A 281,271-nucleotide genomic window follows, 5' to 3' on the forward strand; every position below is an offset into this window, starting at 1 on the left:
TCTCCCTGTTAAGGAGGGGCCGCACCCCCTCCTGATTTTCCCTTCTTCCCCAAGAAAGCACCCACACTGATGCACTTCAAAGATACCCATGCCTGCGTGTATGTCCTGGAAACACACGGTGTGGCTTTTGATGTTTTTGTTTTAGATTCACATGCATGTTGTGCTAAAGATTTTATTTCATTCCTTTCACTTGCTGAATATTATATTGTGAAAATTCAGCCACGCTTCTTTGTATAAACCCAGTTCATCTTCCCGCTGGTCTGTAGTTTGCCGGCCTAAGCCTGTACCCCCCTCACTGACTGTCTTGGTTGTGGACACTGGCAGTGACCCCACTTGCCTCTCCAGGAGCCGGGGCCCTGAGAGCATCCTGCTGCGTGGTCGTGGCTCTGAGTGCCTGCCCAGGACGGCCGTGATTCCATCACCTGTAAAGGGGCTTGGAGCCACTACCCGTCTCAGGATCTGCTGTGAGCATCAATGAGGCACTTCTGAAGGACACTTAGAGCATCCCCAACACATAAGAAATGTCACCTGTATGACCCGCCAGCATTATTGTCCCGGATTTGTAAGGCTCTCGGGTGCCGTGTCCCCACTGTCTCTGGCCTCCGCGCCTGCCCCGCCCTGACCCAGCCCTGCCTCTCAGGGCCCAGGCTCCACATCTAGGGGGCTGACTCTCCTTCCATTGTGATCCCTGGGACTTCATGCTTCCATACTATTTCAGAATTGCTTGTTCAGCTCCTCACAGAGCCTTCTGGGAGTTGTTAGAATTGGCTGCGTAGGTCAGTTTGGAGAGAAGGGCATCCTTCTGTCCATCACCACGTTGTACCAATGCAGGTGTTCACAATGGTCAGTAGTTTAGTAGAGGACAAGCCTCGCTGGGGGCGATCCTGGTAGCTGACACTTGTTCTGCATGGGGTGTTCACCGCAAGCGCAGCCCTGTCCTGAACATTCTCCCTTGTCAGCCTCTCTACAGGCCTGCAAGTTTCCTTGCTCAGCTAAATCCGTTAGCATTTTACTATCTTAAAAAAAATGTTCCTTTGCTCTCATTGTATTTGGTTCCAGGTGGTAGAGGAGGAAAACCCACGTGATCCCCCGACCAAGTCCCGTGGGACGCCCACAGCAAACGGGAACGGGAAGTGCCCCTCTGTCCCTCTTCCCTGGTGCCTCTGCTTCTAGTAAATTCTCAGTCTGGAGCCTGCGGACCATGGATGTATATCGGGTCTGATGTGGAATCTTTAAACCTCTATGCAAGGATTTCCCTGGTGGTCCAGTGGTAAAGAATTTTCCTTCCAATGCGGGGGACACGGGTTCGATCCCTGGTTGGGGAACTAAGATCCCACATGCCACAGGGCAACTAAGCCGGCACGTCACAACTACTGAGGTGGCGTGCCTCAACCAGAGAGCCTGCGTCCCGCAAAATGCAGAGCCCACGCGCTCTGGAGACCGCAGGCCACAACTAGAGAGAAGCCCGCACGCCACAACCAAAGATCCCACATGCTGCAACTAAGACCCGATGCGGCTAAATAAATAAACATATAAAATGAATAAATAAATAAAACAAATATTTTTAAAATAAAATAAAATATACTTCTATGCAAAGTTGTGAGCTTATATGCAGATCTGAACACTTGTGTGGAGAGAAGCTATTAGAATTTCAAAGAGGGGCACATGCACCGAAAGTACTTAAGAACGTGTCTACAGGCGTGCTCCCTGGCGTGGAACAGGAAAAGGATTTTAAAACACGTTTCACCTTCATAAAGATGAGAAGTCACTAACTTGCAGCACGTGACTGTACAGGAGCATTTGTACAGTACGGAAATGCACGTCTTCCTGGGTGCAGCTCAGAAGCTCTTTACCGATGGCTGACCGTCGGGAGGGCAGAGGCCCCTGCTGTGTCGATGGCTCAGCCTGACGCCCCAGGAGCCCCCTCCTCACCTGCTCAGGCCTGAGACCCACTCTGCAGGACTCAGCGAACCGAGCAGTCATCAAAGGACCGAAGCGAATGAAGGCCTTCTCTAAAGACCCCCCCCCCCCGCGCAAGTAGTAATAAGTCCTCCCCCGCCCTGGGGAGGGAGCTCACCCAGGGGACGTTATAGGGGTCCGCTGGACAGCTCAATACATTGTTTCCTGCACTGGATACAAAGTTTTCTATGTAACTTCTTCAAGGAGGAAGAGCTGCCTCTGCCTGGGGGTGAGCTGCCTCCCATCCTGTGGTCCAGCTCTTGGGAGGTCCTGGGGCGACATCGTGTGGCCGCAGGGAGAACAGCACAGCGTCTGTCCCCGCCTGAACACAGATGCGGTATTTACACCCATGTTACATGCGGGACATCCTTGTTCTTAAAAAGCGTTTGTCTATGGGAAACCCAGGCTCCACTGGCATCCTGAATTTTACCTGTCAACCCTGCCACCTAGGAGATGGGCTGAGTAGAGACGTCTGAAAGGGCCTGAACCAATATCTTTGTTTTCTCAGCAGCAGCCTTCTTACATGGACCACGTGGCAAAATTCTTAATCCATTATTCAGCCAGTACTCACAATATCCCATAGAGTCTTACACAGATGAGAAACCTGAAGGCCAGGAATAGCCCCTGGCCAGGCACTCCCCGTGGACAAGGACGGTGAGGGTCCAGGCCCCTCTAAGGCAGGAGAAGCAGCTGCAAAGATGACATCAAACAGGAACGATCCAGTCCACGAGCTCAATGTCAGAGCCCAAGGCCAGGCTCTGCGTCCGCTGCTGCCTTTGCTGAGAAGACAGGAAAACATCCAATCAGCAAGGAGAGAGGAAGACAGCAAGGGAGAAAGAGCAAAACCACAAAACAGCCAGAGAACAAGAGGACAAGAGCACGTCCCTGCCAATCGGCGGTTAATTTAAATGTAAACGGATTAAATTCTCAAGCCAAAAGACATGCAGAGGCCAGTGAAGAAAAAGACAAGTCAGTCTAACTTAAAACAAAAGCCAGGAGACAAAAGTCATTTCCTAGAGACGGTTGAATTATACACCAAATCAGAACACGGCAAGATCAGTTGAATGGGACTCAGAGCTGAAATGATAAAACTATAGAAAAGGTGGAAAAGGGAGACACGGAGACCTTAGACAAAACTTGACCATCAGAGATCATAACAGACAGAATCAATGAGACAGAAAGGCACGGAGCAGGACAGAGATGGCTAGAAACTGAATAGCTGACATTAAAAACATAATAATAATAAGGCTTTAGAGGTTCACAGCGTAGGTGAAATGGCAAAGCTACTACATCACCAGAGAGAGGTAAACAGATGTGTGAGGTGGGGGGCAGTGAGGACCCAGCCATAGTGCGAGTGGCAAAGGCCGCAGTTAGGGGAACTGAAATGTATTCTTTAAACGTAAGAATCGCTACGACCTGAAGGAAAATCTGCAAGCTTAGCCCCAAAGAGTATCACACGTTCCCCAGCGGACAAAGGATCCAAAATGCTCATGAATAAGACGTATGGTGACTACGCTTTAGAATCCAAAGGTTTTTTTAATGTTGAACAACAGCAATTCCCAGTCCCCGTGCCATGGGGTGGGGAGGGTGTGGGCACCCGGCCGACTCCAGCCCTCCTTCAGAAACACCCTAAACCCAAAGGCACACGAGCAATGTCTTCACAAACCTGGTGGAAACAAAGTCTGACCCAAGAAGAGCGCGGTGGACACAACATCGTGCAAGTACAAGAGAGCAGGCAAAGAGCCCCAACAGGGCAGAAGTCCAGAACTACAGCACGCCGGGCCCCTTGACAAAACGATAGCAAGGCCCCTCCCATCAGGACTGACTCACATCAAAGAAGAGTGATAGGAGACGCACCGGTGGGAACCCAAAAGACGGGGATTAATATTGAGTAATTCACAAATGATGATCACAGCAGAGACCATCAACAGATGCCTTGAGCGGAAAGCTGTAAACTGCACAATCTTCTTCCTCCCCAAACTAATTCTTCTTGTATCTCCAAGGGAGCCAGGAGATTAGCCATGAAAGCTGGAATCACAAAATTGCTTTTGAAAATTGTTCCTCCTTTACTTGGTCTACATTATTCCCATCCTGTCTCCCTGTTAAGGAGGGGCCGCACCCCCTCCTGATCTTCCCTTCTTCCCCAAGAAAGCACCCACACTGATGCACTTCAAAGATACCCATGCCTGCGTGTATGTCCTGGAAACACACGGTGTGGCTTTTGATGTTTTTGTTTTAGATTCACATGCATGTTGTGCTAAAGATTTTATTTCATTCCTTTCACTTGCTGAATATTATATTGTGAAAATTCAGCCACGCTTCTTTGTATAAACCCAGTTCATCTTCCCGCTGGTCTGTAGTTTGCTGGCCTAAGCCTGTACCCCCCTCACTGACTGTCTTGGTTGTGGACACTGGCAGTGTCCCCACTTGCCTCTCCAGGAGCCGGGGCCCTGAGAGCATCCTGCTGCGTGGTCGTGGCTCTGAGTGCCTGCCCAGGACGGCCGTAATTCCATCACCTGTAAAGGGGCTTGGAGCCACTACCCGTCTCGGGATCTGTTGTGAGCATCAATGGGGCACTTCTGAAGGACACTTAGAGCATCCCCGACACATAAGAACTGTCACCTGTATGACCCGCCAGCATTATTGTCCCGGATTTGTAAGGCTCTCGGGTGCCGTGTCCCCACTGTCCCTGGCCTCCGCGCCTGCCCTGCCCTGACCCAGCCCTGCCTCTCAGGGCCCAGGCTCCACATCTGGGAGGCTGACTCTCCTCCCATTGTGATCCCTGGGACTTCATGCTTCCATATCATTTCAGAATTGCTTGTTCAGCTCCTCACAGAGCCTTCTGGGAGTTGTTAGAATTGGCTGCGTAGGTCAGTTTGGAGAGAAGGGCATCCTTCTGTCCATCACCACGTTGTACCAATGCAGGTGTTCACAATGGCCGGTAGTTTAGTAGAGGACAAGCCTCGCTGGGGGCGATCCTGGTAGCTGACACTTGTTCTGCATGGGGTGTTCACCGCAAGCGCAGCCCTGTCCTGAACATTCTCCCTTGTCAGCCTCTCTACAGGCCTGCAAGTTTCCTTGCTCAGCTAAATCCGTTAGCATTTTACTATCTTAAAAAAAAAGTTCCTTTGCTCTCATTGTCATTTGGTTCCAGGTGGTAGAGGAGGAAAACCCACGTGATCCCCCGACCAAGTCCCATGGGACGCCCACAGCAAACGGGAACGGAAGTGCCCTTCTGTCCCTCTTCCCTGGTGCCTCTGCTTCTAGTAAATTCTCAGTCTGGAGCCTGCGGCCCATGGATGGATATCGGGTCTGCTGTGGAGTCTTTAAGCCCCTATTGTGTGTTGATGTGCATATATGTATACTTGTCTGAAGAGAAGCGCATTAGAATTTCCAAGAGGGGTACATGCAGTGAAAGTACTTAAGAAAGGGTCTACAGGCGTGGTCCCCAGCATGGAGCATGAAAAGGATTTTAAAACATGTTTCGGGCTTCCCTGGTGGCGCAGTGGTTGAGAGTCCGTCTGCCGATGCAGGGGACACGGGTTCGTGCCCCGGTCTGGGAGGATCCCACATGCGGCGGAACGGCTGGGCCCGTGAGCCATGGCCACTGAGCCTGCGCGTCCGGAGCCTGTGCTCCGCAACGGGAGAGGCCACAGCAGTGAGAGGCCCGCATACCACAAAAACAAACAAACAAACAAAAAAACACGTTTCACCTTCACAAAGATGAAAAGTCACTAACATGCAGTATGTGACTGTACAGGAGCATTTGTACAGTACGGAAATGCACGTCTTCCTGGGTGCAGCTCAGAAGCTCTTTACCGATGGCTGACCGTCGGGAGGGCAGAGGCCCCTGCTGTGTCGATGGCTCAGCCTGACGCCCCAGGAGCCCCCTCCTCACCTGCTCAGGCCTGAGACCCACTCTGCAGGACTCAGTGAACCGAGCAGTCATCAAAGGACCGAAGCGAATGAAGGCCTTCTCTAAAGACCCCCCCCCCACCCCGCGCAAGTAGTAATAAGTCCTCCCCCGCCCTGGGGAGGGAGCTCACCCAGGGGACGTTATAGGGGTCCGCTGGACAGCTCAATACATTGTTCCCTGCACCGGATACAAAATGTTCTATGTAACTTCCTCAAGGAGGAAGAGCTGCCTCTGCCTGGGGCTGAGCTGCCTCCCATCCTGTGGTCCAGCTCTTGGGAGGTCCTGGGGCGACATCGTGTGGCCGCAGGAAGAACAGCACAGCGTCTGTCCCCGCCTGAACACAGATGCGGTATTTACACCCATGTTACATGTGGGACAGCCCTGTTCTTAAAAAGCGTTTGTCTATCGGAAACCCAAGCTCCACTGGCATCCTGAATTTTACCTGTCAACCCTGCCACTCTAACCCTAGACACAGAGTGTCTGAGTGGTTTTTTTTTAAGACTCAACTATATGATGCTTCCTACAGGGACTCATTTCAGATTCAAGGACACAGATAACCTGAAAATGAAGGGAAAGAAAAAGATACTCCATGCAAATGAGTAGGGATAGATATACTTATATCAGAGAAAATAGATTTTATGTCAAAAACTGTAACAAGTGGGATTTTCCTGGTGGTGCAGTGTTTAAGGATCCTCCTGCCAAGGCAGGGGACACGGGTTCAAGCCCTGGTCTGAGAAGATCCCACATACTGCGGAGCAACTAATCCTGTGTGCCACAACTACTGAGCCCGTGTGCCTAGAGCCTGTTCTCTGCAACAAGAGAAGCCACCACAATGAGAAGCCCGCGCACCGCCACGAAGAGTAACCCCTGCTCGCTGCAACTAGAGAAAGCCCACACGCAGCAACCAAGACTCAATGCAGTCATAAATAAATAAATGAATTAATTTTAAAGAAAAGACCAAAAAAACTGTAACAAGAGACAAAAAGGTTATTATATAATGGCAAAAGGGTGCATTTATCAAGAGGATATAACAATTGTAAATACAGATGCACCCAACATCAGAGCACCTAAATATATTAAGGAAATATTAACAAATCTGAAGTCAGAAATAGACAGAAATGCAATATATTAATGAAATTCTATGCCCCACTTTCAGCTATGGATAGATCATCCAGACAGAAAATCAATAAGAAAACATTGGACTTGAATTACACATTATATCAGATGAACTTAATAGATATCTACAGAACGCTTCATCCACAGGAGCAGAACACACACTTTTCTGAAGTGCATGTGAAACCTCCTCCAGGGTAGATCATATGTTGGGTCACAGTAAAAGCCTTAACAAATTTAAGATTGAAATCATATCAAGTACCTATTCTGACCACAACAATATGAAACTAGCAATCAATAACAAGAAAATGGAAAAATTCACAAATATGTGGAAATTAAGTAAGACACGTCTGAACAAGCAATGGGTCAAAGAAAAAACCAACAGGGAAATCAAACGATATCTTGAAACAAACAAAAATGGAAACACAACACAGCAAAACTTCTGGGATGCAGCAAAAGCAGTTCTAAGAGAGCAATTGCTGTGGTCTGAATGTTCGCACCCTCCCCAACCCCCAAGGTCCTTTTCTGAAATCCTAGCATCCAGTGTGATGGTATCTGACAGTGGGGTCTTTGGAATATGCTTAGGTTATGAGAGTGGGGCACTCATGAATGGGATTAGTTTTCTCATAAAGAGACCCCACAGAACTCCCTCACCCCTTTCATCATGTGAGGACACAGCAAGAAGGTGTCACCTATGAACCAGGAAGTGGGCCCTCACCACCACCACACCAAATCCTCCAGCACTATGATCTTGGACGTCCCAGTCTCCATAACTGTGAGAAATAAATTTGTTGTGTATAAGCCACCCAGTCAGTAGTATTTTTGTTAGAGCAGCTCAAATGGCCTGAGACAAAGCTGATAGCAATAAACTCCTAAATATATTAAGCAAAATATATTTTCCTATGTTAGGAAACAGAAAGATCTCAAGTAAACAACCTTTACATCTCAAGGAACTAGAAAAAGAAGAACAAACAAAGCCCAAAGTTAGCAAAAGGAAAAAAATAACAAAGATCGGAGCAGAAATAAATGAAATGGAGGCTAGAAAGCAACAGAAAAGATCCACCAGACCAGGAGTTAGGCTCTGGAAAAGAAACAGAATTGACAAATATTTAGTGATATTAACCAAGAAGAAAATAGAGAAGACTCAAATAAAAGCAGACACAGAAGAGGGGCCGTTACAACAGATACCACAGAAATAAACAGATCCTAAGAGACTACTATGAACCATCACACACCTATGTCGACTGAAGAAACATGCACAAGGTGAGAGTTGTGAGTTAAGTTTTATTTGCTGCAAAATGAGGACCACAGCTCAGGAGACAGCCTCTCAGTAGCTCCGAGGAGCTCTCCAAAGAAGTAGGGGAGAGGTCGGTATATATGCGATTTTTGTGAAGGGGGTACATGCGACCAAGCCCACATTTTGGCAGAAGTTTGCTGCTACTTGTGAGGATCAGATGTCTCAGTTAATGATTTTAGTGCTTTTCTAGATGGGAGAAGATGCAAGAAATTGGGCTCGTAAGATCTTCTCCTGGAAAATCTCTAACTCTCTGAAGGCCTGTCCTGCCAGTTTTTCCCAGAGCACAGAGGGCCTCATTCTTGATCTCCACCCTAAACTCCGTTCAGGGGGTGTTGAAGGTCAGTGACTACAGTGGCCAGTGATTTCATTCGTGTAGAACCAGATGGGGAGTGACGATTTTTAGTTGGCACCAACAAATTGGAAAACTCCAATGTGTATTTTTTCAATACCACCAAACAAGTCTATACTTCTCAGTGGTCACTGACTGGGTATCCCACAAATTTAACTCAATTTCATTCTGACACTATCTATCTGGAGTTAGGGTCAGATCCCAGAGGCTAAGGGCTCAGTCCTACCAACTGCCCACTTTCAACTTCAGACACCAATATCAAGTCCAGGTTATCACCTGTGCTTCTAACTGATTGGTCACAGAGCAGAAGTTCAGCAGACCTCTCCTTGATTGATTGATCGATTGATTTGCTACAGCAGCTCACAGAGTTCAAAGAAACATGTTACTGACTAGATTATTGATCTCTCATAAAAGGGTATAACTCAGGAACAGCCAGATGGAAGAGATGCACAGGCAAGGCGTGTGAAGGGGTGCATAGCTTCCATGCCCTCTCCAGGTGCCCACTCTCCCTGAATCTCCCTGTGTTCATCAACCTGGAAACTCACTAACCCTTGCTGTTGAAGTTTTTATAGAGCTTAGTCCGTAGCTCCCCTCTCCCCCTTCCCAGAGGTCAGCGGGTGGGCCTGCAAGTCCCCTCTGATCATTAGACTTTCTGACGACTGGCCCCACCCTGAGGCTTTCTAGGGGTCCCATCTGAGTAACCTCGTTAGCACACACGCAGGTGCTAATGAAGGACAAACACTCCCATCACCCAGGAAATTCCAAGGGTTTCAGGGGCTCTGTGCCAGGAACCAGGGACAGAGACCAGATGTACATGGCAATGAGGGCGGTAAACGTCAGACCCCAAATATCTGTCAACAGCAGGACCAGCGGGAGCTGGCGTCACGGAAGGGAAACCCAGAGCCTGCGGCGTCCTGGCTCCGTCCCTAGCTGCCCCCTCCTCTCAGGAGTGGCTCCCCCACCTCTGAAATTCCTTCAAGAGCTGAGACGCAGGCCCCCCCGTGCTCCCTCCCCATCCACCCCTCTGCCCCGCCCAGATGGTCCAGGTTTGATCCCGTGGGTCTCCTTACCCCAGGGGCGAGGAAGGGCCATCGGCTCCTGGAAGTATTCACTGGCCAGCTGACCATTTCTAAGATGATTCCCCACCCAGATGGCTCACCTGCCCGGCGATGCACTTTACACCCCACACCTGCCGGGTCTCTGTAGGTCCAGCTGCTGAGGCAATTGGCTGAGCGTGTGGGGAATGAACTCCTGCCTCACACTCACCAAACACAAATTGAGTTTGAGATCCATCATAGAACTGAATGTAAAAACAAAAACTAACGCTCCTATAAGGAAAGCTAGATTTTTTCAGAGGGGCAGAAGAAGGCACTAACCCTCAAAGATAAAAGTGTCAAATTGGATCATGAAAGTAAAAAACATTTCCCTGTCAAAGGATGCTATTAAGATATCAAGACAATGATGAAGCAAACCAGATACTAGGAGAAAATTGATAGATAAATAAATAGATTGATAGATAGATGTAGATGATAGGTAGGTAGATAGATACATAGATGATAGACAGATATAGTAGATAATAGAATAGATAGATAGATAGATGATAGATAATAGATGAGAGATGGATAGATTGATAGATTGTTGACAGATAGATGAGAGATAGATGAGAGGTAGATAGATGATAGATGGATAGAAGATAATAAATAGATGATAGATAGACAATAGATAGATTGATAATAGGTAAATGGATAATAGATGATAGATAATAGATAGATAATAGATTAGATGGATAGATGATAGATAATAGCTAGATATAGATATATACACACACAGTTTATTTAGCTGGAATTTATGAAGAATTTCAGTAAATTAATCACAAAAAAAGAAAAGCAAAAAAAAAAACAACACAATAAAAATGGACCCCAAATTGAACATTTTTCCAAGAAAGTATATAAATGGCCAGTAAACACATGAAATGGTGCGCAACAACCCTCGTCACCCGAGAAACGCAAACCAAGGCGAACATGAGACATCATCACACACCACGAGAACGCCGGAGACTGTTCAAACCTGTAAGTATTAGGGAAGATGGGGAACCACGGGTGCTCTCAGGCATGGCCGGCAAGGATGAAAATGGCGTGAGCATCGTGGAAACTGTCAGTTTCTTTTTTTTTTTTTTTTTTTTTTTGGTTTGTTTTTTTGCGGTACGCAGGCCTCTCACTGCTGGGGCCTCTCCCGTTGTGGAACACAGGCTCCGGACGTGCAGGCTTAGTGGCTGGCCATGGCTCACGGTCTTAGCCGCTCCGCGGCATGTGGGATCTTCCCGGACCGGGGCACGAACCCGTGTCCCCTGCATCGGCAGGCGGACTCTCAACCACTGCGCCACCAGGGAAGCCCTGTCAGTTTCTTATAAAGTTAAACCTTCCCCCGCCTACGCCCCAGCAAGCCCACTCCTACATGCATAAGCAAAAGACACGCGTTCACAAAAGACTCCTATATAGATATATGTGTGTGTGTAAACATATATAATTGAATCGCTTTGCTGTACACCTGAAACTAACACGACATTGTACATGAGTTATATTTCAATCAAATAATAATAATGAAAGAATGTTCGTAGAAGTTCTATTCATTGCAGCCCAAAGCTGAAAACAATCCAGATATCTGGGAACAAGAGAATGAACGGGGTCCCACTGGAGCACACGTTCACCTGGAACACGACTTGGTGATTTTAAATATATACACATCACTGATACACAGGGTAAGATGTTGAGTGAAAGCAGCCAGAATATGTGCTTCACGGCCCCATTTATGTGCCTCCAGCAACAGGAAAAACCAGTCAGAGGAAAGGGAGGCTGTGGGGCTGGGGATTGGCTGGAGGCGGGGGAAAGTGGACCCCCTGGATGACGGAAATAGTCCCTCACGACCAGGGTGGCAGCTACCTCAGAGCAGCTGAGCAAAGCTGGTGGGATCACATATTCAAAATATGTGTGTTTCATTGGATATAACTTTCACCTCAATAAAAAAAATTCAAAGCGACTTTCTAGGAAACGAAGGTCCATTAGAGAGGATGGCTAACCAAAGGGTGGCCGGTCCACTCAAACTATTTTCACAGCCTTCGAAGATGGTAAATGTGAATTATGTCAGTTGACTTGTGCAGTTTTTATAAAAACTGACTGAATAAACTAAAAAGCATAGGAAGAGTAATAGGAATTTGTGAAGCCGGGTCCCATGAAGAGAAAGAATACCAGATCTAATTCCTGTTTCGGGGATGGTTAGCCAAGAGGAGGGGGGGGCAGGAAATGAGAAAAGGGGGAAAAGTCAGGACACCCTGAAAGCGAAGTGCTTCAAATCTTGCTTTTCAAATTCAACAAAATATTAAGACTGGTGGTTTGGATGCAGGAACTATACGTAGTCTTATTTTTCTGCTCAATACTTTTATTTACAGAAATGACACCAACTGATTTTTAAGTAGAGAAACATAAACATTAGAGCTGGCGACAGAGGATCTTTATCAAGGAGCAGAAACTGGAAAGCCAAAGATGGTGACTCACTGCCTACGGGCGACCAGAGCTCAGGGGCTCCCTGAGCCGGGAGCTCAGGCTCTGTTCACCAAGAGAAATACCTTGAGGAAGAGCCGCATTTAGAAACCAGAGAAGCAGACCTCAGCTTGAGCTCTTGGGAGCTCATGGGACGGCAAAGAGTTTAAAAATAACACTTGTGGGGCTCCCCTGGTGGCGCAGTGGTTGAGAGTCCGCCTGCCGATGCGGGGGACGCGGGTTCGTGCCCCGGTCCGGGAGGATCCCACATGCCGCGGAGCGGCTGGGCCCGTGAGCCATGGCCGCTGAGCCTGCGCGTCCGGAGCCTGTGCTCCGCAACGGGAGAGGCCACAGCAGTGAGAGGCCCGCGTACTGCAAAAAAATAATAATAATAAATAAATAAAAATAACACTTGTCCCTTTGAAATAAGTAAACACATAAGAGGAAGTCATCGTGTGTTGAGTATAAACACCGGCAGGTACACAGAGGCTCCTAACCCAGGAGGCTCCACACCTGAGCACCTGCCCTCTGTCCCCACCCGCCCCTCTGAACTACTCCACCCTCCACCCACCAGAACGTGGGCTGCTGTGGCTCCAGCTGCTGCGTGCCCGTGTGCTGCTGCGCGCCAGCCTGTTCCTGCTCCAGCAAAGGGGGCTGTGGCTCCTGTGTGGGCTCCCAGTCCAGCTGCTGTGTCCCCATTTGCTGCCAGTGCAAGAGCTGAGATGCTGACCACAGACCTCAAGCGGTTCCAGCCAATGCAGCATCCCTGGCCACGAGTGGTGACACATCCCATACCCCCAGTGCACACTTCTCGGTCCATCCTCTCCAGGAGTGATGCGGTCTGAATCTTCAGGACCAGAGATCCTGATGGAGAAGGGGGTCCCCCTCATGCTCTCTGAGCCATCTGAGGAGTCACTGCCACACTCGTAACTCAGAAGAATCTTCCTCCTGCCCGCTGAGCTTTACCATCTGCAGGCCCTTCAGGGGCTAAGCCACAGAAAACCCACCCACCATGTCCGAATGGGGCACAGAGCTGTTCTAACATCTCCTTCCTGGCCTCTTACTGCTGGGTCCTGATTCTCATATAACCTCAGGGCTGGTGCTCACCGCCCAGAGCCTGGGAGCCCAGACCCACTAAATACCCCTCCCCTCTTCCCTGACACCAGCTCATTCTGATTCTTGGTCTAGGAAATTCTATTCTGGACTTTGTGAAGCCTCTAAATAAATTCTCAACAACAAGCCTTGTCTCACCATGATTCTTTTCTTACAGCCTTTCTCAGAAGAAACATCTCTAAATGTCTGGTGCACCATCAGTGGTAGCAGAAACCAGGGTGTGTTGGCAATATTTACTAAAATTTAGTACATGTACACCTTTTTATTCTGTACCTTGACTTCTCAGTATTTATCCAGAGGAAAGGATACTGGATGTTCACAAATTTTGTGGGCAAGGTCAGTTAACACAAAATTATTTTTAAGACGATGAAAGTAGCAACCACCTAAAATTGAATGACTGAGACTTGTTTATATGACTTATGATATATTCTTTGGGTGGTTGTACAGACAACCAGTACAAATGCCTGTGGGATCTTTATAACCTGGGGATGTGGTTTTGTTATTAGGTAATGAAAAAAAGTCACAAAATGTTATAAGCCTGTGATCACATCCATGCATGCCCAACCCAAGAGAGATGGATGAGGTAAAGTTTCCTTAATCTTTTTTTTTTGGCTGTGTTAGGTCTTAGCTGCAGGATCTTCATTGTGGCTTCTCTCTAGTTGTGGTGTGTGGGTTTTCTCTCTCTAGTTGAGGCGTACGGGGTCAGTAGTTGTGGCACGTGGGCTTAGTTGCCCCACGGCATGTGCGATCTTAGTTCCCCGACCAGGGGTCAAACCCATGACCCTTGCATTGGAAGGCGGATTCTTTACCACTGGACCACGAAGGAAGTCCCTAATCTTTTTATGTTTCATTTTAAAAATTAATAAACTTTTTAAAAATATGCAGATTTGGGACACTATGAGCATTCTTTATTCTGAAATGGGTGGTGGTTACATGGTACAAAAGTTCAGTGAGCTGTAAACTTTTAAGGTAGGTACACTTTCCCACCTCAAATCAAAAGCAAAACACAAAAATGAAAATAAATTATGCAGATGTTCTTAAGTCACATGAAGAAATAGATCACATCAAGCCCAATGTCGGATGTCAGAGAAAAATCGCTTGCCTGGTTTTGCCAGATACACCACCATGCGGTGAGCAGGCACCCCTGGCCCCAAGCAAAGAGCTCGCCTCTACGTTGAGTTTTCCGAATATGCTGCTCCTCCAGGAACTGCTGGCATTGTCAACACCAAAGAACGGTGGGAAACTTTTCATGAGGAGCCTGAAACCTTCTGTGAGACCCAATCCTGTCTTCCACAAACTCAAAGTTACAAAAATCTTTGGAGGGACAAGAGTGGCGCAGGCCAAGAACACCGGCAGGAAACACAAAGACTGCACAGTCAATCACCAAAAGGGCAGTAGGTGTCAGGGAGGGCTCTGCAGACAGAATCAGTGTGTTCCAGGGGCAAGGAACACCGACCCCAGTTCCCTCTGGGCTCAGGAACACTGACCCAGCATCATTCACTGGAGATCGCCATCAGCCAGGTAAACTTGTGGGGACGGATCTATCTAATGGGGAAAGAAGAGTCTTTCAACAAATGGTACTGGGACCACTGGATACCCACATGCCAAAGTATCAAGTTGGGCCCTTATTTCACACCATACACAAAAATTAACTAAAAATAGACCCAAGACCCAAATTTAAGGGCTAACACTATGGAACTCTTAGAAGAAAACAGGTGTAAATATCCATGACCTTGGATTTGGCAAAGCTTTCTTAGATATGACACCAAAAGCACAAGCAACAAAAGAAAAATGGATAACTTGGACTTCATCAAAATTAAAAACATTTGTGCTTCAAAGAATATCACTATGAAAGTGAAAAGACAACACAGACTGGGGGAAAATGTTTGCAAATTGTATATCTGAAATGGGCTTTTATCTGAAGTATACAAACTTAACTTTGCCTGATGGTGATTGCCAACGATTTCCACTCAGGAAATTGGAAATAGAGGGAAACTTCCTCTACTTGATAAAGAACATCTACAAAAACCTACAGGTAACATAATACTTAATGGTAAGAAACTCAAAGCTTTCCTACGAAGATCAGAAACAAGGCAGAGATGTACTACTGTCTCACCACTGCTTTCCAACATCATACTGGAAGTGCTAGCTAATGCAAGAAGACAAGAAAAGGAAATAAAAGGTATACAGACTTGGAAGGAAGAAATAAAACTGTCATTGCTCACAGATGACATGATCACATGTGTAGAAAATCCAAAATAATCAATAACAACAACTCCCAAGGACAGACCCCCCCCCATCTCATGTCCCCTGCCTCCTGTCTGTAGAAAAGTTTTAGCCTCCTAGGCCTTCTCTAAGTTCCAAAGAGCTAATTTAATCAGAGAGGTGAGAAAATGCAGAAACAAAGGAAAACAGTCAAGCAAGACAAAATAAGAGTTTAGCCATAAAACAAAGTCAAGAACTTTAGTTCTTCCTTAAGGGCTATAGATAATATCCTGAGCCATATCTTTGAGCTGTTTTGCAGATACTGAAACCCCCACCAGGTGGGAAAAGTTAACTGCATGCTGACCACCAGCACAGAAGCCCCAGACCAGCTGGAACCAAAAGGTTGATGATTGAGAGTCTCGAAACACCACCCTGTTATGTCACCATCAACCAATCAGAGAATTGTGCGTGAGCTGATCACCCACCCTGTGACACCCTCCCTCACAGAGTCTTTAAAGACCCTTCCCCCAGGAATTCCCTGGCAGTCCAGTTGTTAGGACTCCATGTTTTCACTGCTGAGGGTGTGGGTTCAAACACTGGTCGGGGAGATAAGATCCTGCAAGCCATGGCCAAAAATAATTAACTAATTATTTAATTAATTAATTTTTTTAAAAAAAGACCCTTCCCTGAAAGCCATGGGGGAGTTCAGGTCTTTTGAACATGAGCTGTCCATTCTCCTTGCTTTGTACCGTGCAGTTAACGCTGCACTTTTCTTCATCACAACCCAGTGTCAGTAGATTTGCATTGCTGTGTGTCGGGTAAGTGGACTCAAGTTTGGTTCGGTAACCAATACAGAATTACCATGTGACTCATCAATTCTACACCTAGGTATATACCCAAAAGAATTGAAAGTCGGAACTCAAACAGGTATTTGTACACTCTCCTTCTGGCAGCATATTCACAATTGCCAAAAGGTGGAAATAACCCAAGTGTTCAACAGATAAATGGGTTAAAAAAAAAAAGTGATCTATACACACAGTGGAATATTATTCAGCCATAAGAAGCAATGCGGTTCTGATATATGCTGCACCATGCATGAACCTCAAACACATTATGCTTAATGGAATCAGCCAGACACAAAACGACAAATATTGTTATTATTCCATTGTTATGAAATGTCTAGAATGGGCAAATTCATAGAGACAGAAATCAGACCCCAAACCACCAGGGCTGGTGGGAGAGGGAATGAGAGTTATTGCTTAATGGGGACAGAGTTTCTGTCTGGAGTGAAGAAAACAATCTGGAAATGGATGGTGGTGATGATTACACAACATCATGATTGTACTTAATGCCACTGAATTGTATACTTAAAAATGGTTAACATGGAAGATTTTATGCTATGTGTGTTTTATCACAATTTTAAAATTACTTTAAGATGACAGATGAATAATAAAGTAAACCAGAAAGTTTATTTAGAAGTTCAGATTCCCTAAGTAATCCCTAAAAGAGGGGATCCTAGAATCGGGAGTGAACAGGGGCTATCTCCCCTCTACCCTGAGCTACATGGTGATGAAGACTCCTGGGTAGAGAAGGGGCATCAAAGGCACCTTCAGGTAAGTGAGGGTCTGGGCTTCACTGGGGACTCAGTAGAGAGAACAGCACACACCTAAGAACTGCAAGTGTCCCATTCCTAGAAAATTCCAGAAAAGCTAAAAATTCTGGAAATTAATTTCCATTAATAACTGCAAAACAACCAAAAAATAGTAATAGCTGCAAAACAAAATGGCAAGAGGTTAAATTTAGAAACATGAGAAAGAGGATGGTGGGCAGAGCCAATGAGAGGCCAGGGACAAGACTCGTGCATGTGCACACACACACACACACACACCAAACACACACACACACTCACTCAATGTGCCCTGGAGGAATGGCACAGACAGGAAGTAGGAAGCCAGTATGTGGTCAGCTTGACCCTGGCAAGTATATAAAGACTCCTAGCCCAGAAGGCTCCACCCCTGAGCACCCACCCTCTCTCTCCACCTGCTCCTCTGACCTACTCCACCCTCCACCCACCGGAACATGGGCCGCTGCGGCTCCAGCTGCTGTGTTCCCGTCTGCTGCTGCAAGCCTGTGTGCTGCTGCGTGCCAGCCTGTTCCTGCTCCAGCTGTGGCAAAGGGGGCTGTGGCTCTTGTGGGGGCTCCCAGTCCAGCTGCTGTGTCCCCATTTGCTGCCAGTGCAAGATCTGGGGCTCTGACCTCGGACCCCCCTACAAGTGGCTCCAATCTGAGCTCCCATGGTCATGACCAGTGAGACACCCCATATCCTCAGAGCCCAGAGCCTTGTCCATCTTTATCAGGAAAGGCATCACCTGAGACTCCGGATCCTGACAGAGCCGAAGGGCCACCTCATGCTGTCCCCATCTTGGAGTCCCTCCCCCACTCCTTGTCTCTGCACGTGTGTCTGATGCTCATCGGGGTTTGAACCAGAAACACTCACCACTTTCCTCACTGAACTCCAAGGATCAGTTAGTGCTGTTACTGCCAGAGACCTACCTATCTCCCTGTCTCCATCACCTCTCTTCTGCTCGACCTGTAATACCTGAGCTGTGCTGGGTCAGGGCCCCCAGGAGGTAGCTAATGCCCCCCCTGCCCTGGGGCCGCCAGGTACCCCCAAACCATCTCTCCTCTTCCCTGGGCCTTGCCCCCCCCAACACCCCTCACTGTCCTCTGTCTGCCAAGGTCTGCTCCAGACCCTGAAGAGCCCCTAAATGAACGCATTCTCCAGCACAAGGCTTGGGCTCACTGTGATTCTTTTTTACATTCTTTGTAGATGCAAAACCTAGCAAGCACCCAGTGGGAGTGAACACTGACGAAGTTTCATGATATTTACAAATGTTTAACTGGCATAGCCTTTTTGAGAGATACGTTTTCTCAGAATGTGTCCTAAGGAACAATTCCTGGTTATTCCCCAGAAAAAAACATAATAAGGCTGTGAGTCAGATCGTTATTTATAGAAGCAAGAATTCAGGAGGTACCTAAAAGCACAGCCAGTGTGACTTGGTGATGTGAGAAAGTCTTCCACCCACAGGGTGGGCGGCAGGTGGAGGGCACAGACACGTGTGCATCCTTGCCACCTGAAAGGACGATACTGTTGTCAGGAAGGACCTGCCAGGACGCAGCCTTTTCTCAGCTTCTGTGCACTCGGGACCTTGAGTAATATTTCTGTTTCTCAGCTGGGGCTCCTTCCTGCTCTGACACAGTCAGGACCAGTCTCTTAGGAGAATCTGAGCTTATCTCATTTGCCTTTTTAAACTACACGTTTTTTATGTTGATTCAAAAACATGGTTTAAAATAACATACAGGAGGCAGAGTCAAGATGGCAGTGTGGGGGGACGCAGAGTTAGCATCTCCCCACAACCAGGGCGCCTGCCAGCCTCTGGTGGGGGACTCTGACGCCCAAGAAGATGGGAGGAACCCTAAAAGTGAGCCAGTAGGACGTAGGGGGACTGAGAGGGGAGGAGGAGTGGAGGCCAGACAGGATTGGCACCCCTGAGGCAGGGGAGATCAGGAGTGGCAGGAGGAAGGGACTCTCTGGGAAGAGAGGGAGAGGAGTCGAGGGCGGTCGCCTGGCCCATTCGGGCTGGGGAGCCTGCTGAGCTCCCAGGCTGGTCCCCTGCCTTCCAAGGCCACCCCCCTCCCCAAGCTTCACTGGTCCTGGGGGCATAGGGGTGAGACCAAGGAGATCAGGTGAGGCAGGCAGGAGGGGCCCTCCCAGACGGGAGGAGCAGGAGAGGAGAGGAGGGTGTTTGCCCCACCCACTCGAGCCCAGGAAGCCTGCTGGGCTCCCAGGTGAGGTCCCTGCCCTCTGCGACCAGGGGTGGGGGGCACACCTAGGCCCCTTCCGTTCCTTGAGCCTAAGCCCCACCCCCACATCCCCCAGGGCCTTTCCCAGCTCTGTGGGTCCTGAGCATTGGCCCCGCCCACTGCCCAAACCTCACCCTTGCTTAGGCCCTGCCCCCCACAGCCAAGGCCTTTTCACCCCACTTTTTCTTTTTTTTCTTTTCCTTCCTCCTCTTTTTTACTACTGTGGTACTGACATACCTTCCGGTTGTTGATCCATCTGTATTTTTATATTCTTTCTAACATATCTGTTAGTTTCCTACTCTAATTTTATTTTTTACTTTGTTATTGTTCTTTTTTTTTTTTTTTTTTGCCACCCGACATGGCTTGCAGGATCTTGGCTCACGAGCCCAGGGTCAGGCCAAAGCTCCTGCGGTGGGAGCTCCGAGTCCAAACCACTGGACAAACAGAGAACCTCAGACCCCAGGGACTATTCATTGGAGTGAGTTCTCACAGGGTTCCTCATCTCAGCACAAAGACCCAGCTCTACGCAATAGCCTACAAACTCCAGTGTTGGAAGCCTCAGGCCAAACAAACAGTAAGATAGGAACACAATCCCACTCATAAAAAAAAAAAAAAAAAGTGAGACAGCAAAAATATATGTCACAGATGAAGGAGCAAGGTAAAAACCTACAAGACCAAATAAATGAAGAGGAAATAGGCAATCTACCTGAAAAAGAATTCAGAGTAATGGTAGTAAAGAAGATCCAGAATGGAGGCATGGATTGAGAAAATACAAGAAATGTTTAACAAGGATCTAGAAGAATGAAAGAACAAACAAACAGAGATGAACAACACAATAACTGAAATGAAAAATACACTAGAAGGAATCAATAACAGAATAACGGAGGCAGAAGAACGAATAAGTGAGCTGAAGACAAAACGGTGGAAATAAGTGCCAAGGAGCAGAATAAAGAAAATAGGATGAAAAGAATTGAGGACCGTCTCAGAGACCTCTGGCACAACACTAAACGCACCAACATTTGAATTATAGCAGTCTCAGAAGAAGAAGAGAAAAAGAAAGGGTCTGAGAAAATATTTGAAGAGATTATATTTGAAAACTTCCCTAACATGGACAAGGAAATAGTCATCCAAGTCCAGGAAGCACAGAGAGTCTCATACAGGATAAACCCTAGGAAAAACACACCAAGACACATATTAATCAAACTAACAAAAATTAAATTCAAAGAAAAAATATTAAAAGCAGCAAGGGAAAACAAAAGATAACATACAAAGGAATCCCCATAAGGTTATCAGCTGATTTTTCAGTGGAAACTCTGCAGGCCAGAAGGGAGTGGCAGGATATACTTAAAGTGTTGAAAGAGAAAAACCTACAACCAAGATTACTCTACCCAGCAAGGATCGCATTCAGAGTCGATGGAGGAATCAAAAGCTTTTCAGACAAGCAAAAGCTAAGAGAATTCAGCACCACCAAACCAGCTTTACAGCAAATGCTAAAGAAACTTCTCTAAGCAGGAAACACAAGAGAAGAAAAAGACCCACAAAAACAAACCCAAAACAATTAAGAAAATGGTAATAGGAACATACATATCAATAATAACCTTGAATGTAAATGGATTAAATGCCCCAACCAAAAGACACAGACTGGCTGAATGGATACAAAAACAAGACCCATATATGCTGTCTACAAGAGACCCACTTCAGACCTAGGGACACATACAGACTGAAAGTGAAGGGATGGAAAAAGATATTCCATGCAAATGGAAATCAAAATCAAGTTGGAGGGCTTCCCTGGTGGCGCAGTGGTTGAGAGTCCTCCTGCCAATGCAGGGGACACGGGTTCGTGCCCCGGTCCGGGAAGATCCCACATGCCGCGGAGCAGCTGGGCCCGTGAGCCATGGCTGCTGAGCCTGCATGTCCAGAGCCTGTGCTCCACAACGGGAGAGGCCACAACAGTGAGAGGCCTGCGTACCGCAAAAAAAAAAAAAAAAAAAATCAAGCTGGAGTAGCAATACTCGTATCAGATAAAATAGACTTTAAAATAAAGACTGTTACAAGAAAGAAGTAGGGACACTACATAATGATCAAAGGATCAATCCAAGAAGAAGATATAACAATTATAAATGTTTATGCACCCAGCATAGGAGCACCTCAATATATAAGGCAAATGCTAACAACCATGAAAGGAGAAATCTATAGTAACACAATAATAGTAGGGGACTTTGACACCCCACATACACCAATGGACAGATCATCCAGAAAATAAATGAGGAAACACAAGATTTAAATGACACAATACACCAGATAGATCTAATTGACATTTATAGAACATTCCACCCAAAAGTGGCAGAATACACTTTCTTCTCAAGTGCACACGGAACATTCTCCAGATGTCATTTGTGGCAGCTTGGGTCACAAATCAAGCCTCAGAAATTTAAGAAAATTGAAGTTGTATCAAGCATCTTTTCTGACCACAACACTATGAGATTGGAAATCAATTACAGGAAAAAAAAACTGTAAAAAACACAAATACACAGAGGCTAAACAGTGTGCTACTAAATAACCAAGAGATCACTGAAGAAATCAAAGAAGAAATTAAAAAATACATAGAAACAAATGACAATGAAAATACAATGGGATGCAGCAAAAGCAATTCTAAGAGGGAAGTTTATAATAATTCAATCTCACCTCAAGAAACAAGAAAAATCTCAAATAAACAATCTAACCCTACACTTAAAATGACTAGAGAAAGAAGAACAAAGAAAACCCTAAGTCAGTAGAAGGAAAGAAATCACAACGATCAGAGCAGAAATAAATTAAATAGAAATGAAGAAAACAACTGCAAAGATCAATAAAACTAAAAGGTGGTTCTTTGAGAAGATAAACAAAATTGACAAACCCTTAGCCAGACTCATCAAGAAAAAAAGGGAGAGGATGCAAATCAATAAAATTAGAAATGAAAAAGGAGAAATCACAACTGACACTGCAGAAATACAAAGGATTATAAGAGACTACTACAAATAACTATATGCCAATAAAATGGACAACCATGAAGATATGGATAAGTTCTTGGAAAGGTACAATTTTCCAAGACTGAACCAGGAAGAATTAGAAAATATAAACAGACCTATCACAAGTAATGAAATTGAAACCATAATTTAAAATCTTCCAACAAACAGAAGTCCAGGACCAGATGGCTTCAGAGGCAAATTCTATCAAACATTCAGAGAAGAGCTAACACTGATCCTTCTCAAACTCTTCAAAAATTTGCAGAGGGAGGAACACTCCCAAATTCATTCTACGAAGCCACCATCACCCTGATACCAAAACCAGAAAAAGATATCACAAAAAAAGAAAATTATAGACCAATATTACTGATGAACATAGATGCAAAAATACTGAAATAAATACTAGTAAACAGAATCCAATAGCACATTAAAGGAATCATACACCATGGTCAAGTGGGATTTATCCCAGGGATGCAAGGATTCTTCAATATACGCAAATCAATCAATGTGAAACACCACATTAACAAATTAAGGAATAAAAACCATATGATCATCTCAATAGATGCAGAAAAAGCTTTTGACAAAATTCAACACCCATTTATGATAAACACTCTCCAGAAAATGGGCATAGAGGGAATCTACCTCAACATAATAAAGGCCATATATGACAAACCCACAGCAAACATCATACTCAATGGTGAAAAACTGAAAGCATTTCCACTAAGATCAGGAACAAGACAAGGATGTCCACTCTCACCACTCCTTTTCAACATAGTTTGGAAGTCCTAGCCACAGCAATCAGAGAAGAAAAAGAAATAAAAGGAATACAAATTGGAAAAGAAGTAAAACCGTCACTGTTTGCCGATGACATGATACTATACATAGAGAATCCTAAAGATGACACCAGAAAACTATTAGAACTATTCAATGAATTGGGTAAAGTTGCAGGATACAAAATTAATGCACAGAAATTTCTGGCATTCCTATACACCAACAACAAAAAATCAGAAAGAGAAATTAAAGAAGCACTCCCATTTACCATTGCAATAAAAAGAATAAAATACCTAGGAATAAACCTGGCTAAGGAGCAAAAGACTTGTACTCAGAAAACTATAAAACACTGATGAAAGAAATCAAAGATGACATAAACAGTTGGAGAAATATACCATGTTCTTAGATTGGAAGAATCAATATTGTGAAAATGACTATACTACCCAAAGCAATCTACAGATTCAGTGCAATCCCTATCAAACTACCAATGGCATTTTTCACAGAAGTAGAACCAAAAATTTCACAATTTGTATGGAAACACAAAAGACCCCGAATAGCCAAAGCAATCTTGAGAAAGAGAAACGGAGCTGGAGGAATCAGGCTCCCTGACTTCAGACTATACCACAAAGCTACAGTAATCAAGACAGTATTATACTGGCACAAAAACAGAAATATCAGATCAGCGATGGAACAGGATAGAAAGCCCAGAGATAAACCCATGCACATATGGTCACCTTATCTTTGGTAAAGGAGGCAAGAATATACAATGGAGAAAAGACAGCCTCTTCAATAAGTGGTGCTGGGAAAACTGGACAGCTACATGCAAAAGAATGAAATTAGAACACTCCCTAACACCCTACACAAAAATAAACTCAAAATGGATTAAAGACCTAAATGTAAGGCCAGATACTATAAAACTCTTAGAGGAAAACATAGGCAGAACATTTCATGACATAAATCACAGCAAGATCCTTTTTGACTCACCTCCTAGAGAAATGGAAATAAAAACAAAAATAAACAAATGGGACCTAATGAAACTTAAAAGCTTTTGCACAGCAAAGGAAACCGTAAACAAGATGAAAAGACAACCCTCAGAATGGGAGAAAATATTTGCAAATGAAACAACTGACAAAGGATTAATCTCCAAAATATAAAAGCAGCTCATGCAGCTCAATATCAAAGAAACAAACAACCCAATCCAAAAATGGGCAGAAGACCTAAATAGACATTTCTCCAAAGAAGACATACAGATTGCCAACAAACACATGAAAGGATGCTCAACATCACTAATCATTAGAGAAATGCAAATCAAAACTACAATAATGTATCACCTCCCACCGGTCAGGATGGGCATCATCAAAAAATCTACAAACAATAAATGCTAGAGAGGCTGTGGAGAAAAGGGAACCCTCTTGCACTGTTGGTGGGAGTGTAAATTGGTACAGCCACTATGGAGAACAGCATGGAGGTTCCTCAAAAAACTAAAAATAGAACTACCATATGATCCAGCAATCCCACTACTGGGCATATATCCTGAGAAAACCATAATTCAAAAAAAGTCATGTACCACAATGTTCACTGCAGCTCTATTTACAATAGCCAGGACATGGAAGCATCCTAAGTGTCCATGGACAGATGAACAGATAAAGAAGATGTGGCACATATATACAATGGAATATTACTCAGCCATACAAAGAAATGAAATTGCATTATTTGTAGTGAGGTGGATGGTCCTAGAGTCTGTCATACAGAGTGAAGTCAGAAAGAGAAAAACAAATACTGTATGCTAACACATATATATGGAATCTAAAAACAAAAAATGGTTCCGAAGAACCTAGGGTCAGGACAGGAATAAAGACGCAGACGTAGACAATGGACTTGAGGACACCGGGAGGGGGAAGGGTAAGCTGGGACGAAGTGAGAGAGTGGCATGGACATATATACACTACGAAATGTAAAATAGATAGCTAGTGGGAAGCAGCCGCATAGCACAGGGAGATCAGCTCCGTGCTTTGTGACCACCTAGAGGGGTGGGATAGGGAGGGTGGGAGGGAGGGAGACGCAAGAGGGAGGAGATATGGGGATATATGTATATGTATAGCTGATTCACTTTGTTTTACAGCAGAAACTAACACAACATTGTAAAGCAATTATACTCCAATAAAGATCTATTTAAAAAATAAAATAAAATAACATATAAATGATAAAATGATCCAGATATTCCAAATAATTCCTAAAGGAAGACATTCTAGACATTGGGACCCATGGTGTCTCAGGAGAGAAGTATCTCAGGTTCTCAGAAAAGGCTGCAAACATTCACTGACTCCACGAGCTCTCATTCAACACCTGCTGGATACCAGGCCCTGTTCTGACTCAGGAAACAGCGGCGAACAGCGTAAAGGACCTGCTCTCCAGGTCCTGACCGTCCAGTCGAGAGAGGCAGACAGGAAACATGTGAGCAGCCAGCGGGTGATGCCAGGCGCTGAGAAGGTGCCGTGGAAATGGGAGGGAAGGCTGGAAGGACGAGCGTGCAGCCCGGGGCCACAGCATCACGATGCCCAACCCAGATGCCACGCAGAAGACCACTAGGCACGTGGGGACGCAAATGAGGATGGCGGTCATTCTCCACCTCAGTCTAGAGCAGCGATGCTCCCCAAGGCCAGAGGCAGACGGGCTCCCGTTCATGACAAAACTCTCCCCACGCACAGAATAATGAGGAAAAGTTTGTTTTTCATGAAGTTAAAAAAGATTCAATGCAAAAAGCTAAACTTGACACTGAGATTCTACCTTTGCTCATGATCAATGCTAAAATCTCCCTGCCTGACACTGATGTCAGTGGTGGGTGCTTTTCCAAGTCCTTTGTCAGCAAAGTCAAAAGTTGTCAACAGGGGCTTCCCTGGCGGCGCAGTGGTTGAGAGTCCGCCTGCCGCTGCAGGGACACGGGTTCGTGCCCCGGTCCGGGAATATCCCACATGCCATGGAGTGGCTGGGCCCGTGAGTCATGGCCGCTGAGCCTGCGCATCCGGAGCCTGTGCCCCGCAACGGGAGAGGCCACAACAGTGAGAGGCCTGCGTACCGCAAAAAAAAAAAAGTTGTCAACAGTAAGCCGGTCCTTAGCACCGTTTTGTAAAATTTTATAGGCCTATGAAATTCAGAACGCTGGGAACCACTCTCTTGGGCCTAATATTAACTGTACCCCTGATGCAAAAACCTCTCAAATAATATAGTGGGTTTCTTGATTTACTGGTGTGCCCACTTTGAAATAGGAAAATACCCTGTGGATATCCACAGAAAAGCACACAAGCTCTCAAATCAAACACTGCTGATGGGTGCATTTTAACTACCCTCTGCAAATACCAGTTATGGGTTTGGCCAAGAAGTTCGTTCGAATTTTTCCGTAACATCTTAACAGAATAGAATAGAATTACACTATTCACGTTTCTTTGTAAGCAACTTGATTTTTTTCACCAAAACATGTATCATGGATATCCATCCTAGGAGGTAGGTGTAGGTCTGACTCTTTCGTGGTTTTTATGCCTATACATGCATACCTTTCACATAGCAGGAGCACGTAACACACACGGGACTCACTTCTATATTGTCTTCTTCTTGCCTGCCTCCTACCATTCCCCCATCCCACCCAACCACCATGCTAACCACCCCCCCCAGGGACATACCCAAAATACACGTGAGATATTTTGTATTGTTTGTAACAAAACCAGGATCCTATTATGCTCATTTCTCTGCATCTGCATTTATCACTAACCAGTGCCTAGGGGAAATGTCTCCCATTCAACTGGTATGGCTTAATCTAATCTTCGTACAGGGAATTATTATTGGTTTCCAATTTGGTGGTACTTTTTTTGCCAATGCTAACATAAATATAAAATATATATGTGGGGCTTCCCTGGTGGCGCAGTGGTTGAGAGTCCGCCTGCCGATACAGGGGACACGGGTCTGGGAAGATCCTACATGCCGCAGAACAGCTGGGCCCATGAGCCATGGCCACTGAGCCTGCGCATCCGGAGCCTGTGCTCCACAACGGGAGAGGCCACAACAGTGAGAGGCCCGCGTACCGCAGAAAAAAATATATATGTGTGTGTGTGTGTGTGTGTGTGTGTGTGTGTGTGTGTGTGTGTGCTTATATTTGCTTTTATTTTTAGCAATTTCAAGGCTAATTGTGTTGATATTACCTAATTGCTTTCAAAACCAGTAAGCTGTAACAATCTGTATTCCCAGGCAAAATGTATAAGTGCACCCTTTTCCCCAGCAACAGGTGCTATCATTCTCGTTAATTTTTTCCAGACTGGTAGATATAAAATATCTCATTCTTAAAAAAAAAAAAAAATCTCATTCTTACTTTAATTTGCTTTTATCTGACTACCAGGGAATTTGATCTACTTTTCATATTTTTATTGAACATTTCTCTTCAGTGAATTGCCTATTTTCTACCCAATTGTTTGTATTCTACTGGTGAATTTTTAAGAGCTGTTAATGTTCTACAGATCTTAGAACCGATAAAAGACCCCAGCAAGTTTCCAGGATACAAGATCCACCTCCAAACCTTGACTGCATGTCTATTCACTCACAATGAACAATCTGAAATTGAGCAGGCAATTCCACAGTCCCACAAAGAGTAAATTATTTCAGTGTAAATTTAACAAAGGAACAAGCTCTCTGAAAATGATGAAACATCATGGAAAGAAATTGAAGAAAATCTAAATACATTGAAAGACAGCACATGTTTTGTTATGTTTATGTGCCCCCGACAGTCGTACGTTGAAGCCCTAACCCCCAGTATGGCTGTATTTGGAAGTGGGGCCTCTGAGGAAGTACTCAAGGTTAACTGAGGTCACAAGGGTGGGCGTTGATCCTATAGGATTACTGTCCTTATGAAAAGAGACAGCAGAGAGCCCTCTCTCCCCCGTCCCTCCCCTCCCCTCCCCTCCCCCTCCCTCTCCCTCTGTCTCTCTCTCCCCCCACCCCCAGGCATGCACATGCTAAGGAAAGGCTGTGTGGGGAACACAGTGAGAAGACAGCCATCTGCAACCCATGGGGAGAGCTCTCACCAGAAACTGAATCAGCTGGCACCTTGATCTTGGACTCTGGCCTCCAGAACTGTGAGAAAACAAATTTCTCTTGTTTAAGTCACCGAGTCTATGGTATTTTGTTATGGCAGCTCGAGCTGACAAACACAAAGACTTGATATTATCATTATTATTATTATTATTATATATTTTTTGTGGTATGCGGGCCTCTCACTGCTGTGGCCTCTCCCATTGCGGAGCACAGGCTCCAGACGCGCAGGCCCAATGGCCATGGCTCACGGGCCCAGCTGCTCCACGGCACGTGGGATCCTCCCGGACTGGGGCACGAACCTGCGTCCCCTGCATCGGCAGGCGGACTCTCAACCACTGCGCCACCAGGGAAGCCCAAGACTTGATATTATTAAGATGGCAATACTTCCCATACTGATCTACAGATTCAATGAAACCTCTATCAGAATCCTAGCTGGCTTCTTTGAAGAAACTGACAAGCTGATTTTAAAGTTCCTATGGGAACTTAAGGGATCCAGGACAGCCAAAACAATCTTTGAAAAGAAGAACAAGTTGAGGACTCGCACTTGCTGATTTCAAAACTTACTACAAAGCTATTTTAGTCAAGGCAGTGTGGTACTGGCATAAGGACAGACACATAGACCCATGGAACAGAACCGAAAGAAAGCCCAGAAATAAATCCTCATATATTGGGTTGGCCAAAGTTTCATTCGGTTTTTTTCCATAAGATGTGGCTCTAGTAGCACTTAGTTATCTTTAATTTCATTTGAGACAATTTTGTTAGATCGTATTGTGACAGCTGTCATATCAGCGTTCTTTTTTTTAATACTTTCATTTTATCTTTTCCCTCTCCCCTTTTATTTTATTACTTTTATTTATTTGTTTATTTATTTATTTTTGGCTGTGTTGGGTCTTCATTGCTGCGCGCAGGCTTTCTCTAGTTCTGGCAAGTGGGGGCTACTCTTCATTGTGGTGCGCGGGCTTCTCATTGCGGTGGTTTCTCTTGTTGCAGAGCATGGTCTCTAGGCGTGCAGGCTTCAGTAGTTGTGGCTTGCGGGCTCTAGAGTACAGGCTCCGTAGTTATGGTGCATGGGCTTAGTCGCTCCACAGCATGTGGGATCTTCCCGGACCAGGGCTCGAACCCGTGTCCCCTGCATTGGCAGGCAGATTCTTAACCACTGCACCACCAGGGAAGTCCCTCAGCATTCATTTTTTAAAAACTTCAAATTTGGTGAATTATTGTGTAGCCATTTTAATATTGATGATGGAAGAAAATAACATTTTCAGCATATTATGTTTTATTATTTCAAGAAAGGTAAAAACAGAACTGAAATGCAAAAAAAGATTTGTGCAGTGTATGGAGAAGGTGCTGTGACTGATTGAACGTGTCAAAAGTGGTTTGTGAAGTTTCATGCTGGAGATTTCTTGCTGGACAATGTTCCACGGTCAGGTGGACCAGTTGAAGTTCATAGCGATCAAATCGAGACATTAATTTAGAAAATCAACGTTATACCACGAGGGAGATCGCCGACATACTCAAGATATCCAAATTAATCACTGAAAATCATTTGCACCAGCTTGGTTATGTTCAGCACTTTGATGTTTGGGTTCCACATAAGTGAGGCAAGGAAAACCTTCTTGACCGTATTTCCACATGCGATTCTCTACCTAAATGTAGTGAAAACATTTCGTTTATAAAACAAATTCTGACAGGTGATGAAAAGTGGATACTGTACGAAAATGTGGAACAGAAGAGATCGTGGGGCAGCGAAATGAACCACCACCAACCACACTAAGGGCCGGTCTTCATCCAAAGAAGGTGATGTTGTATATATGGTGGGAGTGGAGGGGAGTTCTCTATTATGAGCTCCTTCTGGAAAACCAAATGATTAATTCCAACAAGTACTGCTCCCAATTAGACCAACTGAAAGCAGCACTAAATGAAAAGTGTCCAGAATTAGTCAACAGAAAACGCATAATCTTCCATCAGGATAATGCAAGACCGCATGTTTCTTTGATGACAAGGCAAAAACTGTTACAGCTTGGCTGGGAAGTTCTGATTCATCCTCCGTATTCACCAGACATTGCACCTTCGGATTTTCATTTATTTCAGTCTTTACAAAATTCTCTTAATGGAAAAAAATTCCATTCCCTGGAAGACTGTAAAAGGCACCTGGAACAGTTCTTTGCTCAAAAAGATGAAAAGTTTTGGGAAGGTGGAATTATGAATTTGCCTGAAAAATGGCAGAAGGTAGTAGGACAAAATGGTGAATACACTGTTCAATAAAGTTCTGGTTGAAAATGAAAAATGTGTCTTTTACTTTTACTTATAAACTGAAGGAACTTGGGCTTCCCTGGTGGCGCAGTGGTTGAGAGTCCGCCTGCCAATGCAGGGGACACGGGTTCGTGCCCCGGTCTGGGAAGATCCCACATGCCGTGGAGTGGCTGGGCCCGTGAGCCATGGCCGCTGAGCCTGTGCATCTGGAGCCTGTGCTCCTCAATGGGAGAGGTCACAACAGTGAGAGGCCCGCGTACCACAAAAAAAAAAAAAAAAAAACAAAACTGAAGGAACTTTTTGGCCAGCCCAATATATGGCCAATGACTACTGACAAGGGTGCCAAGATCAGTGAGGAAAGGATAGTCTCTTCAACAAATGGTGCTGAGAGGGACTTCCCTGGTGGTCCAGGGGTAAAGAATCCACCTTCCAATGCTGGGGACTTGGGTTCGATCCCTGGTCGGGGAGCTAAGACCCCACACGCTGTGAGGCAACTAAGTCCGCACGCCACAACTACTGAGCTTGCATGCCTCAATGAGAGAGCCCATGTGCTGCAAACTACAGAGCCCACGTGCTCTGCAGCCCTCATGCCACAACTAGAGAGAGAAAATGCGCATGCCACAACTAGAGAGAAGCCCAAGCACTGCAACGAAAAGACCCTGCGCCATAACAAAGATCCCTTGTGCCACAACTAAGACCTGATGCAGCCAAAAAAATAAGGAAAATAAATAAATACTATAAATAATTTTTTTAAATGGTGCTGAGAAGACTGGACCTCCATATGCAAAGGAATGAGTTAGAGCCTTACTTTACGCCATATACAATACCTAATTCAAAAGGGCTCAAAGACCTACAATTAAGAGGTCAAAACTATAAAACTCTTAGAAGACATGGGGGTAAATCTTTGTGACCTTGAATTTGGCAATGGTTTCTTAGCTATGACATCAAAACACAAGCAACAGAAGAAAAGAATAGGTAACCTGTACTTCATTGAAATGTAAAAATTTTGTACATCAAAGGACACGACCAAAAATGTGAAAACACAATCTGCAGAATGAGAAAAATATTTACAAATCACGTACATGAGGAGGGTCTAGGGACCAGAATATATAAAGAACTCTTACAACTCAAAAGTAAAAAGAAAGATAACCCAATTAAAAAGTGGGCAGGACCTGCCTGGTGGTGCAGTGGTTGAGAATCCGCCTGCCAATGCAGGGGACACGGGTTTGAGCCCTGGTCCGGGAATATCCCACATGCCACAGAGCAATTAAGCCCGTGTACCACAACTACTGAAGCCTGTGCACCTACAGCCCGTGCTCAGCAACAAGAGAAGCCACTGCAATGAGAAGCCTGCGCACTGCTAAGAGTAGCCCCCACTCACCACGACTAGAGAAAGCCTGCGTGCGGCAACAAAAACCCAACGCAGCCAAGAATAAATAATTAATTTTTTTTAAGTGGGCAAATGATCTTCATAGATATTTCTCTGAAGAAGATATAGAAATGGCCAACAAGCACATGAAAAGATTTGCAACATCATTAGTCATCAGCGAAATTTAAATCAAAGCCAGAATGAGACACTACTGCACACCCACGGGATGGCCGTAATAAAGAAGGTCAGTGTGGTAACGACGTGGAAGAATTGGGCTCTCCATACACTGCTGCTGAGAATGTAACTGGATCAGAACAATCCAGCCGTTCCTTGAAGAGCTGAACATCAGGTCATCATATGGCCCAGGAATTCTTCTCCTGGGTTTATAACTAAGAGAAATGAAAACATATGTCCACACAAAAGCTTGTACACAAATGCTCACAGCAGAAAAGAAAATGGATATAGACACAGAACTTACACCTTTCCCAAAAATTAACTCAAAATGGATCATAGACCTAAGTAGAAACCACAAAACTATAAAACTCCTAAAAGATAAGCGGAGAAAATCTGGTGACCTTGGGTTGAGTGAGGACTTCTTAGACACAACATCAGAAACATGATCTGTAAAGAAATAAGCTGTACTTCGTTAAAATTGAAAACATCTGCTCTGCAAAAACACTATTAAGAGAATGAAAAGACAAGCCACAGCCTGGGGGAAAAATTAAAAACCTTTCCAAAACACATCTCAGATACAGGACTGGTGTCCAAAATATACAAAGAGGGACTTGACTGCTAGCACAGTGGTTAAGGATCCGCCTGTCACTCTCTCACTTTGTCCCAGCGTGAGAGAGCGGCATGGACATACATACACTACCAAATATAAAATAGATAGCTAGTGGGAAGCAGCCGCATAGCACAGGGAGATCAGCTCGGTGCTTTGTGACCACCTAGAGGGATGGGTAGGGAGGGTGGGAGGGAGGGAGATGCAAGAGGGAAGAGATATGGGGATATATGTCTATGTATGGCTGATTCACTTTGTTATAAAGCAGAAACTAACACACCATTGTAAAGCAATTATACTCCAATAAAGATGTTTAAAAAAAAAAGAATCCCCCTGCCAATGCAGGGGACAAAGTTCCGATCCCTGATCTGGGAAGATCCCACATGCCGCGGAGCAACTAAGCCTGTGTGCCACAACTACTGAAGCCCGCGCACCTAGAGCCCGTGCTCCGTAACAAGAGAAGCCACTGCAATGAGAAGCCCGCACACCGCAACGAAGACGAGCCCTTGCTCGCTGCAACTAGAGAAAGCCCGCGCGGAGCAACGAGGACCCAACGCAGCCAATAAATAAATAAATAACAAAATATACAAAGAATTCTTAAAACTCAACAATAGAAAACAAACAACTCAATTTAAAAGTGGGCAAAAGATCTAAAAGTACACATCACCAAAGAGGATGTTCAGATGATAAGTAATCACATGAAAAGATGCCCCATGTCACAGAGCACTCAGGAGTTGGACATTTAAATGACAAGGAGATACCTCTCTATACACCCTGGTGGGAATACAAAATTGTGCAGCCCCTTTGGGAACTAAACGTGCTCTTACCATACTGTTCAGCAATCACATTCCTTGGTATTTACCCAAGGGAGTGGAAAACGTATGTCTACACAAAAACCTGCCCATGGTTGTTCATAGCAGCATTATTTATAATGACCAAAAATTGGAAGCCACCCAGATACCCTTCAGTAGGTGAGTGGATAAATAAACTGTGGTCCATCCAGACCATGAAATGCTATTCAGTGCTAAAAAGAAATGATCAAATAACTAATAAGGACCTACTGTATAGCACAGGGAACGCTACTCACTACTCTGTAATGGCCTATATGGGGAAAGAATCTTAAAAAAAGAGTGGATATATGTATATTTATAACTGATTCACTTCGCTGTACACCTGAAACTAACACAACATTGTTAATCAACTATACTCCAATAAAAATGTTTTAAAAAAGAAAGAAAGAAATGAACTATCAAGCCATGAAAAGACAGAGAGGAGCCTTAAAAGCATGTCACTAAGTGAAAGAAGCCAATCTGAAACGTTGACGTACTGTGTGATACCAACCACGTGACATTCTGGAAAAGACAAAGCTGTGGAGACAGTAAAAAGATCAGGGTTTTGCAGGTGGGGGGTGAGGCAGTAAGGAGGTGAGATGAGTAAATGGAGCACAGGGAATATTTAGGGCAGTGAAGCTATTATTCTGTATGATACTGTAATGATGGATACGTGTCATTACACTTTTCTCAAAACCCAGAGTGTACAACACAAAGAGTGAACTCTAAAGTAAAATATGGGGACTTCCCTGGTGGTCCAGTGGGTAAGACTCTGCGTTTCCAATGCAGGGGACATGGGTTCGATCCCTGGTCAGGGAACTAAGATCCCACATGCTGCAGGGCAACAAAGCCTATGCACCACAACTACTGAGCCCTCGTGCCTCAACTGAGACCCAACACAGCCAAAAATAATTAATTGATTTTTTTGAATACATAAAAAAATAAATTAAAAAAATAAACTATGGACTTTGGTTAAATGGTAATACATCAGTATTGGCTCACCAATTGTAACAAATGTACCACACTAATGCAAAATGCAAAAACTATGGGAAATTGGGTGGGTAAAGGGTGTATATGGGAATCCTCTGTACTTTTCACTCCATTTCTTCTATAAACCTAAAACTGTTCCAAAAAAATAAAGCCTATTAAATGTTTTTAAATCTGTGTGTGTGTGTGTGTGAGCACATCTGACTCACCTAGGCTACTCTTCATTCTGTTTTGTTTACTTGTCATTCAACTCCACCAGAAACTCCATTCTAGTAGGAGCTGGTGCCCAATCTCCTCATTCCTCCAACTCCGTCGCCCCTTAAGTGTGATGTAAGACTTCTTGCTGCCCCGTGGTGCCCACTCCACCTGCTAGGGCATCTGTGCTGGCTGCACCCTCCCAAGATGGGGGAGGCAACCTGGGCTCTGGCCCCATGGACCATCACGCAGCACAAGGCAAGGGTCAGACGCCGTCAGGCCGTCGGGTGGAATCCACTCTGCTTCCCAATGTGTCCACTGCTCTTCCAGGAGAAGAGAGGACCCATCCCTCCTTTTTCTTACCTCCTTGGGGACTAAGAGTGAGGACACTTGACTTGACTCCCCCTCTACTCTGTGGTTCTCTGTGGTCCAAGTCCTTCTCCAGACCCACTACACTCCAATCCTTCCCCAGGCCAGGGTTTCTGACTCTTTCCCAAGTTCTCATTAAGCCCAGAGTTTCAAGGAAAGCCTGAAGCTTCATCTGCAACCCCATGCATGAGCTCCCTCCCCGCCAACCCTCACATGGGTTGGAATCAAAGTTGGCAGTCGAGGAAAGTACTACAACTCAAGCTGCCATCTTCCTAGAATCCCCTCCAAATTCTACTTCTGAAGAGAGCTGCAAATTTTCTAAATATTAATCAACAGGATCCGACAGTGTATCAAAATAAAACACACACTGTGACCAACCTGGGTTTATTCCAGGCATGCCAGGATGGTTCGATATCAGGAAATCTAGTCAAACCAGAGGGATGTAGAGATCACCACCTGACCATTTACGAGGAAGCCCTGAGATAAGGGCACAACCAAACACGGTGCTGCAGACTGGTTAGTGAACTTCACGCTGTAATCGAGTAAAAGGCTAACTTCATGAGGAGAAATGTGCAGCTCTACCAAGATCATCACGTAATTCGCAGGATCCCTTGTCAGGGCCAGAATCAGAGATAGAGACTGAAAGAAAAGGGAAGGAAAGGAGGGGAATTCTCATGCAAAAGGGAAGATGTCCAGCCAAGGGCAGCTGGGTTGGCAGCCCGAGGAGGAAGGTGGCCAGCAGGAGCGGGGGCCCGAGAGGATTCAGGAGCTGTGACATCTGGGACTCAGGCTTAAGTCTTCCTTTTCAGGAAAGTAATTCTCTTATGCCCTCTTCAGGGCTTAGAACCATCCCTTCAACAAAGTAGCCTTGTATCAGCAACAACTTGGTGTTTAAAGTTTTTTTTTTTTAATTTTTATTGATTGATTGAATTTTGGCTGCGTTAGGTCTTCGTTGCTGCGCATGGGCTTTCTCTAGTTGTGGCGAGTGGAGGCTACTCTTCATTGCGGTGTGCAGCTTCTCATTGTGGTGGCTTCTCTTGTTGCGGAGCACGGCTCTAGGCATGTGGGCTTCAGTAGTTGTGGCACGTGGTTTCAGTAGTTATAGTGCGCGGGCTCAGTAGTTGTGGCGCGTGGGCTTAGTTGCTCCGCGGCACGTGGACCTTCCCGGACCAGGGCTCGAACCTGTGTCCCCTGCATTGGCAGGCAGATTCTCAACCACTGCACCACCAGAGAAGGCCCCGGCTTGGTGTTTAGAGAGGAACCTTCTTTCTCTCATGGAGCAAGGCTGAGGAGGGAGACAGACCAGCAGCTGAAAGAAGTACCCTCAGGAGGGAATGGTGTGAGTGGAGAAAGGAAAGAACAGGAACCAGAGGCACCTGTGAGGTTCAGAAATACTCAAGGAGGGGAAGGGATTTTCTTCTAAATACCAGGATGGGAACTAGACCATTCTTATTTGGATACTAAAGGAAAGGGTACCCCAAGAAAGCTGACAAAGTCTCGGGTAAAATGAGGCAAAAATACCGACATACTTATTCATGCCTAGAAATCAACCAAAAAGTCATCTTCAGGCGACTGGATGATGGGCAATCTGTTTTCTTCTCTAGCTCTTATTGTTTCCAGGAAAGACCATGCATGACCTTTAAACTCCACCCATGTAAGATTAACACTGTCAGGGAGAAGTGAGCACAGCAAAGGTAAGAGGCCCTGGGTGGACCATGTCGTCCGTAGGTCACCTGAGGTCAGCAGAGAGACCAGGTGACCAGTGCCCTGGGGCTCCTGCGGAGCCCTGGCAGCCTAGAGCTGAGGTCCTAATTACAGGGGCCAAAACAAAGGGGAAGAGGAAGGACAGACAGGAAGCAAAGAAAGTGGATGATCACCTTCCTCCTGGAGGAGCCACGAGGAAGGCAAGAGCAAAGGGGAAAACAGGGCTGAGAGTCACAAGGAAGTAAGTGCACCTTGTGCACTCGGCACCTGGCCCCGGCAGGTATATAAGGGCTCCTGACCCAGGAGCCTCCACACCTGAGCACCTGCCCTCTCTCTCCACCTGCTCCTCTGACCTACTCCACCCTCCACCCACCAGAACATGGGCTGCTGTGGCTCCAGCTGCTGTGTGCCCCTCGTGTGCTGCTGCGTGCCAGCCTGTTCCTGCTCCAGCTGTGGCAAAGGGGGCTGTGGCTCCTTCCAGTCCAGCTGCTGTGTCCCCATTTGCTGCCAGTGCCAGATCTAGAGCTCGGGACCCAGACGTTGGGTGTCTCACTGTTTGGTGAAACCCGTATTCTTGTGGTTTCCCTGAATCAGCTCCTTTGCACACATCCTCCCTGATATACCCACAACCTTCTACTTCTCACTTGTGTACGTATCTCGCTCCATGGTTCAGCTCTCCCTCTGGGACCTGTCTTTACCCTCCTCACTCAGGAGATGTGTATTTTCTAGTCACTGGAGACGCATCTCCTTAGAATCAGGTGCCGCTGACCACGACGACTGGCCTTTCTGACTCATGTGTGTGTCAGTTTCTGCTCTTCCCGGGCCGGCTGAGATCTGCAAGGCCAGGTCCGTGTTCAGAGTGATGGCCGAGGACCCTGTGTCCCACTGGGCCGCGTCCTGTTTCCCTGGAACCCTCCTCTCCCTACAAGAGCTTCCTTCCTTCCTCTGCCTCCAACTTCATCTGTTTATAAAAAAAAACAACCAACTTTCCCTTCAATAAAACTTCTCCTGTCTCTTACGCCAACTGTATACCTGGTTTGACTCCTTCCTCGTAGCCTCTTTCACGTGTGGTGATGATTAGCATCTTCCTCGTAAATGTGCTTTGGATCCGTCAACTGTGCTGGGAGATCCAGGCCGGAATGCCCAGCGTGTTCACAAACCGTCCACGGGCTTCTGTCTTTCCAGAGACCACCAAATATCCTCACCCTCTCTGCTTCCAGGACAAGAGGCTCGGCCCCAGCGGGGTGGCAGTGGGTGCCCGCACAGGAGGTCCCGATGGGCAGACGGTCGTGAGTGCTGACAGCCATTGGAGCAGGGACATGGTGTGTGCACCCAGTTGAGTAAGAGATGCCTGGCCTCCCGCCTCCCTCTCCACCCAGGTCCCAGTACAGGATTGGTGGTCCTTGGAAGGACCCCAGAGCCAGCCACATTCAGGAGGGGAGGTGTACAACACCAGGATCCCCTGTCCATCAAGGCACAGCCCACCTTTCATTTTTAATTGAATGAAAGATTCTTTAAATTCTATAGAGTGCTTTACAATTTTCAAAAGTTTCACGCATAGGTCAACGTAACAGGATAGAGAGACCAGAAATAAACCCATGCACCTATGGTCAATAAATCTGTGACAAAGGAGGCAAGAATATACAGTGGAGAAAAGACAGTCCCTTCAATAAGTGGTCTGGGAAAACTGGACAGCTACATGTAGAAGAATGAAATCAGAACATCCTTTAACATCATATACAAAAATAAATTCAAAATGGATTAAAGACCTACATGAGACTTGATACTATAGAACTCCTAGAAGAAAACATAGGCAGAACACTCTGACATAAATCGCAGCCATATTTTTTGGATCCATCCCCCAAAGTAAAGGAAATAAAAGCAAAAATAAACAAATGGGATCTAATTAAACTTAAAAGATTTGCATAGCAAAGGAAACCATTGACAAAATGAAAAGACAACCTACTGAATGGGAGAAAATATTTGCAAGTGATATGACTGATAAGGGGTTCCAACATATATAAACATATCCAACATATATAACATATATATCCAACATATATAAGCAGCTCACACAACTCAACATCAAAAAAACCAAACAACCCAATTTAAAAATGGGCAGAAGAACTGAATAGACATTTTTCCAAAGAGGAAATGCAGATGGCCACAGGCACATGAAAAGACGCTCAACATCACTAATCATCAGGGAAATGCAAATAAGAACCACAATGAGATGTCACCTCACACCTGTCAGAACGCCGTCGTCAGAAAGAACACAAATAACGGATGCTGGCGGGGGTGTGGAGAAAAGGGAAGCCTTGTGCACTGTTGGTGGGGATGTAAATTGGTGCAGCCGCTATGGAAAACAGTATAGAGGTTCCTCCAAAAACTAAAAATAGAGCTACCATAAGATCCAGCAATTCTACACTTGACATATAATCTGAAAGATACAAAAACACTAATTCAAATAGATACATGGCACCCCAATATTCATAGCAGCATTATTGACAATTGCCAAGGTATGGAAGCAACCTAGGTGTCCATCAACAGATGAATGGACAAAGAAGATGATATATTGGACTGGCCAGAATGTTCGTTCGGGTTTTTCCATAAGAAAAATCCAGTATACACAATGGAATACTACTCCCATCCTGGGGAGAGGGGGCAATATAGGGGTGCAGGAGTGGGAGGTACAAAATATTGGTTGCAAGATGGGCTCAAGGACGTACTGTACAACGTGGGGAATATAGTCAATATTTTGTAATAACTGTATATGGAAAGTAACCTTTAAAATTGTATAAAAAATAATATTTAATTTAATTTTAAAAAAAAGAAAAAAGTTTCACACAGATGATTTCATATAATCCCTTAATAACCCTGTTTTTCTCCTACCCCTATCTTGCCTCTCCTCCCTCCCTCTCCCCACTGGTAACCACTAGTTTGTTCTCTATATCTATGAGTCTGCTTTTTTGGTTTTAGCTACTAGTTTGTTATATTTTTTAGATTCCACATATAAGTGACGTCATACGGTATTTGTCTTTCTCTGACTTATTTCACTGAGCATAATGCCCTCCAAGTCCATCCATGTTGCTGCAAATGGCAAAATTCTGTTCTTTTTTATAACATTCCATTGTACATATACACCATATCTTCTCTATCCATCCATCTGCTGATGGACATGGGTTGTCTCCATACCTTGGCAAGTGTAAATAATGTTGCTCTGGGGGACTTCCCTGGTGGTCCAGTGAATAAGACTCCAAGCTCCCAATGCAGGGGGCCCAGGTTCAATCCCTGGTTGGGGAACTGGATCCCATATGCTGTAACTAAGAGTTCGCATGCCACAACTGAAGATCCCACATGCCACAACTAAAAGACCCCCATGCCTCAACTAAAGATCCTGCGTGCTGCAACCAAGACCCAGCGCAGCCAAATAATTAAGTAAATATTTTTAAAAAACCAAACACAATGGTACACAGTAAACTTACGCAATGCCGTATGTCAATTGCATTCAATAAAAATAATTTTAAAATAACAATAATGCTGCTGTGAACATTGGGGTGCATGCATCTTTTTGAATTAGTGTTTTTGTTTCTTTCGGATATACGTCCAGTAGTGGAATTGCTGGGTCGTGTGGTAGTTCTAGTTTTAGTTCTGAGAGGAGCCTCCACACTATTCTCTCAGTGGCAGAGCCTTTGACTGCACAGTCCACCTTTGATTCAAATACAAAATTAAAATTTTAGAATTTAAACTGAAGAGTGACCAGAAAGTTACAGCACTGCTCACAGCACCACAAGAGACCCATCTCCCCACAGGAAAGGCAAGTTCAGTGTGGCACATTTGGGGGAAAACCTGAAGAAGGTAAAATTGTCTTGTGTTGGCATGCGCTTCTCAGAACAGTTTACATGTTCAAGGTTTTAGAGATTACATCATTTCTGGGGAGGAGGGGACATGAGTTACTCAAGAAAGTTCTCCAACGAAATGAACACTGAATGAAAAGAGAGGAAAATACAACAGCCAGAGACATTGGTGAGCAATGAGTTCCAATAAAACATGCAGTAAGATCTAAATAACTGTTGATAATTAGGGGGAGAAATCTAATGTAATTTTGAAGAAAGGAATTCTGAGATAAAGGAGAGATGACGTGAGGGAGAAAAATGATCTAGAAATAAAATCTTAGAATTTTCAACTACATTGAGGAGGGGAGGGGAGGGAATAAAAGAATGCCGAAGGTCTCATCTCACTAGGGAACATGGTCGTTGTTTATCTGATGATGTTTAAAGAAAATGCTGTTTAACATATTTTGGTCAAGAATTCAAATTTGGGGGAAATAGAATTCAAATAGGGGAATTCTAGAAAGGTGCCACCAGTAGTGGACACATAGTTTTTGTATATTCCTATATCCCCACGTAAAAAAACAGACAAAGCAACTAGACAGGAAAACAAATATTCATAGCTGAAATTTATAACACAGTGAGGTGAACCCCAAAGTACAAAATTCCAAGAGCCACAGGTCCTCACGGTATCAGTAGCCACGCAGGAGGAACAAAGGGACAGCTGACAGACCCAAAGACAGGAAACCATCAAAACAACCAACAGGTATTCATCAGAAAAGCACAGCACTGAGCATGTGAAACCACAAGGGTTTTCCTCACTCCAGCGGACAATGGGAGCAAGGGTCCTCAGCAAGTCCTGATGGGCAAGGGACACAGAGCAGAGAGGCCATGAAACAGACAGAAATGCAGCCTGCTCGTGAACAGTGGAAAGAAAGTACACAAGACATGGATGGACAACGTAAATCAGAAATAGAACATTTGAGAAATGAGGTGACGGCACTCAAGGGAAAATTAGAGACCAAAGAAAAAACATTTTAAAAATAACGACTAAGGGACATCCCTGGTGGAGCAGTGGTTAAGAATCTGCCTGCCAATGCAGGGGACATGGGTTCAATTCCTGGTCGGGGAACTAAGATCCCACATGCTGCAGGGCAACTAAGTCCGCGTGCCACAACTACTGAGCCCACGCACAACAACTATGGAGACCACGCACTCTGGAGCCCACATGCCACGACTAGAGAGAAGCCTGTGCACTGCAATGAAGAGCCTGCATGCTGCAACTAAGACCCAACACAGCCAAAAATAAATAAATAAACATTGGGGGAAAAAAAAGAAATAAAGGCTAAAATGAAAGGGACACAAGAGCAAACAAGCACAACAAACTTTAAAAGCCAAAAGGCAATGAAGAAAGATAAAAAAAGGATTCAAGAGAGAGGGATCGAAAAGAGGAAAAGAAGATCCAACACATAAATAGTAGGGGTCGTTGGAGACGAAAACCAAAGCTGAGTATAACAGTACCTACTACGGGGAGAAAAGAGAATAAGGGAAAAGCATTAATCAACCCAAGGAATGTAAGAGAAGTGAGAAGAATATAGATCAATTGACGTAATATTAAATACAAGATAAGAAGGTGGATTTAAGCCCAAATGTGACAGAAATTACTTTAAAAGGAAATGAACAAAATGCACTAGTTTAAATACAAAGATTGCTAGACTTGAGTTTTAAAATCCAACTACATGCAATTTCAAAAGCGACATTTAACCATAAGGATATAGAAAGGTTAAAAATAAAAGGATTGAAAAAGAGATGACAGGCAAAGAAAGCTATATTGATACTCAGTAAAAATGAAATAAAAGCCAAAATGAATTACTAGGGAAAGAGAATCACTTCAATAAACTAAGAGTTCTAACCATTTAAAATCTATGTGTACATAATGACATAGTCTTTTTTTAAAAAGTAAAGTAAAATTTGACAAACTACAGGGTGAAAAAAGATAAAACCATAATCATAGTGGAAGATTTTAGCATTCCTATCTTAGTAATTTATACACAATCAGACAAAAAAAATATCAGGGCAGATCTGGAATATCTGAACCTCAAAATTAACAACCTGGCCCACCGACTTAGAACACACATGCTTTTTAAGCACACATAGAACATTTTCAAAATTTAACAGGGCTGGCCATAAAGTAAGTCCACAAATCTCAAAGGGCTGAAGCCGCATAGGGCCCCATCTCCACCGTGGAAATAAACCAGAAGCCAGCGACAGAAAGGCAACTGTGAGTTTTCCTAATGGTTAGAAATGAAGAAACAAGCACTTTGACTGATTCAGCATCTCACTGTAGGACGAGAATGAAAATGGGGCGAAAGCGTCACGAAAATAGGCGAGTTACATGAGATATGCAGTGTGGTCCCATTTCGGGGCAGGGCAGAGAGATATATACATCTTCAAACCATGACCCATGGTTACCTCTTCCATTTGGACAAGGTGAGAAGGGAGAACGCAAGACGTTCGCCCTTTCTCTGTATGGTTTTCACATCTTACACTGAGTACATAGTTTATCTCTGTAGTTGTAAAGGGCTTGTATCTTTTTTTTGTATGACCCAATTGAAATATGCATCTATAGAACATCCAAACGCACACATTTACGCATCGTATATGTGCCGAGAATCGTATGGAAGCTAATGATAACTTAATGAATCTCCCTGTTTCCTTATTTAACTTTTTTCTCCTTCCTCATCATCCCATCACCCCCAATCCCATCACCCTCTCCACCAACAGGCACCCAAATTGTGCACGTCTTTCTAGTCTGTCTTCCATAAGTTTATATATGTGCATACAGTCATGACAAGTACATAGTATTTTTTCAGCGTGTATCTTTATAAAGCTTGTCCTGTTTCTCACTTTTTAAAAGCAAATCTGGGGAATTCCCTGGGGGTGCAGTGGTTAGGACTCTGCCCTCTCACTGCTGGAGCCCGGGTTCGATCCTGGTCGGGGAACTAAGATCTCACAACTGAGTGGCGCAGCAAAAAAAAAAAAAAAAGGCAAACCTGATGTTTTTGAGATTTATTTGTATTGGCACATGAAAACACAGGGTGTGGGGACTTCCCCAGTGGCGCAGTGGTTAAGAATCCGCCTGCCAATGCAGGAGCCAAGCGTTCAATCCCTGGTCTGGGAAGATCCCACATGCCACAGAGCAACTAAGCCCGTGAGCCACAACTACTGAGCCCACACGCCACAACTACTGAAGCCTGAGCACCTAGAGCCCTTGCTTCACAACAAGAGAAGCCATCGCAATTAGAAGCCTGCGCACCACAACGAAGACCCAATGCAGCCGGAAGGAAGGAAGGAAGGAAGGAAGAAAGAAAAAAGAAAACACAGGGTGTGATTTCTGGCCACTAAAGAGTGTTCCCCGTTGCATTGGTACCCACACTGCAGGCATCCACCACCCTTTGGGGGGCTCTTTGCAACCACAGAAAACACCACGATTAACACCCTTGACCTTAGCGTCTGCCTGAGGGCTTCTCGGGGTGTGTACCCGGGAGGAACCCACCTGCCAAGGGTACATGAATACTCAGTCTCACTAAATACCTGCAGGGTGCCCTTGATCGGGACTGTGAGAGTGTTCCCTCTCTCCAACACTCAAGTGGGGTTTTGTTTCAATTTGCTTTACTCTAATTAAAAATGAGGGCAGGGCTTCCCTGGTGGCGCAGTGGTTGAGAGTCCGCTTGCCGATGCAGGGGACATGGGTTCGTGCCCCGGTCCGCGAGGATCCCCCATGCCGCGGAGCGGCTGGGCCCGTGAGCCATGGCCGCTGAGCCTGTGCGTCCGGAGCTTGTGCTCCGCAGCGGGAGAGGCCACAGCAGTGAGAGGCCAGCGTACCGAAAAAAAAATGAGGGCAAAGATCTCCTCATGTCCTTGAGAGCCACGTGTGGGTAGCCCTCCTGTTGATTTGCAGGGGTTACCACTACAATCTAGACATTAACCCTTTAGTGGTTATAAACACAGCAAATATCTTCGCCCAGATATCTAACCACCCTTGTGCTGCAGTGACCTCCACTGAGCTGACGTACATCTGTGGTTTTGATGTGGTTATATCCAGCATTTTCCCAACTATTACTTACACTCTGGGATCATGTTTAAGAATTCCTTTCCTACCCCGAAGAGGATAGACATGACCTCCGACTTTATCCTCTACTCTTTTTTACGTTTTCCCTTTCCCTTTTACATATGCTTTTAGATCTTCAATCCATCTGGATTTAGGGGGTGTGAAGTAAGTATCTAATTTGAACTTCCTGTATGGAGTGAGCCATCGTCCATGTTCAATTTATTAAAAATTAAGTTTCCCAACGCACAGTCGTTTCTGGGTTCCTATTCTGTCCCTTCATCTACTCATCTGTTCCAGTGCCAGTAGCAAACTATTAGTAACTGAGAGTTTATCGAGTGGCCTAATATCTGCAGAGGGTCCCCTGCTGCCCGTTATTCATAATTGCCTCAGTTATCCATGAACTTTACACGTAAGTTTTACATCTATGGAGAAATTCCAAAATTAAATCCTTCTGGGATTTCTATTGGAATTGAACTGAATATATAGAGTAATGTGGGGAAATTAACATTTTATAATGTTAACTCTTTCTACCCAAGAACATGGTCTATTTCTCCATTTATTCAGTTCTTCTAGGTTCTTTAAAAAAAAAAAATAAAAGATTTTTACAATTTCCCCTTAGAGGTCTCAGGCATTCTTTATAGATTATTTCTTAGATACATAAGATGTGTTGGTATTTTAAATAATGGCTTACTTTCCATTAGATTCTCTAGTTATTTATGGTGAAAAGGAATGATTTGTTTTTGTTTCTCGATCTGGAAACCTTGAAAACATGAATTTGACTTTGCTACCTGTTGGTTCTTTGAGGTTTTGATGTAAATTATCACATTCTCTTCAAGAATATAACGATTTTGTCTACTCCCCATCGTACCTCGACAGCAACCAGCCCCTTCTTGCTACCAGGCTTCGGTAGACGGTTTCCAGTTTCTGCCCCGAGTGTTACGTTCGCTGCCAGCTTTCGGTGGACAGGCTTTATCTGGTAACGGAGTCTTCTATTTTCTTGGTTTTCTAAGAGCAGTTATCACAGATATTCGCCTCTGGTCTTTCCAGCCCCCACAGGGGCCAGAATTGCCTTGAGGATCCGGCCTCTGGGTTCCCAGCCCTGGTCCAGGCCCGGCAGGTGCCCAGAGTCCCCCGTCCCTTCCCTTACCGCATCTCTGAGAATCCACCGCTCGACCATGGTCCCCAACAGCCTGATCTGCGTGGCTGCTCCAAGCATCAGCGCCTCAAAATATGCTCTGGACACCAGGCAACCAGCCTCCTGCTGGGGCGGGAGGGCCCCCAGACCACTGCATGGCGGGCAATTAGTAAACCACCCAACAACAAGTGCCCCGCCCCTGCCCCCGCCAGGGAGCCTCCTTCTCTTCCGGTCTCCTCTCTGCTCAGCTCCACTGGAGTAAGAGACATTCTCCAAGATCAAAATCAAGGAGGACGTGAAAGCAGACAGGTGACTGAGGGGGCAGCTTCTGATGAGAGAAGGGCGGTGGGCGGGGGAACAGGCCAAGGTGGCGGTAGCTTGGCCACACTCAGACCCACCCCAGACGGGGCTGTGCGGGAATAGGGACTGCTCCCTGCACAAACCCGGACCTTCACTCGCGGGTGTTAAAAACAAGGCAACAGGCCAAAAATCAAGTTACTGATGCTACCCCCACGTCACCAAACCGAGACAAGACTTAATTACAGTTTCAGCTTCTCCCAGAAATGGAATCTTAAACCAGTCCATCAGGAATGGGCTGGTCACTCTGGTGAGGTCATCTGCCTGACTGACCCCTGCCAGCCCCTAGAGAAAAGTGACCTTGACACACCCAGCCACTCTTGGCTACTATAACTGCCTTGTCCACAGCCTTCGGCCTAGAAAGGCCTTTCATTTTGTGCAGCTCCTTGGAGCCCCTTTCCATCTGCTGGAGGGGATGCTGCCTGATTTATGAATTGCTGAATAAAGCGAATAAGATCGCTAAAATGTAGCAGAGTTTTGTTTTTAATACAAGGAAAAGGTGGGCCAGAAAAAACCCAGACACCAGCAAAGGCGGCTGACGAGGAAACCTATGTGACTCAGTGTGACACCTGGGGGGAACACGGGCCTGCCCTCATGTGGAGTGCACAGCAGTACCCCCTGTGGAGCCACGGGGCCCCCAGAAGTGGTCCCATGTCGGGAAGTAAGAGAAGGTCTCTCGAGGAATCCACCCCCAGCTCCGGCTTCACAGGACAATTCCCACGGGTTAAGCACTGATGAACGTGCAGTCACAACCCAAAATTAGACACCACAGGAAAAACCAAAGCACCTGGGACAGATGTTGTATGAGTGAAAAGAACAAGCGGCAGATTTAGAACCCTGGAACCTCTGAGATAGGCGTTCTCAGTTGAAGGATAGAATGTGCTGGAGATATTTCAGCATTGAAAATTGGAAAGGTAGCAGAATAGTTTCAAAAAAACCTGGCATCTTTGGGAAAAGACAAAGTCGAACTTCTGACATTTAAAACTCAAAGTAGCCTTCCATTAGCTACAGCTGAAGGGGAAGCTGAATCCAGAGAAAATGCCCAGAATGTTGCCCAGGAGGCAAAAGACGGTGGCTGAGAAAGTCACGTCGGACAGGTTGGCAGGTCCTTAAAGGTTCAACCATACGACCAACAATTCTGCTCCCGGCATCTATCCAAGAGACATGAAAACGCACGTCCACACAAAAACTTTAATGCACATGTGTAGCGGTATTACCCAAAATAGCCAAAAGATGGAAACAACCCAAGTATCCATCAGCGGATGGATTCGTAAATATAAGGTGGTCTATCCACATGATGGAATAACATTCAGTGATAAGGAGTGAAGTGTTGATGAAGTACTGAAACACCGACAGCATGGAGGATCCCTAGATACGACGTGCTGAGGGAAAGAAGCCAGTCACAAAAGACCTCGTGGTACGTGGTTTCATTTCTGTGAAATATCCGGAACAGGCAAATCTAGAGACAGAAAGTAGCCTAGGATGGGGGGCTGGGGGTGTAGGGCTGGGGAGTAACAGGGAGTGACTGTAATGGGCATGGGACTCTTTTGGGGGAAGATGAAAATGTTCTCAAATTGATCGCGGTGATGGTTGCACGCCATCACCATCGAATTGTGTGATTTTTTTTTTTTTTTTTTTTTTGCCACGCAGCTGGCGGGATCTTAGTTCCCCGACCAGGGATCGAACCTGCACCCTCGGCAGTGAAAGCACAGAGTCCTAACCACTAGGCCACCAGGGAATTCCCTGAATTGTGTGTTTTAAACAGATGAACTGTACGATATGTGAATTTTATGTCCGTAAAGCTGGGTTTTTTTTTTAAGTCACGCGGGGACAGAACAGCAGGTTTGACATTTGTCCAATTAGAGATTAGAGAGACCAAGGAGAGGCCATTTCCAAAGAGAATCTCCCAAAATGGTGAAAAGCAAGAATCCTCAGATTCGTGAAGCACACTGCACATAAAGCAGGTTAAACAATGAAACCCTCAGCAAAGCTCTTAGCAAAAGCCAACACAGAATGGCAGGTGCCTAGAGAGGAGGGGCCGCCAGATGGACCCCAGCAACAGCAGCAGAAACAGTAGGTCGGCCTCTTTAAAGCACTGAGAAAAATAACAACCAACCTGGAAGCTTGTCCCCAGTGAAAACAGTACCAAGAGTGAGGGGGGAAATCCAGACACTCTCATGGAAAATGGAGTCTGCTAAGAGATGCTCAGTGAGGGAGCTTGCCAAGGATGGGCTTCGGGAAGGAGGAAGGACTCAGGTGCAGGAAGGAATGGTGAACAGAGCTACTGGCAAACACGCGGGTGAGTTTAATCAAACACTGACTGTAAAAATAAACAAAAATGAGCCCAAAGGCAACAGGAAAACAGATGGCGCTCAGACACTGGAGGCACCCCCACGCAGGACGGGAAAGGGAGCAGGGGCGAAGTTTCCTGAGTTCCTGCACTGCTCTTGGAGGCTGGTAGAAGGCCAATCGCATTTAGACAATGTGTTGTTTAAAAATACATAGGGAGGGGCCTCCCTGGCCATCCAGTGGTTAGGACTCCGCCTTCCAGTGCAGGGGGTGTGGGTTCGAGCCCTGGTCGGGGAGCTTAGATCCCACGGGCCTCGAGCCCCCCAAAACCAAAACATAAAACAGAAGCAATGTCGTAACAAATCCAATACAGACTTTTTAAATGGTCCACATCAAAATAAAATCTTTAAAAACCAAGTAGGTATGAAATGAATAGGGTTGTCAGTAACACAGGGAATACGGTAAACAACTTCTAAATCAATCAACACGCACACACACAAATCTTTAAAACCCCATACACACAAGGAGAAGTGAAAGAAAGCATAAAAATAGGACAGTTAAGTGCAAAGAATGTAGGAACAAATGTAAATGTGTCAGAAATCACACCAATCCACATGGATTCGGCTCATGGGTTAAAGGACACAAGCCCCTGAATACGGGAGCTTTCCAAGTAGCTTTACATTAGTCAGAAGAGACACGCTTAAAACGTAAGCACACAGAAAGGTGGAAGAAACTGGATGGGAGAAGGTACACCAGCCACAATCAGCACAGCTCTAACTCCGTGGGTACCTACTAACGGGGCCTCCAGTTCTACCGGGGGGAAAACTGGCAGCATCACAAGCAGAAATTTAAAACTCCAGAATCAAGTGGGAGGTTTTCAACACACTTGTTTTAGTCATTGATGATCAAGCAAGCAAAGAGTTAGCTAAGGATGCAGAATATCTACAGCACCATAGGTTGATGAAAAGGATTTATTGAGCCTGGAGAACACAGCGGATTCTTCAACACGTTTGGGTCTTTTAGGAAACATTCCCACGTGCCCGCCGAGGGCGTCCCCACAAAGACCAGATGGCGGGGACGCTGTGCTCTGGCCGCCTCACGTATCCAGCAGAAATCAGTCTGTGGCGTCAGCCACAAAACCCTGGTCATTAGGAACATTTCGACCATTGCTAGATAATGCATGGGCCAAAGAGAAAATCAAAAGAGAAATTAAAAAATAGGTAGAACTGACTAATAATGAAAATAGTATGTATCAAAACTCGGGTTATGGGCTTCCCTGGTGGCGCAGTGGTTGAGAGTCCGCCTGCCGATGCAGGGGACACGGGTTCGTGCCCCAGTCTGGGAAGGTCCCATGTGCCGCAGAGCGGCTGGGCCCGTGAGCCATGGTCGCTGAGCCTGCGTGTCCGGAGCCTGTGCTCCGCAACGGGAGAGGCTGCGGCAGTGAGAGGCCCGCGTACCACAAAAAAAAAAAAAAAAAAAAGATGAATCCAAAAGAAGGCAAGAAAGAAGGAATAAAGGAACAGAGAAGAAATGAAAGAAATAAGAAATAAAAACAGCAATTTAGGGCTTCCCTGATGGCGCAGTGGTTAAGAATGTGCCTGCCAGTGCAGGGGACACTGGTTCGAGCCCTTGTTCAGGAAGATCCCACATGCCGCGGGGCAACTAAGCCCATGCGCCACAACTACTGAGTCTGCGCTCTAGAGCCCACGAGCCACAACTACTGAGCCCACGTGCCACAGCTACTGAAGCCCACACGCCTAGAACCTGTGCTCCGCAACAAGAAAAGCCACCTCAATGAGAAGCCCACACACCACAGTGAAGAGTAGCCCCTGCTCGCCGCATCTAGAGGAAGCCCACGCACAGCAACAAAGACCCAACACAGCCAAAAATAAATAAAAATTTAAAAAAACAGCAACTTAAGCCCAACAATATCAGCAATTACAGCAAAAACACAAATATTCTAAACACTCCAAGAAATGTCAAATGTCAGATTGGAAAAGTAAAAGTAAACTCAACTACATGCTATTTACAAAAGGCACACTTTAAATATTGGGACCCAGAAAGGTAGAAGGTGAAAAGGTGGGAAAAGGATATACCATGTAAACACTAATTTTATAGAAAACTAATGTAGCTATACTAATGCCAAACAAGGTAGACCTTAAGATAAACTATTACCAGAGATAACAAAGAGCATTTCATGATGCTGAAGGAGTCAATGAGGCCAAAAAGAAAACAACCCTAAATGCCTATGAACCAAACAACAGCTTCAAAATATATGAAGCAAATGTTGACGAAACTAAAAGAAGAAATATACAAATCCACAAATAGGATTGAGAATTTTAATTTTTGTATCTCAGTAATTTTAATTTTTATATCTCAGTAAAATTAAATTTTTTAATTTTTATACCTCAGATACAACAAGGAGATAAAACAAATCACTAAGAATATAGGCGATCTGAACAATGTGATTAGCCAACCTGACCTAACTGACATCTACGGAAATGTTACAGAGTATGTTCTTTGACAGAGAGGAATCAAACATGTACTCAATAGGAGAAAGATATATTTTTTCAGTCCCCAAATGTTTGAAAATTAAATCACAGATTTCAAAATAACCCATAAGCATAAGAAATCACAGTGGAAATTAGGAGATATTTTGGACAGCAGTGCTTAAGCAGTGCTTAAGGAAAAATCTATAGCTCAAAACACATGTCTTAGAAAAGAAGAGTCGGTGAAAATCAAATAAATTTCCATCTCAAGAAGCTGGAAAAAGAAAAGCAGACTGAATGTGAAATAAAGTAGAAGAAAAGAAATAGTAAACGTAGGAGCATAAATCAATGAAATTGAAATCAGATGTAAAATAGAGAAACTTAACATAGTCAAATGTTTGCTCTTCATAAAGACGAACAAAATTTACAGGGAACTCCCTGGCGGTCCAGTGATTAGGACTCCATGCTTTCACTGCTGAGGGCCTGGGTGCAATCCCTTCTCAGGGAACTAAGATCCCACACGCCATGGGGCACAGCCAAAACAAAACAAAAACAAACAAGCAAAAAAACCAACAACAACAAAAAACAAAATTTACACACCACCAGCAATACTGATCAAAACAATAGAGGAAAAGATAAATTACAAATAACAGACATAAAAGGTGACGTCACTACACATCCTACACCCGATAAAAACATAATAACTAGGTATGAGAGCAAATTTACACGAATAATTTCAAAATTTAGATGAAATAGGCAAATTCCTTGAAAAACACAGTTTTATCACAACTGACATGAGAAGAAATAGAAAGTGTGAAGAGTCCTGTAACTGTTAAAGAAAATGAATCTGTAAATGAAAATCTTCCCATGAAGGAAGCGGAAGACCAACGTCTTTAACAATGAATACTTCCAGATACTTAAGGAAGATATCATGCCAACTGTGGGAGACAGAATTATGGACACCCAAAGATGTTCACATTCTATTCCTCAGAGCCAGTGAACATATTACCTTACATGGCAAAAGAAACTTTGCGGATATGACTTAGTTCAGAACCTTGAAATGAGGAGATTGTCCTGGGTCATCAAGGGGGGCCCACTGTGGTTATCAGGATCCTTGTGAGCACAAGGGAGAGTCTTAGGAGAACTGGTCTGTATCCTGACTGTGATGATGGTACATGAACCTACACATGTGTTAAAAGTCACAGAACTACACATGTGTTAAAATTCGAGTCAATTTTGTCGAGCATGTTGAGAAATTGGAACCCTCATGAACTGCTGTTGGGAATATAAAATGGTGCACCGGGCCTTCCCTGGTGGTCCAGTGGTAAAGAATCTGCTTTACAATGCGGGAGATGGAGTTTCGATCCCTGGTCCAGGGAGCTAAGATCCCACATGCCACGGGGCCACTAAGCCCTCGCACCACAACACTGAGCCCACGTGCCTCAACTAGAGAGCCTGCGTGCCACAAACTGTAGAGCCCACACACCCTGGAGCCTGCATGCCACAACTAGAGAGAAGCCCACATGCCACAATGAAAGATCCTGCATGCTGCAACGAAGATCCCGCAAGCCACAACTAAGATCTAACGTAGCCAAAAATATAAATAAATAAAGCAAAACGGTGCACCTGCTGTGAAAAACAATTTCTTGGTTCCTCAAAAGTTAAACACAAAATTGTCATATGATCCAGCAGTCTCACTTCTGGGTATATCCCCCAAATAATTCAAAGCAGGATCTCCAATAAATACTTACACACCCATGTCAATAGAAACATTATTCACAGCAGCCAAAAGGTAGAAACAACCCAAGTGTCCATCGACGGATGAATGGATACACAGTGTGGTCCATCCATACAATGGAATATTAGTCAGTCATAAGAAGGAAGGAGGGACATCCCTGGTGGTCCAGTGGTAAAGAACCCGCCATCCAATGCCAGGGACTCGGGTTTGATCCCTGGTCCGGAACTAAGATCCCACATGCTGCAGAATAACTAAGCCCGCGTGCCGCAACTAGAGAGCCCGTGTGCCGCAAAATACAGAGCCCATGCACCCTGGAGCCCACACACCACAACTAGGGAGAAGCCCACACACTGCAACAAAAGATCCCGCAATGCTGTAACGAAGATCCCGTGAGCCACAACTAAGACCCAACAGAGCCAAAAATAAAAATTAATTAATTAATTGATTAGATTAAATTAAAAAAATAAGGAATGAAACTCTGACACATGTTACCACAGGGTAATCTTGAAAACATTATGTTAAGGGAAATAAGCCAGTCATAAAAGGACAAATCTGTGGTATAGCACAGGGGACTACATTCAATATCTTGTAATAACCTATAATGGAAAATAATCTGAAGAATTATATATATATAAATATATATACACACATATATATAACCGAACCACTTTGCTGTACACCTGAAACTAACACAATATTGTAAATCAACTATAGTTCACTTTAAAAATAAATAGCTTTTTAAAGGACAAATCCGTATAATCCCACTTACATGAGGTCCCTAGAGGAGTCAAATCCATAGAGACAGAAAGTAGGACAGCGGGGGCCAGGGGTTGGGGAGGGCAGGGAAGTGAAGGTTTAATGGGGACAGAGTGTCAGTTTGGGAGGATGAACAAGTTCTGGGGATGATGGTGGTGATGGTTGCACAGCAACGTGAACGTGCTTCACGCCGTCAAATTGTGCACTTAGACGCGGTCAGGACGGTAAGTTTTATGTTACGTATATTTTACCACAATAAAAAGTCAACAGAAAAGTCAATTTTATGGCACAATGATTGTAACCATTAACTAAAATGGTGCAAAAAAGAAAAGCAAAAAATCAAATGTCGGGGCTTCCCTGGTGGCGCAGTGGTTAAGAATCCGCCTGCCAATGCAGGGGGCACAGGTTCAAGCCCTGGTCCGGGAAGATCCCACATACCGCAGAGCAACAAAGCCCGTGTGCCACAACTACTGAGCCTGCGCTCTAGAGCCCACGAGCCACAACTACTGAGCCCGCCTGCCACAACTACTGAGGCTGCGCGCCTATAGCCTGTGCTCCGCAACAAGAGAAGTCACCGCAATGAGAAGCCCATGCATCGCAACAAAGAGCTGCCCCCGTTCGCCACAACTAAAGCAAGCCTGCGCGCAGCAACAAAGACCTAACGCAGCCAAAAATAAATAAATAAATTTTTAAAAAAATCAAATGTGCCTATGAATCTCCCAGAGTTGTTAAAACACAGATTCTGGCTCAGCAGGCTTGGGGTGGGCGCTGAGAGTCTGCGTTTCAACAGGCTCACAGGTGATGCTGACACAGCTGGTCCGGGATGACTATGAGTTACGAGTTAGGTGGCGCTAGGAGATATCTGCTAGAATGTTCCTCGCAGCACTGCTCCATGTAGGAAAACAAACCAAACGTCGACAGAGGAAATCTATTCATCAACGGAAACCTGCACAACAGCTACAATGGATGGACGAGCCTCATCTGCATCAACAAAGATGAACAGACTGCAACGTGAAGAAAAGCAAACTGAAAGAGAACAGTACTATGATTCTTATATGTAAATATCTTAAAGCGTACAAGATAATACCATGTGGTGTACATGGGACTTAAACATGCAGCAAAATGATAAAGACAGAGCCAGGAAGACACTTGCCATCACGAGTGGAGGCCGTCTCTGGACAGAGGGGCAGGAGAGGTCCAGGGAGCCCGCGGGGGTCTGCACTGTTGCTTTCTAACCTGAAGCAAAATGGGAAAATGCTGACATGTTTGGGTCTCGGAGTTATAGGTGTTTGTTATATCATTCTCTGTATTTACTTGTACATTCTAAAACTGTCATAAGAAAATAATCTGAAATGTGTTAGTAAAAGCATAAGAAGGAGGACTTCCCCGGTGGTCCAGTGGTTAAGACTCCTCGCTTCCGCTGCAGGGTCACTGGTTGGATCCCTGGTCAGGGAACTAAGATCCTGCAGGCCCTGAGGAATGGCAAAAAAAAAAAAAAAAAAAAAAAAAAAAAAAAAAAAAAAAAGCATATAGAAGGATGCTGCTTCACTGCACTGCTTTTAATAGCCAAGGTATGGAAAGAATGTAACGCATAGAAATGGAGAATTTGTTCAAGTATCACCGCACACCCACAAAACACAATACCACAGACATTTGCAGTCAGGCTGTGGGACACGGGAACGTGCATGAGCCTCAAAAGGATTGCCTTGAGTGAAAAAAGCGAGACACAAAAGAACACACACCTCCTGTCTCCGTGTCTATGAAGTTCAAGAACAGGCAACATTAACTGACGGGGATCTTCAGGAGGGCACGGGAGAACGGGCTGGGAAGGGTCGCGAGGGAACTTTCTATGACTTGTTACGCCACGGATACAGGTATACTTATTTGTTGAAACACTGAGTTGGGAGTCAGCAGGAAAAAAGGAACCCCGCTTTTCCTTTGCCCGGAAAGAAACTTTAAGAAATGCCCGGGAGGGCGCGGTCCCGCGGCGAGGCGGGCGCAGGCGGCCGGCAGGGGGCGCGCACGGACCGCGCGGACGACCGCGCTCGCACCTGCCGGCCGGGGGCGCGGGTCCCTCGGGGGCTGCGGGCTGCGAGCGCGCAGGGCAGGCCTGGCCGGACCTGAGCCCTCGCGGCTGCAGCTCGTCCCCGGCCCCGTGCAGGGCCCTGCTCCACCCTGGGGACCCTGAGGCGGCGGCCGCGATCACCTGCCCGGCTTGGACTTTGACCCGCCTGGCGCGGCGGCCCCAGCCGGAGGCCGGGCCCCTCTGGGGAGACGTAACCCCCGCGAGGCGTTCCTGCCCCTCCACAGCCGCGCCCCGCGGAGATGCTGGCTCCCCGCGCTGACCTGGGCGGGTCTGGGGGCGTGAGCGGCAGGGACCACCGCCCAGGCAAGGCGCCTAGACCGCTGGCCCTCCGCCTGGGCGGAGTAGGGGGTTGGGGGTGGCGAAGGGGGAAGGGATAGAGTCTAGCCCCGGGCTGCAGAGAACCTAGGGCCAGAGCTGGTGGCCTTGGAAGTCACTGTCCTCTCCAGAGTGGGTACCACTGCCCCATCGTTTTGCACGAGAAATGACCCTTAGGATTATAAAATAATCCTGGCCTGGGAACTCCCTGGGGGTCCAGTGGTTAGGACTCCGTGCTTTCTGCTTTCACTGCCGAGGATGAAGGTTCAATCCCTGGTCGGCGGAACTAAGATCCCGCAAGACGCGAGGTGAAGCCAAAAAACTGAAATGAAATGAAATAAAATAATCCTGGCCCAAACACACTCCCCTGGCCAAGCACAGGAGGGGGAAGCTGCAGGCCACCGCCACCCCCCAGAAGGGGCACTAGGACACCATCCCCTTCCCTCAGTTTACTGCTGCCTGCTCAGGCCTAGAGCCAGAAGCTGCCCCTGGGACCACATGCAGGTGCTAACCACATCTGGGCCGGGAAAAAGAGCAGCCCACCTGGACGGCCCTCCCTTCTCCTCTCCACTGTGCTCGTCCTGGGCCTGGCCCTGGGAGCAAGCCGAGCTGGGCATCCTCCCACCCCAGGCAACAGCTCCTCTATCCTCCCACTCCTGCGGGTCTCAGGGCCTTTGGGGGTCTGTCCATGCTTCCCCAAGGGCCTCAGTTACCGGCTCAGGCCACCAGGCCAGCTGGGGTGCTGAGCCTGAACCCTCCTACCCCCTCCCAGGACCCAGCATCCTCCACTTTTCAGACATGGAGTGAGCCCAAAGGTAGCAAGGCCACTGCCACACCCCACACTCCATCGCGGACCTGACCTGGCCATGCATGGGGGCTGGGCATCTCCCTGAGCTCAGGTTCCACCTCCAGCCAGGGCTTCTCCCCTAGGCAGGACCTTCCTCCTTTGGGGCCCACCTGGGGCAGGGAAAGAGGAAGGACCTGATCCCAGCCGCAGCCCCACCCCCCCCACCCCCCACGGATGTTTGTTATTCCTACGTGCTGGCTCTGAGCCAGGAACACACTCTTTCCCCCCACACACACACACCCCCCACATACTCAAAGTTACCTGGGCAGTCCTCAGGCTTGCAAGGGAGGGGCCCCAAGCACTCACTAAGCACCTACTGTGTGCAAAGCTCTGAGGCCAGAGATCCGGAGAACTGAGCATGGGAGAGCCGAGAGGCCCTCCGGAGCCCTACCCATCCCCCTCCTGCTGCCCTCTCCCAGTCCCACTCAGAGCTCTGGGGTCCTGAGTGCCCACCTGTCCCAGGACGGTGCAGGAAGCAGTCCCCTGCAACGTTTTTTGTGAACCTTCATTCAAACAGCCTCTCAGATCCCTCCCTCCATGGGAAGGGGCTGCACTCCCCGGGGGCCAAAGCCTCTCTCGGAGCCCTAGGGTGGCCTCCCGGGGACCTGCCATGGCTGGGGGTTCCAGGCTGGAGGAGGAACTGCCTTCGCTCTCCACCTGGTAGCCCTGGGGGAGGAGTTTTAGGAATGCTTAGGCCGTCTGGTCATATCTCCCTTCAAAAATAATTACCTTCAAAGACTCCCAGGGCTCCTTGACTCCCTGGGCAGGGGTCTTTTCCCCTTTCCCAGAGCTAAGCCCCCAGTGTCCGACACAGGAGCTCAGTACACATTTGGCCCATCGTAGATGCATGATAGCATGTCCCCTTCCGCCTCACCCCCTCCCCCTCAGCTGCTCTGGCACCCGGCGGAGAGAAAAGGCCTTTCCAGCCTGGGGTGGTCCCTGCTGCACCAGGGCGCTTACTTGGCCTCCAGTCACTGCTTGCACGTCCCATCTTGGGGTGACCACCCGGACGCCCACCGGCTCCAGGGTATTTCCGCTCGACACTTGCCCAAGGTGTAATTACCTATGTTTGTTCCCGCTCTGGACAACCAGCGTCCAAGCGCCCAGTGGTTGTGTTCCAACCGCGGTCGGCTAGGGGCGGACCCTCAACTGCCTTTACGGAGCGGTGGGGGTCACACTGTCAGGGCGGGTCCCCTAGAGCGCTGCTTAGGGGCCACTTTTCACTGTAAGCGACAAAGTCTGGAGGTCATCGGTGGGGCTGGGGGAACAGCGCTGCACTGGGGACCGCCCCCCACGCACACCACAGTTCATGAGACATGTGACCTGAGGCAAACTTTCTCGCCTCTGAGCTTCTCATTTCCTCCCAAGTAAAATACAGACCCAGGTTCCCACCTCCAGGGGTCGTGGAGAGGGGAAGCGCGGATGCCGCAGGTAAAGCGCCGCGCAGGGCCGGGCTCGCAGTGCGCGCTCGTGCCGGGCCCCGGGCTAAGCAAGGCTCTCCCCGCTGCAGGCCCCGCACGAACAAAGGCTGCGGGGAGAGGAGGGGGCGCCAACTCCGGCCAGGCCGGCGGGGAGAGGAACCTCGTGCTCGGAACCCGGACAACTGGACCCTCCGCGGGTGTGTGTGCGACGAGTCTTAGGGTCTCCGGGTGGGGCCGAGGGCTGGGACTGAGAGGTCTTCCAGGAGGTGGGGTCCCGGCGCGGGATCGGACACCGCGCGGCCCCTTTAAGAGCCGGTGCCGGGGTGAGGGGTGAGGGCAGAGGGCGCCGGGCGGCGGCGGTGAGCCTGGCCCCCCGCCCCCTGCCGCCGCCGCCTTTAATCTGCACCCGAAGCCCGGGCTCCGGCTGACGTCACCTGCCCCCGAGCCGTGCACGCTGATTGGCTGCAGGTGACGTCAGGGGCTTTTTTCGCTCGGCATGACCTCATCCCCGCCGGCGGCCCCGCCCTCCGCCCCGGGCCTGTCACTCGCATCTGAGCGCGGCGGCCGAGCCGGCTCCGCGGCCCCCCCGCCGGACGCCGGAGCCCGAGCCCGAGCCGGAGCCTCACCGGCCGCGCCCGCCGAGCCGCGGGGTGGGATGCGCGCCGCGAGCGCGCGTGCCCGCCCGCAGTGCGCGCGCCCGGGCCCGTGCGAGCGCTCCCCGCGGCGGCGGCGACGGCGGCGGCGGCGACGCGGGCCGCGCGCTCCCCCGGCCCCTGCCCCGGCTGCGCGGGCCCCCGCCGGGCCCATGGGCTGCGCGGCCGAGCGGGCGCTCTGAGCGCGGCGCGGGTCCCCGGGGCGGCCCGGAGGCGAGCGTGAACGAGGTGAGCGGGGGCGCCGGGCGCGGGGCGCGGGGACGCACGGGGCGCCGGCGGGGTGGGGGTTAACCGGCGGGCGGCCGGAGCGCCCTGCCCGGCCGGGGGGGCGCCGCGTAGGGAGCGCTCGGGGGGCTGCGCCGGGCGGGCACCCGAGTGGAGGAGACCGTCTGGAGGTGAGCGGCGCCGGCCCGCGGGGCGCTGGCCCCCAACCCGGCTTGCGGGGACACCGATGACCGGGCCGATAAGTCCTTCCCCCGCCTACCGCGGCGCCCAGCGGACCCCGGCCCGGCCCACACCCGGCCACCGCTTCGCCACCTTTCTCCGCGCAATTCCTTCTTTTTTTGGTGGGGGAGGGGCATGAATTAAGGACGAGGAGGACCATTGCGATCCAGCGTGGATCTGTACGAGCCTCTGCGCAAGCCCCAAACGCCCCCGGACGGCCCCCTGCTGGGGCCAGAATTGGAGAAGATCGTCCTTTCCCGGGCCGGGCTGGAAGATGCGGAGGCCTGGGCCATAGGAGCAGAGGGTCTTTGGCCGGTGGGAGCCTCAGGACAGAGGTCGTTCCGCGTCCGGCGGGGAAGGACTAGAGATCCATCTCCCCGGTCTGGCCAAGCTACCACGGGCTCCCCCACCTCGGGGTGCTCAGCTGGCCTCTGCGGAATAAAGGCCATCCGCCAGCCTGCTGCAGACGCGGCGGGTGCTGGGGGAGGGGCTGGCACTGCCAGGCTGAGTGCAACCATTCTCGTTCAGCCTGTGTGCCCACCTTGGGGTGGGGGGTATGTAATAGTCTGGCCTGGAGGGGAGGGGGCAACAGTGCGCCCAGCCCCCACCAGGTCATCCCTTCTGGGAGAATTTGCCTTCTAATTTCCTGCTGCAAAAATGCACTGGCTTCTGCAAAGTGGAGCGCTGGGGCCTGGGCTCCGCAGTAATGAGGGGGCGGGGGTAGGCGGTTCCATAGGATGGAGGAGAGAGGTGACAGGATCTAGTGTGGCGTCTGCAGTTTTCTTGTGCAGCTTGGGGGGGGGGGTGCTGGAGGCCAGGGGAGCGGTGTTCTTCCTGCCCTGTGCCCCTGCTCCTGGGGGTCTGCGGAGGTCTGAGGGTCTGTGCACTCCCCGTCATCTCCCTGAGACCTTCTTGCTCCCAGGGCAGCCCCGGGAATGAGTGTAGCGCCCCGTCCTGCTCAAGGAGGACAGATGTCCCATGTGTTCGCTCCTCAGATGGTTGATAAGCACCTGCCAGAGATGGCCAGATCATGTGACCAGGAGCTGGGAGTTCATCTTGAAGTCTGACTGGAACACCTCCTGCTGTAGTCAGCCTAGGGCCCCAGAAGAGTTGCTGGGCAGGTTCTGGTCCCCTGCTGCCCACAGCCCTTGGGAAGGCTCCTGGGCCCCAGAGGCTGCCTCTGGGAAAAGCAGGTTCCATGCACAAAGATGCAGAAAGATGCCTAAAGTCACCTTCTGCTCCAGGACCCTTCCCAGCATCACCTCTCTTCTCAGGCTGAGACTGACCTTGGGGCCCAGAAGCTTCAACCAGGCAGAGAGCTCGGGGGACCATGGGCTGGGGGTGGAGGAAGCCAGAGAGTGTCTGCACATGTCCTAGATGTGCAGCTCATAGGGAAAGGAGAGGAAGGGGCCAACCCCCAGCAAGAGTGATGTGGGTCAGACTCTGACCATCGGGGCTGTATAGGCTGAGGCCGCCTCTGCCTGAACCCCTCGGGACAATGACGGGTAGATGCTGGCGCAGGTATTTAGCATGGCAGGGGGTGTGGGGGGGAATGGTGATCAGCAGAAGTTTTGCAGATCAGTGGGGCTAAAACAAGCCAGGCAGGAACAGAGGAAACCTAGATTCGTAGAGTCCCGAGCCTGCCTTTCCAAGGACCCACACGCCATGCTAAGCCCTCCTACCCCAGTTCAGCCCCGATCCCCGGGACTGAGCGGGTAGGGCCTCCACCCCACTGTCTCCCAAGTCCATAGCCTCCCCAGGACAGGCTGGCTCTGCTTGGCCTTGCCAAGCCCAACCGGGACAGATGAAGGCCAGCTTGGGTCCTGTGCCACTCACCCCAGAGAGCCGAGGGGGAGCCGAGAGCGGGGGCGAGAACATCTGGTAACATAGAGGGTCAAGCGAGCTGACCTGGTCTGTGCACGTGGGCCCCCTGCCGCTGGAAGGTCACCCCCTACCACTCTCTCTCCTGGCCTTCTGAGTGTAGCAGTTTCTGCCTCCAAACCTTCCCCTGGGTCAGAGTGAGCTGACACCCAGCATCTTGGGTTCGTCCACCGTCAGCTCTTCCTGAGGCCTGCCTGTGTGACCAGGCTCCGCAAGGGCGGGAGATACACTGTGAGTGAGAGCTGCAGTCTCTGTTCGCCCATCTCTGGGGGTCATGGATCCCTAGACGCTGAGCGCAAAGTCCTCTGGTGAAGATGCCCTTGACTGGGAGTTTCCTGGTCATGCATGTGCTCAGGGACGTGGATGTGCCGCGTGGAGGATGTGGGAGCCCGTGTGAGGAGATGCGTTAGCTGCACCTGGGGTTCAGGCACCCTGGGGTCTCGGGGCATTCAGCATACAGAATGTGCAAACGCACGCGTCCAGTGACCACATGAATGTGCACACGCACTGTCATGTGAGTAATTGCACACAGAGCTGGGGTGGACTCGGGGAAGGGGTTAAGTACCAGGCCCTGAGCTCAGCCAGTGTGCCGAGGGGTGTGTCCAGCCTGCATGCAGCACAGGGGCCAGGCAGCGCTGCATCTATGTACCTGGCCTCGGGGAGCCCGGGTACTGCCTGTGGCCTCCTAGGCCATGCCCAGCCAGGGCAGGGAGGGGGAGGGGCCTCCTTCTGCTGTTGGGCTAGGAACTGCTGTCTCCCTGGCCCTGGGCCCGCTGATAGGGGTGTGGGGCTGTGCCTCCCTCACACCTGGCCCAGGCTCTGGGTGCTCTCTCCCCGGGGAAGGGGTTTCGCTGAGCCTGGGGTGGGTCTTAAAAGCGGGGAGGCCCAGGCCCTACCATGTCTGTTGCCTCTGTGCCCACCTGGCCTATTCTAGCCCCACTGCTCTGCTCAAGGCTGCCCTGAGCATCTCCACCCCTCCCACCCTGCTGCCCAGCTCCAGGCCCTGATCCGTGTGTTGCACCTCAGGAGGTGACGGGTCTACGCCGCAGGAGCTCCAGGTCCAAGGAGGCCCTGTGGGTGCGGGTGCCCACCCAGGAGGCCAGCTCGGTGTAGGTCTCTCAAAGGAAGGGTGCTCTGGCCAGACCTTGGTCTTTCAGAGAAGGCCTCCCAGGGGTGGGAGGGAGGGAGCCTGTGCACGTGGCTGCTGGAAGGTGAGGAAGGTTAGGACCCGGTGGAGCAGGATGGAGAGGGGCTGGCCTGGCTGGGGGTGGTCCAGGCCCAGCTACTGGGCACCTGCAGGGTGGAGCGGGGGTGGGAGCCAGCGAACGAGGAGGGGACCTGGCTCTGCAGAGCGAGCTGCTCCGTGCTGCTGCCGCAGGAGCAGCGGTTGCCTGGCACCTCTGCTGTTGCCATGGAGACGACGGAGGTGCCAACTTGCTAATGAGTCCCCCTCGGCTGCAAATAACAATACTACACTGGTTAATAGGGCCGAGCCGGAGGCTTCCTTGGGAGGCGGCGGCCGGGCGGGGACCAGGTACCGGGGCCTGGGATCAAGCTGCCCCCCCCTCCAGCCCTGCCCCCACTCTCCTCCCTGGGTCTCCAACCTCACCTCCCTGCCCCTCCTCTAGCCTCCTTTCCCATCTGTGGAGTGGGCAACTCTCCACGTCCCTCCGGTCATTTAAGGACCAGAGGGCGGGAGGCGCGCAGGCTGGCCACGGGGAGAGCGCAGGCCTCTCCCCTCCCTCCCCCTCCCTTGTCCCCCCGCACCAGAGTTCCATTTGGCTTCTGTCGTTTTCAGTGGGAGGTAGCCCACCCCTACCTAACCCATGAGGATAGGACCCTCTGGCCCACGGTGTCCCCAGCCCACTGCATCCCTGTCAGGGTCCTGGGCCTCTGACCTGGGCTGTGGTCCACATCAAAGGGTGGGAAGCTCTGACCAGGCCTGCAGGAGCAGTGTGTAAAGGGGACCTGGTGGCCACGGCCTGCCACAGCCTTGACAAGGTTCAGGTTAGCACTCAGGAAAAGCGTCTCGGAACAGCTCAGACAGGAATTGAATTGGGGACCCCTTGGCACACAGGCAGGGACCCCCTTAGGAGGCAGGCCCTGTGGCTGTTGAACTTGCTTGGCGTGGCCTTCAGGAGGGCAGCAGCCCCAGCTACACCCCCAGGCCTTGCCCCGCAGTTGAGCTGGAGTGCCTGAGGAGTGGGGTGTCTGTGAACGGGACCCCAAGGCCCCAGCACTGTCCAGGGCCATCCTGGCAACCCCCTTGTCAGCAGCTCTGGTGGCCCAGCCTGGGGCTGCCCACACCACACGGGCCCGGTCCCCACCTGCCTTGCACCTCTGTGACCTCCGCCATCCCCCTCCCCAGCCTAGGAGCTCGCCCGAGGGGTGGTCCAGAGATGGTGGCAGCTGTCCCCAGTGTCGTCAGCGCTGTTTGAAAGGTGACGAGTGTCCTCAGGTGCCACACCCCAACGCTCTCTGCAGCTACAGGCTGGGGGCTTGCAGAGGGGGTTCCCTCTCTGTGGTCCCTGGAGGGAGCATCTGTCTCCCGGCCTCCCCCACCCCCAAGCTGGCTGGGGATGTGGCAGAGGGAAGACCCTGAGAGAATGGCAGCCGTGGACACCCCGGGTTCTGTCCAGTCTCATTAATCGGGTTGATCCCACCCCTTCCCTGAGCCTCAGTTTCCGCAGTTTTAAAGCAAACTCATCGTCCTGATGCTGCATGCCTCCGGGGGGCACTCTGAGGCTTGGGGGTGCCTAGAGAAAGGCCAGGCCTGGCAGGTAGGACGGGGTGGCAGAGGCTTGGCACAAATTGTGGGAGGGGCCTTCCGCCCAGTCTCTGGAGCCCCCGTGTGCCCACCCACCTCCTGCTCCCTCTGGGCACCCCTGAGCAGGGGGTCCTACATGCGGGTCACCCACGCTGACCTTTGTCCTCGGGTGCCCCCCCCACACCCCATCCTTGGACCTACTGGTCCCCAAAAGGGGCCCCCTAGACCCCCGGCCATTGCTGTGCCTGGGGTGTCCCGCTGCACTGTCACCCCTGCAGGAGGAGGACGCTGGCCCATTGCATGCCTAAACCTTGGCCTGCAGAACTCCACTCCTGAACCCCCTCCAGCGCCCCGCCCTGGCCCCTGCCTCCATCACCTTGTGGAGGCAGCCCCTCCCCCACCCACCATCCAGATTATCAGCTTATGCAGCGATTGGGCTGCAGGGGCTGGAGACGGAGGGTGTGCCAGGGACAGACGGGAGGGCTTGGCAGTGGGGGAGGGTGGGGGCATGTTCCGGACCCTGCCTTGCCCTGGGTGCGGGGAAGTGGGAAGATGTGGAGGCCGGATTGGGGAGAGGTCTGCATCCCAGGGGTGGGATGACAGGAGATGCAGGGGCAGAATGAGGTGTTCTGGAATGAGTGAGGGTCCGTGGACCCAAGAGCCCAGGAGAGGGACCCTCAGGCCTCGTCCTGCCTTTCCAGCCCAGCCTGAGCCCCGAGGCCCTTCCCTCCGTGAGCCCCCACTTGCCGTGTCCTGCTGAGGCTGGCGCCGTGACCGGGAGGGTGCAGCAGTGGACGGGCCACTCCCGAGCACCCTTCCATGGGTCACAGACTCCCTGAGTCGAGACCAGAGGGGTCAGGGAGCTCAACCTTCACAGAGGAGCCAGAGGGAGGGAGGGCCCCACGGGCATGCGTTAGGCCCAAACGCGCCGGTGCCCCTGGATCAGTTCCACCGCCAGCCCCTCTGAGGCCGGCCCTGCCGATGCCCACCCCCGGGGCCTGCAGCGCCTCTCACAGTCTGCCTGTCCTTACAGGTCTGGCGCCATGCCCAGGCACTCGGAGCCCTAGGCCACACCCGGGCAGTGGGAGCGGCCCCTGCTCACTCCCGGGCTCACCCCCTCCCCACTGCCCACTGCCACGCCATGGCCGGGGACCGGCTCCCTCGGAAGGTGATGGATGCCAAGAAGCTGGCCAGCCTGCTGCGGGGTGGGCCCGGGGGCCCACTGGTCATTGACAGCCGCTCCTTCGTGGAGTACAACAGCTGGCACGTGCTCAGCTCCGTCAACATCTGCTGCTCCAAGCTGGTGAAGCGGCGACTGCAGCAGGGCAAGGTGACCATCGCAGAGCTGATCCAGCCCACCTGTCGCAGCCAGGTACCGCCTCGTGCCCGCCCATCCCCTCCAGGGTCCTCCGGGGGCCTGGGCTGGGGCAGCTCCCCTTCCTCTGCCTTCGAACCTAAACTGGGCTCCTAAGGGTTGGAATCTGAGCCGTTGTAGAGCAGTTCCCCGCTCCCTCTTAGGGCTACAAGAAGGCCCCTCCCCCCTCCTCTGACAGGTTCAACACCCGTCCCGCCTTCCTTCCCTCCCAGAGCCACTGACCCCGTCTGGGTCCCCACTTGGCCCGCACTCTGATGCCTGTGCGGACTTGGAAGAGGACGGGCCTGGTGGCCGAGGGTCTCACGCAGACAGCTCATGTCCCCAGCCCCCCGTTCTTTCCCCTCCGGAGTCTTGAGGACCCGGAATTCTCTCTGTGGCCCCCAAGAATGTCTCAGGTCACCTGCAGAGAACAATCCTGTCTCTATTCCCAAGGAGTGTTGAGTCCGCACTGGGGAGGGACCGGGACTGCTGGGCCGTGACCTGGGAAGGCAGTGGCACCTCCAGTGGGGGAGGGGTGGCCCGCCAGGCAGCCCAGAGCCTGAGGGAGGGGTCTTGGTCTCAGGCCCTGCCCCGTTCAGAGCTGGGATGTGAGAGGACCCAGATGGGAGTCCCCCCACCCCAAGGGCAGAACCGGCTCCCTATGGCTCCCGTGAGGGGAATCCAGTGATTAATAACCCCTAGCGAGGACTCCCGGCCAGGACGCTCTCCCATTGGCTGCCGGTGACATCATCTGGCCCAGGGTTGGCAGCTCAGCTGGCTTAAGGGCTGAGCGTGCTCGGGGGGCGGGGCATCAGCTGCCGTCTGAGCGGGAGCTGCTCCACATCTGGGCCCCGGTGGCATCCGAGGGGCGGGGGCAGCCGGAACCCCCGCTTCCTGCTGCTGCTGCCTGGATCACTGGGGGGAGGGGTCTTGCCGCAGCCCTCAGTTTACCCATCACTGGCCGGGGAGGAAAGGAGAGCCCAGACCCAAAGGCCCCCCCCCCGCACTTAAGAACCCCCGAAGTGTGCCTCCCGGGTCCCTGAGGAAGAGTTGATTTCCCTCAGCCTCCCTGGGAGCCAGCAGCCCCGGCCTCCCTGTGCGCCTGCCACCTGCCCCTGTGTGCACCTGCCGGGAGCCCCACTGCCTTCCCCGTGTCTCCTCCACGCGGGCCTGGCCCACAGTGTCTGTCACCTTCACTCGTGTGAGTGCGCGCACTGGGCTCGGCCGCGTCGGGGATGCGTGTCCCCCTGGCCCTCCCCGCTCCGAGGGTCTGCCCGTGTGGCTGTGGGCATTTACACCTGTCCAGGTGTGAACTGTGGCTGGGTGCCTGCCCCCACTCCCCTTGGGGCACCCAAGCGGTAGCCCCTCCCTTCCATCCCCCGACCAGCGCTGCAGCAGTGGCAGCAGGGGGTGGGGCAGCTGGCAGGTGCCCGGCCACCCTGACCTCTGCCCTCTTGGTCCCCAGGTGGAGGCCACGGAGCCGCAGGACGTGGTGGTCTATGACCAGAGCACAAGGGACGCCAGCGTGCTGGCCGCAGACAGCTTCCTCTCCATCCTGCTCAGCAAGCTGGACGGCTGCTTCGACAGCGTGGCCATCCTCACAGGTGCGTCTGGAGGCCTCTCTCCCTGCCGCCAGCAGCTTGGCGGGGGCAGGGGGGGGTCTGTCTCAGGAGTCATGTTCTGGCTCTGCCTCTGCTCTCCTCTCTGAGCCCGGAGACCAGTGTGTGCTGGGGCAGTGGGGGCCTGGTGGGGATGAACCTCCGTAGCTCTGGAGTTCTCAGGGGCTCCAGGGACCCCTCCTCTGGGCCACCACACTTCAGAGCCCCCTCCAGCACAGGCCCATCCCCACCACCAGCAGGTGAAGAGGGGGACAGGAGGGAACCCCCGACACAAGCCTGGGGCAGGGGAGATGGGGGAGGAATCTAGGCCAAGACCCGGTCTGCCTTGGAAACCACCCCCACCCCACCACACACACACACACGCACACACGCACACACGGCACTGAGCCAGAACTTGTCCCACACGGGGGGGGGGTCCCCTGAACACTCCAGCTGGCACAGGTGGCCTCGCACAGCCTGCTCGATCATGACTGCTGTCTGGTGGGCGAGTGGAAGTCCCCACAGGGCTTCCCATTCCCCAGAAGCAGCCTGGCCAGCCCCCCATACACACACGCACGCATGCAGGCTGCACTGTGGTTCTTACCCACTCCTTCCTCCTGTAGGCAGTGGCTAACATACTTCTGCAGAATCCACCCCCTGCCCAGGTGGCCCAGGGCCTGTCCCAGGGGCATGTGGCCTCCCTGCCTGGGTGCCCCTGGCCTCTGGTTGCCCAGGGCCACAGCAGACGGGGGGGAGGGCACGCTGGCGTCACCCCCACCACCACACAGCTGGTGGGATGCTTCGGTTCATTCGGCACACCTGCCCTGAGCATCTACTGAGCACAGACGGGGGTGCTGGTCGGTGGGCACGGGAGAGGGGCAGCTGCAGGCGGGCTCCATCAGCTGCAGGAGCCAGGCAGCTCTGGGCAGACCTCCCAGAGGAGGGGCTGCACGAGTGCGTGCTGCCCTCTACACGTGCGTCGTGTCCGGGACGGAGGGCTCTGCATGGCCGGCTCTGCGAGGTCAGAGGGTGTCTGCATCTGGCTGTGCGTGTGTGTGTGTGTGTGTGTGTGTGTGTGTGTGTGTGCGCGCGTGCGTGAACTCTGGGAACCAGAAGCCACAGAAATGCAGAACCTCTGATTTAGCCACTGCCGCTGGGCTCAGTTTGGGGACCAAGCAGGGGGGCAGTTTTACAGGGGTCCTGGGCAGAACGGGAACCCTCCCAGGGCCCAGATGGGAGCCCCTGTGTATGTATGTGTGTGTGTGTGGACGCACGTGTGCCCCAGCCAGAAGTGACAACCAGAGGCCCTTCTGGGAGTCTGAGAAGAGGGTACTGGAGCAGCGCCCTCCCTTACCCCTGGGCTGTCCAGGGAAAGCCCAGAGCCTCTCATGGTCTGTCTCCCTGGGGGGCTGAGGGGGGTCACCTGGGACCCGGCCGTGCCCCACCTGGCTCACTCAGCCTTAGGAAGCACTGCCTCACCCTGCAGGGGTAAAGTATTCGCTCCCATTTCTCTGAGGGCCAAGCCAGGGAGAAGCTGTGACCCCCCCACCATATGGGGAAGGCTCACGGTGACACCAAATCAGCACCCGGACTTGGGGACGGCCTCCTGGCCTGGCCCACGGTGCCCACCTGAACCAGTGAGAACGGCAGGGCAAGGCTGAGGGGGTTAGAGCGATGCTGCCCGCCCACAAAGGGGAAGTGAGTCTCTTCTCGGGGATCACCAGCACCGCAGAAGCCAGAAGGGAGGACTGGGCCCCCTCCGTGGGTGGGGCACAGCCAGAGAGAAGGCAGCACCAGGACATCGAGGTTTGCTGGAGAGGGCCGTGGGGGCGGGCCGTGCCGGGGTCCAGGACCGGCTGCCGTGACCGCTGCCGCGCCCCTCCCCCCACAGCTGCTCCGCTGGTGACGTCCGGTGGGGGCGGGCATGGGAAAGGGAGCCTAGCCCTTTAAGCGGCGGGCGGTCCTGCCCAAGCCGGCTGCGCCCCGGTGCGCGTCCCTGCGGAATGCGGGCTGGTGATGTCGCCGCAGGCGGCTCAGCCCGCGCGCGCCGCCCTCGCACCCTGGTCGGAGACGGCGGAGGGAGCAGCCCCCGCGCGGAGGGTGGGTGCGGCCCCAGCCTGGGACCGCGGCGGGGCGGTGGGGGCTCCCGGGCGCGCCGCCCCGGTCCGAGCAGGAGCGCGTGGTGGGAGAGGCGGGTGGGGCCGGGAGTCCTCCCAGGACGTGCGCTTTTGTGCGGGTTCGGGGTTTCATTGTGAAGCCTGGGAGCTGCGTGTGGCTTCCCCTGACCTGCAAGGCAGAGAGAGCAGGGGGTTGGGGGGGGGGTCCCTCCGGAAGGAAGGTGCCCTGGAGAGCCCTCGGCGAGGCCCTGAGAGTCCGGGCTGGGGTGGGGGTGGGGGACCTGCAGAGGGTCCAGGGCTGCTGGCACCCTCCCTTGTCACCCATCCCCAGAACCTGGGGTGGCCCTGAAATCGCGGAAGGACTGGAGTCTCAGGCCCTACCAGACCTGGTGTCTACAGCGGGTTTGTAGGGGGCACCCCAAGCTGCCTGGCTCTTCCTGGAGGGGGTTCCAGGAATTGCAGCAAAGGCTGGCAGGTCTCTGCACCTGCCCTGAGACTCTCTTTAGGTGGGAGGTTCCTGATGGAATTCCCCCACCTCCATACTTGTCTGTCTTCGACGCTGAGAGAGCAGAGAGTAGGGGAACCGGGGCAGAGGAGTCTTGGGAGAGACGGTGCAGACCCTGCCCGTCCCCAGCGGGCGCTGTCCTCCAGCAGGAGTATCCAAGGGGCCCCTGGCTCTGGACTGTGAGTTGGGGCCCACTCTGGCACCCAGCTAAGCCCACCTCCCCTCCTGGGGACCTGAGAGCCACGGCATTGTCAGTCACCTGCCTCTCCCTGTCCAGCCAGCAGGTTTCTGAGGAAGGGACCCCTTCCCCTCCAAGGCTTATACCTCCACACCCCTAGGCTGGAGGTCCCCCACCTCCGTGGCCCCCCAAGGTCAAGCCTTTGTTGGGGGCACAGGGAGTGCACACGTCAGGCATTCTAGTTGGGCACCGAGCTGGACCGGGGCGAAGGCTGAGGCCACCAGGCATCTCTGTCCTCCGGAATCAGCCAGGTCTCTGGCACCAGCTGTGTCTGTGGGGCAGGGCAGGAAAGCACAGGGCACCTGCCTGGCTCCCCTGCCTCCTCTGCGGGATGGGGTAGGCCTTGGCCCAGTGGTTTCTTGGTCCTCTTCCCTGAGCCTCACAACAGTGCCTGGGGCGCACAGGACCAGGACACTGAGGCCCGCGGTCACTCGCAGAGTCAGACGTGGGCCCCCCTCAGCCCTTTCTGGCCAGCGGAGGGTCTCCCTCCACCAATCTGGCCCAGCGCACACGTGCGGGAAAGGCGGCAGGACACATGCCAGCCACGTGTATAGCGCGTGGCCTGCGCGCTGCCGGTCCCCAGCGTTCCCAGCTCTCAGCCCAGCCTCTGCTCCTCCGTAGTCCCCTGCTGGGTGGAATGGAGCCGTAACCTGAGCGCAAATGCCCCTGCTGGCTGTGCCAGCTCCAGTGGGTGATGTCATGCCCAGTGTGGGGGGGCAGGCTGGCCCTCAGAAGCCCTTGCCTCCCGGTCCTGGCATCCAAGCCTGGTCCGGGGCTCCTGGCCAATTGGAGGCAGGGAGGGATTGCATCAGCCCAGGGGGAGAGGCAGGAAGGCCCAGCCTGGCCCAGGCCACAGTGTGAAGGGGCTGGTGATACCCCCGCAGGAAGACCCCCGTGGCCTCTGAGCCTGCCCCTCTGTGGGCCCTGCGCGTGCAGGGCCCATCATTTTTATGGGCCCTGACTTTTATGGGCATCACAGCGGCGTCCTCAGCGAGACCAGCCCCTGATTAGTGTGAGGAGGAATTAGCGCAGGGGCAGGTGATGTAAATGTGCCGGCCCACGCCCCCGCTGCGATGAGAATGGCCTTCCAGTACCAGCACGGAGACCAGGTGCTCAGGCCAGAGGCTCGCCGATTGGGCTGGGCGTCCGGGTGGGTGTGGCTGAGCCGCGGTGGTGGGTGGGTGGCCTGGCTCCCCTGCCCCAGCCGGCCCACCCCGTGACGCATGTCTCTCCGCTTCTCCTCCTACAGGGGGCTTTGCCACCTTCTCCTCCTGCTTCCCCGGCCTCTGTGAGGGCAAGCCTGCTGCCCTGCTGCCCATGAGCCTCTCCCAGCCCTGCCTGCCCGTGCCCAGCGTGGGCCTGACCCGCATCCTGCCTCACCTCTACCTGGGCTCCCAGAAGGATGTCCTGAACAAGGTGCGTGCACCGCCGGAGTCCGAAGCAGCTCCTAGGCTGGTCTGGGGGAATGACGGATGCACACAGGTGTGGGGGAAGCACGGGTTGGGGGCGCGGGAGGACCCAAGGGGGCCTGGCAGGACCAGAGCAGGGCTCGGGCAGGGCCTGGCCAGGCTGGGTGGAGAGGCAACTCCCTGCCCCTTTGGCAGTGCAGCCCACATGCCAAACTGCTGATGTCACTGGGCCCCTGGCCAGCCCTGAAAGAACCCCGTGTTTTAAAAATGGTGACGAGGGAAGAGGGTAAAGCCACCGCCCAGGCAGCCCAGCCATAAAATTCCTGGGAGCCTACGGCAGGCCAGGCCACAGGTGGGGCTCTCAGGGCCCGCCAGCCTCCTCACCACCCCCTCCCCAACTCTCCCCTCCTCCCCGCATGGGGCCTGCAGGCTCCCACCACAAGAGCATCCCAGCTTTCGGGCCTCCTGCCCAGCTGCACCCCCTTGCAACCTGTTCTCCCACCCTCCCAGGACCTGATGACCCAAAACGGAATAAGCTACGTCCTCAACGCCAGCAACTCCTGCCCCAAGCCTGACTTCATCTGTGAGAGCCGCTTCCTGCGCATTCCCATCAATGACAACTACTGTGAAAAGCTGCTGCCCTGGCTGGACAAATCCATCGAGTTCATCGGTGAGGTGGACAGCACCCTCCTGCCCAGTCCCGGGGGAGGGCTGGAAGCAGGGGGCCAGGGGTCCTGAACCTGGGGTCGGGGGAGGACTGCAGCCCCAGCCCTCACCTGGCCCCCCTGCCCTCAGATAAAGCCAAGCTGTCCAGCTGCCAGGTCATCGTCCACTGTCTGGCCGGCATCTCCCGCTCCGCTACCATCGCCATCGCTTACATCATGAAGACCATGGGCATGTCCTCCGACGACGCCTACAGGTAGCCCCTCCTTCCCGCCTGGGCCTGGCCCCTCCCCTCTCGACCACTAGCCACTGGATGGGCCCAGCAGTGAAGGGCACCCACCTTTGGCTGCCCCAGCTGCAGATGGAGGCCTGAGCCTAGCCCCGGCACACTTGGGTCTGCACGTCAGCTCTGTGCCCCGGAGTGGGCAGTGGGGGCAGGGGAGAGTCAGGGGGGCAGCCTGGCCTGGCAGGAGCCCCGCCCCCACTGAGCGGCTCTCACCCCAGGTTCGTGAAGGACCGTCGCCCGTCCATTTCGCCCAACTTCAATTTCCTGGGCCAGCTGCTGGAGTACGAACGCAGCCTGAAGCTGCTGGCCGCCCTGCAGGGCGACGGGGCGTCCCACCCTGGGACCCCGGAGCCCCTCCCGGGCCCTGCCGCCCCACTGCCGCCGCTGCCACCACCTACCTCAGAGAGTGCTGCCACCGGGAGCGCAGCGGCCATCACCACCAGGGAGGGCGCACAGGTGGGGGGTGGGGAGACCCCCACCCCCGCCCCCGCCCCGGCCACCAGCGCGCTGCAGCAGGGCCTGCGTGGCCTGCACCTCTCCTCTGACCGCCTCCAGGACACCAACCGCCTCAAGCGCTCCTTCTCGCTGGACATCAAGTCGGCCTACGCGCCGAGCCGGCAGCCCGAAGACCCCGGCCCCCCCGACCCCGGGGAGGCCTCCAAACTCTGCAAACTGGACAGCCCATCGGGGGGCGTGCTGAGCCTGCCCTCCCCCAGCCCCGACAGCCCGGACGCGCCGCCTGAGCCACGCCCCAGGCTCCGCCGGCGGCCCCGGCCCCTAGCCGGCTCCCCGGCGCCCGGCCCCGGCCTGAACTTCGGTGACGCCGCCCGGCAGACTCCGCGGCTCGGCCTCTCGGCCCTGTCGGCGCCCGGGCTGCCCGGCCCTAGCCAGCCGGCCGGCCCTGGCGGCTGGGCGCCACCGCTCGACTCCCCGGGCACACCGTCCCCCGACGGGCCCTGGTGCTGCAGCCCCGAGGGCGCGCAGGGCGCGGGCGGTGCGCGGTTCGCACCCTTCGGCCGGGCCAGCGGGCCGGGCGCGGGAGGCGGCGACCTGCGGCGGCGGGAGACGGCGAGGCCCGAGGCCCGGGACGCGAGGACCGGCTGGCCCGACGAGCCGGCCCCGGAGACACAGTTCAAGCGCCGCAGCTGCCAGATGGAGTTTGAGGAGGGCATGGTGGAGGGGCGCGCGCGCGGCGAGGAACGGGCCGCCCTGGGCAAGCAGGCCAGCTTCTCGGGCAGTGCGGAGGTCATCGAGGTGTCCTGACCGCGGCCGGGAGCGGCCCCTCCGCGGGGACCCGGCGCCCCCAGCCCTTCCGCTGCCCTCCCTCGGCTGGGCCCGCTATAAATACATATTATATATAATGCAATGAAAGGTAAATGGTTTTACTGCGATTTTTATCGAGAAGTAAATATTTCCATTTTTTATTTATTTAAGCTGTTCATTCTGGCAATGACTTGGCAACAGTGCGGGCGGTCCTCGGAGCTCTATTTTTACTGTCTGGTATTTAAACTGAAGCCCACGTTTCTAAGCAATATGAGGCCACCTTCAGTTGCAAGCTGGGGTGCCAGGCCTGGGGTTCCCCCCTCCCCCCTCCCCCAGGAAACACTGCTGACCGTTGCAAAGAGGCTGCTGAGCTTTCGTGCACTTTTTACATAAGGGGAAAAAAAGATGAAAAAACCTTTGCCACAAACTGAGCCGCAGAACCTCCCTGCCCCTCCCCCGCCCCACGACCTCCTCTCCTCCCTCTTCCTTCTCTGCTCCTTTCTGGGCACTTCACCAAAGCCATAGGTGGGAGGAGGTGTCCCGGGAGCGGAGGAGGCACCGCCAGCCCCCCGGCCAGCTCCAGGCGCCAGGTCTCGGTGCCCTAGAGGGCACCCCCACCGCCCATGCCCCCGGGCCCATTGCCTGGCAGGTGTCGGGGGCCCAGGGTGTTCAGAGGACTGGGGTCTGGAAGAGGGGAAGAGCGCGGTGAAGGGGGCTCCCGAGTGTCAGATGACATGGGTCCACAGGGCAGGGATGCAGGTGGAATGCCCCCACCCCTGCCCGAGGGGAGGCTGCTGCCCTCTCCTCCGCTTTGGGGGTGCCCCCTAGCGCCAGCTGCCAGTGGGAGAGCCAGCAGGAGGGGGAGCTTGGCCCCTGGGGGGTGGCAGGCTGGAGGAGCTGGGCCGCCAGTGCTGGCTCGGCTGGTCAGAGGGGGCAGATAGATTTAGGGCCTTGTTCTGCAGGTGGAGGTCCCTCCAGGAGTGGCTGCCTTGCAGAGGGAGGGGGCAGTCAGCGCCTGGCAGACCCTTATGCCTCCGGGGGTGGGGGCCTTAGCTTGGGAGGGCCGCCTCCACGTAAATATCCCTGATGTGAGCAGATGCAGGAGGTGTCCCCCACGTCTGCCCAACCTCCATAGGGACCTCGGAGGAGAGAGACCCCTGAACACCCCTCTCCTCTCCTCTGAAGCCTCCCCGGTATCTTCAAGGTGACATGCCAGTCCCTACTCCCAGGTGGCTTTTTGGCCCAGGTGGGCCAGCCTGGGGGTGAGGGCAGGAGAAAAGCCCCAGATACCCCTCCTCGGTCAGTGGGACCCAAGGCTTTGGGAGGCAGGAGTGGGTGTCCCCCAACCTTCAGATGTCCTAGAGTGTCCAGGAGTGGGGGCTGGTCACCTTGGGGAGAGGCCAGGGGCTTGGCAGAAGGGGTGGCCTGGGCAGGACTGAGTCCTCAGGCAGGCCTTGCGGGGCGGGGGGGGGGGGGGCGTGCCTGCCCCCAGCTGCCCTCTAGCTGTTTCTTCTACTTGTTCTTCTTTTGACCCCCGCCTTATGTCCCGTCATCCCCCCTTTGAACAAAATTTCTGTTCCTGTTCCCTGTGTCCCCACCCCGTCCCCCAAGAGCATAAGCTATCATTGTTGTATTTGCAATCTATGGACTAGAGGTTTAACTATTTATTACTATTGGTTAATTATTATTATTATTATTGATTATGTAAATTTGCCTCCTGTCTGTCTATCGCGTTGTGTTCCTGAGGTGACCCCGGGTGTGGAGGATGCACTGGTCCCCACTCCGCGCCCTACCCCTAAGCTGTCCAGGAGACAGCGCTCAGGGCCGCTGGTTGGGCCCCACCACCCTGGGGGCGGGTCCCACGGCCCGTTCTCCCCGCCCTCCGTCCTTGTCCAGGGCTGGAGCCGCTGTGGCTTCTGTCCTGGGGCGCGTGGGGGCGGTTGCTCATGAGACGCTGGGCGAAGTGAGCAGCTGTGATGAGAGAAGGTCCCGTCTCGGCCGCCCCCTGCCCCCCGTGCTGGCGGCACTGGGCACCGGGCAAGAGCCCCTCCCTGGTCACTTCCACCCACTGTCCCAGGCAGGGAGGGGAGGGGGCAGGGCCCCAGCTCTCTCCAAGTCTCTCCTGGCCCTCCCACCCCTCCTGCCGGCCCAGTGCCCCGGCATCAGGGGTCCCCCAGAATGGACCCGGCCCCCTCCTATTATTTGCTGGAAAGTCCAGCGGAGGAGAGGTGGCAGGTCCCCCCGCATGGCTCCCGGTCCCTCTGGACGGGGCTGCCCCACCTCAGAACCCCTTCCCAGCGCGGCCGCTCTCTCATCCCTGTCCTGTCCCCTTCTTTTGTATTTGGAAACGACGTGTTGTAATAAATCCTGAGATGGATGTTTTCTCCACGCCTCCGGCTGCCTCCTTCTTTGGGCTGGTGGGCGGTGGTGTAGAGGGGCTTCCTGGGGCCAGGAGGCTGGGGTGTGGGGCCTGGAGAGTCAGACTGCCCCCGACTCACTGCTCAGAGCCCCGAACCCAGAAGCCAGTGGGCCTGCTGTGGCGGAGGGGCAGGGGTACGATGTAGCGCAGCCTTTTTTGCTGTTTCAGGCTACTGACAATTTAAATAACTTAGAACCGTATAAAATGGAGACTGAGTTTTGCCCCTCAGCTGCCCCCACCCCACTCTCCAGAAATAACCACCGGGAACAGTTCCACAGCTCCCTGCACACCTCCGTGTGTGTGCACGCGTGAGCAGCGTGTGGGTACACGCACGTACGTACCACACCACAGCTCGCCTTCCCAACAGAAATGGGGGTCTAGCTGTACAGAGTGTCTACAACTGGCTTTTATGCTATTGTTTAAATTACTCATTGAAGGTTCAGGGCCCAAAGGCACACAAGGGTACCTGGTGGGAAGTACTGATGTGTGTCCCCAGCCGCCGGCTTCCTCTCCCTGGCACCAGCGCCCCCCTGCAGGCCTCCCTCCCTCACTGCCGGGGCTGCAGAGACTGCAGTGTCAGTGCGGCGGGGCTGCGGCTCCCCGGCCCACGTGCGTTTACAGCTGCAGCTCTGAGCATCCGTGCCGTGCTCTCATGGGACACATTGTAGACCTGACTCCTCTGGGCCATTCCAAGTGTGCCCGGCCGTTACTGGAACGATGGCTCTGACACGCTGAGTGCTTGCCCTGTGCCAGGCGCCACTCTCAGCATTTCCGGGGACCCTCACCTCCCAAGTCTGTGGGCAGCCTCCCCAGCAGGTCTGTGCCCTCAGCCCCTCTGGCTAATGCAGTGCAACCTCCCCGCAGGGGGTCCGACCCTTCCGGAGGTCTGGCCTGCTTATCCTGGGGACCCTCCCCCTCTGCAAGCAGGCAGGTAGCCCAAACCAGGGACACCGGCCAGACCGGTGTCTGTGCATGTGTGTGTGGCCACACACACGTGTTATATGAGCACACACACGCGTGTGTAGTAAATGTGTGGTCTCAAGAAGCAAGAGAACGTGCAAGGGCCAGGCCGGGAGGGCCAGGGCTGCCGAGGAGGTAGGGTCCTTGAAGCCTGCACCCGCAGGAGTCCTCAAAGAGGCCGAAAGCTAGAAACACTGACTGCCTCTCTGGCAAGGCTATTTTTAGCTCTGAGAACATCTATTTATAACTCTGGCAGCCCCCTGGAGTCAATGAAAGGAGGACTGGAAAAAGCTGACGGCCATCTGGAGCAGCACCTAACCCTGAGGGAGGTGGGGTACCCAGCAGGGGCCCTGGGGCCAGCGGAAGACTCTGAATCCCCCATGCTCCCAGGGGTCAACTTGCCCAAGCGCTGAACAAGCCAGGTAGTGGGGCTAGATCTGAACCCTGGGGGCTGGCCTGCCCCCTGCTCTCGACCACCACAGTCTGGTCCCCACCACACCAGGTCTCCTAGATGCTAGGCACCCCTGCTTCTGCCTCTGTGTCTCCCCCCTAGGCCAAGGGTTTAGGCACTTGATGGCTTTGGGATGCGGGGGTGGGGGTAGATGGGTGGCATGGGATTGTCTGCGGCTGGTCTCAGCCTATAGACAGCGATGCCATGGGCTAGGGATGCCCACGGCCCCTGCCTGGGCCTGTCTTACTTGTGGACGCCCCCAGAAGTAGGACACACATCTCGGCAACGACCATCAGGGAACTTTGAAAAACCAAGGTTAACTACCGGGCCTGAAGGTACACAGTACGCCTGGGGTCACACAGAGAGGTCACCGGTAGAGAGAGACAGAGTGTGGGCCTGGGCTTCTGCTTGTATTGGGTTCGAGTGGGGGGTGCCTAGGGTTTCGCGGGTTCACTCTTTATTGGTAAATTAAGACATAAGAGTGGGAATAAGGGAAGGGAAACACGGGGTCACACAAGGGGTCAGTTATCTGGTCACCCAGGGCTTTCTTCATGGGAACCCTCACGGGTGGGGCGGCCTGGCTCTTTAGCTCTGTAGTTGGCATTGTGTTTATTCCAGATAGATGCCTTTTTTTTTTTTTTTTTTTGCGGCACGCAGGCCACTGTTGTGGCCTCTCCCGTTGCGGAGCACAGGCTCCGGACGCGCAGGGTCAGCGGCCATGGCTCACAGGCCCAGCTGCTCCGCGGCATGTGGGATCCTCCCGGACCAGGGCGCAAACCCGCGTCCCCTGCATCGGCAGGCGGACTCCCAACCACTGCGCCACCAGGGAAGCCCCAGATAGATGTCGTTGAAATGAATGCCTCAGCAATCAAAAGCTTAGTGTCAGGCACTAACTTTACAATCAAAAAAGCTAATTATCAGGCATTTACACTACAGGGGTGGGTGGATGGGTGAGTGGGTAGATAAATGAGTGGTGAGTGGATGGGAGGGAGAGCAGATGGATGGATGGATGGATGGATGGATGGGTGACTGGTTGCATGGATGGGTGATTAAGGAGTGGATGGGTGAATAGGGGTATATGGATGGCTGGGTAGCGGGTAGAGGGATGGGTAAATGGGAGGAAGGCAGGGAGGGAGGGGAAGAAGGTGGGTGAGTAGTAACCTTCCATCACACCTAGTGCACCTCTATTAGTCGGCCGTATATTAAAGCTGTGTGCTTACCTCCATCCTCCCACTGGACCATAGGCATCCTGTCCTTGCTAAGGAAGGTGCCCAGTGGGGCTTCTCTGGTGGCGCAGTGGTTGAGAGTCTGCCTGCCGATGCAGGGGACAGGGGTTCGTGCCCCGGTCCGGGAGGATCCCACGTGCCGCGGAGTGGCTGGGCCCGTGAGCCATGGCCGCTGAGCCTGCGTGTCTGGAGCCTGTGCTCCGCAACGGGAGAGGTCACAGCAGTGAGAGGCCCGCGTACTGAAAAAAAAAAAAAAAGAAGGTGTCCAGTGAACGTTCAATGAATAAACCATAAACTACCAGTGTCGGAGCTGCACACCACTGTAGAGACCCAGTCAACCCTCTTCAAGACCCAACTTCTCCAATGTCCCCCAGAGGGTCAGGGTCAGCCTCAGTGGCCCATGAGGCCCCGTCTAGCTCAGACCCTGCTTCTGTGGATAGATCTGTCGAGGCACTCCTGAGGCTCAGAACTGCTGGGCTCAGAACAGGGCGAGAGCGAAGAGGGTCGGTTCTCAGTAAGGCTGTGGGTGGTGGCTTGGCCTCCGGAGGCCAAGCTGCATGTGGAGAGGCTGGGGCATGTGTAGGGAGAGGGCAGAGGTGGGACTGTGCCCTGCTGGGAAGATGACCACCTCTGGCCAAGGGATGGGAAGGGACGCACGGCTCTGCGTGGCTCTGGACGGCAGGTAGGCTGGGGGTGGGGTTCATCTCTTTTGCAGAAAAGTGGTCCATCCTGAGCAAGGGAGAGGCCCTCTGCCATCCAGGAGAAGCCATGGAGACTTCGAGGTCTGAAGAATGGAAATGGGGAGTTGGTGTCCCATTCTCTCAGAAAGGGAGGGGGCTGGGTGCTGGGCAGACAATTGGGGGTGGGGCTGACTCCCAGCAGGGCTTCTTGTGGGTGCCTAGCCCACCCAGTCAGTGGGGGCTCATGAGGCTGAGCCCCCAGAGAAACCTCATCGTTTTTGGCAGGGGCAGCGGTGTCAAGACTAGTAAAAGGCAGTCCCAGGACCTGCTTCTGGCCCAGGGGTTGGGGGTCTCCAGACATGGGGTCTTTTTGAAAGAGTGGTGGGGCCCTGATTATGTGGTGATGGTTTTAGAAGGGAGAAGGGGTTGGGGGCAAGAAAGAAGCGGCTCGCCCTGAGGACGGGACCAAAGTTGGTCTTGGGCAGAAGGGAGGGAAAGATGCTGCCATAGGCGACCAGTTCCCAGAGCAAGAGCTGGGGAGGGGGGCGGGGAGGACAAGTGAACCCCCCCCCCCCCCCCCCCCCCGCCAAAGACAGGAAGGCTGCGGGTCAGGGTAATGCCAGGGCCAGGCTTGGCCAATTCTAGGCAGGTCCCTGGGGGAGCTCCCTCCAGGCTTTCAAACTTCCCGGCCTGGGGAACTTGGGGGGGAGGGGCTGGGGAGGGGGAGGCCTCCGGGAGGCTGCGGCAGGCGGACCTCGGTTTCTCAGTCTCTGTGCAAACACCACATGTGAGACCAGAGCTGCGAAGGCCTTTCCTCAGGGCAGCCCAGCCGGGCAACTCTGGGAACGGAGGGAAAGCTGCCCCTTTCGCCGTCAATTAAGCGGGGTACCCCGCCCACCCGCCGCAGCACGTGCGCTCCCGGGACTCCTCGCCGGCGCCTCAACCCCAACCAGGGCGCTCTCCCCGATTGCACACCTGGGGCCTCCGCGGGGGCCCAGCAGGGCAGGTGACTGTCCGGGATGGCGGTGTTGGCACCATGGGCATCCGGGCGGGCGGAAGCCAGACTCAGCCTGACGCAATTGGCGGACGTAGCTATAAATAGCGAAGGAGAGCTTGAAATAGACGTGGGGGGAAGGGAGAGGGTGGGTGGTGAGGGGCCGGAGTCCTGGAGAGCGGCGGGAGGAGAACGGGTCTGAGCGCCAGACACCAAGGGAGGAAACAAAGCCCCACTTTAGAGCGCGCCCGTCCGGTGGGTGTTCACGCCCGGAAACATTTGCGGAAGCAGGGTGAAGCCCAGGCAGCCCAATGCCCACATTGGCGGGGGAGGGCGGGGGTCTGGGACAGGATGGTGACCAGTGCCGGCCACAGCTCACGGCCTGGCTCTCAGCCTTCGGCTCCCAGGTGACCTGAGGGCAGAGCGGCCCCTCCTCCCGATGCCTCCCAGGACCGGCAGAAATGAGATTTCGTTCCTCAGCCCCTTCCCCAGTCAAGCCCCTGGCGCTGGAGACCCCTCCAACACCCCCCCCCACACACACACACACTCCGCTGGGACCCGGCATCTAGGGAAACTAGGCCTGGAAGGAAGGAGGCTCCGCCCCCTGCACCTTTACCTGAACCGTCTACCAGAACCTCCCTGGCTCAGCGGCATTGCCCACCTGCCCCAGGACACGCTGCAGCTTATGGGGGTCCCACGTATCTCGGGCTCTGGACATCTAGGCCAATACTGGGCAACCACAGGCCTGCAGGACTAAGACCCCACGTGGGCCCAGAGGTGGAAGAGAGAACCCCAGGCTCCCCGAGTATCTCCCCCCCACCCCCGCCCCTGCAAGTGATTTCACACCTAGTTTCAGACCGCACTCTCTCTGAGGTTCCCCCACCCAGGCGCCAGTCCCTCCGCTCCTGGCCTCTGCTGGGGGTCTGCCTTGGGGAGCTGGGCGGCAGGCGTTAGGGCAGATCAGGAACAAGAGGGTGGCGCGGGAGCTGCTGATAAGGCCCTTCCCCGTGAGGCAACCCTAACAGGAAACTCCAGGAAGGGCAGGATTTGGGGTCGAAGGACGGGCTGGGGGAGGGTACGGTCGGGGGCCTCACCTCACCCAGCCGGTGGCTGGCTGCCCTGCTCCTCCCCGAGGGGAAGGATGCCGCTGCACCGCCAGTGGGGGGACCGTGGGCGCGGCCCCACCGGCCAGTGCGGGGCTGTCCCGCTGGGTGGCGACGTCAGCCCAGGTGTAGGGGCGCCCAGAGCCTCTTGGCTGGGGCGGGAGCAGCCGGCCTCTGGGCCCTCCGGAAGCGCCCCCATCACACTCCGGCCCCTGGGGTCCCCCTCCTGGGAGCCCAGACCCCACCCTACCGGCGCGCACAGCCGGGCCAGCCCCGGGCTCCCGGGACCGGGAGGCTGGGTGTGGTGGGTGCTCCGCGCGCTCGCGCTGAGCTCACGCCGGAAGGCCGCGCCCACCCCCGGACGCCGCCAGCCGGGCCCGCCGCGACGTCCTTCATCCTCGAAGCGCCGCTGCTCCTGGGCTCCCGCCCCTCCGCGCGCCCCGGGCCGCGAGTGGAGTGGGGCGCGGTGAGCACCTGCTTCGCGCCAAGCCCGAGGGCATGGCGCCCCAGCCCCCGGTCCGGCCCCAGGTGGGCAAACACCTGCCGGGCGGGGACGAGGCGAGCGCCCTTCCCTGCGTCCCGGGCCGAGCCACACGAGAGTAGGCCTGCCCGCTCAGGGGGCGCACGGTGAGCTCCTCTCCGGCCTCGGGCTCCCACCCCGCGCTCCCGGAGCCGGGCGAGCAGCCCGGCAGCGCCACCTGCTGCCCGCGCTCGGGGAGGGGCGGCCGGTTCGCGGGCCGGGACCCCCAGCCTCCACACATCCCGGGGGCCCTGCTGGCTGGGGGGAAAGCGTGGCTTGGGAGTTCGGGTCTTCAGCGGTCTCCAGCGCCACGGCTCCCTGCCCCCACCCTCCTTCTGAGGCCTCGCCCTTGGCCTCAGCCTCACCTGCTCCGGGCCTCCCAGCCCCACCGCCACACCCTCAGAGACACCTCTGCAGTCACCAGCCACAGCTGTGTCTCCAGCCAGATCTCATCCTTGGCCTTCAGACCCGGAAAGGCCCAGGTGCTGGGTGCCACCTGCAGTCTAGCTGGCATCTCGTCTCCCTCCCCTGCCCCTTGCCCACACGCTCTCCCCTCCCTTCCCCGCCCTCACCCCACAGCCCTCCAGTAAGCAAGCACAGGCTGTGGCTCTTGGCTGTTGCTTCAGTTCCACTCCCTGCACCCCTCATCGGGATGGTGACGCCCACGTCCAGGCCTCCAGTCTCTGGTCTCCTCCAGCGGCCCCCACCGCACTCACCTCCACTGAGCGGAGCACCCTCCTTCTGCAAGTCCTTCTCTCTCCCTGGAAGGTGCCCCTGCCCTGGTCTGCAAGTGTGTCCATGGCTCCCCCAGTCTTAGGTGCATGGCCTCACTCAAATCCCCCCCATTGCTGAGCAGATATAGACACTTGTCCCCCTCCGTTGGGGGTCTGCCTCTGCCCCCACTGCCCAGCAGGGCGTGGCACTGAGAGTCCCTGATCTCTGCCTTCATGTTCGCGTGACATTCTCCTGTGTGTGTGTCTGTGTCCAAATATCCCGCTTATAAGGACACCGGTCATATTGGACGAGGGCCCACCCTCATGACCTTATCTTAACTAATTTCATTTGGAAAGACCCTATTGCCAAGTGAGGTCACCTGCTGGGGCACTGGGGGTCAGGACTTTGGCATATCATTTTGGGCGGGACACAGTGCAGCCCATGGCGGTGTCAGCAGGTAGACGCGCACACTTCAGGATGACCAGGAAGCCCCTCAGACCTTGCTCACGGCACTGCTCAGCAACCTGCTCTGGGAACAAGGCTTTATGGCTGCAGAGCCGGCCTCCCCCGCTGACTAAATGGGGTCTTCGCAGATCAGAGCAGGCACCAGCTTGATCAGTAAAAGCCACTAGGTGGGGCTTCCCTGGTGGCGCAGTGGTTGAGAGTCCGCCTGCCGATGCAGGGGACACGGGTTCGTGCCCCGGTCCGGGAAGATCCCACATGCCGCGGAGCGGCTGGGCCCATGAGCCATGGCCACTGAGCCTGCGCGTCCGGAGCCTGCGCATCGGGAGAGGCCACAACAGTGAGAGGCCCGCGTACCGCAAAAAAAAAAAAAAAAAAAAAAGCCACTAGGCGCCTTTAGACTAGGAGATCTAGCATTTGGAAACCCCCGATCTCGTAGCCCCCTCCCATTGGATGGAGGAGGGTGAGCCAAAGCAGGCTCGCGGCCGGGCTGGGAGGACGGCCCAGTCTCCTGGCTCTTTCCTGGGCCTGCTCGTTTCACGGCTACCAGCCAGGGGCCATGGGTTAGGGGAGCTTAGCCTGTCCTGCCCCAGCCAGTCCAGGGACTCGAGCTGGGGAAGGCTGGATGGAACAGGGCAGAGGCTGGGGGGGAGGGGAGAGGCCAGGGGCCACCGGCATTAAGCATTAGCATGGCCCCTGGCCAGTGGTAAGTGCCCCAGAAGTAATCCCAGGTGACAGTGATTCCTGTTGTCTCTATGGATACCTGGCCCTGAGCCGCAGTGCCCACCCCCTCAGGGCCTGAGCCAAATGCCCCCCAGAGGGGGCAGGGGGAGGGGCGCTGGAGCCTGAAGGCAGCTCAGCCCTCCTGCCACCGCCGGACAGAAGGGCCGCTGAGCGGGCTGCTCCCACGGGTGACGTCCTCCACCATTCCCAAGTCCCAGGGAGGAGAGCCCCTCTGTGAGGCAGAAGGTAGTGGGAAGACGGTGGGCGTAGGAACAGAGGGTTCTGGAATCCCAGCTCTCCACTTGCTCACGGGGGACCTTGGACAAGCTCCTGTCCCGCTAGGAGCCCTGGGCTCCTTCCTGCAGTCACTGCCCAGAAGGGCGTGAGGCTGAAGTGAGGCCGCGTGTGTAGGGCAGCCAGCCCGGCAGCGGGGTCTGCAGGAGGGCGTTCTCTGCAGCATTGGCTGGAGGCTTGGAAGGACCGATGCCTTGGGAGGACCTTGCAGCTCCCAGGGGCTTGGCTTTCTGAGGTGCCTTCCCCAAAGCACACCCCCAGGCTTGTCTAAGACAAGCAATGCTGACCCTCTGCCCCGTGAGGCCAGCCCTCTCTGCTGCCCTCGTGCTGCTGTCACTCACCCTCAGCCTCACTGGGGACTGTCCCACACGAGAACCAGCTCAGGAGGCAAGAGGGAGCCACTGTTCTCCAGCCTCCGAGGTGCAGGAGAAAGTGTATCCTTCCAGCCAGGCAGCCCGGCACTGGGAAGGATGCTCTGGACCTCCGACTGGCCACGTCCCCCATCGGCTGTCGGACACAAGGGAAGGCAGCCAGAGGCGGGCCCTCTGCCCACAGCATGGGCAGTGAGTGGGCCCATGGGATGGACAGACAGGGTCAGGCCGGAGACAGTGAAAGCGAAGGAGGACCCAGCAGGGCGCGGCTTGTGCCCGGGGTCACTGTTGAGAGTCAGCTTTCTCCGCGAAGACTTGCCATATGGTCACTGTTATCCTGGAAGCCTCATCCTCCGCCCCACAATGGAAGACAACTCCTTCTGGAGGATTCCTGCAGGTCCCCAGTCTACAGCAAAGCATAATTGGGAAAAGCAAGCCCCTCGTTTCCCTGCCCAGGAACTCCCTGCTGGCACACAGCTCCAGGCGCCCCTCTGGGCAGAATCTGGGCAGAAGGCGGGTGGCTGGTGGAAAGGACAAGGTTGAGGGTTGGCATCTGCATCAGTGTCCTGTGGCTGCTGTAACAAAGGACCACAACTGAGTGGCCTACGGCAACAGAAATTTGTTGTCTCACCGTTCTGGAGGCCGGAAACCAAAATCTTTGGTGTCAGCGGGGCTGGTTCCTTCTGAGGGCTTTGAGGGAAGGCTCTGGCCCACGCCTCTCCTTGGCCTGTGTCTCTTCACACCATCTTCCCTCTGTGATCAAATCGCCCCTTTTTATAAGGACACTGTTGGACTAGGTGCCCACGCTATTTCCATTACGACCTTATCTTAACTAATTCAATCTGCAATTTCTCCGTTTCCAAGTAAGGTCCCATTCTGAGGTACTGGGGGGTTATGACTTCAACATACCTCTTTTGAGGGGTTGGGGGGGCACAATTCAACCTGTAACAGCCAGAACGCCTTGTCCCCGTCGTTGGCGTCCTCATTCTCCAGAGCGCTTAGCACTGCCTAAAGTATTATATGCCTTGATTGTTTTCGTTGACTGTGTACTCCCATTAGTCCGTAAGCTCTGTGGGGGTTACTTCTTGTCCGTCTTGTCTGCCGTTGCATTCCGAGCACCTACGGAGGGCCTGGCACATGGTTGGCACACAATACTTATTTGCCAAGTAGATGGATGAATGGAAAGAGGGCTGAGTGGAAAACCCTGCAGTTCCACCTCCCTGCCAAAGTAGTAAGAACACAAGCAGAACTGAACCTCCAGGGAAGTCACAGAGGTTGGTGCCGCCACCAGAGAACTGCAAGGCGCAGAGGGCCTGTCACGTTCCAGTTTCACTCATACGTGTTGTCTGTGCAGGAGATGGAGGCTGTCGGTGACTGACAGTGGGTTATTGCAAGTTTAAGGCCCTGATTATGTGGACAGCTACAGCTGGCCTTCCAGATGTGGTATCCTTCCTGGAGCCAGTCAGTACAACAGTCCCCACCCTAACCCCACACCAAGAGCACCAGGAACGGTGAGCTGTCCTTTGCCAGGGTTAGGGGTGCACCTCCACCATCTCACTGCAGGGTCACATCAGCACTTACTCCCTCCACCATGGTTTAGTCCACGCAGAGCCTGATTATGTCAGGATGCCACACCGTTCCATCACATGGACGATGTCCCGTTGATAGGCTGCAGAACCCAGGACTTAGTGATATTCTAGACACTAAAATAACATACGTAGTTGCCAAAGGGATAGATTCCATGAAAATTTGGGAACTTGCCACACCTAAGTGAAATTTTAGAGGTTCAGTAATCTGGACATCCCCTCCAAAGTGAAGGACACCTTGAGCACCTCAACACTGGGAAGAACACACACATTTTGATGGATATATCAATCAGGCAATTGTCTTTAACTTCAAGTAACAGAAACTGGAAGAACAGCGACTTGAGATTTTTTCAATTAAAGAAGTCCAGAGGTAAGAAGTTCAGGATTGCTGTGGAGGTTCCAGAGTTTCAGCAAGAACTCAAATTCTTTCCATCTCTCTGCTCTGCCATCTTTAGCATGCCTTCTGCAGATGGCTGCAGAAGCTCTAGCCGTCATTTTCCTGTTATTGGCAGGAGCTAGGAGACTGGGCCAGGTTGGGGTGGGGAGGAAAGACAAAAAGGATTTCCTGGAAGCCACCCAACAACTTCCACTTCCATCTCATTGGCCACCCTGTCTACATGGGAAGCTGGGAAAAAGGAGGCGGAGGGGGAGGAGGAAGGGAGAAGAAAAGCTATGAACATTGGGCAGGTTATGTATCATCTCTGACCAGCGCTCACTGAGGGTGCTAGTCTCATCTAGTTCACAAGAGACCTGAGGGTTTGCCAGCTTTGAATGTGCTCCAGACTGAGGAGATTTAGCTGAGGCTGCAGCACATGCAGTTCTACCAGTTGGCACTTATGACTCAATGGATCCAGTGGTGCTCGGTGGAGATCGTGGAGCTCTAGCGGGTGAACGAGATAGGAGGGCCCCAGGGTCTTGGAGCAAAGCCACATCCTCTTACAAAATAAACCATGATTCTTTGAGATGTGAGTTTTGACTTGCCACTGGGCTCCACTTCAGACCGTACATAAGACCACGGGACGTCTCATGACTGTGTGGTCTGAATGGCCCATTATGGACTGGGTGACACAAAGCCATAAAGTGGGGTGTACCCAGCGGTAAACCACCATCGGGGGAAGGGGGATGGACCTTCAGCACAGGTAAGCAGCCTGTGCAGGGGGATCACACTCCCAATACGCTGAGTCATAGCTCCCTGCTTCCCCATCTTCAGCCTACACCTGTGACCTTATGAAGTTTCTTAGGGCACTATTATTCCCACTCCACTAATAAAGAACTTGAGTCACAGCGACATTAAACAATTTCTCCAAGTCACCCAGCCAGTAAGTGGAAGAGCAGGGACCTGAGGCCCAGGCTACCGCGGGGACGTGGGATGGGGGGCTGGGGGGGGGGCGGGTCGCGGGGCAGGAAGATGGATGCAACTGGGGGGTGGCCCGAAGCTCGGGTAACAGTTTAGGGAAGATTACAGCAGCCGGATGCAGGCAGGGTCCCCAGGGGCTCATACTCCTCGGGGAAGAATGGTCTGGGTCACTGTCCTAGGTAGAGATGCAACCTGCAGATGGCCGGCCACAGGCAAAGTCCTAACTACCCTGGCCGCTTGTCCAGCTGTGGAGACGAAGGCCCTGGCCCATATCTGCGTGCTTTTCCTCCCTGAGATGGGACATGCGACAGGACTTCCCCTCGTCCCTCTGTCTTTCCTCATTATTTCTTCTCAGGTGGCTGGTGGTCAAGTGCGCAATTTTCCCCCACAAGCTTCATGATCATCAAGGCACCAGAGGGAGACAGGCAACCTCCGCACAGGGGGCAGCAGCTGATGAGACTCAGGTGGGGCCGTAAGGTGGGGCGGGACCAGGGCCAAGGGCAGAGGCACTGGGTGGGGGGCGGGGGTGGGGTGGGGTGGGGACGCAGCGTGTCATCCGTCCCAAGCGTCCCATGTGTCCCAAGCACCGTCTCCTCCATTCTTGATCTCAGCCAGCGGCTTCCACCACCGATGTGGTCCCTGGACAGGCACCCGTCCCTCCAGGCATCTGCCCTGTAGGGCAGCCAAAGCCCAGCGCCTGCCCCAGGCTCTCTCCTTCCTTGGGGAAGGAGCCGCCCCACAGACCTCTGTTTGTCTCGTTGACTGTCCCCGCGTCCAGGGCCCCATGGCTGCCAGGAGGCTGGATGGAGGGGTGTCACGGGCTGGTCTCCGCCGCCGGGACGGGCAGAGAGTGGGGCTCAGGTCACGGGAAAGGCCGCCGGGATGCGAGGGCGCGGGGCTCAGAGGATCTCGCTCCCTTGGCCGAGCCGGGAGCGCCCAACACCGTGCTGGTCCTGTCCCCCAAAACTTCCCCTGCTGCCAGCTGACGGCTCAGCCTGACATGCGAAGCTTACTGAGCCTGGAGAGAAGCCAGTGGCCGAGGCGACCCGAGGAGGGGGAAGGGGCTGCGGCGTTCTGGCGACATGGGGCGGCCAGGGCGTAGGGGGCAGTATGGGGAGCAGGGAGACAGCGAGATGGGAGGGGACATCCCGGACGTGGGGAGACATCCAGGGTGTGAGGGGGCAGTGGGGTGTGAGGGGACATCCTGGGGTGTGAGGGGACAGCGGCTTGTGTGGGGACATCCTGGGGTGTGAGGGGACATACCGGGGTGTCAGGGGACATCCCCGCGCAGGCTCCAGTAGGTGGGTGGGGGACAGGGCTGTAGGGGCGGCAGGGACAGCCCGGACTACGTTTCCCAGCAGGCAGCGCGCTCACGTCACTTCCGGCGGCGCCCGCGGCGCGCGTGTGGGAGTGAGCGAGCGAGTGTTTACTTCCGGCCGCCGCCGCCGCGAGCTGAGGGCCGAGAGAGTCGGGCGGCGGGCGCGGCGGTCCCCGCGCAGCCATGGACTGGCTCATGGGGTGAGTCGGGCGGCGGGCGGCGGGGTGGCGAGGCTGGCGGGCCGGGCCGCGGGAGGGGCCGCGGGGCGCGCCGCGGGCGGCACCGGTCAAGGGCGGCGGGCCGGGCGGCGCGGGCCGGGCCGGCGAGGGGCGTCCCCGGGTTGGGCGCGGGGCCGGGGCTCCCCGGAGCGGGGTCGGGGCCGGGCCGGGAGCGGGGCCGCGTCCGGCCTGCAGTCGGCGCCCGCGCGGCGCGTCGCGTCCCGGGAGCCGACCCCGGGCAGGCGGCCACACCTCGCCTCTGGGTGTCGGGCGGCGGGGGAGGTCGGACGGAGGCTGCTCTCGCCGGTCGCCGTGGCGAACTTGCTTCGGGAAGAGGTAACTTTGACGCCGGCAGAGAACAGCCCCTTGAAAAACGAGGGAAAAGAAGCAAAACTACCCAACTCTGCCAGCGTCCGCCGGGGCGAGGTCGGCGGGGCCGGGGTGCGATCGGCGTCTCCGCGGGCGGCTGCCGCAGGGCGGGGTAGGAAGGAAGCATCAGCACCGGAGCCTGGGCTGGGCTCTCCCTCTCGTGGGCGTGTGTGTTGGGCTTGCTGGAAGTTAGATAAACGTATAGAACGTCACGTCGTCTTCAATAAGTTATTCTCCCTAAAAACATCATTTTTTTCCTGTTCTTGCTCTTTTTTTTTTTTTTTTACTTTTTGAGGATCGAGAAGGGCTGGCACTTTTCACCCAGTAACGTGGTCTTCCATCCGATCTGTGCCCAGCTCTGGTTGGTATAGCACCCCTCTGGAGTTAGGTTAGTTACTCCGGGAGCTTGGGGTGGGAGTGAGGGAGCGGTTGCTGTGTGCTTGGCCTCGACCGGTGGAAGGGCTTGTCTAGACACTGAAGTCCGGGAAGGGAGGCGAAAGGTCCGATGTACGTTTCGTGTCACTGTCTGTCAGGCCCTTTCGGGGTGTAGGCAGAGTGGAGGGTGCTGTCGGCGTAGTCAGGGACATGAATGAGACCCACCCTTCCTGGCAGGTTGGGTGGAGTTTAGTGAAGGGGGAGACCAGACAGCGTGAAGGGTGAATAAAGAGGCCAAAGAGTTGCTGAGTGTGACGGGGTAGACCTGGAGCCAGAGTGCAGGGCTGAGGGTGGCATGTGGGTGATGCAGGCGGCTAGCCGCGGGGCAGGGCCGCTCACCTGGCTTCCTGCAGAGGCAGCACTGCCGTCACAGCCCCACTGCTTGTTAGCTGTGTGACTCTAGGTGCTTACTAATTCTCCAGACCTGCTTTTAAAAAGTCATCTGTAAGGTGGAAGTCATGGTCCTTGCAGCATGGTGTTGTGGAAGGGTCCACTAAAGCGTTTACCACAGTGCCTGGCATTGGTGGATGCTGGTTACTGTTAGTAAGGAGAGATGCTTGTAGGAGGCCTTCGTAACCCACGGGCACCAAGAGTTGAGGGCAGGCAGCTGTGTTTGCTTTAATTTGAACCATAGATGCTTGCTTTCTGTGTTTATCAGGAGGGACTGCTTTGGAGGCTGCCTGGCCTCCCGTGAGTCGGTTTCAGGGGAGTAGGCTGTTGATTGGCTGAGTTGCGTTAGCAGGGCTTAGGGTCGGAGGGACCAGCCCGATCAGCTGGGCTGCCGAGGGGGCAGCTGATTGTATTTTGTCTGTGTGTGGTTATTATGTGCTCATGTCCATGAGAAGCAGGCACTCTGTGCCTGAAAACTGACCAGCAGTCCGTTTTTTTAACTGCCTGAGGTCCGTGCTTTAGGGACTGTATTGTCATCATTGTGAACAACCAGAAGTTTACCACAGCTAGGCTTAGAAGGGTCTGGTTCTCCAGGCGCTTGTCAGGACTGTCTGGGTAAGATCAGCGGAGCACTTACCTCCCTGTGGTGGGGAGGCCGGGCCCAGTGTTGGAGGAAGACAGCTTTGAAAGGGACAGGCTTGGAGCTGCTGCTTCTGTGGTCTCTGGGGAGGGAAGGAGCCGACTGGATGTAAAGTAGGCAGTAGGCAGTTCTGAAAGGGAACTAGAGATCTGCAGAAAGGGGTTAGGATGGAGTTTGCTCATCTTCGTGCATGTGTTTTTAAACTTGGTGGATTGCATATCAGACTTGGTGAATCATGAATTCTTTAACATTTCCTTAACTATGAACCACCCCCCTTAAAAAAAAAAAAAGTGGAACAATCTCAGTAGTCAAGTTCTGATCTTCTCGAGAGCATGTTTCCAGGGTGGTAGCTGGGAGGGCCCGGGTGGCCCTCTGTCCCTCCCACAAGTTTACTGAGCATCTGCTGTGAAGTATGAGGATGCAGAGGCCTGGACTTCACAGCTGCAGAGGGAGTGAGCGGCAGAGACCCCAGCTCTCCCACTCTGGTCCACCTGCCACTCCACCTGGCCCCTCTTGTGAGGAGAGCCAGCCGGTGGCACGTGAAGGGCCTGGCTCCTGCCCGACGCCGTTTACATGCTTAATGCTAGGACTTCAGTTAATCCTTTAGCCAGGTTTCAGCCTGGAAGAATTGAGGAGATGTGTGATTTTTTTTTTTTTTTTTACTGTTTCTTGATATTTTTATTAATTCACATCATTCCGTGTCAACCGGTTTGTTTGGAATAGAGTTCTCATGTTTTTAATGTTTTTTGTTCTTTTGAGAAGCAGTTTCTCTGCATTTGTCCGTCACGGGGACAAAGTATGGACTCAGCTGTAGGCAAATGGTGCGTCCTCCTCCTCGTCTTCTGATCACTGTTATGACCAGAAGAGTGGGTTACAGATGTTCGAGTGAGACAACACCTTCCCTGTCACTGAAAGGGCCTTGCTGAGTAATGCTGGCAGCCTTATCTTCAGCTCTCCCTGCCGTGTGTGAGGAAAGGGCGGCCTGCAGGAAACCTGCTCAGGGAAGCTAGAAAGAAAGCCAGCATGTTACGACTTGCTGCTGGACTTTGCTGGCGCTCACTTGCAGGAGAGTTTTGCGACAAGCAGCTCGCATCCGTCGTCTTACTGTATGTTTCCTCTGCTTGGCATTGAGCGCCAAGGTGTGTGGTAATGTTTTTCCTCTTTTTTTACAAAAGTAATTTCTAACTTGAAAAGGGTTGCCCTTCTTGTGTAGGTCACCTCTGGGGTCCTTGGCTCTACCCATTCTGGACAGCAGCTGACAGGGTGGCACCCTTGCCCAGAGCAGAAGCTGCATGAGCTGGGGCAGCGCAGAGTGTGGTAGTGTGGAGAGAACTTTTGTCCTGTCCTCAGCTGGCAGTGGCAGCCATCTGTGAGTGGACGATAGGCGTGTGGTTTACATTTTACCCGACAAAGCTGGGTCCAGAAGCTTCCCAGCCAGCATCTGGGAATATAGAAGAGGAAACACACTTCCTCTGCTCCTGACTGGTGGGGGCCTACGGGGTGAAGTTTGCAGGGACCTGCCCGCCCGCGCCCTCTAGCCCAGCCCGCACCCTGCGAGCCCCTTGCTGGGGCCGCTCGGGCCTTGACGTCAGCACCTCCTTTCCTCCCCGGCGGCAGATTGAGGTGGGGTGAGGCGCAGGGTAGGGCTTCCTGGCTCTGGCCAGAAGAGACAGACCTCCCGGCCTGGCGATTCACTCCACAGGGCGGTGGAGTTGGCGCTCTCGGGCAGCGCGCAGGGTGTGCTATGCGGTCGGGGGCTTTCGGGCCTGATGGGTCTGCCAGCAGGAATCTTGCACTCAGGTGAAGGGGATCCAACCCCGTGGATGCCACCTCTGCGGGCATTTGAACCGGGTGTTGATGACTTTCCCTTGGCACTTGGCCTCTGGGGAGGGTGTCGCGGTGGCTGGCAGTCAGATCCCATATGAGGGCACCCAGGCTGAGCTTGCTTGATTCTCTCGGGTTTGGGTTTTTTCAACAGTCTCCTTGAGGTATAATTTACCTACCATAAAGTTTACTTGCTTTAAGCGTACAATTAAGTAATTTGTAGTAAAATTACAGAGTTGACCATCACCACAGTTTAGTTTGAGAATGTTCACCTCACCCCCGAAAGAAATCTCATGTTCAGGGTGCCCCGTTCCCTCCCTGACCCTAGGCAATCACTGATTTACTTTCCATCTCTACAGATTTGCCTATTCTGGGCATTTCGTGTGGAAATGGAACGGAATCACAACACGTGGTCTTCTGTGACCAGTTCACTTAGCTTAATGTTGTGAAAGTTCATCGGTGGTGTTGCTGGTGTCAGCTGTCCTTTCTGTGGCCAAATGATATTCCGTGGTGTGGAGATACGCGTGTATTGCCTCTCCATGGACACCTGGATTGTTCCTGCTTTTTGCTGATCCTGAAAGATGCTGCTGTGACCCAGCCTCTTCCAGTGTGAGCCGGACCACTTCCTGCCGCGAGACCTCCAGTCCCAACTGCGTTCACCGTCTGTCCTGGGCCAGACCGCGAGCTCAGGATCAGTGTCGCCGACGGAGAAGACAGTCCGCGCTCTGTCAGGCTGGGCAGCAGGAGCAAATGATGTGGCGGCGGAGGGCGGGCCGGGAGGGCGGCTCGGGAGGGTGCACAGGAGTTTTCCAAGCAGAAAGGAGGAAAGGTCGCGGCCCAGGAAGGAGGAACGGCACGTGCAAAGGCATAGAGGCACGAGGAGAAAAACTGCGGCCAGTGGGCCCCGGAACCTGTGGTTGCAGGGCACACGCAGGAGCAGCTGCTTTCCAGGCAGGCAGTCACTGTGGCCTGGGTGTGTGGCAGTGCTCGCCTGGGGCTAGGGAGCCCTTGCAGAATGAGCCCCACGTGCCTGGACACTCTTGGCAACGTGTCATTCATTTCTCATTTGTCCTCCTGCTTGGGGTGTCTGCAGGGAACCCTGCACAAGTGTCCTCGGGGACCCACCTGAGCACCGCAGGGAGGCTCTGCGGGGTGGGCAGGGCCCGGGGCAGCCGCAGTGCCCTGTTCCAGCCTCCGTCCTGGCTTCTCACCCCCAGGCGTCACTGTCTGCTGGGCTCACCGGGGCCTCTTCTCAGGATGCTGGGAAAGCCGGGCGGCACTGGGGCGCTGGCTGCTGGACTTGTTGTCCAGAGCTCATGGTGGCCTGGGAGGGGTTCACTCGAGTGGGCGCTGGAGGCTGCCTCTGTGGGGATGCCTGTGTCGATGTTCTCACTGTCCCAGCCTGTCCCACATTATCCTTGCTGTGGTCCTGGAAACTTAGACGCACCCAAGCACACGTTCTTGATTTTGTCAGGGACGGGCCTACGTGGCCTGGGAGGGAGGCCGAGCCCAGGCACAGGTGTGCTCGGCGGGGCACCCTCCGTGCCTGTGCTGGGCGCGTCGGCCCCGCAGGCTGGTCTGGGAGCTGGTCTCAGTGCCCGACGGTGACTTCTGTGCGTGTCCCCCGCCGGCAGCGGCTGTGTCCGGAAGAGGCGGTGGCGCGGGCTGTTCCCAGCTGACTTGGCTGGAGGGCCTGCCATTCTTTGTCTTCCTCGTGTTTGTTTTTCTTTCTGCACAGGATTTCTCCCGGCCCGGGTACCCCCGGTGGTGTGCAGGGCTGTTCTATGGGACGGATCCTGGGGACATGGGACTAGGAACAGTTGGAACCGGAGGATAGAATGCGGATACTTAAGGAGAAGACAAGGAGGTCGTTGGTGGGTGACTGGGCCACGTGTGACCCGTGGTCCTGTTTGAGCGGAGCCGTGTGGCTTTGGGCCGTGGCCACGTTCTCCTCGTCACCTGGTTTTCTTCTCTTTGAAGAAGTTTCCTTTGCACAGTCACCTGCGGTGGAATATGCGTGCGTCCTCCCTGCAGTGGTTGGCATGTGTGTCCCGGGGGTGATGCCGCGCGGAGGCGCAGAGCTCCCACGGAGGGATCCTGGCCATGCCGGGAAGCAGGGTGGAAGCCGGTGGGTGGGTGCTCGAGAGCCATTTTAGTAGGGCTTCTGGAGCGTCTTTGAAAAGGTGCCGTTTGAGCTGAGACCTGGGGAGGTGAGAGATGGGAACAGGGCTCGGGGGCTGGATGGTTTGGGTTTGAACCCCGACTACAGCTTCACGAGTCATCCTGTTTTACCTCCCCAAGCCTCAGTTTCATTGTCTGTGAAATGGACGTAGAAGTAACCTTCCCAGCGGGTGGTGGTGGGATTTTATGAGGTGTCCACCGTGGAGAAGGCCCTCTGTCCCCTCAGAGTGAGGTGGGGCTTACCTGGCAAGGCCCTTGGCGCCTGCATGAAAAGTGAGTGCAAGGGCTCCACACCCTGCGGCCCCCAGGCCGCCTTGTCACTGTCACCTCTGCCCTGCCCTTGGAGTGCTGCTGTGGCAAGGACCCAGCCCTGTGTCCCGATGCACGGCTGCCCTTAGCCCCGCAGCCCAGGCTTATGCAGTAGGTCTGGCTCTCGGGATGACTCGTGTGGAAGGCGAGGGGTTGAGGGGTCAGGGGCTTGGCGCCCTGGAGGCTGCTTGACCCCATTCCCTGCCGATGGCGCCTTCCATCTGTAACCTGCCCGCTCCCGGTCCCCTGGTCGTGCCACACCCCCCTTCCCCCGCCAGGTGCCAGTGCTGAGTGTCGCTCTGGGGCTGATCCCGGGGTGGCGGGAAGGGCGCGGCCTGAACTGGCTCACCCGGTCCGCTCTCCCGCCCCCCGGGTGCTGCGGGAGCTCCCCGGCCACCCCTCGCGTCTCCCCTCGCGCCGAGATGGCGAAGCTCGGTATGGAAGGTGGAAGGTGGAAGGTGCTGTGGCGGCCTGCTGTCGGTCCACGCCTTCTGCACTGAGACTCTGTCCTGGGCTGCTAGAGGGCCATGTGCAGAGGGCGCAGGCCTGGCCTGCCAGGCTGGCTCTCCAGCAGCTCTGTCCTCCTCAGATCCCGCACTCGTATCCCCTTGTTGGTGCGGTCCAGCTCTGGTCGTGACAGGCCCCTTGGCCTGTTCCCCGGGTTCCTCAGGACTGAGGGTTGCAGAGGGGCATAGAGGAAGCGGTTATCACCTGTCCCAGCTGCTCCTTAGTGAGACGCTTCCAAAACAAATAGGCCTCTAGGCGGTGGCGTTTTTATTCCACGGGGTGGGGCTGCCTGCCTCTTCCTGCCAGCCTGCAGGCTGATGGGAGCCGCAGACCCCCGGGCAGAGGCTCTTCCTGCAGGCTTCTCAGAAGAGATGCTGGGCCCTGTCTCCCACGGGGAGGGCGTTCTCGGGGCGCGCCGGGGGCTGCAGAGGAGGCCTCCACGCTGGGTTCTCCAGCTTAGTGTGGACTCCTCCTTCCCTACTTCCAGGCTGGCTCGGCAGGTGTCACGGCCCGAGCAGGGCCTCAGCGTGGCCCGGGGGACACCCTCGGGGAGGAAGAGTGTCTGGAGGCGTGGGGCTGCCCCCACTCTGGCCCTCACCGCCTCAGCCAGGGCTTCTGAGTGGAAGGAACACGTGGAACCCTTACGACAATGGCTTCGGAGTGGGCGGCCCGCTCCCGCCGGCCGGGGCTCTCTGCGCCTCCAGAGCGCGCACCGCCCGCTCAGAGCCCTCCGTGCTCTTCGGTGGTCTGGGTCGGGCCTGGCGTCGGGGCAGCGCTCCCTGCCGGGCCCTTTCCCTGCACCCCTGTGGCCGCTTAACCCGGCTTGGCTGCCTTGGCTGCTCATCAAAACAGCCCCGTGACTGGTTTACAAGGACTCTTCTGATTCAACGGACGGAGATGCCGGCCCAGTGGCCCCCGGGCAGGGAGGGGGACGGAGGTGCCGGGAGGTGATGTTTACTGAGTGGGGTCCCCCCAGCCCAGCAGGCGGGCGGGAGACAGCCGGGCGCCCCCACCGCCGCAGCTTTATCTCGGCGGGGCCTTCCTGACAGCTGCGGGGCGCTGGGAGCGGAGGCATGTTGAGTGGGGTGGACAGGAGGACCCAGCTCGTGGCCTTCACAGGGTCCCTCACCCTGCCACCCATGCCCCGTAGGAGTGGGAGGGAGCCAGTTTCCTTGCCGCGGCGGGTGGAGGGCACGGTCCCACATGATCCAGAGGCCCCTGACACAGGCTGGGGGGCCGCCAGTGAGGACAGGCGAGGTTGGCCTTCTTCATATGTCCCCGTGTGCATTCGTGCTGGTCGGGACCGGAGGAGAGGTGGGCGTAGTGGGCACTCGGCCCCTGCACTCTGCTGGCCTCGGCGGGCGGGGGAAGACGGCGCTTTCGGGGTGTCGTCAGCTGGAAACTGAGTCTCTGGCTGCTCAGAGAGGGGGACCTGAGGCATTGAGTTCTCTTCTCAGACTGTTTCCTGTGGCCCCGTGTTGATGCCGCGAAGGGACCCAGAGACACTGAGCCTGGCTGCACTGAGTTGCTTTCCTCGCCTACCGGGCTGTGCCCGTGAAGGGCCAGTGCTGACTCGTGCCCACTTTTGGCTCCAGGGCCTGGTGCGTTGGCAGCTCGGGACCTGGTCCCTACGTCAGGTGAGGGACCCTCCCGTTGCCCTCCCCACGAGCGGGCTGCCTGCCAGTGGGTCTCCACCTGGAGTGGTCTCACCTTCCAGGGACGCCGGGCAGGGCCTGGAGGTGTGGTGGGGCATTGCTGCTGCCCCTAGTGGGTGGGGGCCAGGGGTGCTGCCCGGCATCCTGCAGTGCAGTTGAGGAAGGCTGCCGGTCAGTCTGCGTCTCCTCGCGGGAGGGCTGGGGCGGGAGCTGCTCGTGTGCGCGGGCCGTGCGTGCTTCCGTAGTGCTCAGTGGTCTAGCTTCTTATGACTGGGGTGAGTTCTTTCTACTTTAACGGTGTTAAATCCCAAGTATTAAGATGCTAGAACTTGTTCTTAAAGAGACAGCTAAGAGCAGAGAGAGGAACTGGGAGTTGCTAGAACCCAGTCAGGGGGGGCTGTCTCATCGGCCCCTCTCGGCTAGCTGTGCTTCCCTTGGGCATGCGTTCTGCTGGCAGATGAGGGGACGGTAGGTGCAGCTGTGCTGGGAACCTGACCAGGGAACCCAGACGGGTCGGCGCTGTCTGTGCAGTAGGAGGCCCGAGTGAGCAGTGGGACAGCGAGTTGCATGTGCGTGTGTCTGGGCCAGGAGAGCCCCGGGACCTGTGTGTGCGCCTCTGGGCTGCGGCCTGGGCAGGGCTGTAGGGACAGACCAGAGCTTGTGCGCCCTGCCCTTTTCCTTCCTGGCTGCGTGTGAGCCCACACACGTGCACACACACACACAAGCATGGGGACTGTGCGCGCCATTTAGTTGATTCTGTCGGGAAAGACATTCCATCCGTGCTGCCATCACGACGTGTTCAGGAGGCCCTTGCTGGTCGGGGCCGTGTGTGGTTCCCGAGGCCGTGGAGAAGATGGCAGGCGGTGGGTGCAGGGGTGACACGGAGAGCTTGGAGCAGTGTCGTCCTCCAAGGAGCCCAGGTGAGCTTGGGATGCCCCCAGGCCCCTCTCGGGAGCTCTGCACGGCAGGAGTTCAGGGCTGAGCCGTCCCGAGCGAGTGAGCAGCTGCAGCCTGGCGTCCGCCGACCCTGCGGAACCCACCCGCACCACCCTCTTCCCAGTCCCACTGCCCTCGTTCTCTCTTAGCTGTTGAAGGTGATGAATGAACAGAAAAGGAGTCACAGGAAGAAAATCCAGGCCTTGGATCACCCCCTGGGCTGCCCTGCCTTTCACTCCTCCCCGCAGGGCTGGCGTCCTCTCAGAGGAACTTCTTGCTGAGAGTGTGGGGCGGGTCATGCTTGCTGACTTGCCTTCTGTGTCCTGGATGAGCTGCGGGGCATCCAGGGGCCGGAGGGGCTTCAGCGGGCGTGCAGGGCTGAGCCTGCCCATCTTCCTGAGAATCACCGACGCGGGGTGTGCGCTAGGGACCGCTGGGGCCGCGGCTTCTTCGCAGGACAGGGCTCACTCCCTGCCACGAGAGGAGTGTTTTCTGTTGGCCGAGGGTCCTGTGCCCTGCTCGCCCGACGAAACATGTGGCAGGTGCTTCCCTTTTGGGGTGTTCGTCTTCCCTCCCAGACCCACAGGTAGCTTCGCTCCCTCGGCACGGGAGCAGGCAGGCAGGCACCAGGGCACCCCGAGCCAGGCTGTGGGCAGCTGGCCGCGGGGCATCAGCCCTGCAGGGTCCGGTCCCAGGAGGGGGTGCCGGCGAGGAGGGCTGAGCACCCACTCCGTGTGCCGTCTGCAGGTCAGGTGATCTTGGGGTCACGATTGCTTTCTGAGCCCGGGCACCCGGATCAGGGGAGGGGGCTCCCAGCCCCTGCCCTGCAGACTGGTTTTGGCTGGGATGTGTTTTCTGGGAGATGCCTGCTGTGTGGCAGGTGTTCTTGTGACCGCGGTCAGGTTTACTAGCTTCAGGGACGCAGACGTGCTCATGCCCCACAGAGCGTTAAAAGCACCGAGGGCATGCGTTGGTGGTCTCGCGGGTCGCGCCCGTCATCACGCAGGCTGTCCTTGCTGCCTCCCTGCCCGGCCTGCTCCCTGCCTCCGAAGCAGGGCGTCGGATTGGGTCTGGGTTGCCCCCTGCAGCGGGCCCTGGGTCTCGGGGTGCTGTTTGCAGAGTGCTGCACCGCCCCACATCTGCTCCGCGCTGTCCGAGTGAGACCCCGGCGCTTCTCTGGACGTGGGCACTGCAGCAGAGACTGAGAAATGCCTTGTGATAAAAACCCTTGTTTTCTAGTACATTCTCGTGTTCCTGCTGGAAGGCCTCCTACCTTTTTGGCCGAAGAAGTGCAGGGCTCAGCTGAGTGCTGTCAGGAGCTCCTGGCGTTTATAATGCATGTGAAAATAAATGTGTCCTCTTGTCATGACCTTGCTGGCTTTCATGCACTTCCTCCCAGGCCAGCCTAGTGCAGCTGGGTTTTAAGGATGCGTGATTGTCAGCCCCACGAGGCAGGAACGATCCGTACATCCTTGCTCGTGTGAAGCCGTGGCAGGGTTGGGGGGTAGCTGTGCTTCCTCTTGGGGTGCTTTGTTTTTTTCTTGTGTGTCACCTCCTCGTGGGACTTGTGGTTGTAGGTGGGAGCGTTGGTGGTTTGCCGGCCCCTAAGTCTGAACTGTCACCAGGACAGCAGTGGGGCCTGGTGTTCACGGCAGATGTCCCCTCTCTCCTGAGATGGCTCCACGCCAGGGCGCAGCGCCGCCACCCTGATGGTGGAGCCTGTGCCCCTGGGGGCGTCAGTGGAGCTCACGTCCCATTCACGCAAGATCCAGGGCCTGCCCAGACACCAAGCTGGAGTCCCTCCCTGCCTCGCCCCACCGGGGCCCCGCGTGGCCGTCCACACAGCACGGGGTTGGGGGGACGTGCACGGCGCCGACCTGGAAGCAGGTCTGTGCCCCCCGGAAGCCCTCCCTTCTCTGATCTGCTCGGGGACTGGGGCGATTCCAGTTTACCTCCCAGCTGGAGACCTCCCTGGGCTGCACGTGTGCTCCGTGCGACCTGCGTGGTCGTTTTCTGGGTGGAGCAGCTCTGCTGTGTGCCGGGGGCGTGGGGTTGGAGTGGCAGGGGCCCGAGGGGTCTGCTGTCGGTATCCGCCCTGCCTCGGGTCCACCTCCTCCTGCGTGCGGGTCCTCCCTGCTCCCATCAGCACAGGCAGGACCCGTGGGGACAGGGCTGGCCGAGGGCTGGTGTTGGTGGCAGTGCATGTGGTGGTCAGAGACACTGCCTCTGCCATCTCACAGACTGGCCTCCGGTCCCCCGTCCACCACCAGCTGTGTGACCTTGGCTGCTGTGTCAGGTCTCCAAGCCTCAGGCGATCCCCGTGTGTGGGGGCCTTGGTACCTCGCTGGCGGGCGGCGGTGTCCTGGTGTCTGTTCCTGTCATGCCTGCCGCGGTGACTGTGTGGTGGGAACAGGCACTGCTGTGAGGGACATGGTGGCTGCGTCTCCATGGTGCCCTCGCCCTGCGTTTACCCACGGTGGGGGGATGTCAGGGCTGGGCACACAGCTGTGCTTCCACAGCATACGTGGACCTTCAGGAATCAGCGCCTGTGGCGCTACAGGGGGACGATGACGGTGCTGGGCTTGGGCTGGCTGTCCCCAGGGGAGGGAGGCCACGGGACTGGACGGTGGGGTGGGGGTGTAGTGAGGGAGCTGCCCCACCCTGTGACTCTTCCCAGAGCCGGGGAACTATGGGACCACAGGTCACTGGTCTTTGAGTTGGCTCTGATAGTTCAGGTGTAGGATCAGGACACTGCACCTGCAGATGTCCCCAGCTTTCTGCTGATTCGCTGTAGTTGGGGTCACAGGATCCTCCTGGTCACACAGCAGATGGGAGAGCAGTGGTAATCACGGGCCCCTGCTGGCCTCTGGGAGCTGGGTGTACCTGCCAGGAGCAGTTCACAGGCACCACTGCACTGCGCTTTTCCATCTCTCATCTCTTTCCCAGAAGTCCGGGTCAGTTGGTTTCTGACAAAAACAATAAAATGTCCCCTAAAATGACGTTTGGAGGGTCTGCGGTGGAGACTGCACTGTTTGGCCTGTGCGCCTGGTCCTAGAGCCTGACTGCTCACACACCCCACGGTCCTGGCTTCAGGGCCTGATTCAGAAGCCAGTTGTGGGTGGTGTGACCACATGAGGGTCACAACTTCACTGGGCTCCCTCCAGGCAGGCCCATGGTTCCCTGGGCTGACCCAGCTCCAGGGCCACAGGCTCTTCTAGACCCGGGCACCCGTGGGTGGAGTTGGGGAGCGTGTCTTTGTCTTTGGCTCAGATCTTCTGCAAACCACCGGAGTACTGACCGTGTTGTACTCCTGCTTAAAAGACCCTCTGGACCTCCTTGCCTAAGGGATGAAGTCCCCATTTCCTTCCATCCCTGACCCCCAACCCATGGGTGCCCGTTGCACTGCAGCCTGCTCAGGCCTCTGATGTATCCTCTTCAGCCAAGACCCCTGGCCTGTGCTCACGCTGCCTCCTTGGCCTGGAGAGCCTCCCGTCTGCCTGCCTGACTCCTGTGTGGCTTTCTGGCCATGGGCTCCTAGAACATTTGACCTCCACCTTCAGGGCCCAGTCACAAATGGGGGCAAGGATGGAGCTTCCCAGCTATCTTCTTAAAGATGCTTGCCTGTCTGTTAGAGAAATTAAGAAAATGATCCCATTTGCAGTAACATCAAAAAGAGTAAAATATTTATGAATAAACTAATCAGGTGAAAGATCTGTATGCTGAAAACTGTAAGACATTGATGAAAGAAATTGAAGAAGACATAAAAGATATTTTATGTTCATGGATTGGAAGAATTAATATTGTTAAAATGTCCATACTACTCAAAGCACAATCTACAGATTCAGTGTAATCACTATCAAAATTCCAATGGCATTTTTCACAGAAATACAAAAAATAATTCTAAAATTTGTATGGAGCCACAAAAGACCCCAAAGCAATCTTGAGAGAGAAGAACAAAATTGGAGGGATCACCGTCAGTTATTTCAAACTATATTATAAAGCTACAGTAATCAAAACAGTATGGTATTAGCATAAGAACAGACATAAAGATCAATGGAACAGAAGACAGAGCCCAGAAATGAACCCATGTGTATATGGTCAACTAATTTACAACAAAGGAGCCAGGAATATACAGTGGGGAGAGGACAGTCTCTTTAATAAACGGTACTGGGAAAACTTGACATCCACATTGAAAAGAATTAAACTGGACCACTTTCTTATGCCATACACAAAAATGAACTCAAAATGGATTAAAGATTTGAACATAAGACCTGAAACCATAATACTTATAGAAGAAAACATAGGCAGTATGTTGACATTGGTCTTTGTGATGATTTTTTTTGCATCTGACACCAAAAGTAAAGGCAACAAAAGCAAAAATAAACTAGTGGGACTACATTAAACTAAAACCATCTGCATGGCAAAGGAGACCATCAACAAATGAAAAGACAGCCTAGGGAATGGGAGAAAATATTGGCAAACCACACATGTGATAAGAAGTTAATATCCAAAATATACAAGGGGCTAAAATGCACAGAAGACCTAAATAGGCATCTCTCCAAAGAAGACACACAGATGGCCCAGAGGCACATGGAGAGCTGCCCAACACCGCCAGCCACCAGGGAACGCAAATCAAACCACAATAGACACCACCTCACAGCCGCCAGAATGGCCATCGCCAGAAAGAGAAGAGGCAGCAAGAGAATGGCCATCGTCAGAAAGAGAAGAGGCAGCAAGAGTTGGCGTGCTTGTAGAGAGAGGGGAAGCCTCGTGCACTGCTGGTGGGAGTGTAAATTGGATTGGTGCAGCCACTGCGGAAAACAGCATGGAGGCGCCTCAAGAAACTACAAGTGGAATTACTGTATGAAGCAGCCTCACTTCTGGGAGTGTATCTGAAGGAAATCATCACCTTGAAGAGATTTCTGTACTGCTACATGCATTGCAGCACTACTCACGATTGCCAAGGCATGGAAATAACCTAAGTGTCCATCGATGGATGAATGGATAAAGAAAACATGGTACGTGTTTATGTATATATAGATCCTTCAAGAGGGAAAAGGCCGGCCACCCGGGGACACATAGTGCACACGTCACTGACAGAAGGCACATCCAGACCCTGTCAGATCGCAGAGAAATGGGCAAGAGGCTCCGCGAACGGACAGCTCCCAGGAGAGGACACGGTCTCGCCCTGGTCAGAGGAAGGGGCCCGGCCACGCTGCTCATCGCCATGGGCGAGAGGCTGCCCAGGGCTCAGGGTCGCCTATCTCTGCTGACTTCACATAACTGGACAACCAGACCTACGTAGATAGTCTTTCCTTTCAACCCTTTTACACTTAGTGTGCACACGTTTAGGTTCCACCCTTCCCGAGCTGTGGGCCGAAGCCCCACTCACGTTGAGGCACACGTGCACCTTCAGCTCCTGAGGCGCCAGGCGGTGTGGACAGAAGGGGGAGAACACGGTGCCAGGAGAAGCCCGGCCGCTGCCTCTGGGGCCAGAGGCAGAGAAGCTGCAAAACAAGAGGGGCCCCAGATAAGCGTCGGCTGAGTGACTGGCATGGCCCATGTCTCTCACTGAAGGATTTTGAAAGCAGCCTTTGTTAATGAAAATCAGCAAGACCCTTCCTCTTCATCTCTGCTGATTCTGGAGTATTTAGTTGAAGTTGCCTAAAAAGAAGGCCCGCTCTCCCCACTGCTGTCTGCAGGCTTTGCCCTTGCTCCGTGTCGCTGGCCGGTCATGCCAGAGCCCCTCTGCCTGGTTGTGATGTCGGGGATGCCAGCATCCGCTGGGATTTCTGGACAGGCTTTGCTCCAGTCAGTGTCCTTTTCCATCAGACCTCGCGTGAACACCTGGGCTCTGGTGGCCCTCCCGATAGAAATCTGCTCTGTGCCATGGTGGGGCCCACACTAGTGCCCGTGGCGTGCCCCTCCCAGATTTCCAGAATGTGCTGGGCCCACTTGTAGCTTCTCCCTCTGTTCCATGTCCAGTGTCTTCTTCGTGCCACAGTCTGTCTTCGTCCACTCCTCCACTGGGGTGGCTGGAGGCCGCCCAGAAAGGCCCCCCGTCCCCAGTCTCCTGTGCTACCGCAGTGTTCTGGCCTCCCTCCAGCCTCTGTTCCGTCTGTCGGCTCCCCTTGCTGGCCATCCCATTGGAGGCAGGGCAGCGAGGTCTTGGGTCTGTGAACCAGGGTCTCCTGTGGCCGGCCTGGGGGGGGGGCGGTGCCCGGCGCTGCGTGCATCTCAGCCCCCTCTGCTGGCGTCTCCTGGCCTCTTGCTAGCATCCCAGAGAGGCGGCGGGGCCCTTCCTGCACGCCAGCCTGCCCGTGGCCAGAGTGCCCGGCAAGACAGGTCTGCCTGGCCATCTGCCTTGGAGGAGACCCTGCGAGGCATCTTGTGAGGCGAGTAGCTGGACACCCAGCGCAAGGTTCCTGGGTCAGGTGTTAGAGGGGATCCCCAGGCTGCCTTCTTGTGTATCCCGTGTGGCTGTAAGGACCCAGCACTGCAGAGCTTCTTGTGAGCCAGTGGGGTCTGAGGGCATGAAAGCAGCCACTTTGTAAAGGGGACCGTGGCATGTAGTGGGCACCATGGCAGCTCAGGACACTGCGACCCTGCCCCCTCTCGCTCGCTTACCCACACTGGGTAACTGGGGATTCTGGGGAGAGGGAAATAAACCCTTAGCCCCATCAGAGCTGACGGACAGATGAGCAAGGCCCCGTGGGACAGCTGACCACTTCCTCTTGCGCTCCAAGCATCCTCTGGGCCCGCAGAGGGCCCATCCTCGCATATGGCCCATTCTCTGCCCACAGAGGTGATGGGAGAGAGGTGATGCCAGGCTCTCACAGTGGCCATAGGCAGGCCGGGAGCTTGGTCTAGGAGACATCTGACACAGACCTCTCTGTGTGCTAGCCAGGAAACGTCCCTTCTCAGAGCTCACAGCCTTTGCGTGGTCCCCACTCGCCTCCAAGGTCAGAGCTGGGCACTTACTTTACTTTGTGTCTCATTTTCTCTTCATTGGGTGAGAGGGAGAGAATAGGTGTGAGCCTTCACCCTTCTGAGGTGTAGACACACTGATGAAGGCTGCGTGCCAGTGTAACCCGTGTGAGTGTGTCATAGTTTACCTGAGGTTGTTTCCTGTGAGGTGGTCATAAACACCGTTGTGGGTCCATCTCTCTTTGCTACTTGTTTTTTTTTTTTTTTTTTGCGGTACGCGGGCCTCTCACTGTTGTGGCCTCTCCCGTTGCGAGCACAGGCTCCGGACGCGCAGGCTCAGCGGCCATGGCTCACGGGCCCAGCTGCTCCGCAGCATGTGGGATCTTCCCAGACCAGGACACAAATCCGTGTTCCCTGCATCGGCAGGCAGACTCTCAACCACTGCGCCAACAGGGAAGCCCGCTACTTGTTTTGTAGGAAGCCTGTTGGGGGCCCTCCCTTGATGCTACATCTTGTCACACGCTTTCTGTTACCGGCTGCCTGCTGGGTGGCCCAGGCCCTGCCCTGGCTGGCGCTGTCTGTCCTTTATGGTCCTCCATTTGATGGGTGACGTGTCAGTCCACTCTCACCGTGTTTCTTCTTAGTGGGGCTGAGCCTGTTTTGATGTCTTTTATTACCTTTTATGAGCTTTCCTCTGTGAACTGCTCGGCACAGTCTCGGGATGCTGTTCAGGTGCGCGTGCTGTGCTCACTGCCGGGAAAGGGACTTTTTCTTCCCGTGCTTCCCGCGCAGAGGGACTTCCCTCCGGTGCCAGGAGCTGGTGCCACACTCAGATGTAGTAGGACCTTGGAAGCAGCTGGGCTTGGCGCCTTCTCTTTGCACAGCAGGGAGATTTCACTTTTCTACCCGCAGACACGCTTGCCGGGGCTCTTCTTTCTCTCACCGCGTCAGTTCCGTTCATTTGGAAAATGCTCCCTCCCATCGTGTGCCCGAGGCTCCCGTGCTCTCCTGGCCAGGCCCAGGGTGCCCAGGAGCCAGTCGGCCTCCGGCCCGAGCCCCACGCTCTGCGAGTGGGGACACGCTGGACTGGTGGGCAGCTGCCATTTCACAGACGGAAGGAGGCACAGAGTCGGGCAGCTGCCCCGTCCCGAGGCCGGGAAGTGATGGCCCCCTCTCTGCTCGGAGCCCACCGAGCCTGCTCTCGAGGCCTCTGGGCTGTGTCTAGGGGCCCCCAGGAGGAGGACCGACCCACCTCTCGGCCCTGGGCTCTCTCTCCAACACAGGCTCTGGGCCGGGGGTGGGGGGCGGTGGGGGGCACGTGGAGCACCTTGCCGGACTTGCTGGAGGAGAGAGGGGGGCTCCGCAGGTTGAAAGCACCGCTTTTTCTCCCCGCGTGTGGCTCCTGCGTCCACCAGAGGGCGCGCCGGGCGCGCCGGAGGCCGCCAGCGGGGCCTGGGGCCCGGGGCGGGGCTTGCGGCCACTGGCCACCGGGAGAGAGGAGAGGCGCGAGCTGGAGCGAGCTGGAGCGCACGGGCACTGAGTGGTCCCTCCTACTGCCGGCCGCCCCTCACGTCCGCGCGGGCTGCTGGCTGCTGCCGGTCCGCTGGGTGGCCCGTATCATACGGCGGACCGGCAGCGGCCGGTGGGCTTGGCTGGAACCGCCCGATCGCCTGGGAAGGTGGGAGCTGCGGGCGGACGCCGGGCCTGCACGTGATTCCCACTCCCACCTGCGCGGGGGCGGGGGGCGCCCCGCCTCATCCCCTCCGATGCTGGGCGACCTCAGTGTTTCAATCTCTGAGTGTCTGGAAGGTGAAACAGGTGTTTTGTTGTCTCAGGCGGTCCGCCGCTGGCCTGTTCATTTTACCCTGCTTCCCGCTCCCCCGCCCCATGCTGGGATTTTGTTTGAGGGATTCTAGACAGCCTGTGCCCACACCGTCTGGTGGCACCCGTCAGGGTGACGGACCTCAGGGGAATGTGTCCATTTTGTGCCCGTGTTTCGTTCCTTGCTTAGCTCTGAGCTCTGGGGAGGCCCACCTCTGGGCCCACCGCCATTGCCTGGCAGTGTTTGAGCACCTTTCTAAGGGGCCGCCAAGGGGAGGGTCTGCATTTTGCTGCTCGCTGACCTTGAGTGAAGTGTTTACTTCTCAGGGTCCTCATGAAAACAGCAACCCCACACGGAGCTTTCTTTCTACTTGGCCATTCTGCCATGATGGCCTGAGGCCTGGGACAGGGGCACTGCCAGGACCAGGGACTCTGCCTGTGGCCCCAGCAGAGGGGGTGGGGACCTCTCTGAGACACACAGGCCTTCTCCAAGGGGTGTCAGAATCTCGAGAGAGGATAGGGTGTGGCTGGTGGCAGTGCGGTCCCACAAACGCGAGGTGCCGTGTGCACCAGGGCTCGCCGGGGGCCCCCCTTTTTGAGCAGGCCTCCCATGTGCCGCGCCCTCCCTGTGCAGGCAGGAGCCTGGGTTAGCAGCCTTGGCCGGGCTCCGGGTGGAGAGTCCGGTGGGCGACAGATATGTCCTTTGTCCTTGATCTCTGGGCACATCTCCACAGAGACAGTGGTGTCCGTTTGGAAGCCTTGGGCTGGGACTTGGGTTATATCCCATGGCCTTGGACAGGGTGCAACTCACCCTCAGTGTTGGGTCAAGGGGTTTTCTTTATTTTATTTTAGTTTTTTAAAAGAGAAAGGTGAGTATATGATTCAATTTTTTAAAATTTTATTTATTTATTTTTGGCTGTGTTGGGTCTTCGTTTCTGTGCGTGGGCTTTCTCTAGTTGCGGTGAGCGGGGGCCACTCCTCACTGCGGTACGTGGGCCTCTCACTGTCGTGGTCTCTCCTGTTGTGGAACACAAGCTCCAGACGCATAGGCTCAGTAGTTGTGGCTCACAGGCCCAGTTGCTCCGCGGCATGTGGGATCCTCCCAGACCAGGGCTCGAACCCGTGTCCCCTGCATTGGCAGGCAGACTCTCAACCACTGCGCCACCAGGGAAGCCCCCAAGGGGTTTTCTGACTCCCTGGCATCGGAAGGTGGGGGATGAAGGGAGGGGTTATCCTGAGGTGCTGCCTGGGGTGGGGGGTTGGGCAGGGGCTGAGCTGTGCCGGGAGACTGTCTAGATGAGGCTAGCCAGCCTCGCAGGCAGGGCAGGGCCTGCCTCTGTGAATCTGCCTTAGCTGGGTGGGAAGCCCTGCCCACAGACGGGCACAGGAGGTGTGGGCATCAATTGGTAGCCGAGTGTGGGGGCCGTCAGGAAGGGGAGGGCCCAGGGGGCCCTTGACGGAAGGGGAGCCGGGGGCCACCTGCCAGTGTCCTGTGTGGCGCTTGGCCCTGATGCCTGAGTAGGCTGGGCTGGACTTGTGTGTGGAACCTACCCCCTGCCCAGGCCCACTGGAATGAGAGCTGAGGGTTCTGGAAAGGCAGAGACCCACGGGAACAGAGGTCGGAGAAAACAGCAGACAGAGGAGGAAGTTGGAAAGCTGGTGAGCGAGTGGAGCGCAGGCTTGAGGAAGCTGGAACCTGAGCGAGCTGGGAAGTTTCTCCTGAGGAGCCTCAGGATGGCTTCCGGATCTGTGGGACCTCGGAGCCTCCGAAGGAGCCGGTTGCAGGTCTGGAGGTGCGCAGGAGAAGCAGCTCGACACCCTGCTCCCTCCCACCTACCTTGAATCTGAGGGTTACTGTCCGGAGAGCACGAGTCCAGCACTGCACCAGGGCCGCCAGCATGCAGGTGAAGCCTTGAGGACATCCCGCAGCCACAGTGGTGAGCTTCCCCAGCCCAGTCTTGGACCCCAAGACCTGGCAACCGCAGTCCACTCTCCAGGTAGAAGAGTGCCTGGAGTCTGACCCGCCCAAGAGAAAAGACCTGCAGACGCTGACAGTGGGGGGGCCGACGGACAGCACCCGTGCTGCCTGCTATAGGGAGGCACACGGTCCCCCAGCGACATGCCCTGAGTGCCGCCCGCGCACTCAGAAATGTCAGGGAGCTCTTCAGTGCCACCTTTAAGCATGAGTGGGTGGCCAGGGCCACCAGGTGTTCTGTGGAACGTGTGAACAGGAACGGCAGAGACCAAGACCTAAAGAAAAAGAGGGAGCAGACTCTGAACAACCAAGTAAAATGGGGCTGTCGCTAGTTTCCTCAGAGACTCACAGACCATGGAGAGCCCCGGCAGAACTGACTGGCACAAAGAAGGAACACCCAGAGAACTGAAAAGAGCGCTTGCAGGTTAGAGGTGCGATAGCAAATTAAAAGCCTGATAAAGGGATAGGAGGTAAAATTTGGGTGTATTTCCCAGCAAGTAGAACAAAAAGTCAGGTATGGACACCGGGAGTGCAAGAGTAAAGACATTAGAGCATCAGTGCAGGGGGCTCTGCGGCCACAAGGGAATTCCAGAAAGAGCAGGAAACAGAAAGAGGGAATTTTAAGCAACTCAAAAATTTTCCAGAATCACAGGAAGTGAGTTCACCCCATGCCCCACACAGTGAATGCTCCCTGTTCCCACAGCAGGGGACACGGTTGTGACATTTCAGAGCACAAGGGATAAAGAAAGGATTTCAGAAGAGAGGAACAGAGAGGAACAAAACAGAACAAACCAGGAGTCCGAACAGAATTCCAGCCCGGAAACTAAAAAATAGTCTTCAAGAGACTGTCAGAAAAGGACTTGCAACATGGACTTAATTTCACATCAGCCAAACGGTTAATCCTGCGTGAGGATAGAATAAAACTTGCATGTAAATTCTGAAAAAAATAGTGCATCTCATCAGCCCCCTTTCAGGAAACTTCTGAGGAGACCCAGTGCTGAAGGGAGAGGAAGGGGGTCTTCAGCCTTGGGAGGGACAGCAGCCCTGCAGAGGGCTGGGGAGCTACCTGGTCAGAGCTGGTCACCTCCGGGGGTGCAGGGAGGGGCTGCAGCTGAAGAGCCCCGGCTGAGACTTTCATTCCGGGCTCCCTGTCAGGAAACCACTCAGAAAATACTGAGGGTGGTTCAGGTTACTAACGAGGCGTTGGATCCAATCGTATGTCTTGTTTGGGGCCTGTCCTTATACAGATCTCCCTCAACTTACTATGGGAATTACATCCTGACAAACCCATCCTAAATTGAAAATTTTGAAAGTTGAAAATGCATTCAATACACCTGACCTCCTCGCCTACCTTAAATGTGCTCAGAACACACAAATTAGCTTACAGTTGGGCCAAATCATCTCACACAAAGCCTGTCGTATAATAAAGTGTTGAATGTCTCGTGTAATTGATTGAATATTGTACTGAAAGTGAAAAACAGATGGTTGTGTAGGTCCAGAATGGTTGTGGGTCAGGTTCACCCTTGTGATTGCGGGCTGACTGGGGGCTGCACTGCTGCCCGGTCTCACTGCTGGGAAAAGGTCAAAATGCCAAATTCCAAGTACAGTTTCTACTGAACGTGTTTTCCCTTTGCACTGTCATCAAGTCAAAAAAATCACAACTCGAACCATAAGTCAGGGATGTCTGTATTCTTAATTTTCCCAATTAATAATCCCTGGCTTCAGTTTTTAGACACGCCACATTAAACCTAACTCCGTGTGGTCGGCGTGCCGTGCCTGGGGTGGCTGTCAGCTCGCAGACACGCGTGTCCACGTTGCTCCCCCAGCATCTTTCCGTCCTTCCTCATCCTACGTGCAGTGCTTACTTTTTAAAGACATTTTTTGGGAAAAGGCATGACCAGTGGAGGGAAGCTCACCCATAATCCTATATTTCATCATGAAGTGAGTTCTGATGACGTCGGTCACCTGGACCCTGGGCGCAGGCAACCACCTTTGTGAACACCTTTGTGTTCACCTGGCGGGCGCAGGTCACAGGCTGGACATCCTCTAGGCCTGTCTTGGTAGCGATCAGCCCCGCTCTTGTCTCCGAAGTTACGGGATTGCATTGGAAAAGCGTGTGTGTGTGCACGCCTGTGTGCGTGCACGCGCGTGCGTGTGTGAGTAATATGAGTGGTGTTGAGGTGTAATTTACGTTCCACGGTGTCCTCCGAGTTGAAGTGCGCCCCTCGATGAGGATGGATTCTCGTGGGCAGTGGCGTTCCCTTCGAGGCACTGCCTCCCCGTGCCCTCCTGCCGCTCCTCTGCTTTCTGGACCGGTTCTGCCTCTGCTCTGTGGTCACCGGCAGCCGTGCGGCAGCTCCTTCTCTCGATTGCAGGGCAGAGTCTGTTGTGTGGCGGCGCCAACTTGCAGTGGTGGGCGCTGCCATCTGCACCCCTGTCCCGCGAGCGCCTCTTCCCTGCGGCTCCTCTGGCCTGAGCGCTGCCCTCCTGCCAGCCGGGCCTCCCCTGGAGGAATCTGAGGTCTGGGCTGCAGCATATCTCGCTCTGGCTTTCCTCTGACTTTCTGACACTCCCACGTCGGATGCCTTCCCTCTAATTTAGAGAAGAAAACAGATCTCCAGTCGGAGGCGAATATGCCATGGGGACTGCTTGACTGCCGGCCGCCCTTTGACCTTGGTGAGCCGGGTGTCCAGAGGAAGAGTCTCCTCCTTCTCCTGTGTGACCGACTGCGTCCCGTTGTTTTTCCCATATAAAACCCCCAGGTCCAGGCCCTCACCAGGCCTGATGGCCGCAGTGGGAAGTGGACAACGCAGGACACCAGCCCGGCAGGGTGGCTGGAGCTCTTTGATGATCGTTGACCCTCATGGCCTTCTGAGTGCCGTGACCCAGGCGCGGCCAGGTTTGTAAGCGTGCCGTGAAGCTGCTCAGCTGGCTCAGCGCATCTTATGCTCATGTGGGGCGTGTGGACGTCTTCAGGTCTGCAGCTCTGACAGTCGCCGCGAGTTCTCCCCGGACCCCTGACGGGTGGCGTTCCTGGCGGTGGTGAGGGGACAGCTTGGGGCCCGCGGGTGGGGGGCTGTGGGCAGGAACTCATTCTCCGCCTCCACTGGGCTCCTAGCCTGACCTCTCTTGGGGTCCTTCCCTCTCTGGAAACTTCCTACAGCCCTTCCATGTGCAGTGGACCTCTTCCATCTCTCTCTGACGTTTTTCTCAGGAAAGGCTGTTTCTTGATTGGATTTTAGTGTTTTGGGTGGGGGGAGATTCCCAGTGTTGGTGCCGGAGTGCCTGCGGGGACAGGCCTGTGCGGGGACAGGCGCAGGCGTCTCCCTTCTGCGTGCACTCTGAGCCTCCTTCCTGTGGACTGAGCCTGAGCTAAATCTTGCCTCCGAGCCTTTTATACCAGCGGGGAGGGCGGGGCGACTTGGCAGGACCCACATCACCCTTTATCACCCTTTACTTAGGCGGCCTGGGCTCCGCGCCAGCTTGGCTTGTGAAGACTGGGCGGGGGGGGCAACAGTGTCCCAGTCCCTGGCCATGAGCTGGCCTCTCTGTGGGCGTGGAGCGCACTGGGGAGCGTTGCTCCTGGTGCCCCCAGGCCCTCTCTGGTCACCACCTGGCTCTGCGTCTGCTCGTCTGGCAGCCAGCGCTGCAGGGGTCAGATGTGGCTACTGTGCAGTCTGGGCGCCCCTGTGGTCGGTGGTGGCCAGGGGCCCAGCAGACCGACTAGGCTCCACCAGCCACTCCCACTGGGTGGCATTTGGCTGGACTTGAACCTGAAATGCCACCATGACGTGTGGCGCATTTCTCTGCCTTGTAACTTTGTGCTGCTCTCCTGGCCCTGAGCCCTGCAGGGGTGCAGCCTGCCTCCCCCCTTCCCTTTCCAGGCGCTCTTCCTGCCTGGCCTCCGCCCTGCTCCAGCATCTGGGCGTTTCCACGCTCACCCTGGCAGCCGGGCTCCAGGCCGGCGCTTGACCTCCACCCTGACCCCACAGGGTGCTGTGCAGGGGTGTTGGACAGGTGTGTGAGGGATGTAGGGTTAGCCCTGGAGGGCGATGGGCCGGAGCCCGGCCCCGTTCTCCCCCAGCGCCAGCAGACGTAGCCGCACTCAGGCTGGGAAGGGGCGAGCCCAGCAGGGGCTTTCTCACACCGGAGGGGAGAAGGTACAGCAGCCCTTTCTCCTCTCTGGTATGAGGCGTGGTGGCAGTTTCCTGGGAGCGGTGGTGGATTCGGGCCTTCTAACTGCAGCCGCTTCCTCTGCCGAGCAGGGCTGAGAGGGAGGCGGGGATCCGGCCCTTGCAAGTCGGACTCACCCACCTGCCTCCTGAGCAGCTGCCTGGGCTGTTTGTGACGAGCCGCCGAGGGCCCTGCGCTCTGCCGGGGCAGCTGAGCTTTAGCCAGGCATAGAAATAAGCTGCCTTCCCTTCCAGAGGTGCCTGTGCCCTCGGGGGAGGGGGCTGGTGTTAAGAGCAGAGGGTCTGGAGCAGGTGGCCTGCGTCAGATCTGGACTTTGCCTCGGCTGTGCCTCCGTTTCCGCCACTGCAGGATGGGGACGTCAGGGTTCAAGTGAGTGAACACTGGGAAGTCATCGGAGCCCTCGGGGAGGCCACAGGAATGGAGTTGGGGCACCGAGGCCCAGGAGTTGGGATTCCGGGAGGTCATTTCCTGGCTGTCGTTGCTGGTGCACATGCACGGGGCTCCGGGCCAGCGCGGTCTCGGGAAGCAGAGCGAGGCTCTTGCCACCCGCCTCGGGATGTAGCAGGTCCACTCGCGAGCAGGGGGAGGTGAGGAGATGGCCTCAGCCCGCTGTGGGAGGGGCTTCTCCTTCCTCCTCTGTCCCCTGGGTGGTGTGGGATGAAGACCTCTGTCCCTGCACCAGAGGGTGTCGCTGCAGAAACCCTTCCACTCCTGCCTCTCCCACCACTGCCGCGTGTGTCCTGAGTGCTCTTCCGTTGGTCCCAAGCTGGTTTCTTGGAGTGGAACTCTAGTTTTCCCCTCTGAGATCCAGCGTGGTTACCCCATGGAGTGGTGACCCCGTGGAGTGGCGACGCCATGGGGTAGCATTGGCTGCGACATTGGCAAGACGTCCCAGCACTTCTGACTGAAGTCACAGAAGCACCTTTTTCAGTCACTCCCCGGGACCTTTCCACTCATGAGAACAGTGACTTTACCCCAGCAGTTTTCCCATACTCCAGGGCACGAGCTGACTAGGCTCTTTGGGGCACCTGGATGTGGCCCCAGCGTGGGTGGGTGGCAGTGGGGGATGGGCTCAGGAGCCTGCGGGGGGGAGGGGCGGACACTGTCTGCAGGCCGGTGCGCTCCAGGTGCTGAGGAGAGAGACAGGGCAGGCCCGTGAGAAGATAGCCTCTGTGTGGCCGTTCCAGTCCCCTAAAACCTTTGCCTACTTTTTCATTTTTGAAAACATAGACGAAGCTATTTGTTACCGTGAAATGGATCAGTCCTACAAAAAGGAGTTGAGAAAGTGGTAGTCAGCCCGGTAAGTGCCGTCCAGTGTAGAAATAAGACATCCCAACACAGTTGTCTTCTTTTTCTTTCCTATGTTTCTAAAGTGAATCATTCATTGCAACATAACACATGCAGAGAAAGCACAACTCCGAGTGCACGTGTGTGCGCGGGTTTCAGGTTAGCGCACCACGCCCTGCCCATGTCACAGAACCGGCAAGGAGGCAGCACGCAGAGGCCCTGCGACCCTCCTGTCCTCGCCTGACATCTGGCACCTGGTTGCCCTTGGGTGTTCTGTGAATGGAATCCCGTGCCAGTGACCCTGGGGCGGTGGCTGCTTTCGCTCTCCGCAGGCCTGCGGGACTCGCTGCTGGTGCGCCAGCAGGAGTTCTGCTCTCTTGTTGGTGTGTTTGCCTCTGGTCAGCTTCTACGGAGGTGTAGTTTACATTCCACTGATCTAAAATGTAAGCTTTGTTGGATTTCAACAGAGGTGCGCAGCCTCTGACCACCCACAGGGACAGTATAGAGCATTGGACGTCTCCTCAACACACCCTTGGGTCTTGGCAACCACTGACCTGCCTCCTGCCTTCTGTTCTGGCTAAAATCCGTCTAGAGGGATCCCCGAGCGTCTGGCGTGTGGGGTCTGCCCCTTCTGAGCCTGCTGCTTTGAGGCTCACCCAGGTGCTTGTGTGTAGCTGCACTTTCTTCCTTTTGTGGCTGAGAATTGGGCTGTTTCACAAATAAGACAGTTGGCTCAGCCGGAGGCCATTTCCGCTGTTCCCCACGTGTTCGCAGATCATGAATTGCGCTGCTGTGGGCACTGACGGTGTCTTCGTGTGCCCGACGCCTTCGTCCTTGCTGCAGAAAGGAGAAGAGTTGCTGGGTGGCTGGGGAAGGGCATGTGTGGCTCTGGAAGACTTTCGCCCTGTCCTCTCCACCCCCTCCAGCGGCTCTGGTTTCTGCACGTCCCGCTCAGCCCTTGTTAGCCTCCGTGGTCGGACTTCGGCCGTCCTGGTGGGTGTGGGGTGTAGCTTCTCTGGGGAAATGTCTATTACAGTCTCTTGTCCATTTTTCAGTTGTTGCATTTTGAGAGCGCTTTGTCTGTTGGGGACAGAAGTCCTGTGTCAGTGTGTGATTTGCAGACCTCCTCTCCCAGGCTGTGGCTTGTCTTTCCATTTTCTTACTAGTGTCTCTTGGGGTACAAACATTGTTACTGTTGATGCTGTCCAGCTCCCCGTCACCTTCCGTGGACTGTGCCCTTGGCGACTTGCTCTGTTACGTGCAAGGACTGAGCGTTCGTTCCCGCTGCTTCCGAACAGAATTCCCAGTTTGGCACATGGCCCTTTCTGCGTGTCTGGGGCTGGCCTCCTGGAGGGGTCAGGGGCAGGCAGGCAGGGTGCCTGGGTGGACGTGAGCACCTGAGTCTGTGTCTACCTCCTTTACTGGAGCTCACGCGTGTAAAAGAGGTGCAACTGGGAGGGCGAGGAGAGACGCATTCTGACACCAGCCACATACCTGTGAAGGAGTGGGAGGGCCGTGGCCCCCGGTTGCATGAGCTTGTTCACGGTGCCGTCAGGGGCCGGCGGGGCAAGCCTGGGGTGGGGGGCAGGGGCACTGGGGGTGGCCAGGGGAGGAAGGGTGGGAAGAAAGGGCACCATTGCCCGGCAGCTGTACTCGCAACTCACACGTGTGCTCATAAACACGCACATACACTCACAACACAGACTTACCCACATAGATGCACATACCTCACACACATGCTTGTAAGTACACACATCCACTCACAGCACACACAACACACGCTCGCATAGACACACGCACAACTCACGCATTCATACCCATTCGCATGTACACACATGTATACACGACTCACACACATACAGATACACACACACCACTTTATTTTGTTTTTAAAAACGCTAGTTTTTCCCCCAGTTTTTTTTTAATAAATTTATTTATTCTATTTTTGGCTGAGTTGGGTCTTCGTTGCTGTGCGCGGGCTTCCTCTAGTTGCGGCGAGCGTAGGCTACTCTTGGTTGCGGTGCACGGGCTTCTCATTGCGGTGGCTTCTCTTGTTGCGGAGCACGGGCTCTAGGTGCGTAGGCTTCAGCAGTTGTGGCACACAGGCTTAGCTGCTCCGCGGCATGTGGGATTTCCTGGACCAGGGCTCGAACCCGTGTCCCCTGCGTTGGCAGGCAGATTCTTAACCACTGCGCCCCCAGGGACGTCCCCAGGGTACCTTTTGTCTCAGATATTTTAGTTTCCATATCTACAAGTTCAATTTAGATCTTCAAAAAAAAAAAACCACGTTTTTTTTTTTAAATCTCCTTATCACGTGTCCAGTGTTTCTCTTGTCTCTGGAACAGATGGGATACAGTCATGGTGATGTTTTAATACCACTGTCTTCTGACTGTGTCATTGAGCCATTTTGGGGTCCTTTTTGATAGACTGCTTTGATTCCTAGTAATGGATTGTTCTCCTCCTTTCCTGAGGTTGGATGCAAGGCCTTGGGGTCTTTGCCTTGTTCGGTGCTGGTTGTTTTTGTGTGTCTGTGTTCCTTGGACTCAGTTGGAAACGACTGAGTCTTTTCAGTTCTTGTGTTTGTTCTGTGTTGGTGGGATTATGGCGGTGTTTCATTTCAGGCTGGTTTTTCTCACCACTGACACAGGACCTCTGGAGGTCTCCACCTGGTGCCACTCTGGCTGGTGGGGAAGGAGCTCTTTTTGGGCCCATGCGAACCTTGAGGAGGGTCCTGCAGATCCTTCTGGGTGGCTTGTCCCTCCCGCAGCAGTTCCTTGTACATGTGCCCTGTCCCGAGCTCAGCCAGGGACCCCACGGGGCCCCTCAGCACGTCTGCCGAGTTCTCTCTGCAGCGCTTTCCGCTCAGTGTCCTGTCCCCCTGGGGCGCTGCCCCCTGACCTCTGGCTGTTTGGCCTCTCAGACTCCCCGCTGAGACGCCTCAGCTGGGATCCCTCGGGGCCCTCCTGGGTCCCCTTCCCACCATGCCGATCCATCCAGGTGGGAGCAGGCCACTGCAGCGTCCCCTCGCCGGTTCCCGTCTTGCAGGGATCACCGCGCTCTGTTGCCTGACGTCCAGTGTCTTGAAAACTGTCATACATTTGTCCAGTGTCCTGTTGTTTGAAGCAGGAGGTAAAAACCGGTCCTCATTACTCCCTCTCGACTGGGAGTAGACGTCCCAACTGGCAGTTTTAGGGCTTTCTGGTTTAAAAGGTGCACAGGCTACAACATGGATGAACCTTGGGGACATTATGCTCAGTGAAATAAGCCAGAAACAGGACAAATCCTGTCTGATTCCACTCACGTGAGGTCCCTAGAGGAGTCACATCCATAGAGACAGGAAGTAGACAGTAGACGGTGGGTGCCCAGGGTTGGGGGAGGGGAGGGGAGTGAGTATTTAATGGGGACAGAGTGTCCATTTGGGAGGATGGAGAAGTTCTGGAGGTGGATGGGGGTGATGGTCGCACAGCAGTGAATAATATACTTTATGCCCCTGAGCCGTGCACCTAAAAATGGTTGCAATAGTAAATTTTATGTCGTGTATTTTGCTACAATAAAAAGAGTATTTAGAAATGTTTGTTTTTTCAAGCAGCTGCCTTTGTGAAGCCCTCAGTCCCGCCGTCTTTTGGCTGTTGTCTCTTGGTTCTCTCACAGGAGCAGTGTTGAAATTAGCTGGAAACCCCTGCCGCTCCCCTTCCTCTTGCATCTTCTGAGTTACGTCGTGTCTGGTGCTCCTGTCATGCAGGGTTGGCTCTCCAGGTGGGATGTGCTTGGTGCTCACACCGCCCTCAGCAGGTGTCCTTAGAGTGTCGCGCGTGTCAGGTTCACCTGGAGAGCTTCTTCACCCACATCCCGGCTTTCTGCAGAGTTTCCGGTCAACTGGGCTGGTGAGCCTGAGAACTGGCATTTCCGACAGGCTCCCAGGTGATGCTGGTGATGCTGGCCCAGGGGCAGGTGGAGAAGCAGCCGTGTAACTGTGTGGAGGCCTCGTGGGCGCGGGAGCACGTGAGCTGCACGCCCCTCGCGGAGTGTCTGCCGCCTGCACAGCACTGTCGATGCTGGGGCAGGACGGGTCTTTGTGTGGGGCCTCCACCCACAAGACACCACCTCACTGGGAAACTGCAGACATTCTTACACATGCTTTTTCAGAACATAGAGGAGGAAATACTACCTAACTAATTCAGTGAGGCTAAAATAAGACAAGAACCTAACAAGAAAAGGACAATTGCAGAGCACTGTCCTCCATGAACACAGGTGTAAAACTCCCTAAGAAAGTATTAGCAAAGCGAATCCGGCAAAAATACATAAAAAGAATAACAGGTCATAACCCAGAGAGGGTGTTTTCTCAGAAGTCTAAGCTTAGTTGACCTTTGAAAATCAGTCAGTATAATTAACCACATTAACAGAATAAAGGAGAAAAAAATCTCAATTAGATGTAGAAACAGTGCATGACAAAATATTCACGTAAGCAATCAGCAAACCAGGAATAGAAGGGAATGTTCTCAAGTGGTAAAGGGCACCCGGAAAAAATCTAGGCTCATATCAGATGTTCAATTGAAAGACTAGACTGAACATCTTGCCCCGCGATCAGGAACCAGGCAAGGATGCTCTCTCTCACGACTTCTGTTCAGCACTGTGCTGATGGTCTTAGCTGTGCCATGAGGCAAAAAGAGAGAGAGAGAGAAGAAGAAAAAGAAATAAAAGGTATAAGTATTGGAAAGGAAGAGGTAGTTTGTTTGGGAAATAACAGGGTCATATATACTTATAAAATTATAGGAAACTGCAAAAAGTCTGCTAGAGCTAAAGAAAAAAGGTGAATTTAGCAACATCTCAGGATACGGGATACAAGCTGTTTGGGCTCACAGCTCCTGTAGCTGCCCTTCTCCAACCTGTGGCCCTCAGCTCAGTGGTTGGCCAAATCCCCTTCCATCTTCTGTTTCCCATGGCACTGCCTCGCTGTTTCTTCTAGTCTAGACTTCATTTCAGGAACTTTCATTTGTGGTTCTTACTTTGAGTTCTTTTGTCTCTCTTTTCAAATCTTTCTTTTTTTTTTTTTTTGCGGTACACGGGCCTCTCACCGTTGTGGCCTCTCCCGCTGCGGAGCACAGGCTCCAGACGCGCAGGCTCAGCGACCATGGCTCACGGGCCCAGCCGCTCCGCGGCATGTGGGATCCTCCCGGACCGGGGCACGAACCCGTGTCCCCTGCATCGGCAGGCGGCCTCTCAACCACTGCGCCACCAGGGAAGCCCTCAAATCTTTCTTTAAATCACTTTATTTCTGAGGTTTTCAAATTCCAGTTTATCGAGGTACAGTTTTCATCTGTTTTGTGTGTGTCTTTTTGGAGTGTTTTAGTTATTACTCTTCCTTATTCTTTACTATTTTCATTGGACTCAACCTTGTAGCTTTTCCCACTTGCTCTTAAGTGCACCACATTTTCCTGCACCTTAACTAGGGTTCTGGGCCCGATGGCTTTGCTGCCTTCACAGCACGGGAGCCTCTTCTTCTGTGGTTTCACAAAGCCTCTCAGAACCTCCAGGTTTATCACCATCAGTGGGGGAGGTCGGAATGATCCCCGGGGGTTGGATCAGAGATGGAGGCGTCAGGATGAACTCACGTCTAGCCTAATGTGGTTGCAGTGTACACGTGAGTGGGGATGTAAACATATAGATTGGCATGCACACCCGTCTCCTTGCTCTGTCAGCTGAGAGGGTCTAGGAAGGTGACATCCCAGCAGCAGTGGGATGACCAGGTCAGTTCTCGGTCTTTATTTTTATTTATTCATTTTATTTTTTATTTTTTTAAATTTATTTATTTTTGGCTGTGTTGGGTCTTCATTGCTGTGCATGGGCTTTCTGTAGTTGGGGCGAGCGGGGGCTACTCCTTGTTGCGTTGCAGTGGCTTCTCTTTGTTGCAGAGCACGGGCTCTAGGTACGCAGGCTTCTGTAGTTGTGGCACATGGGCTCAGTAGTTGTGGCTTGCGGGCTCTAGAGCGCAGGCTCAGTAGTTGTGGCGCACGGGCTTAGTTGCTCCGCGGCATGTGGGATCTTCCCAGACCAGGGCTCGAACCCGTGGTCCCTTGCATTGGCAGGCGGACTCTTAACCACTGCACCACCAGGGAAGTCCCAGGTCTCGGTCTTTAATTTTCTCCAATAGAGGGACCCAGGGCTTCTTGAAGAAGTGGCTGGTTGTGGGACTAGGGCAGAGAATATAACAAGATGAGCCTAGAGGCACCTTTTGCTCAGTTATTCCAACTGCCCGGAGGCTGTGTCCTCCCAACCCAGGGCCTCCAAGTCTCACTCGCTTACTGGGTGAGCGCGGTGCCTGGGTTCCTGCCCTGGTCCTCACGTGCAGCCGGGACTCTGTCGGCGTCCCCAGCTTTGCCCGGGCAGTTAGCCTGCCCCACTACACGTCAGGTAGTCCTCTCGGTGGCTTTGGAGTTGCCGCCGCACAGAGCTGGCCTGAGTCTGGACGGATGGTTGGCCGGGCCCTCTGTGGGACACAGCGTCGGGGACAGAAGCCTGGGCTGAGGCCGGGGTGCTGTGCTGCCGCTGGACGGGGCTTCTGGACAAGCGTGGCCGTGCTGCCCCCATCGGCAGCTGTCCGCATGGTCAGCCAGAGATGAGGGCTGCGGAGAGCGTCGTCCTCTTTCACACGTTTGCTTCTGCAGTCCCTGGTGGTCTCCTGTGTGTGGCCCAGCTGTAAAGGAGGCCTCGGCCACACAGCTTCTTGTGCCCCCTCGGGAGGCCTCTGGCTGTGTCCGTTGGGATCTCCACCGCCCACTGCCTACGGCAGCTCGGCTCCTGCTTGGGGCGTCCCGGCCTTGTCTTCCCAAGGCTGTGGATGCAGCCACCACACGCCCGCGTCTGCACTCTGCAGGTGCATGGTCAGCCGTTCCCTGCAGCCCAGCTGGGGCGCCCGCCCAGCCCCGCCTGCTCAGAGAGCTTTCCCGGCCACATCGGAAGGGCTCTCATGCCACGGCGGGGCCTCACTGATGGGTCCTCTCTGGGCTATGCCTGTCCCCTCGGCAGTGGCCTCGCCCCACGCTGCGCCCGCACGGCGCCACTTTGAAAAGGCGATTGAGACACTCCCTCGTGTAACCAGACTTGGCCGGCCTCCGCCTGTAAAAGGAGCAGCTGTTTGTCCCTGCCCGGCCAGAGCCCGTCTTCCTCCCCCGCTGTCCTCATTGGCTGGCGTGGCTGGCTCCGAGTCAGGGCGAGTCAGGGCTGCTCGGAGGGCAGGGCGGCGGGGAGCAGCGCCGGTGCCGGGGCTCCCACTTTCCCAGCCTGCTTCCGCGCTGCCCATCATGCTGGGAGACCACAGCAGTGTCCCCACAGACCGGGCTCTGCTCAGCCAGCCCCCGAAGACCGGGCTCAGCTGCAAGATGGTGCTTCAAGCAGTCGGCAAAGTGCTCAGGTGAACATGGCAGGGACGGCAGGGCTGTGTGACTGTCCCTAGTCCCTGCCCCAGGGCTCAGTCTCGGGAGGAGTGGCCGTAGTTGTCCTCTGGGTCAAGTTGCCGTGGTGTGCAGACCCCTCCGGTGGGACTGGGGGGCTGGTGGGCCCCGGGCAGTCACGGCCCCACCTGTGGATGCCTGGGAACCAGCTAGACATGGTCAGAACTGTGTTTGGAGTGAGGTTCTCCCTAGAGTCCTGCGCTTCCTGCTGTTTGGTGGGGGGGGGGGGCCTGAAAGGGAAGTGTTTGGCCCAGAGGGTCTGGGTAAGAACAGGGGGCGCCCATGACCGGTGTCCGTCTTTCTGATGAACCACGTCTCAGAGACCGCAGCAGACCTGCCTCGTGCCCTCCCGAGCCTGCTGGACAGAGCCTTTGCTGCCCCCGGCGTCTGGCCTCTGGTCCCCGGGCAGGATGACCAGTCTGTCCACCAGCGGCCTTATCTAGAGAACTGCCCTGGGCCTTGTCTGCTGTAGGGGCGTTACCAGAAAAGCAGGTTCTGACCTCTTTTCTCACCTCTTTTTCTGACCTGCTGCAGCAGAGCCTCCGGTGTCCCACACGAGAGGTTTGGAGAAACTCCAGCGCCACTTCTGTCTCAGGGTGGAAGTGTCTGTTTCAGGCATTCGGGAGAGCACTGGGGGGCCCTGCTCAGCCCAGCTGGGAGGGGAGGGGGCCCAGGGTAGGCTCCTGGCGGGGTCAGGAGCGCTGTCCCTCCTCACCCAGGATGTGTCACAGTTTAGACTGAAATCAGGTTTCCTTCAGTGTAATAATAATCTTGTATTTGCCTGTAATTTGGGTGGGTCCTAACTTTTAAGTGAAAGTATCTTTTGCTTTTCTAATCCTGTCTTTAATTGCAACCAAGCTAAGCAGGCCTCTGGGTCAGGGTCTGGGGTGAGGGCCAAGTGTGGCTGGTGGTGGGACCAGCAGTGAGCTCTATGACCTGTGTCTCCGGCTTCCTATGGTTTGCACCCTCCTCTCCCACAGGGGCCGCCCTCTGCCACCCAGGGAGGACTCACGGGGAGTCTGCCCTGCGATGTAAAGGTGTGGGGCAAGGTGGCAGTGCCCCCTCCAGGTCGTTGGTTCAGATCAGGAACGGTGACGTCCCCACAGCGAGTGGGGGCCGGTGCGTGCCTGTGTGCACATGGCATGGTGGGAGGGGCCCGGATGCCGAAACAGGCTCCACGGAGGACAGGAAGGCAGGGCCAGCCCTCTGAGCTGTCTGCGAGAAGGAGGCCAAGGCCGTCCCCCTGGGGGATCCGAGAAGACTTCCCAGTGAAGGTGGCGGTCCAGCCAGGTGTTAGAAGAAGAGCAGCTTATTAGCTCATGGGTAGGGGAGGATGCGGGCTCTGAGCAGCGTGGCCGCCTCGTGGCTGCGGTTCTGGACGGAGCAGTGCCCCGAGCACCTGGTGTGCATGGACGGTGGGTCTCGGGTGTCTGCAGCCCTCGCTCGTCTGCCCCGGTGGCTTCCCTCTCAACGGGCCTCTTATTTTGTAGGGGACGTGGTTTCCCTCTCAACGGGCCTCTTATTTTGTAGGGGACGCGCGGCTGTGAAAGTGCGCTTTGTTTGGGTGCTGACTGCCAGGCTGTTAAACGAGAGGTGACCTGCGTGTCTCTCTCCACAGCGTCTGCCTCGTGCAGCCCGTGGGGATTTGACAGGGGTTCTGTGGGGGTCTTCCCAGCCCTCAGCCTCTGAGTTTCTGCTCTGGGAAGGGGCTGGTCACCAGGGCCAGTTAGGACCGGTGAGAACATGGTCCAGGCGGCGGGGTGGGGTGGGGGGGTGTCTCTGAGTGTCAGAGTGCGGTTTTCCCAGTCCCACTGCATAGAACTTGGGGGCTTGGGAGGGTGGGCATCCCTGTTTGTGGGCTCCTCCTTTCTAAGACCACCTGTGGCACCGCCCAGTGTTCCATGGGGCCTTCCTGTGGGACCTTCCCGGCATCTGTGTTTTACTCTGAGTCCACATTCACACATCTGCAGGAGCCTCATAACCCCACTCCCCACCCCAGACCTTCGACCCCCTCTGTCCCGCAAGGCTGACTCCAGGCCGCCCCACCTCCAGGCTTGCCCACCCTCCTTCAGGCCTCCAGGCTCCCTTGACTTCCTGCAGGTGCCCCCTGCCGAATCTGCCCTGCATCCCCCTCCTGGTGAGAACCTTGGCCGCTCTGGCATCTGTGCCAGCATCTGGGGAGCACTGCGAGCCAGGCACTGGCTGGGGGGGCTGGGGGGGAGGACAGCAGTGTGGGCGGGGCCCTGAGGAGAGAGGGGAGCCTCCCCCACCTGCCCATCTCGTCCCCTGATCCAGCGCCACCTCACTGGCTGCAGCCAAGCCGGCTCTGCCTGGAGACCACCGGCCCCTTGCCCAGCACTAATGATGCCTGGAGGATTCATTTGTTTGTAAAACCCGGAAGCTGCTTGCTACGCAGGACCGTGCCGACCAAGGCGTCCTTGTGGTGGCCCCCAGGGGTGGCCGTGCCTGGGGTCTGGAGTCTGGGCCAGCCGAGTTGCCTTTGGATGGAGACAGTGAACTGAGCTCGAGGCGTGGGCCTTCGGCGTTCGGTGGCTTCCCTCGGCCGCCGCCCACCCCAGCACTCGGGGCTGTGTGCAGGCGGGGCCCGCGGTGCACCCACGTTCCTTGGGCTGGACCCCTCCCACACGCTCCAGCCGTCTCACCCGGTGGGCTGGGCTGCATGGCCGTCTGTGTCTGTGCCCAAGCCACACTGAGCCGAGGGGCCATCCCAGGGGACTGGGCGGAGTGACCTTGGGCGGGGTCGTGTAGACAGGAATGTGCCAGGCCAGGCACATTGGCGGAGGGACCCAGCTGGGTCCACGCCTCGGGTGTGGGGACTCTGCCTCCCCCCAACCCGCAGTAAAGGCCTCAGGAGCAGGGGAGGCTGAGGGGTGAGGCTGTGTGGGCGTCCACTGGGGAGACCGTCAGAAGGTGTTTCCTGCGGAGCCGCGGCCCCTCCCAGGTGTTTGGCGTCAGCCGGGTGGGACTCGGCCTCGGAGCCCACAGTAAGATGGGGGGGGTTCCTCCGCGTGTGCCCACAGCCATATTCTTTCTCCCAGGAGGGCGTGGCGGACCCTGGGTGGGCTGAGGCCTGGCGTCCACCCTCCTGCCCGCGGCCCAGGGGTTCCACAGTTGTCCCTCCACACCGAGGCCATGCCCAGCCTTCCCTTTTGCGGATTTGTGGGAGCCCCAGCTGGTAAGGGGGTGCCTGGGCCTAGGCTGGACAGGGCCCGTTTAGGAGCCTGGTGCCTGGGCGGAGAGTCCCGTCCTCTCTGCTGACACGGCCTCGGGGACCTAGGATGGGTGCTGCCGCTATGTCACACAGCAGCCTGTCCCACTTCCAAGGTCACCATGTGTCGTCTGAAACTCTGTGCTCTAAGGGGCCGAGCTTCTTGGCCAGGAGCCTTCACCTCTCTAGAAAGGACAGGACTTGGGGTGGTGGCACTCAGGTGTGGCAGGCCCTTCCACGTCCCCAGACTCGCCCCAGGCCGGCTTGTCACTCAGTCCTGCCACCACCTGGTCAATGGCCGTCGTCTCCTGGGGGAGGGTGTGAAGGAAGACTCGAGGACAGGGCAGAGAGGTCCGGGCCGGCCGACCTGGCAGGAGAGCCGTTCCCAGCCGTGCTGGGTCTGGGGGCCCCAGGCCAGCGCTGGGTGATGAGGCGGGGCCTGGGGACCCCGGGGCGCTCCTGCCTGTTGGTTGTAGGAGGGCAGGTGCGGACGGAGGAGTGAGGCGGGGCGAGGAGATGGAGGCCTCTGACCACACAGATCATGGCCCAGAGCCCCCTACGCCTGTCGCACGGAGCAGAAACCCAGGTCCTCCTGGGGCTGCCCCCCCCCCGCCCCTCTGAGAACCAAACACGGAGGGTGCCCTCAGCCGGAGGGGCTCTCGGTCTCCCTGGAAGGGACGTGTGGGCACGAGGACACCACACCCTCAGCACAATGGCACCCTGGAGCAGGCCTGTGCCCGAGGCCCCGTGACGCCCCTCCGTGACGGCCGCTTCCTGCTGCCGCTCTGCCCGTGGTCACTCATGTAAAGGCCACCCGGCCGCTGTTGCTGCCGTGTGTTCCCTGAGCGCGGGGCGAGGAGGTGGGTCTGGCAGTGGCTTCACAGCCCAGGCCCCCGCTCATCCCACCCTCACGTGTGGTGGCGGCAGCCTCTACACCCAGACACTGAGGCTCCGAGTGGGTGGCTGGCCCAGGCCAGGTGTGCACTGTGGCGGGAGACGGGCAGGTACACACTTGGAGCACAGGCGAGGGGGTCAGTTAAGCCTGGCCGGGCTTATAGCTGGGAATCTGCCCAGCGGATGGACACTCGGGGTGACCAGAGCAGAAGTTGGCTTGAGGTTGGAGGTGCATCCTGTGTGCTTGGGGCTGTGGACATGGGGGCCTTCCAAGCGAGTGCAGGCTTTCTGACGGGTGGCGCGTGGCTCAGCAGCACAGACCCAGGGTCAGGAAAGCACCCCACCCACCCATCTCCGGGGAGCCCAGGGCGCCCTCAGCCCTTCTGGGGCCCTGTCCCCCTCTGTGTACACCGGGAGCGGCTGCAGGGCCCCCACAGCCCGTGCTCACACTTGTCCCCAGTGAACAGCCCCACCTGCCCGCCGTGGGGACCCCCAGAGTGCCCCCTGCTTGTGGTTGTGTTTGTGCGGTGTTCACACCCGCGCTCCAGCTCCAGCCCACCCGGGCCCGTCCCCAGGACACTGTGGCCCCTGCCCAGCACTGGCCACTGCCGGCGCTGCACCCAGAGGCCAGGCACACGTTGCCTTTTAAGGCAAAGATCTGCTGTGAGAAGCTGAAGGGAAAACATCTCCCTGGCATTCAGGGAGCATTTTTCCTTCCTGTTTCTCTTAAATAAACCACTAGCAACTTTTCAAAACAGAAGGGAAAAAACGGCAAGGTCAGGAGCTGCAGACCTTTCATCCCGTGTGACACCCCCCGCGCCGCCAAATGTGGGCCTCAGCGGGGCTGGCGGGGGTGGGAGGGACACAGAGCCCTTGGGACAGAGGACGGCAGTGTCTAGTTTGCGCCCTGTGCGGGGCCGCAGTGTTTTCACCCAGGCGCCGGAGGCAGCGACGGGAGCGCCTCTCCTGCGGGCACTGGAGACCACGGGGGTATGAGCTGGTGGGACTCAGCCGCGAGCCCCAGCCCCCGGGCCCAGGTCCTCGGCCCGCCCACCCTGCCCTGCAAGGCAGCGTCCCTCCGGCCTGTGGCTGCCCCTTGGCGTGGGAGGCCGCACTGGGCTTTGTGCCGGCCCTCAGTCTCCCTCGATCATCCTCTGTCCCAGGTGGTCCCTCCTTGAGAGTCTACAGCCGGAAGTGGCCTCTTCTGGTCAGTGAGACTCAGGACGGTTTGACTGAGTTGCAGTTTGTTTTCTGGAAATTGTGGTGTCCGCCTCTAAAGATTTCAGTCATTCGAGTAAAAGAAGCAAGAGACTAATCCGCGCTCCTAGGGGCTTTTCCTTCAGTTTTTCAACCCACGCCGGCCCAAGAACCCAGTCTCAACCTCGAACCGTCGTGGGCCTACAGGTGCAGGAGAGAGCAGCCTTGCTCCACACTGGCTGACGTGGGGCGGCGGCGCCTGGACGGCAGCCCCTCGGCACACCCCTCACTTCGCCCAGCTCGGGCTCCAGCCTGTGGCAGACACGGTGGCTCGGGCTGGCGTCCCGGCCGCAGGCTCTGGGCCACTCTGTTGGGCAGTTTTCCTCCTTAGGGGATGCGCCATCTCCTTGGCCTGCCTGGGCCGCACACACCATGGCCCCGGCTCCGGCCTTGGGGGCAGCTGGCGGGAGGCTGGTTCTGGCCTTCTCCGCCGAGGTGGGGCTGAGGCTCCCTCAGCCCCAAAGAGCTTTGCTTCACGGGTTAGGTACTGACACTCGCTGTAGGAGAACAAAGACGTTGCAAAAATACGTATTCGTGCATGTAAAAATATCCATAACAGGCCCATCCTGTGCTCTATGACAGCATGTTTTTAATGGAAAAGAACTGTTTTCCTGACCAAGAAGGATTTAGTGAAAAGTGGCCATTTCATCAAATCTCTGTAACATCTGCTCACGCCTACTTCTGTCTCTGCCTGGAACCTGCACCGTGCACTACTTGGGAGAGAGCACAGGCCAGCCGGCAGGTGTCAGGCGGGTGAGCCATGAGCTCGCAATGACAGGAGGCCTCAGTGGGGTGGCCTGGGGCGTCGGCATACAGTGGGTGCTCGGTAAGGGCGGGCTGCTGGATCATCTGCGCAGCAGGACGCATGGTGGGACTGCACAGAGGCTCAGGGCCTGGCCGAGTGGTGCGCATCCCTGTGTCCCTGCAGCGGGACCCAAGGCCCAGGTGGGGGCCAAGAGGGGCTGCAGGGCCGCGGTGTCACGTGTGGCGGATGAGCCGGCTGGTGTGGCCACCACCCCACACCCTTCGATGGTCCCGGAGCTCCCTGCCCGCCCTGGGTTCCAGGTTTGGGCCCCTGACGGTGGCAAGGGAGGGCACGGGCGCAGGGCAGCTTCCTCCCACGCCTGGGCCCACAGGAGCAGAAGCACCCGAGGCGTCCCCCGGCATTGCTCGTCTCCCGGGCCGGCCCGCAGCCTCCACGCCTGCCTCTGCCGTGACCCCGCGCTCCCTTGTCTCTGCAGGAAGTCCAAAGCCAAGCCCAACGGGAAGAAGCCCGTCGCCGAGGAGAAGAAGGTGTACCTGGAGCCGGAGTACACCAAGTCCAGGATCACCGACTTCGGGTTCAAGGAGCTGGTGGTGCTGCCCCGGGAGATCGACCTCAACGAGTGGCTGGCCAGCAACAGTGCGTGGGGGCGGGCTGGCAGGGCCAGGAGGGCAGCCCCCCGTTTCCCGCAGGCCCCCCCGGAGCTGGTGCTCAGCACCGTCCCCCCAACCACCCGCGTCAGCTGGAAGCCGAGGCCCGGGGTGACCAGCCCTGCTGGGCACTCAGGGTCCCCTCAGATGCGGGGACTCAGTGCGGGTCCTGGTCGCACCGGGGGACAGGACACCAGGGCCAGGGGGGCACCGTGGGACAGGAGCATGGCTGCAAGGCCGGCAGTGCTGTGGTGGCGGGAAGGCCATGGCCTATGGGAAGGGTGGCGGACTCACCCCCGCCTGCCGGACAGGCTCAGGGTTCGTGGGATGCCCCATGCAGGGCAAGGCGCCAGCTCTCCTCCTGAGAGCGGTAGGCTTTGTGGCCATGAGCTGGTGCTGCCGCCTGCCTTAGCGGTGTCCCCGATCAGCTGGTGACCATAGAGCAGGGTGTGGTCAAGGGGCTGGGGTGGGAGGTTTGCTGCCCCACCCCTCGTGGAGGGGACTCTGTTTCAGTCCTCGGGCACCCTGCCCCGCTCAGCACCGTCTGGGCCGTGCCGCCCGCTCCCGAGGATGATGCTGCGCTGGGGCCTCAGTCTCTGGTCTGAGATAAGCACAGCCCCCACAGCAGGGGCCCGAGGAGAGGGGCTCTGGTCCCCCCCGGGCCTGCAGGACGCTGCAGATGCAGAGTGGCGCCCCGGTGTCGTTTTCACGCCCGGCCTTTCTCTTCCCTTCCAGCCACGACGTTCTTCCACCACGTCAACCTCCAGTACAGCACCATCTCAGAGTTCTGCACGGGGGAGGCGTGCCAGACGATGGCCGTGTGCAACACGTGAGTCACTGCCTGGTGCGGCCCTGTCCCGGGGGCTCGGGCAGGCTGTGGCCGTGCCCCCGGCCGCTGCACTCCGTCTTCTCAGACCCCACGCTCGCGGCCTCCGCTCGAGGTCTCCCAGTGGCTCAGTGCCTTCCTCAGCAGGGTCCTCGCCAGGCTGCACCTCCTGTCCTCACGGGCCCAGGGCCTGGCAGGGCGACGGGAAGCAGAGCCCTGCAGAGGTTGGGACCCCAGTGGTGTGGGTCCCTCCGGGGCACGGGTGCTGGGAGCCAGCCAGGGGCTGACAGGACGCGTTCCTGGGGGCAAGGACATTTCCCCAGGACGTGCCCTCTGGGCTTCCTGCGACAGCAGGGTGTGTTTCTCTGCTGTGGCTCCTGGCCCTACCGGCTGATGGCTCTAACCCAGAGCTCCTGCTCTGTGTGGAGGCCGGCCCTACCACACCCCACCCGCTGCTGGTCCGTGGAGCTGGTCCGTGGGGCTGGGACGCCGTGGCACCTTCCCGTGAGGTGGCGTCCTGCAGGCCTGGCGCAGGCTGTTCTCTTCTGGAAGCGCGTGCCATTCGTTTCCTCAGTAAGCAGGTATCCCTGAGGGGCTCCAGGGTACCCTACTGCCTCTGTGGCAGCTCTTGGAGGCCACATGGATAGGAGAGCCACCACATGGCCCTGAGCTTGCCACCGGCCCAAGTAGCAGAAGCCACAGAAGAGGCCACAGGCAAGAGGCCAGGTCTGCAGGGGCTCATCCCGGGCGGGGTGTGGCTCGGGGGCACAGAAGCTCCTTTCTGACGTCTCCTCTGCAGGCCAGGGGCTGATAGGAGCACATGTGAGCAGTGGGCCTCCACTAGTGGACACGTCAGTGCTGCCGTCCTGAGTTCACCCTGCCTGTAGGCTGCGGGCAGACCCAGCTCAGGCCCAGACATGTGGGCCCTCCTCTTGCTGAGAGCCCACCCAAAGCCTCAGCACAGGCAGAGGGTAGAGTTCCCCCTCCCTTCAGAGGGCACAAGTGCAGAAGACAGCTGCTCTTCACTCCTTACTCACCCAGCGAGACCCATTGATGGTATGCTCAGGTGTCACGTGTGTCCCCAGATAGCCACAGCCAGGCATGGCCCAGGGAGGATGGGGCAGTGCTGGGTGGGCAGTGCTGGGAGCAGGCTTGAGGTGAGCTTGGGCAGGAGAAGAGCATGGGACAGAGTGGCCTCTGCAGAGCAGACGTGGCCACAGCAGCTGGAAGTGGGCAGGGGCAGTGCTGCAGAGCCATGTGTGTGGCGTCCTGGGAGGACGTTTGCCAGCTGTGTGCCTGACCAGGCGGCATCACAGCTGGCCTGTGGGCTGGCGAGTGGGGAAGCCGGGGCCCCTCCGTGGCACCACTGCCCTCCCAGCATCGATGTGTTTGAGGAGAGGCTCCTTGAAAGAGCATAGGATTTGGTGTCAGGCAGATGTGTGTCTAGATGCTGGCTCTACCATGTAAAACTTGGAAACCTGGGGATTTGGAGAATTCTACTGTCCATTCTTCTCATCTGTAACCTACTTTGTAGGGTTTTTGTAGATTTATATGCATATAAATGCTTTCCTAGGAATCATTTGAGATCAAGGAATGGAAACACATGAATTAGTTTAATAGGAAAAGGGAGGCCTGTCAGGGTCCACAGAGCCACTTGCTCTCCCGGGACCATCCAGTCCACCCGGCGCCTGGAGTGGGGCTGAGGCCCGGGCCAGAGGCCCTTCTCCACCCTGCTGGTGCCTGAAGGACAGAAACCAAAGGGTAATGTTGGAGTCCCAAAAGAAGAGGAGAAAGGGCCATGCCGAAAACATATTTGAAGAAATATGGCTGAAAACTTACCAAGGTGGGTCAAGACACAAACCTGCAGATTCAGGAAGCTTAGTGAACTCCAAGCAGGATAAACCCAGTGAATCCACTGCAAACACATAATCAGACTGCTGAAGAGGTTCTACACCTTCAGAGCATCAGAGCCAGCAGCGCTGCCCCTGTGCGGATGTGGTGCCGGCGGCTGCGGCTCTCCTTCCCCCGCTGGGGGCCAGGAGGAGGCTCCAGAACACCGTTCAGGTGCGGAAAGGAAAGAGCGGCCCCCCGGGAGTCCACGTAATGCTCCTCAAGAATGAAGGTAAAATAGAGACGCTTCTCAGAGGAAGGGGGGCTAAGAGGGTTAACTCGCAGCCAGCAGAGCTGCGCAGGGAGCTCTTCACACAGGAAGGAAGTGGTGCTAGAAGGGAAGGCGGGACAGCAGGCTTTGGGGAGAGCAAGAGACGGGAGATGTGATGGGCCGCTCCACTCTCCTTCAGCTCTTTAAAGCGTGTCTGGTGGGTGAGCAAAACCCATCACCCTGTCTGATGGGTCTTCAGCATGTGTGGATGGAACACTGAGACAGCAGTAGTGTCCTGGGGCAGGCAGAGAGCCCTGTGTGCTGGTCGGCTCTGTGATTCCACTTGTGGGGGTGATTCTTGGCTCCAGGTACAGCATGGAAAGGTCATATGCGTTTTATAATCCTTCGAGCAGTCTCTTTAAAAGTTGCGCAAGTGGCGTAGTCAAAGTCACACTAGATAAATGAAAGGGGCACTAAGACTAACGCAAAAGAAAGCAGGGGGCGCAAGGGGTGAGGACAAAGGGGACAAATAGTAAGTGATGGCAAACTTAAATTCAGACAGATCAGCAATTACAGTGAATGTCAATGGTGTGACCGTGCCAGTGACAAGACAGATCATAAGAATGGATTTCAGTGTACACAAGAAATTCACTTTTTTTTTTTTTTTTTTTGCCGTGCCACGTGGCATGTGGGATCTTGGTTCCCCGACCAGGGGTTCGAACCTGCGCCCTCTACAGTGGAAGTGTGGAGTCTTAACCACTGGACCGCCAGGGAAGTCCCAAGAAATTCACTTTAAATGCAATGACATTGGTAGGTTAAAAGGGAAAGAATGCGAAAATATATACCAACAAAGATATACCAAATCAGAAGAAAACTAAAGTGGCTATGTTAATACCAAAGTAAACTTCAGAGCAAAAAATAACTAGGGATAAAGAAGATTGCGTTATTTACAAAACAGTCAATTCATCAAGAAGTACTGACCTGGAATGTGTGTGTACCAGACAACAGAGCTTCTGCACAAAGCAGATGGACAGAACCAAAGGGAGAGACACACAAAATCACATTATGCTTGGAGATTTCAACATCCCTCTCTTGGTAGTAGACGGAACTAGTAGGCAGAAAGTCAGCAAGAATCTGGAACGAAATAACACCATCAGCCAACTGGACTGAATTGACATTTACACAGCACTCCACCCTCGGCAGTAAAATGCACATCCCTTTCAAGTGCACTGGGATTATTCATCAAAATGGTGTAGATCATATCCTGGCTCACAAAACAGACCTTAGCAAACTTTAAAGGATCAGAGTGATACAGAGCAAGTTTTCTGACCGTAATTACATTGGAAATCAATAAGAGGACAAATCTCCAAACGTTTAGAAATTAACATACTTTGAAACAGCCCATGGGTCAGAGGGGAAGTCGCGAGGGAAATTAGGAAATGTTTGAAACTGAACGCAAATGAGAATGCAACATATCTGAACTTGTGGGGCGCAGCTGAAGCAAGGGTTAGAGGAAAGTTTATAGGATTAAACCCTTGTTTTAGAAGAAGATCTCAATTCAATCTAAGCTTCCATATTAAGAACCTAGAAAAAAGAAGAGCAAAAAAAAAAAAAAAAAAAAAAAAACCCTAAATTGAGCAGAAGGAAAGAAATGGTAAAATAAGAACAGAAATCACTGACGTTGATTTCTGCAAACAGTGGGAAAAGTTCATGAGACCGTAAGCTGACGCCTGAAAGGATTGGTGAGGTTGAGAACCTTTAGTAAAGCTAACAAAGGTAAAGAGAGAAAAGGTTCAGATGATCCGTATAAGGAATGGAAAGGGGAAATGATGATAAACCCAGGAGATAATGGAGAAACATCACCAAAATCTCCGCATACATTAAATTTGACAGTTTAGACTAAATGGACCAATTCCTTGGAAAGCACAAAATACCACAATTTACCCAAGATGGGTCATGCAGTGAGGCAAGAAAAGAAATAACAGTCTTTCAAATTGGAGAAGAAAATAAAACTGTAGTCGCATACAACATGATTGTCTATGTAGGAAAAAAAAAACCCCAAGGATTCTAGCAAAAAGTCGAATGAATACATTAGCAAGGTCAGCACACAAAAATCAATCATAGTTTGTATACTGGCAGTGTACAATTGGAACACGAAATTGATAAGATTATATCATTTACAGCAGCTCCAAACACAATGAAATACTTAGGTACAGACTTAAGGAAACATGCACAGGATCTTCATGCTGGAGACTACAAAATGCTGATGAATGGAATCAAAGACTGGCGTGAATGGAGAGGCGCACTGTGTTCATGGATGGGAAGACTCAACACACCAGAAGTGTAAATTCATTTATTGCAATCTCAGTTAAGATCCTAGCAGAGTTTTTATTGATAGAAACAAGCTGATTCTAAAATTTATACGGAATAGCAAAGTCACTGGAATAGCTACAGTGATTTTGAAAAAAGAACAGTCAAGTTGGAAGAGTCCCACAGCCTATTTGGAAGATTTCCTATAAAACTGTGGTAATCAGGACAGCATGGTGGTGGTGAAGGAAGAGACACAGAGATCAGTGCAACAGAATGGAGTCCAGAAATGGACCCCCACAAACATGGCCCCTTGATGTTTGACAGATACAAAAGGAATTCAATGGACAAAGGACAGACTTTTCAACCAGAGCTGTTGGAAAACCCAGTCATCTGCATGTCCTTTTCTGCCAGAATTAACTTGAAGTGAATTCTAGATATAAAACACGAAACTTTTAGAAGAAAACACAGGAGGAAACCTTCGTGATAGCGTTAGGCGAAGAGTTCTTGGTCGTTGACACGAGCCACAGTCCATAGGCGAGAAAGAATCCGTAAACTGGGCTTCATCAAAATTTAGAACTTTTGCTCTGAGAAAGACACTGTTAGGAGAAAGGGAAGACAGACTGCAGAATAATCGCATATCCGAGAAAGGACTAGTGCACGGAATGGATACAGAGCCCTCACAGCCCATCAGTAAGAAAATCTGGTCACAAGTGGACAAAGGACTTGCACAGATCATGGAAGAGGACCCAAGCAGGGCAGATGAGCACCTGCGAGGCTCTGCCTCATGAGCAGGTGGAGAAATACGAATTCAGACCACGCTGCAGGAGCGCCTGATAAAACGCGCCGGGTGCCGGCGAGGATGGAGGGGGTCCCGGCAGGATAGCCGCTCCGAGAACGTGTTGATGGTTTCTCAGGAAACAAGGCGTTCACCTACCGTGGGCCCAGCTGTCCCACTCCTGGGCGTCCACCCTGGAGAAACGAGAACTAGTGCTCATACAAACACCTGCCCGGGAGGGTTTTAACAGCCTGACCCGTAATTGCCCCAAACAGGAGGCCACACACATGTCCTTCGGCAGGTGAATGTCTGGACAGACTGGCGCGTCCACAAGGTGTCCATCTCAGTGGCATGGATCGCAGAGCCCGGCCCAGGACATCGCGTGGCGTTCCTGAGGACACGTCACTAGTGTGCTGGGGACTGACCAGCAGGCCGGGGGCCAGGGTGGGAGCTGTGCCCCGTTGTGGGTCCTCTATTTGGGTTAAAATGCATAAGACTGCATGCCCAAACCAGTCAGCTTTACTGTGTGACACTTCAAAAATAAAATGAAAACGAAGAAGAGGAACGTTGAAAGCAGAGTGTTCCAGCTGTCACGCAGGCGGGGCGACCACAGTGCCCCGAAGGGGCTGGTCTCTCCGGGCCTGACATCATGAAAACGTTTCCCATTTTCTAGCTCCGGTGGTTTTTTCTGAGTGTGGCACCCGGGGCCAGTCGCATCCAGCACCAAGCAGGGTGGGGAATCGCTGGGGCCGGTGTCTGACCTCTGGCTGGGGCCCCTCCCGAGCTGGTCCGGGGACCCCAGGGGCTGTTGTGAGGAGAGGGACGATTCATTTGTCCTTTCGCTGAGCATGTCCTCAGATGGTGCTGATGTCCGGGCCGGGGAAGGACGGGCAGCAGGGCCACCCTGTGGTGGGGAGGGCTCTGGATCCCTGCTGGGGGCCGGCAGGGAGCTTGGCAAGCTTCTTGGGGCTTTGTCTGACCAGCTCGGGGGCCTGGTGGGGCAGCCTGGTCTCCCTGCGGGGCCAGCAGTGCCTAGGGGCAGCCTGGGAGCAGGCGTGGCAGGGAGGGCTCTGCTGAGGTGGCACTGAAGTGTAGTCTGCCTGCTAGTGGGTGGGAGGAGCAGGGTGGCAGTGGGCGGGGCCTGATACCCAGTGGCAGTCAGGGCTGTGTCCCCTTGTCCACTGAAGGTTGGCCTTTTTCCTGGTGGCCTGTCCATTTGTGTGGGGGCTGTTTTCCCTGTCTTGCAGCCTGACCCCCACCCAGCCCTGCCAGGGGCACAAATAAGCTAACCGGTCCTGGGGGCGGGGAAGAGCCTTGGTTCCTTCTAGAGGCAGTGGGGGGCAGGGGCGCGGCGGGCAGCAGGGCTGCCTTGAGGTCACGTGGGCAGGCTGTGCCTTTTTATTTTGGCTGGAGTCAGGCTGGCCACGAGAGATGGGGACCTGCTGTCCTGACGACAGGCCTGGCAAGGTGGTGGAGGTGGGTGAGCCCACGTGGCTGTCACCCAGGGGTGCTTAGTGAGCTCAGGAAATCAGGGCAGGGTGCTCAGAGCCAGCCTGGGGTGCTGGCCTGGGATAAGGTGGGATGGTGAGGTGTTGGGGGAACCTGGTCTAAGCCAGTTCTGAAGCCAAGTAACGTCATCTAAATGGGGGCGGGGATGCTGGGCGGAGGTCTCCATGAAGACCTGCTGGCTGGGGCAGGGGTGTGGCAGGGTTGGCGGCTAGGCCACGGAAGGGGGTGCTCTGGTCACTCGCTCGCTCACTGACAGATGCAGCCTGTGTCCCCCCAGCCCCCCCTGTGGGCTCTGGTGCAGCTCTTGGCGAGCCAGCCTTAAGGTACAGGGCCTGCTGTTGGGAAGACTGGAGCCCTTGATGGGAGGAATGCTGGTGGCTGCAGGGGGAGCCCACCAGGGGTTTGTGTTTGTTCTGCTGGAGGATAGGTCATGTTTACATGAGCTAGGAGACGCGCTTGGTTTCACGGCTGGGCTTACGCAGTAAGAAGAACACCCAGGTGTCCACACCCCGAACACCCTGGCCCGATCCAGCCTGAGGACTGTCTGCCCGACACCCACCCCCGTGTACGGGGCAGGCTGAGGTCTTTGGGGGGCGTCCAGGGGCCAGATTCCCATGTACAGAGGCCTCCTCAGCACCCGGCCCAGGGCAAGGTTTGGCCTCTATTGGTGGCAGCGGGGATGCTACTGAGGCTCGAGGCCCAGCTGACAAGTCCCAGCAGGGCCTCCGGGAAGGGGTAGGCACAGAGCGTGGACACCTCTAAAGTAATGCGTAAAACAACACGCGTTCCTTTGAGAGAACGAAGCCTGAGGCCACGTGTAGAGCAGAAGGTGCGCGTTGGTTTCCTGATGCTGTGCACAGCCAGCTCTCCTGGCCGCGGGCGTCACCGCCCCCCTCTGTCCCCACAGACAGTACTACTGGTATGATGAGCGGGGCAAGAAGGTGAAGTGCACGGCCCCCCAGTACGTCGACTTTGTCATGAGCTCCGTGCAGAAGCTGGTGACCGACGAGGACGTGTTCCCCACAAAATACGGTGCGTGGCCCCTCCCACCCCAGGCTCTGGGACCTGCGGCCTCCACTACCCTGCCTCCCCCCATGGCCGGGCCCTCGAGGTCCCCTTGCCGGGAGGGGGGGGCTTGCAGCTGTCGAGCAGCACCCCCAGCTGTGTACAGCCCTGAGCAGGCCCGGCGGGGCCCCAGACCCATCCTGAGCTGCCGAGGGCAGCACCTGGCCGACAAGAGGTGCCCGTCTCCCGGGTCCCCCCTCCTCTGTGGCCCAGGCCACAGAGAGCGCCCCGGGCGCCTGTCCCGGCTTCAGGCCATGCGCGGCGGGGTCGCGGGCCCCTCGTCACAGAGGCACCCAGTACAGCTCGGCGAGCAGCCACCCTCGCGGCCCCGCCCCGGGTGCTGGGTCACTCAGGTGTTGCGGTGGGCGGCTCCGTGAGGGCTGCGGGGTCGGGGGGGCGGCGCCGTGGGGCCAGGGCGGGCTGACGGCCCCCTCCCCGCAGGCCGCGAGTTCCCCAGCTCCTTCGAGTCCCTGGTGAAGAAGATCTGCAAGTACCTGTTCCACGTGCTGGCGCACATCTACTCGTCGCACTTCAAGGAGACCCTGGCGCTCGAGCTGCACGGACACTTGAACACGCTCTACGTGCATTTCATCCTCTTTGCCCGCGAGTTCAACCTGCTCGACCCCAAAGAGACGGCGGTCATGGACGACCTGACGGAGGTGCTGTGCGGCGGCGGCGGCGGCGGCGGCGGCGGCGGCGGCGGGGGCCGCGGGGGCGGGGACGGGGCGGGCGGGGCGGCGGGCGCACAGAACCACGTGAAGGAGAGGTGAGCCCGGCCGCCCGCGTGCGGAGAGGCGGCGCGCGGAGTGTGGGCGCGGGCGCTCTGTGCCGCCGGCACCGAGAACTTTGGGACTCCGCTCGTCTGCTCAGCAGACACTTAGGGACCGCCCCCGTCCAAGTCCCCTTCTGTGGGTCCGTCTCTCCCGGTCTTCTGCGCCTGCCCCGCCACCCGGCTCGGCCTCCGGGGAGACACGCGACAGGCGGGGCTCCTTCCCCCGAGGTGGGGACCGCAGGCTTCGCTTCCACCGTGTTTCGTCTTGGTTAGGGCTGGGGGTGGCCTTCTCCTCCTCTCTCCCGCTTGGTCTGGACCTCGGCTGTTGGTGGCTCAGGGCGGGTGGGGAGGGGGAGGCCGCAGAGCACCGAGCTGCGGCCCTGTCTCCCTGCGCTGCCCCTGCTGCCCAGGAGGGGCCCCCTGGGCTGGCCGGCTCGGATCCCGGTGCCCTGGCGGGCGGCTTGTGCGGAGACGCGGCCGGGGGCAGGGGGAGAGCCTGGCTTCCCTGTGCGGGTGTAATAAAAAGACTTCTCTCAGGTCAGCGCCTGCGTGTGTCCTCAGCGTCTCGGTGCCCTCTGGTCTGGCCACACACCCCTCTCCTCTGCCCTCCCCCGCCCCTCTGCGCCCCTGGGGCAGCGCCCTCCCCTGCAGCCCGGGCGGTGGAGCCCTCTCGCTGACCAAGGCTGTGCTGGCCAGGGGCAGGTGCCACCCTTCCTGCAGGGGCCGACCACAGGCTCCCCTGCTGAACGTGTCTGCGGGGGATGGGGGCCGTGCTTTGTGTCTCGAGTCTCCAGGGGCCCTTGACCACTCACTCCCTGTGCTGTGCCCTCTCCACGCAGGCGGCAGGGACCCTAGAGGGTGGGCTGGAGTCGGCCGGGGGTGCTTCCCAGCCAGCCCGCCCGTCCCAGGGGCTCTGCTGCAGGGACCACCTCTGGACAGGGCAGCACTGCCGGAGGGGTGGGCATAGGGAGAGCTCGAGAGAGGGGTGTGTGCTGCAGCGCAGGCTGGGCAGGGTGGCCGTGGCGCGAACAACCCTGGAGCTTGTCCAGCCCCCTGTGGACAGAGGTGAGGGGCTTCTGTGGGGCACTGTCCCCCGACCCTGCACCTGGCATCTTATGCCTGTTCTACCATCGTAGTTTGGAAGTAGATAACTTTCCTGGTCCACAGGTTCAACGTGGAAAGGAATTTTGTGCTAGGGTGGATCATACTCGAAGTTTCACTTTTACCTGATTCAGATGATTAGATGAGATTTGGGGTTTGACTTGAAACCATAATGGTTGAGACTTTTGGAGACCTCAGGAACGGGGGGTGTTTTACACGTGAGGTAGATGTGGGACTTGCTAGAGGGCAGTCTGCGGTAAGCAGAATAATGCGCACCTCCCCCCGCCAAAAGAAAGAGTCCACAGCCTAATAATGCCTGGAAACTGTCAACATGGTACCTTCCATAGCAAAGGGGGAGTAAAGCTGCAGGTGGAAGTAAGGTTGCTAATGAGCTGAACTTGAGGTGGAGAGATTATCTGGGCCCAGTATAATCACAAGATTCCTCAAAACTGGGAGGGGGGCTTCCCTGGTGGCGCGGTGGTTGAGAATCTGCCTGCCAATGCAGGGGACATGGGTTCGATCCCTGGCCCGGGAAGGTCCCACATGCCGCGGAGCAACTAGGCCTGTGAGCCACAACTACTGAGCCTGCGCATCTGGAGCCTGTGCTCTGCAACGGGAGAGGCCGCGACAGTGAGAGGCCTGCGCACCGCGATGAAGAGTGGCCCCCGCTCGCCGCAACTAGAGAAAGCCCTTGCACAGAAATGAAGACCCAACACAGCCAAAAATAAATAAATTAATTTAAAAAAAAAAAAAAAAACTGGGAGGGGGCGGCAGAAGAGGGAGAAGCAGAGAGATGGCAGGGTGAGAAGGGCTCATCAGATGTTGCTGGCTTTGAAGACCGAGGAAGGGGCTGCGAGCCAGGGGCGCAGGCGGCCTCAGGAAGCTGGGAAAGACAAGGAAATGGATTTCCCCAGGGCCTCCGGAAGGAACGCAGCCCTGCCAGCACCTTGATCGTAGCCGGTGAGACCCAGTGCTCGGCGTCCAGATCTTAAGATGGCACATTGTGTGGTTTTAAGCCACGTGGTTTTTGGTAACTTGTTACAGCAGCAGTAGGAGACTCGCACATCTGTGAGCCGGGCCGTGGAACTCTCACAGGGTCATTCTGAGGGCCCACAGAGATGATCCACTTCACCCAGGGCCTGACTCCAAGGATGAGTGTGCCAGACGGCAGTGCTTGGGCTTGTGACTAACAGCATAGACCCCGCAATCCCACCTGAGGCCCCGAGGCCGGCACTTGGCTCCCTTCCCTCGTGTGTGTCCGTCTCTGCTGCCCTCCTCCTCCGCAGACGTCCCTGCCTGGAGCTCACACCGGTTTTCTCTCCTCCTGGTCCCGGCCACTGTCTGCTCCGTGCCAGAAGCCCCACCCCTCGCTGAGTCACACCGAGGACCTGGGCTGGTTGTGGGGAGCGGCGGGGGCCCCGGAAAGGTGAAGTGTGACGGGGGAGTGGAGTGGACTTGGTGGCCGGGGGTGAGGGCAGGAGGAGTGGGCACTGAAGCCCGGGGAGAGGGGAGGGCAGGATGAGGCCAGCCCACCTCCAGCAGCGCGCTCCCTGGAGCAGCCTCGTGACGCCAGGAATCGCTCCATCTCACGGCCGAGGAGCCTGGGGCCCCTGCCCCACCCGTCCACTGAGAGTGTGGACAGAGTCTAGGGCGGGCTCCTGGCAGAGCAGAATGAGGGCTGGGCCGCCGCTTACACATCCCCTCCCTCGTGTGTGCCCCCGCCCACTCTGCCTCTGCCACCCGGGAGCACTCAGAGCCCCTGTGGGGACACGGGTCAGACTGTCTCCCCCACCCCCATCCACGATTGCTTTGGCGAGCACACCACGTTGTTTGTTCACCAGGAGCCCAGCTCCCAGGCCAGTCGGGCTGGCTACCTGAGAGTGGGGCCTGAGAAGTCATCCTCTCACCAGCTGCTGGAGCCACCACATATCCTTTTTGTTTTTCACAAGGACCCATTTACATTTCTACTTCATAGAAAATGGTGTGGGGACCATTCGGCTTAATGCTCAGCGTAAAGTGCTCAGAGGTATCTGGCACGTAGCGAGTCCTCGTGTTGGGTTTTATTTTCTATTTTAGTAAATATGTGACACTAAGTTTTTGAGCCTGCTTTGGTTCAGAAGTGGGATCGCAGGGAAGCGGCCCCTTCCTGCTAAAGGAGTGCGGTGGTGGGCATACGGAAAGCTGGCCGTCTGCTGGGTGTACTGTGGTACTTCCTTCTGGGGACTCCATCGTGTGCCCGCTAAGGCTGACACATCAGACTGCAAAGGTTGAGAGGGCCAAGTGGGGGAAGAAGAGGCCTGTGTGTGTCAGCGGCTCTCTCAGTAAAGCACATGCAGAAGCACAGGTCAGGGAACCCTGGTGGCTTGGCCAGGAACCACATGACCACGTTCCCTGCCGAGACGTAGCAACCAAACCCCCTCCTCCAACTTGGCTTTTAAGCTAAAGTTAATGGGACACCATGCAGCCCAGAGACAGCAACAGGACCTGGCCCCAGAGTACCTTCTGAGGCCTCCCTCAAAGGCGGGGTGCTGTGTCCGGGGCTGGGCAAAAGAGGGCCGCAGCTCCACGTCAGCAGACCCTCATTCGTGTCCTGGGCCTTGTGCCCTTCCAGCAGAGCTCCCGAGCTCACAACTAAGCCAGTGAAGCATGGCACGCGCCTGGCGCTCTTCAGCGAGGGGGTGTAGGAGGCAAGAGCGTGAACTCTTTAGGGCTGATCTGTCCACCCTCAGGGACGGGTGGCAAGGTTGGAAACAGTTTGTCACGTGGGGCTGGGAGGCTGCTACCGGCATCTAGTGGGTAGAGGCCGTGGATGACGCTGACATTCTGCCACGGGCAGGACGGTCCCCACCGCAGAGAACCACGCAGCCCCAAGGTCGGTAGTGCTGCGGTGGTGTGGACGGCTGGGTGCAGAGTGGCCAGGCCACACCTGACCCCCTCCACACGTGAGAGGCTGGGGGAGGCCTCCGAGAGCGTTGTGGTCTCTGCCGGGACCCCCCGTCGGGCTGCTGCTCGTCCCTCCTCAGGGCCGCGTGGTGACTGCCAGGTGCTGCCCTCGAGACGTGCGGCTGGGTGGTCCATGGCACTCGGGAGGCTGGACCTGTCCTTCACGCCGCAGCGGCAGAGGGGGTGGCTCCCTGGTGCGTGGTCATGGTGCCTCCGTCCCTGGCTGGCGGGCGTGGTGGGCACGGCTGGGACCACACTGCCCTGCCAGCCGCCGTCTCCAGGGCCTGCCCGCCAGCCTTGGCTCATCACTTGCAGGGCTGGGCCACGCTCCCCATCTGCCTCTTCCCATGGAAGGAGTGGAGAGAAGGTTCATCCTCCAGGAAGAAGCCCAGGTGCTGGTCTCGGGCTGAGGTCTCGGGGTGGCAGCAGAGCTGCAGTGGCCGGGCAGGGGGCCGTACTCGCCAGGCACCCCATCCCCAGCAGAGCTCCGTGTCAGCCTCTGGTGGTGCTTCCCACCTGGCCCAGCCCGTGTGATGCCCGCGCAGACCCGCGGCACAGGGCCTGTCCTCTGGCTGGGGCGGAAGTAGCACACGCACACCTGGCAGGGGCGGCCCCAGGCGGTCCCACATCCCTGCCCGCCCGCCCGCCCGCATGGAGACCGGCGTGGGTGTCTTTGCTGAAGGAATTTATTGTTCGGAACTAACGTTGCTCACAGTTACTTGACAGGGGATACACGGGGTGGGGCTCGTCCGTTTCCGTGACGTCTGTGTGTGTCCCGAGTACAAAAGAGGAAGGCTAACGAGAGGTATTGCTTTCTGGTCCTCCGCTTGTGCCGCGGCTTTTGCTGTTAGAGGTGTTTCATTGTTTGTTATGTATTGAAATCCCAGCCTGTGGTAGGGGGTCAATGGAACAGAAGCATTAAAATCTATGCACGACGGGAGAGGCAGCAGGGCGGGCAGGAGAGACGCCAGATGCGAAGTGGACTTGCCCCAGCGAGGGCGCAGCCACACGTGCCTCGCGGCCCCTCTGGGAACAGAGAGCACGCTGCCGAGGACGCCGCTACCGTTCTCTCTGTCCTTTGTTGCTTTTTGTTTTGTTTTGTTTTGAACTTTTTTTGTCATTTTAGTAAAAAAAAAAAAACCCTGCAGTGGCCCTGCCATCTTGCATGTGGTGTATAGGCGGCTGGCTCGGGCCTTCCTCCCGCCCCGCACTCGGACACACAACCAAGATGGCCCCCAGCCCGGGCCTGGCGGAGGGGCCCTGGCCGTGCCCGGCCCCCATAGGACTGGAGTCGCTTCTCCACGATAACGGCACAGAACCGGGGACGGAGCGAACCGTGCCGTTCTCTAAATATATTTATATGCATGTGTATAGTAAGAACCGGACTCAAAGCCTAGCCCTGCCCCGTGGTCCCCCCCGCCAACACCCTTCTCCAAAAACAACCAAGAAAAAAAGTTTATAAAAATATCTTGCAGGAATTCTTTAAAGTTTACAGTAGCTTGCCAGCGCTGCATCGGCCGGCTGCCCCCGCGGCCCCAGCACCCCGACCGCTCTGTCCACGGGGCACCTTGGCCCAGACCCCACCCTGCCCAAGACACACACACAGACAGACGGCAGGACGGCGCTGCTGCTGCCCCTTCCCTGAACGGAGAAGTAAAGAAACTCAATAAGTTAAAACAGCAAGTAAATAATACTGATCTCGGCCTGCCCTCGGGCGGGCGGGTGGGCAGGTGGGCAGGTGCTGCGGGGCCCCCGGGGTTGCTTTCCACCTGCAGCCCCCGGGGAGCTGGGGGGTGGGATGCGGCGAGGCAGGTGGGCGGCGCTGAGGTGCATGGACGTGGACGAGGAGGGAGCAGCAGGGAGGGGACGTGCTGAGGAGAGGCCGTGCCGGCCGGGCCAGACGGCTGCTTCACCCCCTTGGGCCTGCCCCGGAGGCTGGCCGGACCCGCCGGGGGCACTGGTCACCGCGCGTCCAGTCGGGTGGGCCCGAGGCGGCCTCCCGTCGGGGCCGGGTCCTCCTCCCCGTGGCCATGCGGAGCTGAAACTGGGCAGAGCTGGCGGGCGGGCAGGGCCTCACTGCCCAGTGGGCGGCAGCAGCAGGAGAGGAGAGAGGGCAGGTCCACGGCAGCTGCCTTCGGTCAGCCGGTATCCGGTGCAGAGCACGGAGGACGGCCTCGTGGAGATGACATGTTAACTTTTCGGGATAATTCCTGGTATCAGAGCGGAAACAGTGGCGTTGTCAGAGACAGGCAGGGAGAGAGACAGCGAGAGAAAGAGAGAGCGGGCGCGGGTGGCCCAGCCGCGGCTGTGGCCCCCGGTGCCCCCTTTCCTTTCCTCCCCGGCTTCACAACAGTCTAGACGGACAGACGGGCGCGGCCCCGGGTCCACACCGGGCGGGCGGCGGGCGGGCGAGCGGGCGGCGAGGCGGCCTGGGGGCCACTGTCGGGGCCGTGCAGGGGGAGGGGGCTATGTGTCTAAGGCTGCTCTCGGCGGGCGGCGGGCGGCCCCGTCCTGGCCGTGTCCTTGCCCGCTGGGTACTCGGCGTCCCCTCCAGGGCCGGGGCCAGCGGCCGCGGAGTCCCCGAGTGGGCCGTGGGCACTCCGCTTGGCGGGCGTGCTGGGGGCCTGGGCCGCCTGCCCGTTCTTCTCGTCTGAAAAAAGTTGTTTAATTACGTCAAAGAAGTTACTCAATGGGCTGCCTGGGTGCACAGAACAGAAGACAAAAGAAAAAAAGAAAAGAGAGAAAAGGAGGGAGGGAGGGAAGAGAGAGAACAACAGACGAATGAACGAAAGGCCCGTGAGGGGGTCCGAGCCGGTGAGCGGGGCCGCGGCAGCAAGCAGGGCAGGCGGCCGGTGGGGGCTCGAGGCCTCTGGGCTGCGGGGCGGAAGCTGGGGCCAGTGGGCACCTTCCTCCCTCGCCAGGCCTCCCGAAGGACCGGCCCTCCCTCCACCTCAGCCTCGGCCTCCGTCAGCCCCGCAGCCTGGCCAGCGGGCCGGCCCAGCTCTGGAGACAGATGCGTAAAGGCCGGGGCCGAGCAGGACCCTGGGGCTGGCGGCCGGGGAGGCTGGAGCCAGCAGGCCTGCCACACTCCTCCCAGGAGGCCTGGAGCCCGGCCCCCAGCCAGCCCGGGTGGCACAGCGTGGACACAGAGGTCAGCAGTGGACAGACGGACGGATGGGTGGGTGGACAGGCATGGAGCTGGGGTGTAGGGGGGCTGGGCAGGCAGCCACAGTGGGGGCCCTGGTCCCAGAGGGCATGTCTGGAGGGCAAGAAGGACGGGGCAGAAGCGGGGCCCCGCCCCACCCGGGGGCCTGTGCTCACGTCCAGGTGCGCGACTGGGGTCACCTCAGTTCTACCTCCTAAACCTGGCCCCCACCTGAGCAGGAACGGGCAGGGCCCTCTCCCCGCCAGCTGCGGCAGGGCGGGCGGCCGGCGCACCTGCGGCCAGGCAGCTCAGGGCCTGGGCAGGAGCCGCTCCCCGCCCCCCCTCCAGTGGGCAGAGAGGGCATGACGCCAGCCTCCGGCCCAAGGACTAGGGGCCACCCTGACCCCCGGCCAGGGCCCTAGACGTGGGACCCTTGCTGGCCTTGGGGCTTGGGCGCCCTTTCCTGCTGAGCCTTGGGGTCCCTCCGTGGCCTGCCCTGATCCTAGGGCCAGGCCTGTGCCCGCCCTGGAGGGTGACCGAGGCTGCCTGTGGCAGGGGCTGGGGGGCTGGGCACGGCTGGGCGCCGTGGGGGCCAGCGAGGCCACGTGTGCATGTCCGGGCCCCTCGTGTACACAGGGATCCCAGGACAGCGCCGGGGGGTGGCGGGGCAGCACCCAGCCAGGAGCAGGCTGCAGGGGGTGCAGGGTGAGCGGTGGCGGTGACAGGCTGGGGGGGCCCAGGTGAGCGTGAGGGGTTCTTACCACATTTGGAAAGCCTCCCCGTCATCATTTCCATACAGTTAGTGGTGTCTGGAGCACAGAACGGAGAGAGGGGGAGGGAGACGTGTGAAAAAGGCTTCCGGCTCAGACCTCAAGCCGGATGCTGCCTGCAGCCTCGGCCAGGCCCTGGGGGAGGGGGCGGAGCCTGGAGTGGGGTTGAGGGGCTGTGGCCAAGGGGTGGGGCTCAGGTGGGTAGAGCCTGGAGTGGGCGGCTCAGAGAGGAGGGGCTCAGCAGAGGGCCAGCCTGGAGTGGGGCCCCTCTCCTGGGCAGTGGGGCGTCCTGCCTGGCCCGCCCTCCCTTCTGCCCTCTGGGCCCAGGACACAGCCTTGGAGCCGAGAGGGCCAGGTCCCCGGCTGCGGTCTACGCTGCCGCCTCCGTGTCCGCACCCGGGCTCTCTGTGGCTCACGTGGCCGAGGCTCCCATTCGCCCCTCGACTCACGGTGGCACACCCTCTCCCGCTCTCTGCGGGGCTTGGCCGTGTTGGGGCTGGGGGTAGGGAAGGCAGCAGAGCCTGGGGTGGAGGGCGGCTGCCTCACGGCCCTCACTGGGGCCTCCCCTCCCTGGGCTGGGTGGGGGCCCTGTTGGAGTGGCCACCAGATCTCTTGGCCTGGTGCCCGAGGGGCCCCCGCTTCTGCCCCCTCCTCCAGTGGCTCTAGGACTGAGCTTGCTGGACAAGAGTGTCCAGTATGGGGGGGAGGGTGTTGGGAAAGGCTGACCCCTCGGGGAGGCCTGGGGACGGGGCCAAGGGATGGGCTGGGGCCCCGGAGTGGGCTCCCCAGGCCCAGGGCTCCCTGAAGGAAGGCGGGGGAGATGGGCTTGGCCCAGGGCAGGCACCCAACAGTCTCCAGGGACGTGGGCTTGGGCCCAGGGCTAAAACGGGGACGGGGCCCTGCAGAAGGGCCGTGTCCGCCCTGCTTACTGCTGGGCCTGGGACCTAGAGCAGGGCACGTTCGCCGACAGACAGAATGGTATCCCGTAGGGTGGGACTCTGCATGGCCAGGAGCAACGAGGGACCGTGGCGCTGGGCGGGGTGGGTGCAGGCACGGCTGTCCCCTGGGCGGCACACCAGGCCCCTTGCTTGCCTCCCTGAACAAGCTCTGTCCTTCCCCAGCCTCGGTTTCCCCCTCTGAGCACTGCTCTGCTCCGACGTGGAGGCCTTAAAGGCACCGGCCCCTGGGCCAGCCTGGCTCCCAGGGCCAGGGTGTCGGGGCTCCTCCAGCCCCAACCCACCAATAGGGCAGTGAGGCACACGCTGGGGGGAGAAAAGGGGGGCAGGTGAAACACAGACGATGGAATGAGGATGGCAGGGGCGGGTGGACAGTGGGGCAGGTCTGGCCTCTAGGACCCTACACAGAAGCACAGACGGCTGGCCACAGGGGGCTCTGAGAGGTGGGGCTGGGCTGGACCCTGTGCTCCCCAGACCCCACACCCCGACACAGGCCTCGTGGTGAGCTGCCAGCTCCCGCTGAGCGCACGCGCGCCGCTCGCCCTCCCTAACAGCTCATGCACGTGCCCCCGGGGCTCACCCGCACCCACAGGGCTGCAGCCACTCCCCGCCAGGCGCCGAGCGGCACAGACCCTCAGGCTCCCGGGCCCCTGGCGCCTGCAGGCCTGGGCAGCCCCATTCCTGTGTGGCCCCCTCTAGGCCCAGCTGGGGAGCCCCTGCTTTGACTGGACCTCAGGGCCCCTGTGTCCTGCCCGCCACGGGGAGGGTGGGTGGCGGACAGCCCCTCACATGCCAGCCAGTGTGGGCACCAGGCCCACAGCCCTGGAGAGTGCTACGTGGGGGACCCCTGAGGGCGGCAGGGCTCCCGGCAGCACCTTGGTCACTGCTCTGCCGGAGCCTGCTCTCGCTGGCCTGGGGCCGGGCTGCCCCTGTGTCCAGCCGTTCGGCTGGGTGCTGGGCCTGCGGGGCCTGTCCAGGGCCGGGAGGTGGCCGCTGGACACATGGGTGGGCACAGGGTGCCTCCTCGGGGCCAGTCTGGCTCTCGCAGAGGACCTGCCCGCAGCCCCTCCCTGCCCCAGCGGCGGGGCTGGACACCTTACCTGCCAGCGTCAGAGGCTACTCTCGTAGCTGGTGGCCACCTTCTGGCCCTTAAGCCCAGCACCCCAGCTTAGTCCCGGAGCTGGCGGGGGGGGGTCTACAGTGGACAAGAGGCGCCTTTCAGTGTGGCGTGCTGGGCCTACCCCCCTGGTGCGCAGAGACGGCCGGCCACTGTGCCGGGAGGGCCCTGCTCCCGGGGGTGCACGCGGAGGGGCCGCACCCCATCGCCAGCCCTCAGGGCGGCCCGAGCTGAGCCCCCCCCTCACCTGACAAGTGCTGGGCAGAAGGCTGCTCGTGTGTGCTCAGCAGCTGGGTCTGAATGGTCTCCACGACCCTCTTGAAGCGGCGGCTCGGGCCTGGGGGAGGTCGGGGTGGGTGAGGCGGGGGCAGGGCTGGCCCGGAGCCCCGCCCCCGGGAGCCCCCCCGCCCTCGGCCTCCGCCAGCAGCTCACCTGACAGGAGCGTGAACGTGACAGAGTAGACGCCGTTCTCCTTCTGCGCCGCCCCGCCCTCGGTGTAGGTGATGTCCACCTGGAACTTGACCGGCTTCTGGAACACCGCCGGGCCCCCCGTCGCCTTGTGCTCGGCCCGGAAGCTCGTCTGGGAGATGACGCTGTGGCTGAGGCTGGGGATCTGCGGGCAGGGGGGGGCGTGAGCGAGGAACCCCAGAGGGCAGGGAGCCGGCCGCCGCCCGAGGCCCCAGCAGCACTGGCTCCCCAGGAGCCTCAGCGAGACGGAGCTGCGCACGGGTCGCAGATGGATCCTGACACGGCAGCAGAGAGCAGGGCTCTGAGGGGCAGGCGGGGAGGCCCCGCAAGCGGCAGCGAAGCCTGGGGCTAGAGCCCATGCCCCCGGGGTTAAGGCCCCCGGCACCGCTGACAACAGCGCCCGCCGCTCTGCTGGCTCCGGGGTCTGCGGCCCTGGGCGCAGGCGAGGGGCCTCTGCGGGACTGGGCTGCGCAGCGGCCAGGGAAATGTCCGGCAAAACAAACCCAGGAGGCGGTCTTGCCTCAGAGGGATCGCCCCCAGGACAGGGCTCTGTTGCTTGGGAGAGCACAGTGCTGGCTCGCCGGTTAGAAGGGGCTGAGTTCACATCACGGGGGAAATCTTGGTGTCAGGAGAGGCCTGGGAGGCTCCAGGGAAGGCCCAGACCCGGGGCCCGGAGGAGAAGAGGCTGCAGTGGCGGGGTTGGGGGGACTCAGCAGGGCCAGGGTGCCCACACCCGGCACCAGGCCGAAGTCCCCACCTGGTGCTGAGCTCTCCCGTTCTGAAGGCCTCTGGGAGGAGTGCCAAGCTGGCCCCCAAGCCCTAAGGGAAACTTCGCTGCGCCCAGGGAGGCAGGGTGGCCAAGTGTGTGGGAGGGGCTGAGGCGGCCACCCCGGCAGGTCCCGCCCATACCAAGGCGGGGTCCCGGGCTTGCGCTGTGGGGATGCCGAGGGACCCCTAACCTGTGATCCCGGGGGGCCCGGCACAAGGCAGGCCCCACGCAGGGCAGGGCGGGTGAGGCCTCCTGACACCAGTGACTGTGGAAGACACTCTTCAGGGCTTTCTGCCCCACGCGCCCGAAGATCCCAGCAAAGACAGATGGAAACCCACCCAAGGCCCAAGCACAGCGCACCTCAAAAGCCACCAGTGGGAGGCGAGGGGCTGCAGGAGGCCGGCAGCATGTGGGAGTGGGCAGGGGCACACAGGACACGGAGCCAGCCCTCCAGGACCGTTCTTGAGGCCGTAGGCGCATCCACCAGGCCCAGCAGAGCCCCCCCCCCCCCCCCCCGTCGAGGCCTCAAGTTCCCTCCTCAGAGCTGCCTCGCAGCCGCCCATGCTTCACCCCCGTCTCAGCGAGGGCCCCCCCCCCCGAGGCCCGCCCCACCCCGGGCCTGTGCACAGCCCATCTCCCGGCCACAGTGTGCCTGCTGCCCTGGCCCTGCCCAGGCGGGGCCCCAGGGGCAGCGGCCGCGCGGCGCAAGGCTCACCGACAGGAAGGCGTGGACGATGTCGGCCTTGATGGAGCTCAGCGGCTTGTCCTTGATGACCGCGAAGACCTGTTCCTCCTTCTCCAGGCTGATGAAGTTCCCAAACCAGGACCTTTTGGCGAGCCTGGGGGCGGGCGGAGGGCTGGGCAGGTCAGGGTACGCCGGTCGAGCCCCGAGCCCCCCCCTGGGCTGCGGGCCAGCTTGCTGTCCCAGCCAGACCCTGCCCTGGCCCCGACTCCCCGCCCTGACCCGCCATCGTGACCCTGACCACCCTCCGCCCTGCCCTGCCCCTCACCCGACAGCCCTGATGCTAATCGCAGAGCCCTCAGCCTCGCACCTCGCCCCAACCGCCCCTGCCTGCTCGGGCCTGGGCTGCGCCCACCGGAACCCCACCAGGAAAGAAAGGAGGGTGCGGGTGGGGTGTCCTGTCCTTGAGCCCACCCTGACCCACCCTTGCTCCTCTCTGTTGAAGCCACCATGTTTCGGGGTAACTCGCTAAGCCGCAATCCTGCAGCTTCCTGGAGAAAAGTGCCCCGCCCGGGGCTAGGTGGGGGGCAGGCCAGGGACCACCCTCTGTCCTTGGGGACTGTAGCCCCCTGGCCATCTGCAGCCCCGCTGCCCCAGCCCAGGTCACTCTGCCCTGCTCTGGGGCCCCCCTTCTCTGCGGCGGGGCCCTGCCCTACGGCGCACACCAGTGTGGGGGAGACCCCTTGCCGGCCCCACCATCCTGCCCCCGGGGCTCAGCCTGTGCGGGCCCCTCCCTCGTGTGGGCGAGGCCCGGGACTTGCTCCCGACCAGGAGAACGGGGAGTGGGGGAAGGAGACTGGGGTCGCGTGCGACCGCAGTCTCTGAAAGGCTGGACTTCCGTCTGGCGCGCGGGTCTCCACCTCTTTTTGACGACGGACGCGGCGGGGACGGACGGATGTGACGGCGAGGCCCACGTGGCCAGGAGCCTGAATTCTGCCCGTGACCCCACGAGCTCGGTGGAGGATTCTGCCCCGGCTGGGCCTTGAGACGAGCACCGCTGGCCAACACCCTGAAGCAGGGCCCAGCCGGGCCGTGCACGGGGCCTGACCCCAAGCCACGTGCCGTTGGGAGCGACTGCTGACTGTTGCTCTCACCAGGCAGCTGTAGTGCGGAGACGGCGAGGGCCCCGCTGGCAGACGCGCCCAGCTCAGGCTGGGCCAGGGCCAGGGCCGGCCCACTCGGGCCCGGTGTCTTGCCCCGGCGGCGCTGGCAGCGTGAGCCGCGGGGTCTGAGGCGCGGCTGCTGTTTCCTGCCGTGCACCTTCCCTTTTCCTGCCCGTTTCCAGAGCCGGCTCTCCAGGCCGTGGCGATGTGGCGGCAGCAGGCAGCTTGCCGACAGAGGCCGTCCGCTCCTGCGGCTGGAGCCGGCCCCAGAGACCTGACGGAGGCAGAGCCGCGGGGACACATCCTCCCCGACGCCACGCCGTACTTGGCCACCTTCGCCTCCTTCCCCACATCCTGCCGTCTCTGTGGCTGCTGGCGTGCTCAGAGCTCTGGCGTGCAGGCCACCCGCGCTGCTCACCCCAGCACCGCACTGGGGCCTGAGCCCAGGACGTGGGCCGGGACGCGGCTCTGAAGCCCGCGGCGAGCGCTTCTGCCCCTCCTTCCTCGATGAAGAGACAGAGCAACAGAAAGGCTCCGTGTTGTACTTTGGTGTCTGGTTCGCAAGCAGCCTGCATGAGCCGGGAAGGCCTGTGACAGTTAAGTCTGGGCGTCAACTGGGCCCATTTGGTAAAGGTTGGGTATGCTTCTTGAGAGCAACTTTGAGACGTGACGAGCAGACTCTGGACGTGGCGGACCTTGGAAGGGCCTGAGAGCAAAGGCTGAGGCTCCTGGAGGGGAAGGGATTCTCAGCACTGAGACGGAGAAGCCGCCCTGATTCCCGCCTGCGAAGCCTACAGTCCCCAGGCTCGCCAGCCCCACGATCCCACGGGCCGGTTCTGGAACACGCGGACGCACACGCTCCACTGACACGAGGCTGCTGGCTGCTGGTGGAGGGGACGTCTCAGGGCGGGCAAACACGTCCTTGGGAGGAGTGGGTGCTGGGGGCGCAGCGGCCCCCCAGGGCCACCCATCCGCTCCTTCCCGTCAGCCACGTGCACCGGGTGGCGACGCTGGCCGGGGCCCTCAGGAGGGGGACGAGGCCTCCAGGACTCGAGAATGGGCAGGGGAGGCTGCAGGCCACCTGCACGGTGGTGTCAGCTGCTCTGGGTGGCTTTTTTTCTTGAGTTTTCTGATAAACCTAACAATTCTGTTACAAACGTGGTTGCGAGAGCTTCTGACGACAACAGGAAACCGTGACCGAAGGGAGACAAACGGTGGGATCACGGAGATCCCGAAACCCCACACTTCAGGCTGGCTGCCCTTCCGCTGCACCCCCGCCCGCTCCTGCTGTGTCCACAGGCCCCATGGGGGGTCACGGCGACAGGGTAACGGCAGCTTCTCCTGCCGGGCCGCAGGCTGCCGGTGAGGTCACGACAGGGCGCTGCCCTGTGTCCACTCCGCACTTCACGTTCACACGAGGTGGTGGGGAGCGAAGGCTGGCGCCTCTCTGGGGTCTTCACCCCAGACACACGGGACTCCCGTCCAGACATCTGGCTGGGCTGCAGCACTGCCCCACTGTCGCCTCAAGGCCCTGCTTCCTGCCCTTGCAGGACGGTGAGCCGGGGGCTCGATGTGTCCTGACCTTGGCCAAGGCCACCCTGCCCTGGACACGGTTCCCGCCGGCCGCCCCTCCTCACCTCCTCCCTGAGACCCTCCATCCCTACGAGCCGCCAGGTGTCCGGCCACACTCCGGGCTGGGCTCACCCTGGGAAGCCCCAGTCAGCACTGCCCAGCGCCCCTCCCTGGTGGAGGCCCCCCCGCAGGCAGGTGACCGCACCCCTGGTCACCAAGGGCTGGGGGCCAACACGCTCCCCCATGTGGAGGCCGGGCCTCTCAGCAGGTGTGGACAGTCACCCTGAGGCATGGCTGTGCTCTCCCCTGCCACCCCCAGTCCCAGGCACCCCCAGGCTGTGGCTTCTGAGCACATCTGGGAAGAGCAGCTCCCTCACCGCCCAGGCCCTGACCCCTGGCCTGGCATTCGAGGTGGAGACACAGAGACCCCAGCGCTGAGGGGCCCCAAAGCCCTCAGTGGATCCCCCGGCCTGACACATGGGAGGGTCCGTCACAGACCCCCATGCACTAAGAAGGCGGCGACAGGTCACACTTGACCTCGGGCAGGGCCACTTACTCTGGGGACGACTCCGGGGTCAGGTTGGACATCTCCTCGGGCGTCGGAACTGCACACGGGAAGGACGGGGAGAGTGTGGTGACCACTCCACCCTTCCCCCACCAGGGCGCCTGCGCCGCGGGTGGGGTCTCGGGAGCCAGGGCACTGTCTCCAGCGCCCATAGGCACAGGTCAGCTCCCGGCTCCTGCCCGCGCAGCCGCAGGAGCCTCGGGCCACAGGGAGCTGTCCTGCCTTCTGGTGCTGAAACCGGGCCTCACCGCCTCTGGCCTCCAACCAGCCCTGCTGTCCCGGGATAGATGGTACCGCCCGTCGACCGCGCAGGGTGGCTGGTGGGGCCTGGTGGCCTGGAGGTACCAGTTGACCCTCGAAACCCAGCACACAGGGGCAGGCTGCCTACCACTGCCCCAGCCCCGTGGGCTTCCTCACCACACCCACCCATGCCCGCCCACTGGCCTGCTCTCCTCTGTGGGGCTCAGGCAGCCCGGCCTGAACAGGCCACTGGGCCAAGGGGTAACAATGGAGGCAGGAGGAGTCCCAAGGCCACACCCACCGGGCAGGCATCCCTGCACTGTGGGGTCCTTGACACAGTGGGCAGGCCTGGGGACACGTGGACACTGGGGGTACCTCTCGCCAGCGCCTTCAGGAGGGGGAGGGGAAGACCCTCTGAAGCCGGCCCCTGCCTGCCCCGCTAGCCAGGACGGGCAGTGCTCCTCTGGGCCCCCGCCACCAGCCCCCCCGAGCCCCGCCCACCCCGCGTGTCCCGCCACACTCACCTTGCAGTTTCCGGCGGTGGAAGCGGGGTGACCCCAGGAAGCTGTTCTTGATGGAGTTGAGCCGTGTCCTCCAGGGCACCCCTCCCACGCTGGGGCTGGACGGTGGCGTGGGGTTGGGCGTGCCGGCCGGGCTCTCCTTGGGCGTGTGCACAGGCGTCCCCTTGGGGGTAGGGAGGGGACTGCCCCTCGGAGAGGGGTGAGGGGTCACCTGTATGGTGGGGACAGATTTGGTGTTGGCTTCAGTCCCGGTGGGGGGGAGCCGGGCAGGGGCCGGCAGGGTGGGTGAGCCCGGGGTCAGGGCCAGCTGGGGGCTGAGGCCTCCCGCAACAAGGGGCCGGGCCTGGGTGCCCGCCGGGAGCGGGTTGGACTTGGTGCCCTGCAGCGGCTTGTCGGTCAGCTTGGCCTTGCTCGGCAAGGTCTGGGTCTTGGGCTTGGGCCGCGGGGCGGCCTGTGGAGGGAGGACGTGTCCGGGCCGCGCGGCGCTCCGGCCAGCTTCGGGCTCCACGGAGGTGGCCGGGGCGCAGGCCACAAAGGGGAGCTCGGGGGGCGGGGGAGGCAAGACAAACTTTCTAACAGGCTACAGGGCAGCGCCGAGGGCGGGAGGGAGAGCGCACGGGCCCCCGAGAGCCAAGCGGCCCCAGCACGTGCCCCGCCCGCCCCGCATGCACACACAGCACCCGGGGACCCCAAGGCAGGACCAGCGGGGGCAGGCAGGCGGGGGGGGGGGGGGAGCGTTCGCCACAAAAGAAAAGAACACACGAGGAAACAAACAACACAAAACAAAAAACGTGCAGTTAGCGAAGGCAGCCGCAGCCCACAGAGCAGCAGCTGCCACCACGCGGGCGGCCCCAGCAGCAGGCGGGGGTGGGGGCCCGCCGAGCCGCCCCCACCCGGGCGCACGCTGGCGGCGGAGCTGGGGCGGGCTCACTTACCCGGGGGCTGCTGAGTGGGCTGGTGGAGAGGCCTGAGGAAGCGCCGCTGATGGACCTAGACCTGGGGACACAGGTGCAGAGGGCGGCTCAGACCAGGAAGGGGCCTCCGGCTCTCGGCTTCTCTCTCCCCTCAGGTGGACCCTCCAGGAGGCCTGGAGCCCTGGTTGAGAGCCCCGAGGCTGCCCCAGTCTGCGGCACACCTGGCCGTGCCTGGGGCTGTCCTGCTGTCCCCACCCCGCCTCTCACCAGGCCCAGGAGAGCCCACCGCCCCTTGGGGGCCCCATCAGAGCCCCAGTGGTGCAGCTGGAGACCGTGGGACTCCTTTTCCCCCACGCAGAAGGTGCCCTGTGTCCAAGGCCCAAGGCCCCAGTCCAGGATGGCACGGAGGAGCCCTCGGCAAGGATCTCTCGGGGCCCGGGATGAGAGGGCACAGGGCTTCCCGTGAGCCGATGCCAGCCCCGGTGCCCTGAGGCAGCCCAGCTGAACCCCGAGGCTGAGCTGTCACAGGCCCCGAGTCCTGCACTCCGCCCGGCGCCTCACACCCTGCCGTTTGGGCCACCAGCTGGCACCAGCCCAGCCCCTCCAGGCCCACGGCCCTCCCCTTGCTCACACCACAAACACCTGGGACGGGCGTCAGCAGGGACGTGGACTCGGTCCACCCCGGCCCCATCTGGCCTGCAGACCTGGCCTGGGCCTGGCCAGAGAGAGGCCACCGGCCCAGCATGCCCAGTGGAGACACGCATGTACCCGCCGCCCCCTCAGGGCAGGAACTGGACACCTCTCGGGGCAGGGCCAGGCCTGCGGGGCCTCGCTCCACCACCCCGCGTGGCCTCGGGGGAAAGGAAACGCCCGCTCACCCCTGGGCGCCGGCACCTGCCATCCTTAGAGCAAGGAAACCGGAGGGGTCGAGGCAGCCACGGGAGAGAAGAGGACAGAAAAGAGTGAAGGGCGTCCACACCGCCCACCCGCCAGCCCGGCCACACTGCCCACACCGCAGCTGGCCCCTGGGCCTCGGGCCGGAGCTGAGCCCACGCTGGCCGGTCCCCCAGCACCTATGGGCCGGGGCCCCATGGCGATGACCCTCCGACTCCCACCCCGCGAGCTGACACAGCCCGGAGCCGGGGGGCAGCGCTGACCCTCCTCTCAGCACCCCCGACCCAGCCTGCCCGAGTCCAGGACTGCACTCAGAGCCAGGCCCGAAGCTTCCCGATGCTGAGAACGGGGCCGGGGGGCTGGTCGGTGGCAGCTGGCGCCCACCCCAGCGGCCACAAGCCAGCCGTGAGCTTGCTGCTGGGCACAAGGAGAGCGGAGCAGCAGCAGCGGGAGAGAGGGGAGCCGCGTGCACGCCCTCCTGTCTTAACCAGGCGGTCCCTGGAAACTGAGCTGAGGAAGGACGGCGCCAGCACGAGAGCAGCCAGGGCACGGAGCAGAGCGGGCGAGGCGCAGGCAGGTGCGGGGGGAGGCAGAGGGGGCCCGGGGGCGAGCGAGGTCCCGCCACTGTCACCGCCGGGCAGGAGGCCCTGCAGGGGCGGGGCTGGGGCTCTGGAAGGCCAGACCCTGTGCAGAGACCCCTGGGACCGGCACACCTCCTGCCCCTTCCTAAGGAGCCTGCAGCCGCCTGGGGCTGCCATGTCTACTCTGGCCCTTGCGGGATATGGGCCAGCGTGGGCTGGGGGAGGGGAGCTTAACGAGGGCCACGGAGGCCCACTGACCACAGGGCAAGGGCCGGCCGGAAGGGACCTCACAGCCCGCAGCCCAGGGGCCCAGGGCAGGCAGAGTCTCTGGGTCTCCCGGCCCCTCTCGGGGCCGGCCATGGGCCTCGTCCCAGCAGCCCCGCTCCTCATTCTGGGCCTCAGCCTAGCCTGACCCGGGCCCTTCCCCGGCTCGCTGGAAGGTTCCCTTGCCAAAGAGGAGAGGGCCAGACGCACCTCAGGCCCAGCCCTGCCACCAGGCCCGCCGCTGTCTTTGGGACTGGGGGGCGGGGGATGGGTGGGCAGGGTGTATACCTGTCTTCTTTGCTGAATTGGGGGTGGGCTTCAGCGATATCCAGGCTTTTACTGAACATTGCTTTACTACAGCAGGAACAAAGCGAGAAAAGACAGTTACTGACGCAGCCCCAGCAGGCGGTCCAGGAGGCCAGACCTCCCCGCGGCTCCGCGCCGGGCGCCGCCCACCTGGCCCCAGGCCAGGGCGCACAGACGTGAGGGGCGGGGTCAGGCAGGAGAGCACCAGGGCCACAGCACACCCGGCCTGGGTGACGCGCTTGGCAGGGTGGCCTGGCCGGGCCTTGGAGGATGCCTAGCACTGCCGCCAGCCCCGGGACCCCTCCAGCCCCAGCGGGTGTGGCCTGTTGTGGTAGTAAGTGGCCAAGCCAGAGAGGAGGCAGAGCCTGAGAAGCAGCAGCGGGTGGGGAAGCGCCAGGGCAAGGACGGCTCGCAGCTGAGCCCCCACCCCCACCCCTCCCCGGGCACCCCCGGCCCCCGAGGCGCCCAGGCCGGGAAGGCAAAGCAGAAGCCGCGACGGGGGGCCTCCCACGCCCAGCCCCTGCCCCTGTGCCTGCGCCTGCCCAGGCGGCTGCGGTGTGCGGGGTGTGGGTGGCTGGTGCCGGGAGGGCTGGCGAGCCTTCAAGCTGCCCTGCAGGTGTTGGACCGGAAGCCAGGACAAGGCTCGGGAAAGGTGGGCTGGGGACAGGTGACCTCTCGCCCGGGCCGCTGGAGGGAGAGGTGCACCCCCAGCGAGCGGGACACAAGGCACAATCAGGGCAGGACCACGGCCAGCAGAGACCTTCCCGCTGCTCGTCCCCCCACCCCGTGCACGAGCCCGCGGCGGGTGGGCCACGCGGCCTGGAGGCCTGGAAGGAAGCCCCGGAGGCCAGGAGCCCAGGTCAGAGGCCGAGCCAGCCTGCTTCCCCGGGGAGGGCCTGGCACCACCACGGGGCTGTGGCCTGTGAGCTGGGCAGCCAGTTGAATCCTGCTGGTGGGGCCCAGTAGCCCTGCGGGTCCTCGGAGGCCTGGCCCAAGGGGCCGTCCCCACATGGCTGAAGCCCCTGCCTGGGCGGGAAAGCTTGGTCTCGCCCAGCCAGCCCCGAGTCGGCAGAGGCTCTGCAGGACCTGGGTGCCCTTCCTTCCTCCAGGGGGCACTCTGTTTGCACAGCCCAGACCTGCTCCTCACCCACCGCCCTGCCCCCGAATTCCACGTCCCTGAGCCCTGCACTGCCACAGGTGACCCAGACGTGGGCTCAGCGTCCATCGGGGATATGCCTGCTGGGCTGCAGCTCTGAGCACAGCTTCATCTCTGAGCAGCCCGGCTCAGCCCCCTCAAGTCCAGCTCAGCTAAGCTCAGCTTAGATCTGTTCAGTTTAATCCACTCCAGCCCAGCCCAGCCCAGCCCAGTCCTGTCCAGGATGGCCTGACCCAGCCCGGTTTAACCCAGGCCAACAAAGCAAAGCCCTGCCCAGCTCAGCCCAGCCCAGCCCAGTGTACTCCAGTCCAGCTCAGCTCAGCCAGTCCAGCCCAGCCCAGCCCAGAGTTCAGCCCGGATCAACCTACTTCAGCTCAGTCCAGCCCAGCCCAGATCTGCCCTGCCCAGGGCAGTCTAGCCCAGCTCAGCTCAGTGCAGCCAGTGCAGCCCATGCAGCCCAGCCCCAGGGCCGGGGGCGCAGAGAAGAGCCAGGCCGGGCCCAGCACAGCCCGTGAGGGGCCCCGTCGCCGACTGGGCCGGGGCACCAGGAGGCAGAGCGCTGGGCCCTCCCAGAAGGCACGCACCTCTGGCCGTGCTGGGCCATCTCGATGGCCCGCCGCGCAGGCACCGGGGAGCCGCCGTCCGTCACGCTCAGCACCTCCATGGACTTGCGCTCAGGCCGCCGCTTGCCGTGCCGGTTCAGCATTGGGGAGTCCACGCGCTTCCGGGGAGGGTCTGCGTGCAGATGGGGGTCAGGGCCGGGCAGCCTGGAGGGGGCAGCGTGGGCCGGCCACCCAGGGACCTCATACCTATCTCGTTCCTGGGCGGCAGGTCCTCGTCCTCGTGGCTGGGATACCTTTCTTTCCGGTCCAGGAGGAGGAAGTAAATCATCTTCTCCTGGTTCTCCCTGCAGCGGGCGAGAGGCGCCAGGAAGGGTGGATGGGGGTTCCTGGGGGGCGGTGTTCCCACCCACAGACTCCACCAGGCCCCGCCCCGGCGCGGCTCCCAGACGCACTCCTCGGACAGCAGGTCCTGCAGCAGCTTGTTCCGGTCCCGGAAGCAGCCCAGCGAGTGCATGCTGTCCAGCACGTCGGGGTCGATGTCCTCCAGGCTGGGCAGCGAGCGGATCTGCACCTTGCGGGGGATGGGCTGCTCCGGCTCGGGCTCGTTCTTGCCTCCTCTGTGGGTGACAGGGCACCGCCACCACCAGTCACTCACCTCTGGCCCAGCCTGAGGCTCCTCCGCCCCCCGCTTCCTGGGGCCCCGAATCCTGCTGCCTTCCCTGTGCCCAGCCCCTGCACACTCCTGCGTCCTGCATGTGCCCAGCGCAGGCCGGCCCAGAGGCCCCCAAGAGCTGGCCGGGTGGCCCGAGGCTGGAGGCAAGCCTGCGCTGGGCCCCCTGCCCCGGGCCCCCTGCCCCCCCCCGCCCCCCCTAGCAGGCCCTCCAGGCCACAGCGCAGGCAAAGCAGGCGATGAGAGGAGGAAAAGCTACTTACATATACCAAATGTGTTTCTGAATGTGCTCTAGCTACAAGGAAAGAGAAACAGGGAGTTAGTACGACGAAGGAGCAGAGACCACGTTAGGAGGCCATGAAGGAGCAAGGAGGTGGGGGCCTGAGTGTGGAGAGAGCAGGAGAATGGGGGAGGGGAGGAGGGAGGGAGGAGGACCCGGGGGTAGGGAGAGCCTGGAGGCGGGGGAGGGGTGGGGGGACCATGGAGAGCGGGGAGAGCACGGGGCTCCAGGCTAGCACCCCTGACCCTGCCTATCTCAAGTGGAAGAGAAAACGCCACCCTAGAGACAGCAGAGAGCTGGGGAGAGTGGGGGCTGCAGGCACGGCAGAGGGAGTGGGTGGGGGGTGGGAAGCAGGAGCCCCCGGGGCTCAGGGCGGGAGGCCTGAGGGAGGACAGCAGGGGGAAGCAGCCAGGGCTCAGCCCACCCGTGCGGGAGGCGCTGGGTGCAGGTGTCAGCAGGAGGCTGGGGCGAGCCCCGCCCTCCACCCTGACTAGGGGGGCTTGCTTGGGGAGGGCGGCCTCTTGGGCAGTCCTGCTGCCCCTTCCCCGAGGGACCTGACATCCTGGCACGAACCGAGCCCAGAGGAGGCCAGAGACGGCTGGCTGGGGCTTCCCTCAGACCCCGACCACCCCCTGGCCACTGGCGTCGGTCATGAGGTACTATTCGCGCGTACAGGGCAGGCCCCGGACAGCCGGAGTGGCTCCGGGCTCCTGGACCGCGCTCGCGCGCGGACGGCCCTGCGCACGTTCACGCCGGGCGCGCGCCCGCGGCCTCCGCCCCGCGCCCGTGCGCCCAGGTGCGAGCTCGGGGGGAGGAGGGACGCACCGTGAGGCGCCGCGTGGCGTCCACCTCGATCATGCCGCGCAGCAGGCTCTGGCAGTCGGGCGGGATGAAGTGCGGCATGTGGAACACGCCCCGCTTCACCTTCTCCAGCAGCTGCCGCAGGTTGTCGTCGTCGAAGGGCAGCGCCCCCTGCCGGCGGGACCGGGTCACCGCGGGGGCGGACCGACGGCGGGCCGGGATGGGGGCGGGGGCGAGGGCGGGGGGAGCCTCACCACAAGCAGGGCGAACAGAATCACGCCGCAGCTCCACACGTCTGCCTTGCGGCCATCGTACTTCTCTCCCTGTGGACAGCACTGGGGTTGGTGCGGGCGCAGGGCCGGGGTCTTTCCGGGGATCGAGGGGCCCAAGGGGAGAGTCTGGGAGGAGCTGGCCCCGTGGGCGGCGCCAAGGACAGGAGGCCAGGCCCCGGCCTGGGGGTCCACGATCTCCGGGGCAGGGAGGCCCCCTAGGCGGGACAGGGACCAGGGTGGGGGCGCGTGGTGGGTTGGCTACTTACCCGGATCACCTCCGGGCAGGCATAGTGGGGGGACCTGGAGGCAAAGGCAGCAGTCAGGGCAGGAGACTCAGTACCCACCGCGCACCCAGCCGTCCCGCCCCCTGCGCTTCTGGACCGGCCCCAGGACCGCAGCAGGTGGAGACGGAGGGAGGGGCCCTCCCCGCTCCCCGCTCCCCGCTCCGCCCCCACCGCAAACTCTGCCTGGGACGGATGCCCCACTGTGGGATCCTCAGGCCCACCAGGAGGCCCCAGGGCTTTGGTGCCGATTCCCTCACAGCCTAATCCCCCTGCCTGCTCCTGGGGGAGGCCCAGGCCTGGGACCCAGGGGCCCACCTGCCCTGCCCAAGGAGACGGTCACCAGAGGCTGGACCGTGAGGCACCCCCATGAGAGTGCTTGCAGCCAGGAAGCTGGCACGCCAGCCTCACTCCCAAGCACGGCAGGGAGCTCCCAGGGCAAGACCGGCCTTTCCGAGCCTGGCCACAGAGCCGAGGGATGTAATGGGCCAGGCGGGTCGCCTGCAGCCCCTCACTGCACCAGGGAGACGGTGCCAGGAGCAGAGCCGGGGCCCTGCCTCCAGCCCAGGCTGTGGGGTGCTGGGGGGCCCTGGGGCCGCGGGGCCACCTGGCTGGGCAGCCGCGGGGCCAGGCTGTGGGCGGGGCAGCAGCCCCTGGCCTATGGAGAAGCGGCAGCCGGTCCGGGGCTCAGCTCACCCGCAGCTCGTCTCCAGCAGGCTGTCGCCAACCTGCAGCGACGCCATCCCGAAGTCCGCGATCCGGATGTTATTCTTCTCGTCCAGCAGAAGGTTTTCTGGTTTCAGATCCCTGTGGCTGGGAAGGAAGGCGGGATTGAGGCTGACAGGGGTGGGAGCTGCCGCCCCTCCCGAAACCCCGCCCTCACAACATGAGGCCAATGGCAGCGCTGCCTGGTGATGTCACCAGCAGCCAATCGGAAGTCTCCTACGGGGCAGACGGCTTCAAGGTGGCAGGATAGGACAGGGACTCTGCCAGCAAGGGGCAAGTTCTGCTTTGCTCCCTGAGGTCGCGTTCCCCTTCGCTGCTCCCACCACCACACCTACTCTGGGCCGAGGCCAACCTGGAGCCCCCAGACCGAGGGTGCCCTGACCCCAGGACCCCTGAAAAAACCAAGGAGACTTGGGTGGGCACCTGGCAGAAAGCTTTCTGATGCCCCTGGGCTGGGGGGCCAGTAGAGGATACACTGCCTGATCCAGGGGGAACGGGGGGAGTGCAAGAGTGGGGGGAGGCACACCTGCAGGGACGGGGGCTAGCTGGTGGGGGACAGGGCACCTGGAGGGGCGGGGGACGCACCATATGGAGTGACTGTGGCAGAAGTCTAGCGCAGAGATGATCTGCCGGAAGAACTTTCTAGCCTCTTTGGGGGTCAGCCTCCCCTTCTTGACAAGGTAGTCGAAGAGCTCCCCACCAGACACGTGTTCTAGCACCAGGTATCTGCGGGGGACGGGTGGGCGTCGGGTGGGCGCACCCAGCCAGGGCACCGCTGCCCAGAGGCAGTGGGCCACCACCCCATCCCGGCGCCATCCTCCACCACGTCCCGGCACTGGGCACCCTCAGCGGGTGGGGTCCCCGCCCGCCTCCAGGGAAGCAGGTCCAGAGGAGCAGGGCCACACTGGGCCCCAAGGCGAGAGGGGCACTGCAGCTGCTGACCTTCTTGCGAGCCTGAGGCTTGGCCCTTCCAGGCCCTCCCTGGCCACCCCGGGCTGGGCTCCCAGAGGAGCGGGGGGGACACACAGACACTCAGGCCCTCAGGGAGCCCTGGCCAGCAGGGCAGACCACAAAAAGGCATGGGTGGGGGACAGGGCACAGCTGGTCTCGGAAGATAGGGGGGCGGGTGTGGGACGAGGGACTGGGTGGGTGTGGCCGGGAGGCAGGTGGTGAACGCCCCCAGCTTGGCTCACGGCTGGGGTGATCCGGAGAGTAGGGGTGAGCTGCTGGAGGCGTGGGCTTCCCATGGCGCCCCGGGTTCCATGGGGACCCCACGCCCCTCTGCGGTGAGCAGTGGGCCGTGTCCAAGCTGAGCCTCCCTGGAGTGGAATCTGAGGGGCTGGTTTCTAGGGGTGGGCGGGGGGTGGTCCAAGACACGTGGACACGGATGCCTGCGGGCCTCAGGGGAGCTGGGCCTGGAGGGCTGAGCACAGGGCCCGAGGAGCCCCTGGTGGGAGCCAGGGAGGGGTGGTTCTGGTGGGCTGCGGTGGCTTGGGGAGGGGAGGTGGGTGACAGGGGACGTGCGGGACCAGGGCTGGTGAGGATGAGGGTGTGGGCCTCGGGGGGCTGTTATCAGGAGCTGGTCTTGCAGGAATGGAGGGGCTGGAGCGGGCGGGGGGGCAGCCTGTCTGCAGAGAGGAGGGGTTGGGGGGAGGAAACGGCTGGAGACACAGGGTGGGGACACTGGGTGGAGTTCGAGCAGAGGCGGGGCCAGTCCCAGGGGACCTGCCCTGCTCCTGAGCGGGAAGCCACAGCACAGGCCCAGCGGTGCCCCAACCTCGGTGGCAGAGGTCCCCTGCCCGCTCCCCTGCCTCCAGGCTCCCTGGGCCGCCTTGGGACCCCCGGGAGGGCTGGGCCCACCAGCACCAAGGCCGGCCGCTGTCCACCATGCTCCCGGCATCCTGTCACCCGCCTCTGCTCGGCTGTGCCCTCGCCTGGCCTGCTGTCCGGGCCCCTCCCTGCTTCCTGCCCCTCCTGGGGGCCTCTCCCCCTGCCTGGCACCCCCACAAGTATCTAAACAGAAGGAGGCAGTGTGACCGGTCTCCTGTGTGCAGAGGTGGGCAAGGCCTGCCCAGCACCCACCCATACCCCAAACTCATGGATGTCATCAAGACACTGCCAGGTGGGTCCCCACGTGGGCCTGTGGCCCTCACGGGGTCCCGATGGCGGCTTCAGCTCACCAGTGTCGGGGGCCCAGGACCACCACCTGCTTCCCACCCCCAATCCCGTGGTAACCGGGGCCCTGCTCTTCCCAGGGCCCCCATGGGGGGCGGCTCTTGTCATCCCATCTGCAGTTAAACACTCAGAGTTGGGCATTCATGCAGCGCTGGGTCCCCGGCTGGCACAGGAAGAGAGGGAGGCCCGAGAGCAGGCGCTGCTTGTCGGAGGGGCTGGGGCTGAACCCGGGCCCCCTGCTCCCCCAGGGCCACTTCCTGCCCCCACCTCCCCTGCCCGAGACAGCGCTGCAGCGGCTAAGGCCAGCCTGCATCAGGGGCCCAGTCAGGGCTGGGCTCGAGGCCTTGAGGGCCCCTGGGGCAGGGGGCCTGCGGGGACCGTGCCAGGCCAGCCCCCTGCCCACACCCCCTCGCCCAGCTGCCCGTCCTGAGGAACGCTCTGGCAGAACCCCTCCCTGAGGGACGCGGCCCAGCAGCCAGGCCTTTCCTACGGCCACACACGGGGCAGCGGCAAAGCTGACTCCCCCGAGGGGACCCTGTGAGCGGCCACCCACATCCCCAGGGAAGCTCGCGGAGGCCACACAGCGGGGGACGTGGGGGGCTGGCACGCGGGGAAACGTCTGCCAGCCTCAGTGGCCTCGGTGGTGACAGGAGGCCAGCCACGCTCAGCATCCCGACAGCAGGCTGGGGGAGGGGCCTGGGTGGCGACAGTGCGGTCCGCCGGCCTGGGGTCCCCACCCACGTGAGGGAGCACGCGGGGGCTCCGAGAGGCTTGGCACGGGGTCCGTGGGAGCCCCCAGCAGAGCGGCGGGGTCCTGAGGCTCGCGGGGGCCGGGAGAAAGGGCCTGAGGTGCTTCTGCCCCTCGACACCCCCCTCCCCCGAGTCTGCTCCCCACAAGGCCCCATCCTCAAGCCAGTGGCTCTGCAAGTCCCCGCTGGCCAGCCCTGGACCTGGTCAAGGAGCAGTGACCGCCATGGCCTGTCCTGCAGACCCCCTCCCGGGACGGCCCCCCTCTGCCCCCCAGCTCTCCGGACCCAGCAATACCTACAAATATTTTTTGTTTTCATAGACGTCGTGCAGCTTGAGGACATGGGGGTGCTCGATCAGCTTCAGGATGGCGATTTCCCGCTCCACCTGCGGGGAAGGGGGCGCCGTCACGGCAGGCCGGGCTCATCCCCCGACCCGTGCGCCGCCCACCCGCCCGTCCAGGCTGTGGGGTCACAGAGCCCCCGCGATGCTGGGCTCCTGGGGCAGGTCCAGCCTCGCACTGGCATCTCTACCCCGTGGGCCGCCTCCCTGCCCTCCCCCAGCTGCGCTCGGTCCCTGCCAGGCCTCCGGGGGGGCCCCGGTTACACCCCCGGGTCCACTTCCACTGAGATAGCTCCTGTCTCCCCACTCAGATATCTTGTGGCATCTTGACCTTAGCGCCCCAAACTGACACGTAAGACCCGCCCCCAAGCCGGGCGCTGGCCAAGGCAGGATAGGAATCTGTCAAGCCGCCACCAGCACCGCCCACACCCCATCCAAACGGCCGCCACCTCCCCTTAAAACCAGCCCGTGGCGCATCCCCCAGGCTTCCCCAGCTGGGCCCACCCGGTCCCCCCCTGCCCCCACCGGCCAGAGGGGTCCTCACTGTGTCACTGGCCGGCGCCCACCACGGCCCACCTGCTTTCCTGCCCCCCCCTCTGCCCCTCACCCCTGCCCGCTGAGAGGACAGCCGTTCGGACAGATGAGCAGACAGACGGGGAACAGAGCCTGGGCGGCCCCTCCCCGCTGAGTGTCTGGTCCCACCCAGGAGTCCTCCAGTCGCGTGGGGTCTGCTTCAGTCCCTAAGAGGACCGGACTCCACCAGGGCTGGGGGGATGCTGAGGTGGGGGGAGCAGGGAGGAAGAGGGGCTGCGAGGCCTCCTGGGACCCCGCACTTCCTCTTCTCCCTCAGAGACAGGGGTCTCCTCCTGATCCTAACGGGGGAAACTGAGGCCAGCCAGCCCTCTCAACAGATGGGGCAGCAGGACCCAGCAGGAACCCCCTTCCCAGGCAGCTCGCCTGCAGCCTGGCTCCACCCCGCCCACTGGGCCTCCCCACCTCCCCCGGCCGCCCCCAAGCTCACCTTCATCAGTACAGACTCGCTGAGCTTCTCGCGGTTGACGATCTTGACAGCCACCTTCTGGCACGTGACACAGTGAATCCCCAGCTTCACGAGGCCTGGGGGCGAGGGGAGCCCTCAGACCCCGTCCGGCCACCGCCCAGGCCCGACCAGCAGGGCCCCTCCCGCACCCAAGCCCGGCCCCTCACTCAGCGCCGGGATCCTGTGCCCCTGCCCCCCAGCCTGTCTTGGGCCAACCCCAGGCCGACGTCTGCCCTCCCGCGCTCCCTGGTCGCTGGCCAGAGGCTGTCCCCAGTGTGGTCACTCTGACCCACGCCACATACCGGCCCTCTGCCCCCCCAGCTTGGGCCCCGGCCAGCGACACCTGGAGTCCCTCCCCCAGACCTTAGCCGGAGCTCAGCCCCTCGGCAGGGGAGCCAGGGTGCCCTCAGGTCCCACCGGCCCCTCCCCCACCCGTCACCCTCCTCTTGGCCTTCAGACCCCCCGGACAAGGTGCCCCCGACCCCTGTGTCCAGCTCCCTGCTCTCCCCAGGGCACCAGCACAGGCCCAAGGCCCCTCCCCGGCAGCTGCGGCCCCGCAGCCCGCCTCCCTGCATCTCCCGCGGGACAGGACACTCCACCGATTCACCTCTGCTGTCGTCACCACGCTGCAGGGAGCCGCAGTCCTGGTCACTGCCCCCTGGCCTCCTGGCCTCCGCTGGACCTTCTGTGGCCTCAGACCGAGATGCCCTGCATTCTCCCCTCCCAAGCCCGGGCCCGACCTGGACGTTCCCCCAGGTGGCCTGTGTTCCCCGATGGGCACGGAGGTGACCACCATAGTTCAGGCCACCCCTGGCGTTCGGGCACCTGGATGCAGCGTAGGACGACCTGCTCCCCACGGCACTGCAGCCTGGGTTTTGAGGGATGTGGAGCGCTGGACGCCCCTCGGTTTCATTCACACTTTGCCGACTCTGCTGCTGCTGCTTTAGTTACGACCTTGACACAGTCTCACGGTTCCAACCACTCGGGTTTGCACTTGCCCCTTTTTACGCTGCTGAAGGGTGGCTCTAACGATTTGCAAAGCCCTTTGCTTTGTACGGGAAATGAATTCTTTGCCATGTGCATCGAAAACACCTTCCCCTGAGGGGCACGTCTCTTTATCAGGCCTTCGGGGCCACGAGCAGTCACACCCTCCCAGCAGTGTCGCGTCCTCCTCCTTCCTGCTCCCCGTGGGCAGTGAGCCCGCTGGCGGCCGGGAGATGACCTGTGCCCCCCAGACACGGGAGCAGCAGCGGGCAGGGCTGGACGAGGGGCGGGGGACCAGGCCCGGTGGAACCCCTGAGCCCTGAGCCTGGGGGCCCGGAGCTCCTCGGCTCAGGGAAGGACAGAGGTCCCGCGGGGGGGGCCCGCTGAGCCCCGGCTCCCACCCGGGAAGGGCTGCGGGCTCCTGGGGGCTCCCCCCAGCTGCCTTTGATCCAGAGCCCGAGCCCTGGGATTGCAGGTCAGGAGCCGAGCCCAGAGAACGGGCCCCGGGCAGCAGGAAGAGCGCCACGGGCATCTGCAATTCAGAGCCGTGGCCCAGGACTGCTCTCCACAGCCTCCAGGATGGGAACCGGGCCTGGCACTGACCCCTCCACCCCGACTCCAGGCAGGTCTGGGCCCAGACGCAGAAACGGAGGGGGCGCCGGCCTGGGTGAGAAGCAGGCTTCTGCCTGGCGAGGCCCCCAGACAAGGTGCACAGGCCTCGAGGAGCCGCAGCAACGGCGGCCAGGCCGCTCCCCGGGGGCACAAGTCCCTAATGCCCAGGACAGACGGCCCAGAAACGCCCCACAGATGAGCCTCACACCCGTGCACACACCCTACACGCGTGTCCTCAGGGGTCAGGGGCACGCGGGGAATAAAGGGAAGTGAGCTTCAACTCAAAAGGGAGCTGGACAGGGACGCAGGCGGCCCTCCGGAAGTGGAAAACTAAGTGGCCTCTAACACCACCCCCATCACTGACCACCACAGCAGCCAGCCTGCTGACAGAGTGCTGGGGCCATGCGACATCGGGGACCTCACTTCACAGATGAGGAACTCCATCACCAGCTGGTGCACAGAAAGGCCAGGAGGACAAAGGACCCAGTGGACAAGGTGCCCTGGACGAGCCCCATGCCAGGGCGCGAGCCTGCCAAACCTCACAGCTGCTAGCGGGCCTGTGGGCTGGGCCCCCGGCCAGGACGCGTGGCTGGGTGCAGGGGGCTGCCCTGGGCCGCGTCCTAGAACTCTGGTGGCTATCTCCCTGCCTTCACCTTCCTCCGCTTGCTGCCTCTTTCTCTGAAAGTCCTCTGCCCACAGACTCCTACACACCCCTCAAAGCCCAGCAAGGAGGTGCCCCTCCTGGGTGAAGCTTCCAGGCCGCCCTGGCTGTGCTGGTCTCCTTCAGCCCCAGGGTCCTCTGGGGTGGGATGTTTGGGTTCCAAGCAGTCCTGCCACTTCCCTGGAGGCGGGGAGCAGAGTGCACCCTCGGGAGGGCCTGCTAGGGAAGCCCAAGACCGCCCTAATTACCCCACCCTCCAACAGCTCCGGCTCATTTTCCAATTGTGATTTCACCTCTAATTATTGCCTTTGCAGCAAATACGGCGCATGTCAAGTGAAGGCAAGGACAGAGCGTCACAGATAATCGCGGGAGGAACAGAGGCAATCCCGCCCGGCGGGTGCTTGAGGGTGCTGCGCTGTCTGCAGGAAGGGGCTCTTCAAGGGCGTCCTGAGGACCCCAGGCCCACCCACGAGCTCCCCACCACACCCCAGGCTCAGGCACAAGGACGCGTGTGCACGAACATGGGCCCCCACCTCCCGGGGCTCCTGAGCGCGGCTGGGAGAGTCAAGGGGATCCAGGAACCGCCAACTGAGAGCAGACCCCGCCCCAGGGCGCCCAAGTGTGCGGGACCTCCCCGCACCTGGGCCAAGGGCACAGGGCAGCAGGACGGCCCTCTCGAGCACCCCGGCCCCTCCACTCATCTACTATGGCTCGAGGGCCAAGAGGCGGCCACAGTGCTGGGGGCAGGGAGCTCTCCAGGCCTGGCTCAGTGCCCTCTGCAGCCCCCGCTGCCCCTGGTTAGCCGTCAAACCCAGGGCACCAGTCTGGTCGGAGGAAGGAGGCCAGGGCCCCGGGTGGCCCAGGAGTGGTGGGGAGCAGAAGGTGCAGCCCGCGGGGTTCTCAGACCTGCAGGGGTCCAGCATGGGAGGTGGCTGGACGAGCCTGTGGTCAGAGGTCAGGTAGGGGTGGTCCTGAGCAGACGCCTCACCCTACGGCTCTCTGGTCATCCTTGGCCTCCCTTTTCTTCTTGGTCAGGTACCTTCAGGGAAGAACCCTGCTGGAGAGCCCTGCGCCCAGGGGGCTGCCAGCTCGTAGGAGTGAACAGAGCACGAGGGACCACCGCCCAGTGGGGAGCCCCCAGAGGGGGGCCCAGACTCCACTGCCCAGAGACTGCCATTGGGGCTGGACAGGGGTCCGGGCCAGGTGACACTGCTGCAGCTGTGGGGGGTGGGGTGGCAGGGAAGAGGACCCTCTGCACCCCAGGCTCAGCCCTGTAGCCCAACAGGGCAGTCAACACTGGGGGTGTCAGCGGGGCCGCCGGAGGACTCCCCTCCCTACAGACACAGAGGGGTCACTCCCTCTAACTGCACGCCAGCCTCCAGCGCTGTTTCCACCCCCAAGTGATGAGCCTCTGTGGGTGCCCAGGCCCACCTGGGAGGGGAAGGCCCTGGTCTGGTGCGGGCGGCATCAGGCTCCCCTCTTGACCTCTCAGGGTGGTCCGGCCAAGGCCTGCTGCCCCATCCCTGCAGCCCCCATCCCAGCAGCCCCAGCCCTGCATCCCCCAGCCCAGCAGCCCCAACCTTGCAGACCCCAGCCCTGCAGCCCCAGCCCTGCAGCCCCAGCCCCACTGCCCGCAGCCCCCAGCCCCGCTGCCCCAGCCCCGCAGCCCCCAGCCCCACAGCCCCACTGCCCCCAGCCCCGCAGCCCCGCAGGCCCCAGCCCTGCAGCCCCAGCCCTGCAGCCCCCAGCCCTGCAGCCCCAGCCCGACAGCCCCCAGACCCACTGCCCCAGCCCCGCAGGCCCCAGCCCTGCTGCCCCAGCCCTGCAGCCCCCAGCCCTGCAGTCCCTGTGGGCAGACAGTGCGGCTCCCAGGGGCCTGCCCCTCCGCCCTTCGTCCTGAGCTCAGAGCCACCCCAGGCCCTCGGCTGTCCCTGTCCGTCTCCTCTCCAGGTGCCAGGCCACTGCACGGCCTCCCTCAGGGCATGCTTGGAGCACCTCCTGGACGGCCCTTCTCCCCGCCCCAGGGCCCCTCGCTCCTCTGCCTGTGGCCATCAGGTCCTGAGACCCCAGCTGTCCCCACCCCACCCCTTGGGGGCCCAGTGAGCGTCCTGCACCCATGGCTTTCCTGGCCACCCCCAAGTGGCAGCTGCAGGGGGATCAGGACCAGAGGGAGGTCCCACTTCTGTCAGCAACATTCCTCTGTCAGGTTCCACCTCTGATTACCATCCCCCCACCCACCCAGCCCACGCGCTGCCCACCTCATCTGAATGCCCGATGGCGACGGGGGCACCGTGGCTCAGTCTGTCAGCCCCCACCACACGGCACTGTGACCACCCTTCCGGAGGGGCGGGATCTCATGGGTGGGAGCCTCCCTCCCAGGATTGGGGTGCCTTTCCTACACTTATGGCCCCTGAAGATGGCCTGTGGGTTCCCATCACCCAGGGTCTTCCCAGCACCCTCTTTAACAGGCCGGGAGGGAGGTTCTCGGGGCCTGGGGGCCACGCTCAGCCGTTGTCTGTGGCAGGAGAGCTTCGTGACCTTCTCCCCCGCGGATGACCTATGTCTCACACACCGCGTGACAACACAGGAGTGTGACCTCGAGCCTACCCTGGCTTGAGCTCCACGCTGCCAGCCAGCGCTCACCGGCCGTGTCCTCTGCACATCCACCACGTGCCAGCCCGGGAGTCCTCTGCACACAGGAACCAGGGCACGAGAGGGGCGCGCGCGCTAGCGCACACACGTACGTGGGTCCCGTGCGTGGCTGCCCCCACCCGCGCCTCCACACCGCCGACTGGCCGTGTGACCTCGGCGACACAAATCCCACGGGCTCTGCACGGCGGCCGGGTCTGCCCCGGGCCCTGCTGGCAGAGTCCTGCAAAGTGACACGTGCAGGGCGCACGCGGCGCCCACACAGACGGGAAAGCAAAGAGAGTAAAGACTGGTTTTGCCGTTTCTCGTTTAAATCACCGGATCTAGACCATGCTGCCACCGTGAGCGCCATCCCTGGGGCATGGACCCAGCTGAAGGAAGGGAGAAGGCCCCTCCACCCCCGGGCCGGGCTGTCCCCTGCGTGGGCCCCTCCCTCGGTGGCGTCAGCTCTGCAGGGCCCTGGAGTTTTTGCCTAAAAGGCCCTTCTCCCCGCCGCCCCGCCGTCTCCATACTGCCTGACGCACCGAGCCGCAGCTTCACGGGTTCCGGGGTCCCTCCTGCTTGGCACCCTGCCTTGGCACCCTGCCCTGTCCCTCCTGCCCGCCCGACCCCACGGGGGTGTCCCCTGCCTCAGGGGCCAACCCCGAGACCCCCTCCTGTGGCTTCTGCCTCGCGCGCCCCAGAAGAGGGCGAAGGTTCAGATAAAGGGTGGGGGTCAGCCTGTCTCCCCGGAAGCGGGCCCCGAGGCTCTGGCGGAGGGGGAGGGGCGCCAGTCCGGAGTCGGCACGTTTCTCTGTTACTTCCGCGGGAGCCAGCGGGAGGCGGCCTGGACACCAGAGCCCGCTCTGCCGCTGCGCAGCGCCAGCTGCTGTCCGTGGTGCTGACAGAGCCGGGCCGCGGCCTCCGACGAGCCCAGGCCTCCGGGGGACAGGAAACAGACCCTGGGGGGAAGGGACGGGACACACCCGCTCCTGCGAAGCCCCCGTCCGTGTGCCCACACCGGCCTCCTCGCGCTGGGGACGCGGGCACGGGTGACCAGACGGGGTGGAGGGCAGGATGCGCCACAGCCCAGCTCGGGTCACCTGGCAGCTCCAGTCCTCCGTCAGGCTTCTGCTGAGCCCGGAGGAGGACAGGGCAGCCTGCCTGGGCCCCCCAGAGCCCCTCTGAGCACCCCGGGAGGCAGCAGCATCCAGCCGCTAGTGCCCACAGGACCACCGAGCACCACTAACGCCCGGGGCGGTGACCGGCCCTCCTCGCGCATCACTCCCCACTGTGCCTCTGGACCACGTGGCCAGCTAACGTGGTGCCAGGGCCACAAGCACAGCTAACGGCGACCCACTTTCCGCCCACTGTAGGGGCGTCGGGGGATGCTGTTTTCCTGGGGTGGAGAGGATGGAGCAGCCCTGTCACCCTCCCGCCCAGGCTTTCGTTGGACGATGGGGGAGGCGGCTCCACACCGGCTCTTGGGAAGAGTCAGCAAAGCTGGTCACCCTGCTGCCCGGCCTGCTGCCCAGCCCTGCTGCCCGGCCCTGCTGCCCGCGGCTGGCACCAGGGGAGCCTTAGGGAGCGGTCGGGGCGAGACGGGCTCGGCTGCCCTCACTGAGACGGGGCAAGAGAAGGAATGGGGCTGAGTCCCCAGCCTGGGAGGGGACGCGTCTTCTGGCATCAGTGCAGTGGCGCCTGGCCTCCCGGTGCAGGTCCTTCCTGCCACCTAGGCACTGGCTGCTCCGCCCGCCTCGGTGGACTGCAGCCCCACGAGGACCCCCGGTGACTCGTGCCTCCTGGAAACCGGCCCCCGGGCAGTGTGGTCGCCCCCACGCTGCACCAGAGCTGGTCTGTGTGGCCAACGTGGCAGAACAGATGGCTTCCTGTCTCCAAGGTCAGGTACTAAGAAGAGCACAGCTTCCTTTGGGGTCCCTGGGGTCTTGCTCGGGTGGAGACGGCTGCCTTGTCTCTAGGCAGTGCCCCTTGGAGACGGCCACATGGCCTCCAGGTGACAGCAGGGGCGGGGGGAGCCTCCAGTCCAGCCCACAGCTGGAACCTCGTGAGACCCCTGAGCCCCATGTACCCAGCTCGGTTGCCCTGGACGCCTGCCCCTCAGGGGTGGTGAGAGAACGTTTGCTGTCTCAAGACGCTAGGTTTTGGGGGGCAGCTTGTTACACAGCAACAGAGATCAAAGAAACACACTCAGCCCTACAACCGCCAGGCCTCAGAGGAACGCCCGGGACGGTGTCCAGTGTGAGCTGAACACGCGTGGGGGACAGCCTCACAGACAGGACACGTGGCCTCAGCGGCAGTCGAGCCTGGTGGTCCCAGCCAGTGCTCTCACATGAGACCCCGAACCGCACCAGGCCTGAGTTTCCTCACCTGAGGAAGCAGGAAAACTAATCCCCCAACAGGCCCCTGGCCGGCCCGGCCCAGCCCCATAGGACAGCAGGAGGTGCCTGTGACACCCTGGGACCGGAAGAGGGGCGGCCTCTCCCCCTAGGCAGCCTACCCAGAGGGCGTCCCAGGGCCAGAGCCTCAACCCTGGTCTGTCTCGACCCCCAGCCAGCTGGCCGGCTCCCGCCATCGCTGGGGGAGAGCAAGGGCCTGCCCGGCTCCCAGGACTAAACCCTCCCAGGCCCGGCCAGGTTGGGAGCCCTAGGGACAGCAAGGCGCACGGATGCTGGTGGTGGGTTGAGGATGACGCAAGGCCCTCCCCACCCCCGGGGGGGTGGGTGGAGGGGGCTGTATCCTTGTGTTTTAAACCTTGGGGAAACTCCTGCCACCGGGAGGCCGCTGAGAAAAGGGGACTCCTCGGCCCGTCCTCTGTCTCCTACACTGACCCCGTCTCTTCCCCGGCACAGCCCCCTCCACTGTCTGCCTGCGTGGGTGGGGGATCCTGACGGGGGGCAGGAGGCCACCCCACTAGGGTGACGGTTAACCCCACCTGGCTCTCCTGCCATCACCCCCCACTCGGGGTACCCAGCTGTGGGGGAGGAGCCCTGGTGGCACCCGGGTCCAGGCTTCCAGGAAGGGCATCCCCTCCCTCATCCTGCAGGACCAGGGACGGCTAGGCGACAGCCAGGCGACGGCCACGGGCTCCCGGCCGCAGCGGAGCAGCTCTTGAGCCCACGGGCAAGAGCGACAGTGCAAAACTGGGATCCGCTTGGGGCCCCAGGCCCAGTGTGCAGGGGTTGAGTGGTGGCCCCAGGAAGATGTGTCCACGTCCTAACGCCCAGAACCCGTGAGTGTGAGCCTGTCTGGGCAAAGGGCTTTTCCAGAGGTACTTATGTTACAGATCTCAAGAGGAGATCACCCTGCGTGGAGGGCGGGTGGGCCCTAAGTCCAATGACAAAGTTCTTATAAGAGAAAGACAGAGAGAGATTAGACACAGGCGCACGTGAAGATGGAGGAAGAAGCCGTGGGGACGCTTCTAGAAGAGCCAGCAAACCCCCGGAAGCCGGGGGAGGGGCCTGGAACCATCCTCCCTCAGGGCCTCAGGAGAACCACCGCAGACTTCCGGCTCCTGGAGTTGAGGGTAAGATTCTGTTGCTCTAGGGACCAGGGTTGTGGCAGTCGTGTGGGGCCCCAGGGAACTGTGCAGGGTCCCTTCAGCTCACATGGTATCTACCTGAGTCTCCTCTCACCCCAAACCTCCCGGTGCGTTTCAGAAGGGTTTCCGTTCACTCCAGAGGCCTCTATGTAAGCACATACCTTCACGTCACTCAGTGTAACGGGAGCCCCTCCCCAGGCCCACATACACGCGGCAAAGGCCTCTGTGCCCGCTGCAACGGGCGGCTGCCTACAGTGCTGGAGCACCCAGGGGCCCTGGAGAGGTTAAGGACGGGACTGGGGGTGGGCTGTCGGCTTCCGCTGCCTCTGTGAGCGCTGAGCAGCTCTCACGGCAAGCCTGGCTGGCACCCCCCTCGCCCTGCCTGCACCGGCGACATCTGGGGCACCGGCCCTGGGGGCTGCAGACCTGGTCAGCCTGGCGCCATGGCTGAGACCCTCGGGCGGGCGGGCTCTGGGCAGTGGTCAGGCCTGGATGTGGCCCCTGCTCCAGCCACGCCACTGTCTGGTCAGGACGAAGGTTCCCGACTATGTTCTACTTGAACCCTGACCCTTGCAATGGCTCCTCCCTTTCTCCGAAGGGGACACGAGGCCGGGTGAGGCCTGCAGGACCCCAAGGTCTATTCACCGCCACTGCCCAGGGAGTCAGGGTGAAACAGCCCCGGAGCCGGGGCTTCCCCAGCTGGTGTAGACACAAGTTCCATCCCCATCACCCCCTCATTACAGGCTTGGGGAGTCGAAGGTGTGCTGGGCAAAGAGGTGGGGGAAAAACAGATGCTGGAAAGAATGCCTGCAGCTGCCCGGGGCTGCAGGAGGGGCAGGCGGTGGGCGGTGGCACGTGAAGCCCCTTTCAGCACCACGGACAGGAGCCGGCGTGGCCCAGGGACAGCAGGCGACTTACTCCGGACCACACTGCAGCTGGTGGACGCCAGAGCCAGGGTGCCCTTGGAAGACAGTTGGCGATCCTGGGGCACCTCCACCGGCCACAGCCCTGGCTCTTCCCTGTGCGGAGCAGGAGGCCTGCCTGCGCCACTCCCTGGGGACGTGGCACTGTTCTGGCCTGTAAACTCAGGACACCAGGGGCACGCACACCCTTCTGCACGGCCCCCACCTCAGGAGATGCCGCCGGCCCCCCCAGGTTCCAGCGCCTGGACACGCAGCCCCACCCAGGCCCCCCACAGGGTCTCCCACGGCTCGGGCCCACAGAAGGGCCCTCGGAGTGCAGGAGAGCACCCCCCTCCAACCGTGGGGTGGGAGGTGCTACAGGAGCTCCCACCCCTCGGAGGCAGTGCACCAAGGCAGGGCCCGGAGTTGGGCCGGGCAGAGGATGGAGCTTGGTGGCCCAGGTGGAGCCCTGGGAGAGTCGGGGGTAGGGCCCAGGCGGCTCCACCCGGGGAGGGACCCTCGCCCCCTCCAAGTCTCTGAAGCCGGTGCTCAGGGAGGTCCAAAGCGCCCCCCCCCCACAGCAGGGGCTGGGGGGCCTGCCTTCGCCGCCTCCAAGGCCCGGGGGGAGACCGTGCTGGGACAGGGTTCACGTTGCTCTGGGCCAGCGAGGGTGGGAGGTGGGGGGATCGCGCTGAGGCGAAGCCCCCCCACACCTGCAGCCCCCCCGCCCCCCAGCGGCCCGGGCACCCAGCTGCCAGCGCCCTCTCCATCCTGCCTGACTTCCGTTCACACCCGACCACCAGGGGCCCCATGGCTGGGCTAGGGAAGTTTGGGGACTGCAGGCTCGGCCTACAGTGGGCCTGATGAATAAACGAAGAATGGCCACAGAGAGGCCAGCAGCGCGGCGGGGCTCCACCTGCGTCCGCGCCCCAGTAATCCCTCCTACTGGACGGGAGAGCGGGCCTTGGAGGACGTCTGGGGGCGCTCTCCGCAGCCGCCCCCTCTTCCTCCCTCACGTCTGCTCCTCCAGGCGCAGCGCAGGGAGGGAGCACAGCACCACGACCTGCCCCGGCCCCCCGGGTCCCTGCCCAGGGGCGCCCACGCCCAGGGGGTCCACTTCAAACACGCGCTGCCTGCGCGCCGCGGGCCTCCGCGGACTCAGACCCGCGCGGGAGGGGGCGGCCTCTTTGAAGTTGCCGCCCGACATCAAAGCGCGCGCGTTCCCTCATTAGTGGTCCCGCCTGGTTCATCCCGCGCCCCTCCACCCCGCGCCTCCCTCCTTTCCCCGCCCGCCCGCGCGCGCACTCAGCCCTAGCTCTCGGTGGGCTGATAAGGCGCCCCGGTTCTCTCAGCCTCTCCTCCTGGGGTCGGAGCTCCCCAACCTCCTCCTCCCCCCTTCCGGTTGGCGGGGATGCCCCGATCGTGCGCCCCAGCTTTGCGCTGCATCCGCCCCCGGTGCGCCCACGCTTCCGGGCTCCCGGTGACACCCCGACACCCCTCACCGCGCTCCCGGGGGGACGGGGGGGGCGCGCTCTCAATATAGATTCCGCTGTTTCCTTCGCCCACCAGCGCCAGGCAGGAGGGAGGGGGAGGCGGTGGCGGCGTCTCTTGGGAGACAACTGTTCACGCTCCGAAAAGGAACCTCTCAAATTAAATTAATTAAGCCCTGACATATTTCACACGCACTGAAGCCACTCAGCCGCCTCCGCTGGGCTCCCTGCCTGCCCCGCCCACAGCACCCAAACACAAGGGGACTGCTGCCCCCTCCGTGGGACAGGCCGGAAGCCCCAGGGCAGCCCTTGACCCACGGGAGGAAAGGGACATGGGGGCCGCTCCCCACCCATCCCCAAGAGCCCTTCCCACCTGCGCGGCCATTCTGCGCCCCTGACGAAGCCTCGGGGCGCTATTCTGGTACCTGAAGGCCCTTCCCCCGCTGAGCCAGCCATATTTGGACAGCGGTGGGCACAATGGCCGTGGTCAGGGCCGAGGCTTTGAAGCCTGGTTCCCCATCTCTGCCTGGGGTGGGGACTTGGGTGGCCCCTCCAGCCACAGGGGTGTACTAACACCCTCTCCTGATGCCGGTAAAGATTAAATGAGAAAACACCCCATCCCCCTCTCTCACACACACACACATCTCAGTCCTAAGCATCCTACACTTCCTCCCTCCCCCTCCCAGAGGCATCTGGGATTGCACCCACGAAAACGTACAGCTGAGGGTTCTAACCCTCAGCACAGCCAGGGGGTCTCCAGGGTGGGGCCAGCCACCCTCGCCCCACAGCCCAACGCAGCCCTCAGGGCCTTGGAATGCTTTCAGGCCCAGAACCGCTGAAAAAAGATGATCACCCAAGCCTGCCCACACCCCCCTCCCCGCAACACCACCACCACCACCACCAAGCAGCTCCCTCTCAGCTCTGTGCCCGGTGGGAACTGCTGAGAGGAACCGCCAATGGAAGCCCTGGGATGAAGAACTTCATTGGCCAGGACACAGTTGGAGGGTTGGGGGTGGGTGCCGCAGTGATCCTGGGGACACAGACCCTCCTTCCCGAAGAGACACTCAGGCCAGGCTCCCAAGGTCAAAGCTGAGAAGGGGCGAGATGCTGGGCACCTGCTGGTCGTGAAGGGGATGCCAAACATAGAGGCCTCTAGGCCCAGTACAGGGGCTCTGGAAGCAGCTAGGAACAGGAACAGGCCCTGTGGCCCGGAGGTGCCCAGAGGCGCTTCCTAAGCAGGCCACACAGAGGCGTGTGCTCAGAAGCATCTCCACTGGACACAGACTGGGAGTCAGAAGACGGAGCTGGACAGAGGAGGGCTGAGCCCAGAGGACTCTGCTGGCCCAGGTGATGGAGGAGACGGCAGAGTTGGGTGGAGTTCTGGGGAGGAGGGGCCAGGAGAGATGCTTGCGGGGAGACCCTAGGAGGAGTCTGGGCTGGGGGCCAGTACCTGGAGAAGCTGCCAGGGCCCTGCTGGCCAGACAGACCCAGGTCCCTTGCAGTTGCCTCCTTCTGACCCCACCCTCTGGATTAAAAAAGAAGGAGCCTGGTGGTGGAAAGGAGAGATCTCAAAACATTCCAGAAACCTCTTGAAGAAGGAAGACAGGGGGCTGGTGATGGGGGACAGGGCAGGGGCCGGGCCTGCCGGCCTCCAGGGTGCCCTAGAGAGACTCCAGGTGCCAGCGTCAGCCAGGAGCAGAGGGCAGGCCTGGGACGGGGCTGCAGAAACAGATGGGCACGTATCAAGGGCACAGATGTGGGGACAGCCCGGGTCAGCATCCCCTCCCTCCAGACCAAGACTGAGTCACAACCAGGGACAAAGCCCAGGACCACAGGGGCCAGGAGGCTGCCCTGCTCGTCCCTGTTGTCACACGCTGAGTGCTCAGCCCCTGCCATCAGCGTGCCCCCACCAGACACCCCACGCTCTGAACTCCAGGCAGGAGACCCCCCGAGGAGAGACCCAGGCAAGAAAATATTCCTGCTTCTCACACAGCAGGCAAACAGCCAACCACGCCACTAGAGGGAGCCCAAGAGAGAAACAGCGCTGACTCGGTAGAAACAGACATTTTAAAATTATGTTACTGTTTATTGCATTGACTTGCCAGGATTTAATCAGCTGCTACACCTATAAAACAAGAAATCTACAGAAAGGATGAGAAAGCAAGAGAGAGCTCTAAGGTATAACAGCAATGGCTAGAGAAAGGAACTGCTGAGATAAGGGCTAAAAGCATGAGAAAATGCCCAATGAGGCGGAGCAAAGGCAAAGAAAAGGTGCAACAGTAAGGGAGGATCAGTCCGGGATGCCCAATGTTTGTCCAAAGGGAGCAGCTAAGAGTGAGCAGAGACAATGCCCTGGAGCAGATGGGCGTGCCAGAGCGAGAGGCCCTTGGTAGGCCCGCGCCCTGGCTGCAAGCTGGCCCACGCCCAGGCACGGCCTCTCGAAGGTGAGATCCCGGGAGCCTAACTCATTCCTTCATTCGCTGACAAGTGTTCACTGGGCTTCTCCAGGGACAGGCATTCAAAACAACAGCAACAAAAAGCGGGTCCGCACCGTGGCGCTTACGCCCTCGAGACACCTGGCTAGAGCTGAACAGAAACTCGCTGAAGTAGCCACTTAGTCCTGACCCAGAGAAAGTCCTACCACCCTACAGTCCTGGCAGAGGGAAAGGCAAGCCCCTTCTGGGGAAGCCTTACCCACTGCGCTGCTCTTTTCAATAAAGAACGCCTGGCACACAATAAAGATGACGACATACACAAAGAAGCAGGAAAAGTGACCTGCCCTCAAGAGGAAAAGGAGCCACAGCAGGAGCAGGCTGCAGCTGACCCAAAAAGCAGAAGTTTCTGGAAAGGATTTCGCAGTGATATGTATATATCTGTATCTATCTATCTATTTTAATTAGACGAAAAGATGCACAAAAAGAATTCATTGAATGGACTTAACAGCAGACTGGACACAACAGAAGAAAGGACTAGTGAACTCTAAGACAGGCCAATATACAGCATCCAAGCTGAAGTATGGAGGAAAAGAACAAACAGAAAACCAAACAGCACGAGAGACCTGGGGGCAGCACCCGACAGTGCAACATACTTGTAATTGGAGTCCCAGAAAAAGAGAAGGAGGGGTCGGGGGACAGGGTGGAGGACATATTTTAAGAGAGAACAGCCACGCATTTCCCCAAATTATTAGCTATTTCAGCCCACAGGTCCATGAGGCCCACTGAACCAAAAGTATGACAGAAACACAGAAAACCACACCAAGGCATATCACTGCCAAACTGATAAAACTGAGAGGAAGAGAAAATCTTAAAAGCAGCCAAGACAAAAAACGCACATCACATCACAGGGAGCACCAGTGGTGCCTGACTTCTCACCAGAAACAGTGTGACCAGGAGGCAATGGCTTAACACATCCTTGGTGCTGAAAGAAAACCTAAAGTTCTATAACCAGCAAAAATATCCTTCAAAAATAAGGCAAAATAAAGACATTTGTAGTTAGGCAAAAGCTGAGAGGATGTGTTGTGAGCGCAGTAACAGCACTAAAGGAAACTCTTCAGGTTGAGGGAGCCCCAACCCACAGGCAGGAAAGGGCGCCCCAAGAAGGGGACACATGACGAAACGGGAACACCCTCCCCGGAAAGAGCATCTCTTTAAAGAATCAACTCTGCAGATGCAGCAGCAAAGTACTGTGGGGTTACCACCAGGCAGAAGCCAGACACAACAGGGGCCCAGAAATGAAGGGCTGCGTCAGGAGGCCCCTCCCCTCTGCAACGTGGGGCAGCGCCAACTCCATGAGGACTGTGGGACTGTGGCAGGCAGGCACGCTGCAGCCCCTAAGTCAGAAGGTCTCAGCCTCTGTGGCCTCATGATCCCCTTATACTCATAAAAGTTACCGAGGACACCAAAGAGCTTTTATGTATGTGGTTATATCTACTGATATTTATTGGATTAGAAATGAAAACTGAGAAATTTTACAAATATTTATTAACTCGTTAAATATAATAAACCCAGGATTTCCCTGGTGGTGCAGTGGTTACGACTCCACGCTCCCAGTGCAGGGGGCCTGGGTTCGATCCCTGCGCAGGGAACTAGATCTCACACGCATGCTGCAACTGAGAGTTCGCATGCCACAACTAAGGAGCCCGCCTGTCGCAACTAAGACCCGGTGCAAATACATAAACAAACAAATAAATATTTTTAATATGTATATATAATAAATCCAGTATACACAAACATAAATAATTTTTATCAAAAATAACCATTTTTTTCAAAGCTCTAAAGAGCTAGTGGGAAGAGCGGCACTGTTCTACATCTTGGCAGATCTCTTTAACATCTGCCTTCAAAGAAGACACGTGGGGAACCTCCGGAAATTTCCCTGTGTTGAGGCGAATACCATCGTATAATGATATCCTATAATGTATGAAAACGGTTTGGGCCTCATGGACCACCCCCCACAAGGATCTCCCCAAGGGGTCCCTGGTCTAAGACTTTGCGAACAACTACTCTACAGTAACCGCTAAAGAAATAATAAAAGAAGTGCAGCGAAAACACTAAAAGAGGAAAGAAAGTGGAATGACTAAAACAATACCTGGTTGACACCAAAAAAGCCAGGAAAGGAAGGGAAATGTACAAAGAACAGACGGACAAATAGAAAACAAATAGAAAGACAGCAGGCTTAAACCGAAGCGTGTCAGTAATTACACAAAATGTAATGGATCTAAACACTCCAACTAAAAGAGACTCAGACAGGGGAAAAAGGAAACTCAAACCCAAGTACGTGTGGTTTACAAGTGACACTTCAACTGTAAGGACACACACAGGTTGAAAGTAAGAGGATGATAAAAATGGGCCATGCAAACCCTAAGATGCAGGAATGGACAAGGTCACCTGGGTGACCATCAGCAGAGGAAGGCCAAGCTGACTGGGGGCACTCCAGCTCGCAAGCTGGCAAGATGAGGACGGTCCAGAGAAGCGGAATGGGGAGGAGGGGGAAGAAAAGGGCAAACGTGGGGCTTCATAAGTTAAGCGAAGGAGGATGTCCAACTGCGTCTGATGCTGCTGACGGGGCAGGGACTGCCAAAGTGACCACTGACTTGGCACTGTAAGGGTCATGCATGCAGCAGGGTGGCCGGGTCAAGAGGTAGAGGGAAAAGATGTGGGTTCAATGGGAATCACACTTTCGAGGAGCTCTGATGTAAATGGGGGCAAAGAAGAAGGCAGGTGGGTCAGACTGGCATCTAATCTCCCATCAGCACTTGAGGGCGGGAGCTAATGGGAGGAGCATGAGTTCGCAGAGAAGGTGCCTCCCGTGTCGCTTTTCCTGGGAAGTCACCTGACAAAAGGAGGTGGTAGACCAGAAGGAAGTTAAGATCCCATCCAGAGAGGAGTCCTGGGAACTCCCCAAAGGAGGCCTCTTAGAGAAACATGGCAGACTAGAGCAGGACACAAGGCTCCGGGAAAGAGGTTACCACGAGAAAAAGGGAACTTGACAGATCGGATGGCCTGCCCATAAATACATGTAATGAGTTTTATAATAATAGTGCAATGAAGCGGCTTCCCTGGTTGGCGCAGTTGTTGGGAGTCCACCTGCCGATGCAGGGGACACGGGTGTGTGCCCCGGTCTGGGAAGATCCCACATGCCGCGGAGCGGCTGGGCCCGTGAGCCATGGCCGCTGAGCCTGCACGTCCGGAGCCTGTGCTCCGCAACGGGAGAGGCCACAACAGTGAGAGGCCCGAGTACCGCAAAAAAAAAAAAAAAAAAAAATAGTGCAATGAAAAAGAAAGGCAACTGGGAACTCCAGGAAAATCAAAGGACTCTTCAAGAAAGTCATGGTGATGCAAATGGAATGTGTCAAGAACATAAACATTCATGGGGTCTCAGAAAAGAGATTCCGCTGATGGACTCCAAACCCCTGATTCTCCCAACTCCTTAAAGACCAGGCTGGCGCACAGGCACAGCTTCCTTCAAGCGGGTCACGTGACCAGGACGGGTGATCCCGGCACACTACCTAGCCCAGCACTGACCAACAATTCCCGAGTGACATCTAGGAAAACCCTCTTTACGATTTTGTCCTTTCGAGAGTCAACCAACAGTCAATCCTCAATCCCACGAGGCATGGGTGGGGCTGAAGGACAGAGATACTGTTCTTAAAAAAAAAGGTAAAAGTATCTGCTAGAAAGGAGGACAGGAGGGAAAGAGAGGCGAGGACGGCAGTACGCTCATCTGCTGCAGCTAACGGACAAGACAGGCCTTTACTGCGGTACCTGCAAGTACAGAGGAACCCAAGGACGCCCCGGGAAGAGCCACAGGTATCCACCTCGGGGGGGTGGGGGGAGATGCAGGGGTCACTGGGGATTGCCCAACTTGACCCGTCAAGACCCTGAGGTGTGAGTTCACCCCCAAAGCAGTGCAACTGGAAACGGTTCAAAGAGGTAGCCTTGGGGGCAGCGCTCAGCAAGCCATCTGCGCCCGGGGCCCCGCCGAGCGGCCAGTGGACCAGGGTGCACTCTCGTTCCCGCCACAACATCGCAGCCAGTGGACCAATAGTCTTGCGTCTGGTGAACCTAGTAAATGGTAAATTATACGGGCTTGCGCTGCACAAGGTTTGGGGTTTTTTCCTCACGTTGTTTTATTGCATTTCACTCCCACAGACACATCGATGCACCGCTGGGCCCCACCCTAGTCAGAACACAGCCCTCGACAGTGCGGCCTCTCTCCCTCCCCTGCAGCCTGGCTTCCCAGCCGCGGCCCCTCCCCAGCCCCTCGAGGCCACACTGCCCTGTCTACTGGGAGGTGCCCCATGCACTGGACGAAGCCCAGGGCTACCACAGGAACCAGTGGTAAACTGTCCACCGTGTTGTTCTGGGTCCCAGCTGGCAACGGACTTCAAACTCTCGACTTGTCCAAATCTGTAAAGACTGAGACACAGAACAGAAGCGCTGAGAGCCCAAGGCTGGGCGCCCAGGGCTCCCACAGCTGCCTTCCCAAGCAACAGTGGCCAAGGGGAGCCGTGGCCACCATGGAGCCCAGGACAACAGGCAGGCAGCCGCCCAGGGAGCCCCCACCAGGACCAGGACCGCCTGCGAGCATCACACAGATGTCGGCGAGTCGCACCCTCCCTCTGAGCCAGTACAGTCTGCAAAGGAAGAGCGGACGGCGGCAGGGTGGGCAGTGGGGGCCACCCAACGGGTGGGGGTAGGCAATGGGGGGGCCCTGTCTGTGGAGACGTTAACGGCAAAAATAAACTGACTAAAATTGGGTCTATCAGAAAGCAGCGTGGCCGTTCTTCAAACAATTAAACCTAAGGGTCACCATTCCCAGGTGTGTCCCCAAAAGAACCGAAAGCAGGGACTCAAACACCCGCAGCAGCCAAAAGTGCAAACCACCCAAGTGCCCATCGACAGATGAACGGATAAAGCAATGTGCTCCGGGGGTGAGGACTCGGCGCTTCCACCGCCGGGGCCCGAGTTCAATCCCTGGTGAGGGAACGAAGATCCCGCGAGCTGCGCGGCCTGGCCCATGTGGTCCATCCGCACAAAGGAATATCGTTCAGCCTTAAAGGGGACACAGGTTGACACAGCTACAACCTGGACGAACCTTGAGGATTCTCTGCTACGGGAAAGCAGGGAGACACAAAAGGCCACATATGCGTGATTCCATTTCTGTGAAACATCTACAATAATCCATAAACCCACAGCAACAGGAAGCGGATTAGTGGCTGCCAGGGCTGCGGAAGGGGCATCAGGAGCCACTCCTTAAGGGCTCCGGGTTCCTTCGCGCGATGAGACTGTCCTGGAAGCAGAGGCAGTGACCGCACCACACGGAACACGCTGAAGGCTGCAGAGCTGTACATTTTAAAATGGTCCCTTTTATGTCACGTGAATTTCATCTCGACTTTTTAAAAAAGAAAGACACGGGTCTGCTTTTTGCCACCACACACCGATGCCAAACGTCAGCGATAAAATAAACACCCATCTCCCCCAAACGCAGTCCGTCACCCTCCCAGTTCCAGACAGTCGCTGCCCACAGGTGGGTCTCTGTCCCGTGTGTGGAGGCGGCGACAGAAGCTGCATCTACATGGAGGGCGTCCTCGAATCCCGACACTCGCCACCTTCTGCAGGAAGAAAGTTCTGGCTGCCACTCGGAGGCTCCCACCGCCCCAGAGCCTCCCCTGCGCTCACGGCTCAAAGCAATGACACAGGGTGAACCTCGGGCTGTGATGTCTTTGGAAGGTGCAAACCTTGGTTCATACACAAAATACTTTAGTATCTTGGAGTCTGAAAGTAAAGTCTTCTTTTTAAATGAATCAAATTCATTAATGAGAATCGTTTTAGATCCAAAGAACGAACCAGGAAAGCAGTTATCACCGACTGTCACCGACTATCACCAAACACACTTCTGCCATAAGAACCATTCAGCTACGGCCTGTTCTGGATGTCAGGATGCGAGGGGGCACCGAGCCCCCAGGGAGGGGCCGCTCTCCACGGGGGCCCGGCAGGGCTGGGGCAGGCTGCCACGTATCCCCACAGGTCACCAGGAGGTGCCACGGGCACGGGCAGCCCCACTCACATCCCAGGGCCCCGCGGATGAGCCTCTGGCCCCCGAGGGCGGCCCTAGTCCCCTGCCCTGCAGTGCTGGCCACTGGCTAGGGCTGCCCTTGGCCTTGGTGTCCCTAAGCCCACCCCAGGTGGTCACCTCCTTCTCTCTGCCTGCAGCCAAGGCTGGGACCAGTGGCCAGGGCACCTGCCCGGGAGTCACAGCTGCCCTGCCCCTCGAGCACCCCAAAGACAGTGTGAGGTGGAGGAAGGGGTAAGGCAGGTTCCGCTGACCCCGGGGCTCAGGTCAGGACCCCGCCTCCTGGCTCCCACCGGCTCCGCCCAGGAAGGCACCACCTGGACTCGTGGGGGACAGGGGAACAGTGTGGGGATCCCCCAAGACAGGGCTCAGCTTCCGCACCGCAGGCCCCAGACGCCCTGCGCCCACTCCCTTCCTGACAGGGGGCTCTGTCGGGGAGCTGGGGGCTGGGCCGGGGGCAGACAGCAGCACACCTGGAGGTGAGGGACGGGGCTGAGGGTGCCGCTGGCGGGGCAGGACAGCCACAGGGCCCCGTGTCTCACGCCTCCTGCAGCTGCACCGCAGTCCCCTGGCATCTGCCTGGGCACCCTGCCCAGCCTGGCTGCCCCACGTCACGTCATTCAGCGGCCTCACCCCAAACTTGGGCCTCCCCCACCTTCCAGGAACAGTTTTCTTAAACTGAAAACAGTCCAATTAAGTCCCCCCAGAAAAGGCGGGCATTTTACCAAACCAGCCACAAAATTCTCTGGCTTCCCTGCTGGCAGGCGGCTGCCCTTGGTCTCCAGTCACTTCCCCAAGGGTGGGGGCGTCGCAGATGCTGCCCTGACTCTGGAAACAGCCCCGGGGAAAGGGCTGGTGAGCTGCGCCCACACCGGGGCCTGGGCTGACCCAGGGGTCCTTTCCCCCCCTCCCCCCCAGGGGCCTGCAGGAGGCAGTGCCAGGGGCCAAGCTTACCCTGCACAGAGGGGCAGCACGACCACGCTCACCCCAGGCCTTGCTGCCCTGGGACTCCAGCACAGTCTCCCCGGGGCGGGGGGCGGGGGCGGGCACAGGGCAGAGAGAAGAGGGGCCCCCACCAGCCGGCTCTCTGAGCCACTCCCCACCCTGGGGACAGGTCACTGTGTCTGCCCTGGAAGCTGCCTGGGCTACACTGCCCCTCCCCCCCTAACCCACCCTCCACCCCTCCCTCTTCCGGCTAGTGCCAGGCAGGAGTCAGGAGCTGCCTGAGAGCCCACCGTCATGGAAAGACACACACACACACACACACACACACACACACACGTGTGGCTTTGACATCCCCACCCATCACCACACACCTCATTCCCCCAGAAAGGTCAGGAGCCAGCCTGCAGCCTGGGCCCCCCGGACCCTCTGCAGTGAGGGGACCTCGACCCAGGCCCCAGGCCTCCTGCTGTCCAGGCCCTGAAGGAGGCCCAGGCCTCCCAAGGCGGGGTGGGGGGGGGGTGGTCAGTCTCACCCGAGTGCCAACCCAGGCCCTTGACAAGTCCTGAGAAAGGGTCCCTGGAGGGTCTCCGGGGATCAGCGCTGGGGCCTGGGGCTCCAGAGGTGGGGTCCCCCGGACTGCTGAGAGTGGGTGGTGGGGTCAGGGCAGAGAGCCAGGACAAGCTCTGTGGAGGCACTGAGCTGAGACCGCAGGGGGACGTGGCAGGATGCTGGTGACGGGTCGGGGCCCCACGGGTGCTCGCAGGGCGCTGGGGCACACCTGGCGCGCCGACCTCCTCGGCCGGAGACCCTGGCCTAGGCCTGAGCCCTGGGAGCCACGAGAGGTCTCAGAGAAAGGGGCCCCAGAGCCCTCCGGCCAATCTTCGCGAGGAGGCTGGGCGCGGCGTCTGGTCCTGGGCGGGGCCACAAGCCTGCAAAAGCAGCCGGAGCCCTGTGGGCGGGGTAGGAGGAGGGGCCCTGTCCCCGCCCCCCATTCCACCCGAGCTGTGCTGTGCTGGGGCTCAGGGCCGATGCAGGGCCTCCGATGCCAGACTGGGCTGGGGAGCCCGCCCTGCAGTGGCCCAGGCAGGGGTCTCCAAACCTCAGCAGGTGACCGGCAGCTTCCTCACCCACGGGGTGGGCGGCACCAGGCCAAAGACTCAGCTCAGGCGTGCACTCGGCCCTGGGAACCCACAGCTGGGGCTCAGCTGGGCCTGATGGACGTGCACAGGGCCCTTCCCCCTCTCACGCTCACACACGGCCTCACGCTCATGCTCCTGGGGAACAATCGGGGCCGAGCGCGGACTGGGCCTGCAGGTCGGGAGGCTGTCTGCAGGAAGCGCCTGCCTGGCCTTGGGGAGAAGCGGCAGGTGCAGTGGGAGGGAGGGAGGCAGGTGCAGGGGTGGCGGTAAGGGCCCTGCTCAGGTGATCACCCCGGAAAGCCTGGGCCCCTTCCCTCCCCCCTCTCCACAGGCAGAGGGAGGCTGGCCAAGCGGAGGGGTCGCAGCGCAGGGCTGGCTGGGACTCGGTCATCCTGGGATGGCGCCCCGTGGCGGTCGCCCCTGCAGCCGGTGGCAGTACAGGGTTGAGGCTCCTGTGCTCCCGCCGGGTCTTCTCCCCATCCCCAGGCTCGCGGGGCGTCCAGGTGGGGGCACTGGTCTCTTTCTGATTTGCAGCCCTGGTCCAGGAGCCAGGGGAGAGAGAGGGGGAGGGGCGAGCAAGGGGGGCCAGGCGGCCACTGGGAGCCGGGGCGGGGCTGGCACTCCAGAGAAAGGAAGCTCAGACTTGGGTTTCTGTCTAAAACCTGCCCTGTGAACGGGGGCTGCGCCAGGGCCCCGCCCTGTCCCTGAAGGATCCCAGCTGGTCTCCAAATCCTGCGCCCTCCTCGTACAAAGCCCTCCCCCTCCTCTCTCCTGCCAAACCACCATCTGTTGCCATGACAACGGGAGCAGGAGAGGCAGGGGCACCGAGCGCTCTCCCCCACCCCCTTCCTTCCTGCTCCCTTCAGCTGGGCCCTGGACTCAGAGCAAGCCACTGGCTGCAGCCCTCACCGGCCTCAGAGACCCCTGCCCCCAGCTACCGGGCATGGCCTCAGCCGCCTCCTGCACAAAAGGCCAGGCGAAGGGCCCCCGCTCCAGCTCCCCCCACCCCCACCCCCGCCCCCTGCCCCGCCATGGTGCCAGCCCTGCCCAGGGCAGGACCTGTCTCGCACTAGGGAATGGCTGGTGCCCTGTCTGGTCCCTGACCCATCTCCCATGCTGTGCCCCCACCCGCGGGGCCCTGGCCTGCTGCAGGCTCAACCCAAGGAGCATCCCCAGGAGGCCAGCCTTCCCCCTACCCCATCATGAGACAGGCGTGGGCTCCGGGAGTCCTGGCCGCCCAGCGGGCGGTGCCCAGCAGATGACCAAGCCAGGGAGATGCAGCAGGCAGCCCCGCCTACACATGCTGCCCAGATAAACTCCAGGTAGACCAAGGAGACCCCCGAGAAGGAAAGCACCGCGCTCGTTCTGCGGCCAGGGCACGGCCATCACGGTGACAAGAAGGCACACGGCTGCAGCCATGTCACACCACACCTCTGCCAGGCGGACACCATGACTGCCCCTCTCACAAGGGCCCCAGGCTCAGAGAGGTTCAGTGACTTTCCCGGAAGCACCCAGCCCGAGACCAGGCGGAGTTCAGGGTTTTCCTTTTCCTTGTGTTTGTTGAGCCCTGGTTTGCTCCTTAAAACCTGCTTCCCCAGCAGTCTCCCCTTCTCAGCAGCTCCATGGAGGTGTCAGCGACGCGCACACTTAAAGTGCCGGAGTGTTTCTCCCTGGGCCCTGCGACAGGGCGTCCCAGTGCCCCGTCACCCCGCCCTCCGCAGCAGCCTGGTCACTGTCCACAGCCCACCTTCCCTGGGATTTCGTGTCAACGGAACCACTGGTAGGGCCACAGCCAGAAGTGACTCAGAGCATCCCACCCCCAGACGGAGGGAAAGGCCCAGTGAACCCGGCCCTCGGATGTGAAGAGCTCCTTCAGAAACCCGCCAACGCGGCTGCTTCAAAGGAGCCAAGGATGAGACCGGTGATTCCCAAGAGAAACACAAACGCCCAACACACCAGAGCAGGGGCTTCAGCCAGGCTGGCCAGGCCTGAGCCGGACGCACCCTTGAACAGGCGCGGGGCGGGCTGAGACGCTCCCAGTGCAGCCACAGCCCCCCAGGCTCAGGCACAGGCCCCGGCAACGGGGCAGCCAGGCCGGGCTCGAGGCAGAGTCACGGGGGCCCCAGGAGCAGGAGGGCCCCGGCCCTCCCCAGTCCGTCCTGCTCTTTCTGCCCAGCGGCCCCCATGGGCCTGGGAGGCGGGGGCGGGAGGGAGCGGGGACAGCCCGAGGCTGCAGTGTGAAGCCCCCCTGCCCCGTGATACCACGTACACCCCGGCTCCTTCCAAGGGCAGCTGCCCTGGCACCCGCCCACCGTGGTGTGGCCAGGACGGGGCTCCTTCCCACCACAGCGGGGACTTGCTTGGGGCTGTGGAAGGAACGCGGTCAAGGAGGGCAGGGTGTGGGCCGCACACAGGGCTGCAGGGACAGAACCAGGGAGGCCCCGGCCGTGCGCTGAGGGCCACCCCAGGTCCCCACACCCCCGGGCTGGTGGGAGAGGGCAGGGGGGGCATGGCTTTCTTCCTGGACCGAGGGCGCAGCCAGCAGGGCACCCTCTCCCCAGAGTCACTGCCCCAACCTCAGCAGCCTGGTGGTTGCCATGGTGACCACAACAGGGCTCCCCTCCCCCCCCTTCCTCCAACCCCAGTGCCAACTCCCCACCCCCGCCAGGACCCCCTCCACAGTCCCACCCGCAGAAGCCGGGGCACAAGGGTGGACGCTCCTCCTTCAGCCGAGGTACCCTGGCCAACACCCAGAGCATGGAAATCATCGCCCCTACCTCCAGGCCGGGTCTCCCCCAGATGCAGCAGGGCCCCCCAGGACATCCCTCAGCCACACCACGGAAAGTCCACCCACGCAGCCAGTGTCCCCAAGGGGCGTCCACCTACTGTGTACTCAGCAGCATGTCCTGAGAGCCCCAGATACTCGGAGGCCTGACCTGTGCGCCCCGAGCCCCCTCTGCGGGGAGAGGTGGAGGGAGAGGCCAGCACCTGGGCCCCTCGGCCCTCTGACTGCAGCCTCGGGGCGGGATGGCCAGGGGGACCCGGCGGCCTTGTCTGGGGGGCACGAGTGCTGGGAAACCATCAGTTCTGGGGTGCGCTGGGGGAAGCTCCAGCCAGCAGCCGGCCGGGCCCCCTGCCTGCCCGCTCTCGCTCTGAGAGCCTCTGGGAGGAGCAGGGCTTCCCAGAGGCCAGCGAGCGGGCCCTGCATCTCCGCTTCCCATGGTGGCAGGTGACCACGTGAGCTTTTTATTAACTGCTTTATCAGTTCAACGCTGTAAAATTAGCCCAATGAAACATTTTGATTGAATTCAGTAACTATTCGTAATTCAATCTGGTAAATCGTTGTTGTTGTTTTAAGCTGGTGCCCTAGTTTCAGAAGCCTTAGGACTGGGGGCTGATGCTGGGGTCGCCTGCCAAGGGCCTGCAGGAAGGAGGTGACTGGCCCAAGGGACCCAGGAAGGGGAGGGGTCGGAGACTTGTGGGGAGCAGGTGGCAGGGGGCGCAGCTGCTGTGAAGACAAGGGTGCCGGGTCCCGCACGCGAGGAGGCCCCTGTGCGAGGGGGCTGGACTCCAGGGGACCAAGGTCACACGTGCAGCGTGGACGCCATGCTGTGACGTGAGCATGCACCCCAGCAGCTGTCCAGCCCTCCAGGGACATGGGGGGGCAGTGGAGGGACAGAGCCATGGTGACCGGCAGGAGTGCTTCAAGGTCAGTGACCCAGCGCCTGGTGGGGGGGAAGAGAAGGGGTCGCCAGGACAGGAAGGCTGCCTACAGGCCAGGCCCCAGGGGGCTTCAGCAGCAGACACGGACCGCCCCCGCCCCCCCACCCCCGCACCAGGCCTTCCCTCCTTCCTGCTCCACCCGCTCCAGGCCCCAGGGATGGTGATGGGGTTGCCTTGGTGACGAGGCTGGGATGCCTGCCCCGGGAGGCCCAGGCACACACACCAACAGCCTCTCTGGTAGCAGATGCAACGCCACACAACCCCACTCACACCTGCCAGGCGTGGGGGGCCCTCCGGGGTGGAGCCAGGCCCAGAGCCGCTCACAGCTAAGCCAGGTGTGGAAATACCTCCCAGAAGCCCCTGGGCCTCCCCTCAGCCCCCACCCCGAGGGGCAGGAGCTGCAGGTGACCAGACGCCAGAGGCTGGCCGCGCTCCGCCCCTGCCCGCTTCCCAGCTCCCACCGGCCCCCTGGCCGCGCCTCCAGGCCCTGACACAGGCCCCAGCAAAGCCCTGTGCAGGGAAGGTGCCCCTCATCTGCGGGCCGGCCTGTGGTCAAGCGGAGGAAGGCAGAGCCCGCCCGCCTGTGGCCACCAGGCACCCCCGGCAGCCCCCTGGCCTGGCACACCTGGGAGGGCTGCCAGGGTTGGCCTCGGAAGCCACAATGGCACCCGCGGTGCAGCGGGCAGGGGAAGAAGGAACAGGAGGGTGGGGCGGGGGCCGGCGGCGGGCAGACAAGCCCTCTCCAGTCTGTGGCTGAGATCCCGTGTCCCCACCTGGGAGGGGCTGGGGGCCAGAGGACCACTCTGCAGTGTCAAGTCTGCGTTTATCATTAAAAAAAAACGCCGATCCACGTTTTACAAACTATCTGCTGAGTTAGTTGGTTTACCAGCCACAAGGTAGGTCTGGTGTCCCACCCTCCCCCGGGCCAAGAAGCCTGTGTCCCCCACCCTGCTCGCAGGTCGGCGAGCTGCAGGCCCCACCCTAGACTCGTCTCAGAAGTCAGCCGTCCGATGCCCCTGGGTCAGGGCGCCCGGGCAGGAGGGGAAGGCGCTGGCACCGCGGCACCTGCCCCAACCATGGAGCTTCAAGAACGCTCATGGCGGGTGCCTGACCTGGGGGAGCCGGGGGCTGAGGCAGCTGCTGGCTGCCCAGGGGCCCGGCCAGTGCTGGGCACCAGATGGACACCAAGGCGCTGGGCCAGGCAGGCCGTGTGCAGACTGCTCCCACCTGAGCCAGACAAGTTCCCTGCCCAGGTCCCTGGGATGGACGGACGGACGGACGGAAGGATGGACAGACAGACGCACACCCTGCCTGCGGTACCAGCAGGAAGTGGGAAACACGCCTGTGGCCCGAGCTCCGCCCCCGCCCAGCGGGATCAGGTGCCAGGAGAGTCTGCCCATCCCCAGAAGGGTGCCAGCAGATGTAACCTCCAGCGCGGGTAATAATAGAAGCTGCTTGGTGGTCAGCGGGCAGCTTCTCCGAAGGACAGAGAGGAGGAGAGAGACAGAGACCCGCCTGCCCGCAGCTGCCCCCTCATCCTCCCAAACATCAGCCCAGTCCCTGAGCGCCTCTGACTGTTTCCAGGAGGCCCACCTGCCCGGAGCTGTCCACGGTCACGGAGCCCGGGCAGGACGCCCACCTCTGCCACCTCCTCCCGCCCCGGGGCTGGCACCTGCGGAGCGGCCGGAAGGGCCGGGCAGTGGGACCTGCCACTCAAAGGCGCAAATGGGCACGAGGTCTCAGGATAGGAGCCCAGCCCGGAGGGGGTGCAGAGCAGCCCTGCCCTGGTGCGCCACCCACAGGCCCCTGCTCAGGGTCCCCTGGGCCTCTGCCCTGACCCCCCGACCCAGGCAGCAGAGACTGTCCCGCACACCTCCCCCCGGCACATCCCCCCAGGGACAGGCAGGCAAGGCACTCCATTACGTGTACATCTTTGCACCTGCAAACTTGAGGTTGGCCTCGGCGCTGGCCACAGAGCGCAGGCCTGGTTTATGAAGTCCCCAACCCAACACCTCCAGGAGACCACCTGTCCTGAGGTGCACACACCAGAGAACCCCACATGGTCCTGCCAGCACGGGATCCCCAGGCTCTCACTCTGCTGACCCCGCTGACTGACCTGTCCCCACCTGCCCCGGCCCCTTGAGCAACGGGAAGTGGAGGAGCACGGGCGCCCCCCGCCAACCACTCCATCAACACCCACTGTGAGCCTCCCGGAGCTGACGGCCCCCCGCACGCCCACGCTGTTTCTGGGGGCCGCTCCCCCAGGGTACAGGCCACTTGGTGTCCAAGAGAAGAGGCACCCCCATGGGGATGGGTGCTGGCCTGCAGCCCCCCAGGCTCGGCAGGACTCACCCAAGTGGTGAGCTCCTGAGGCCCAGCAAGGGACCGCAGAGCCCCCAAGACACCGCCTGGGGCACGTGCCCACGGCCACCATGCCCGAGGTCCTGCGCAGGGCCAGAGAGGCTCCCCAGGGGCCATCTTTTCTCCCCAAGGCCCACTGCAGCAGGCGAGGGGAGGCAGCCTGGGCCCCAGACCCAGCCTGGACTGGCATGGACAGGCCCAGGAGCCGGCCTCCCCCGAACCCTGGCTGCCCAGTCGCTCTGCCCAGGACAGGACTGTCCCCAGCACAGAGCCCGGCCAGCTTCCCAGAGGTGCCCCCAGGTGTCCACCGGCCAGAGACCAGCACCTCCCCCAGCAGCACCAAGAGGGCTGCCAACCAGGCTTTGGTCAGCGCAGGACCCCACGCACACCACCTGGCACGGTGGGACTGGCACCCAGAGGCCACCCACCCAGGGTGACTCGGGATGCCACAGCCCCCTGGACAGAAGGGGCAGAGTAAGCCTGTGAGGGCAGAGGCCCTGGCTGGCCCCCCAGCCCCTGCCAGGCCCTGAGCACCTCTGGAGGCCCACAGCACTGACCAGCCCAGCCTGGCCCCCTCAGATCCAACTCTCCTGCCCCACCAGCCTGGATCCCGACGGGGGCATCACCAGCACCACCGACAGAGAGCCGGTCCCCACATCCCCTTCTGCAGACACCAGGGCCGCGCACAGATGCCCACAGGAGGGTGTGCATTGCACACAGGGTGGCGGGAAGCAGGGCCCTCGAGGTCAGAGGCCCTACGGCCAGCTGACGCCAAAGACGGGCTGTGGGACAGGGGTCTGAGCACCCCTCAGGCAGAGGGACCCAGGAGGGGGAGGTACGGACGTGGGTGGCACTGAGGGCAGCAGCCAGCTCTCTGAGGATGCCGAGGACACCGTGTGCCCTGCCAGGGCCGGCAGTGAAGCTGGAAGTGAATCTGGGAACCCGGCCCATAGACCCTGGGCCACTGGGCGTCACCCAGAGGGGCCCCTGTAGCCCCCACCAAGCCCCCGACACGGCTGCCCTGATGCCCAGGCCGACGCAGCCCACGACCGCCCACAGATGCCCTCAGTCGCCCCGCGGCATCTGCTGGAGGGTGTCCTATCTGTGCCACTTTATGATTAGTTATAAATCCCTTGGGATTTGGGGTTTAGAGTCAGCAAACCTCCAATCAGACACGAGCTCTTGCCCCTAGAGCTAAGCCAGCATCTAACCCTTCCCATCTGCCCAGTCCAGCCCCACCCCCTCACACACAGGAAACAGTCCCTCCACCTCCAAGGCCTCGGGCCTTCCCAAACGTCTCCTGTCTCTGGTCTCCCCGCCGAGCCAGCCCAGGAGGCTGGTTTGGATGCGGGGGGTTAGTGGGGGTTGGAGCTGGGGGCCTGCCTTCCTGAGTCCAGGCTCCATTCCCCCCAGTGCGCAGGCCTGGGGAGGGGGCTGCAGGCATGGACTTTGAGGTCAGAGGACCCTCCTTGTGTGCACGGGGAGCTCCACAGATCAGCACATGGCAGAACCAGCGGGAGGGCAACACCCGTGCCTTCACACCCACCACATCTCTGTCCCCACGGGTAGGGGCTCAGGTGGGCAGACCCCTGACTCAGAGGGTCGGTGCACAGCCCGGGCCCCAGCTGGTCTCCCCTCTCGGCTGCCCCAAGGCCACCACTGATGTCCCAGCGTGCTGCAGAAACTCCTGCATTTCATCCACCCTTGGGCCACAAGACGCTTGAAATAAGGGGACCCAGGAGGGAGCCAGGAGATACAACTGGCTGGTGTGCACCAGAGCCTCTCACGGTGTGCCTGCCCCTCCCTGGGGAGCCCAGGCGACGCGGGGCACCCACAGCCTACAGCGCACGGGGCCGGGTGGCCGAGGCCTCCCTGGCTGCTCTGTGCCCCCAACGGCACCCACACCCGGGCGACGGGGGTCTCCAAGGGCTTCTGGATGGAAGGTTCACTGCAGCATCTCCTGCCACCTCGGAGACACCAAGCGGACATCAGGGACGCCAGGGACTGCCCTGCAGAGTCACCCTGAATCAACCCCAGAGCCAGAGAAGGTGCCGGCAGCCTTGGAGGGCAAGCAGTACTCATGCTCACACTCTGTGGGGTCCTGGCCCGCCCCCTGCCCTGGCAGGTCAGCAGCAGCCCCAGGAGAACTGGCCACCAGTTCCTCCTGACCGAGGAGGGGAGTGGAGGCCGGGGTCTCCCCTGGGAGCACACCAGGCAGCTTCCCCCTTCCCACCTCCTCAGCACAGAGCTGAAGTCCCACACCAGGGAGACAGGTGCAGGAGCTCACCAAAGACTTACAGACCCTCCCACAGGTCTGCTCAGCTGCAAAGGAGGGTTGAGGACAAACTGCTAACCGCAGCCTCCCTCCTGGGCCGCGGAAGCTGCAGACTTCAGCACTGCCGCGCTGGACAGCTCCCACAGGCGGCCCAGGGAGAGGGCCTGGCCCCAGGCTGCAGGGCCAACGCAGGCCCCTCGGCGCCCCCTCAGGAACAGGGGGCAGCCAGTGAGCGGCCCCAGCCTCGTCCCCACAAGCCGCCCTGGCAGAGCGCAGCAGAGATGGGGCACCACCTGAGGGCTTGCCGCTGCTCTCCTTGGAGACTTACGGAGGGCACAGTGCAGGGGTCCTAGGCTGCCTGCACACTGCTCACGGGTAGCTGGCCCCTGGACGCAGGGTCTCCTGGCAGCCCACGCCGTGTACGAACACGCTGGCCTAGAAGAGCAGTTCTCCCAGGTCACCAGGGCCCACGGCTTCGCACAGAAGCAGGCGCATTTGGGGAAGGCGCAGTGCCCCCAGCGTGAGCCCCGCTGCAGGAGGAGCGTGTGCCCCAGCCTCAAGCAGCCTTGACACCAAGCGGAAAACCCCAAACCCCAGAGAGCACAAGGGGTTCGGCTCAGCGTCTCCCATGTGAGGTCACGTGTCGGAGCCACAGGCCAGGCGTGGTGGCAGACGGCCTGGGGGAAGAGCTGGAGGCGTGGGCCGGGCGTGGGCAGGCTGACTGTCCACCCTACACAGTGGGTGCTCCAAGTGGCCCTCCGTGACAGGGCCACTGCAGCCAACAGGGTGAGGCCTCACACGGAGAGGGGCCCAGCGGGACGTAAGGAGACCAGGCGCCTGGCGGAAGCTGGTCCAAGCTCCCCAGGAGGGCCTCCCCCACCGAGCCTGTTCCCTCACCTACACGCCCCGCCCAGGGCTGCAGCAGCTCAGGACCGAGGGACCAGAGAGTGACCGGCCAGCCGTCCTCACCTGCCTTACGTCCACCCCCGCAGGACAGAACCCAAACGGGGCACTCCTCACATACCGTGACCCCCACTGGGCCTGCACCTCTGTGTGCGTGACGGCAGTGAAGCCTCTGGGCTCAGTGGACCCACCGCTCCCAGGCAAGGCCAGGCCTGGATTTCGCTGCTCACTGCACGCAGGCACCAATGACCATCACGTCAGGGTCGGGGCGGGAGTGAGGGCGGGACAGGCCACAAGCACACACGGTTTCCTGTCCAAGTGGGGCCCCGCCAGCATCAGCACCCCCGGGAAGTCAGAAACGCGCAGATCCTGAGGTTGAGGACCCCTGGGAGCAGCCCCGGCGCCAAGGCCCCAAGGCCTCCAGACGCCGCACGCGGGGGGCCACGGGGACTCAGGTTCCAGGAAACAGCCCTTACCCGCTAAAAATGCAGCGTTTGACTGTATTTCTGCCGGGCTGGGAAATCAGGGTTAACTTCTCAGGGTACTAATGGTGCTTCTTTTAGAGAGTCTCTGTCTTTTAGACCCAGCCCGAAATCTTTATATTTCAGGGAAGTCTGGGGGTGGGGGGTGAAGCAAACTGACCCCGTGTCTGTGTCGCTGGGCTGGGGTGGGCTCGCGGGGTCCAGGGTGCTCTTTTCTCTACCTCTGCATCTGGAAATGCCCGTTTGCAGAGGGAAACAAGAAGCCGGCTCCCACGGCGGCCCAGGAACATGGGGCCTCCACCCCGGGTGGGCCCCCAGAACAGAGGCATCTTTCAGCCAGAACACAGCAGGTCGGGCGCAAGAGGTCAGCCGGGCGGGGCCACAGGCAGGGCAGGCCGCGTCGCAGGGCACCATGTGGCAGAGGGAAGGGACGAGGCAAGCCCCTCCCCAGCCCAGACTGTGCCCCCACCCCCGGGTCCCTCAGCCCCGCAGAGCTGGCGGCCCAGCTCGGCCACAGTCCGCATCCACTCTCCCCACTCACTGCCCCGTGAACAAGCGATGCACGAAAATACCACATCCGCGGGGATAAGCAAACACGATGCCCATCTGTCCTCCCTCGTCCTGTTTCCTCCTCGGCCCCCTGGGCCTGGGCCGGACGTGAAGGCTGAGCCCACTCTCAGGCCCACGGCCCAAGGGTGACACAGGCTGCCAGCCCCCTGCCTGGTCCCAAGCAAACACATTCCCTCGCGGTGTCGCTCACCCTCACACCTGAGTCACAACAGGGACACGGAGGTCTGCAGACGCTGACTTTCCCACCCCGTCTGGGCTGGAGGCCCTGCCCCGGGGGCTCTGCACACGGGCTGACCCCCGAGACCCTGGATGACCCCAAATGCTCTGTGCCTCCTGGCTGACTCCTGGGGGCGGCCAGAGTGAGCCCGGGACGGAGCGGCCCATCCAGCTCCTTCCTGGCTCCATTAGGCCAGCCAAGGGACTTTCTCTGAATGGTCTCGAAGGACCCTGAGCCCCTCACACACGCTCCAGGCGCACCCCTCTCCACAGGCATCGGGGATCCCCCCGTCCCCGCAGCTGCCCGCTGAGCACCTGCCCCTCACCCTTCAGAGAAGAAACCGGCCCCACGAGGCTGCCTGGGCTCCACTGCAGGCCCCTGCCAGACGGCCGAGCCTCTGCAGCCCCGGGCTCCCCACCGCCCTGCCGGTCCGAGCCCCGGACTCCAGCTCGGGCCCAGCGTCAACACCTGAGGAAGCTGGACCCGCGCGCCTCATACACCGCTGGTCCCAACTCAGAACAAGGCGCAGCAAGCACCCGGCCTCAGGGCCCCCGCCCTGCCCTTCCCTGGGGCTGCTCTGGCCTCGTGGCCTGTGATCCAGGCCAAAGTCGGCCACGGGCAGGGACCCGTCAGGTTCCCAGGCGGCCACCCCCCAACACGTAGGCCCCCCACTTACCCTGCTCCTCCACCCAGGCCAGCGGTTGCCAGCAACTCTAGAGTCGCCCGGGGCACCTCGGCCAAGGCCCCCCACAGATGCCACATTCCTGGCCGGGCAGCCTCCTGCCGCCCCCGAAGAGCACCCACGGCCCTGAGACGGAGCAGGAGCCCGCCACGCCCCCAGCCTCAGCTACACCACTTGGGCCATGCAGGCGGCCACTCGGGCTGCCCTCCCACCTCCGCCCTGGGGCCAGGAAGGCCAGCCCTGGGACCCAGTCTGAGCCCAGAGTGGGCAGCAATGGCGAAATGCCCCGCGGTGCTCCCCCACCCCCCAGCCCAGAACCACAAGGCCCCAGAATCTTCCATCCACCCTCGGCCAGGCCTGTGGGCACGGTCTGCGGGAGGCCCAAGTGGGGGCGGCCAGCCCTGGGGCCCTGTGTGGACGAGGATGTGATAGCACCTGCAGAAGCGCCTCTGTCCTCACAGGTCAGCGCCCCCAGCCAGGGTGTGTGTTCCCGGGATGCCGTGTCAGCGCTCAACAGGCATCGGCCTCGGTGACCCCTGAAATCCACCCGGAGGCGCTGTCACCCCAGGGCACAGGGAAGAAACCAAGGCCCAGCAGCAGCCTCCCTGGGCCCTGAGGGACGAAAGCAGAACTAACAGGAAGAAAACCACCAGAAGAGAAGGGCCGTTTTCTCATCCTGGGGTTGGGGGGCAGTGCTCCCAGCTGCCCAGCTCCAGAACACTGGGCCCTCAGAGGCTGCAGAACAAGGCCTGGGCCGCCTCTCAGGGCCCAGCCCGCACAATCCCTGCTTTGTCCCTGCGGCCTCTGCCCCAACCCAGCCTCCATCCCATCCGGAGTCTGAGGCAGCTAGCTCGGGGCAGCCCCGCTTGGCAGCCGGCACCCCTGTCTGGGGTGAAACCTCGGGCAGGCGGGCGGGCAGCTCGGCCATCCCTGGCCAGGACCCAGGGCTCTGGGCAGGTTCATGGAGGCCCACCCGGGGCCCACCACCCAGTGGTGTGTGGTGGACACGTCAGCCAGCCCACAGGAGACAGTGGGGCTGGCCGGGCCTGGCACCGGGGAGAGCTCCGTTGGAGCAGTTGTCTGAAGGCACCAGCTTGCCCCATGTCTGAGAGGACTTCCTGCAGAATCCAGGGCAACGCAAGGTACCACCCACAGGGAAGGGGGTCCTTCCCCTCCCCCGAGACCCTAGATGGGCCCTGACAGATGCTGGCCTCCTGCTGGACACCAAGCACAGCAGACGTGCCCCCAACGTTGCTCCCGTCCATCATGGCCTCACAGAAGCACCCCTGCCGTCGGGGGGCCTGAGGCTCAAAGCCCCTCAGCTACGGAGCACCAGAGCCTCGGGGGCCGTCCCTGGCTGTACCTCCGGGACCAGAGGCACAGAACCACCCCATGAGGGTCCAAGGTGGCCTCGGGGGCCTGGGGGCCCTGGCTGTACCGCTGGGGAAGCCAGGCCACGTGGGCAGCACGCAGGGCCAGAGGCAGGCGGCAAGGCCTCTCAACCACCTCAAACGCCCGGCCACGCGTGCGGCCGCCACCGTGCTCCCTCTCTGCGTGGCAGCAGGCCCTGGGGAGCACCAGCGTGCCCCACTCCAAGGAGCCCAGACTGTGCGGGGGGACACAGGCAGGAAGGGCCCCGGGCCCGGGAGCTCCAGGCATAGCCTGTGGGCGCGGGCAGACGGAGGACACAGCCTCCTCTGTGGGCACCGCCACCCAGCCAGGCCCCCACAGACACCGGTTCTGTGTCCACTGGCCTCAAAGGCACAGGTGCTCCCCAAACCAGAGCGCTAGGTGCCCAGGAAGTCGCCCTAACGCTCCTCGTGGCGCCAGCCACGCACCCTCCCACGGCACTGCTGACTCGGGAGCCCGGCTGACGCGGGCCATCCTCAGCGCGGGCCTCTGACCTGGCAGGACCTGTCTGCTCCGGGCACACGGAAGGTGCCGGGCACCGAGCAGGGCTCATGCGCAGGCAGAGAGGATGCAGTCAGTGCTGCTGCCAAGCGCACCTGCCTCTCAGATGCCGGCCTCCTCTCCCTCCCCTGACGTTTTCAGGCCCAGTGGTCGCCCCACAGATAAGCCCCAGTGATGAACACCAAGGGAGGAAGTAGCCAGAAAAAGGCGCGTGTGGGCAGGGGAAGCGCACGCTCGCTCGGGCCCCCGCCCAGGCGCAGGCCCAGGGCAGTGCCGGTCAGCCGCGGCCGTGGGCAGCAGGGGACCCTGCCTCCTGCGGCAGAGCCCCCGGCGGCCCCACACCGCCCTCGAGGCTGGTTGGGACGGGCCAGGAGGCAGGGGGAGCAAGCCCTGGAGGCCCCAGTCCACACGCGCCCCCAGCGCGCACGGCCAAGCCTGCCGGTCACCAGCAAGGCTCGGGTACCCCTGGCCACCCTCCAGCAGACCCCGGAGTCTGAGACCCCTCTGCTCCTCTGCCCTGAGCACAGCGCAGATGGCTGTATATCCGGCAGGGTCCCCCGTGAGTCCCGCATGAGGACCTGCTGGAGACAGGCTCTGCTTGGACCTCGGAGCCGTGGCCAGCACCGGCCTGGCTTCTTCCAGAAAGGGCCAGGCCTGGCCTTGCCCCCCAAACCCGCTCCGGACAGACGGCTCTGGGGACAACAGCCGGCACGTGGTGGACAGAGGCTGTGGCCACAGGTGACGCACTCTTTCTGCATCATGCTGGGGGCCCTGTGGGCGGGGGACTGCAGGCCTTGATGCCCCCTGTGGAAAACCCCCAGCACGGAGGAACCCACGGCCAGAGCTGCACTGGGCAGCAGCCAGCTCTGCAAAGAGCATGTCTCACCTCTGCCCCCTCGCCCGGGCCGTGCCCTCTGCCTCGCGCGCCCTTCCTGGTACAAACACCCCTCCCCCCATCCCTGCAGAGCCACAGCCAGTGGTGAGGCAGGCGGGACACGTGAAAACTCAGAGGTGCTCAGAGCCACAGGGGACCACGGTGGGTAGGGGACACTCTGGGACCAGGGTCCTAGGGCTCTGTCCACCCCAGGACCCTCCCATCCCTACCTTCAGGAAAATGCCTATCCTTTGAGGCGAGACCCCCATCGCCCCAGGAAGCCCGGTGCAGAGCTGCCCTCCATCAACAAGGACAGCCCACCCAGGGCCAGCGCTCGGCTCGGGGAAGGGGTTTCCCTGGGGGAGGGTCTGTGCCTCGGGAGGATGGCTGAGCAGCCTCTGTCCCACCCAAAGTCACTGCTGAGCCTTTCTAACCACTCCAGTGGGGCAGGGAGACAGGTGGGGGATCCCCACTGCCCCCCAAGGTCTGCCCACAACTATTTGAGAATATGGTCGTGACGTTTAACCAGGCTCGTGCAGTGAGCATCTGTGGGCTTTCCTACCGTCCCCCGGGAGCCACTGCCCTGGACCCAGTTCAGGTTCTGAGCCCGTTCCCCCACTTATAAAACAGGTTAGATAGACTGGGGCCAGCCTGAGGCACAGAGGGGGGGGCTCTGGACTCAGCAAAGGGCAATGTGGCCTGCGACCATTCGGACCATGAGGCACAAAAGGCGGTCCACACGCGACCACTGGAGGCCACCCCCTCACTCTGCTCTGCCCACGCTCACTGTGCACCCCAAGTCCAGTGCCTCCAGCCACATGGGGAGGCCCACTCCTTCTCCAAGCCTCAGCCCTCCATGGCACCCCAGGCCGGATCCTGGGCCAGCCCCTGCCTGCCCCATCCCCAGAGCCGACGCACTGCAGCCTCTCGCTGGCTCAAAGCTGCCTCCGGACTTCCCTGGTGGTGCAGTGGTTAAGAGTCCGCCTGCCAATGCAGGGGACACGGGTTCGAGCCCTGGTCTGGGAAGATCCCACATGCCGCGGAGCAACTAAGCCTGCGTGCCACAACTACTGAGCCTTTGCTCTCTAGAGCCCACGAGCCACAACTACTGAGCCTGCGTGCCACAACTACTGAAGCCCACGTACCTAGAGCCCACAGTCCACCACAAGAGAAGCCACCACAATGAGAAGCCCACACACCGCAACAAAGAGTAGCCCCCGCTCGCCACAACTAGAGAAAAGCCCGCGTACAGCAACGAGGACCCAATGCGGCCAAAAATAAATAAATATTTTTAAAAATTAAAAAAAAAAAAGCTGCCTCCTTATGCTCCACCTTGTAAAGCTGATGCGGCCCCCGCGCCCCAGGTGCCGCCCCGCCCACCTCGGCCTCCGGCTCCGAGCTGGGCTCCCTCCATCTCTGGGCCATGGGTCACCGCAGGGTCTGCCAGACTCTCCCGCCAGCTCACCTGTCTCCCTCTCACACCTGTCTCTCCTCCCAGCTCACCCGTCTCTCCTGCTCACACCTGTCTCTCCTCCCAGCTCACCTGTCTCCCTCCAGCTCACCTGTCTCTCCTCCCAGCTCACCTGTGTCTCCCTCGCTCACCTGCCCCATCCCACCCAAGGAGTCCTCTCCAGCCTGCCTGCCACCAGCACCCACATTAATTCTCCTGAGGGTCCCTCGAGAGCCTGGAGGGGGCTCTCCCCCTGCCCACCCACCAACCTGCGAGCTCAGCCAGACGAGCAGCAGGGACCCCTCACCACCCCCTTCTCTCTTTAGCTGGACCGACCCCTTGCCTGCAAGCCCTGTCTCAGTGCTGCCCCCCGCCCCCATCTCCTGCCCACTGGAGAAGGGCTTCTGAGGGCGGGCTCCACATCTTACCATGGACCTTGGCTCCAGGAAAGGCTCCCAGAGCCCACCGTCCTCCCCATCGAGCCCGGGGTCCTCCCGGCCTAAGGGCGCCGAGCCCCACTTGGGCTTGCTGAGCCCTGGCTTGGGCAGGGCTGGGCGCTGCTCTGTTTCCTGATGGGGCTGGAGGGGTGAAGACGGCACAGCCCACACCACTCACCTCCTGGGCCTACTCGGTCCCCGCTGGACCTTCTGGGGGTGTCCTCCCCACCCCCCAGCTGAAGAAGCCTCTCCTGGATGAGGGAGGGGCCAGGCGGAGCCTCCGCAGTGAACGCCACAGGGCACAGCGACACCCACCCCAGCAGGCCCAGAAGACCCCGTCCCTCGACCAGAAACCACGTCGCGGCCGAGGCGGAGGCACCCTTCCCGGGCTGCTTGCAGAGGTGGCGCCAGGCCGTCAAGGAGAGCTGGGCAGAGCAGATGACTTCTCAACCACGGCCTCGCCAGCCCGGGCGGGGAGGCCCAACCCAGCAGGGGTGACGGACCCGCTCCCTGAGCCCAACGCCAAACAAGCGAAACGGAACCAACCAGGGGCTAAAAAGGTGCAACAGAGTGTGAGCTGGACCCTGCCAGCCCAGCCGGGCGGAAGAGGCGGCTCTGCCCACACCTGCACTCTGCCCCTGGCGGCATCCCCCATCCCACATCTGACTCCCCAGAGGCGGCGTTTTGGGGGAGAGCAGCGGGCCCGCCTCCCAACAGGCCCCCACTCGGGACACGCAGCCAGAGTGCCCGGATCAGCTAGGTTGAGAGGCCCAGCTGCCCCACGTGGCCCACAGCCGCCGACGTCTACCCTCCTCAGCTCCCCCTTTACAGGACTTGGGCAGAGGGCGGGCAAAGAGCAGGGAGAACGGAGGTGTCCGTGAGACGAGAAGGGCTGGGCTGGAGTCGAGGGACAAAGCACGGGCCCCACCGCACCCTGGGCCTGGGGGCTGCACGGCTCCGGGAAGCAGCTCCCAGCAGCACCGATGGCTGGGGAGGGAGGCGGCACACTTCCACCGAGCTGTCCTGGCAAGAAGCCTGGCCCCCAGAGAAGGTCAGGTTTATCTCGGGAGCGAAAGGACAGGCCTGGGAAATCAAGCTTTCCTGGCTTTTGGTGCCAAAGGGCAGCCAGCAAGCCGGGCAGCCGGGCCCGGCACACACACCGCGAGGCCCCTACGTCCACCAGACTCCAGACGACCCTGCCACAGAGAGGACGGAGAGACAGGCGCCAACAGGACAGCCTCCTCCCCAGCCTTCCTGGGAAGCAGGTGCTCCAACCGTCAGGACCCCGAGTGGCAGCTCCAAGCACTCAGGGAGGCCAGAAGGAACAGAGGACGGACAGACCCCCAGAGAGGGGGCCTCAACTAGAGACCTGATCCCACTCACGAGAGAAGGGCCTGAGGAGAGAGGCTGCTGGATGCAGGGGCCACTCAGAGCTGCTTCTAAACATCACACAGCCTGTTGTTCACACACTGTACATCCTTTTGTGTTCGTTACTGTTAATTACAGTGGAACCCTCCTGTAATTAACTGTAGGACAGAATAGCTCAATGAAGAGTACAGAGACCAGCCCCTACCCTTGGAGACCTGCGTATAATTCACGGCTGTCATCGCTCGCACGCCGATGTTTCCTTATAATAACATTTTATTGGTAAGATAATTAGATTATTTCACTGCCTCCTGCATTCTGCTGCCCCAAGCCCCTCCCCCACTGAGAATTTCACCAACTACAGTTGTTCCTCCCAGGAAACATGCACATTTTGAACTCAGCTGATCACGGGCTGTCTGCCACCTCCTCTTCGAACCTGGCCCGCCACCCCGACTTCCAACAGCACTGCACTACTGCCCCGGGCCCCACGGTGCAAGGGCTGCCTGCCCAGCAGGGGGCGGGGGGGGGGGACTCCCACTGCCTCTAGCCCAGACGCCTTCACGCGTTCTGCCTTAGTTACATCACAGCCCCTGCTCCCCACCCCAGCCTGGGGCTTGGCCCACTTTCCTTCCACCTCCAGGCTCCGCCTCTGGGCCACCCTGGGGGGCTCAGGGAGGGCCTGCAGCAAGCCTGGCTAGAGCGCTCCCTCCTGGGCCCCAGCCCTGCACCAGTGGGGTGGGCCCAGCCCTGCCGCACCCTCCTCCTCCCTTGCTCCGCTTGCCTGCCTGCCCTAGGTCTAAGGAACGTCCCAGAGAGGCAGGGAGAAGGAGGCAGTGCCAATCGGACCTCTGGGCCGCCAGGAGAGGCCCATCCAGGGAGAAGAAAGAAAATGGCTGAGCCCAGTGTCCCACAAAGCGACTCTGCGAACGCCCGGCCAGCCAGATGAGGGCACTGGCCTTGGGGCTGCGATCTAACCCAATCGCCAGAAGACGGCTGCCCAGCACCAGCCCCCTCCTCCCATAGGCTGGGGTCTGTTCCACCGCCGGTGTGGGATCCGTGGCCCGGGATCCGCGGTCGGGCCCAGTACCGGTCTCCCTCTCCCGCCCCTGGAGGAGTGCAGTGTCGCAGACATCCTGACAGGTTGGGAGAAGAGAGGCGCTGTCCAGCCCTCTGAGTGGCCCGGGCACTCTCCCACTCCCACCGTGGAGGGAGGTCCCGGCCTGGCCAAAGTGGCCCGGTCGCTGCAGGACGCGCATGGCGGCCTCGCTGCTCGCCGGCCGCGGGAGTTGGGGGTCGCGGCCGGGGTCGCGCGGCCCGGGGCGCAGCTGCTCGGGCAGCACGCCTATTAGCGCGGCCGCGGCAGACGGCAGATGGGCGCCCGCTCGGCCCCCTCCTCCCGCGGCACAATGGGCCCGGTCGCTCGGGCGCACAATGCGGCGGGGGCCGCGCACCTGCAGCCTGCAGCCGGGCCGAGGGGCGCTGGCCGGGCCAGTGCGCCGCCGTCCGCGCCGAGTGTCCTTGGGCCGCGCCCGGCCGACCGCAGCCGCGCGGCCTGCGGGGCTCCGCGGCGAGACCGGGCGCCCGGCCTCCCATTGTTCGCGGCCGCGGGCCGGAGACGTGGGCCGGGCCTGCAGCACCCCGCTCCGGGCGGCCTCCTTCCCGGGCCCCAACTCGGCGCGCCGGCGCCAGCCTCCCCGGCGGCGGGCCTGTGCGCCCCCGGCCCTCCCGGTCCCCCTGCGCCCCCGGCCCGCATCGGTGTTCCCGGCCCTCTGGGCCTTCCGTGTGCACTGTCTCCCCGGCCCCGGCCCCCGCCGGCCCGCACGCACCTGTCTGCCCCTTGCCCAGCGTCTTCTCCAGCCGGTAGGGCCCCACATACTGCGCGTGCTGCGCCCCGCTGCCGTCCTTCCCCGTCGATGTCATCGCTCCCGGGCCCGGCGCCGGCGAGGTGGGCGCCCCGGGCGGGCGGCGGCAGGGAGGGGCCGCGTCCGTGCGCGTCCGTCAGTCCGCTGGGCCGGGTCGGCGGCGCCCGGCGGGCCGCGCTCGCTCAGCGCCCCACGCGCCTCCCCCGCGCCGCCGCCCCCCGCGCCTGCGCCCGCTCTGCTGCGGCCGGCCCGCGCTGCCTCCGCCTCTCCGAGACGACCGGGCGGGCGGGGACACAAGGCTTCCGCCGCCGTCGCCGCCGCCGCCGCCGAGGCCCGCGCCCCGCGCCCCGCGCCCCGCGCCTCGCGCCCCCCGCGCACGCCCGTCAGTCCGTCAGCGGTCGCGCAGCCGAGCTGAGCCGAGCCGCCGAGCTGAGCCGAGCTGCCGAGCCGAGCCGAGCCGAGCCGAGCTGATCCGCCGAGCCCAGCCGAGCTGCCGAGCCGAACCCGTACGAGCGCAGCCGTAGGCAGCGGCGTCAGCGAGTGGCTCTCGCGCCTGCCAATCAGCGGCACTGGCCAATCAGCGGCGCCTCCTGCAGGCCCCGCTCCCCGCCTCGCTCCGCCCCGCCGCGGAGAGCGCTCCTGGGAGCTGGTCTCCGGGAGGCGAGGCCGGGGTGGGGTCCGGGCGAGGCCCGGGCTGGGTTGGGGCCTGGGCGTCTCGAGGCCCTCGCCCGCCACCCACCGCCCTTAGTCCCCCGACCCCGCCCGGATGCCGAGCTGCGGCGGCCCTCTCTTAAAGTGCCTCCCGGGACGGTGCAGGCGGCGGGCCGTAGGGGTGGGCAGTCAGCTGCCCCGGCTCCCGGCGCCGTCCCTCTTGGCCGCGACCACCGGGGTGGAAAGGAGTTACTAGCCCCTCCCCACCCCCATCCCGGGGGCGGCGGCGCTGCGTGGCGCTTGGCCCAGACGTGACCTTGTGCGTCCCAAGGCCGTGCCCGGGTTGCTGCCCTCCTCCGCTCTGTTTTCCCGGGTACACCACTGTGACCAGCACAGCGGGGTCAGGAACTCAACCCAGGCCACACAGCAGGCCTTTGTGCCGGCCCATCTTCTTCCTCGGTTGGGCCGAGGGTGCACCGGCACCGACGCCTCGAGGGCTCGAGGGCTCGGGAGAGGCGTCTGCAGTGGAGCCAGACCTGGAGGGACCCTGTTCCTTGCGGAAAACACGTGCTGCCTAAGCCAGTGCCACAGAGGTGGTGGGAGAAGAGATGTGAGGGCCGGGAGCAGGGAGCCCCGAACCCTGCACGTGAGGGTCCCACACCCTTTGAGCCGCTGGGTGCCCTGCCCTGGCTCGGATCTGCCACCAAGTCCTGGGTGGCCGAGTTTCACCTGAAGTTTTTCTGCGGCTCCCAGGGCTCCACAGCTAGCCCTCACTCCCGTCAGGCTAATCCTATGCTCCTGCCCGCCCTGGGGGGAGGGCTGAGAGAACTCTGGAAACTCGCAGGTCTTCCCAGCACCCCTCCTGGAAGGGCCTGTTTGCATTTCTTTCTCCCCTATCTGAACTCAGAACACCTGTCTGCTCCACGTGGCCCTTGCAGGTCCCCCCTTGCTTCCCACGCGTTTCTTCAAAGGTTGCAGATCAAGAGTCTTTAGGTGCCTCCAAAGGTGTGCAGTGCAAGTCAGGGGAACACTGCCGCGGACAGCGCCAGGCTTCAGGGGGGTGGTGCAGTTTAAACTGGATATAAGAAGAGTTTGGGACCTTGGACTAGAGAAATTTTCCAGGGGCTAAAGGCAGACTGGGAGTCGTCAGGTCAAGGGTGGGCAAGAGATGGGCTAGGGCCGTGGGCAGGCAGAGGAGGGATGGCATCCCGGTACCTGGAGGAGGGGCACCTGCCAGGGAAGGAACATGCCCCTGGCCTCCCCATCTTCCTCTGCTGGAGCTGTGCCTGCCACAGTCACCTGGGCCTCCCCAGCCTGCAGGACTTACCAGACGCATCATTCTTGTGCCCTCAGCAGCACTGGCCCAGCTGACCATTCTCTTTTTAAAAAAAAATAAATTTATTTATTTATTTTTGGCTGCATTGGGTCTTCATTGCTGCGCACAGGCTTTCTTTAGTTGTGGCGAGCGGGGGCTACTCTTTGTTGCGGTGCGCGGGCTTCTCATTGCAGTGGCTTCTCTTTGTTGTGGAGCACGGGCTCTAAGCATGCGGGCTTCAGTAGTTGTGGCTCACGGGCTCTAGAGCGCAGGCTCAGTAGTTGTGGCACATGGGCTTAGTTGCTCCGTGGCATGTGGGACCTTCCCGGACCAGGGCTCGAGCCCATGTCCCCTGCATTGGCAGGTAGATACTTAACCACTGCACCACCAGAGAAGTCCCAGCTGACCATTCTTATCTGGATACTCTTGGGCTAAAATTCCTGGCTTTCAAGATTCCCACGTCCCCACCCCCACCTCACCCTGTGCTCCTGGGGTCTTCTTCCCTCTCTGGCCACTTCTCGCTTCTCTGTGTCCGTGCAGCCCATACCCATCATCATTTCTCAGGGCTCCGTGGGGGACCCCTCTACTGGCCTCTCCATGTTCTCCAGGTGACCACATCCACTCCCATCTCATCCCTGAATCACCACTGCCAGCCCCCCTCACTCCAGGGCTGTGGGGCAGGCTCCCTCCTGCACTCCTCCTGGTATCCGTTGCACAAACTCTCAAACTTAGTGCATGCACAACAGAATAGCTCATCTTCCCATCTTTGTGGGGGTCAAGAGCACAACCCCTCGTGGTCAGGCTTCCATCTGCCTGCTCCAGTGCTGGCCTTGGTGCAGAGAACGTCAAGGTGGGAGGCCTCGCTGGAGGATTACAGCAGACCCTTAAAGGAGAAATAACACGGCCACTACAGAAGTGCTTTCAGAACACGGAGGAGGAGGGAGCACCCGCTAACTCTTCACGGGAGTCCATCTTAACCCTGGTACCAAATCCAGATAAGGAAATGACATGAAAAGGAAATTAAAGTCCAATATACTTCATGAGCCCAGAAAAAAAATCCTTAACAGAATATTAGCAAGTTGATTCCAGCAATATATTAGAGATAATACATATGACCAAGAAGGGCTCATTCCAAGAATGTAAAGTTCCTTTAACATTTCAAAATTGATTGATGTAATTCACAATGTGATTGGTCTGAAACAGAAAAACCACACAATCATTTCAATAGATGCCCCCAAAGAAAGCATGACAAAATTCACCCATTTATGGTTTGAACACACACATGTACAACACCCACACATAAACATGTCAGTAAACTAGGACTAAAAGGGAACTCCTTCAGTTGATAAAGGGGATCTTCAAAAACCCACAGTGACATCGTACTTGATGGTGAGAGACTGAGTGGGGACGAGGCAAAAGCATCTACTGTCACCACTTTACTAGAGAACCTAGCCTATGGGATAAGGCAAGGAAAACAAGCTACACCTTATATTTTTATATGATTGGAAAGGAAAAATTGAAACAATCTTGATCCACAGATGACATTTTTGTCTGCAGAAAATCCTAAACTACAAAATGCTCATAAAACTAACAAGTGAGTTCGGCAAAGTCACAGGATACAAAGCCAAAATATAAAAATCCTATCTCTGCGTCCTAACAATGGATAATTAGAATTTGAAATTACAAGCACAATACAATTTATAAATAGAATTAAAGAACATGAATTACTTAGAGGTAAATTTAACAAAATATGTGTGAGGTATGTACCCAGAAAACGATAAAATACCACTGAGAGACTAAAAAAGACCTAAGTAAATGGAGAGTCCTACTGTGTTTGTTACCAAACCAAACGTGGGTCCACTCACCCCAATGTGCAGCAAAGCCAATCTACTAACACTGGGTTGTGGTGAAGAAAAGTGCAGTTTATTGCAGGGCCAACAAAGGAGAATGGGCAGCTTCTGTTCAAAAGACCCAAACTCCCCCACGGCTTTCAGGGAAGGGTCTTTAAAGACACAGTGAAAGAGAGGGTCAGAGGGTGGGTCACCAGCTTTTGCATAATTCTCTGATTGGTTGATGGTGATGTTTCAGGAATCTCAATCATCAACTTTCCTGTTCCAGCTGATCTGGGGTCTCTGTGCTGGTGGTCAGCATGCAGTTAACTTGTTCCACCTGGTGGAGGTTTCAGTATCTGCAAAACAACTCAAGGATACGGCTCAGGATGTTATCTATAGCCCTTGAGAAGGAAACTTGACTTAGCTTTATGGCTAAACTACGATTATTTTGTCTTGCTTGACTACTTTCCTACGTTTCTGCATTTTCTCACTTCTCTGATTAAATTTGCTCTTCAGAACATGGGGAAGGCCTAGAAGGCTGAAGCCTCTCTGCACACAAGAGGTGTGGGACTTGGAGGGGGTCTGTCCCTGAAGGCCCTGCAGGGCCCTGCTCGGTTTCATGTTCATGGATTCCAAGACTGAATATTGTTAAGATGTTGATTCTCCCCAAATTGATCTATAGGTTCAATGCGATTTCAAGCAAAACCACCCAGTTTTTAAAAAGACATTGACAAGCTGATGCTAAAATTTATAAAGAAATGCAAAAGGCAAAGGAAATTCCAAACAATGATAAGGAAGAAGGAAGTTGGGAGACTTATACCACCTTATTTCAAGACTTAAAAAGGTACAGCAGTCAAGACAGAACAGTGTTGGCTTAAAGATAGACACGTAAATCAAAGAATGAGGCTAGAGTTCAGAAATCAATCCTTGCATTTATGACAATAGGTTTTCAACAAAGGTGCAGAGGTCATTTAATGGAGAAAGGACAGTCATTTCAGCAAAAGGTACTGAAATAATGAGACATCATATGTTAATACAGAACCTCAAAGCTTACATTATCTATAAATATCAACTAGATTAATATTTACTAATATTAACCAACAATAATACAGGCATAAATGTAAAAACTATAAATATGAACGTACTAGAAGAAAACATAGGAGAAAATCTTTGTGTCCTTGAGTTATGCAAAGATTTTTCTACATAAGATGTGAAAAGCACAAACCTTAAAATTTTTAAAATAATAATTGGGTCTCGTCAAAATTAAAAAATGTTTGCTTTGGGGACTTCCCTGGTGGTCCAGTGGTTAAGAATCCATCTTGCAATGCAGGGGACGCCAGTTCGATCCCTGGTCAGGGATCTAAGATCCCACATGCCGCGGGGCAACTAAGCCCATGTGCCACAACTAGAGAGAAGCCCGCGCACCACAACAAAGAGCCCACACACTGCAACTAAGACCCGATGCAGCCAATAAATAAATATTTTTTTAATCTGTGCTTCAAAAGACACGGTAAAGAAAATGAAAAGCCACAAATTGGGAGAAAATATTTGCAAAACACATCCTCGATAACAGATTTGTATTTTGAGTACATAAAGAACTCTTGCAACTCAATAAGAAGAAAACTTGATTTAAAACTCGGACAAAACACTTCAACCAAGAAGAGAAATGGATGGCAAATAAGCACCTGGAAAAAAATGGTCGAAGAGATTAGTCATGTGATCCAGGAAAAGTAAAACCACAACTACGGACCTATTAAAACAACTAAAACTCCCAACGCTGACAACACCTACTGGAGAGAATTTGGAGCGCCTGGAGCTCTCGCACGTTGCTGACGGGAATGTAAACATACAGCCACTTTGGAAATCAGTTTGGCAATAATCTACAAAGTTCAACATACACTTACCACACAATCCAACAATCCCACTCGTAGGTATTTCCCCCCCAAAATGAAGACTTAGTCTACATGAACCAGCATACCAGCGTTCATAGCAGCTTTATTTGTGATAGCCAAAAAGTGGAAGCAACACAAATGTCCTCCAGTGGGTGACTGGCTGGACAAGCTGTGGTCCATCCACACAGTGGACAACTGCTCCACAGTAAATAGGGTGCCCGTCAGGACTCAGGTGAACCTCAGAAACGTCACGCAGAGAATCTGGTCTCAAGAAATAGTGTCCTGTGTGATTTTATGTATGACGTTTTAGAAGAGGCAAGACTGCAGTTACAGAAAGCAGACGGGGGTTGCCAGGTGCGGGCTAGGGGAAGGAGATTGCTGGAAAATGGTGGAGGGAGCCTTGCGGGGTGCTGGAAACGCTCTAGGGCCCAATTGTGGTTACGCCACAGTGGCTTTTGTCAACCTCATCGAACTACAGGTCGATTTTTTTTTTTAATAAATTTATTTATTTATTTATTTTTATTTTTGGCTGTGTTGGGTCTTCGTTGCTGTGCGCGGGCTTTCTCTAGTTGCTGCGAGCGGGGGCTACTCTTCGTTGCGGTGGGTGGGCTTCTCATTGCGGTGGCTTCTCTTGTTGCAGAGCATAGGCTCTAGGCACGTGGGCTTCAGTAGTTGTGGCACGTGGGCTCAGTAGTTGTGGCACACGGGCTTCGTTGCTCCGCGCCATGTGGGATCTTCCTGGACCAGGGCTCGAACCCGTGTCCCCTGCATTGGCCGGCGGATTATTAACCACTGTGCCGCCAGGGAAGCCCTACAGGTCGATTTTACCGCATGTGATTTTTACTTTAGTAAAGCTGACCGGCACAAATGGGATCCGCCCTGCGGGGCCAAGGTCCAGGTGGGGAGAGAAAGCCCGTGACCTCTGCCCCTTTTCAGCACCCCCCGGCTGTGGGCATGTGAGCAGGAGAGGGCTTCCTGGAGTAGGCGGGCTTGGGCTGCCTGAGGACCTGAGTGCACAGCAGAGAGGGCAAGGATACTCGACTGTCACTGGGTCGTCCCAACTCCACTGCAGCCTAAAGGTTCCTTGAGGCAGGGCTGCTGCTGCGGGTTCCCAGCTCCCACAGCCCCAAGCAAGGGCCCTCAGGAAGACGAGCTGGAAAGAGAAGGCTCGCTCGGCCCCCGTGAGACACACAGGGCAGCGAACAGCTGTAGCCACAGGTTGGGGTTGGGGCACAGGCCACAGCAGCTCTGCCAGGAGGCACTCTAGGTGCCATGAGGTGCGTCTGGCCGGGCTGTGACTGCTGCAGGGGTGCGCTCTCCCCCTTCCACCGTCCTGCCCGCTGGCATCCCCAGGCCCAGGGACACCGACCCTGGCTCCAGGACTCCAGCACTTGTTTTCTGAGGCTAAGGGCAGACAGCGTCATCATTCATTCATTCATTCATTCCACATTGCCTGGGGTTCATGGCCACAGTGTGGCAGCCCCTTCCCCAGATGCTGACCCTCTGCCCTGGAGAGAGAATCACACAAATAAATGGTTACAAAACCTGGGTGGGGGACTTCCCTTGTGGTCCAGTGCTAAGACTCTGTGCTCCCAATGCACGGGGCCCGGGTTCAATCCCTGGTCAGGGAACTAGATCCCACATGCTGCAACTAAAAGATCCCGTATGCCACAACGAAGATCCCGTGTGCCGCAACTAAGACACGGCGCAGCCAAATAAATAAATGTGAAAAAAGGAAAAAAAAAATGATGTGGGTGGACCACATAAGTGAGCTGGGGAGACATTCACAGCCCTGAGTCACTCCCATGGAGGTAAGTGATGCTGGGTGTGAGCGAGGCCCCCCCAAGGAAGGTGTGCAGCTCTGAAGACAGGCCAGAGGGACACAGAGAGATGGCACGGTAGGCGGGCCTACAGAGGAGATGGAGGACAAGCCATGGACCCAGGACGGGAGGGGCGGGAGGAGGGGCGGGAGGAAGGGCGGCAACAGGAGGAGTCTGCAGCTGAGCTTTGGAGGGAGGGGTGTGGAGGGAGGCGTGGGACCAATGTGTTCTAAAGGCTCTGTTGGGAAAATGAGGCTAACGTGACTCAATTACCAAGGGATGTGTGCTCATTGAGAGCATTTCAGAGCACAAGTGTTGTGCTTCTTTCGTTAAATTTATTCCTAAGTATTTTATTCTTTATGATGTTATTATAAACGTAAGTGTTTTCTTAATTTCATTTTCAGATTGCTCTTGCTAGCATATAGAAATACACATGGTTTTTTGCATTGCATCCTGCAAATTTGCTAAACTTATTAGTTCTGGTAGTTTTTAGTAGATCCCTTAAGTTTCCTGTATTCAAGCTCATGCCATCTGCATATAGAGACAGGTTTACTTCTTTCTTTCCAATCTGGATGCCTTTGTTTCTTTTTCTTGCCTTATTACCCTGTCCAGAACCTCCAGGACAGTGTTGAATAGAAGTGGTGATGGGCAGACATCCTTGTCCTGTTCCTGATGTCAGGAGGAAAGCACCTAGTCTTCTGTTGTTAATATGGTGTGAGCTATGCGTTTTTTGTAAATGCCCTTTATCAAGTGGTAGAAGTTCACTTCGATTCCTAATTTGTTAAATGTTTTCGATCATGCAAGGGTATCAGATTTGGTCAAATGCTTTTGCCAAGTCTACTGAGATGATGTGGCTTTTTAAAAGCCAGTTGATGTGGTGTATTACATTAATTGATTTTCAAGCACTAAACCAACTTTGCATTCCTGGGATTAATACGACTTGGTCATGGTACATGATGTTGGTGCATCCAGTCTGCTAACATTTTGTTGAGGATTCTTGTGTCTATATTCATAAGGTAATTGGTCGGTAGTTTTCTTTTCTTGTGATGTCTTTGTCTGGTTTTGCTATCAGGGTGGTTCTGGCCTCATAGAATGAGTTGGGAAGTGTTCCCCCCTCTTCTTGGAAGGGTTTGTGAAGGATTGGTATTAATTCTTCATTAGTGTTTGGTCGGATTCACCAGAGAAGCCATCTGGGCGAGGGTTTGTCCTTGTGGGAATCTAAATTATTAATTCAATCTCTTTACTTGTTACAAGTCTATTCAGATTTCCTATTTCTCCTGCAGTCAGTTTTGGTTGTTGCGTCTTTCCAGGAACTTGTCCATCTCACCTAAGTTATGTAGTTAGTTGGAGCGCACGTATATTCATAGTTGAGTGCTTTGCTGTCTTTGGTATTTCCCTTGGCCTCTCAGGGGCTAAGACTGGGAGTCAGATCCCACCCCTCCTCTGCTCACACCCTTCCCTGGGTCCCTGTCACCCAGCTTAGAAGGCGAGGTGGGCTTCCCCCACCCCCTCTCTCAGGCGTCCTCTCCCACCAGCGGCCTGCTTCACGCTGCTCCTCCCACCGTGGCCCCTCGCTGGCGCTGGGTGCCAGGCATACTCGTCCTCACGGCCTGGAAGGGCTTTTGCAACTTTTTCATCAAGTGTCAGGGTATTTGCTTGCCAGGGAGGCCATAGCAAGTGCCACAGCCGGGCGGCTTAAACAACAGGATTTATTGTCCCCAGTCCTGGAGGCTAGAATCTGAGATCCAGGTGTGGGCAGGGCTGGGTCTTCCTGAGGCCTCTCTCCCTGGCGTGTAGACGGCCGTCTCCTCCCTGTGTCCTCACGGGGTCGTCCCTCTGTGTGTGTCTGTGTCCTGACCTCCTCTTCCTATAAGGACACCAGTCCTGTGGGGTTAGGGCCCCACCCTAGTGACCTCATTTTACCTTCCTCACCTCGTTAAAGGCCCAGCTCCAGACACAGCCACACTCTGAGGTGCTGGGGTTAAACATGAATTTGGGGACACAATTCAGCCCATCACATGAGGCCCACTGTGGCACGCCTCTTGAAACTGGCAACTTTTCCTTCCAAAGACTCCACATCCTTCTCACCTGCTCACCGTTTCTTTTTCCATGGCAGGTACCATCTTCTGAGGTCCATTCGACGTTACCTCTGGCCCGGGTCTCCCTCTGGAACTCAGCCCTGTGAGGCAGGGTCCTTGTTTTGTTTCTGGATGGATCTCAGGAGCCAGAGCCCAGCCTGGCACATGGCGGGCACTCGGCCAATGAGCCACTTTCCTCCTCACAGGTTCTTTTGTAGCATTACCTTCAGGGGCTGCAGTAGGTGCAGGCACCATAACTGTGAGTATTAGCCGGGGTCTCCGGGGGACAGAACCAACAGGAGATCTGTGCATCCTTTCTCTTTCTCTCTGTATCTCTATCTCCATCCCATCTCTCTCCTCTGTCAGCGGGCTGGATATTCAGGGGACCGGGAGGTGCAGCTCCAGTCCAAAGGCAAAGGAAGACCGATGTCCCAGCTCAAGCAGCTAGGCAGATGGAGTTCCCTCTTACTTGGGGAGGCTCAGCCTTCAGGCCTTCAACTGATTGGATGAGGCCCACCCACATCGGGGAGAACCATCTGCTTTACCGAGTCCACTGATTCAGACGTTCATCTCATCTAGAAACACCCAGACTCTTGTTCAACCAAATGTCTGGGCCCCCTATAGCCCAGCCAGGTTGACATATGAAATTCACCCTCACACTGTGTAAGATGTATAATGCCTTCACTTACAAACAAAGATGCTGGTCTGGCCCATCTGCACGTGCGTGTTTCATGTGCCTCTCTGATGGCTTTCCTACAGTGAATTTCCCGGCGCAGGGTGGTTAGGGCAGTGGGTACTGCATTTTACACGCCTTCCATCCACCCCCAACACGGCCCTCTTTCTAGAACAGTTGTGTTGATTTACTGCCCTCTCTCCTCCTGTTCATCCCTCATCACCCATATGTTAGTGAACCACCTTCGTCCACACTCACAGAACTGGGTCATGTTTTGACACCCGGCGGTTCGGATGCAGGGCAATCACCCTCTTCATTCGCGGGGACGGTTCCGGTCACTGGTGAGGCTGGAAGTATTCTTTCTTGCATTTAGTCACCATTTGCAGTTTTCTTTTGTGAATGACTTCTACATGTCTTTTGCCTACTTTTCTTTCGAGGCGTTCAGGTTTCTCTCACTGATTTGCAAGAGACCTTTTAGTATTTTTTTAAAATAAATTTATTTATTTATTTTTGGCTGCGTTGGGTCTTCGTTGCTGCGCACGGGCTTTCTCTAGTTGCAGTGAGCGGGGGCTACTCTTCATTGCAGTGCGCAGGCTTCTCACTGCGGTGGCTTCTCTTGTTGCAGAGCACAGGCTCTAGACACGTGGGCTTCAGTAGTTTTGGCACACGAGCTCAGTAATTGTGGCTCGCGGGCTCTAGAGCACAGGCTCAGCAGTTGTGGCACACAGGCTTAGTTGCTCCACAGCATGTGGGATCTTCCCGGACCGGGGATCAAACCTGTGTCCCCTGTATTGGCAGGCGGATTAACCACTGTGCCACCAGGGAAGTCCCCCTTTTAGTATTGAAGACATCAGCATTCCCTCTAGCATGCTTGCTGCAAATGTTTTTTTTCCATGCTTGTGCTTTGACTCTCAGTCTCGGTTACAGTGTTTTGCGGGCTAAGTGCGTTTTCAATGTCCGTGTCGTCAGGTATTGTAATCTTCCCCTTTACAGTTCTGGCGAAGTGGAGACCTCTGGGCTGTCACTCCAGATTAGGGTCCTCCTACTGTCAATGGCTGTAACCTCGGAGTCGGATCGGTTGGTGCCCTGCGACATCAGCCGTGGCTCATTGGACCAGGATGCCCAGCTGCCCACGCGGGGCCAAGTGGGGTCTCCCTCCTGACCATTTGGGACTAGGATCCAGAGGTGCTTACCAGGCACTGCTGCCCATTCCACCTGAGGACACAGAAACCTCGGAACTGTGAGGGTAGGACGACCCCCAGGGGCCCTGAGATGCTGGAAAAGTCAGATCACGGAGAGACGGGGAGGAAGAGAGGGCTGCAGAGGTGAGTGAGAGGGCCGGGATGGGAGAGGCACAAGCGGACGGGGTGGAGGGCTCCCCGGACCTTGACGGCTCCCCAGGCCTGGCCCACGGCTTGGGAGACTGGCCTGTGTCCCAGGGGCATCTCCTGCTTCTTAGCTGGGTGGGTCACTTGCCCTAGCAAAGCCTTGACCAAGCCACGCGGGGACCGGACGCCAGCGCTCAGGCTGTCCTCCTGGAAGTGAAGACCTTTGCCAGCAGGCAAGCCCTCCCACCCGTGCCCTCCCCCAGCTTGCCCTGGGGGAGACCCCAAGAGAGAACTTTACTCTTCCTGGCTGGGCTGGCTGCAAGTCGCTACTTCCTGGGGTCACCACTCTTCCCCATGAGCTTGGGGTGGGGGTAGGGAGAAATGACAAAGGCGAGGGCCTTGGAGCAGGTGACCCGGTGGCCCCAGGGCCAGTCCCAGGTGCCTCCCTGGCTGCACCACACTGAGATACACCGAGGTTCCCAGTGTTCGGCCCTTGGCGTGTTTGGCCCTGGGGGTCTCAGTGACAACTCCTGTGTCCAGCCCCGCCCCCATACTTCTGTCTGCTGGGGGAGGGGCGGAGGCCCTGCAGCCTCAGGACGGCGGCTCCTCCAGGCCCCATCCAGCCTTCTGCTGCACAAAAGCGCCTTCCCCCTCTCTGGGCACCTGAAGAGGGAGCCAAGGAGCAAGGAGGGCTCAGGCGTCTGTGGGTGCCTCTGATCATGGGGAGCTGACCCAGGAAAAATGGGGAGGCCTGTTCCTGAGTGACCCCGAGGCCCCAAGGGGTACAGGTTCCAGCGACAAGGATCTAGCCTGGGGACACAGAAAGACTTTCTAGTAATTCAGAGGTGGGTGGGCCGCCCTGGGTCGCAGGAGGCTCTGAGCCCCACCCCCAGCTTGGTGGGGGGTCCACCCACGGGTGGGAGGGGGTGGAGGAGCCTCCAGAGTGTAGGGACCTCTTTCGCTGCAGGGTCAAGATCCAGGGACCCCTGGCTTTGCTCCCCATCTGGGGGGGGCTGAGGGGGGAAGCGCGGGGGGGGGGGTGTTCCACTCTCCCCACGACTGTATCTCCATCAGCATTTGAGTAAGAAATGGGGAGTTAAAAAGCGAGCGGTTGGAGCTGGTTGCAGGACAGAGTGAAGGTACTGACACCGCTGAACGGCACGCTTAAAAATGCTTAAGAGGTTACCTTTTATGTATATTTTTAAACACAATTAAAAACGTAAAAAACAGGCCGGAAAAACGATGGGAGTCATATTCTTCAAAGTAGGGCTTTGTTTCTTCCCCCTCCCTCCGCGGGACTTCTTGGGGGTGGGGGCGGGGTGGGCAGTGTGCGGCAGGTCATACGCGCAGGTGCGGCAGGACAGCGTAGGGAGCCTGGCCTCTTGGACCCAATACGGGCGCTGGGTGCGGGGAGGAGGGAGAGGGGACGGAGGGCGTTTCCAAGCCGGCTCTCCCAGCACTGGCCGCCTATTTTTGGAGCATTAATCCCATTCCTCGAGAGACAGCCCAGCCACACGCCCCCTCCTCCCTCGCTCGCGGGGTGAACCGACGCGGAGCGCGCAGGAGACGGTGCGCGGAGACGGTGCGCCCGCGCCGCCACCACTGAGGAAGGAGGAAGCAGGCCACGCTGGAAATTACACTTATTAGGCAAAGCGCAGTAAATGCAGGTGCTGCGGTTGCCAGGGGGTGTGCGCCCTTCCTTCTCCCTCGTTCGTTCTCGAGCTGACCGCGAAGAAACCATGCCCGAGCGCCAGGGCAGAAAACGTTCCGCGCGCGGAGTCCCCACCTGATTGATAACCGGACAGACTGATAAAACGTAATGACGCTTATAATCCGGCGAATTGTGGCTTAATAGTCGATGCATTTTCAGTAAGACTGTCTTTGTATTTACTTGTTTAATGACATGGGGCTCCAGGGACCCTGGAGAGGTCCCAGCCCCGGAAGTGCTGCAGGAGACAGGGAGCTGCCCCAACCCAGCTTCCCCTCCTGTCTGCTCCTGGCTCCTAATGGGGCCATTTATTTATGTTTTCAATTTGGTTATTATTATTATTATTCCCCTTTACAGAATTAGGAGTACATCAAACATCCTCTCGCCCCCAGAACCGGGTCACATGTCTCCAAAGTGCAGGCAAAGCTTCCCTCAGATGTAAGCAGAAGAAAAATATCTAATAATTATGTTGAATGTTAATAATTAAAGTCAATATAACTCAGTGGATTGAGTCCCTGTTTCTTGCAGTTTGCCCGTCGCATCACATCACGAGGTAAGCCTGTGCGTCGATTCTTTGTGCGTGAATAGCTGGCAGATTTGCATTTTTGCAATATTAGTGTTTCCCATGAAATTGGTGTTTAATATGAGATTTTTCTCTTGTTTTTTCAGGACCCTTTCAACACCACGATCAGTCCCTTGGTCTTCACCTGCCCCGTTTCCTGAGCCCCGCGTGAGGGGGTGAGGCTGCCTGTGTTTGGCACCTTGGTCATCTGTTGACTCCACCTCATCACACACTCATCGGAAAAACTCCAATCCTGTCCCACGGAGCCATATGCCAGAAATTCAGGAGCAACTCACTGCAGTAAGAGCCCCGTGCGGGGAGCTCGGGCCACAGGTTAGGATTTGGAATTCATTTTGGTCACCTGAAGGTAGAGCCTTTCAGGATTGGGTGCAGCTGTTGGAGACCTTTGTAAAGTCCCGGAGACCACTTTCCTGGGTACACGCCTCTGCCGTGGCCAGGCCTCGGAGCACAGTAGCTGGGACGGGAGCTGCTCAAGGCTGCCCGTCCCAGGAGAGGCCTCAGCCCAAAGCGTAGGGAGGGTGGGAACCGGCACAGCGGCTGCAGGTGCAGCAACGGGGAGATGCCCTCCGACCCCGTGAGCGTGAGAGGTGTGCGCAGGTGGGCAGGGGGAGCGGCCGGGACTTCTCTGCGGAAGCGGGGCTGGCCCGACAGGGCTGCAGCCCCCGCTGAGGCCTCTGCCCAGGTCACGAGATGATCCCACCTCAGGAACAGGAAAGGGGCCCAGGTGTGTCACTGAGCACCTCCCTGCTGTGGCCTAGATTGTGTCCCCCAGGTTCCTAGACTGAAGCCCAAACCCCAGCATCTCAGAATGTGACTGTATTTGGAGGTGGGCCCCTTAAAGAGTGGATGAAGGTAAAATGACTGAGGTACCCTGGGGTGACCCTAACCCCACAGGACTGGGGTCCTTATAAGAAGAGGAGGTCAGGACACAGACACACACAGAGGGACGACCCCGTGAGGACACAGGGAGGAGACGGCCAGCTACACGCCGAGGAGAGAGGCCTCAGGAGGACCAGCCTAGCCCACACCTGGATCTGGGACTGGAGACAGTAAACGACGTGAGGGCATCCGGGCCAGGGCTGTGAGGGCATCTGGGCCAGTGTACTGTGACGGAGGCACCTCCAGCCCACGCGCGGCCGTGGTGCTACAGTCGCCTTCAGAAGCAGGTGGTTCATGTTGAGACTGATGACACCACAGGAGCCAAGAGGGTAAAGAAAGCTTATTCCTCATGGAGCAGGTGTCTGGGGGGAGCAGAGAGGCCCGATGCCTTGACTGAGGGCAGGAAGACTGGGTCTTCACCAAGGTCACAGTGGGGCAGCTGTGAGTGTCCCCACGTGGCAGGAACGTGCACTTGAATCTCCTGCCGGCACCAGAGGGCAGATGAAGCGCTCACTTCCTTCCCAGCTCACCCAGATGTGGGCGCGAGGAACCCTAAACGCCGTCAGCGATCAGACACCGAGAGATGGAGTCCCATCCCTGGCGCACCTGGACAGCAGCTGGGCCAGAGCCACCGACCAGGCAGCTGACATCTCGGGCCAGCATGGAAGGGTGGCCAGAACAGCCTGTGCCTGGGGGCCGGGCTGCGGGGGAGTCAGCCACTCACACCACCTCCTCGGTCCTTCTCCCCGCCCACCCCCCCCACCCCCCCACCCCCCCGACCTAAAGAATCCGGTCCCTTTCTTCAAATTATGTTGCGCTTTCAACTCCTTTCCAGGAGCTCTGCTCTCCTCTCTACCTGGCCGTGGGGAGGACACGGGGATGGACCCACCTGGCGGGCAGGGGAGGGAATGGGCCACGGCCGTGGCTGAGGTCGGGAGGGACACTTAGCTCTCGAATACGCGTCCAGCCATCCGTGTGGCCAAGATGAGCCCTGGGATCTTCCAGACCAGGCTCAGGATCTGGCCCAAGGCCCTGCGGCAGGAGGAGGGCAGAGGCTGGCAGGGCGGTGCCCAAGGAGGGATGTTCGTGGGGGAGGTGCTGGGGACCCATCCCACCCCCACAGAGGCATTTTCCCTTCACCAACATCAGTGTCATAGGAGGGGCCGGACTTCATAAATGAAAACACAGAACGTGCAGCTATATTTGAATTTCAGATAAACAACGAACAATCTTTCAGTATAAGTACGTCCCGTGCAATATTTAGGGTATTTATGCTGAAAAATTATTCATTGTTTACCTGAGTTTTAACATAAGGGTGTCCTGCCACCTGCCTGGCGACCTCGTGAGCGTGAGAGGTGTGCGCAGGTGGGCAGGGGGAACGGCCGGGACACTAGGCCTTTCTCAGATCCCTGGGCCACGGCAGTGGCCTCGTGGCCTTGAAGTGTGTCCTGGGGGCCCAGCTGCCTGGGGGGACGCTGAGGTGGGCCAGGGGAGAGGGCAGAGCAACACCCACCCTCACCCTCAGGTCCAGTGGAGGAACGGAGGGGCAAGGCCCAGAGGGGCCCCCCTTTTGCTGGGGACAGCACCTCGCGGAGGCTGCGGCCCCCCAGGTGCCTCCTCCCTCGCACCCCTCCAGCTGTGGTTTACAGGAAACCCAGGGGCGTTTCCAAAGGAACATGCTCTCTGCGGCACTGGTTTCCTGCGCTCTGCGGCTCCAGGCACCTAACTCGGAGCTCAGGGCGTGGGATTCACAGCAGAGCGACGGCGCCAGAAGCAGGGGTTACTCGGCCTGAAGCTCGGCCCAGCCGGGACGCCCCCAACACCCCCAGCAGCAGAGCCGTCGTCCTGAGAGGCCGCCACGTGCGTCTTCATTGGTTTTAAATGAGGAGAAAATAGGCCAGCGGTAAAACGGAAATAAAGTGACTCGGGGTTAATAGACCTGAACTTCCAAGTTCATCTGAGCAGGTGACAGCGGGGAGAGAGCAGTCAGTGCCGGCAGCTCAGCAGCGTGAGATCGGGCTGCAGGGGGTCTGCCGCCGTCTGGGGGGACTCTCCTCTTTGGCTGAGCCTCTGAGCACCCCCGGGACCCCTGACACCCTAGGGCAGACCCTGGGCTCCCTTGCTTTGCTGAGGGCATGAGGCAGGACGGCCCAGTGTTCAGATGCCCCAGGTCAGGGGTCAGCCTGTTGGGTTCAAATTCCTCCTCCCCTGCTGGAGCCGGTGGGGCCCCGTCCCCTCCTGACCTGCCCCTGTCCATGAGTGAGGGTGGTGGCAGTGATGCCTGGGTGCATAGTCGTAGGGCAACTAGATGAGAGGGTGGGTGTGGCCAGTGCCCAGGCAGGGCTGCTGCAGGGTCCTGGCAGTGCCCCTTCCTGGGCCTGTCCCTGTGTGCAGTGCCCTGGCAGCCTGGCACCTGAGAGGCAGGGGCAACCCAGCCCCAGAGGACGAGGCCAACACGGCTATTCCTGGGTCACTTGGGCTGCACCCCAGCTCCTGGCACCATGGGCTCCTGGCCAGGCACCAGGCAGTCTCTTGTCCCCTCCTGGGCATGGGGCCTGCTGGGCAGGAATCGTTGCCCTTCTCTGTGTTGGTCAAGGGTCTACTGGCTGCCAGGGTGTCTGCTGACCCCAAGAATGTGGGGAGTGGAGAGTCCATGGCCAGAAGGAGAACTGAGTGGGCAGCTTAGGTGTCCAGGCAGCAGCTGTGGTGGGTGTACCTGGCAAGGCGAGGGTGGGGCTGGGGAGTATGCACACAACTGTCCCTTGCCAATTCCAGCACATCCTAGCAGGGATGCCACCCTTTCCTTCCTGTTTACACCACCTCTCTCCCCGCATGCGCCCAGTAGCCACTCCCCCCCCCCCCATCCTTTTGGTCCTTCCCCACACCATCCATCCCCAGCAGGATAATTCAACGTGTACTTCTGTGTCCACCCTATACACCCCAGGCAGTCTCCTCAAGGCTGGAGTCTCATCTGCCTTTTCCGTGGAGGCCTCAGTAATGCTTTCTGGAGGCACACGGTTTTGTTCGTTTGCTTTTTATTTTTTCAAAATTTTAAATTTGTGGTAAAATGTACATAACCTAAAATTTGCCATTTTAACCATTTTCAGGTGTACAATTCAGTGGCATTCAGTGCATTCGCACATGTTATGCAGCCGTCTCTGCTCTCCTCTATGGTTCTTCGTCGGTCAATTTGAGATATTATTCACTAACTTCTGTTGTGTCAGGTGAGGATTAGCTCTGTTATTACCCCTCACCTGTCCCTCACCTGTCCTTCCTCATGTACTCCGTACAGAGAGAACTTTTAAACTTGAATCGATGGTCAGTGTTTACAACATCCTGTCTACACACCATCCACTCTAGTAGAAGGTAGTGTAACTTCATTACCTTCTTTGGACAGCCTTTTGTTTTTCCTGGAGTTTGTTATTGCTGCATATTCCACTTGCATCAATTGCTGTCCTTTTGTCTTTAATTCTTTCCAGTTGCTCTGCCCTACTGTACAGCTGTCTACTGCTGCTGCACCAAATTGCCACAAATTTAGCAGAGGACACCTTGAGAGACGAGATAAGGAAAGTTCTAGAAGCGTCCTGTGTGTCTAGTTGGAGCAGGTCCTGCCAGAGTGGACAGAGGCCCTCCCATGAGCACAGTGCCAGGCCGGGGGCCGAGTGTAAGGAAAGAAGGGTGTCCAGAGGCTCCTGTCCAGACCTGGAGACAGTGCCCACCCGGGAGGAGGAGTTGGCAGCAGCAGGTGGCATCTGGCAGATACACGACATTAGGGCAAAGGCCCAGAACCAGGAGCTGCCCCCCCGGAGATCTGGGTCCTCAGCCACGCCCTCCACGGAGGGCAGGACTGTCCGCCGTTGCTCACTGTTCTGCCCCAGCGCCCAGCAGGCCCTCGGACAGGCAGCTGCCCCAAGACTGACTAAGTTCTGGATGGAATGCTCGCCCGCACGGGACCAGATGTTTCCGGAGAAGGCCAGACTTGGGCGATCCTGGAGAGAGAGGGGGATGTGCATTCCTGCAGAGAGGGAGGGGTCCCAGGCTGTGGAGGGCAGATGAGCCAGGGCTGGATGGCAAGGACAGCCAGCACAGGGGGTGTGGCCAAGGGGATGGCTGGGGTCAGTGACGGAGGGGTGCTCGCCCTGGGGAAGGACGCAAATCTGATGGGCCGGGCCCCCCAGGATGACATGTGGGTAGGCGGGGGCTGGTGTTAAGATGGGGGTGGTCAGCTGAGACAACCCAGGTGAAGCCAGAGATGGCAGGAGGAGGGGCCACCAGAAGGTTCTAGAAGCCAGTGGGGCACCAGCCCATGTTTGGGCCAGACCCTGGGCCGTATGGCCATGGGGGGTCCAGGCAGGACATTCTCTACATGAAGGGCTGTCCAGCCCAGCGCCCGGTCAGTTCCCACGGCCACGGCCAGGCCCTTGCCGCCCCACAGGCCTGCGGGATGGGAGCCTACTGCCCGGGTCTCGGAGGAGGGAGGAAAGACAAAGACAACAAAGGCGGCAGCCGGCACTGAGCCCGTCAGAGTCAGGCCACATGGAGCAGGTGGGCCTCGGGGCCAGGCCGAGCGCCCGCCACAAGCCATCCATCAAGTCGAAGGTCCCATTGAAATTCTAATAGGAAAAGGGCGGGAGGCAGGGACTTCCCTGGGGCTGCCCTCCTGGCTCAGAGCGCCCAGGACAGGGTCACAGGGCCCCGGGAGGGGCACACAGAAGTGAGGTCACTCCCCCAGGAAACTCAGAGCACGTGCTTTTGGTGGCTTTCCCAGGGACCCCCAGGAAGACTGCAAACTGCCCCCAGCACCGGCGGGAGTCTGAGCAGAGGACTCTGCCGTGGACAGGCAGGCGTCCCACTGCGCGGCTGGATTTTCGGAGGGGCTCCCGGGGCAAACGGCATTTTGTTTGCATGAGTTATAGATGCCCCTTCCCTGGGAGGCAGGATGTGGCTCTCCCCCCAGCACCCCACGCTCTGCACGGGTATCCACTCAGGACACCCCGCCTGGCCTCAAGTGCTCAGTACTTTCTCTTAGGTTTCATTCAATTCAGAATGTGGGTTGGGGGAGCCTCACACACCCACGTATGTCCGGCGAGCAGGAAGGGGCCCCGAGGCCCGCAGGCTGGGGAAAGACGGCATGAACCGAGGGGGGGCCGGTTGCAGAGAGGGTCCTGCAGGCGAGGCAAGGACTTGGACTTCTGTTCCGGGGGACATCCGACCAATCTCCAGCCAGAGACGCACAATTCAGACCTCGTCACCCTCTTGCTGGACCTCCTCCCACCAGGAGGGGGACGGCTGGCCCTGTGCCCCTTCTTTGGGCCCTGCCGCCCCAGATGCACAGAGAAATGGCCCTGCCCAGCTCCTGTGGGGCGGGGTGACCACCCCCCACCCCCCACTGCTGATCCACTGCCAGAAAGCGAAGTGCGAGGGGCCTTGAACCTGCTGCCGACGGTGCGACCTGGGATGGAGGCGGACGAGGGCTCGCAGGCGTGGGGGCAGCTGGTGCCCACAGAATAGTGGTCAGTGCAGGGCAGAGAGGGGCAAACCCACGGAGTGTCCACGGGGAGAGCCCATGGGGGAGGAAGCCACTCCCGCGTCCTGACGGCCGTGAGCAGTGAGGGTGCCACGGGGGTGAGCGCAGGCGGGGGTCGCTGGAGGGAGGCAGGCTGGTGAAGGCTATCGGAGAAGCAGCGGACCCCTAGCCCCACCCCCTGCACCCTGGGACCCCTGCAGGTGCCTTCGGGGTTTATTCCCCCGGAGGGTAGCGGGGAGACTCCGGGCGCAGCTTGGGGTGGGTGGAGTGGGGGGAAGCCCTGCCCCAAGAAACACCGAGACCCTGGGCGACAGAACCCCAGCACCCCCAGTGGGCAGCCGGCGGACGGTGCCGCCGCTGAAGACCAGGCGTGGAGCTCCCGGGGGTGCTGACGGGAGGGTCCCCTGGAGAAGCTCAGGGAGAGGAGATGGGGGGTGTGGGGAGGGGCCAGGGCTGCTGGCGCTGAACAGGCCCTGAGGACGGGGCCAGCCGACCACGTGGGGGTGCTCAGGAGCACCCCCCACCCCGCCCCTGGGAGAGGGCTTTAGAGCCTGGAACGCCGCGGAGCCTGGGCCACAGAAGGTGGGTGCGAGTGCGGGTGCGGGCTGGGGGGAGGGGCCCTCGCGGCAATGGCTGGATGTCCCGTGATAACTGCCGGCAAAGGAAGCCCTCCAAGAAGTGAACCCGCCAGCACCCACGGAGAAGCTCGAGGCAGGGCCTCCCCAGGGCAGCCTTCAGGGGAGACCACGGCCCTGGGGGACCCAGACGAGCCCCTCCCGGATCCTGACCCTCAGAAGCAGGGAGGTGGTGAAACGCGTGTTGTTTCCAGCCGTGACGTTTGCGGGTAACTTGCTACACGGCAACCGATGCAATAGCTCACGGAATAAAGAATGTTAGCAGCGGGGCTGGACCCACTGTGAGTGTCTGAAGCTCTAGGGAAGGAGGGCCTGGGGGGTGGCTGCCCTCGCCTCCCCTGCAGCTGGGTCCGGACTCGCGCAGGCCCGGCTGCTGCCCCCCTCGCTGTTGCCTCCGCAAGTCCACAGCCAAGCGCCCGACAACACCTGGGGTCCCTGCGGGGCAGCGGGGACCCGTCGGGAAGAGGGCTCAGGGCAGGAAAAGTGGAGACACCTGCAAAGTGCCAGGCCTGTGTCTGCCTCACTGCCTGTGGCCACCGTGACCTTAAGAGCATTGTGACTTGTGTCCCCTCAAGAAGTGAAAGCAGAGTCTCGGAGAGACACGTGCTCACCCGTGTTCACGACATCATCATTCACACGCCTGAAGGTGGATGCAGCCCACGTCCGTCAGCAGGAGAACAGGCACGCAAACTGTGGTCCATGCACACAGTGGGGCATTACTCAGCCTTGAAAAGGAAGGAGATCCTGACACAGGCTACCGCAGGATGGCCCCTGGAGGACGTTATGCTAAGTGAAACTAACCCAGACACAGAAGGACAAACCCTGTCTAATTCCACCCACGTGAGGTCCCTGAAGGAGTCAGATCCATAGAGACAGACAGGAGAGGGTGGGGTCCGGGGCTGGGGGAGGGGAGGGGAGTGAGCGTTCATGGGGGCAGAGTGTCCGTTTGGGAAGACGGAACGTTCTGGGGATGATGGTAGGGAAGGTAACACAGCATGTGAATGTGCTCCGTGCCCGGACATGTACACCTCGAAACGGCTGAGATGGTAAATTTTATGTTGTGTGTTTGTTACCACAATCTAAAAAAAAGAATAGTATTTTTACAAAAGAACACAGTGGCTGCTGAGTTTTGCTCCTCTCTGGCCGACTGTGTCCTGAAGACACCTGATTCAGCTGAGTTGACACAAACCACTGCCTGGGCTTCACGCTCCCCCTGGACTGAACGACGGGGGGACTGTTTTCAGCTTGAGGTGTCTGTGGAGAGCTGGCTGTTTGGAGAGGCCACAGCCCTGGAGTCAAGGATCCAGGCTCCAGGCCCCGATGCCCGAGCACCAGGCCAGCCTTGCACACTTCTACCTGCAAGGCTTTGGAGAGGTTCTGTGGGGGACCTGCTGTCCTCTTCTCTCATAAAAGCCAGGGTCACGGCAAGCCAGCCTCACGAGGCTCTTGAGAGAGCTGTGAGTCAATATGTGTGAAATCTTTGAAAAGTACCTGCTACTACCAGACGGCATAGAAGTGTTAGCTCTTGTTGTATCGTTGAAGCGTAATTGTGTGTTGAGTTTATGATGTCATCACAGAATCTCTGATGGCCTGTTCCAGGACGTGGCCAGACACAAGCTTGGGAAATAGGAGGGAAATAACGCACTTACGCCCTGGACGGGGTATGAGTTTGCTCAGGCTGCTGTAACCAACATCACAGACCAGGGGGCTTAAACAGCAGACGTTATTGTCCCCAGTCCTGGAGGCTGGAATCCCAGATCCAGGTGTGGGCAGGGCTGGGTCCTCCCGAGGCCTCTCTCCTCGGTGTGTAGACGGCCGTCTTCTCCCTGTGTCCTCACCAGGTCGTCCCTCTGTGTGTGTCTGTGTCCTGACCTCCTCCTCTTATAAGGACACCAGCCATTGGATTAGGGTCACAGTCTTATGACTTCATTTACCTTAATCACCTCTTTAAAGACCCCACCTCCAAACACAGTCACATTCTGAGGTCCTGGGGTTTAGGTCTGCTACGCACGACTCAACCCATCACAGATGGAGAATGGCACTGGAATTAAGTATGGTTCTAACCGCTTCAGAACCTTCTAGAGGTAAAGGCTACACTGCCTCCCAGAGGCCCCAGGAGGTCAGGGACCAGAGGTTGGGGTCTCCGTGGACGGCCCTGGGAGGGGGCTCATTCGTCCACCACAGGCTTTTTGTTTAGGAGACAAGAGGTGGCGGATGTGTCCCTCCGCCGTGATGGCTCTCCCCGTAGACTGGGGAGGGGGCCCTGCTTATTGGAGAGCTAAGGGGAGGGGCAGGGCAGGGGTCCCCACTCCTCCCTGGAACCAACCTGCCCAAGCCTTTTCTGTGCTCTTCCAACCTCCAAGGTTTCCAGCATCGGGCTCTCCCCTTAGGGAAGGACAGGGACAGCTGTGCCTGGGGGGCAAGTCTGCACATTCTGAGGGTCGTTATTAAAAAGACCCTGAGCTCATAATCTCCAACAGCAGCTTTACCGGTAATAAACAGAATGTTGGTCCCCCAAACCTCACTCTTTTATTTCTCAACTGGCGCAGAACTCCATGGGGAGAAGTGGGGCCTCCTCAAACCGTATCAGAACGAGTCCAGAATTCCTGGAATTTGAAGAACCAGATGAGAATTCTGTGGGCACCCCATTTTTCTCCTGGCCCTGGAAGAAAACAAAACTCATCTACAAGGAAGATTATCAGGCTCGTTTCTGAATTTTCCACAGGAACATTCCATGCCAGGAGCAATGTCTACAGGGACCTCAGAGAAAGAGAGTAATCCAGTAATTCTATAACCAGCTCAATTCTTGTGCAGGGAAAGGCCACAGACTTTCGAAATGTGAAATTTTTGAATTTTTCAAATTTTGTAATCGGAAGGTTTAATGTGATATAATTTATACAGGATAAAATGCTCCAATGTAAACTGTCCAGTTCAATGGGTTGTAAAAAAAAATGTACCCCCCTTTGTAACTACCTTCCCGGTCCAGATCCAGAGCATTTCCATCAGCCTGGAAGGTTTCTCTGCGCTCCTTTGCTGTAAATCCCTGCTGCCCCATCCCCAAGGCTGCTGACCATTGACCTGACTTCTATCAATAGATCAATTTTGCCTGTTCTAGGATGTTGTGATAGTGAAATCAAATGGCCTGTTCTTCTTGGGTCCATTTTCACTCATTATTGTGTCTGACATTTGACCCTTTCGTAGCATCGCAGACAACATTTTCAAACATCTCAAGAACAGGAGCCTCCCAGAGACTCTGTGGTGATTCCTCCACTTGCTGAGAGGCCCCTGGCCAGGGAGGACCCTATTATGTGCATCACTTTATATCCAGCCCCTCAGATAGGGCCCCGGCATCCATGTATAAATGAATGATGAAATAAAAGGAGATGCTGTTATGAAATGAGTGAGGTTGACCCTGAATCAACTTAAATGTAGAATGACTAAACAAAGCAAAGGGGCTTCCCTGGTGGCGCAGTGGTTGAGAGTCTGCCTGCCGATGCAGGGGACACGGGTTCGTGCCCCGGTCCAGGAAGATCCCACATGCCGCGGAGCGGCTGGGCCCGTGAGCCATGGCTGGTGAGCCAGCGCGTCCGGAGCCTGTGCTCCGCAACAGGAGAGGCCACGGCAGTGAGAGGCCCGCGTACAGCAAAAAACAAAACAAACCAAAAAAAACTCTAGGAATTGTCCAAATGCATGCAACAAATTGAGACATTTTTGTTTGTTTGTTTTTATAAATTTATTTATTTTTTGGCTGCATTGGGTCTTCGTTGCTGCACGTGGGCTTTCTCTAGGTGCAGCGAGCGGGGCTACTCTTCATTGTGGTGTGCGGGCTTCTCATTGTGGTGGCTTCTCTAGTTGCAGAGCATGGGCTCTAGGTGCGTGGGCTTCAGTAGTTGTGGCATGCGGGCTCAGTAGTTGTGGCTCGCGGGCTCAGTAGTTGTGGCTCGCGGGCTCTAGACCACAGGCTCAGTAGTTGTGGTGCACAGGCTTAGTTGCTCTGCGGTATGTGGGATCTTCCCGGACCAGGGCTCGAACCCGTTTCGCCTGCATTGGCAGGTGGATTCTTAACCACTGCGCCACCAGGGAAGTCCCTTGAGACATGTTTATCCAGGGAAATCTACTGAATCTTGGCAGGAACCGTGAGAGTTTGTGGCATCTTAGCCAGGGCCTGCTCCTCTCCCTCCCCGCCCACAAGACCCATTGCAGGGAAGTCCGGCCCAGCCTGGAGAGCAGAAGGACCGTGGCAGAGGGGGCCAGCTTTCTCTGGAGCTGAGTCTGGAAAATTCCATGCTCAGGGCGTTGCCAACAACAACAGCAAACTCTGTGGCAACTGACAGAGAAGGCCAACACCCCAGCTACCCTGAGGTCCCCGTAGTGGTCGGGGCAAGTGACGGACCACCCAGACAGACAGATATTTCACGTGGACATCTGGGGGGTGGAAAAGCCAGGGAGGGCCTTGAAAGACGCCAAGTGTCCCTGGTGGCCTGGCGGATAGCACCCATGCTCAGTAGAGAGCAGAGAAGCCCCAGCGGCCACTCACGACCAGATGAACATGAATCCCTTTTCCGAAGGGCTACTCGGTTCTCCCAACGCCATCACTGAAGATTCTGTCTTTACCCCGTGACTTGTGACCCACCCTTGTCATCCACGAACTTTCCACCCAGCCCGGCCCTTTCCGTGGTCCGAGTCCACTCCGGCACCGGCACCACGCGGCTCTAAACAGGTCACAGAGACTTTCAGGTGTCGTCACATCTGCTGGGTCCTCACAGTTTCTCTTTTTCGGGGCACTCCTAGCTTTTCCTACATGTTTGCTTTTCCGTAAGAACTGTATCACCAACTCGTTTCACTCCATAAACGTGTCTTGGTATCTTGATTGGGGTTGCATTGAATTTATAAATTAACTTAGGAAGAAGTGACACTTTACAATGTTGGGTCACTCTGTCCAAGGGGATGAGGATGTCTTTCCACTTCTTCAAACCGACTTGTGCCCCTTTCCAGAGTGTTTTAAAATTTTCCCCATGGGTTTCAGTGCAGTGTTTTTCAAAACAGTGGTCCACTGTCTCTCCCTTCAAAGCAGCTGATGCCAATTCTGCAAGTTCTGACAATTATATTAAAACAAACAAACAAAAACTTACTATGGGGGCTTCCCTGGTGGCGCAGTGGTTGAGAGTCTGCCTGCCGATGCAGGGGACACGGGTTTGTGCCCCAGTCCGGGAAGATCCCACATGCCACGGAGCAACTAAGCCCGTGCGCCACAACTACTGAGCCCGTGTGCTGCAACTACTGAAGCCCATGCGCCTAGAGCCCGTACTCCACAACAAGAGAAGCCACCGCAATGAGAAGCCCGCGCACCGCAGTGAAGAGCAGCCCCCTCTCGCTGCAACTAGAGAAAACCCGCGCGCAGCAGTGAAGACCCAACGCAGCCAAAAATAAAAATAAATAAATAAAACTTTAAAAGTTAAAAAACAAGACAAAACACTTACTAGAGAGTGTTAGGCAGGGTTTCAGACAAGTCAGGACTCACATCCTTTCTCCAGATGGTCCTTACACGGCCTGTTGGGTGACAGCTGTGGAGCGCCCGCGGCTGTCCAGCCGGACCCACAGGAGAAACCGCCAAGTTTTCCTGTGCGTGGGTGGTGACCAAATGTCCACATGTCACAGTTGCCACCAGGGTGCAGTGATTATAAGACAACATCCACTGCCACTCACAGATCTAGAGAACAAACTAGTCGTTACCAGTGGAGAGGTGGAAGGGGAGGGGCGATGTAGGGTTGGAGGTTAAGAGGTACGAACTATCAGGTATACAATAAGCTACAAGGATACATTGTACAACACAGGGAATATTGCCAATATTTTATAATAGTTATAAATGGAGCAAAAGCTTTAAGAATTGCGAATCACTATATTGTGCCATTGTAATTTATTGATATACAATATTATGCATCAAATATACTTCAATAATAATAGAAAAAGACAACATCCATGGCAACACTGCACCTGACTTCAGAGATGTTAACTGGTGAAAAAAACATGCCTAGGAATTTACAAAATATAGCGCATCCGGAGAAAATGCCCACTGGAAACTTCATTGGTGTGGCTCACAAATGAAAGGAGGATATCCTGGGACTTCCCTGGTGGTCCAGTGGTTAACACTCCATGCTCCCAGTGCAGGGGCCCTGGAGTTCAATCCCTGGTCAAGGAACCAGATCCCGCATGCTGCAACTAAAAGATCCCGTATGCCACAACAAAGATCCCACGTGCCGCAACGAAGACCAAGCACAGCCAAATAAATAAATAAATACATTTTAATAAATTTATTTATTTATTTAATTTAGTTATTTTTGGGTGTGCTGGGTCTTCGTTGCTGCACGTGGGCTTTCTCTAGTTTCATTGAGCAGGGGCTGCTCTTCGTTGTGGTGCGCGGGCTTCTAATTGTGGTGGCTTGTCTTGTTGCAGAGCACGGGCTCTAGGTGCGCGGGCCTCAGTAGTTGTGGCTCGCAGGCACTAGAGCACAGGCTCAGTAGTTGTGGCGCACGGGCTTAGTTGCTCCGCGGCACTTAGGATCTTCCCGGACCAGGGCTCGAACCAGTGTCCCCTGCATTGACAGGCGGATTCTTAACCACTGCGCCCCCAGGGAAGTCCCTAAATATTTTTTTTAAGTAAATAAAAAAAGGAGGAAGTCCTGCGATCATCTCAACAGAGACTGAGGATGCTTTTGAGCAAATCCAATGTTCCTTCATTCGATTTAAAAACTGACTAAAAAACGAGGTGAGTCACAGAAATCTGTCCCTCTGAGGCTGGGTGCCTATATTCAGTGCTGGGGTCCTGACCGCTGCTGTAAGAAAGAGAAATTAAAAGGAAAAATTAAATTATGTCATCACACATGATATAGTTGGGTATACAGAAGAATCCACAAGAGCCAGTGCTACCGGTTGAACTGTGTCCCCAAAATTCACATGTTGGAGTCCTAACTCCCAGACTTCAGAATGTGGCTGTGTTCGGAGCTGGGACCTTTACAGAAGTAGATTAAGTGAAAATGAGGCCATTAGGATGGGCCCTAGTCCAACGTGACTGGTGTCCTTATAAGAAGAGGAGATCAGGACGCAGACACACCAAGAGGGACGAACAGGGAGAAGACAGCTGTCTACACGCCAAGGAGAGAGGCCTCAGGAGGACCCAGCCCTGCCCACACCTGGATCTCAGATTACAGCCTCCAGGACTGGAGACAACGAATGTGTGTTGTTTAAGCCGCCCCGTATGTGGCATGTTGTTATGGCAGCCCTAGCAAACTGATACAGCCTCGATTGATACAAAATCAATATACAGGGTGTGTAGTTTCTACATGGGGTGACGAGGACGTTCTGGGGCTGGGTGATGGCGGTGGCTGCAGGACAATGTGGATGTGATGCCACTGAACTGTTCGCTTAGAGATGGTTCACATGGTAACTTTTATGTCATGCTATTTCACCACAGTAAAAACAAATCAATACACAGAAATCAATTCTTTCTGTGCCTGCAACAAACTGTTGGAAATAGAATTTGGAAGCTGACGCTTATAATAAGCATAAAAATATCAAACAACTATGAATCTAACAGAAGGTGTGTAAGAGCACTCTGGTGACCGTCACGGCATTTTGAGGGAATTTAGAGATTATCACTAAAAATTGAGAAATACGCTGTATTGATGGACGTCGAGACTCAGTACTGTTCGGATGTCGGTTCTCCTCAAAGCAGTTATCTGTTTGACACCGGGTTTTAATGGGATGCTTTTAATGTCTAAGAAATAAACAGGGCAGTTGCTGTAGGTTTCCAGCTTCGTGAATGAAGGATGTGCTTTTGTGCTCCCGATTCACTGAGAGTTTTCACCTTTGAGCTCCTAATGTACGGAATCGCACTGATGGACGTGGTAGCGCGGAAACACCCTCGCAGGCCGAGAGGAGGCTTCCTTCGGGTTGAGAACCAGTTACTCTTTTGATCCCTCACTTGGTTTTTTGCTGGTGTTTTATTTAGGCAAGTTCAGAACACTACGTACCTCCACGTGGACGTGCCTGAGAGATTCCAAACAACAACCAGGCATTAACTCTGGGAAGCGGAGGGCCTGTGGCTTCGAACCGTTGTCTGCGTTGCGTGTGCTGCCTGTCTGTGGCCTGTGCAGCAGAAACAGATGTGAAATGGAAACCTGCACGGTGTTTGCATCCAGTCTCCTGTGATGCTGCCTGTGGTTTTCCTTCACGTTCTTTTTTCCTTTGTGTGTGTCTGCGTGTAAGACTGCATGTGACTGTTTGTGTCTGTATCACCAGGTGTGTCTGTGTTTGATTGTGCGTGCTCGTGTATTTGTGTCTGTCTGTGTGTGTTACCGTGTGTGTACGTGTGTGACTGTGAGTGTGTGAACGCCTGTCGGATGCAGGGGGACGCTGCTGCGGGCAGGCTGGTCCCAGGGCCAGGACCGCTGTCCATCTTTCACTGTTGGCCACTCCCACATAAGGGGGCACTGCCCGCCGCTCGGACCTGCTCTGTGGGTCTCCCTGGTGTTGATGGCCGGCGGACGGCCACCACGTCACATACTGCTGGTCATCGTCTAGTTTCCTTAGAGAGTCAGTGCCCCGAGGGCAGTGGTCCCTGTTGGTCTGTCTGTCCCTGGCTCACAGGAGATGCCCCCAAATATATGGGGAGAAATGAACGAGTCCATTTCATCCCATAGTTCCTCAGTTTCATTTAGACCTTCAAAGTGCTGGGTGGAAACTTGTGCATGAAGTTCTCCTTTAACTTTTTTTTTTTTTTGCGGTACGCGGGCCTCTCACTGCTGCGGCCTCTCCCGTTGCGGAGCACAGGCTCCGGATGCGCAGGCTCGGCGGCCATGGCTCACGGGCCCCGCCGCTCCGCGGCATGTGGGATCTTCCCGGACCGGGGCACGGACCCGTGTCCCCTGCATCGGCAGGCGGACTCTCAACCACTGCGCCACCAGGGAAGCCCTCCTTTAACTTTTGACATCCCTTTAGTTTCTGTCATTATTTTACTTTTTCGTCTTTTATCTTTAATAAAATTCATTTTTCCCCAAAGTCCAGCTTTGGGTTTTCCTGGGCAGGTCTGCTTGTCAATTTCCTGTTTTCTCAGTTTCCTCCTGCCTCATCGAGCCCTTTCCTGGGGGCATCTGCTCTGTGCTTTCTGGCTTCAGCGTCCCCCCGACCCCCGTTCTCCAGGAAACGCCCACGGTGCTGCTGTGAGGCCATTTCCAGGCAGCTTTAACCAGGAAGTTGTTTACAAAGGTCTCTTTAAAGGGTCCCGGGAAACGGGGCCCTGCGTTACTGGGGCGCAGAGGGAGCTCGTGGGTGATCCCGGGCCCCGTGCGGCACTGGGCGAGTCCACCTTCCTGTCCCCAGCCTCCTCTGCTTACTGTGACCACACGTTCGGCCTGCCCTCCGACCAGGTAACTCCATCCCCAGGGACCTACTTACCTACTTACCTTCCACTTCATCAGCTTCTGTGAGCGTGTCCGGTGTCTCACTGTGAGGGTGGAGCTCACCCGAAAAGTCCTAAAGGGTTTTGCTTCCTACATCCTGAAGGTGAGCATTTAGCTGCCCGATTCACTACTGATACGTCTTTTTGGAGGATTTTACCTTTAGTCCATATAAAACCTTCCTTTTTCTACATTAAGTCTTTCCATCTTCATTCTATTTTAATTAATACTTGTTCAGACATAGAGTGGCACAACCACTTTCTCTTTGTGTGTGTGGATGCTTTAATCTCTGTCTTTCCCTCTATGTTCAAATGTTCCCTTTCATTTAGCTTCTGACTGTATCTCTTATAAACAGCATACAGAATTGTCCACTAATCCCTCTCCCACCCCCTCAAATCTGGAAGGTTCTTAGTAGGGACCTCAGCCCTTGATGCTTTTCTGTGATCGTTAGCGGCTTCGCATTTACCTGGCCGTCTGGTCTTGCATTTCTTGTTTACCATGGTTTTTACTGTTACCCCTCCCCCCAAGCCTTTCACTGTATTGGCTGAATTGTCTTTGCTCCACTTTTCGTCTTGATGATGGTTTGGAAGTTCTCCATCCAATTTCTGTTCTCCTGGTGGCTACCTTTAAAACCGATTTTTAATTTATTTTATTTTTAAATTTTATTTTGTATTAGAGTTGATTTACAGCGTTGTGTTAGTTTCAGGTGTACAGCAAAGTGATTCAGTGACACATATACTCATTCTTTTTCAGGTTCTTCTCCCGTATAGTTTATTACTGGATATTGAGTAGAGTTCCCAGTGCTATACAGTTGGTCCTTGTTGATTAGCTATAAAATCTTAACATAGGTTGGAAGATATTTTTCTGTGGATACCTGGAATCAGTCTCCTGTCGGGGGTTACAGAGGAGCTGCCAGTCCGGGGGGACATTTTACCGACATCGTTTAGGAGGGTCAGAGCGCAGTGATGACCACACACACACATTTGGTCAGCTTATTATGGTTTTGGGATCCCCTTATGCACCCGGGGTGGGGTGCCCATCACCCTTTTTAGGTGCAGTCAGTCAGCATCTCTGCCCTCCTTGGAAGCAAGAGGAGAAGCTGCTCTTATGCTGGGTTTGAAATGCCCACATAAAACCCACAGGTACACACGTGTGTGCACATGCACACAGATGCTCCACACGTTCATAGGTACAACTATACACCCACAGCACAAATGTACACGCCCGTACACACACTCACACAGATGCACACACACGCTCACACACGTGCACACATCGGCCCCAGGGCTGCAGGGCTCGGCCCCTTCTCCTCTGTGTCCCTGATGCCAGGAGCAGGGGATGCCCGATGACACCCAGTGGAAGATCGGTGCCAAGCACCGAAACTGCACTGGCAGAAGCAGCGCTGAACCCACGGTGAGATGGTTCTGTCCTTCCAGGGATGTTGTGTGAGTTTCCACAGCTGCTCTGAAAAGGAAACAATCTCCTGTCGGTGGCCGAGCAGCTGGCAACAGTCCAGCCTTCCAGATGGCCGTCCACTGCTGGCCCAGATGCCCCAGAGGGCCACAGGGCCAGTGGTCACAGAGGGAGGCTCAGTGCTGGGGACAGCTCCAGCCACATGGACAATTGCCGGCCTGGGACGTATTGTGAAGATGGGGCCCAGGGACTGAGCAGGGGTCGCAGGGGGACCAGGGCAGACAGAGGACGAGGACCTGTGCAGGGGAGAGGCTGGAGCCTGAGGCCGTGGGTGAGTTCCAGGGAAGGGAGCCGCCAGCACGGGACAAAAGAGACGCAGGAAGACCAACCACAGCAAGTGGAAGGAGAAGGAAAAGGTTCTCTGAGGAAGGAGAACGCTGGGAGGAGAGAGTCACAGAGACTGGGAGCCACAGAGACAGAGAGAAGAGACAGGGAGACATACAGAGACAGAGAGACAGAGAGAAGAGAGAGGGAGGAAGGACGGGGTGGGGGGGGGGGTTGACGCGGGCGGGGGGCGCAGAGGGAGGCTTCCAGACCCGGAGCAGCGGGAAGACGCCTGCCCGCCGCGGTGAGGGGACGGGAGGACGCGTGGGGACCTTGACGCCCAGTAAGCCGACGGCAGTGTGGCTTCTCCTCATCCCAGCTTTTTTTCATCCTCGTAACCGGCCGCTGTCCTCCTGCGGCCACCCCGCCTCCCCGCACAGGGGGCCGTGTCCCCGGGGCCGCTGGCTCCGGGTGCTGCCTCCGAGGGAGACGCCAGGGGGCGGCGGAGACCCGGGAACAGAGGACGCAGGAGTTCAGAATCTCTCCCCCAAATTGTTTCTAACGACATTTCTCAAATGAAGATGAAATGGAATAAAAACCATGCCTGGGAGGGAGGCGAGCCCACCAGTGGGGACACGAAAGAAAACCTGCCTGTGAAGGGAAACGGGGGGAATGACAGCAGCGGAGGGCAGGGCCCTGGGGGCCCCCAGAACTCCGGGCTCTGCGGGTGTCCCGGCTTCGACTCAGGGCAGACAGACAGGCGCCAACACTGGGGCAGGTGCAGAGTTAGAGACAGCGAGGCGCTTACACCAAACCACGGAGCAACGATCAGGGTCTGTGTCATCATCATCGTCGTCATCAATAAGGAGACCACCGCCCTCCCTGGGCCTAGGGGTCTGGGCCCGACACACCGAGGCCCCTGCAAGGAGCTGGCTTGGTGAGCGTGAGACAGAAGGTCCTAGTGGACCACCTGACTTGGAGCCTGCACTGGGCACAGCTCCATCCAGCAGGGATCGCCCCGAGGAGCAGGGTCACGGTGTCGCGAGGCGGAACTCTGTCTCCCCGCACCCCCCCCCCCCCCCCCCCGACAGCAGGCCTCCGCGGGGCCGTCCTTCGCTGGAGGAAGAAATTTTCCATCTGGGTTTGATCTGCATTATGAACACTCTCTACCGTCTCCTGAAGGCGACACCATCAGCAGAACCGGAGTCAAGGCCTGAGGCGTGGCCTCGGCGGATTTTCTCGCTAAATCCTCCCACGTGGGCTCCGAGCCGGAGTTGGCGGAGGTGCGCGGCAGCCTCTGCGGCCCACGCGGGTGCGCCCCACGCGGAGCAGCGAGGGGCCGGCGGTAATTAGGAAGCGGTGGTTCTGGCTTTACTGCAGGTTATTTGACTGTAAGCTAATACACATTAACGTTTGAGGACGGCCGTGCTTCCGAGCTCCTGGGCATCAGCGGTCACTTCCCCGGCCCGCGGACTGGCAGCTGCGGAGGCCGCAGAGTCACGCACGAGTAGTGCGTGTGTTTCTGAGCTCCGTCCAGAGTGGAAGTAAGGACTGGTGGTTCCTGAAGAGATGCGCTTCCGAGCGCTCCCTGGGCGGGGCCTAGCTGGGGGGTGGCAGCCGTAAGAAGGCACGGGGAAGGGGTGGGGTACGGAAAGGGGAGGTGGGGTAGGGAGAGGGGGCTGGGGTGGGGAGAGGGGGGTGGGGTGGGGGCGGGGCGGGGCTAGGGTGGGGCTGGAGCTGGGGTGAGCTGGGGTGGGGGTTTGGTTGGCGGGGGATGGTGCAGTGGCCTTGACCCAGCGCTGGCCCCGGGCTGGGCCTGCAGGGCTGAAGCTGGGTGGCACAGGGAGCTGGGAGGGGGGAGGGAGGCCGGGACCCACAAGACCAGCCCCTCGCTGGGCTGACCTGTTCGCTTACAACCAGGCAGGGACCACCTGCAGAAAACTGGCCAGCAGGTTCGCTCCATCTTGAAGATGTATTAGGACACGTATTAAAAACAAAGACCCGGCTTTGGTACAATGGAGTTTCGTTCCCAGAGATTGTGGTGTATGGAACTTCCACTCCAAACATCTCTGAATTAGTTAGCACTTGGAAAATTGACACCCAATGTCTTGCAAGGGCTGCTAGTTATAGGAGTTCTGGGTTTTAGCAGATTCTCTTGAAAGCCCACGAGGCTGCTCTCCAATGTAGCTGTTTTCTCCGTTGACATCCCTACACTGGGTATCTGATTTTTGTGTTTCTTAGGCACACCTCTAAGATGCTCTCAGGGGCTCAAAGAGAGAGTTTTGGGCTTCAATTTAGTCTCATCACGTAGAATCCATCTCTTTACAAACAATTCATCTGTTCATCTATCCATCCATTCGCTACTTATGTGGACTTGGGAAAGGCGCTTATGTCCCTGAGCCACAGTTTCCCCGCTTGTATCCTGGGGCTGCGTGGCTCCTGCAAAGCGTGGGGGGACTGCAAAGTCCCTGCCGTAGGCCCCGCTCGGTGAACGTTGGCGTAAATGTTGGCTGCGTGATTGTCAGCCTCCTGTGCACCTAAGGGTGTGACTCAGAGATGACCAGCTTCCGCGCAGGACTGGCTGTGAGCCCACATCCCGGGGAGCAGTTAAAGCTGCCCAGGAGTGTGGCGACAGCCTTAACACAGGAGGCGACGTGGGGCAGGGGCTTTTGGGGCTTTTTTCAACATCTTTATTGGAGTGTAATTGCTTTAAAATGTTGTGAATAGTTTCAGCTATTCGTATACATATATCCCCATATCCCCTCGCTCTTGCGTCTCCCTGCCACCCTCCCTATCCCACCCCTCTAGGTGGTCACAAAGCACCGAGCTGATCTCCCTGTGCTATGCAGCTGCTTCCCACTAGCTATCTATTTTACATTTGGTAGTGTTCATATGTCAGTGACGGGGCAGGGTCTTGATGTACGCGTATGAGTTTTCCAGGTAGCAGGTGGTGGAGAGGGACTTGCAGGCAGAGGAATCAGGAATCACTCCTACGGGCAGCTCCCTCACACCACACGGAAGAACGAGCTCAAAGTGGATTATCAGGACGAATCTTACAGCAGTGGCCAGTCATGCTGACATCAAACCACCATCACTGCTGTGGAGGGCATCACAGTACAGCAGAGAGAGACACAAAAAGCACAAACACTTTAAAAACAACAAAGAGAGAACAGAGTAGAACAACGATTAGTATAATGAGTTGCAATCCGTGTCACGATAAGGCACTAAGTCCAGAAGGGAGCCCGCTGAAGGTTTCTCGATGTCAGGGTCAGAGCATCTTTTGCAGTGTGAAATGTCTCTGATCATGTCATCAAGGGTTTAGGTAAACTTTCTGAGTGGCTCGTACAACAGCAGGCGTGAAGATTCTCTGTACATGAGCTGTTATGGTGATTTCTCTGAAATTTATATCAAGTTGTCTGATGTTAGCTTGCATGACTTTGGGAAAAGGGCATTTTTAGTTCTAAACATTTCCAAGTCAAAGGGATGGGAGGAAAACTGGAAATGTTAGTTTGGAGTCATAGCCAGATATTAGAGGAAACTAGGAGAATTCAGGATCTAGTCCAGATTATGGGTAAATACCAAAACCTCAAAGGCAATTTAACAGCACTAGAACCTGATATCCGCAAAAGTATTACTGAAACATAACTTTTCTCTCTAAAATTACCCTCATTTCTACCAAAGTTAGCCAAATTAATTTTTTTGCAAAGTAAGTCTGATTGCAATAAAGTCAACCCAATTATTTACATAAGTGGAACAAGAAGAGCAGTTGCTCGTATCTTTGTGGCCATTTAAATTGGCTTTGCTGGAACTGTCCATAAAGAATCTCAGATTGAACTTTTTTAAAAATTTACTTATTTGTTTATTTTTGGCTGTGTTGGGTCTTCACTGCTGCACGCGGGCTTTCTCTAGTTGCGGCGAGCGGGGGCTACTCTTCGTTGCGGTGCGCAGTCTTCTCATTGCGGTGGCTTCTCTTGTTGTGAAGCATGGGTTCTACGCACGCGGGCTCTAGAGCACAGGCTCAGTAGTTGTGGCGCACGGGCTTAATTGTTCCACGGCATGTGGGATCTTCCCGGCCGAGGGATCGAACCCATGTCCCCTGTGTTGGCAGGTGGATTCTTAACCACTGCGCCACCAGCGAAGCCCCTCAGGCTGAACTTTTATTTATTTATATTTTTGGCTGCGTTGGGTCATTGTTGCTGGGCGCGGGCTTTTCTCTAGTTGCGGCGAGCAGGGGCTACTCTTTGTTGCAGTGTGCGGGCTTCTCGTTGTGGTGACTTCTCTTGTTGCAGAGCACGGGGCTCTAGGCATGCGGGCCTCAGTGGTTGTGACACGTGGGTGCAGTAGTTGTGGCTCGCAGGCTCTAGAGCGCAGGCTCAGTAGTTGTGGCGCACGGGCTTAGTTGCTCTGCAGCATGTGGGATCTTCCCGGAGCAGGGCTCGAACCCGTGTCCCCTGCATCGGCAGGCGGACCCTCAACCACTGCGCCGCCAGGGAAGCCCCCCATGGAATTAATTCTTGATCTTGACCTGTTGTTAGTAGTTTTATGAAGCCATCAGTTTCTTCAGTAGAGTTCTGTGAATTCTTACCCAGTTGAATGGTATGATCTAAAAGTTTATCAGAAACCTGTAGTCTAGAGAAAGTGTCAGAGCCCTTTCCATGAATCTCTCTGAAGAGGAAACATTAATAAAGACCAGAGTAAAGCAATGTGCATAAATGAAAAAAGAGTTAAAATGGCTGGTTAAAGACCTGATCACAATGCAATTGACAAGGAAATTAGGTTATTTCACTGACATACAGCATTTTAAGATAATAACTAGAATTATGACTGATGACATTATACCAGGATACACCAGATTTCCAGAAATTTCACATAGTTTCAGCAACATATTTAACATATACCTACACGGACACAACATAAAGGAGGCTTAGTATTACTTCTTATTTGACAATGCTTCCCGTGTAATTTAAAATATCAAATAAGCCTAATTCGTTTAACATCTCCTTTTTATAAGGAGAGAGAACAAATCTTTGTGTTATTTCAGGGGCCCTCTGAAACATCTCATACCTCAAAGTTAGTTCTAAGTCAAAAAGACTTCATTTAGAATTTGATTCGGGGAATTTTGCAACAAATACCAAAAGTCTTTAAAAAAAGCACTTGGTCAAATCGGATCATAGGTAACTGTGAAGCAGTGCTTAGTTATCCATTTTAGCAAAATAACAATTAAAGCTTTCACAGGCAAATATAAAAAGTTGTGTATATTGTAAAAAGCCTGAGCTATACGATATAGGATCTTTGTTTTTCTAGACAGATTACATTAAAGATAAAGAAAACCTTTGTCCACAATTTCTCATTAAGATCAGACCAATAAGCTAAGAAAACATTTCTTTCAACAGAGAAAACAAAGTTTAATTTTTTAAACAAAGCTTGCTTTGGATATTAAAAATCATTTACTTAATTGAATTCATTCCAGTGTTAGCCAGTTCTGACCATATATAAAATTCCCTTCTAAACGTTCGCTTTTTTGTTTCGTTTTGTTTACAAACTTTCTATAACTTCCTATATCCATATTGTTTGTCCCCTGTTTTCTTTCCCATTTAGAAACTACCAGCTTTAGGACAAAGTCACTTTTTTTTTTTTTTTTTTTTTTTTTTTTTGCGGTATGCGGGCCTCTCACTGTCGTGGCCTCTCCCGCTGCGGAGCACAGGCTCCGGACGCGCAGGCTCAGCGGCCATGGCTCACGGGCCCAGCCGCTCCGCGGCATGCGGGATCCTCCCGGACCGGGACACGAACCCGCGTCCCCTGCATCGGCAGGCGGACTCTCAACCACTGCGCCACCAGGGAAGCCCAGGACAAAGTCACTTTTTTTCCCTTAACAAAATGCATTTCCATTCCTTAGACTTTTTAAAACAAATTGCCTTGCATGTGAAGATGTTTTTCTTATTAATTTTGGTAGTTTTAATTACATATATTAATTAGAATTTTAACCCTTAGAAACCTTAATTTCTAGTAAAAATTAAGAAGTAGGCAATCATGGACTGTCTTTTGCATTAGCATTCTGTAGCTTGGCGAATTATAAATACTTTTTACAATTTCTAGAAACATGGACTTTCTCACAGATAATTACTCAGAGTGGCACCAAATATATTTACTAATAGCCCCAAATATCTTTAGTTTCTCTGTAAAAGGAAGCCTATGTTCAGTAATTAATGTTTCAGCATCTTATTTTGGGGGGAATGATCTAGATATTTAATAAATTTCTGTCATTTAACTTAACAAAACTCTAAAGTTTCCAGTTACCAAAAAGAATGGAAAAAAATTTTTAAGTATCATAAAACATAAAGAATTCACCTAACAACTCTTATCTCATTTACATTTAATTCACTTATGAAGATATCATCATACAAACTATTTTTTTTTGGCTGACAAATTTTATAACAAAGATAACATGAACTTTTTGACTTTTAGTAAATCTAGGTATTGATACAATAAAAGTATTATACTTAATGTTGATGCTGAAGAAATGTCTATATGAATTAAACCAACAAAGTTAAACTAGTTTTAATAACAAATATTAATTTAATACTGAAAATTTCCCAGATCACATGAACCTGAAATTCATTTGGGTTAGTTTCTATTATATTTCTAAAAATTTATATAAGCACTTAATTTTCTTTAAGTCAATTATATAGAGCTCTTTGACAAGTTAATTTTGGCAATACCCTCCAGAGGTAGAAACATACCATATCCATAAGGACATACATAGATATTCACACAGTCACCCAGACAGACGCAGGCAGAGATCTCACGGTTTCCATTTTAAAACTTTCGTCATGAATCACGTACAATACAAAACTCACTAGTTTATAAATAACAGTTGGAATAAATTAAGTCTACTCACTCAGACGGCTAAAGTCTTTTATTATCTGTGGAGGACACTTTTAAGATTTGTATTTGCCCTTGACGAAAGGCAGGTCACCGGGGGGAACAATGGTGTGATTAGACGGCTGTCACTCTCATTCCACCCCCCAGACCTCTGAGGAGGGGAGGGGGCTGGGGGTTCAGTTCAACCACCAGTGGCCAATGATTTAATCAATCAGGTAATGAAGGCTCCATAGCACTGAAAAGGACCGGGCTGTGAACACACGGAGGTCGGGGAGACTGCACGCCTGGAGACGGCGTGGGGGCTCCTGACCCTTTCCCCACACATTGCCCCAGGCATCTCTTCCACCAGAGTTACATCCTTTCATAACAAACGGATGGTCTAGTGAGTAAAATGTTTCTCTGAGTTCTGTGAGCCACTCTAGCAAATCAAACCCCAAGAGGGGGTCTTAGGAACCTCCAACCTATACCCAGTCGGCCAGAAGCACAGGTGACAACCTGGATCTGGGATTGGCATCTTAAGGTGGAGATGTGAGACTGAGCCCTTTACCTGTGGGGTCTGATGCTAACTCTAGGCAGGTAGTGTCAGAATTGAATTAAATTTGTGAGACACCCAGGTAGTGTCTCACAGGAGAATCACTTGGGGGTGGGAAAAAAAACACACATTGGAATACCCAAGAGAAATGAAAATATGTCCACACAAAACTTGTAATATTCACAGCAATGTTATTCATAACAGCAACAAATGGAAACAGCCCAAATGCCCAGCATCTGATGAATCAATAAACAAAATGGTGTATCCACACAATGGAATGTTGTTTGGCCATAAAGAAGCATGAAGCAGAGAGGAAAGCAGGCTCTCAAACAGGTACTTGCACACCTGTGTTCACAGCAGCATCGTTCACAACAGCCAAGACGCAGCAACAGCCCAGGTGTCCACAGATAGATGGACAGATAAGCAAAATGTGGTCTGTGTGTACCGTGAAATATTATTCGTCCTTAAAAAGGAAGGAGATTCTGACACAGGCTACCACGTGGATGACACTTGGGGACACTATGCTCAGCGGAAAAAAAAACAGAGACAAAATGTCACAAACCGTACAGTTCCATTTATATGAAATGTGCAGGATAGGCAAATCTAGGCGACATAAAGGAGATTCGTGGTTGCCAGGGGCTGGGGGCAGGGGAAGGAGCGGTCTATGGCCGCGAAGGGTGCAGGGCTTCTTGGGGGTGGGGGATGTGCTCTAAAGTGGATGGTGGTGATGGGTGCATCCCTCTGTGGGTCCGCTAAAAGCCATTGAATCGTAGGCTCTAAATGGGTGGGTTATAGCTCAACAAAGCTGGGGGGAGGGGGGAGGGGGAGGGAAGGGAAGCAAACCCAGGCTGGAGGGTCTGGTGGGTGGAGCCACAGAGGCTGGGATGACCCAGTGCCGGGTGAGGTGGGCGGGAGCGGGGGACATGGGAGGAGGGAAAGACTGGGGTCTGGTGACCAAGAGCCACGACGACAAATACCGAAGAAGGGCTGCTAACTGGCCGCCAGAACCTCTCCTTCTCTCTTCCTTTAACTAGTTAGGAAAGACCTTCCCCAGGGACTCTGTTCTCTATACAAAGGGAGTGGCCAAGTGCTGATGAAGGAGTGGGTTCTGACCAGCCCTGAAGGGAGAGGTGTTCTGGCCACTACTGTTTCCTGGCGGGACTGACCAGTGGTGGCCAGACACACCCCCACCGCAATGCACTGGGCGGGCAACGCCCTGGGTTGGCAGGGCCGTCGAGAGACCCGCCAGGGTTGTGAGAGACATACGCGTTCCTCTGGGTTTGGGGTCCGTCACAGCAGAAAATCTTTATTGTGCATGTTTTAAAGGTCATATTTGTAATTTCTTACCCCGCTGGCCTTCTCTTTGACCCCAGCCTGAATTCTGCTCTCCTGTGGCTAATGCCTAGAAGCAGGAAGTGTGCCCTGGTGTGGTTTACGGGTAGGCATGTGAAAAGTGGCTTCTTTTGTGAAACCTCACTTTCTGCAAGCTGTAAGCCGGGTGCCCCCTTGTGTCCTTACTCAGCTCTCGCCCACCTGGGCGTCCATTAAGGACACGTGCCTCCTGGGTGCCAGCCCTGGGCCTGAGGACTCCCCTGAGCGCGGTCTGGGCTTCCACCTGTGCCTGGAATGACGCGGGTCATTTTTTTTTCCGTAGAGAAGATGCAGGTGCTGGCACACTGACCACGGAGGAGGTGAGGGACACTGTCTGTGCCCCTGGATCCCGGGGACATCCTGCATCCTGGGGGCAGGATAAGACACCCTGAAGAGCGGTGTCACTCTCTCCACAGACCTTGCCCCGAGCAGCTTCAGCTGGGCTTCCAGAGTCGCCTGCCAGACGGAGTTCGTGTTGCACTGAACAATAAAACACCCTGAGCGTAAAGCACCACGGTGCTGCTTCCTGGATGGAGAAGAGAAGCCGGTGCCCCACGCCACAATGGGACTTCCTGGTGACACACAGAGTCCGAGAGGCAGTGCCTGGATGGAGAAGAGAAGCCGGTGCTCCACGCCAGAATGGGACTTCCTGGTGACACACAGAGTCCAAGAGGCAGCGCCTGGATGGAGAAGAGAAGCCGGTGCTCCACGCCACAATGGGACTTCCTGGTGACACACAGAGTCCGAGAGGCAGCGCCTGGATGGAGAAGAGAAGCCGGTGCTCCACGCCACAATGGGACTTCCTGGTGACACACAGAGTCCGAGAGGCAGTGCCTGGATGGAGAAGAGAAGCCGGTGCTCCACGCCAGAATGGGACTTCCTGGTGACACACAGAGTCCGAGAGGCAGCGGCCAGACTCTTGGGGACCAGAGCCACAGTGGACCACGCTCTCCAGATTCCAGGTGGAAAGAGCGGCAGAGGTGGGTCATTTCACTGGCCCGTGTCAGTGCCCAAGCAACCAGGACACAGAAATAACCTGTGATCAGGAATAATATGGAGTGTGAGCTTCCTGGAGCCGCCCCAACAAAGTCCCACAGATCAGGGGGCTTAAACAGCAGACACTCACTGTCTCCAGTCCTGGAGGCTAGAATCCGAGATCCAGGTGTGGGCAGGGCTGGGTCCTCCTGAGGCCTCTCTCCTCGGCGTGTAGACGGCCGTCTTCTCCCTGTGTCCTCACGGGGTCGTCCCTCTGTGTGTGTCTGTGTCCTGATCTCCTCTTCTTCCCAGTCCTATGGGATTAGGCCCACCCCTAATGGCCTCATTTTACCTTAATCACTCCTTTAAAGACCCCATCTCCAAGTACAGTCACATTCTGAGTTCCTGGGGTTAGGACTCCAGCGTATGAACTTGCAGGGACACATTCAGGGGTTAGGGGTAGGGTTAGGGCCTAACATCAGGCCATGACTTAAGACATTTGGTACAAAAGTAGTGAAGCCCCATGGAATCCCGAGCGCCAAAGCGTGCGAGCCTGTGTTGGCCGGAGGGCCTCCGGTCCCTGTGCTGGCCCTGGCAGGGACACCTCGCGGACACCCCGTGGGCAGTGGCCGTGCACTGAGATGCTGCAGTTTCAGGTGGCGCGCCGCATCACCTGGGCTGGATGTGTGGGGAGGCTGGACCTGCACCTGAAAACAGCGTCTTTGGCCAAAGCCCCCTTAGCAGACAGCAGATTGCCACTTGTCTCTTGGAATTGCTTCCAGGGGGTGACGTCGGGCCCGTCCTGCCCCGGGTGTGGCATCTCCTGGCCTGGCCAGCCTTCTCCAGGTCGCTGGTCACCGCCTCCTGTCCCCTCTCACAGCAGCTCTGTTCCTGACCATCAGAGAGGAAGGACACAAGACAAGAGCCATTCTTCCCTGGAATGCGTCACCGTCCTGCGGAAGGACCCACTGGAATCTTGATTTTATGCCCAGGAAACTGCTCCCGCGCTGACCCCCCACCAGCTGCGAGGCGCTCCAGCACCCAGCAGGGTCACCTGAGCGCCCCTGAAGCAGCAGCCGGGGGAATGTTATTTTTGTTTTGTTTTGTTCTGTTGGCGGTACGCGGGCCTCTCACTGTTGGGGCCCCTCCCACTGCGGAGCACAGGCTCCGGACGCGCAGGCTCAGCGGCCATGGCTCACGGGCCCGGTCGCTCCGCGCACGTGGGCTCTTCCCGGACCGGGGCACGAACCCGCGTCCCCTGCATCGGCAGGCGGACTCTCAACCGCTGCGCCACCAGGGAAGGCCCCCGGGGGAATGTTACAGTGCCTTCGTCCCTTCTGTGGAGCCAGAGCGCCCGCAGGTGATTGAATGCGATCAGATAGTGGATCCTCACCCATGCCCGACTGGCACCCATGCGTGGCAGCGGCGGCACCCTGGCCCCCTCCCTTGGGCTCTGAGGCTTCCTCGACGCAAAACCTACCCACAACACCAGGGCGCGGGGTGGGGCTGTGTCTGAGCGAGAGGCCCCCACTGCTGCGTTTCTTGTTTTCTCTTCTTCTTTTCCCCACGGTGATAAAATACACATAAGAGTGAACATCTTCAAGGGCACATCGTCATTAAGAGCGTTCACATTGTGCAACCGTCACACCATCATCTCCAGAACCTCCCGTCCTCCCAAATGGACACGCTGCCCGCATAACACTCACCCCCTCCCCTCCCCCAGCCCCGGCCCCACCACCTGCTTCCTGTCTCTACGGATGTGATGACTCCGGAGACCTCACGGGAGTGGAGTTACACAGGATTTGTCCTTCCATGTCTGGCTAATGTCCCCAAGGCTCATCCATGCTGTCGCCCGTGTCAGGATCTCCTTCCTTGTCGAGGCCCAGTAACGCTGCGTCATGTGGAGGGACCCATCTTGTTCACCCTTGTGTTGCTCTTAAACAGCCTCTTACAAACCCCAGAGGCGGACCCAGGGCTGTGAGGCGTCAATTAGGGGGAGAGGCATCCGCTCCTTGGCTCGGGAATTCTGCCCCGGGTGACTCATGCGCTGAGCACCCCCATACCTGATTTAGCAGAGATCTGGATGAGCTCTTGGACTTGGAATCAGTGCTGCAATGGGGCAGGACCTTTGGGGGTGGCGGGACGGGGTGAGCGTAGTTGCACCCGGGATGTGAACGCCGATGGGGGGTATCCTCCTTGGAGCCGGCGTCCGTGCTCTGCCAGGCCCGTGTGCTTGCCGGCTGCTGGGGCCGCTGCTGGGGCCGCCCTCCCCGTGGCCCAGGCTCTCCCAGGTCAACAGGGACACAGAGATGGCCGTCTGCTCCCTGGGCTCTGCTCTGTGCCTCCTGCCTGGGAGCTCAGTGTCAGCCTCGCAGGGCCCCGAGCTGGCATCCCCCCACCGCTGGGATTTGACCTGAGCAGCCTCTGTCTCCAGACCTCGTGGCCATGGACACCCCTACCCTGGGCGTCCCCCTGACACGAACCCAGTGCCAACCCCACTCGGGACACCCTGCCCTCCTGCACCAGCCCTCCTGTGTCCCGCCCAGGTCACAAGACTCAGGGAGCGCAGAACAGGCGTGTGTGAGGTGAGAGGGCACCCATAGGTAAAGCTGCAGGTCAACGAGGGCAGAGGGCAGAGGGCAGAGGGCAGGGCTCGCACGACCCAGGGGGCCAGACTGAACAGGGGTGTGCTTAACGTGGCAGTGTGACTTTTCCAAGGGAAAAACGTGTGTGTGTGTGTGTGTGTGTGTGTGTGTGCACACGTGTGTATGTGTGTTTGGGGTGGGAGGGAGTAGGTCACACTTGGAAGGAGGACCTTGAGGCAAACGTGCTGGCTCCGGTGTCAGAAATCCTGACCCAAGGACTTGGGATGGGCAGGGCCAGGGTCTCCCACCCCTGGGAGGCGTTACTGGTGGCCCCAAATATAGTCCACATCTGAACCCCCAGAACCTGAGGTGACCTTTTTTGGGAAAGGGGTCTTTGCAGCTGTGGTCAAGCTAAAGGTCTCGAGATGAGGTCATCCTGGGTCACCAGGGGGGCCCTAAATCCAACGACAGGTGCCCTGATGAGAGAAGAGGCGGAGCGAGGAGGAGACCCGTGAAGACCAGGCAGAGGCTGGGGTGACGCGGCCATAAGCCCAGAGGCGCGTGGGGCCCCTGGCAGCAGCAGAGGCGGAGCGCGACCCTGCGACACCTCGATTCAGACTTGGGCCTGCAGGACGGGGAGAGGATGAACCCCTGGCCGTATTCCAAGTCAGAAGACCCCAGACACGCCCCCAAGAGTGCCGACCGGCCAGAACGAAGATGATCTGACGGATACTTGATGGCCCACGTGTACGTCTGCTCACAGGGAGGGTGAGGCCCCGCGTCCCGGCTCCTCTGGTCACGTGGTGGGGTGCTGGTTTTCCCCAACAGTTTCATGATAACGCAGAGCTCACGTTTCCTGACCCCGAGCCAGGGTCCCCAAGACGCTCTGCACAAATGACCGCATTTGACCTTGTGGAGAAAACCCCTTGGGGTAGGTGTTCTCTCATTTTCACAGGTGAAAAATCAAGGTCTAAAGTTTGGCACCGGGTCACGCAGCCAGTGGTACGGAGCCCAGGTCAGAACCCACCTGTCTCCCCTTTTCAGTGAAGTGGCAGAAACACAGAGGCTGGCGTGACCAACTCCCGCGACCAGGGCTGACATCACTGTAGACCTTTGTGTCTTCGTAAGAGGTTAACCAGCGCGCCCAGCCCCAAGCTCCCTTTCCTGCGGGTGTGGGCACTGTGGTCCCCGCGGGGGGTCTGCGGTGCCCCGCTCTGTAACATCTCTGGGCCGCAGGTGCAGAGTGGAGCCCGTCGGCCTTCTCTCGCCCGAGGCAGAGGATGTGAACACACACTTTCCTGTGCACACGCGTCTTTGTGAAACGCGTGCTGTTGGTGCTTGCTTAGACCACGTGTGGAGGTCCAGCTCATGTACAATGACGGCACGTATTTAAACTGTGCTCGTTGATACGTTCTGGCTTTCGCAAATGACCCCGGAAGCACCGTACAATCAAGACGATGACGTACCACTCACCCCCGGAAGCTTCCTGTGCCTTTGTCGCGACCCTCCTGTTTGTCTGCTGTGTCTCCACCCTCTCTCTGCCAGCCCCTCCCCGCTCATCCGCTTGTGTCCTCACAGAGGAGTTTGCATTTTCCAGAATTTTACTTATTAATTTTTGGCCGCGGTGCTGCAGGATCTTAGTTCCCAGACCAGGAATGGAACTCCCGAGAGCGCCGAGCCCCACCCACTGGACTGCCAGGGAACTCCCCAGAATTCTGAATATACGGACTCACACACACCGGCAAAATCATTTTGCGATTCACCTTTGCTGCCCTGTGTGCCAACAGCCCCTGCCCCCAGGTCACCCAGAAGTACCCCGCCGGGTGGACCTTCCAAGGTTTCTCTCTCCACACTTTGGTGCACATTTGGGTTTTCTCCAGTTTGGGACCATTACAAATAAAGCTGTTGTGAGAATTCTCTGTGGGACACGTGCTTTCGCTCTCTTAGGGAAAGAGCCTGGAGTGGAATCACATGGTGGGTGTAAGTTTAACCTTGGCGGAAACTCAACAACAAGCAAACAAACCTTTTAAGAAGCTGCCCGACCGTCCCCCCAGTAGTTGCGCCGCCGTGTTGCTTCCCACCGGCTGCGCACTAGGGCTCAGTTCTTCCACGTTCTCTGGGCGTGGACAGTCTTTTTTGTTTTAGAATTTAGCCATTTACTAGTGTGTAGTGGCATCTCATTGTGATTTCAATTTGCATTTCCCTAATGCCTAATGTGTTGAACACCTTTTCACATGCTTATCTGCCCCTATATACCTTTTTTCATAAATTATTCAGATCTTTTGCCCATTTTTAATTGGGTTGTTTATTTTCTTTTTACTGAGTTTAAAGTTCTTGACATGTTCTGCATACAAACCCTTTACGAGATATATGATTTGCAAATATTTTCTCTTGGTCTATGGCTTGTCCTTTTATTTCTTTAACCATTATTTCTAATGGTCTTTAGAAGAGCAAAAGTTACTAAGCTTAATGAAGTACAATTTACCATTTTTTTCTCATGGATTGGGCTTTTGCTGTTGTATCCAAGAAATCCTTACCTAACTCAAGGGTACAAAGATTTTTCTCCTGTTTCCCCGGAAGATTTATATTCTTACATTTTACCCATGGATCTATGATTCATTCCTAGTTAATTTTCTATAAGATGTGGGATACCAATCAAAGTTAATTTTTTTGCATGCAGATATCCAATCGTATATGGATACCCAGCAGTATCTATGAAAAGACTACCCTCTCTTCTGACATGCTGGAAGCTCGGAAGTTGCCATTCTGTCCTAACAAAAGTAAAAAGCTGAACAAACAAAAATCCAAAACTCTTCTTTGATCCATAGAGGAGCGAGGTCACAGGGCAAACTACTGTCCCCCAAATTGGAGAGACAGACAGGCGCACACAGGGAGTCGGGGTTTACCAGTGCAGCTGTCTGCGTGGGAGCCAGCACTGGGGTAGGAAGTCTGGACTGGAATTGATAAATGGCTGAAGGCTCGGTGTGGACAAACCTGAGGGATGAAAGCTCCAGGGGCACTCGGTCAGAGGGTCCCCACAGTAGTGTGAGATTCACCTCCAGGAGCACCACCAGGTCCTCACAGTAGACACTGGAGAAAAATTCCTGGTGCTTCCGTCAGGGGGAGGGAAAAGGATCCATTCTGAAATGGATGGAGAAAGACACACTACGCTAGCCTGAAACAAGGGAAAGCAGGGGTTGCTGTATTAATTTCAGGCAGAGCAGACTTCAGAGCTGGGAAATTTATCAGGGAAAATGGTAAAGCATCAATTCTCCAAGAATACATAATACTCCTTAATGTGTATGCACCGAACAACAGAGCATCAAAATACACGAGGCAAAAACTGATGGACGGTCTTCCCTGGTGGCACAGAATCTGCCTGCCAATTCAGGGGACATGGGTTCGAGCCCTGGTCCGGGAAGCAACTAAGCCACGTTGCAACATGCATGCTGCGCAGCAACTAAGCCTGTGCACCACAACTACTGAGCCAGCGCTCTAGAGCCCGCGAGCCACAACTCCTGAGCCTGCATGCCACAACTACTGAAGCCTGCGTGCCTAGAGCCCGTGCTCCACAATAAGAGAAGCCACCGCAATGAGAAGCCTGCGCACCGCAACGAAGAGTAGCCCCCGCTTGCCACAACTAGAGAAAGCCCGCTCGCAGCAACAAAGACCCAACGCAGCCAAAATAAATAAAAAAAAAATTCAACTATCACCCTCTGCCACCCCCAGTGAAGTCAATTATCAATTCGTGCAAGGCTGATGAGGACCTGGACATCCCCGCCCACCCAGGCATCCAGACAGCTCACCCTCAGGCCTGACAAGGGAAAAGACATGAGAGGAAGGAGGGGCCACACTGATCAACCAGCATCTCCAAAAGCAGGACAAGTGGTCCCTACCGGCCCCCTTTGGCCTGGACTCAATGGGACACACCACACAAAGAGTAGCCCCCGCTCACCACAACTAGAGAAAGCCCGCGTGCAGCAACAAAGACCCAACGCAGCCAAAAATAAAATAACTAAAATTAAAATATATAAATATTAAAAAACCCCAAAAACTGATGGACCTGCAAGGAGAAACAGATGAACCCACTGTTACAGTTGGAGACTTCATACCCCCCTACCAGAAATGGACAGGTCTAGCAGGCAGAAGACAAGTGAGGACATAGCTGAACTCAACAACACCAGCAATCAACTGAATTTATCTCTGAGTATTTAATGTTGGGGACGCTTTTGTAAATGGTATTGTTTTGAATTTCAGTTTATGAATGTTCAGTTTGTACTGCTAGTATATAGGAACACAGTAGATTTTTGTTTACTTCCTTTAACGCTGCAAACTTGCTAAACGCACTAACTAGTTCTAGTAGCTGTTTTGTAGGATTTTTCACGTAAACGACCATTCCGTCTGTAAGTAAAGATGGTTTACCTTGTTATTTTTCAAGGGGATGCCTTGGTTTCTCTTTCTTGCCTGATTGCCCTGCTACTAGCTCCATTCCACGCAGAATAGACGTGGTGAGCGCAGACATCCTTGTCTTGTTCCTGTCTGAGGAAAAGTACTCAGTCTTTCACCACTAAGTATGATATGTCAGATGCATGTTTTTTTGTAGATACCCTCTATCAGATGGAGGGAGGTCCCTTCTGTTCACGCGTGCAGAAAGTTAACAGATGGAGTGGAGTCTGGAGTTTGTCAAGTGCTTTTTCTGCCTTTATTTGGACAACCATCTGTTTTTTGTTTTTTGCTTTCGTTGTCAGCTCATTAATGTGGTAGATTGCATCGCATAATGATTTTCAAAAGTTAAACCACCCTTGCACTCCTGAGTTAAATGCCACGCTGTCATGATAAATTATCCTCCTATATGTTGATGAATTCAGTTTGCTAAAAATTTTGTTAAGAGTTTTGCATCTGGGTTCATGAGGGATATAGGTTTGCAGTGTTCTCTTTTGTAATGTCTTTGTTTGGTCTTGGTACTAGCGTAATGCTGGACTCATGGAATGAGTTGGAAAGTATTTTCTCCTCTCCTCTTCTCTAGAGGAGAATTTGTGTAGAATTGATGTTATTTTTTTCAAATTTTGGTAGAACTCAGCAGCGAAGCCATTTGAGTCTGGAGTTTTCTTGGTGGAAAGGTTTTCAATTTAATAGACAGAACTGTCCTTCATGAGGGAGCTTCGATCATTTGTGTCTTTCAAGGACTTTGTCTATTTCATTCTATTTCATTTAACCTAAGTGAAGTTGTTCATAACATTCCCTTACTCTACTTCTAATATTTTGTAGAATCCGTAGTGATGCCAACTTTATCATTCCTCCTATCGGTAATTCACGTTTTCTATCTTTTTTTTTTTCCTGATCAGTCTGTTTAGTGGTTTATTGATCTTCTTTAAAAAATGAGCTTTTGTTTTTACCAATTTTCTCTGTGGTCTTTCTGTTTTCTATGTCATTGATTTCTTCAATGACTTTTTTTTTTTGGCTGTGCCCCTTGGCACGCAGGATCTTAGTTCCCTGGCCAGGGATAGAACCCGCGCCCCCTGCAGTGGAAGCACAGAGTCTTAACCACGGGACGGCCAGCGAAGTCCCTCTTCAATGACTTTTATTTCCTCCTTATTTTCTGCTTACTTAGAATTTAATTTGCCTTTCTTTTTCTAGTGTCTAAAGGTGAATGCTGAGGTCAGTGATTTTCTAATGTAGGCATGGATTTCCCCTATGTACTGCCTTAGCTGCATCCCACAAAATGTAATATATTTTCATCTTCATCCAGTTGAAAATGCTGTCTAACTTTCCTCTAGGTTTCTTTGATACGCGGGTTATTTAGCTGTTTGTGATTTAGTTTCCAAATATTTTGTGCCTTTTCCAGATATCTTTTAATTATTGATTTCTAATTTAATTCTGTTTCGGTCAGAGAATATACTTGGCATGATTTGAGTCATTTTAGACTATTTTCTGGCCCAGAATATGGTCTATCTTGGTAAATGTTCAGTGAATACTTAAATTGTGTATTATGCTGTTGTCGGATGGAGTTTTCTACAAATGCCAGTCAGATCAAGCCGTTGGTGCTGTCCTGGTCTGTCCTCCCTTTACGAGGCTTCTATCTGTTCCACTGAATACGGAGGGGAGGGTGTTGAAATCTCCAGCGACAGCTGTGCGTTTGTCTCTCTCCCTGCAGTTCTATCTGGTTTTGCTCCAAGGATTCTGAAGCTCTACAACTAGATGTAGAAACTTTTAGGATTTTTATGTCCTCTTGATAAGTGTATCCCTTTACCATCTAAAACGACCCGCTTCATCCCGGCAACTTCAAGGCAAAGCCTTTTGCGTACCCTACTCAGTGTCCTGTTGGTTATGTGGCTTTTTACTCTGACTAGTGGGAACAGGAACTATTCCTGCCCCGTTTGGCTAACGGTATTATTCCTGTAGCTCTTTCAGGTGGCGCTCTCTCGTGCGTCAGCAGTTTCATCCCATGTGTGCTCTGGTCTGTGTTCAGCTGAAGTCTCCAGGGGAGTCTCTGCACATAGCAGTCCCTTCTCTGCGCAGGAACTCCCCCCCCCCCCCCCCCCCCCGCCGCGAATGCCAGCCTCCCCGGCCTCCTCAGGCTCCCGGCCAAGTCCCCTCAGCTCAGGGAGACCCCTGCCCTGCCCCTTGGTCACCCTCCCTGCCCTGCAGCCTGCAAGCTGTCTCCGGGCAGTGAGCAGAGGCCGTCCTACAGCTGAGCTCACTTGTTCCCCGTCCCACAGGGACCACTGACCCTCATTGCTTTATGTCCGGTGTCTTGAAAACCTGCTGCTTAATTATCTTGCGTGGATTTAAAAAATTCATACAAGCTGTTCTACGAACAACTACTTTATTGTTTCTCCCTGTCGCATTGCACCCATAGTGTGTATGCATCACATCCTACTGATTCATTCCCCTAAAGATGGGCAACTAGGTTGCCAACTCTGCTACACAAACAACAAACAGCTCTGAATGTGTCTCTTGTGGGTCAGAGTGAGAATGTTCCGGAACGTATGCTCAGGAGAGAGCTCCTGGGGTGTGTCTAGTCCACTAAGCACAGCTGCGGAGCCGCCCTCGCCTGGGTTCTCACCTGCCCTTGGTCTCCCTCCCCTCCTAATTGTTATTTTTCTGATGGATGTAATGTGGTGTCTCATTACTGTTTTACTTCTCTTGCTCTTAGTGAGTCTGAAAGCCCCTTCCCATACCTGTCGACCCTTTGGGCTTCCCCTTTTGGAACTGCCAGTTGACAATATCTGTCCATTTACCATCTGGTCTCCTGTTTCCTTGTGATTTATGGGAGGTGTTTCTGTATTCTGGACAGTCATTACTCGTTGGTGTTAGACACTGAAACATTTTTGTCCTTCACCTGCCCATTATCCCTTCTGTCAGGCAGATGACAAACGCATGTGCCTCATGGGACCGTACTGTAAATTAAATGAGATTATACACACCGAGCCTGACACCTATGGAACATGCAAAGGTGTTATTTATCATCACTGTTACTCAAGAATGCCACCCAAAGACATACAAAGAAACTATCAGGGGCTCTTGGTACATTGGGATGTTCCATGAATACTGGGACCTGTGGGTGCCATTGTGAGTTGAAACCTGGACCCAGAAAGGCCACGGAGAGCTCACCTCCCATGACAACATGGAAATGGACTGGGGAGCAATGAGGATGACACAGGTAGATGACATCGCTCAGGTGACACACAGGGTCAGGGTCCTGAGTGTTGGTGTTGGGTCTCTGAGCAAATGTAAGCAGTTGGGGGAGGACATGGTGTTTAAGTTAGAATTCCCTTCACAGTCTACATTTTCTACAGGACTTCACTTGGCTGGACCCCTGGCCTCCAGTTTTGTCCCTCTTGCAATTCTCCTGCCAAGGATGTCTTCTCTGGCCCCCTCTATGGCCATACCACTCCACTCGGTAAGGCTCCATGAGGATGGCTCACTATTACACCTTGCTTTGGTCCTAACCCCCACTCTAGGGTTGAAACCTCCTTTTCTGGTCCACCTACCTCTTTTTCTGCCCATCAGCTCCCTCTGCCTTTCTCAGGGATATGTGGTCAGCACCCTGGGGGCCAGGTGATGCTGGTCTGCTGAACAACTTGTCCTCATGTTTGACTCACCAAGCGTCTCTCCTTTCATCCTATGTGTTCTCTCCCAAGACTTCAACTGCTGCTCAACCCTTCCCAGATGGAGCAGAGGAGAGGTGCCACCTTTTTCTGATTTTATCCTTTACAAACATGACATAGGTATTGAATTCATCAAATATTCACTGGATCAGTTCCACCAGGAATTGCTTTTTTGTTCAGCATAAGGCAGGGGTCCAATTTCAAGTTTTTTCCTAAGTAGAACCAATCGTTTTAGTACAGAGTATTAGAAGATACTTCCTTTCCCAGCTGCTCAGCAGTGCCAACACCCTCCTAAGTCAAGTTTTCAGATTTTGTTCCATTGGTGAACTTGTCTATCCCCATATCCATACCATAGGCTCAATTACCGTCGTTTTGGAGTACATTTGGACACCTCCTAGGACAGTTTCCTTCTTCTCTTTCTTCTCCTAGAACGTTTTGGCTATTACTCAGCCATTGTTCTTCCATATAAATTCTAGAATCAGCTTGTTAAATTTCTTTTAAAAAAGCCTGTTGGGGTTTTAATGAGAATTTCTTTTGTAGGGCAATTTGGGGGAGAATGGGCATATTTCTGATACTGAGCCTTCCTATCCATGAATATGGTAAACAGTTCTCAACTTACTCAGGTCTTCCTTAAGGTCTTTTGATCAAATTTTATAATTTTTCCTTAACACTTTAAAAAAAGTTACATTTTGTCTCTTCATTTCTTGCTCCTTTCAATGGTATAAAACTGTATCCTCTAGTTATCACTGATATTTAGATGCACATGTAGAAGAGTCTCTGTTTGGCCTCCCAGACCCTCTCCACCTTTCTCTGCCTTTCTTTGTGCCCCAGGAAGTGTTTGTCTACAGAATGCATCACCTGGGTAGGTTAATGGTAGACACCTGTAGAGACTAGCGATGAGAGAGGTCAGGGTGTTTCTTTCCCCAGGTGCCTCCCTGCAAGCCTGCGGTTGGCAGTGGCTCCACTCCTCTGCTGAGGAAGCCTCTCTCCCTGATTACTGCTTCCTCCTTTTGTCCTTTCAAGGCCAGGGGCGGTGGCCACTTCCTGAGGTTAAAAGAAGTCCCTCATGCTTTGCTTATTCACTTAACTCTGCCCCTCCTTTGTAAACTGGAGGGATTTGCTGAAATCCCTCCGGTGATCTTTCTGAGAATGCTATCTGTTTCTCGCCGGGACCATGACTGATACCGTAACTGCCACCAGAAGTGGCCCCAGAAAACAGACTCAAAATGGGACGCTAGCATTGGGTTGCACATATATTTGATGAGCATGTGGCTAAAGTCCTTGCCCGGGGAAATGGAGTACCAGGAGCCTGTGTCATCCAGGGGCAAGCCAGTTCCTCAAATTATCACCAATGGTGGCATGCGATGTGGTGCAAGTGGAGGGCAAACAGATGCGTGGCCAAGTGGATGAGATATTTAGTCGCTATGGCAAATGCGGGGTTACAAAGACTATGCAGTGGGCTGGCTACTTCTGAGGGCTCTGGGAAGTACACACAGGAAGAGGACGGTTCACACCTTGGGTGTGTCAGTGCCCTCCAGGCAGGCCACCAGGAACACACCTGTAACTCAACAAGCTGGGATTCTTCCTGGTTGCAGCTAAGGAGACCACACACCTGGGGGATGCACCGGGGGACTTGGAGGGTATTAGAAAGGACTCCTTATAGAATTGGGGCTTTTGTAGGTGGTTCTGGGGAGGGTTTAAGGAAGCGGGGTTTTGCTGTGGATTGGATGCTGTCTGGAAGCTTCTTAATAACTCCCATCTAGAAGGTGAAGCTGTAATGGGAAGAGGCAGCAGTGTCCCAGCTCGGGTGGCGGAGGAGGTCCACCCGTGACTGGAGTGGTCAGCAGCCCTGTCTGATCGCAGTGCCTGGGAAACTGCTTGTGTCAACAGCAGAACACCAGGCCTAGGGGAAGCCAGGCCTCTCCACCTCCTCCTCGGACGGACAACAGCAAAGCTCCGTGGTCTCCAGAGGAAGCTCGGCCAGCAGCCTCGGGTAAGACCCTGCTGAGGGGCCGGCGGGAAGCAAGGGGCGGAGTGGTCACCGCGGCCTCACCGCGGACACACACGGAGGGCGGCCGCCGCACCGAGTCACTCCGGTCACTCGGCGAGGCGCGGCGGGGCCACAGACCCGCTCCGGCCGCGGGTCCAGCCGGATGCACCAGCACCTACAGTCCGCGGCCCGGCCCCACGGCCCGCCCCCCCCACCCCCACAGCCCGGCGCGCATGCGCACACTGCCGGCTCGGGAGCCATTTCGCGGGGCCGAGGGGCGGGGAGCGACTGCGCAGGCGCCCGGCGCCGGAAAGGGCGGGGCGGTGCTGCGCCGCGCCGGCGCAGTGGGCAGTGCGGGGGCGGGGCCGGCCGTCAGCTGACTGTGGCGGCGGCGGCGGCGGCCTTGCGGGGTAATAGTTAGGTCGCGGTTCCGCGCGAAGGGTCGCCGGCGCGTCACCTCTCGGAGGGCGAGGCCTGAGGCCGGCCAGACCATGGCGACCACCGTCAGCACGCAGCGCGGGCCGGTAGGCTCCGGCTGGGGGCGGGCTCCGCGGCCTCAGGGCGCAGGGGAGGGCCCGGCTCCGGGCTCCGGGCAAGCGGAAGGGAGTTCCGGGACGGGGGCGGCCCCGCACCGGGTGGGTCCCCGGGTCGGGGGAGGCCCCGCACCCAGTGGCTCCTCGGGAGGAGGAGGCACCCAGAGAAGCACCCTGAACCCTGGACAGGCTCTTGGATGGTGGAGGCTCCCAGGCCCGGCTCTGTTCCTCGGTTTCTTAAGTGACACATGGGGGTCTGGGAGCCGCGAGCTGGGTGCCCTTCCGCGCAGCCGTCGCGTCCTGTCTTCTGGCCCAGCTTATTGTGTCGCTGCCGGCGAGCGAGTCCAGACGGGCTCAGGCCGGCTCCTGGGGACTCGCCTGCAGCCGGGCGTTCGGACTGGGTTGGGGTGCGTCCTCACGAGTAGTGAGGTTTTTATCACAGCGTCTTGAAACGCACGGCAGGCGGACACCTGGGTCCTTCTGAGTCGGGACAAGGTTCCTCTGTGGACACTCTGATGTGCCTTGTCTCAGAAAGCCGCTGCGGGGGGTTAGCCCCCGGCTGCCGGGGCTCCTCACCCTCGAGTCGGGCTTGACAAGTCTTGTTTGTGTTTCCCCCGACTGGCGAAGCATCCACAGAACGTTTTTCTGAGTTTGAGGAAGACCAGGGCTTGTTAGAAACCCCCCTGGGCACAGACGCTCGTTCTGGGAGTTCCTAGCCGACTGGGTGTGGAAACGCCCCAGAGTCAGTAGAGGGATTTCTCAGCGTTTCCGCGTCTTCACCGGCACTGCGCACAGTGAGCTACACAGCAGGCCGAGTGTGTGTCGACACGTTCTCATTGCTGGGCACGTGGCCCATCAGAGCAGCACAAGGAGCAAATTAGTGGCTCCCTCGGGAGGGGAGCGGTGGCGTAATGGGCAAGCGGCCCGGCCCCGTTCCTGGCCCGTCACGTGTCCTCAGCCTGCTGGGAACCACAGGCAAACACGCACAGCCGGCTCGGGGCCGGGCGCAGGGAGCGCTTGGTGGAGGTGGGCGCCTCCTCTCGCCAAGGGGACGTCGGCCATGTGCTGTGACAGGGCTGTGACCGGGCCAGGGCGGCGGACGGTGTCCGGACTTGGGGCCTGTGCTGTCGGGGTCTCGATGACCCGGCTGGCCGGCCCTGTGCGGTGCTTCCCGGCGTGTTCTCTTGTCGAGTGGTCGTGGGCCTTCTGTCCGTGTGTCGTGGGCCCCATGCGTAGACCAGCAGGTGTTTGAGGGCTGCCCTCCATGACCTGTGCTCGTGCAGTAAGGTTCGGTCCGGGCCAGAGCTGCTGGGGGCTCAGGGGTCTTGGGCGCCCTGGAGCCTGTGTGGCTTGCCCAGATGGTGTGGGTGCTCTCGGTATCTTGGGTGGCACCGTACGGTGACGCCTGCCATCAGGGTCTCACAGAGCATCCACTCTCAGGCCCTGAGGTCTGAATTCAAGTCGGGGTGAACGGTGGCCTGCCGGGGCCGGGGCCGGAGCCGGGCTGAGTAAGGGTGTTGGGCAAGGGTCTCTGACTGGAGACTTGATGGGGCAGCAGGAGCTGTGGGGTGGTGGGAGGGGAGAGCATGGAAAGCAGAGTGGGACAGGGTCTGGGAGATGGGGGGCTGCTGCTTCAAGGCCAGGAAGGGTCCTGAGCAGGGCTGTCTGTGCCAGAGGGCAGGGCCGCCAGTGCAGGTGCATCTGGCCTTGCGTTTGATATGGTTGCTACAGTGGACTGTTTACTTTTTACTGTTTTTTTTTCCCCCCTAAGGTTTTTGCCTGGTACACATCCTCTCGTTTCCACATCTTCCCACTGGCCCACCCCCTCTGGGTTAACTGTACTCGTAAAGGCTTTTTTGCCGGTTATCAGACTTGGAGAACCCTTCCTTTTGTGGTTTTCGGGGTCTGGTGGAGACCTCTTCCTTTGCCAGGGTGTACGGACTTGGCGTTGAAGGAGCTCCCACGTGCTGTCGTGTGTGTGGTGCGGTGGAGGCCCTGCGGGACGGCGTGGCTCGTGGCAGAAGCTGCAAGTCCAGCTGGGGCATCCGGCAGGTGCTCCCCATGCCGGGTCCTGGCTGGGCGGCTCTCCCGAGGGTCCGCCCTCGGCCGGGGGGGACCCAGCCCTACCCACACAGGACGGGGTTCGGCCTCGGCCCAGGGTCACTCAGCAGGGCTCCCAGGGCCTGGATTCACGCTCGCTTGGGCTGACTCTGAAGTCTGACTGTCTCTTCCCGCTCGTGGTGAAGGAGGGACAGGCAGAGTCCTCGGGCATGGGAAGCAGAAGGGGGGGTCCCACGGGTCTGGGGAGGTTCCCTTTGTCCCTGAGAAGGGGGGCCTGAGGGGCTAGGAATTTGCTTAAGTTCCAGGAGACGTGGTGTTTGCGTCTGCAGGTGAGTCCCTCCCTGAATGGCCACCGAGGGATGCCCAGCCCTGTGCTGTCTGCCCGCTTTCAGCAGTGCTGGTGTTTCTGTTCTGACAGACCTTCTCCATGCCGTGATTTTGTCTGGTCCACGAACTACTAAAAAGCACCCGATGGGCACCCACAGCAGTACCTGTGTGGGGGCCTCTCTGCCTTCTGAGGTAGAAGTCGGGTCAGGGGGGGTTTGCGGGACCCGCCACTGTTGACCACAGTGCTGCCGGTCAGCTCGACGGGACGGCGGCCAAGAAGGCTTGGTCACAGGCTAAGATGTGTGGTGTGTCCCATTGAGTCCAGGCCAAAGGGGGCCAGTAGGGACCACTTGTCCTGCTTTTGGAGATGCTGGTTGATCAGTGTGGCCCCTCCTTCCTGTCATGTCTTTTCCCTCGTCAGGCCTGAGGGTGAGCTGTCTGGATGCCTGGGTGGGCGGGGATGTCCAGGTTCTCATCAGCCTTGCCCGAATTGATAATTGACTTCACTGGGGGTGGCAGAGGGTGATAGTTGAATTTTTTTTTTTAATTTATTTTGGCTGCGTTGGGTCTTTGTTGCTGCGAGCGGGCTTTCTCTAGTTGTGGCGAGCGGGGGCTACTCTTCGTTGCGGTGTGCAGGCTTCTCATTGCGGTGGCTTCTCTTGTTGTGGAGCACGGGCTCTAGGTATGCGGGCTTCATTAGTTGTGGCATGCAGGCTCTGTAGTTGTGGCTTGCGGGCTCTAGAGCGCAGGCTCAGTAGTTGTGACGCATGGGCTTAGTTGCTCCGCGGCATGTGGGATCTTCCCGGACCAGGGCTCAAACCCGTGTCCCCTGCATTGGCAGGCGGATTCTTAACGGCTGCGCCACCAGGGAAGCCCGTGATGTTTGAATTTTGTCACTTGTTCTGCATTTATTAGCTGGACCTGTTTGTATAGATGAGCGCTGTCTGGTTGTCCTTAAATACAGTCTGTATGGGAAAGGCAAGACAGCTGCTTAGTTCTTTCTCTTTCATTTCCAATGTTCAGAGGAAGGAGTTGTTTTTCTTTTTAGGCCTGCGCTTGGCTTTCTCTTTTTCGGGTACAGTTGTGGACCCGCACTGTTGGAGTCTAGACCATCGCCCGTGACCCTGTGAGCTCTGCTCTGGATTCTCAGGGTGAGTTAGGAGCGCATCCTGGTTTAGGATGGCCCTGTCTTCCTGTGAGTCGGACCTTTTTGCGTGTGGTGACCCCGCTGGCCATGCACAGGCCTTTCTTGTTTGGTCTGATGCCACGTGGCAACGCCAGCTTTCTTTTAGGGAGTGTTTGCCTGATGGGGTTTTCATTGTTGGACCACATCTTTCAGAACATGTGTGAGGTTGGTGTGTTGTCAACAGCATGGAGCTGGATTGTTAAAAAGTCAAATCTGAAGTCTGTCTTCTTCATTTTTTAGCTGGAATGTGTTAGTTTTCTGTGTATAGTTATACACACACACTTTTTGTTCCTAACACTTTCATTTGTGCTTTTATTTGTCTGTTTTTGTTTCTTTTTCTCTCCTTGCCTTCTTTTGGATTGATTAAATATAGTTTTTTAAGTTCCATCTTTTGGTTTCTGCCGGTTTGGAAAGCACATGTTGCCATTCTGTTCTCTTTGGGGTTGTCCTGGAAATGTTAACGTACGGGCTTTGCGCTGCACGGTAGCGCTTGTCGCCGCCCTCCTCCTGATGGCTGCTGCCTCGGGCGGCCTCTCCCCGTCCTCCCGGGGCAGTGTTACCTCGATAAGCTGGTGCTTTGCTCACAGGGACTGAGGCACGTGCTGCTTTCTCTAGTTCCTGAAAGGTATGTGTGCTGCCTGGGATTCTGGGCGCACAGGCTCCTTCTCTTGGGACGTGAAGGTCCCTGTGAGGCATCTGCCATTGGGCTGCTGGTGTGCTCCAGCCCTGTGCCTCTTCCCGCATCTGAGAGCACCCCCAGCCCCTCTTTCCGCTCCCCCGCTCTGCTCTCTGTCGGTGTCTGTGGCATCTGTCTGGGCATTGTGGCCAGCAGCTCTGTGCCCGTACCCTCCCACGTATACGGCCTGGGGGCTGCTCGGCCCCTGCGTTACTTGTCGTTTCTCAGACACCTGGCCAACTCCTCGGCCTCCCCGCCTGCAGTCCTGCCTGTGTACCTCCCATTCCACCCACCTCCCTCTGGTGATTCTGCTTCACCACCAGCTGGACAGGAGCTGGGTGGGAGGATGGCGGTGCGGGGCTGGGGGCCCAGGAGGGGCAGCTGCCTCAGCTGACAGTGAGAAGGTCCTGCAGGTCGGGAAGCCACCTGTGCTTTGCGAGGTGCGGGGGTGACCGAGTGGGGGTGGGGCTCGGGCAGGGGCCCCGCAGCGGCTTGTCTGGCGGGTTCATTGTGGACACGGCCGCGGCAGTGGGCACAGGTGCGATGGCCTCTCACTGCCTAGGGTCGCGTTCTTCACACGGGTTTCCTTCCACGGCTCCTCCTTTCTGTCCGTCTTGCTCCCTCGGGGGTCTTGGGGGATGTCAGCGCCCACCCCACTCATCCCCAGGCTGACCATCCTGAGCGGCTCCCTGTCTCCCAAGAACATCACACACGGACCCGCCCTTTCCTTCCCTGGAACCCTCCCTGGCTTCCCTGTCCCCTTGGGCGGCCTCGCCTCTCCTGCCCACTCAGCCGCTCCTGTGGCTCTGCCTTCCGAGCAGGTCCAGCATCGGGTTCCTTCTCATCCTCTGCTTCACCCACACCAACTGCACCCCTTCAACTGGTCCCACCCGCCCCCACCCCCCACTGTCACACGCTGGGGCCGGGCGCCAGGCAGAGCCAGATGTGCGTGTGCAGCACCTCACCTGCCCCGGCTGCTCACCTGCCCCGGCTGCTCACCTGCCCCGGCTCCTCACCTGCCCCGGCTGCTCACCTGCCCCGGCTCCTCACCTGCCCCGGCACCTCACCTGCCCCGGCTGCTCACCTGCCCCAGTACCTCACCTGCCCCGGCTCCTCACCTGCCCCGGCTGCTCACCTGCCCCAGTACCTCACCTGCCCCGGCTGCTCACCTGCCCCAGTACCTCACCTGCCCCGGCTGCTCACCTGCCCCGGCTGCTCACCTGCCCCGGCTCCTCACCTGCCCCGGCTGCTCACCTGCCCCAGTACCTCACCTGCCCCGGCTCCTCACCTGCCCCGGCTCCTCACCTGCCCCGGCTGCTCACCTGCCCCGGCTCCTCACCTGCCCCGGCACCTCACCTGCCCCGGCTGCTCACCTGCCCCAGTACCTCACCTGCCCTGGCTCCTCACCTGCCCCGGCTGCTCACCTGCCCCAGTACCTCACCTGCCCCGGCTGCTCACCTGCCCCAGTACCTCACCTGCCCCGGCTCCTCACCTGCCCCGGCTGCTCACCTGCCCCGGCTCCTCACCTGCCCCGGCTCCTCACCTGCCCCAGTACCTCACCTGCCCCGGCTGCTCACCTGCCCCGGCTGCTCACCTGCCCCGGCTGCTCACCTGCCCCAGCTCCTCACCTGCCCCGGCACCTCACCTGCCCCGGCTGCTCACCTGCCCCAGTACCTCACCTGCCCCAGCTGCTCACCTGCCCCGGCTGCTCACCTGCCCCGGCTCCTCACCTGCCCCGGCTCCTCACCTGCCCCAGTACCTCACCTGCCCCGGCTCCTCACCTGCCCCGGCTCCTCACCTGCCCCGGCTGCTCACCTGCCCCGGCTCCTCACTTGCCCCGGCTCCTCACCTGCCCCGGCTGCTCACCTGCCCCAGTACCTCACCTGCCCCAGCTGCTCACCTGCCCCGGCTGCTCACCTGCCCCAGTACCTCACCTGCCCCGGCTGCTCACCTGCCCCGGCTGCTCACCTGCCCCGGCTCCTCACCTGCCCCGGCTGCTCACCTGCCCCAGTACCTCACCTGCCCCGGCTCCTCACCTGCCCCGGCTCCTCACCTGCCCCGGCTGCTCACCTGCCCCGGCTCCTCACTTGCCCCGGCTCCTCACCTGCCCCGGCTGCTCACCTGCTCCCTTCCTCATCTCTGAGTCAGAGCCCATCAGTGGCCTTGGTGCGACACTCCTGTCCTCTGCTGCACCCTCCTGCTCTCCCTTGCTTGTTCTGCTCCAGCCACCTCCCTGCCTCAATCTGCCTGGCGGGCTCCTGGCCAGGCCTGTGCACAGGGCCCTCCCAGGCGCTGCATGACCACTGCCTTCATGCCATTCAGGCCTCTGCTGAGGTGGCATCTTCTCCCAAAGTGGCCTCAGCCGTCTACACCGTCTTACGTCACCGGCTGTTCACCTGCCCCGGGGTGCTCACCCTGTGATTATTTGCAGCGCTGCGACTTTCAGCAGTTGTCTTCTTTTGTTAAACTACGAGCGCCACGGGAGCAGTGATTTCCCCCCAGCATTTGGCGTGAAAATCCGCACATACGGTGAAGTTGAAAGACGTGCAGTGCGATGCGCGGCCCCGGCGCCCCTTGGCCCGTCATTGGCTGTTTCATTTTACTCAGGTGTGGACAGGGTGATCCGTCTCGCTCGCACCCAGACCCCGGGCTGGCGTGAGAGGCTCCGGAATCCCTGGGCAAGGCCCCGTGGAAGACGCTGCTGTCCTGTCAGCATTGTGGTCTGGTCCTCGTTTGGGCCAGTGGCGTTGTCTCTCTCGCTGACCCTCCGGCGTCCTCGTGCTCAGTTAACGCCGTGTCTCAGTCCCCGCGTCCGGAGCTTGTGTCCGGCAGGGCTGGGACAGCCAGACGTTCTGGCTTGAGTGGCCTATCCAGGTTTGGGTCACTTAGAAAGTTGGGGGAGGCCTGAGGGATAGGAATAGGGGAGGAGAGCTGACACAGAGGTTTTTGCAGTGAAACCTGGAAGAGGACTGTGGCAGGAGGGGCAAGGGGGGAGGGACTAAGTGGCACCCTCTGGGGAGCCCCCCGCGGCACCAGCCCTCCTTCCCTGTTGCTTCTGGGCTTTTTCCTCTTTTCCTGTTTTCTGAAACCAGGTCATCGGCAGGAGGTGCTGGAGACTTGAGGAAGGAGCAGGGTGTGTGTGTCTGTGGGGGGCGGTGACTCGTGTGGAGACCCATCCCCGTGGCTGCAGGTGTCGGCTGGCAGTTGGAGTTTTCCTTGTAACTTCCTTTGGGAAGATGCTGAACTGATGGAAGAACGTCAGTGGCCCGTGCCGTGATTGGCAGGTGTCTCCTAGGCCTCAGCGGGCGCGTCCCGGGGCCTCTCTGTCGGGGTGGCAGGTGTCTCCTAGGCCTCAGCGGGCGCGTCCCGGGGCTTCTCTGTCGGGGTGGGGGGCGCTGGGATGAGCGTGCAGCCTACTGCTTGCCGCAGGCCTCTGGGGCTGCTGTGCAACGGGGCCTGTTGGCTGGTGGGGCAGCCGTCAGCTGCCGGGTGCTAAGCCCCACATGCCCTGCCCTGACCCGCCATCACCCTGGGCCTCGCCCCTGCTGTTGTCTCTGGAGGGCGGGCCTAGGGCAGGTGTCCCCAGCGTGCCTTCAGGCGGGTGGCCCTGCAGACCTGGAGGCTCCTCCTCCCTGGGCTGTGATCCCCCCTCCCCCGCTCCTCACAGGCTCTGACCACGTGGGATTGGTTTGTTGTGCTCTGTCCCCCTCCCTTAAGGCCTCAGCATGGCCCGCTGTCCCCGCGTGGCTCCTGTGTGGACTGTGCTGAACCCCAAAACCAAGATGAGTACAGTAAAGAGGGAACATACCCCCCAGGAGTTTCATTTCATTCTAGTTTCATGACTTCTAGGAGCTCCTGACAAGACAGGATCAGTGAAGGAACAGAGAGGCCTTTCCTGACCGGTCACTCTCGCCACTGAATGTCCCCATGCGGCCTGCTCCCTGTGGGGTCCTTGGCGCTGAGGTGGGCAGTCATTCCTCAGACCAGCAGGCGGGGGTGTGGTCTGTGCGCCAGCGACTCCTGGGAGAGTCATTTCAGTGAGACGAGTACCGGGCAAACGGCAAGGAGCCTGAGGGGCTCTGGATGGGGTGCGTTTGGGGGGTCACGGGGTCCTGGTCTTGGCGCTGGCAGGAATTGACGATTGGCGTGTCCCGGGCATCTCAGCCCTCCTGAGGGGTGTGGCCCACGGGGTGTCACCACCCGCTTTCCTTCGAGGGCCTGTCCTGGAACCCACTCGGCTGCACTACGCGCCCAGGAAACGCGGCCTGCGATGCCCTGGGGAGGGAATGGAAGGCACTGCACTCCTCTCCTGGCAACGCCGGGGCCTCTGGGCGGCAGCCTCCGGGGGACACCCTCCCCTGCCCTGGGCTGGGTCCTTGATGCAGCGGAGGTGTGAGACGCAGAGCTGGCTCCCAGACAGAGGGTCTGGGGGGCGGGGGGGGGGGCGGGGGGCACGGCTTGCTTTTAGAGAGAAGCAGCGGGAGCGCTAGGCCCCTGGGTGCAGAGTCGGCATGCGGGCTGCTGGGAGCCAGCGAGCGCCCTTGTGTGCGCTTCCATCAGCCTTGGTGGGAGCGCATGATCTCCAGGCCCAGACCCTCCCAGGGACCTTCGATAGGAAAGGCGCTGGGGGGGCTCGCTGGGGGAGGTGCTCTCCCAGGGGTGCTGTGAGCTAGGTGGGTGAGGTGCTGTCTGGGCCCCTGCCTGGTGCCGTCTGGTCTGCGCAGCAGAGACCCCCGTGTCGTGCGGCGCCCGGACGTCAAGTGGTCCCTGGCGGCTGCTGTGAGCGCAGTTGCCAGAACTCGCGCTGACACGCTGGGGTCTTCCTTTCCATTTCCACCCAGTTCTTCAGGGCCCGCGGCTGGGGTCTGTGACGTCCCCTGCGCGGCTGAGGGGGCCTGTGGCCCCGGTTTCCTCCCCAGCAGCCAGACCTCCATCGTGGGTCCTGCGGCTGCTCCCTCCCGTTCACCTGGGCTCTGCTCGCACTGTGGCCCCTCCAGGCCTGCACCCCCCCGGGGGGCAAGCAACGGTGCGGCTGTCGAGGGCTCTGAACACAGGGGGTCGGGCCGTCTGGCTGTGGGCCGTCTCTCCGTGCATGGTCTCCTGCGGTCTTCTTGGGAGTCGTCGCTCTTGGAGCCCCCAGGCTCCACCGGGCTCCACACTCAGGTGTGTCCCTGGGAGCCGACGCCTCCCTATCACTTCACCTGTCCAGGGCCAGGTATCCGGGCTTCTGGTGGTTAATCTGTTGGGTTCTTGGTCTCCGGGGCGTTTTTGCACGCGAGTTGTTTCTCGTGGAGACGTTTGAAGGGTATCAGCACAGAGGCCTTTCCAAGTCACTGGACATCCAAGCTTCAGGTTTCACCCCGTGAACAGCGCTCACGGTGGCCAGGCCTTGCTTGCGGCGGTCCTGGTCCTGGGGAAGGGATCATGGACACGCGGACCAGAGCATGTGAGGCCCCCAGGCCCAGCGAGGACGCGAGGCCTGCTTTCAGGGCGGAGACGCACTCGGGCCTCCACAGAGCCCCCCGTTTGCTGAGCATCCTATGCCGAGAGTGCAGGACCTGGGAGGGGCCCGCAGGGTGGATATCTTGCCGCCGCGGACCCTCGTCCTGTGGGCAGGTGGCGCCCAGCTCTGACCGCCGTGCTCTCCGCAGGTGTACATCGGGGAGCTGCCTCAGGACTTCCTGCGCATCACGCCCACACAGCAGCAGCAGCAGATCCAGCTGGACGCACAGGCTGCCCAGCAGCTGCAGTACGGAGGGGCGCTGGGCACCGTGGGCCGCCTCAGCATCACCGTGGTGCAGGTGGGTGTGGCCGCCTGCGGGGGGGGGGGGCGGGGCGGGGCCGGAGCGGGCGGGGCGGGGCCTTCGCTGTCATAGCGTGTTGCCTCGTGAATGGATGGGCTTCCTCTGATCCCGTTTTTCTGGAAACACATACCTGGTGGAGAGCGATGGATGTGAAGATACTGACGATCGCCCGGGTTTCCCCGGGAAGAGTTAGAGAAGGGGTCCGGAGCGCCGCTCGCCCTGCCGGTGCCGGGGAAGGGGCGGTGTGGCTGCTGCCCGGTCATCCCGGCCCCCGGGAGAACCAGATGTGCTGTCAGGACAGAAAGGCGCTGCCACGTTGCTCTGACGAGCTGCGTGAGGCCGCGGGAGGCAGAGACATCTGTCCATCCATCCATTTGTCCGCAGCAGACACCAGGGCCGTGCCTGGCGGGTCATTGTGCCCAGTAAGCTTCGGGGTGGCCTTCCTCAGACACTCGTGTGCCTACAGCGCAGCCCAGTCGATGTCTCAGGGGAGCCACTTGGAAGCGGGCAGGCCAGGCCTCCGTGTCCCCTGCGTGGTGCCGGGGGCGCAGGAGGAGAGCACGGTGGCAGACGGGCCTCTGCAGAGGGCAGCAGCCGTGAGCAGAGCACGGCCTGGGGGCCAGTCGGGGTCCAGGAGAAGGAAGGCACCTCCCGCACTCACGGGCCGCTGGCCTTGCTCAGACCACGAGCGTCGGATTATTCAGCCGGAAAAGCCTTGGCGGATAGACGGAGACAAAACAGCTGCCTTGAAGCTATCGAAAATCAGGCCCGTTCCAGACTTTGCTGCTACGTGTTTTCCAGAAAATACCAGGGCGGCTTCTAGGAGTTTTGGGGGGAATATCTGCCGTCCTGAGAACTGCTCTAGTGAATTCACAGTGAAGACAACAGCGTGTGAGGGCTGAGGCCCTCTGCCGGGCGCTTTCGGGAAGACATTGCCCGTGCAATCCGTGTTTGCTCTTGCAGACAGAGGAGCAGGAAGTCAGCGGGTGAGGAGGGCAGGGCAGGGCGGCAGTAAACGCCTGCGTTGCCCTGAGGGCCGGGGTGCGTTGCGCCGATGGCGAGCTTGGGGGGCAGGTGTGGAGCGGCCCAGGTGTTATCGTGGAAAGTACAGCATGAACAGGAATCGCCACCCTGTGCCGGGGGCTGCTTCAGGGCCAGGCCCTCCTGGTGCTGCCAGCTGGGGGTCCTGTGGCCTTGGGGCTCGGCTCCGAGTGGGCACCCTGTCCTGAGCTGGAGTTCAGGGCTCCCTCGGGGTCTGTGTCGGGAAGATGTGGGCGAGGCTGGAAGGCCCTGCGCTTGGTGCTCCTGGGGTAGAACCAGCCGACTTTGGGGCGCACCCACGTGGGGGCAGGCGGGTATGTGACCCCAAGGCCTGTTGCCAGCACCCAGGGGATGGAGGAGCCTCGACCAAAATGGGGGAAATTACAGGAGGAACAGGCCGGGAAGGAAACTCGCGGTTCGGTGTCGGACACGTTAAGTCGAGGATGTTTTAAAGGCAGGGGGCCGAGGCCGGGAGGCTGTGGACTGCAGGGCAGAGGTCCAGCAGTGACATAAGGCGGACGTCCCGAGGGGCTCAGGCTGGGCCTGCACGGAGGGGTGGTGGCTCTGGGACGTGCGGTCGTGGGCAGCCCCGGCCAGAGCTCTGGGGAAGTCGGCACGAGAGTGGGGGATGCGGGGGGGCAAGGAGGCTCGCAGACAGAATAGGGGCTTGTGCGGAGCCTTCCAGAGGGGAGAAGAGAGAGGGTGTCAGTGCAGGCAGCAGGGCTTTGGGGAATTTTTTGCTGTTTTTTAAAAAATCGACCTTACTGAATATGATTTACATATGTTAAAATGCACTGATTTGAATTAGTCTGTGTTTCAATGACCTCTGACGAGCCTGTCCACCCCTGTGATGAAGAGAGCTTCCCCAGCAACACAGATAGTGCCCTCTGCCTGTCGGTGGGCCTGCCCTTGACCGCAGTGCTGACCAAGCTCAGGCCCCGGGGCACTTCCCGAGTCTGTCTGTTGCCCAGCAGGGACGGGGGTCCCAGCCCCGGTCCGCTGTGAAGCGCGGGCTTCTGTGTGAGCGTGAGTTCCCATTTCGGAGTGGACTCCCAACTCCCGAGCTGGGTGGAGTCTGCTTTGGAGAAGCTGCCAGGCTGGTCCCTGCACGGCCACACCGTGGCTTCTCCCAGCCGCCTGCGGGACTCCTGCGCTCTGGGGGTGGGCGGCTTGGCCCGGCGGGCGGGGTCTGAGCCCGTCCAGCAGCTCCTTGTGGCCTCACGGGGTTCTGCTTTGCGTGTCGCTGATGGCCGATGGTGGGGAGCGTCTTCTCACGTGCTAATTGGCGTCGAGCTTTTCTTCTTCAGATCTTCTGCCTGTTTTTCAACCGTGTTGTGTTCTCGTTGCTGAGGTTTGTGAGTCCGTTATGTCCTGGACACGGGTTTGTGATCAGACTTGATGCTGCAGACGGGGCTGCTCTGTCCTCCTCACGGTCCCCAGGGAGCCGCCAGCTGTCCTTCCTGGGCCGTGCTTTTGCTGACCTTGCCTAAAAGATGACAAAGACTTCTGGTTTTTCCTGTGCAAGTTTTGTAGTTTTAGGTTTTACATTTAAGCCCATAATCCACTTTGAGTCAGTACTTCCTGACCGACAGCCTGATGTGCTCATCGGTGTTCACGGTTTTGCCTACAAACGCATCCCAGCCGTCCCAAGCAGCGCGTCTGGCTTGAGGTGGGCCCATGACCTATGTGAGATGTGGGTGGGCTCCGCCTCATCTGGTGCCCAAGATGAGTTGCCTGCACCCCTGGCCCCCGCGCAGCACTGGGCAGGGATGGTCACTGCCGAGAGGCTCCTGCGCGGGAGCGGGGCCGGGGAGCCAGCACGGTCACTCTCCGAGGGCACAGGGAAGGCCTTGGCTGGGCCCTGCTTCTCCGGGGTGGCCCCCGTCCCCCTGCTTCTCTTCTCGGTGGCTCTTGGCTCTGTCCCGGGACGGCCTGCCCTTTTCACCCTCCTCCTCCTTTGGGTGGGGATCCAGCCCCTGCCTAGCAGCAGCCGGTGTGTCCTGAGTGTCAGGCACGGCGCCGGGTGCCTTATCGCAGAAACACTGGACCCAGCCTGGACTTTCTCCTCCCTCCTGGGTCCCAGAGCACGGTCGTCCCTGGGATTGGTTCTGGGACCCCACAGACACCACAATCCAGGATGCTCAAGTCCCTTATGTAAAGCGGTGCAGCTTTGCACGTACCCTGCACACATCCTCCCGTGTACTGAGTCATCACTGGATTACTCGTAACACTTGACACACGGTAAATGCTGTGTGCGTGCAGTTGTAACACAGTGTAAAGCTATAAAATTCGTTGCTGGTGTGGTAAATTCAAGTTTTGCTTTTTGGAACTTTCTGGAATGTTTTTTCCTAATATTTTTAATCTGTCGTTGCTTAAATCCACGGATACGGAGGGCTGACGGTTCAGTTACAGCCGTGTTCTGGTGGGTCGGCACCCAGAAATATCTGGAAGCCGTGAGTGGAAGGGGCAGCCCACTTAGCTGAGCTGCGGCTTCCACTGTGACAGCCGCTGCCCCGTCTCATACATTGGCTTTATTTCAGGCCAAGTTGGCAAAGAACTACGGCATGACCCGGATGGATCCGTACTGCCGACTGCGCCTGGGCTACGCGGTGTACGAGACGCCCACAGCCCACAACGGCGCCAAGAACCCGCGCTGGAATAAGGTCATCCAGTGCACGGTGCCCCCGGGTGTGGACTCCTTCTACCTGGAGATCTTTGACGAGGTGGGCGCCGCGCGGGGGCCACTCAGCCGCTGCAGAACTTCAGGTTTCTTGTGGCTTTGTGACAGGTGTCCTGGTGTCCCCAGCATAGTGAAAAGCACGTTTCCCCTGCAGAGTCTTTAGAACTTGCATTCAGACACGTCACCACCCTGTGTCCGGCGTGTGGGCGTCACCCGACCAGGCAGGTCAGGCAGCCGCTATCTGTACGCAGCTCAGGTGTGACGTGGTCAGGGCCCGTGGCTGGGTGGCGTGAGTGGCAGGAACCTCCCGAGTGTCGCTGGGCCGTCGGGTGCCCTGGGCTCTAACTCAGCCTGGCCCTCCGAGGGCCTGCCTGGGTGTGTCCCACCGCTCCTGAGGCCGGGTCGGCTGCCCCCTCGCCTGTGGTCGGCTGACGGGGCTGGGGGGTGGGGGTGGGCAGCGGGGCTGGGAAGTGGCCACAGTCCCCAGGGTTCTGCCTTCCTCCCTTCCTCCCGGGTCCTCCCTCACACCCGGCCCCGTCGCCTCTGGGGCCCTGGGGTGGAGGGGAGCATGTGGTCTGTGGGGGGCGCACGTCTGCAGGGGCCCGGTGGAGCCTCCCTCCCCCTGCGCCCACAGGAGGTGGAGAGCCGCGGGCCCGGGCCGCGCACACCCTGCCGGGAGGGCTGGGGGAGCGGGGCGGCCTCCCGGGCAGCCCTGGGGTCACCGCCATCTCCCGTCGCCCCCCAGCGAGCCTTCTCCATGGACGACCGCATTGCCTGGACGCACGTGACAATCCCCGAGGCACTGAGGCAGGGCAAGGTCGTGGACGAATGGTACAGCCTGAGCGGGCGGCAGGGCGACGACAAGGAGGGCATGATCAACCTGGTCCTGTCCTACACGGTGAGGCCGGCCGGCGGGCCCATGGCCACTGGGGTGCCGTTCCCGGGCTTACCGGCATCCCCGCCCTTACTCCCAGGTGTTTCTGGCATGTGGACGCGGGGAGGGGGTGCAGGGGCCCCGGGTGGGACCGACTGCCCAGCCTCACGGCCGCCTCCTCTGGCACCTTGTCTCACCCCCTTTCTGGTGCTGGACTGATTCACAGCAGGTCCCAACATCAGTGAGTTTACTCGTGAACATGCCATCGTGCCTCTGTAATAGGCGTTTCTACGTAGACGGAAAGCCATCGTTGTACTTAACTAAAGAATTATAAACAGAGAGAGGTGGTTTGACCCTGGAATTTAAGCTTAGGTTTCCTTTCTTGAGCGGGGTTCTCTGTTGGTCACGTCTCAGCCGTGGTTCAGCAGGCCTGATGCCACCTTCTACCCGAGTCCTCCGGCAGAGGAGCCTTTGGGGTGTCGGTGTGGGCAGGGACTTGATGATGCTGGACGGGATGCAGGGCCTGGCTGGACCCACCTCGATCCTGGGCCTGGTGACTGGGCTCCAGGCCCTGCACTGTCCCTCCCAGGACGCTTTTGGCGAGGCTGGGAGTGATGAGGTTCGGATGTGTGCTGTGTTCTTCTCTGACCCCTGATTGTCTTTGGTGTGTTTCAGTCGCTGCCGGCTGCCATGATGATGCCGCCTCAGCCCGTGGTCCTGATGCCCACTGTGTACCAGCAGGGCGTCGGCTACGTGCCCATCACAGGTGTGTGCTGCTTCTCCTCCCCGGGCGCATGCCCTTGGGTGTTCGAGCAGTGGGGAGGCGCGTGGGGGTTCGGGGTGTGGGCTAGAGTCTGGGCCTGGTCTTCAAGGGATGCCCGGAGAGCCTCCCAAAACCAGGGGTCCGCTGTTACGTTTGAACGTTACGTGCACGTGTAGGAAATAGGGTCTGTTTTTTCTCTGTCGGCACAGAGAAGGTGAGTTGAAATTTATGGAGATGTTGAAATGTGATTTCTAAGCATTTTGAATCACCGCAGCACAAGATCACTTCCTGTTGGGTGGATGGACCCCGGGCTCCAGCGTTGCTGTTTCTCTCCCATCTTTTTACCTTTATGAGCTTCTTACCTTACGCGCTGGTAACCTTTCTGAACGCGCGGCTCGCACAGCACAGCAAAGTCAAGTTGGACTGTGGCTCTTCCGCCTTTGGATTTTTGAGCCTTCACGTCAGCCTGTGATCGGCTCCCATCCGGGGCCGTGACCGGTCCTGGGCTCAGCTCGCCCCCCACGTGAGCCACCATAAAACCCGGGCAGTGCATGGGCGGCGGGAGGCTCGGGGCACCGGAGAGACCAAGTGACGCCGAGGACGCGTGTGCACGGTGGTGGCCACGTCCCCGAAATCCTCTAAACTCCGTCCAGAGCGAGGTGAAGACTGTGGGGCCCCGAGTTCATTGCCCTAGGACCGCCTGCCTCCCACGCTACAACCCAAGACCCTCCTGGCGGAAGGGGCCTAAGGAGAGCCAGGGTGCCCCCTAAAGTTTGTCTCCACTGTTCCCAGAAGTGTCAGAAATGCAGGCGGTGGGGGTGTGGCCTGGATGCGAACCAGGCCAGGGCGGACGGCGGGGGGCTCGCGGAGTGAAGCTGTCAGCCATCCGCAGTCCCGGGTTCCCTTTCCCTCCCCATTTCTGAAAGACGGTGGGCGAGCACCTTCCTGGGCTCGTGGAGTGACCTGGGCCCTGGCCTCACCAGGTTTGAGCGCCCGCCTGGGACCCAAGCGACCTCTCGCCTCTCAGGACGGCCAGGACTGAAGGCCGGTGGGCGGCGGGTGTGGGCCGGTGGGCGGCCCGGCTGGCCCAGGAGGGACTCAGAGGGGCTGGGCTCCGCTGCTGCCTTGGGAGCACGTCCCGTCCCCTCCGTCCCTGGAGGCAGCCGTGTGTGTCCAGCGCAGCCTCAGTCGCGCACCTGCAGCCGATGCGACCTCGTCTCAGCACTTGTCGGCCCTTCTGCCAGTTTTGGTTTGGACGGCGCTGAGCCGCCTTTAGGATCTTCTGACTTCAGACAGGAAAGGAAATCGTGTCCTAAACTTCTCAGTCCAGCGCTCCCAGCCTGGTTCGGCGGATTGTTTGTGCTTTTGAGTTTATAAGAACTAATGATTTTATTTTATTTTATTTTTAAAATTTATTTATTTTTGGCTGCATTGGGTCTTCGTTGCTGCACGCAGGCTTTCTCTAGTTGCAGCGAGCGGGGGCTGCTCTTGGTTGTGGTGCGTGGGCTTCTCATTACAGTGGCGTCTCTTGTTGTGGAGCATGGGCTCTAGGCGCACGGGCTTCAGTAGTTGTGGCCCCCGGGCTCAACAGTTGTGGCGCACAGGCTTAGCTGCCCCGCGGCATGTGGGATCTTAGTTCTCGACTAGAGCCCGAATCCGCGTCTCCTGCATTGCCAAGCGGATTCTTTTTTTTTTTTTTTTTTAATTAATTAATTTATGGCTGAGTTGGGTCTTTGTTGCTGTGCGCGGGCTTCAGTAGTTGTGGCTCACAGGCTCTAGAGCGCAGGCTCAGTAGTTGTGACACACGGGCTCAGTTGCTCCGTGGCATGTTCGACCAGGGCTCGAACCCGTGTCCCCTGCATTGGCAGGCGGATTCTTAACCACTGCGCCACCAGGGAAGCCCTGCAAGCGGATTCTTAACCAGCGTGCCACCAGGGAAGTCCCAGAACTAATGATTTTAAATCCGTTTCTACTTTTCAGAGAGGTGTTTGACTAGGCTCTGCACTTGGTTAGGCGTGGAGCCTCTTAACACTCTCCTTCCTTACGTTTGTCTGGGTTCCCCCACGAGACCATCTCAGGACAAGGAGTCAAAGCTTTGTCTTGGGGTCCGGTGGCACCAGGTGCTCGGACTGAACCTTCCAGCAGTTGAGATGCCGTGAGGTTCTCAGTTGTCACCTGTGTCTAACAAGGGAGTGAGGGGACGTGGCTGGTGTGAGGGAGTGATACCAGGAGCCCCACGTGTAGCTGGCGGGGCTGGGTGTCCGGGGCCCCAGGGCCTCTGCTCGAGCGCACAGGCCCCGGCGCGGCAGTGCTCGTGAGCACCTCGCCTCGTGGGTTGTCTGCTGTCACGGAGAAGGCTGGGCACGTGCTGGGCACGCGCTGGGTGAGTTTTCTTTCCTCGTCAGTGTCTGATTGTGATGTGAGTGCCAAGCTGGGAAAGTCTGTTCTGGAATGTGTGACAGAGGAAACGGCGTGAAAGTCTCAGGTGTTGGGGCAAAGGAGCGTAGACTGGGTTTGCTGTTTCGTTCTCAGGTGGAGGGAACTGTTTTGTGGCCTTTGATGGATGAGAATTGACCCCTGTGGTGTAAATGCGCACGTTCTTAGGCTTGTTTTTGCCCCTGCCACCCCCGCGGTGAAGTGGGCTCATGTGAGATGCCAGGGACCGAGTGGCGGGGGGCTGCTCGTCTCTGGTTTCTCACAAGTGTCTGGCCAGTTTCTGAGGTCACGCTGGGAGACGAGACCTGGGGGGCCGACCCCCAGGGCGGCTAGCCCGCGCGTCGGAGGTGCTGCTTTCCCTGACCCCTGTCTCCTGCTCTCAGGGATGCCCGCCGTGTGCAGCCCCGGCATGGTGCCTGTGGCCCTGCCCCCAGCCGTGAGCGCCCAGCCCCGCTGCAGCGAGGAGGACCTGAAGGCCATCCAGGACATGTTCCCCAACATGGACCGGGAGGTGATCCGCTCTGTGCTGGAGGCCCAGCGGGGCAGCAAGGATGCGGCCATCAACTCCCTGCTGCAGATGGGCGAGGAGTCCTAGATGTGCCCCGCTGCCAGCCCGCCTGCCCGCCTGCCCGCCCAGCTCCCAGGAGCACCGTCCCCAGCAGATCCCCGTGAACGCACCCTGCATAGCCCCTTCCTCGGACGTCTGTGTAGCCCAGTCCACACCCTTGTTCGGGATGCATGTGGTTTTCGGTTCCTGCAGCCGTTCTCGACGTGGTCGCGGCGGGTGGGGGGCCTCTCCCGCATTGGTCGGAGGGCCGTGTCCCGTGTGCGCGCCCGCCTTCCCACCGTCCCGGGAGGCTCTCCTGGGAGCAGCTGCCCCCACCAGGGCCTTCGCGCCGAGCCTTCTCTGGTTTGATTGGTGGCCTGCGGTGACGCGACCTGATCGGGTAGGCCCATTAACGCAAGGCACACAGAACCCACTGACAGCGGGTTTGGGGTCACTTAGAAGTTTCAGCTGAAAACTTGGCTCCTCCCCTTGGTGGTGTTCGTGGGCTGCTCACCCCCGTCCAGCCTCGGCTGCAGAGCTCAGCCTGAGTGCAGAGCAGCCAGGTCTGGGCGTGGCGTCGGGAGCCCTGGCCCGAGCCCTGGGCCCTCAATCTCTCCTGCTGTCTCACCCGCCTCTGTGTGATGCTGTCCCGAAGGGTCACCGCTCCCCCCGGGATGCACTCTGGCAACAGAACTAAAACTGGGGTGTAAGAAACAGATCCAGTCTTGTATTTGCTTATTAAAGGGCATTTAGGAACTCCTGGCTTTTACTGCCGATGTTAATTTAGGGAGACTAGGTTGGGCCCAGGCCTGTGGGTCAGTTTGGGCGACAGAGAGGGCAGTCTGGTGACCGTCAGTGCTGGCAGGTCTTCCCAAGAGGCAGGAGGCGCCCTGCTGTGTGGATGCTACCCTGGCCCTGGCTCCGGCCGCGGACAGAGAGGATGGGGACAGGCTGGGTGATGCCCCGTGGAAATCAAATCTGAATGGTGTCTCCGAAGTGACACACTGGCTGTGGCCACTGCGGTCCGCGGTAAGTCGCGGTCACCGCTCTGTCTTTGGAGTCATTGCCCAGCCTTTGGGCATAGAGGTGGATCCCAACCGTGTGGACGTCAGTGGAAGGCCAGCCCGAGGAAGTTAGGAGGACTCAGGCTGCAGCCCTTCCCTCCATGTAGGTTAAGTGCAGTGCCGCTTTCTGTCTCCCCCGGGCGTGCACGGTGGCCCCGGCTCGGGGAGACCTGCGTTGGTTGGTGGGTTCGGACCACTTGTGCCTTTGCCGCAGGCTCTTCTCAGATGCTTGAGAGCGATGGTTCCTCGGCTGCAGCCCTAGACTGTTGGGCGGTGACCTGACCACACTCGGCGCAGCTCCACACAGGCCGGGCCCCCAGCCCCAGGTGACCCCGCGCTGCCCCAGCCGCCCCGCCCGGGCCTCCGTTCACGGGAGTCTTAGCTTCAGGGCGGCCCCAGA

The 281,271-nt window shown here is 57.6% G+C and overlaps 4 protein-coding genes across 9 annotated transcripts in view; 3 read left to right on the top strand and 1 right to left on the bottom strand.

The window, feature by feature from the left end:
- Positions 1–64,955: 64,955 nt before the first annotated feature.
- DUSP8 (dual specificity phosphatase 8) lies at positions 64,956–73,297 on the top strand (the record flags this gene model as incomplete). Its single annotated transcript, XM_082845672.1, has 6 exons — positions 64,956–65,186; positions 66,634–66,772; positions 70,876–71,042; positions 71,546–71,705; positions 71,831–71,954; positions 72,203–73,297. The coding sequence occupies 6 exons, from the start codon at positions 64,956–64,958 to the stop codon at positions 73,245–73,247; spliced, it is 1,866 nt and encodes a 621-aa protein (XP_082701798.1). The 3' UTR covers positions 73,248–73,297.
- Positions 73,298–88,524: 15,227 nt separating this feature from the next.
- Positions 88,525–138,194, top strand: MOB2 (MOB kinase activator 2). The gene is made up of 5 exons (XM_082845678.1): positions 88,525–88,625; positions 128,166–128,326; positions 129,073–129,166; positions 136,766–136,890; positions 137,365–138,194. The coding sequence occupies exons 1-5, from the start codon at positions 88,609–88,611 to the stop codon at positions 137,691–137,693; spliced, it is 726 nt and encodes a 241-aa protein (XP_082701804.1). The 5' UTR covers positions 88,525–88,608; the 3' UTR covers positions 137,694–138,194.
- A 6,019-nt stretch (positions 138,195–144,213) lies between these two features.
- Positions 144,214–206,379, bottom strand: BRSK2 (BR serine/threonine kinase 2; the record flags this gene model as incomplete). 6 transcript variants are annotated; one of them, XM_082845666.1, is made up of 22 exons in its annotated part: positions 144,214–144,389; positions 145,646–145,693; positions 147,975–148,064; positions 148,160–148,340; positions 149,680–149,803; positions 152,938–152,986; positions 153,711–153,918; positions 154,643–154,703; positions 155,500–155,523; positions 156,649–156,714; positions 158,407–158,557; positions 158,632–158,729; positions 158,838–159,002; positions 159,319–159,350; positions 160,161–160,307; positions 160,391–160,459; positions 160,675–160,708; positions 161,386–161,502; positions 162,001–162,141; positions 164,639–164,724; positions 165,701–165,795; positions 206,286–206,379. In XM_082845666.1, the coding sequence occupies 22 exons, from the start codon at positions 206,377–206,379 to the stop codon at positions 144,214–144,216; spliced, it is 2,256 nt and encodes a 751-aa protein (XP_082701792.1). The 6 variants fall into 6 exon arrangements, with proteins under 6 accessions (XP_082701792.1, XP_082701794.1, XP_082701791.1 ...); XM_082845668.1 differs by lacking the exon at positions 155,500–155,523; XM_082845665.1 differs by lacking the exon at positions 155,500–155,523 and having other exon boundaries at positions 144,214–144,437.
- Positions 206,380–261,252: 54,873 nt separating this feature from the next.
- Positions 261,253–281,271, top strand: part of TOLLIP (toll interacting protein) — a 20,408-nt gene continuing 389 nt past the window's right edge. Inside the window, exons 1-6 of the mRNA XM_082845677.1 lie at positions 261,253–261,403; positions 271,314–271,463; positions 275,048–275,230; positions 275,933–276,085; positions 276,737–276,827; positions 279,644–281,271. The exon at positions 279,644–281,271 is cut by the window's right edge and continues 389 nt beyond it. Of these exons, the coding sequence (XP_082701803.1) occupies positions 261,371–261,403; positions 271,314–271,463; positions 275,048–275,230; positions 275,933–276,085; positions 276,737–276,827; positions 279,644–279,855 (822 nt within the window). The 5' untranslated portion in view covers positions 261,253–261,370 and the 3' untranslated portion in view covers positions 279,856–281,271. The remainder of the gene's footprint in view (positions 261,404–271,313; positions 271,464–275,047; positions 275,231–275,932; positions 276,086–276,736; positions 276,828–279,643) is intronic.

This window comes from Leucopleurus acutus (genome assembly GCF_964270905.1).
Source record: "Leucopleurus acutus genome assembly, chromosome: 8".
Taxonomy (NCBI): domain Eukaryota; kingdom Metazoa; phylum Chordata; class Mammalia; order Artiodactyla; family Delphinidae; genus Leucopleurus; species Leucopleurus acutus.

Excerpts from the sequence above, each read along its gene's own strand:
- MOB2 (XM_082845678.1), top strand. Across the intron at positions 128,327-129,072 it reads CGAGTGGCTGGCCAGCAACA|CCACGACGTTCTTCCACCAC; the intron begins GTGCGTGGGGGC and ends CTTCCCTTCCAG. Across the intron at positions 129,167-136,765 it reads ACGATGGCCGTGTGCAACAC|ACAGTACTACTGGTATGATG; the intron begins GTGAGTCACTGC and ends CTGTCCCCACAG.